Source organism: Hibiscus syriacus, unplaced genomic scaffold, assembly GCF_006381635.1.
Source record: "Hibiscus syriacus cultivar Baekdansim isolate YM2019G1 unplaced genomic scaffold, ASM638163v2 tig00009942_pilon, whole genome shotgun sequence".
In the NCBI taxonomy this organism is placed as follows: Eukaryota; Viridiplantae; Streptophyta; class Magnoliopsida; order Malvales; family Malvaceae; genus Hibiscus; species Hibiscus syriacus.
In genome coordinates this window covers 935747-1209413 of record NW_024062205.1, presented here as the reverse complement: position 1 = coordinate 1209413, position 273667 = coordinate 935747, and the positions used below count along the sequence as shown (strand labels likewise).

The 273667-nt window shown below is 34.1% G+C and overlaps 16 protein-coding genes, 1 long non-coding RNA gene, 3 other non-coding genes and 12 pseudogenes across 24 annotated transcripts; 24 read left to right on the top strand and 8 right to left on the bottom strand.

Annotated features, from left to right (window-relative positions):
* Positions 1-3031: 3031 nt before the first annotated feature.
* On the bottom strand, positions 3032-3708 carry LOC120203540 (bidirectional sugar transporter SWEET7-like). The gene is made up of 3 exons (XM_039203814.1): positions 3392-3708; positions 3270-3306; positions 3032-3197 (listed from the first exon to the last, which is right to left on the bottom strand). The coding sequence occupies exons 1-3, from the start codon at positions 3438-3440 to the stop codon at positions 3032-3034; spliced, it is 252 nt and encodes an 83-aa protein (XP_039059745.1). The 5' UTR covers positions 3441-3708.
* Positions 3709-19978: 16270 nt separating this feature from the next.
* Positions 19979-20980, top strand: LOC120203396 (annotated as a pseudogene).
* A 4033-nt stretch (positions 20981-25013) lies between these two features.
* Positions 25014-27700, top strand: LOC120203468 (annotated as a pseudogene).
* A 21447-nt stretch (positions 27701-49147) lies between these two features.
* Positions 49148-51334, top strand: LOC120203538 (WAT1-related protein At1g68170-like). Its single transcript, XM_039203813.1, has 7 exons — positions 49148-49348; positions 49607-49666; positions 49888-50004; positions 50097-50346; positions 50506-50664; positions 50769-50920; positions 51118-51334. Exons 1-7 carry the CDS (start codon positions 49167-49169, stop codon positions 51332-51334), a joined length of 1137 nt encoding a protein of 378 aa, XP_039059744.1. The 5' UTR covers positions 49148-49166.
* A 1384-nt stretch (positions 51335-52718) lies between these two features.
* On the bottom strand, positions 52719-57084 carry LOC120203467 (G-box-binding factor 4-like). Of its 2 annotated transcripts, XM_039203757.1 has the most exons (5): positions 56328-57084; positions 56072-56143; positions 55363-55392; positions 55016-55092; positions 52719-52734 (listed from the first exon to the last, which is right to left on the bottom strand). In XM_039203757.1, coding segments are annotated over exons 1-5 (855 nt in total). In that variant the 5' UTR covers positions 57003-57084; the 3' UTR covers positions 52719-52733. The 2 variants fall into 2 exon arrangements, with proteins under 2 accessions (XP_039059688.1, XP_039059687.1); XM_039203756.1 differs by lacking the exon at positions 52719-52734 and having other exon boundaries at positions 54720-55092.
* A 23066-nt stretch (positions 57085-80150) lies between these two features.
* Positions 80151-84419, bottom strand: LOC120203382 (annotated as a pseudogene).
* Positions 84420-89396: 4977 nt separating this feature from the next.
* On the top strand, positions 89397-89904 carry LOC120203464 (auxin-responsive protein SAUR68-like). Its single transcript, XM_039203755.1, has one exon. It carries the CDS (start codon positions 89397-89399, stop codon positions 89883-89885), a length of 489 nt encoding a protein of 162 aa, XP_039059686.1. The 3' UTR covers positions 89886-89904.
* A 2246-nt stretch (positions 89905-92150) lies between these two features.
* Positions 92151-92602, top strand: LOC120203465 (annotated as a pseudogene).
* A 406-nt stretch (positions 92603-93008) lies between these two features.
* Positions 93009-93081, top strand: TRNAA-UGC. Its single transcript has one exon. It is a non-coding gene; the product is annotated as a tRNA-Ala (tRNA).
* A 2749-nt stretch (positions 93082-95830) lies between these two features.
* Positions 95831-95903, top strand: TRNAA-UGC. Its single transcript has one exon. It is a non-coding gene; the product is annotated as a tRNA-Ala (tRNA).
* Positions 95904-99803: 3900 nt separating this feature from the next.
* Positions 99804-100370, top strand: LOC120203466 (annotated as a pseudogene).
* Positions 100329-101223, top strand: LOC120203537 (auxin-responsive protein SAUR67-like; the record flags this gene model as incomplete). The annotated part of the gene is made up of 2 exons (XM_039203812.1): positions 100329-100493; positions 101047-101223. Coding segments are annotated over 2 exons (342 nt in total), but the record flags the coding sequence as incomplete, so codon positions are not given.
* Positions 101224-101606: 383 nt separating this feature from the next.
* On the top strand, positions 101607-101679 carry TRNAA-UGC. The gene has a single exon. It is a non-coding gene; the product is annotated as a tRNA-Ala (tRNA).
* A 1144-nt stretch (positions 101680-102823) lies between these two features.
* LOC120203570 lies at positions 102824-102919 on the top strand (annotated as a pseudogene).
* A 9816-nt stretch (positions 102920-112735) lies between these two features.
* LOC120203381 lies at positions 112736-114663 on the top strand (annotated as a pseudogene).
* Positions 114664-116447: 1784 nt separating this feature from the next.
* LOC120203461 lies at positions 116448-129183 on the bottom strand (annotated as a pseudogene).
* On the top strand, positions 122696-125767 carry LOC120203536 (annotated as a pseudogene).
* LOC120203462 (coiled-coil domain-containing protein 124-like) lies at positions 127582-128802 on the bottom strand. Its single transcript, XM_039203754.1, has 3 exons — positions 128115-128802; positions 127900-128016; positions 127582-127738 (listed from the first exon to the last, which is right to left on the bottom strand). The coding sequence occupies exons 1-3, from the start codon at positions 128670-128672 to the stop codon at positions 127727-127729; spliced, it is 687 nt and encodes a 228-aa protein (XP_039059685.1). The 5' UTR covers positions 128673-128802; the 3' UTR covers positions 127582-127726.
* Positions 129036-147109, top strand: LOC120203535 (transcriptional elongation regulator MINIYO-like). Its single transcript, XM_039203811.1, has 3 exons — positions 129036-129365; positions 129838-130108; positions 146811-147109. The coding sequence occupies exons 1-3, from the start codon at positions 129132-129134 to the stop codon at positions 147107-147109; spliced, it is 804 nt and encodes a 267-aa protein (XP_039059742.1). The 5' UTR covers positions 129036-129131.
* Positions 147110-147476: 367 nt separating this feature from the next.
* LOC120203463 lies at positions 147477-148358 on the top strand. Its single transcript, XR_005523829.1, has 3 exons — positions 147477-147607; positions 147918-148018; positions 148191-148358. It is a non-coding gene; the product is annotated as an uncharacterized LOC120203463 (long non-coding RNA).
* Positions 148359-148520: 162 nt separating this feature from the next.
* Positions 148521-155647, top strand: LOC120203534 (transcriptional elongation regulator MINIYO-like). The gene is made up of 8 exons (XM_039203810.1): positions 148521-148625; positions 148707-148967; positions 149309-149497; positions 149683-151680; positions 151784-151969; positions 152373-152582; positions 152909-153066; positions 155638-155647. The coding sequence occupies exons 1-7, from the start codon at positions 148521-148523 to the stop codon at positions 153011-153013; spliced, it is 3054 nt and encodes a 1017-aa protein (XP_039059741.1). The 3' UTR covers positions 153014-153066; positions 155638-155647.
* Positions 155648-163119: 7472 nt separating this feature from the next.
* On the top strand, positions 163120-190082 carry LOC120203457 (DDB1- and CUL4-associated factor 8-like). 2 transcript variants are annotated; one of them, XM_039203751.1, is made up of 9 exons: positions 163120-163127; positions 179399-179403; positions 181908-181912; positions 186318-186458; positions 187062-187313; positions 187655-187795; positions 188205-188933; positions 189536-189839; positions 189948-190082. In XM_039203751.1, exons 4-9 carry the CDS (start codon positions 186345-186347, stop codon positions 189995-189997), a joined length of 1590 nt encoding a protein of 529 aa, XP_039059682.1. In that variant the 5' UTR covers positions 163120-163127; positions 179399-179403; positions 181908-181912; positions 186318-186344; the 3' UTR covers positions 189998-190082. The 2 variants fall into 2 exon arrangements, with proteins under 2 accessions (XP_039059682.1, XP_039059683.1); XM_039203752.1 differs by lacking the exons at positions 163120-163127; positions 179399-179403; positions 181908-181912 and having other exon boundaries at positions 186157-186458.
* Positions 165986-172888, top strand: LOC120203460 (annotated as a pseudogene).
* On the top strand, positions 175767-179491 carry LOC120203456 (mechanosensitive ion channel protein 8-like). Its single transcript, XM_039203750.1, has 5 exons — positions 175767-177523; positions 177633-177756; positions 177926-178219; positions 178428-178630; positions 179031-179491. The coding sequence occupies exons 1-5, from the start codon at positions 175971-175973 to the stop codon at positions 179326-179328; spliced, it is 2472 nt and encodes an 823-aa protein (XP_039059681.1). The 5' UTR covers positions 175767-175970; the 3' UTR covers positions 179329-179491.
* LOC120203458 (tetracycline resistance protein, class D-like) lies at positions 189978-196093 on the bottom strand. The gene is made up of 14 exons (XM_039203753.1): positions 195910-196093; positions 193503-193614; positions 192344-192456; positions 192110-192232; positions 191823-192034; positions 191661-191736; positions 191488-191574; positions 191304-191384; positions 191138-191170; positions 191011-191064; positions 190886-190927; positions 190721-190799; positions 190564-190634; positions 189978-190440 (listed from the first exon to the last, which is right to left on the bottom strand). Exons 1-14 carry the CDS (start codon positions 196078-196080, stop codon positions 190354-190356), a joined length of 1341 nt encoding a protein of 446 aa, XP_039059684.1. The 5' UTR covers positions 196081-196093; the 3' UTR covers positions 189978-190353.
* Positions 196094-217207: 21114 nt separating this feature from the next.
* LOC120203533 (probable amidase At4g34880) lies at positions 217208-217648 on the top strand. Its single transcript, XM_039203809.1, has one exon. It carries the CDS (start codon positions 217208-217210, stop codon positions 217646-217648), a length of 441 nt encoding a protein of 146 aa, XP_039059740.1.
* Positions 217649-224849: 7201 nt separating this feature from the next.
* Positions 224850-236094, bottom strand: LOC120203455 (annotated as a pseudogene).
* Positions 236095-238001: 1907 nt separating this feature from the next.
* LOC120203532 lies at positions 238002-239069 on the bottom strand (annotated as a pseudogene).
* Positions 239070-249008: 9939 nt separating this feature from the next.
* Positions 249009-265824, top strand: LOC120203453 (monooxygenase 2-like). Its single transcript, XM_039203746.1, has 7 exons — positions 249009-249097; positions 249184-249330; positions 249401-249617; positions 249699-249927; positions 250004-250547; positions 263418-263426; positions 265813-265824. Exons 1-5 carry the CDS (start codon positions 249024-249026, stop codon positions 250543-250545), a joined length of 1209 nt encoding a protein of 402 aa, XP_039059677.1. The 5' UTR covers positions 249009-249023; the 3' UTR covers positions 250546-250547; positions 263418-263426; positions 265813-265824.
* Positions 251623-254717, top strand: LOC120203452 (probable 26S proteasome non-ATPase regulatory subunit 3). Of its 2 annotated transcripts, XM_039203745.1 has the most exons (9): positions 251623-251721; positions 251832-251921; positions 252050-252240; positions 252658-252795; positions 252860-252996; positions 253138-253192; positions 253266-253376; positions 253585-253824; positions 254054-254717. In XM_039203745.1, exons 2-9 carry the CDS (start codon positions 251843-251845, stop codon positions 254555-254557), a joined length of 1455 nt encoding a protein of 484 aa, XP_039059676.1. In that variant the 5' UTR covers positions 251623-251721; positions 251832-251842; the 3' UTR covers positions 254558-254717. The 2 variants fall into 2 exon arrangements, with proteins under 2 accessions (XP_039059676.1, XP_039059675.1); XM_039203744.1 differs by lacking the exon at positions 251623-251721 and having other exon boundaries at positions 251762-251921.
* On the top strand, positions 257141-258136 carry LOC120203531. The gene has a single exon (XM_039203808.1). It carries the CDS (start codon positions 257141-257143, stop codon positions 258134-258136), a length of 996 nt encoding a protein of 331 aa, XP_039059739.1.
* LOC120203454 (pre-mRNA-splicing factor syf2-like) lies at positions 264791-267111 on the top strand. Of its 2 annotated transcripts, none has more exons than XM_039203749.1 (6): positions 264791-264893; positions 265283-265423; positions 265541-265734; positions 265850-266090; positions 266426-266562; positions 266665-267111. In XM_039203749.1, exons 2-6 carry the CDS (start codon positions 265303-265305, stop codon positions 266890-266892), a joined length of 921 nt encoding a protein of 306 aa, XP_039059680.1. In that variant the 5' UTR covers positions 264791-264893; positions 265283-265302; the 3' UTR covers positions 266893-267111. The 2 variants fall into 2 exon arrangements, with proteins under 2 accessions (XP_039059680.1, XP_039059679.1); XM_039203748.1 differs by lacking the exon at positions 264791-264893 and adding an exon at positions 265119-265161.
* Positions 267112-273667: the final 6556 nt, after the last annotated feature.

The following is a 273667-nucleotide window of genomic DNA, read 5'->3' as shown; positions in this document are numbered from 1 at the left end:
CCCTTCCTAGACACAAAATCGACGTTTATTCCTAACCTCAATAAAGCCTAGAGGCATAAAGTAAAAGATGGCCGTGCGTACGAGATCAATTCGTACAATAAAGACAAGGTGGAGTGTTTCGGATCAAGTTTTTTCAAGAGAATTCGAATAATTGGGGCATACCAGGAGAAAAGTGAAGTAGAAATAAAAGGAACCATTGAAATAATTCTATCATGCATTGATTACATTGTTTTCGTGTAAATAGAAGTTAATCCTGAATACTTGTCTCCTGGAGATACCTCTTTTACAAGGACTTCCGTGTATGATACGATGAACGACTTTGTTTCATTTATCCCTTAAAAAAAGGAAAAAAAAAATATATCCCTTGTTGTCCTCGTTTGAGCCTATGATATTTTTTTCTTATTCAACTCTAACCAAGTATCACCCTCTAGGGAAAAAAAAGGAAAAAAAAAAGAATGAGAGAAGAGAGAGATTTTCACTCTAAAAAAAAGGAAAAAAAGTGAGAGAAGAATGAAATAGAAAGGCTAAAAAGATGTATTTATACCCGCTTTAAAGCGACGTCGTTTTGCCCTCTAGGAACAGCATGTTTTGGGCCTTTAGGGTAACTACTCTTTCTGTCATTTTTCGTTTGTAATTTATTATTTCAGTCATGAAACATGTGGGTTAATTATGTTTTTTAGTCCTCTAATGTTGCCATGCTTACATTTCCGTCACTGCTCCAATTAATATGGTTTGTTAGGGGTTATTTACGTTCCTAGCCTCCAAGTTTTACGCGTGTCACATTTTACTCCCTTTTATAATTTTATCGACCATTTGTATGTTTAGACATGGTAACTTTAATTTCTTTCAAATTAGCCCTAAACTAAAATGTATAATCACCTATTTGGACGTTGTATTAGTTATTTGTTCGTTTTTTATACTATTATCATTATGTACATATTTATCTCATATCTCTATGTAAATATATAATATATAATATTATATAAAATTATATTTGTGTTAATGATGCCTTTTTATCTACACATGCACTTGTATATCATCAAATTTGGTTTTTATGAGGATTGTTATATGTATATATTATTATTAAATATATCATTTATTTTATTATTTATGTATTTTTAAATATAAATGTTTATTTAATGCTTTAATATCTTTAAAGTTTTTTAATTATTCGACTAATTTATGGAAGACCTCCAAACACCTAGGGTGCCCTTCCGAGGGCTATTCAAATAAAATGTTTTTAATGTTATTATTTATAATTTTTATTCATTTTATTTTTTTTAATAATTGGTAGATATAGTATATGTGTTATTTTTACATAATTACCTTATCAAGTATAAATGTTTCCTTTTCACTTATTTTAGGTTTCTATTTATTTATTATTGTTTAATCATTTGTTCATCCTTGTTTAGTTTTATTATTTTATTTTGTTAATATTTCATTTCATCCACCTTGTATATGTCATCTATTATTGTATTCATGGGCCATGTATTCGATTTCTTGTTTTCTAAAACGATTAAAGACAATGTTATTTCGCATCGTGGGTTAATAAAATTAAGTCTAACATGACTGTATTTTAATTTTAGTTAATTCGCGTAGTAAGAGGAGATCAATTTTAAATAAAAAAGAGTGAATTAAATCTTTCATCGAGTCAAACATTTTAAAAATAAATTCACTCAATCTAAAAAATCATAGAAATGAAAAAGATCTTAACTTAAATTTAGAGTTCAAAATTGTAAAATTTCATCATTTCTGACAACATATAATAGAGAGGTACTAATCTTGGACACTGTGGGGTGCTTACCCTTCCTCACGCATAACCGACTCTCAAATCCTTAAAAATGAATCTCTGGTTAAACGCAAACCAATTTTCATCTTTAAATGATTTTTTAAATTCGTTTTTAAGATGTTTTCTGGGTATTCGACCTAACTAACTAAAAGGTCGATTGTGACTCTAATCTTTTTTAACTTAGTTCGATTTTAAAAACCGATATTCCTCAAAAATCATGCCGAACATCTATTTTTTTGACGTCCCGGGCGAAAAACGGTGATGGCAATACCTTTATCGATATTCTTGTCCAAATATTGATGCTGTGATGTGCTTGGTTTTCCTTTTACATATGTGATTAATTTTCCTGAGTGATGAGTGATCTTAGACTCAGAACTATTTATTGCTTTGGAATGTGCTTAATCTGAGCTCTACTGGTTATTTATGGAAAGCGGTATGTATTAGACTATGTTGCACGGATATAGATACGGGATGGATACGGGACGGGAATAGGGACGGGGACGGAAAACGGTAATTTTAAAAATTATAGGGTACGGAGATGGTAAGGGTACGACATATAAAATAATTTTAAAATTATAAATATATATAAAAAATCATAAATAATATCAAAATATCAAGACTCAAACAACAATATTAAATTTATAACAGTAAAATCCATAAACAAACAACAATATTAAAATGTCAAATTTCAATATTCAAACCATAATATTAATTCTAAAATAATAAAATACATAATAAAAATCATAATATTAAAGTGTCAAATCTTAAGACTCAAACCATAATATTAAATCTAAAAAAATATTAAACTCAAATCAAATATTATTAACAACTTTAAAATTAACTGGCTCTCTAAATTCGACTCATCAAACAAGAGTTTGACAAACTACTCAACATCTCCCAATAATCAAAAGCATCTCCACAATCCAATAAGTGGCCTCCTCTTCCAATTCAAGATAACCCCTTTTGTTTTTCAAAAATCAAAATCCCCCTTTTTTTTCTTCCTCTATTTTCCTCATCTTCCCAAAATTCGAATCTTTCATCCCAAAGTTTCAATCTTTCATCAATGGCTTCCCTTCAGCAAACTTCAATCGTCATTCAATCAAAGCTCCTCCCTTCTTCCCAGCTCACCAGAGCTCTTCCTTCCCTCAACCTTTCCTTCTCAGCCACTTTCCCTTCCCTCAGACTTTCCGCCTCTCGCCCCCTCAACGACGGTGCCAGAATGTTGGCCACAACGGCTTCCAGCTACGCTACTGCTTTAGCCGAATTGGTAACAACCAGAGTGCTGTTGGGGTGAACCATAGGCAGCCCGTAAATGACCCAAACCATGCAGTTTATTAAGGTTGCTAGATACGGGGCTGGCGAGAACTGCTCCACTGAATTTTTCTTCCAAATTTGAGCAAAAGTTGGCCTGCAATCAAAAGTAGATTAAAGATAATGTAATCAACTAAACACAGGGAAACAAAAGTCAGGCGAAGCTTACACAGGAGACAAGAAGAGGAAGAGTGATATAACGTTCCCTGTGAAGAAGTAGAACAAAACCCACATTAGTTTACTTTTCAGGCGGGTTTCAAGGAAACATCGTTGTATGGTAAACCAACATACCTGTAACCCCAACTACATTACGGATAGTGTTGAGTAGGTGAGAAACCATGGCTGTAAGCTGTGTAAAGCAATGAATGAAACGAGTAGGGGAAGGGGGAGGAAGAAAATCAGGGTGCAAAAGGGATCGTTTATATGGAGATTTTCAACTTATAGAACTTATATACAAAGGGGGATGAATGAGTTGAGAGGGCCGGTGTTGAATGCGGTGTGGGGCTAACGCATCTGAGCATGGATTTGGCAAGAATCTAAAGACGTAGCCAAGTCAAACAACAGCCTCGACACCACCTCCTCCGACGTCGAAAAAATCGAAAATGCCGTCCCCGAAACATCCCCAAGACTCGGTGAAACGTCCCCGGCGTCGTTCAGCCGTACCCTGCCACCTTGGCACGTCCCGGTATCGGGTACGTGAAACGGCACAAGTTTGCCGTCCCCGTGCTCCCTTGGTATTAGATTCTGCAGAAGTTATATTTAGTCATTCAGATTGCAGAAGTTTTATTTAGTTATTAGTTTTAATTTGGATTCTTTTATTATGTCCGCGGTCTTCTTACAGGAACTAACATCATCAGATGGTTCAACAAATGCCAGACTCTAAATTCTGTGAATTTGGACTCCTGAATCCAGAGAATAACTCGCCCGCTTGTGATAAGCAACGTTCAGATGGTGAAAAGAAGACACCATTGAGGGTTCTCGGGAACGAAAATAGAATCGTTCCCAACCCCACGGGAAGCTCCCCATTTCCTAAAGACAAAGGACCTTGTATTTGTAAGGTATGACTCATAAATATACCGGTAAAGAGAACAGGGGATGAAACGGAGTGAGCGAAGCGAACATCAACTGTCATTACAAAGAAAGCCTCGTAGAGGGGTTACGATTATGTGAGTTGGGGGTGTGGGGCAGTGCCCCTGCGATACGGTACAGGGTTAATTTTGTAATTATGTACCAAGATTTTTTATTATAAATAGAGATGTAACCTAAACATATGAGAATTGAATAAAATTTTCTAGCGCCGCCTAGGCACCGAAGACGTAAACATATTACCGAACCTCTTTAAAATTCTTGTGTTCTTTCGTTTACTTTATCCGATTTATCAACAATATTGATCCTATCAAGGTCTCTGGAACTAAGAGAGCTTCTCCTGAATGCCCGCTGAGCCCCTCGCAATGCCAGTCTCCCAGCGATACGCCTGCAAACAGGCACCTTGTCTATGCCCGGAGAAAATGCGAAGCCGAATTGAGCAAAAACAGTGCTTTTGACTGTATGGGCACAAGTAATTGCCAACAGATGAGGCAAGTCACACAACTGGAGGAATTAACCAACTAAAATCCCTACTAAAGGATTCAAAAATTTCTTGTTTTCCAGAATTTACACCACTCCCGAAGGCATCCTTGACAAGTTCATCTGCCAAACGTTCGGTACCTTTACCTATTGGGAAGTCTGCTACAAAGTTAAAACCCTTAGAATCCAATCAACATCCAGTTGTCGCTGCTTCCCCTTTGTGCGATAGCCCGAATGGAATTAGAGAACTTCATTGGGAAGAGCAATATTATCAATTGCAGACGCTACTGAAAAAGTTGGACCAATCCAATCAAGAGGATTATACCGAGAGTATGTCCATGTGATGAATCAATCTTTACCATGTTCTACTTTTTCAGTTATAAAATTCTTACAATACTGTATGTAAAAGAAAAGCTTAAAATACTGATTTACAATCTATTCTTGTTATCTTGTCAGTGCTTCGGTGCTTTTCCGCAGTTGAACTCAGCAGACACGCAGTTGAGCTGGAAAAAAGATCAATTCAGTTCTCATTGGAGGAAGGTAATTTATCTGTATCCTTTTTCCTACGAGAAAATAACCTCAGTGACCAAAAATCTCATATAATATACGATTTTAACCAACTTTTTTCAGATTTGCCAAAATGACCAACAAAATCGCAATGCGATCGCTAATTCGCAACGCGATCTCCATTATCGCAAATTCGCGTTGCATTTTCGCAATGCGATAGTTGAAAATCGCGTTGCGATGGTCTACAGTATCGTTGCGATTTTCCCTATTCGCAATGCGAATTGGGAAATTCGCAATGCGAATAAGTAAATCGCAACGCGAATTGGGAAAATCGCAATGCGATACTGACTATCGCAATGCGATAATAAAAAATCGCAACGAGATACTTACTTTCGCAACGCGATACTGACTTTCGCAACGCGATTTACTTAGCGCCATTCGTATTAACGCGTATTTTTTTTTCAAATTCCAAACACGTATTTTTTTAATAAATCGGAAAATGAACCGTCCACAGTAATCGCAACTCATAACCTCAAACCCAAAAACACAACACTCAGTCTCATCTCCATCTCTCACTCTCTACGGCGAAATCCGTTCCCATCTCCGAAGATTTCCGTCCCCATCGCCGGCGAAATCCCTCACAACCATTCACAGTCAAAAATCCCTCACAATCATTCAGAAATGGAAAATCAACCTCCGAGGGTTAGTTTTTTTTATTTTTATTTGAAATTTTTGCATTATTTTAGGTTTTTCATATTGAGATGATGATAAGTTTACTGGTAATTTCAATAATAGATTAACCATTTCACTTAGATTTCTTATTAAATTCATTCGATTGCTGCCAATACTGCTAAACTGTTTAGCCTGTGAAGTTAGTATTGTCTTTGCTTTGTCTTTTGGTTGAAGTAATGCAGAAGAAGAATAGTTTCGAGAATGAGAATCGCAACGCGGAAATGACTATCGCAACGCGAAATAAAATCGCAACGCGAAACCAAAATCGCATTGCGATTTTCATTTCGCGTTGCGATTTTCATTTCGCGTTGCGATTCTCATTATCTCGTTGCGATTTTCATTTCAACCAAAAGACAGAAACAGTGTTGCAAATTTTAGTTTCAAGAATAAACTACTATTTATGTTTATGTTTGTTTTTGGTATATCTTGACAGTGTAATTTTTGGTATATCTAACTTGGTATGTTTATTGTTTTTTTGTAGAAATTTTTTTCGGCTTCATTGACATTAAGGAATAAGTTAGCCTAGCCATACATTGCTTCGAAGCTTTCACCTGCACAAAGAAAATTGTTTGAAGAAACCTGCTTCGGGCCATGGCTGAGAGTACAGCATCCGGGTGGAGATGCTAGTTTGACCCATTGTGGCTTCAGACCATGACTAGCGATCTACCTGACAGTATACAACGTGGTGAGGAAGAGATATGGTTTCATTTTCCACCGGCGTATACTTGTTTTGGGCGGAAGGAGTTCTGCTTAATCACTGGTCTACGATTCGGATACGATGATGTAGGCCGATACACTCGTCATATCACCCGCCCATCATGGTTATCCAGGGTTTTTCCTGATGAGTCAATAGAGAAGCCGAACTTACACGTCGACGACATGAAGAAATTGTTTAATAAGAAAGATGGTTTTACTCGGATGAATGACGTCGATGTTGTCCGAGTATGCCTTCTACTACTTTTGTATGCCGGCTTTCTAGGCAAGAGGCAGAACAACCTATTCCTCAGGAGCTAATATTATTGGTAGATGACCTAAATGCATGGAATCTGTTTCCGTGGGGTTCGTATATATGGAAAGCTACCTAGACTAAGTTGTCGTCTGCCTTTGATGACCGCAAAAGTTTGCGGGGCGATGGGTCGAAATACACTTTGTCAGCTTTGTTTGGGCCTTTAAGGTAAGAATTTCTATATAATGTTTTCAAAATTATAATTAATATTTAACAATTACTAATGTTGTTATTATATTGTTTGTAGATTTGGATATTCGAGGCTTTCCCCAGCATGCGGACATATGCATTAAAATCCTCAGATGATATTCCTAGGGCTATTTCCTGGAAGAGGAAACGTATGTTGGATTGGGAAGACTTAATACCATATGCGACAATAAATAATGTAAGTTAACACAAATATCATATATAAACAAGTTATTAATAGTAGACGTTTAACTTTGTTTTAGTTTTTATATTATTAGGAGGCCAACACTCCATTAATGAGACTGACACCCACGGAGGCTGAGCTTGCCACTGATTGGTGGCAAGCTACTCAGCGTTTTTTTGATGGCACGAATGATGCAGCCTCCACTTCCTCCACTTCGAGAGCCATCACCTCACCCAGAGCCATCACCTGATCGACCCCTATACACCTCTACAACGAGAGCCATCACCTATCCCGTCACATCATCGAGTCTCTTCTCCACCATCACCTCATGATAGGCGACCGACAAAGATGCCACGACTTCTATCTCCCCGTTCTCCACCTCCACGGATGAGTCAAGGGAGTTACGTGATGAGGTCAATGCCTTGCGTGAGGAGATCGGTACTCTACGCGATAACGATGGTGCATGGCGTGTGGAGGTGTCTACTTTACGTGGTGAGGTTGCCACTCTACGTGAGATGGTAGTATCGTTGCAGAATGAGGTTCATACTCTACGCAACGAGGTAAGTTTAAGATTTTCCATATTTAACTTGATGATAAATTTACTCGTAATTTCACTTAAATTAACCATTTCACTTAAATTAACCATTTCACTTAGATTGCTTGGTAAATTTATTCGGTTGCTGCCAAAACTGCTAAACTTTTTACTTTAACACTGTGAAGTTAGTATTTGTCTTTGTTTTGTCTTTTGGTTGAAAGTTTGAAATATTTATCTTTGTTTTCACTGTTTAAATATCATGTCTGTTTATTTACTGATATTTGTATTTTTATTTAGCGGACCGATAAGGTGGATGCTTTACGTCGGGTTTTTCTTGCACGACAGAGTTCACGCATCAGACGGCGTGCACGTGCTATTAAGTCTCCGTATACCCCAATGTGCGAAGACACCGCAAGAAGAAGCCCGACTCGCCTATCATCCCTCAAGAGTCCACTCCTATCGTTGAAGAGGCCCCTATCATTCCTCGAGAGTCCCCTCCCACCGTTCAAGAGGCCACTGTCATCGTTGAAGAGGTCCCTCCCACCATTCAAGAGCCCGATTCACATGGCGTCATATGTAGGATTCTTGAGAAACCCTCTGACGTTCCAGACATGGATTCAAGTTGGCTCTCGTATGAGTTACCGGCCAGTACCATACCGGTATCTGAAGAGGAGAGGAAACACTACCGGACATAATTCTGGATAACACCCTTTGGGCTAAGACCGCAGTTGATTTTTATCTACACGAGCGAAGCCAGGGGTGTTTCACTGACATATGCAAGCTCAATGATGATCTATTTGTGCTTGATCGGTCTTGGTGGGGCGTATTATTAGGGGTCGAAGACAATGGCTATTTCGATGGAGGGGTAAGTCTTATATTTTTTCTTATATTTTCATTTGATTAATTTGTTTAAAATTTAATGTAATTCACTAATATATGTATTTTTTTGTAAAACAGCATATCGATGCGTGGGTGTCACGTCTACTAATAATTAGGAAACTTAAGGAAAATAAAAGAATACACGGTATACAATAATGCCGACGGCTTTTAACGCAGTTCACTTGAAGAATCAACGAGATGAATCATTTGCGTTGGGCAATGGACAAGCTAAACTTTATCCTGCATGGTGGGAGGTCGATAAGGTTAGTGTTTTTTAGATTGAGTTTAAAGGTATTCATAAATAAGTGCGCAAATGAATGAATTATTACTTATGATTGCAGGTGTTTATCCCTGTTTTGGAACGTAACCATTGGCTTCTCGTCGAGCTTCAGATCCCATCCCTTAAGGCAATAGTATATGACAGCATGATAAATTACATATCATTGGCTGATTTAAGAGATATTATTAAGGGATGGAGCTCTTATTTGGCTAAATACTTGGATGCGATAAATTATTGGACTCGTTCTGGAAACAAGAAGCCAAAGAAGCTCAATATTACAGTTAGCAGACGATACCGCACCACACAACAAAGGACCCAGAGGGGATTGTGGTCCTCTCGTATGCTTGGCGTTGGACCGTTTGATCACAGGAAGTATATATACCTCCCACCGATATAGATAGAGCTGCTAGGCTTGTGGTTTCGACATTATATGGCTAGATCGATATATACGAGACGCTGCCTACCTGCATCCCGTTATAAAAATGTCCATAAACAATTGGTATGTTTATAGGCTTGTGGTTTGAAAATGTTTGGTTAAGTACCTAGATTCAATAATTTGCTGTTTGTAGGTTTTAGATGTGTAAAGTGTTGTTTGAGAAAATGTTTGGTTTATGCAGGTTAATCTCAGAAGTGAGCTGCGTGAAAATGATGTATGGCTGCAAAAGTTGATTCAATAGTAGAAGTGTTATTTTCTCTAATAATTATTGCTTATTTTTGATTGTTTAATTGATTTGTAAAGGTGATTTGTAAAAGTTGATTGTTTAATTGATGTTAACATAATCTTATTTGTGCTTGTTTAATTGATTGAATGTAATGGTTGATTTGTTGATTTCAATATGCATTATGTTGAAGGCAAAAAGTACTATCGCAATGCGAAATGAAAATCACAACTAGAGAATCGCAACGCGAAAATGAAATCGCAACGCGAAATTAAATTCGCGTTGCGATTTTCATTTCGCATTGCGATTCCTCGTTGCGATTTTCATTTCGCATTGCGATTCTCTCGTTGCGATTTTCATTTCGCATTGCGATAGTAATTTCCACGTTGCGATGGACATTAAGATGATTGCCTATTAAGTGATAACAACTGGAACAGATCATAGCAATTTTCAAACTCAAGTTTAATACATGCCTAACTGAAAATGTTAAAAGTTCACACATAAATCTACATAATACAACGTTTGCATTTAAAAATCACCTAAGTTAACAGACCCAAAAGGTGAAGCCAGTTGTGATTGGGATTTAAAGATGATTGCGATTTTGATTGCCTTTTTCTTGACACCATATGAGCTTTGGATTTTGATGATGATCCATATTTTGGTAGAGGAAAAGATGATTGTGATGGCACTGGTGATCCACATGTCACCTTGTATGACCACTTTCCTTGCACGACTACAGTCGATCTCTTCTTCTCTTCACCCTTAGACGGTATACGATCGTGACTTTTTGGTCGGCCAGGTAGCCTTCTGTCCATGGTTGGTGGCAAAACTGTTTGTAAGTCATCTGGTATGTCCCATCAGAAGGATGTGAAATAGGGTAGACAATCTCGGCATCTGTCGATATACTTCTGTAGTGTAGCAATCCATAGCGTATGTGCTTGAATCATCTTGGTTTAGATGAAGAGAAACTTTTATAACATGGCCACATGGATAACCAGATGTTTGCCATTTCATACAACTACACGTCCTTGCATTTAGATCGACAAGCCCATTTAAGTTATTATCCACTTCAAACAAAGTGTTTGAACATGGTTCAACTCTCCATGACGTTGACTTCACAACACTTTCGTTATCTTTTTTCAGTCCATGGTGTAACACGATGTTCCAATGTTCCTGTAAATTTAAATAATAATACTTAGTAAAATATATCCCAATGTTCCTGTAAATTCAAAGAATAACCTGCATGGTTCTTTTCTTGTAGTACCACTGTTGAATAGAGGCTCGAAAAAACTCCATTAACATAGTAATGGGTAATTTCTGGGAATGACGACTTAGAGCGTTAATTAATTCTGCACTATTAGACGTCATGAAACCATATCTTGCTCCAAGTTGATGTACTCTTGACCATCTTTCAAACCCGACACTTCTAGTGTTTGAGCACACTGAGGCAAAACACGTCTTAAACAGTTATATGCTTATTGAAATCCACTTCCCGATAAGCCTTTACAGCCTTCCAGTATGTCCATTTGTGCTTTTTTATACCAGCAGACCTTGATTTTAGATTTCTATACAAATGAACACCACGTCCATGAAAGCATCTGGAAACACCTTCTAACAGTGTTGTCAATTGAGTTTGCCCTATCGGATATGATTTTCAGATTGCTAATAGGACCTATGCAATCCCTAATGCCCCATAAACCATGTCCATGAATCAAGGTTTCAGATTTGCCAACCCCGTAAGCTATTGGCAATATCCCATTGTTAGCATCCATGGCTACTGCTAATAAGTTTACTCCAAGGTATCGACCTTTCAAATGTGCTCCGTCAACTATAATACTGGGCGCTTGCAAGTAATAAACGAACGAATCTACAAAATAATATACACAAGAAATATAATCATTTAAATTTTAAATGCATGTAACTAATAGAATGAGTCAACAGAATTATATTGATTTACTAACCGCAGCACCAATGGCGATAAACAGCAACTCAAAGCGTCCATCTCTATCTTTTGATATGAGTTACCGACCCAGGATTTTTCAGCTTTAAATTATGACAATAAGCCGGCAGTTGGGCAAACGATGCTTCTGGCGACCCCCTCAACAATTCTAAGGCATAACATTTGGCTCTCCAAGCTTGAGAATATGATATACTAATCTTGAACCGAGCATTCATGTCAGTCATAATTTCATGTCCCCGATACCCCTGCCATTCAAAATCATTAACTCAGCCAGAAAACCACCCAACACTTTTTGTTTGCCTGTCTATGGTGAGGAAAAACTTGGGTTCTTGAACATGTATGTTTATCAATAAAGGTCCTAACTTGAAACATTGCGCAATCTTTTATCCTCTTTGCAATCATACGCCACGTACAGTTTTGTCAATCGTACACCTGTGTCGAAACGATCTTTGCTTGATTTGTTAACTTTAGTTGATAGCCATCTTCCACATTTCGTATACAAAGCTATCTTCAAGTCTTCCTTTGTATCAAAACAATCATCTTTCTTGATACGAATAACTTTTGTGTAACAATCAACTGCTTTCTTTGCCAACTCTTCTTCCGGTAACTGAAGTAATTCTGGCATATTCCAGTTATACCCGTGGTATTTTCTTTTCTTCGGGGACTTTTTCTTCTTCTTCTTCTTCAGGATTATATGAATTACAGAATGGATGTTCAACATTCATTCACAGTCGTAACTTCCTCCTCATTATCATCAACAACATCTTCCTCGACAACGGGTGTTTCATCATCAAAATTCGGGTATTGACCAATATGAAAATCATTACACGCAGGGTCTGTTTCTTCTTCTGAAACATCATCAAAATTAGTGTATTGACCAATATCAAAGTCCGGGTATTGACCAAGATCAAATTTTGAATACTGACTAGTACTCACAATTTTTTCTCTTGGCTCATCATCGTCTAATTGGTCAATACGAAAATCGGAATTTGGTGCTGAAAGTTGATTTGGATTTGGATTAGAGAAAGGCTGTGGGTTTTGAGACCCACTTAGTTGATTACTACCCGCTACTGACCCAACAATATTACTTCTAGGTTCAATAACATACAATGTAACATCATCACTTGAAACATTAATGTAAGCAATGAATCGTTCAACATCTTCATTGTCGGTTAACAAATAAACTTTACCATTCTCTGATAAGATAGCCTAAATCCACTTAGGGGCTCTAAATTCAATTTTTTGAAACACGTAACATTAGGGTTTCATAAGTTAACTTCTTTAATGACAGTTTTAGTTGAAGATTCATGGGTAAAGGCATTGTAAAACACCATGAACATTCTCCCATGACCCTCCAAAACACAAATCTATCCAAACATGATCAACATTAGATGATTTCATGGTTGTAACTAAACAAACGAGATGCGAAACTAAGACCTGTTGCCGGATGGGGAAGGATGTCGTTGGATATTGGAACGGATGTCGCCGGAGAGAGTGATATATGGAGATGGAATGAGTTGCGATTTAGGGATTTAGGTTATGAGTTGTTGCTGCTGCGTAATATACATACACAAAAAATTTGGCTTGCGAAACTAAAACCTGTTGCGAACTTTGAAACTCGCATTGCGATTCTGTATTATCTCGTTGCGAAAGTCAGAATCGCGTTGCGAAAGGCAATCATTTGACCATCGCAATGCGAACTGCAAATCGCAACGATAGAATCGCAATGCGAAATGAAAAAGGCAACGAGGATTAACATGCATAACTTTTAACAATTATTATTGAATTCTAGGTACTTAACCAAACATTTTCAAACCAAAGGAGTATATATGTTAACAAAACTTGCATTATGTGTATTTATGTGTGCACTTTTAACATTTTCAGTTAGGCATGTATCAGTAACTTGAGTTTGAACATTGCTATGATCTGTTCAGTTGTCATCACTTATTAGACATTCATTTGACTATCGCAATGCGAAAATGGTTATCGCAACGAGAAAATCGCAATGCGATTTCATTTCGCATTGCGATTTTCTCGTTGCGATAGCCATTTCGCGTTGCGATAGTCTGTTTTGCCTTCAACATAAAGCAGATTGAAAATCAACAAATCAACTATTACATTTCAACACAAATTATGTACACATCAATTAAACAAATCAACATTTACAAATCATCTTTTACAAATCAATTAAACAATCAAAAATAATAATAATTCTTATTATTTCATCAATTATGAATCAGAATCAACAACTTTGTGACCCCGTACATCCATTTCACGCAGCTCACTTAAGGATTAACCTGCAGAAACCAAACATTTGCTCAAACAAGACTTCCTACACATCTAAAACCTACAAACAGCAAATTATTGAATTCTAGGTACTTAACCAAACATTTTCAAACCAAAAGGAGTATATATGTTAACAAACTTGCATTATGTGTATTTTAGTGTGCACTTTTAACATTTTCAGTTAGGCATGTATTAGTAACTTGAGTTTGAACATTGCTATCACTTATTAGACATTTGACTATCGCAACGTGAAAATGGCTATCGCAACGTGAAAATGGTTATCGCAACGAGAATATCGCAACGCGAAATGATAATCGCATTGCGATTTTCTCGTTGCGATTTTCATTTCGCATTGCGATTTCATTCGCATTGCGATTTTCTCGTTGCGATAGCCATTTCGCGTTGCGATAGTCTGTTTTGCCTTCAACATAAAGAAGATTGAAAATCAACAAATCAACTATTACATTTCAACACAAATTATGTACACATCAATTAAACAAATCAACATTTACAATCATCTTTTACAAATCAATTAAACAATCAAAAAATAATAATAATTCTTATTTCTTCATCAATTATTGAATCAAGAATCAACAACTTTGTGACCCCGTACATCCATTTCACGCAGCTCACTTAAGGATTACCTGCAGAAACCAAACATTTGCTCAAACAAGACTTCCTACACATCTAAAACCTACAAACAGCAAATTATTGAATTCTAGGTACTTAACCAAACATTTTCAAACCAAAAGGAGTATATATGTTAACAAACTTGCATTTGACTTACCAATTAACAATGAACACTTTCATAACGCGGATGCAGGTAGGCAGCGTCTCGAATATATTGCTCTAGCCATATAATGCCGAAACCACAAGCCTACTGCAGCTCTATCTCTATCGGTGGGAGGTAAAACTCTGTGCTTCCCGTCGTCAAACGCCAAGCAAAGGCATACGGAGGACCACAATCCCCTCTGGCTCCCGGCGATTGCTGTGGCGCGGTCTCGTCTCTGACAACTGTGACATTGAACTTCTTTGGCTTCTTGTGTCCAGAATGACTCCAATACTTAATCCCATCCAAGAATTTAGCCAAATGAGAGCTCCATCCCTTGAAAATATCTCTCAAATCAGACAGTGATATGTAATTGATCATGCTGTCATACACTATTATCTTCAGGGATGGGAGCTGAAGTTGGACGAGAAGCCAGTGACGACGTTCCAAAACAGGGATAACACCTGCGATCATAAGTAATAATTCATTTATTGCGCACTTATTATTTATTAACACCTTTAAAAAATTTAAAAAATAACACTAACCGTATCGACCTCCCACCATGCAGGATAAAGTTTAGCTTGTCCATTGCCCAACAAAAATGATTCATCTCGTTGATTCTTCAGTGAACTGCGTGAAAAGCCGTCGGCATTATTGTATATAGCGAATTTTTTTTATTTTTCCTAAGCTTCCTTATTATTAGTAGACGTAACACCCATGCATCGATATGCTTTTTTACAAAAAAATACATATTTTAGTGAATTACATTAATTTTTAAACAAATTAATCAAAATCATATATAAGACAAATATAGTCTTACCTCCCCATCCAAATAGCCACTGTCTTCAACCCCTAATAGCACACCCCACCAAGACCGATCAACAACAAAAACATTTCATCGTTGAGTTTGCTGATGTCAGTGTAACACCCTTGGCTCCGCTCATGTAGATAAAAATCAACTGCGGTTTTAGCCCAAAGGGTATTATCCACAATTGTTTCCGGTAGTTGTCTCCTCTCCACTTCAGATACCGGAAGGGTACTAGCCGGTAACTCATACGAGAGCCAACTCTCATCCATCATGTCCGAAACCGGTGGGGTTTCTCAATACTTCGATATATTACCCCATGTGAATCGGGCTCTGGAATGGTGGGAGGGACCTCTTCAACGATGACAGTGGCCTCTTGAACGTGGGGGGGGGAATCTTGAGGGAGAATAGGGGCCTCTTGAACGATTGGAGGGGACTCTTGAGGATGACCGGTGAGTCGGGCTTCTTCTGCGGAGTCTTCGCACCATTGGGTGAACGGAGACGTAATACACGTCCACGCCGTCTGATGCGTGAACTCCGTCGTGCAAGGAAAACCCGACGTAAAGCATCCACCTTATCGGGCCGCTAAAAAAATTAATACATAAATCAGTAAATAACAGACATGATATTAACAAAGACAAATATGTTTCAAACTAGCATTGTATTCACCCAAATCATTATTCTATCATAGTTCACAAAATGCTCAGATAACATTCCAGAACTAAGCACTTATATAAACATTTAAAAGGACAACATATATAAACATTCCAGAAGAAGAACAGTTTACTTTCGCAACACGAAACTTAAAATCGCAACGCGAAATGACTATCGCAACGCGAAAATGGCTATCGCAATGCGAAATGAAAATCGCAACGACAAAATCGCAACGCGAAATGAAATCGCAACGACAAAATCGCAACGCGAAACACAAATCGCATTGCGATTTTCATTTCGCGTTGCGATTTTTGTCGTTGCGATTTCATTTCGCGTTGCGATTTTGTCGTTGCGATTTTCATTTCGCATTGCGATAGCCATTTCCGCGTTGCGATAGTCATTTTCGTGTTGCGAAAGTAAACTATTCTTCTTCTGCAAATTGAAACTTGAATGGATTGCATTACTTCAACCAAAAGACAAAAACAAAACCAAAAACAAATACTAACAAAAACAGATTGGCAGCAACCGAATGAATTACGAGTATGAAAAATCTTAAACTTACCTCGTTGCGTAGAGTATGAACCTCATTATGCAACGATGCTACCATCTCACGTAGAGCGGCTACCTCACTGCGTAATGTAGACACCTCAACATGCCATGCACCATCGTCTTTGCGTAAAGTACCGACCTCCTCACGCAAGGCATTGACCTCATCACGACACTCCCCTAACTCATCCCGTTGAGGTGGAGGTGGAGAACAGGGAGATAAACGTCGTGACATCTTTGCCGGTCGCCTATCTTGCGGTGATGGTGGAGAAGAGGCTCGATGATGTGAAAGAATAGGTGATGGCTGTCGTTGTGGAGGTGTATAGCCGGGTCGATCAGATGATGGCTCTAGGTGAGGTGATAGCTCTGGGCGAGGTGATGGCTCCCGAAGTGGAGGCTGCTCATCAACCGTTCCATCAAAAAAACGCTTACTAGCTTGCCACCAATCAGTGGCAAGCTCAGCTTCCGTGGGTGTCAGCCTCTGTAGAGGAGTGTTGGCCTCCTAACAATATAAAAGCTTAAACAAAGTTAAATGTGTACTAGTAATAACTTGTTTATAAACATATGGTAGTATTTATGTTAACTTACATTATTTATTGTCGTATACCGTAGTAAATCTTCCCATTGCAAGGTTCGTTTCCTCTTCCAGGAAATAGCCCTGGGAATATTATTTGAAGTTTTTATTGCATATGTCTTCATGGCGGGAAAGGCCTCAATATCCAAATCTACAAACATATAATAACAAACATTAGTAATTGTTAAATAATTACTTATAATTTTGGAAACATTATATAAAATTCTTACCTTAAAGGCCCAAATAAAGCCTGTCAAAGTGTATTTGGAACCATCGCCATGCAAACTTTTTCGATCATCCAAGGCAGACGATAACTTATTCCATGTAGCTTTCCATAAATACGAGCCCCACGGAAACAGGTTCCACGCATTTAGGTCTTCTACCAATTTGATTAGATCATTTGGAATAGGTTGTCTGGCCTCTCTGCCTAAAAAGCCGGCATGCAAAAGAATTAGAAGGCATACTCGGACAACGTCGACGTCATCCATCCGAGTAAAACCATCTTTATTATTCAAAAATCTTGTCAGGTCTTCTACGTGTAGACTCGGCCTCTCCAGCTCAGGAAAACCCGGGATAGCCATGATGGGCGGGTAATGTGTCTAGTGTACCGACCTACATCATCGTGTCCGAAGCGTAGACCGGTGATTAAGCAAACTCCTCCCGCCCAAAACACGTATACGCCGGTGGAAAATCAAACCATATCTCTTCATCACGACGTTGTATAGTCTCTGGTAGATCTCTAGTCATGGTTTGAAGAAACAGGTGTGTCAACATCGCATCTCCACCGGGATTTTGTACTTTCAGCCATGGCCCGAAGCATGTATCCTCAAACATTTTTCTTTGTGCATGTGAAAGCTTCGACGCAATTGTTTTGGCCAGGCTGACTTTATTTCTCAAGGTCAATTGAGCCGAATAAAAGTTCTACAAAAACAATAAACATACTAAATTAGATATACCAAAAACTACACTGTGAAGATATACCAAAACAATAATAAACATAAATAGTAGTAGTTTATTCTTCAAACTTAAATATGCAACACTGTGAATTTCGTATTTGTCTTTGTTTTTTGGTTGAAGTAATGCAATTCATTCAAGTTTCAATTTGCAGAAGAAGAATAGTTTCTGAAAATGAAAATCGCAACACGAAATGACTATCGCAACGAGAGAATCGCAACGCGAAACTAAAATCGCGTTGCGATTTGCATTTCGCGTTGCGATTCTTGGTTGATTTAATAAGCAATCTAAGTGAAATGGTTAATCTATTATTGAAATTACCAGTAAACCTATCATCAATTTCAATATGTAAACCTAATAATAATGCAAAAATTTCAAAAAGAAAATAATTAAAAAACTAACCCTCGTTGGTTGATTTGGTTGATTTTCCATTTCTGATTGTGAGGGTGGCTCTGAGAGATTTAGATAGACGGATTTCGCCGGAGATGGGGACGGATTTCGTCGGAGATGGGTGAGAGAGTGAGAGATGGAGATGGGACTGAGTTGTGATTTAGGTTTTAGGTTATGAGTTGCGATTACGGGATATACTGTGGACAGTTCAGTGTTCCAATATATTATATTCATGTTGGAATTTAAAAATAAAATACTTGGCCAGGATACTAATGACGCTTTGAAAATCGCATTGCGATTATGTATTATCGCGTTGCGAAAGTCAGTATCGCGTTGCGAAAGTAAGTATCTCGTTGCGATTTTTTATTATCGCATTGCGATAGTCAGTATCGCATTGCGATTTTCCCAATTCGCGTTGCGATTTACTTATTCGCATTGCGAATTTCCCAATTCGCGTTGCGATTTACTTATTCGCATTGCGAATAGGGAAAATCGCAACGATACTGTAGACCATCGCAATGCGATTTTCAACTATCGCATTGCGAAAATGCAACGCGAATTTGCGATAATGGAGATCGCGTTGCGAATTAGCGATCGCATTGCGATTTTGTTGGTCATTTTGGCAAATCCGGAAAAAGTTGGTTAAAATCGTATATTATATGGAATTTTTGGCCACTGAGGTTATTTTCTCTTTTCCTACGCTTGATTCTCTTTTTACCCTTAGTATCTATGATTATATTTGTACATCATGGATTTGATTATAATCTAATGTTTTACTAATCCCCAGCGAAAGAGTTGCAGTGTGTCGGCATTCTAAATGTCCTTGGAAAAACAACGAAGATGGCTAAACCACCCTTCACTCAAACCGATCAATCAAGCAAATGAAAGGGCATCGATTAGAAGGCAATATGTGTAGTAAAAGTTGCAACCCGTCCATAGAGAGTCGATGCACGAATTTGCATGCGCGCTTCGTTCCTCATTCATCCTAGGTATTTTTCTGCATTTGTCACTGTGGTTGTGATATCTGGTATTTTACTGTAGTTTTCAACTCTGATCATCTTCTGTATATTTTTCTTACCTAAAGCTATGGCACGGTCCCGAATTCTGATTATTAATATTTTATGGAAGTTATTTTCCATAAACAAATTCGCATGCTTATAGGCTCTACCGTAAGCGCCAAGGAACATGTTATGCTTGGTGAAAAGCGGTGAAGCATAATCCAAACGTAACCACCCCATGTTTCCAACATCTAACTGAAAAAAACCGCTCACTTCAAAACTTCCCTGTCCCATAACGTTAGCAACTGCCAACACTCCCTACATAAACGATACTTCAACCGTTTTTACACATTTTCCCTCTTTCAACTCTCCATTGTCTCTTGGTGTCTTCTTCTTTTTGTTCCGAAAATGAATGAAACTGTCGATTCTGATCCTGGGTTCCGGTTCCTTTCTTCTGTTACTCAACATGGTACCCCAGGCTTTCCCTCTTCAACAAGCAAAATGTGAATCGTGATCCGAAACCCCGGAAGAAACGGTCCAAATCGATAAAGATCGGTGTTGGTGGATTCCCGACCTGTTCTAGCACCGTTCCCAGGCCTAAATATACCAAAAAACCAGACCCTGATGCACCGAAGATTACACCTCCTTGTAGTGAATGTGGGAAGAAGTTTTGGTCATGGAAAGCACTTTTCGGACACATGCGATGCCACCCCGAGCGACAGTGGCGTGGAATCAACCCCCCTCCAAATCATTTACGACCTGTGAACCAACTAATAATATAGATACCTTGATGACAGAGGACGATCATGAAATTGCAGCATCCTTACTGATGCTGGCTAATGGTGCCCCCGTCAGTGAGAGCGAATGTGGTACAAGTTATCATCCCGGGGTTCAAGAAACCGAACCTTTTGCAGAACATTTGGGCGCACACTTTCGGTTTGAATGCCCGAGTTGCAAGAAGGTTTTCGGGTCACCCCAAGCAGGCCACAGGACAAGCCACAAGAACGCCATGGGGTGTTTCGCGATAACAAGAAGTAACGGGTACAACGTCGTGGCTCATAGTCGCGATGACAACGGCATGGCTAGAGAAAATGTTGAAGATTACAGTAAGCTGATGATGGTTTGGGGTCACAAATGCAGAACTTGCTTGAGGGTGTTCTCTAGTGGTCAGGCCTTGGACGGGCACATGAGGCGGTACCATTGGGAGAAAGGGAATGAGACATCACTGAACCAAGGGCTCAACCTTCTGGCAGCAAAGGAAGACTGCGGATTGGACCTGAATTTGCCTGCTCCTATTGAAATTGAACCATCTTCTTCATATTCTTCAAGCTTAGCTTTGGATTTAAGGTTAAGTCTCTGAAGAAATTCTTTTATCTTAAGCATCTTTAATAAAGTTGTATGTGACTTGTACTCTAGGACTAGAATTATTCTGTACACTGATACATATATATTCATTAGTTTGTGTTCACATAACCATGTATTTTGCCTGTGCTCAGCCTTTTCTCGATGAAATCTCCACCATATACACCCATATAATTTCTGGGGTTTCCATTTAACATAGAACCACAGCCCTTGGCATCATTGAACGTTCTTCTTCCTTTGGGAAATGTTGAATTTTTGTTGATACATTGCACAGTTTTTACTCGAGTGGAAGTCAATGATTCTTTGTCTGATTCCAGATTTGTAAATAATTCTTGAATCTAATGTTATAATCTTCAATATATCATTTTTTTTAATTCAAATTCTGCATGATCCACAGCCCAACATTGTTCGAAAATGAAAAACCATATATAAAATTACCCACTTGAATTTGAAGTGCAAAATCCGACAAGATGCCTGATGTCAGACATGAACAGCCAATGGGCGAGCTTCAAGAAGATGAAAATGGAGGAAACATGCATGAACAGATCCATCGATAATATGAATTCCAATACAGAATGATACTGTGATTTATCGAACTGATTTAATACAGCTTTTGAATGTTAAACTAATTATGATGATTAAGACATTTATAATTAATTGTTAAATTAAAATATGTTTTTGATTATTAATTATGTTTTTAATAATTAACATTTTATAATATATATTTCTCTCTCTCAAACTTATATTAATTTGATTTAATTAATTTAATCCATTAACTAAATGATATTAGATTTTGGAGTAAAAAACTAAACAAAAAAATTGATCTTCAAAGGATTTCGTTATTTAATGAAATGTTTTAAAATAAAAATTTTAATATTTAATAAATCCATTTTTAAATATATTTATATATTTAAAGATATATTTAGATATGTTAATATGAGTCGAATCAAATAATAATATACAAGTTAGAGTTTCAATTATAATTATTCAATAACAAGTAAAAAGTGAAAAATAAAAATAAAATTACTTTTTTGAAAAATGGCAATTGGATTTTTATTAATAATGGAAGGAATTAAAATTATAATAAAGAGATAAATTTGGAGACAATAGTCACCGTAATAAATCTAAAAATATAAAGAAAATTAAAACGAATGACAATCAATATCAAAACCCATTAACCTTTATACAAACTCCTTGTCTTTGTCGAATGAGACGTTTGACGAAGTGATAAAGGAGTGGAGAGCGAACCAAATAATCTGATAGGCTGATTCGCTACATAATTCTGACTACATAGACAAACAACCTTTTACCAAAATAAAGGATCTGATCTAAATAAAAAAATCAAATAAAAAAAGGCAACAACATTACAATACTACTTAAAACCACATTTTAAAAGAAAAATTAGATTATCACCTTAAAGAAAATTAATATAAGAGCTAATTTATGAGATTTTATAATTTTAATATAGTTAATTTTTTATTATTTATAAGTAATAAATAAATAATACAAAGAATAAAACAATAGGGATATAATTGTCTTTGTATTTAAATAAAATAGGTTCAGTGTCTTTTTCATTAAACCTTAGTAGAGGAGTATTTTTTAAACTACGGGAGTAAATAGATTTTTTTTTTATCAAAACTTGATTATGATGTGAATGTTTAATTAATTTATTAAAAAAGAATTAGGCTTAACATACTTAGGTGTTTAAGTTATATCTCAATTTGAATTTTGTTGTAAAGAATTTTTTTATTAAAATCAGACGTCTAATGTTTTCTCTGTTATATTTTCTGTGTACATATTACTATAAGTGACACGTATAATGTTTAGATTTAAAAAAAATTTAAATAATATTTTATTTAAAAAAATATAAAATAAAAACGTGTCACGTGTCACTTAGCGATTTTCTTAACGATATGCACCTAAAAGTGTAACAGAGAAAACATTGAACCCTTACTTTTAACGAAAAATTCTTTAGATACTAAAAGTCAATTTGAGGTATAATTTAGACACCTAAAAATACATTAAGCCAAAGAATTAATACAAATCATTAAAAAAGCCTAAATATATCTTTGCCCCCTTAACTATACTCTTTTTTACGGAATTATTCCCAAAGTATTTTTTGGGACGTTTAACCCCTTCGACTTTAAATCATTATTTCGTTTGCACCAAATTGTTAACACCGTTAAAAAAAATCTCAATGTCCAATTAGAACATGCAACGCTATTTTTGTCTGAATGAACAAAAATCTATTAAATAAAATAAAACTTATGGGGTACCAAAAATGCTCTTTCCCTATTCCCTCCCCTCACCTCCATGGTAACCCCCAACCTACCTCCATTTTTGCTTTCTCCATTTTTTGTAAGTAAAATAGGACGGATCCCTTGTTTGATCATTTGAGACAAACATCTATTTTATAAGTAAATAATAATGCAGCAAGTAGAGAAAACAAACGGGAAGAATGTCAGCTCCTTGAAATCCACCTCAACAGAGCTTTCCAATTTGGTTTTCCTAATTTTTCCCCCAAATTCCAAATTGATATATAGTGCTGAAGTTGGAGAACGTTTAAGAAAACTAAAAATGAATGCCGAAGGAGCACCGACAAAACGACGACGAGGATGGGTTTTGAGCAGAATTAAATGGTGGTGACGACGTAGTATATAGATGTTGGGATTAGCCAGAATCGACAAAAAATGACAACGGTGGCTTAAAATCCAACAAAACTTTAAATATTTTTCTACGACAAACGGTGACAACTAACGACGAAAGACCAAAGAGGTTTGATCGGAAGTCGAAGTCGGTTTTAACGACGATGACGTTGACGGTCACAGCCGACCTACTGATGACCATGGAAGAGGAAGGGGGAAGGAGGAAGGGGGGAAGGGAGAGAGGGGGAAGAGGGGTGGAGGTGCTGCTGCGCGGGGATTTTGTTTTTTTAATAAAAAATATTTTAATTTTTAAAAATTTTAAAATAAAGTTTCAAAATTAACAGGTCTAGACACATGTGACTTAACGGTCAAAGTTAACGGCCGTTATGGTCCAGACACTTAAAAGTGTTATGATGAAAACGTTAAACACACAATTTTAACGAAAATTTCTTTAAATACTAAAACGTTTTTCGATACAAGATTCATGTACTTATTGTTGTATTAAGTCAATATTAAATTATGGAAACTTTAAAAAATTTTATTATAAATTTATTTCTTTATAAATAAAAATTTAAAATTTATTCAACTCAATAAATGTTGAGATTTATAAAAAAAAAATAAATTACCAACCACCTTACACAATACGTATTCCTGAAAAATACCCGTAACTGTTACATTTTTGTCAATGCAATAAACAACATTGTCCATGTTAATTTTCATTTAATTTTTCGTTGATTATTGTCATCTTGCGTATGTAAATAATTTTCGTTGGAAGACTCACCTCACCAAAATCAAATTTACAACCTGAATTTATTTATATAATAAAATTTTGAAACTGACAAAAATATATATATATATATATATATATATAATATATATATATATATATATATATATATATATATATATATATATAGGCAGTAACCTTTAGTCGTCCAACTGACGTGACATCAACCCTAATTATTTTTTTCAAAAGAAGATTTTCATCATATTCCAATTGCATGAAAGATTACAAGTTGTTTAATACAATTAAATTCATCATAATAAAATCAATATGAATTGGTTCTCAACAAAATCCAATGAGCGAGTGAGTGAGCAACCTTGTTGGACTCTCAATTGACATATAGAACTTTAAAATCCTGATTGTTATCGATAATCGCATGAGTCTCGTCGAGCATCAATCCGATGATAGAGATATCTTCCCTTTGATTCGCAATCCGATTCACGACTGAGATAGCGTCGCAAACCTAAGCCCAAAAATGAATGCCATAGCTTCTGTTGATTCGGCTCATGTAGTTTGAGAGCCATCCCAACTATGATTCGTTTGCTTTTTCCTCCAATACATTCCATTTCATTTTCTTTCCCAGAGAGAAACTGAATTTCAGTTGAATTTCATTTGCATTTCATTATAATTTCTGCTCATATATAAAACTCGCATCCTCCATTCCCCTGCCTCTTCACTCTAGACTGTTTCAGCCTCTCTCAAAAAATTGTCATCATCTCCTCTCTTTCTTTCTTTTTTGCTTAAACAAGGTATTGCCTTTTATATGCTTCAAACTTTTTATTAATTGCTTTGATCTACGAGGCTATAACTTTGTTATATTTGCTTGTTTCGTATGGAATAACTACATGTAGTTATCTAATCGCGTGTCTGCTATGTTGTGTTCTTCCCGATGCATTATTCAGTGTCGAATAGCCGGCCTCTTTTGTGTTTTGTTTTTTAGATCGGCCTAAAATTCTGGCTTAATTGACCTGTTTTCCGTTGTATGAATCTGCTAGGTGTTATTGTTACAGTTTTATGCTCGCGGAATCTGAAATTTATTTTGATTTCCTCGTGCATCAAATTGATCTATTTTTGATTCATCTATATCTCCGTGAAGTACGGATTGATGTTTGCTTGAGAACTCCAGATTCTGTATTATTTGCTGTATACTCAGTAGTAGGTTAGGGTGTTATATCATATATGTATTTAGTTCTTTTGTTGTTTCGATTTTATGTTTTCTTTAATGATTAATATGATCAGAAATTGAGTTCTAGAATGGCTGGTCCGCATATTGTTTTTTAGGAGTTTACCTGCTCTGAAGTGTAAAACTCGTGAACTTGGAAATGATACAATTAACAATGCAACAAGTACTTTGGATGCTGGTTTTTGTTGTGGGTTGGTTTTAAGAATTATCAAGTCAGAGTTGAAAAAGATTAATAATAGTCGTATTCTTTTGATAATGGAAAAAGGGTTCCAAGAAATAAAAAAAATATTTTTACTGCAATCCCTTTTACTAATACAGGCTAGTAAGAGATGGCGGATGAGGATATTCAACCTCTTGTCTGTGACAATGGAACTGGAATGGTCAAGGTTAGCAAGCTATATTTCTGATGTTTATGCGTTTGTTTTATTTTCTTAACATGAATCCTAAAGACATTGCATTCCATTTTTTTTACCAAGAAAAACTTAAAAATGACAAAATTGACGGTGCTTCTATTTTCTTCCATGTACTAGTTTCATTTTGCCTTTTGATGCTATAGACATTTTGTTTGGATTGGCTTGTGTTTTATCAATGATTTGTTCTAACTACACAAATGCTGATGCTTGTGTTATTCTTGTATTTGCAGGCTGGATTTGCTGGTGATGATGCCCCTAGGGCAGTCTTCCCTAGTATCGTTGGTCGCCCACGACACACAGGTGTCATGGTTGGGATGGTCAAAAGGATGCTTATGTAGGTGACGAAGCCCAGTCAAAGAGAGGTATCCTTACTTTAAAATACCCTATCGAACATGGCATTGTCAGCAATTGGGATGACATGGAGAAGATTTGGCACCATACTTTCTACAATGAGCTTCGTGTTGCCCCTGAAGAGCATCCAGTACTCCTTACAGAAGCACCACTGAACCCTAAGGCTAACAGGGAGAAGATGACCCAGATTATGTTTGAAACATTCAATGTTCCTGCTATGTATGTTGCTATTCAGGCAGTTCTTTCGCTTTACGCCAGTGGTCGTACCACAGGTATCTATTTATGGTTCGGAAACTGATTTTGATTTTATCCTGGAGTTGGTGACTGAAATAACTTTAGCTTTACAGTCACTAGGCATTGCTCTATTTATTCTATTTTGTTATAAAATATAGGAAACTGGTAAATAGCATGGAGATTTTATTTTATTTGTATGCTAGATATTTATTTATTTGTTTCCTCTCATTTAGTGTCAACTCTATTCTCGTAAATTTCTGCAGGTATTGTCTTGGATTCTGGTGATGGTGTGAGCCACACAGTGCCGATTTACGAAGGCTACGCTCTCCCCCATGCTATTCTCCGTTTAGACCTTGCTGGACGTGATCTTACAGACTCCTTGATGAAGATCTTAACTGAGAGAGGGTACTCTTTTACAACAACTGCAGAGCGAGAAATTGTTCGTGATATGAAAGAAAAACTTGCTTACATTGCTCTTGATTATGAGCAAGAGTTGGAGACTGCCAAGAGCAGCTCTGCCATTGAAAAGAGTTATGAATTGCCGGATGGGCAAGTGATCACAATCGGAGCAGAGAGGTTCCGTTGCCCGGAAGTACTTTTCCAGCCCTCTCTGATTGGAATGGAAGCTGCCGGAATCCATGAAACCACTTACAACTCCATCATGAAGTGTGATGTTGACATCAGGAAGGATCTGTACGGAAACATTGTGCTTAGTGGTGGATCAACCATGTTCCCTGGAATTGCTGATAGGATGAGCAAGGAAATCACTGCCCTTGCCCCGAGCAGCATGAAGATCAAGGTGGTTGCACCTCCAGAGAGAAAATACAGTGTCTGGATAGGAGGATCCATCTTGGCATCTCTTAGCACCTTCCAGCAGGTAACTTTGTGTGCTTGCTTGGACTTTTAATTTTCCGAGCATGCTATCAACTTTCATTGCTTATTGTCTACTTTTTATGCCGCAGATGTGGATTTCCAAGGGCGAATATGATGAATCAGGCCCAGCTATCGTCCACAGGAAGTGCTTCTGAGTTGAACGTGGTATCTGAATGGTTCATTTTCAGACGTGTCTATGTGATTTCAGTTTGTTTTACTTAAGCTTTGGCTTTTTTGGATCAATGGAGGAAAGATGCTGGTATATATAGTTAAACGCTTTTGAGTGTGCTCTCTCTCACGTTAGATTTCATATTTTAGATACCAAATTTACTTTTGGCTTGCATTGTTTTAGGCCAAGATTTTTCTTCTTTGGGTGCATTTTGTCAGACCATCTTCCACCCTATAAAAATATATTCCTTTTGGATTGTTGGGAAGTTTATAACAAGAATCTCCTTATTTTAAGATGTAATTGAACAAAAAAGCAAAGTTAAATGATAATACATGGCAGCCAGACACTACCTCCCTACCATTGGAGCAAAACAGAGAAACAAAAGAACCCTATTTAAGCCCATCGCCCTCGAATATAATTTGAGCAATATACGTCTTCTAATTGAATTCCCCCCCCCCTCAAATAAACACTATCACATGCGAATTTGATTTGTTTCAACTGTACATTTTATACACAAATATACGGATATCAAACTACCATAGTACCTTTCAAAGGACTTATTTTTGTGATTAATTAGTAGTAATTAACCAATTAATCCCTTGGATTAGAGCACTAATAAATCGTGTGTGTACGTTTCACATCATTAATTTCCTCGTATGTTTGTAGAGGTTTGGGTGATGGAATATTCCACTTTTTATGACAATGGTTCGTGAACTCTTTTACTTAGTAGACGAGTCTATTTGTTTAGTGACTTTGGGCACAAAGTGTAAAAACCATTAATTTATAATTAAAAGAATGAGATAGAAAATGAAACAAAGGTGGGGTAGTGGAGAATGCAGTGCTTAAAGCAGTAGTCTCCATTACTTGTCAAAAACATTAACCACAGAATATATCATGGTGCTCACGGATGGACTGAGGGGACGGGTGGGGACAATTGTAAATTTTTATGCATTTTCTTCTGAAAATTTATTTTGTCCATGAAATTTTAATTCATCATCTTTTAAGTTTAAGTTCACCTCCTCTAGTATAAAATTTTATGTTTGTCCCTGATGACGCTCTATGGATGTTTTCGTAAAAAAGAGCTTTGCTTTCGCCCAATAATAAAAGGTTTTGTGTTTGATTCAAGACATATTTTTTACGCTTCAAGACATATATTTATTACTCGTCCTTTTTTGTTAAAATTGATGGTCATCTAAGCTTGACGTTAACATTCCGATTGAAATAAGGTAGTCGTTTGAGATTCTGTGATCAAATTTTATCATATTTCGATTAGTAGGTTAATATCCAACTGAAATTGCCATAAAATTTTTAACGGAAAATGACGAGTTTAGAACATATGAATAGTCAGGTAATCATTTTGTAACTTTTAGTAGTCATGGGACTCAACAAAGCAACACTTTATAGTCGAAGACCACTTTATAACTCTTAAAAGTCAAAAATTCAAAAAAAAAAAAAACGTCTGATAAACGAGGACCATTTGTATCCTTTATTTATGTTGAATCATGTTTTATAATGTTTTGATATAACAAATTAAGGAAAAATATTTTTGGACTTAATTAAATTTGTTCAAAGTTTTAAAAATAATTCAAAGTCTATTAAACTAGAATTTGAGCACAAATAGTTTTCTAGGTACGTAGTACCGATACTGTTCTTACAGTATCGATACTACATGAATAGTACTAATACTATTCATGTGGTACCTATACCAAAGGTAAGAGAAGTATCAATACTCTCTAGGAGTATCGATACTACCAGTTGTTTTCTAAATTGCTCAAATTTCAGAATGTAAAATAGGTACTGATACTCAAGGGGTACCAATACTACTTTACACAGTGGTATAGATACCATGAAGCATAGTATCGATACTGGTCAAGCACAACGGTCTTCAACGACTAGTTTATTTAAATATTACAAAGGTAGTATCAATACTCATTAAAGGAGTACCGATACTCCCTGTACTAGACAATTTTATTTTGCATAAAACTAATCCCCAATGGCTCCAAAACATGCCAAACGGCTAGAAACAACCACAAACTCATTCCAACATATAAAAACAAGTTGAGGACACTTGAAGAAGGTGGGACAACACCTATCCAAGAAATCAAACACAAGAGAAGAGCTTTTCATTCTTATTTTCCTTTCTCTTGTAAACATTAATGTTTAGATCTCATTGCAAATCTTTTAATTGTTTTCTTGTGAGCTTAATTTTTGTAAACACCTTCTTTTTAAGAGGTTTTTCTTTTATACATCTTTTAACCTTTTGTAAAGGGGATTGGTTCTAGCTTAGCCTTTGAAAAGCTAGGGAGTTGTAAAGGTTATCTCTTTGTACTGGAAACAGAAAGAACAAATTAGTGAATTTGTTAGAAAATCCTAAGTGGGGAGCTTAGGTAGTGGATGTAGACTTGGTTGAGAAGTCGAACCACTATAAATCCTTATGTAAATTGTTTCATCTTTATACTCCTTACTCCCTACACTCAAAAAGCCAATTCACCCCCTCTTGGCAATTATTCTGTTGTTCAATTGAGCTTCATCACTAATCATAACAATTGCTATTAGAGTTTGACTCATTAGAAGGTCTAACAACCTTGAGACAATCCTTGAAGAAGCTCTATCCATTTTCGACACAACTGAGAAGATGACTTCCACCTCCGGCTCGTTCCACATAGAAAACTCCCAACCGATCGATAAGCCTCCATACTTTAATGGAGCCAACTACCGTCATTAAAAGAAATTAATGAAGCTATCCATCCAATCCAATGATCTTGATGCATGGGAGATGATTGAGAACATTTACTCTTCTCCAAAGAAGAAGACGAAGGAGTTGAGTGCCCAAGAATGGATGAAAGCTCAACAAAATGCTAAGACCATGCACATGTTGTTTTGTGCATTTGGTCCCGATGTTTATGAAGGAGTTTCTTCTTGTTCAAATGCCAATGAGCTTTGTAATAAGCTCGAAGAGATCCATGGAAACAAGAAAGAAGAACCAACAAAGACAATGTTCTTAATGGCTCTTGAAGAGCCCAATGTATCTTCTAACTCTAATGAATCTGATTCATATTCTTTTGATGAGTTACAAGATGTATATGATGAATTATTTTTGGAGTTTGAAACCATGAACTCCAAATACAAGAAAATTATTTCAAAACTTAAAGTTGAAAACGATTTTCTTTAGAAAGAAAAAGTTGATTTTGAAAAACAAAATGAAATTTTGAAAAAGGATTTAGAGCTTTCAAAAATGAAAATTGAAAAATTTGGAAAAAGAAAGTTTTGATTTAAAGGTTAAGCTTGAATGCTTAACAAAAGAAAAGGAAATCATTTTAATAATTGATCTAATTTCATAATGACAAAATGCTCACATTGTCATTATCATGGTCATAAGGAACATACTTGTCCTTTAAAGAAAAGAAAACGTTTTAAAATTAAACAAGTAGGGATTCCTAAGGGAACAAGGGACATTGAAACTAACGTTCAAGGATCCAAAATAATTTGGATACCAAAATCCACATAAACGTGTCTTGTAGGTGTGTTGGAGCAATGGTGATGAAAGTGAAGATACTCAAATGCTCTAGCCACACTTGATATGGAATAGGTAACCTCTGAGCTTATTTTGATTATCTTGCATAATTGGTTGCTCATTTAGTTTAAGCATGCACGAGTTTTGATTTTAAATGATTTATGTTTTCTATCTCATGTATGTTAAAAATAATTGTGATGATCATTTTCTAAAGTTTTAATGATTTTTCGTGAATGTTTGTTCATCATAATGAATTTTGGTCAAAATTGGTTTTAATGCTTTGTTTTTACAAATTTTAATTTTTGACCTTAATTTAAATGTTTATGCATGTGATTTGTTGCAAATGATATATTTCTAACAATTGATATCAATTTTTCAAATGCATAACATTTTTGGATAGCTTTATGCACATGCACTTAAATACAAAAATTGGTATTGCATAAAGTATATTAGACTTGGATATATTGAATTTCATGTGCTACTAACATGTTTGTTCATCTTTGTTGAAATTCAATTTTTTTTAAGTGTCAAGCTTTTAAAATCAAATTTTGTTTAGAATGCTTTTATTGAGGGAGAGTTTTGATTTTTCAAATGATTTTAATGTTAAAATTATTATTTACTCTCCATTTTTGTTTTGTACCTTAAAAGTTTGAATTATTTTTGATATAACAAAAAAGGGGAGAAGTATAGGTTTGAAAAATTCAATTTCTCAATGAAAAAAGGGAAGCTTTAGTATTTTCCAAAATGTCTCTTTTTCATTAATTTTTTTAAGGGGGAGTTTAGCCAAAACAATTTTTCAAATGTTTTGTTATATCAAAAGGGGAGATTGTTGAACCATGTTTTATAATGTTTTGATATAACAAATTAAAGTAAAATGTTTTTGGATTTGATTGAATTTGTCCAAAGTTTTAAAAAATAATTCAAAGTCCATTAAAATACAATTTGGGCACAAAACAGTTTTCTGGGTACGTAGTACCGATACTGTTCTTATAGTATCGATACTACATGAACAATATCGATATTGTTCATGTGGTATCGATACCAAAGGTAAGAGAAGTATCGATACTCTCTAGGTAGTATCGATACTACTAGTTATTTTCCAAATTGCTCAAATTTTAGAATGCAAAATAGGTACTGATACTCAAGGGGTACCGATACTACTTTACACAGTGGTATCAATACCATGAAGCATAGTATCGATATTGGTCAGGCCCAACGGTCTTCAACGGCTAGTTTATTTAAATATTACAAAGGTAATACCAATACTCATTAAAAGATACCGACACTCCTTGTACTGGGCAATTTTATTTTGCATAAAATTAATATCCAACGGCTAGAAACAACCACAAACTCATTCCAACATATAAAACAAGTTGAGGACACTTGAAGAAGGTGGGACAAGACCTATCCAAACAATCAAACACAAGAGAATAGCTTTTTATTCTTATTTTCATTTCTCTTGTAAATATTAGTGTTTTGAGCTCATTGCAAATATTTTAATTGTTTTCTTGTGAGCTTAATTTTTGTAAACACCTTTCTTTTTGAGAGGTTTTTCTTGTTTACATCTTTTGACCTTTTTGTAAAGAGGATTGGTTCTAGCTTAGACTTTGAAAAGCTAGGGAGCTGTAAATGTTATCTCTTTGTCCTAGAAATAGAGATAACAAATTAGTGAATTTGTTAGAAAATCCTAAGTGAGAAGCTTAGGTAGTGGATGTAGACTTGGTTGAGAAATCGAACTTCTATAAATCCTTGTGCAAATTGTTTCATATTTATACTCCTTACTTCTTACTCCTTACTCCTTAATCTCAAAAAGTCAATTCACCCCTCTTGACAATTATTCGGTCAATTCACCCATCTTGACAATTATTCGGTTGTTTAATTGAGCTTCATCACGAATCCTATACTCAAATCTAAAATCTTAATTTGGGAGATACAAAATTTATTACCACTCAAAATCCCTGATAACTTTATGTTTATCAATATTCACTGTTAATTATTTTATTATTATTTTAGTTATGATATTTAATACATTACTTTTACATTTTTTTATCTACCGTTGTTAGTTGTTCCTTCCCCTTATGGATAAAAATAGAGAGAGAAAAAGGGAATTCAAATCATATTTTGTTTTCTCCATCTTCAAAGGTAAATGCCTCCACCCACTCGAAAGCAATTACTTCTACAACTTTATTTTACCTAATTTATTGCTTTCGCTCCTCTACTATGCCTAAATTTAAACTTCAATCTTTATACTTTAATTTAATATATTTTAATGTTATTTTTATAATATTACTAGTTAATCTAAATAATTAATATCGTTAATTATTTCGATTGAAGTATTGACCTGAATTTTTTTCATCACAAATAAAAATATCACTTCAATATGATGAAATAGCAGAAGTGTTTTGTTGAGAAAAATCAAATTAATATTTTAATCAAAACAATTAATAACATTAGCAATTTAGACTAATTAATACAGTTATAAAAATAAGAACCTATCAAATCAAAATATAAAGATTAATTTCTCTGATAAATCTAGGGCAAAAAATATATATGTTACCAATTAACAATGATTGCTCATATCTGTGTCGATGTTTAAATTCGTGATCTCTAGAGAAAATAATGGGTTAATTAACCATTGAGGTCCATCGGTACGTGCTATAAAGATTAAATTTTAAATTTGACCATAACAGAGGAATTAAAATTATAATTTGACACAAACCAACTTACCTCAGTGATTAAAGAAATCGTTATTGTTATTAGAGGTCATGTATTCGAACACCAACGATTATAGTAGGGTGATTGAGCATTCATTATTAAATAGTTGAGAATATTATACATTGTTAAGTGAAAAGAACAATCCAATACCTTGCTAACGTGTCAAATGATATGATTAACCCCATAAGAAACAAACATTTAGTAGTGATATCATACACTAATCAATTAATGCACGTCATCATGTGTCAAACATGCAGCAGAGAATGTGTTAAAATATAGTATTTTATGCACGCATCAACGAGGTTTATTCTTTATTATAAAGTTTTATTTTCACCGGTTCTTCCTTCGTTTTCTCATGTACCAGACACTCCAACAATTTTCATTTTCAGGGGAAACCTTAAAATTATTTATTAATTATTATTTGATATATTTTCTTGGATAAATAATTTTAATTTATGTTACCTGATATTTAAATAAATAATTAAATATATATAATAAATAAAAATCAATTATAAAAAGACAACCATTAATATATTGAATACTTGTTTTATTTTTTTATTTCACCGAAAAGAGCCGCTAATCAGAAGCGGGCTGGTCACCACCCTCTAACGTGCATAAGCCATGCATTTATCAACGTGTTTTAAACACAGAAATCGAAGAAATTCTATTTACACGTGTGCCTATCTTCCCTCGTGTGGGAACCTGCGGTTAGTCGGTAAGTGTACCGATTTAACGTCATTTTATTAGTAATTTATTTCCTGTTAAATTATATTTTTCATTTCTCAAATTTAAGACTTTAAAAAACTTAATAATTTTCTTTTTAAAAATATTATTAATCAAGAAAAATAGTTAATACTATTATAAATCTATTAAGATAAAGATGATGATTTTTTTAATTTTATAGTATTATTTTACATGAAATAATTAATAATATTAATTACTTAATTTAACTAATAATGTTATAAAAATTGTAAGGTATTATATGTTCAAAATAATTTTTAATCTATTAATAATGTATATACACCTTACTGTTGAGTTAATCGATTGACGAAATAGCCAAGAGGGGGTGAATTGGCAATAAAAATTTTGATGAAAGCTTTTGCAGAAAATAGAAAATATTTGCACAACGATTTAGAGTGGTTCGACTTTCTCAACCAAAGTCTACGTCCACTACCTTAGCTATCCACACTATGGATTTTTCAACAAATTCACTAATTTGTTCTTTCTTTTGAGGACAAAGAGTAACCTTACAACTCTCTCAAGAATTATACCCCAAATTTTTAAGAACACTCTCTCTCAAAGAGAAATACACAAATTTGCAAACTTACAGAAAAACCTCACAATGCAATATGTTTGAACAATTATAGAACAAAGAAAGAACACTCAAGAATGAATACAATTGAGTACAAATGGTGTTCTTGAAAGCAAAAATGAATATTGAATGAAAATTGGCTTGAATTGCTCAAACTTGATGTTTAAACCTTTCTCTTTGTTTCTCTCACAGTTTTTGTTGATCAATGACTCCTAAGCTTGTTTAAATACATCTTGAATCACTTCTGAACGTTGGAGATCATTGGTGAAGTCAATAGAGCCGTTATTGTGTGAAAACAATTAAATAAAACAGTTGAGAGCGTGTGTGCATCGATGCATAGCCAAGGTGCATCGGTACACTATGTGTAAAATTCAAATATTTCGACCGTTATAAGACTTAGTGCATCGGTACACTAGGGATGCATCGGTACACTAATTACATTTGATGTTTCAAAGAGCTAGTAGTGCATCGATGCATGGTATGTGCATCGGTACATAAAATGCATTCGATGTTTCAAAATATTCCAGAGTGTATCGATGCATAGCTTGTGCATCGGTACACAAAATGCATTCGAAATTGGTGTGCATCGATGCATCATGGAGTGCATCGGTACATCCCTTTGGAAAATTATTTTTTGGCTCGATTTTGGTTCGAAATACTTTGAAAAATTGTTTCAAAAATATTTTAAGTTTAAGACACAATTTTACACTTTAGTAAGGGTTAAAATTGATCTTTGAAAAACTTGGAGTAATATTTTGATATTCGAATAATTGAATCGAATATACTTTAAAAATGATTGTGAAATCTTAAAATTCAATAATCCTTAATTTGTTATATCGAAACATCAAAATGTTTTCAACAATCTCCCCTTTTTTTATATAACAAAAAATTTAAGTAATTTTAAGATTTTCTTTAAAATCATTTGAAATCAATTTTTGAAAATCAATTTTTGAAAATCAATTTTTGAAATTACTCCCCACTCCCCCTTACTATATTCTCCCTCTTTTTGTTAAATAAAAAAGACTCTATAAAACGTTTTGTTCAAAACAAGAGTTTGAAAAATTTAGCCAATTGATTTTAAATAAATATAGCTTAAGATGCTAAGATCACAATCAAGAGAAAGGTTAGCCATTAGTTTCATAAATCAACATTCATAAACAAATGTGCAATGGTTAATTGATCATATTCTAATATGATGTAAATGATGCAAAGCTTAATTAAGATCAAATTAAAATTTCAAACAAATCAAATATATATATTAAGTTCAATCATCCAAAGCACTCAAGTTTAAACATCCAAAACAAATTCAAACATCCAAAACATATCAATCCAAAAATATTCAAAATGTTTTAACAATAGGTTCTAAGTTTGATCCAAGAAAACTAAAACAAGATAAGTCTAGTCATCCAAAGGAGGATTGGGAGGAGGAGGATAACGTGCTCACATCTCGAGTGTGAGCGCATCTAGACGTTCGTTCATCTCCCGTTGTTAAGCCCCCAAAGCAGTTAGATGGGACTCTATAGATGCATTCCTTAGATCAAATGACTCCAAAAACAATAGAAAATATGGAGGCATTTGATCCTCTTGTTGTGCCAGCTCATTCTCAGGAACTTCATCGTCAATATCTTGCATGAGTTGTTGAAGCTCAGGATCATCATCTGCCAGTGCCGATGGAGGTGGAGCTCGTGAGGAGCTACCTCCCGGTGTTTTCTCAGAAGTTTGAACACATTGGTCACATTCCTTTTTCCATCCTGATTTCATTAAGGAGGTGAGATTGAGTTGGTTCTGGAGAGGGATGGTGTTGAAAACATTTTGATATTTCGATATAACAAATTAAGTTAAATGAATTTTAAGATTTTCCAAAATGATTTTCTAAGTATATTCGATATAATTATTCGAATATCAAAACATTACTCAAAATATTTCAAAAATAATTTTTAATCCTTACTTAAGTGTAAAATTAAGTTTTAATCTTAAAGCAATTTCAAAAAAATCTTTCAAAGTATTTCGAACCATTTCAAAGCCAAAAATTCCAGATTGCTCAGAGGGAACCGATTCCCCCCCAAGGGGGTACCGATTCCCCCCTGAATGGTTTGGCTCCGAGATTTCCAGAATGGTCGGAGGGAACCGATTCCCCCATAGGGGGTACCGATTCCCCCCTTTTCAACGGTCGAAATATTTGAATTTTACACTTAGGGAACCGATTCCCTATGAGGGGGAACCGATTCCCCCCACGCTCCAAATTGTTTTATTAATTGTTTTCACACTAAAACGGCTATATGATCTTCACTAATCATCCCCAACGTTCAGAAGTGATTCAAGGTGTATTTAAACAAGTTCTGAAGCACTTGATCAATAAGAAATCATAGAGAAACAAGAGCGAAAGCATCAAACATCAAGTTTGTGCAAATCAAGCCAATTTTCCTTTCAATATTCATTTTGCTTTCAAGAACACCATTTGTGCTCATTTGTAATTATCTTTGAGTGTTCTTTTCTTGTTCTAGAATTGTGCAAACATCTTACCTTGTGAGGTTTTCCTTGTAAGTTTGCAAATTTGTAATCTTGTCTTTGGGAAAAGAGTGTTCTCAAGAATTGGGGTATATTCTTGAGGGTGTTGTAAGGTTATCTCTTTGGCCTCAAAAGAAAGAACAAATTAGTGAATTTGTTGGAAAATCCTTAGTGTGGATAGCTAAGGTAGTGGACGTAAACTTTGATTGAGAAAGTCGAACCACTCTAAATCGCTGTGCAAATCTTTTCAATTTTCTGCAAAAGCTTCCACCGAATTTTTAATTGCCAATTCACCCTCCTCTTGGCTAATTCCGTCGATCGATTAACTCAACAGATGGGAATATCAACCGAAACATTAAGCCCGAGTTTGATAAATAGGTTACTGAGGAGACAGCCGTAAACTAAAGTTTCTACATTTTTGGATGGGACAACGTTTACGGTATTTACTAGCTCACCAAAAATAATCTACGGCAAATTTATTTTCTTGTTATGTTGGATACAATGTATCCAACATAAATATATGACCCTAAGAGAGAAGTACATATCTCCGGATGGTCTAAACCACCAAGAGATCATCAAATGAAGGAATCGCTCGTGATGAGTTCGTAGGATACTTACACTATCCTTAGACTTATAGGGTGTTGCCACAGTGTCTCTTTCATTATCTATACCGTCATTGTCTAAACCAAAGGCATTAGCGATTGTGTCCGAGTTGATATAAATGGTTTGACCTAAAAGATAAGACATAATTCCTACAGTTTCGGTTTGACGCGCGTTTTGGACACATATCGCATTGGAGTAGAAAATGCGGACTAATTGGTGATAAACAATGGGCTTAATTTGACACAATTTATCAAACTTCCAGGAACAGAGGATAGGAAGATATCGGAAGTTCATATCCACCATTGCTTGAACAGAGGGAATACGTTCTTCCCAAAATTTTGTACGATTGGAAAGAATTAATGAACCTATGATATAATTCATCTCGACGACGATCGAGTTGGTTGAAGCAAGAATTAAGAATAGTTAATTCGAGTTCGTTTGGATTTGGATTTTGTGGTGGGGGAGGAATGGGAGGTTGTTTTTTACTCGAACGACTCGATGACGACCTAGGGCGTTTAGGATTAGACATGGTTTAAAGAATCAGAATGGGTAAGATAACCTGTAAATTTGAAAAACATGTATACAATATAATCAATCCCAAAAACTCAATTGAGTCCGCAATATTCAAGGTTCTCTAAACCGAATCCTAATGGGCAAAGTTTTGAAAACTATTTGGAAAACAATGTTTGAAAATCATAATATGTATAGTTTTCATGAAAACATAATTGAATCAAAAAAATCAATTAAAACAATATTTTTCAAAAATATTTTTTTTATTTCGAAATTTTGGAAATTTTTTGAAAAATCTTGTGTTTTTGATGAAATTAGTTGTAGAATCTAGTTTCTAATCATTATACAATGAATGCCCGATATATATATTTCAACCTAAAACTAATCAAAACTAGTCCTAAGTTCAAAAATCAATAAAACATGTGTTTTAGAAAATATTACCTTGAAAATTTGGATTTTGTGAGAATGAGATGTTGTTTGCAGTTGATTAATGATATTAGCAGGATTTGGAGTTGAAATACAAAAGGATTCCTACTTAATTTCGTTGGTTTGGAATGATTTTAGAGAGTAAGGTGAGAGAGAAGAGCTACGACAAAGTGTATGAGTGTTTAGGGGTTTTAAAAGAATGAAGAAATTAGGCATTTAAACCCAAAATCCCGATGGGTGAATCGATGCACAGCAGAGTTCATCGATGCACATTCAAGGAATGCATCGATGCACTGTCTAGTGTATCGATGCATAGTGCACAAAAATGTCAAAAATCCGTTTTAAACACTTAAAATGCTAAATTAATTAGCTCTAGTGGTATTGGTAACTCATAGATCAAAAATTAACTATGTTCAATCAATCAAATCTAACCTTAAACATAATTTGAACATATAATTAATTTTCCCTAAGAATCATAAACTCCCCCTAACTAATAGCAAAGAATGCAATCAAAAATATTATTTTTATTAGCATTTTTCAATTCTAATTTAAAAGTGCTAAACTTATTTTAAACACTAAGTAAAGATAGGTCAGTTAAACCTAATTCTCTTCTAAGTGTCCAAAATCTTTCTTTATCTAAAGGTTTTGTAAAAATATCCGCTAATTGGTGCAAAGTATCAACAAATTCTAGAACTACATCTTCTTTATCGACATGATCTCTAATGAAATGATGTCTAATTTCAATGTGCTTAGTTCTAGAGTGTTGGATGGGATTTTTAGTGAGACAAATAACATTAGTATTGTGATACTTGATAGGTATGGAACCTACTTCAATTCCATAATCTAAAAGTTGTTGTTTCATCCATAAAACTTGTGCACAACAACTACCGACTGAAATATATTCTGCTTCAGTGATAGATAATGCAACACAATTTTGTTTCTTTGAAAACCATGAAATCAACATATTTTCTAGGAATTAACAAGAAACACAGAGATGCTTTTCATATCTATTTTGCATTCTCCATAATCCGCATCAGAAAAGGCATGCAAGCTAAAGCTAGAGTCTCTAGAATACCAAATTCCTAAACTAGGAGTGTCCTTAAGGTATCTAAAGATCCTCTTAACAGCTAGTAAATGTGATTCCTTTGGGCATGATTAAAATCTAGCACATAAGAAAACACTAAACATAATGTTCGGTCTACTTGCGGTTAGATAAAGCAAAAAGCCAATCATTGACCTATACAATTTAACATCCACACATTTACCTCATTTATCTTTGTCAAGCTTTGTTGATGAGCTCATTGGAGTGGCATGAGGTTTCCCATTTTCCAATCCAAATTTCTTGAGCATATCTTTGACGTATTTTGCTTGATTGATGAAGATACCATATTTTCTTTACTTGATTTGGAGTCCCAAGAAAAATGAGAGCTCCCCCATCATGCTCATCTCGAATTCACTTTGCATTAGCTTAAAAAATTCTTGGCAAAGAGCATCATTAGTAGAACCAAATATTATATCATCAACATAAAATTTGTACTACTAATAAATCTTTACCTTTATACTTAAAAAACAATGTAGTGTCAACCTTCCCTTTTGAAAAACCTTTTCAATTAAAAAATTTGACAATCTTTCATACTAAGCTCTAGGAGCTTATTTTAAACCATAAAGTGATTTTTTCAATTTAAAAGCATGACCTGGAAATTTTGAATCTTCAAAACCAGGAGGTTGTTCCACATACACTTCTTCTTTTATAAAATCATTTAAAAATGCACTTTTAACATCTATTTGATATAATTTAAATTCAATTAAACATGTAAATGCTAATAACATTCTAATTGCTTCCCTCCTAGCTACGGGAGCGTATGTTTCATCATAGTATATGCCCTCTTCTTGACTATAGCCTTGAGCAACAAGTCTAGCCTTGTTTCTCACTATATTATCACTTTCATCAAGCTTATTCCTAAATATCCATCTATTACATACAATAGATTTATTACTAGGCCTTTCAACTAATGTCCATACTTTACTTCTCTCAAATTGATTTAACTCTTCTTGCATAGCCATAATCCAATGTTCATCATTTAATGCTTCTTTAATATTCTTAGGCTCTATGCATGAGATAAATGCAACATAATTATATATATTTCTAAGAGAAGATCGAGTTGTTACCCCTTTGGATGGATCACCTATTATCTCATCATCCTTGACATAGTTGTATTCTCTTGGGTAAGAGACTTCCCTTTCTTCAATGGTTGGATTCTCAAGAACATCATGAGTTTCATCATCTTTCTTTTCTTCCTTTTATCATGGTTCTCCAACGTTATGTCTAATATCATTTGTGTTTACAACACCTACATCATCATTCATACAAGAATCCTTCCTCGGAAGGGGATTATCATTGAAAACATGTATAGACTTTTCTACCACAAAAGTTCTTTTATTAAATACTCGATAAGCTTTAGAATTTAAGGAATAACCCAGAAAAATTCCTTCATCACTTTTAGCATCAAATTTGCCAAGATTTTCTTTACCGTTGTTTAAAACAAAACATTTACATCCAAAAGGATGAAAATATCTAATGTTGGGCTTTTTATTTTTGAAAAGTTCATATGGAGTTTTCTTCAAAATTGGCCTAATCATTACTCGATTAATAACATAGCAAGCGGTATTTATGGCTTCTGCCTAAAAATATTTTGGCAAATTGTTTTCACAAAGCATAGTTATAACCATTTCTTCTAAAGTTTGATTTTTTCTCTCAACAACTCCATTTTTTTGAGGGGTTCTTGGTGCTGAAAAATTATGGATAATACCATTAGAATTACAAAAATCAGTAAATCCAAGATTTTCAAATTCAGTATCATGATCACTCCTAACACTAGTTATGGAGTAACCTTTTTTATTTTGGATTACTTTTGAAAACGTGATGAATTTTTCTAATATTCCATCTTTAGTACTTAAAAATAGAACCCAAGTATATCTAGAATAGTCATCTACCAATACAAAGCAATATTGTTTTTCACCCAAGCTAATAGTTCTAATTGGCCCAAAAAGATCTATATGGATCAATTGTAATACTCTACCAGTTGATACATCATTAATGGACTTAAAGGAAGCTCTTTGATGTTTTCCTTTATCACAAGAATCACAAATTTTATCTTTATCAAATTTTAGCTTTGGCAACACTCTTACTAAATCTCCTTGAATTAGTCTTTGTAGAACACTCATGCTTGTATGTCCTAGTCTCCTATGCCATAACCAACTATCATGCTCATCCTTAGCAACTAGGCATAAATTAGTCATATTAACAGAATCTAAATGCACCATGTAAATGTTTCCTATTCTATGACCAACAAGCATAATCTGATTAGATGCAATGTCAATGACTTTACACCCATTTGTTTCAAATAAGAAATTGTATCTTTTATCACAAAATTGACTAATACTCAATAGATTATGCTTTAACTCATTCACATATAAAACATCTTTAATTTGTATAGAAGAGGTATTACCTATAGTACATATACATTCAATGTGACCTTTTGAATTATCACCAAAAGTCACTTCTCCTCCATTTTTGTCATTAAGTTCGATGAACCGGCTCTTGTCTCCGGTCATATGTCTTGAGCATCCACTATCAAGGTACCATGAGTTTGAATTTGTTTCCTGTGCCTTGTAGCAATGCTTCTTTCCCTACAAACATAGATTAATTTTTTATTTTTGGTACCCAATTTCTTTTGGGTCCATAATCATTAGTCTCCAAAATTCTAGTCCCCTTAAGTATCCATTTATGTAGGATATCCTTATCTTTAATAGTAATGAGTTCTTTATGAACCCATATATTTCTAACGATTTTTCCATTAGAGGTTCTTCGGGGACCTCTATGATTGTAGTTTTTAAAACTTTTTCTAACAAAGTTGGTTTTTGAACTTTCTCCATTTTCAAAACGTTTTGTTCCAACTTTATCAAAAGAAGCTTTAAGATCATCAATTTTCTTTTGATGATCATCATTGACCTTTGGAAGTAAATTATGCAAATCACAATTTTTCTTTTCAAACTTATCAGGTTTGATTTGTAAATCTTTAATTTTACTTTCAAGATCATTGTTGGTCTTGGATATGAGATTATTTTCATTTTTCAATTTTGAAATATCATTTTTTGTATTTTAAAAATAATTTCTTATAATCCAAAACCAACCCAGTATATTCCTCTAATAGCTCATCAAAAGAATAATCTTCAAAATTAAATGAGCTAGAGGTTACCCGAGAGCTTTCCCCGATGGCCATCAAGCACAAGTTTGATACTTCTTGTTCCTCTTCATCGGAACCTTCATCACCGTTCCATGTAGCTACATGAGCCTTGTGATTTTTCTTCGATTGACCATTCTTCTTCAATTGTGGGCAATCGTATTTGACATGACCCGACTTTTTGCATTCGTAGAAAATAATAGGGTCTTTATCATTCGGTTCATTTTTGAAGCTTTCATTTCGTTTGAATTTTCTTCCTCTTTTAAGCTTAATCAATTTTCTGAACCGTTTGGCAAATAATATCATTTCCTCATCATCACTATCTTCATCCGAATCACTCTCATGTTTTGTGGATTTAATAGCAACTCCCACATTCTTATTTTTCTCATTCTCCTTCTTTGTCTTGTCAATCTTTTCGAGGTCTACCTCGTCTTGAAGCATCATTTCATGAGTGAGGATAGAACCAATTAACTCTTTGAGAGTTAAAGACTTTAAGGTTTTAGCCTCGATAATTATCGTCTTCTTTGATTGCCAATATTTTGGAAGAGAGTAAACTAACTTCCTAAAGAGTTTTTCGTTTGGAATGATCTCTCCATATGATTTAAGACCATTGATAATCGTGGAAAATCTATCAGTTATAGTTTTGATATCTTCATCCGGTTTTATCCTAAAATTTTCATAGCTATGAGTTAGAAGACTAATTTTATATTCTTTTTACCTCGTTTGTTCCTTTATGAGTGACTTGAAGTTTATCCTATATCTCTTTGGTGGTTATACAAGATGAAACTTTTTCTTATATATCCAGTCCAAGAGCACAAAAAAATAATATGGATAGCTTTTGAGTTGATCTGGAACATTCTTGTCTTTGTTTTACTCCACAATATTGAATGAGTGGAAGGAATGAAGTATCCGTCTTCTATGATATTTTATGCTCCCATGTCACTTGCTTGAATGAAGTACCTCATTCTATTCTTCCAATAAGCATAATTAGCTCCATTGAAGAAATGAGGCTTGTTGATGGACATAGAATCAAGACCGAAGTCAGAGTTTGAAGTGAAGGCCATTGATGATTTGAATATCGATATAACTCTTCCCGAATCGACTCAAGAGACGATTAAACCTTCAAATGAGTGAGGCTCTGATACCAATTGTTGAGTTAACCAATCGACGAAATAGCCAAGAGGGGGTGAATTGACAATAAAAATTTTGGTGAAAGCTTTTGCAGAAAATAGAAAATAGTTGCACAACGATTTAGAGTGGTTCAACTTTCTCAACCAAAGTCTACGTTTACTACCTTAGCTATCCACACTAAGGTTTTCCAACAAATTCACTAATTTGTTCTTTCTTTTGAGGACAATGAGTAACCTTACAACTTTCTCAAGAATTATACCCTAAATTCTTGAGAACGCTCTCTCCCAAAGAGAAATACACACATTTGCAAACTTACAGAAAAACCTCACAAGGCAATATGTTTGCACAATTATAGAAGAAAGAAATAACACTCAAGAATGAATACAATTGAGTACAAATGGTGTTCTTGAAAGAAAAAATGAAAATTGAATAAAAATTGGCTTGAATTGCTCAAACTTGATATTTAAAGCTTTCTCTTTGTTTCTCTCACAATTGTTGTTGATCAATGGCTCCTAAGTTTGTTTAAATACATATTGAATCACTTCTGAATGTTGGGGATCATTGGTGAAGTCAATAGAGTCGTTATTGTGTGAAAACAATTAAATAAAACAGTTGGGAGCTTGTGTGCATCGATGCATAGCCAAGGTGCATCGGTACACTATGTGTAAAATTTAAATATTTTGACCGTTATAAGATTTAGTGCATCGGTACACTAGGGGTGCATCGGTACACTAATTACATTTGATATTTCAAAGAGCCAGGAGTGCATTGATGCATGGTCTGTGCATTGGTACACAAAATGCATTCAAAATGGGTGTGCATCGGTACACCCCTTTGGAAAATTAATTTTTGGCTCGATTTTGGTTCGAAATACTTTGAAAATTTGTTTCAAAAATATTTTAAGTTTAAAACACAATTTTAAACTTTAGTAAGGATTAAAACTGATCTTTGAAAAACTTGGAGTAATATTTTGATATTTGAATAATTGAATCGAATATACTTTAAAAATGATTGTGAAATCTTAAAATTCAATAACCCTTATTTTGTTATATTAAAACATCAAAATGTTTTCAACACTTACAGATTTAACTATTCAAATCTGAATATTTTCGAAAGAATAATATTTTCCTTTATTACTGAGATGAGTTTAGCTTAAAAACTATTTTTCTACATGAAATTGAAACATATTGTAGATATATATAGTTGTCGACACTGTTTTTTGTCCGGACGAGGAGAAACTTGTTTTGACTTGGGGGTTTTTCTTTGAAATTTTTTTGAAATGCGAGGAGTCGCCTCCAATCATTTAAGGTGTGATTGGGACACCATAAAAATCTGATGGTTTTAATAAAACATTTTTTTAATCAAAATACCAAGTTTTAGAGTCTGTGAAAATCCACAAATCCAGTTTGGGAGTCGGTTAAACTTGGGGAAGGATTAGCACCCCCACAAGCGCCCAAATATTGGTACCTAGTTGATTACCCTATATTTAGAATAAAAAATTTTGAGTTCAAACTTCATTTAATTTTAAAAATCATTATGGATGCAAAGTTGTAAAGAGTATATGTTTATTAAGGCCGATAGCATTTGCCCCCTGACAGGAATGCGGGAGATCAACTATTGTGCCCAATAACCGAATATTGTCTCGATATTTTAGAAATCATAATGCGGTTTTGAAAAGGATGTCAACCTATTTCGGGAATCACTAGTAGTCACCCCTGAGCATACTTGCGGGAGATATACTATTAATTCTCTAATAAGTGAACATTTCCTTAGGTTTAAAAATAAAATGCAATCAAACAAATTTTTATTCATCCTAATTAAGCTAAGGGTAAATTATGGCTCTCTCTATCCTAAAGTGTCAAATTATGAGAATTAAAGAACTTAAAGGCACAAACCTAGGAATATAGGTTCTAATATTAACCCTGTTTGATTTTTAATCAATTATTGAATCGACTAATCGAGATGGCCCCTTGAGCATTTAGGCAAGGGTCGACTCGAATTATTCCCTAAATTAAGAGGACTATATTGAAATCTAGCTAAAAGCGGATGCTCTATTTAACCTATTTGATTATGTTAATTTAAAAGTCTAATTGAAGTTCAGAGGACTAAAGGGTAAAAGATCTAAAATCCAAAGTTCTAAGAGACTAAAAGTTTGAGGACCTAAATCAGTAGCTCCTAAAGTTTAAGGACTAAATAACAAACCAAAATTCTAAATAATATCTAAATGAACCTATTCAAAATTACAAGATTGAATTAAAAGAGTTTCAGAAAATTAGTCGATGATTAAGAAATTAAAATTTTGAACAAACGACTCAAATAATCGGGCATCTTATGTGAAATGTCGATTCGAATTGATCCCTAATTAAAACTAAGATGACACCCTAATTACTAGATTCGATTTGGTTTACCAACCTAATATAAGGACGCAATCTAAAACTAGTTAACTAAAAACTATGAAATACTAGCTATAATAATAAACACAATTAAATATATTAAAATAAACAAGCAAACATCAAAGAAATAAAAATATAAAAAATCAAGGATTAAATCGCATGAATATAAAATTACGAGGATTAAATAAAATAAATTAAACATGTAACAAGGGTTAAATTAAAACAAATTAAGATTTAATGACTAAATCTGAACAAAAATGAAAAAAATAGGTTCATGATTAAATGTAAAAACACGCGGAAGTTTAAAGGACCTAAAACCAATTATCTGTATTATTTAAGCATAAAATACCCTATTAAACTAAAATGGGAAAATTGCAAAATTTGTCCTGCCAAATCAAAATAAAATTTAAACAGACACTACATATAACCAAAATGTAAAAACACGCTAAACTTATAGGAACTAAATAATAAATAAGCCAATAAATACATAACATGCAAGGAAAAATGAAATAACGGTTTCAGTCCTCATAGATGACCATAATGCAAAAGCACGCTAAAGTTAAAGGGACTAAACAGTGAATATACCAAAAAGTATATAACATGCAAAGAAAATGGAAAATAATAGATTTGGTCCTTGCAGGTGACCAAAACATGAAAACGCGTTAAACCTAGGGGACCTAAGCGTGTTTTTACCATAAATTCTACCTATATATACATTTTTTCTTTTTTCTTTTTTTCATTTTACACCAAAAACACAAAAATAACAAAAATCCTCTCATTCTCTCCCTCGACCGGCCCATTTCTGGACGCCTCGTACCCCGCTCCGACCGCCACACGCGACGATCGAAACTCCTAAACTAACCTAAAAAGACCTAAAACCCCATATCTACTCCCCTAGGCCCCTATTTGAGGCTAAAAATACAAAAAAAAAAAACTCCTTAAAGACCTCGAGAAACCCCCTTTGACCTTTCAGTTACCCCAACTTCGACGACCTCCGACGAAGCCCCCTACGACTCACGTAAACTCGGATCTACCCTTTCTTTTTTTATATTTTTTTTACTGCGAAAAAACTTGGATGTGGTTGTTATTTCGAACTAAAATGTTTTCTCTATTTTTTTTCCGGTTAATTCGAAACTAAAGGCCTTTTTTGTTGTTTACTATTTTTTCAAAACTAAAAAAACTTTTTTGTTATTGCTCGAAAACTTAAAAAAGATTTTTCCTTTTTCTGTTGATATTCAAACTAAAAGGAAAAACAATTTATTACTACTCAAAATTTACAGAGAAGAGCAAATGATTACATGTTTGTTTTCTTGCTTTCTGTTTTCTGTAGGTAGCGTGGAGTGTTGGGTGGTGGCGTGGAGCGGCCTTCCTATGTTTGATGCAGGGATCGGCAACAACTGATAGGGTGATTGGGGGCGGCTATGCTAGGGTTAGGTTTAGGTTTAGGTTAGGGTAGGCTCCAGGTCGGGTTTGGCTTGGGCTCCGAGTCAGGTCGGGTTTGGCTTGGGTATTTTGGATATGGATTTTATTTTGTAAAGGGCCCGAGTTTTATTTTGTAAAGGGGCCCAATTTTTTTTTGGGCTTGTAATATATGTATAATATAATAATAAAAATATATAGATAGATTGAAAAATGGTGATTACAACAGTGATTTCTTCTTCATTATGGTGATAATTTTTTAGTTTTAATTTTTCTTTTATTTGAAATTTATAAATGATAAAATTGTAGAAAAATATTGCTTTCAATTACATCATTTTTAAATATATATATATATATATTATAAAATATAATAATTTAAAATGATTGTGATTAAAATTCAAAATTAGTAAATGAAAACTTTGATAGAAAAGAGAAGATTAATACTAAATCTTAATAAGAACAGAAGATCCAATGCATGGATGGGAATTTTGTTGAATAAAGAGAAGAAGGATAGGTAATGAGTCCAAACTCCAAAGCTCGACAGATTAAGAAAGGTGGAGCACCAAATTAGATGACTAAAAAAGGGGAGTTCGAAAAAGCAAAGCCTTACGTTTGCAGTGAGGGAACTCAACAGCACATGCAGTGGCTGCCACTGCATACAGTGAATCCCCATTACCTTATAAATTCCAGACTCTTCCCTTCCACTTCCTCACACTTCCTACACAATAACAAAAGAGAAATCTCCTCTTTTCTGGGTTTTCAATTTTTAGTCTTCCTGAACAGGAAAAAAAAGCCATAGGACAGACTATGGTGATACTGCATGGATTAAAGCCGGCGATGCTGATGGTGATGGCTCAAGTAATGTTTGCTGGGGTTAACGTGCTTTACAAATTGGCAGCCAACGATGGGATGAGCTTGAGGATCATCGTGGCTTACAGATTCATATTCGCCACTGCTGTTATGGTTCCTCTTGCTCTCATTCTTGAAAGGTTTTCTTCTCCCTTTTTTCCTCTATCTTCTTGCTTATGTCAGATACATGCATGGAACTTTACATGAATCAGATTCTGTTCTCATAGTTTATAAACATTGTTCCAAAGTTTTCAGAAGCTATAATCTTCAAGATTCATGTAGGAGAGTTTTTGTCATGGTTTGAAACAATTTTTTTTAAAATTTTTAATTGATATGTATATATATATATATATATATGATGATGACTATTAACCTTGTTTTCTGTAATGTTTGTTTAGGAAGAGGCCGAAGCTAACTTGGACTATTTTTCTTCAAGCATTTCTTTGTGCTTTACTTGGGTGAGTAGAATTCTTCTACGATGCTTTATTTAGTTCAATGGTGCATTTTGATTAGGTGAAATGGCATGATAATAGGTGTTAGGTTATTGGGTTGATGAGAAAGTAACATACGAATAATAATATTACTATTTCAGTATAATCATCGATATTTAACTTATTGATTTATTAATTCAGGTTAAATATTATATTTCATTGTTAGACTACTTGTTTACACTTTGCAGGGGTTCATTACCTCAGAATATGTATATAGAAGGCCTGACCTTAACATCTGCAACATTTGTTTGTGCCATGACTAATCTCACTCCAGCCATAACTTTCATTGTGGCCGTCACTATTGGGTATGTAAGCATGTATGTATGTATGCTTCTTTTGACTTATATTATCTAATAGTGTAGAGCTTTAATGGGTCCAATACCGCGTTTTATGACAGATTGGAAAAGCTGGCTTTTAAAACAATACCAGGGAAAGCAAAGGTGTTGGGAACTGCAATTGGAATAGGAGGAGCAATGCTACTCACATTTTACAAAGGACTCCAAATCAATATATCAACCCATATCGACCTTCTTCCTCATGGACACCATGGCTTTAACTCCTCAAATGCACGCCCTACACACCAGTTATTGGGCGCTCTCTTGGCCTTTGCCTGCTGCATCTGCTATGCTCTCTGGTTGAACATTCAGGTACTTCAAAAGCTTCACCTTTTCTTCATATACACAGCTACGACGCTTTGAATCCATTAATCGATCTCACTGATAAAAAGGGAGTGGTGTACTCCCTACTAATCGCCCCAAGTATTAAAGAAAACGCTACAAAGCTTTTCGTTTTCATCTGTTTCACAGGCTAAGATGAGCCAAAAATACCCGTGTTATTACTCGAGCACGGCGCTGACATGCGTGTTCGGATCTGTACAATCGGTCGTGTTTGCATTGTGCGTGGAAAAGGACATGAGCCAGTGGAAATTAGGGTGGAATATCAGGCTTCTCACGGTTGCTTTCTCGGTAGGCTGATTACTGTAATCGATAAACACGAATCTTCAAGCTAATTTATGGATGGATATAAAGATTAAAGATCAGTTTTTGATCTTGGTTTTCCGTTGTTGCAGGGCGTTTTAGGGTTCGGGTTGACGTTAGGGTTGATGTCTTGGTGCGTGCGTATGAGAGGTCCACTTTATACATCTGTTTTCAGCCCTTTGGTGCTCATCTTAGTGGCCATTGCAGGCTCATTATTTCTTGAAGAAATGCTCCACCTTGGAAGGTAAAAATAAATTACTCAGATTGTTAAAAAATTAACGTTAAACATTTTATTTTCCTTTCAATATTGATGTGACAACCCACCATTAAAAATAACGAATAACGGCGATGTTAGCGTAACATTTTTCTTTCAATATTGATATAACATTATATTAGGTGTATATCGACATTGTCGTTCATTTTTTATGTGTATAATTACAGCATCATTGGAGCAGTGCTAATTGTGATGGGACTTTATGTTGTGTTATGGGGAAAAAGCAAGGAGATGAAGAAGACGGGAGAGTTAGTGCCACCATCAATTCCTTCTTCAGAAAATAAAGCTGTAGAAATTGTTGTTGCTTCTTCTTCTTTAGACGACATTTCCATTATTAGCAACGATAACAGTGATTTCGTCACTAATGATTCGCCAGTGAAATAGAAAAAAAATAGAAGAGAAAAAATATCTCAGTTTATGTAAGAAGAAAAAGACATAAAATGTAGGTAGAGAAAGAGGGAAACTGCTCATTGTAAATTTTCTTTTTTTCCTTTTCCTCTATTATTTATATATTTAATATGCTATTAAAAATGATAAATTGGCGACTCTTAATTAAGTTGTCAACTAATATAATTACTATCCATCTTCAAATTTAAATTATATATTTATTAAATAATGAAAGATCTATAAACATTTTTAAGGTGGACACACATATATACTAATTACATTAAACTTTTATCGAGGATAAGCACAACCATTAAAATATGTAATTATATGAAGAAATTTCAAATTTTAAGGTAAAATATGTTCACCCGAACCCTTATTGAAACCGTCATTATCTATTAAATTTATGTTTTATTTAAATAAATATTATTTTAATTAAAATATTTAAGAATTTTTAAAATTCAAGAAGAAGATTCTAGTAAAAAACTTTAACCTTCTGTAATTATTTGTAGATCCGATTTTGATTTATTCTAATTATTAATTTATTTGAATATATATTAATCATAATTATACTTATGATTTTATCTTATAATACAAAAATAACAACTATTAATTTGATGCTTTACTTGTTCAAGCATTTCTTGGTACGTTATTTGGGTGCGCAGAAAGCTTTATTTAGTTAATGGTTCAACGGTGCATTTCGATTAGGAGAAATGGACTACTCAATACAAATAGAATAAAGAGATCACAAATATGATACATTATTCTCCTAACTGAAAAGGAAAAGGACAATTAATAATATTATATTGTTTGATTGAATAAAATGTTTTAATTAAGATATGGTCTCTAAAAGTTAATGGCCGTTAAATCTTTAACGGTTTACTGACGTGGCACGATGAATATATAAATTAAAATTACATCATTTCCACGTAGATTATACTTTGATTAAGTTTTGGTCACTTATGTTATTGTTTTATTAAATTTTGGTCACTTATGTCATTGTTTTATTAAGTTGTGGTCACTTAAGTTATCGTTTTATTAAGTTTTGGTCACTTGGACGTTAAATGTAGTTAGTTTGATGAAGTGACCTATTACTACAATGATCTATTTTAACCCCTAAATTTTAGGCAAAATACTAATTATAGGTCTTTTGTAAATTCAAATTAGTTTAGGGACAACATTTCAATTTACCCATTTTAAATATTTTTTCTCCCCAACCCCCAATATTGCTCATCTTCTTCCAGCTTCTTCTTCGGACATCTTTGCTCGATTTATCCTCTTATTTTTCTCTGAACCTGTTGCGTTATTATTTGTTACCGGAAGTTGAAAATCTTGCATTGTTCTTGAAATACAACATGAGTCCTTGAAAGAAGCCAAATTGAGCAATGGGGTAGAGATGTCTGAAGAAGAAGCAGGGAGAAGATGAATAAAAATGGGGTTCGGGAAAAAACTATTAAAAATAGATAAATTGAAATATTATCCCTAAACTAATTTGAATTTACACAAAGACTCATAATCAATATTTTGTCTAAAGTGTAGGGATTAAAATAAAAATTTAATCATTTTACTAACGAGCCACGTCATTAAACTAATAACATTCAACGTTCAATTGACCAAAACTTAATAAAACGATAACATAAGTGACCAAAACTTATGTTTTTTAAATTTAGTGAGAAAAAAGTGTACATGTATGAGAGGAAAGTGACCAAAACTTAATCCACGTACTATCTATATAGAAATGATGTAATTTTAATTTTATATATTTACCATGTCACGTCAGCAAACACATGTTTAGCGGTCGTTAATTTTTAGTGACCACGTCTTAATTAAAACAAAACGAAAGTGACCAAATATTATGTTTTTTAAATTCAATGAGAAAAAAATTATAAAGCTAGGACGAAAGTGACTAATTATGTAGTTTACCTTAATTTTATTATTTATGTATAATATAGTATTTATTTATTTTAGTATAATTTATTTTTTTAATGGTAAAATTAGGTATTAATTTTTTAATAGTATAATTAGGCACATATCTTTTTAATGGTCCAATTAGTATCTATTTTTTTAAATGATGTAATTAGATACCTAATTTTTCTATTTAAAAATATATGAATTCGTTCATAAATGTTTAACGTTTAACTTTTAAATATGTAATACATATTGTTCCTTAATTAAATGGATTTAAAACCATAAGTATAAATCAATGAAAACTGAATAAGTGTAATTAAGAAAAATATTAGATACATTATTACACAGGAAAAATTAAATATATATTTATACTAAAAATAGACTATTTATATTAAAAAAATACTACAATTACATTATTCAGAAAAAATTTTCAACTAATTATGTTAAATAAGTTGAATATGACATTATATATATATATATATATATATATATTAAAATTATATATGTTAAACTAGTAGTGTAGTTGATTGTTGCTTCGTTATCCAATGCTATAGTTAAAACGTTGACGTGTCCGATACCCAGTTTTGGTAATTCTGTCGTATGTTAATTTAAGATTAAAGAACAATAAAAATAAATAAATATAATTGCAAATACTATAAATAAATATGATATTTTTAGTTGAGCCAAATTTAAAATGTCAATTTAAAAAAAAAATTCTGATATTTTTCAGTCCAACCGAAAATATTACGAAGAAATATATAAAAGTTAATATTTTCAGTTCAACCTAAAGTATTAGAAAAAAGTTAATATTTTAAGTTATATATTTTATAACATTTTCGGTTGCACATGTTTCCTATTATTTCTTAACCTTCAATTATGTTATCGTTCCTTAAATTTTTTTTATTATTATATTGAACAGGTCTTGTTTCTCATGGACAACATATATTAGCAAAGATTAACTAATATGAATGAAGGTAACTATTTTCTGAAAATTTAAAATTATCATATATTTTAAATTGTTTATGTAATTTTATTAGAAATTTGTTTTCACCCATTTATAATTTTATAAATTTATCTCTTATAAAATTTTAGAAATTCATCACTCAACATAAGATTTTATATTCGTCCTTGTATATCAATCACATATTCAAAAATATTTTTATTAATATAAAATAAAAAATAAAAACAAAAAAGGATCATTATAAAAAATAAAAACAAAAAAGGATCATTATAAAAAAGAATTCATTAATATAAGGGTAATTATGTCCAAAGTAGTGAAAATCATTCATTACCTAATAATCTGTCCAGTTTTACCTTCACCAAATACCAAATCTATACTTTGTAGAAGAACAAGCTGACAATCTTAGTTTGTCTGGCTCCTATTCACTGCAATGTTCTTGTGAATTTTACACCCACAATATGCATAGATTTGTAGTTCACATGCCTACCCCCCACCGAACTACAGAGAAAACGGTACTTTACACGTGATAATCTTTTTCATTTACTCAAACATTTACACTATCTATCTAAGCAAATATCCAAAAGTATATCATAAGTTAAAAGGACCAGGCCTCCATCTTCAACTGCAATGCAAAAGGAGGTCCCTAATGTTCCCAAAAGTTTGAAGAAAGTTCCTACTTCCCTATTTCATCTTTGCTTTTCCTTCTCATATATATGACTCCAACTTGTAATAGCAGTTCATTTTATCTATGATTTGAAAATGTCGAGGCACAAAAAAAGAAAAATAAAATGATCCATCACTGCCATATTTACCATTGCATAGAATGAACTCGCCGAAGAACTCGAGGTGGTCTTCGTTTCTCCTCAACAGGGATCAGGTTCTCCATCAGCTGTGTTCAGAATAAACCATGAGACCGCATAAGAACGGCTAGGAACAGCCTCAATTTCAAACAGCACACTTGAACCGATGATAATGTCTGCTTAAAAGATATAATGTGATGTTTTTTTTCACTTTTTTTTCCTGGAACAATGACAATAATTTGTCTGCTCCAACATTTTATCACATGATTTCGCAGAATATGAACCTTCAGCTGAAGATATCTAATACGTTTAAAGCGCCACATAGTAATAGAATTAAAAGGTCAGACAAATCGGAATACCTGTTTAAACCTCCTCTTGTTCAATTCGGCCTGCAAAAATGAGTCGATAGATCAACATGAAAGCATCCCCCTAATGCATAATGATGATCGATGCATTTTTTCAACGTAAATGTTATATAGTAACTACTTGATATAAAGTAAAGGAGGAGAAAATCTCAAATGTTTTCAACTCATGTAGTAATTGATATTGTCGACAAGGATGGACCGAAGGGGTAACTAGCGGGATGATCGTCCCCTCCCTAAAAATTTCAAACTCTTATATAATTAAATATTCTTTTATATTTTCTATTAATAATCTATTTTTATCCCTAGCATAAAATCGCGTGTATGTCTCTGATTCTAGGCTCGATACTTCGTTTTAATAACTATACATATATATGCTCGGTTTTTTAAGTTCACATATATTGCCATGATCATATTATTATATACACATATCGGAAAATAATTCGGAAAAGGGAAACAGAATTGAGAATTTCAAAGAAAATGAGAACTCTGGGCACCAAAACTACATGGTATTCATGAATCAAAGTTCGACTAAACTATTTTAGAATTACTTCCATCATCTTGAACACCCTGGTTGCAACAACTTACTAGCATAATTTAAAACACATTTGAACTTTAATCAAACAGTTAAACCTTAGCAGCAATTGGTAATTCTTCAACACAAGAGTTTGAAATCATATATAGTTATATACAGCTGCCTACATACCTCTTCTCTCAGCAACTGGGCTTTCTCTTCTTCCAATTGCGTCACCAGAGTTTCCAATTCAACCGTATAAGCCTAAGCATCAACAAGGAAAGCAACAACAGAGGGGGTTGGAATAACTATCAACATCCCGTTTAATTGCAGGATACGGGTTTTAAAGTTGGAAGAAAAGCAATTAAAATCCGACTGAGATAAAAGCAAGTATTGTTTCTCTCCATTTTCTCGGCAACCGAACAGAGTTGACAAAGAAGAGTCTGACCTGTTTGCGTTCCCTGGACCTAGCAGCAGATTCTCTGTTTTTGATCATCCTCTTCTGTTTCAGCTGCGTCGCTTTATCCAAAGGCGGAGCCTCCACGGCGCGTCGCTTTCCTCTAACGCCTCCACCAGCTATCGCCACCAACGTCTGATGATCTACGCCGCCGTTGTTTCCAAAAGCCGAAAACCGATTCAGACCACCGTTGATAACGGCCTGGTCCACAGCATAAACCCCTGCACCAACTCCCACTTGATCAAAAACTCCCCTCACGTCCTCTTCTCTAACCGCCCCAGCTTTCGCCAAAAAATCCTCCAAAGTCATCCCTTCGGGTGGACGATCCCCCCGTCTCTGATCACGGCCACCGACCACCGTCCGCTTCCAAACATCATCGACGGACTTATTCGTCACATCCCTCGGAAGTGAGAAATCACTTCCGCCTGATAGAGAAACGCCGGCGAACTGCGGGTGCGCGTCGGGATTAGACGGCAGTGGAGAGGAGCAGATGTTTTTCAACAAATCGTCCATGTTCATGGAACCGAGGCCGTTCTGAGATTGGTTTGGATTGTTTTGTTGGCTCTGAAGATCGGCGAAGAGAGTGGAGAGCGAAGAGCATAGAGACGACTGACGTGGCAGATCGGTAGTCTGTGACGTCGTCGGTATGACCTTAGAGGACGCCATGACACCCACTAGATTATCCGATTCCTTTGCTCACGGTGAATCTATTTTCTTTTTCTCCAAATTGAATTGAGAATTGAAAGAAATACATTACCGGAAGAGCACGACAGTTTAAATAGAGTAAGGAGGAAGGGAGGAGGTGGACAGCGCGACTTCATTGACAAATTGTAGAATGTAGGGTTAGATATGTCTTTCTCTCTCTTTTGCCGCTATAAGGTTAACTTTTGAGTTTTTTTATTTAAAAAGTCTCTTTTTAATGAAAACATTAAATATATATTATTTGGGTAAACTACGTATTTAATATCTAAACTTTTAATTATTTCAAAATCATAATTAATATTTAATTTTTATTTCATTTTAGTACTAATTATTAAATATCTAACGCGTTTAGTACATAAACTATCAATTTTGATCCGTTTTAGTACCTAAACTTTCTAAAAAAACAAACTTAATGTTAAATTTTAAAAAGATGTACTAAAATAAAATGAAAAGTAAACTTTAAGTATAATTTAAAAAATTGAAAGTTTAGGTACTAAAACAGACTAAAATTGATGGTTTAGATACTAAACACATAATTTATCCTATATTTTTGTTTTTATAATATTTTCTCTTTCATGATTGAGTTTAATTTCAACTCTCTAGATTTGATTGAAATTATAACAAAATTAATTATCAATATGTTGTTTTTATTATATTTATTTATTTTATATCATTGTTTATGATATTTGTCTTGTATTATCGATAATAATATTTTTTAAGTTATTTGATTTATTTTAAATATAATATTGTTTTTAATAATTTATAATTATTTTATATTACTTTTAATGATGTAAGTCCTGTTCTATCCACAATGATTTTATCCTATTTATATCACTGGATAAATGAGAGATGCAAGATTTGTCCAAAAGTCAAAAAGGAGAGAAAGAAACAGCTTTTTCATCTTTGCCGCATACCTATCCATTACGTCGTGTAGTTCTCTCGTACGGTAGTTTAATTTAAATTAAAAATATTATAAAAATATTATATTAAGGGAAACTTAAAATACTATTTTTTTCTAACATCTTTTATTCAACCGTAAATATTATAAAAATATAATATTTTCAGATCAACTAAAAAATATTAAAAATTTAATTTTTTATTACATTCAATAAAAAAATATTATATTTTTACAACATTTTTTTGCCTTTCAACCTTTTAAATTACTTCCGGCCTTAACAGCATGCTTAGGGATAGGTATGGATCGGGTTAGTCGGATTTTTGGTCTATTCGATCTGAGAATAAGGACTCTTCTACCCGAAATTCGACCCGACCCGCATAATATATACCCTCCGCCCAACCCAACTATAATTGACTTTTTGAAATAAAATCCGAACTTGATCCGATCCGAAATAATAAAAATATTATTTTTATTCAATAAAAATAGTGACTTAATTAAAAATAATAATATATAGAGGGATATTATTGTAATTATTTTTAAATATATAAGGTAAAATTATTTTTTTTCTGGTTGGATCTGATATTTTTCACCCTAAACCCAAATACGACTCGAACCAAACACCACCTTTAAAAAACCCGATCCAACTTGAACCCAATTTTTTTAAAAAAAATTAATATAATCTGATCGAATCAAAACTCATCTAATTCGGGTCCATATTCGTCTCTAATCGTGCCCGCTTCATTCTTCGCTTGTGAGTCCTCTTTTTATCTTTATCTTCTTTTGTCTCGATATGCTAATTGCTAATTAAACGGAGGAGGAAAATAAGAAACACACGTCACGTAATTTTCTTGTAGTATTATTTTTGGTATATATATATATATATATTACAAAATTAGTTGGCCAATTACCACCAATCCATCGGTTGATCCGTTTTTCTCCCTGAAATATCATTAAAAATATTTTTCAAATTAACATTTATTATAAGTTAATTTTTATATTTACATGTGACAGTATCAAAAACATGTATTTATAAAATTCAGTAAAAATATATAAATATCGTCTTTAATCGTTAAATAAGTGTATGTTTAAAAGGTTGCATGTAAACATTATAATAAATTTAATATTTGAATAATATGATATTTGAAATTTTCATTGTCGAATATGTTGATTTTGAGTTGTTAAAGACGGATCTTGAACTTTACTAGACTCGTATTAATACAATAGTAAAAAATAATTTTGGATAGTAGGATCATAGGTATTTCAAAAGACAATAACTGAAAGAGTTTTAAGACCTAGATCTAATCAAGTTCATGATGAAGGGCGGGTGCATATGACCCCATAAGAGGTTAGATGCATACCCATTATTTTAGATTAGTTAATAAATATATTAAAGGAAGGAGAAAAAAATAAAAATAAAAATTGCATACTCATTATGTTGAAAAAATAGTATTAAAATTTCTGAACTCAATTTATAAAATTTTAGATCCGTAATTGTTGATTATATATCTTTTTCAAAATCAACAACTTTAATCATAATGTTATTAAATTTTATATTGCTTGAATATGAGAATTTTCAAATGTTAAATATAATTTTTAAACATATATTCATTAAATAATTAAATAGAAAATTTATGCACATATGCTACAGTGTCGTCCTCGTCCAACCTCACTCATGCTTGTACGAGTTTTTGACACATGTTGGACAAAAACACAACCTACAAAAATTATTTTTAAAACATATATTTATTTTATGTAATATAAAATATAAATATTTTAAAGGTGTTAAGTTAAATTCATTGTTTTGAAAATCGGACCGGACCGGCCAGTTTAACCGGGAACCGTTGCCTAGTCCGGTTCAATCTACACCGATTGAATCGCTATTAGTGAACCGACCGGAACCGTTGAACCGTTCAAACCAAACCGACTGAAAACCAGAAAAACCACCAAATTTGTTTTTTTAAAAAAAAATTAAACCAAACGACGTCGTTTGTTAAACGAGCCAAGTCGAACTCGAGTATTTCTGAGCTCGACTCGAACTTGAAAACTTTAAAAGTAAGCTCAACTCGACTCAAACTCACGAGCTAAAAACTATCAAGTTCAACTCGAACTCGAAATATAATATTGAAACTTGAACTCGAAAAGGCTTGAACTCAAAAAAAAATTAAAAGCTCAATTGAAGCCTAAAATTCGAGCTTGATTGAAGTGAAAGAATAGTTCACTCAATGCTCACCAAAAGGCTCCATGATTTTGAATGTCAAATTACCTCTATTATTTATAGAAGTTAGTTAGGATGCTCTTCTATGTTTCTTAGCCATGTGAGATTGTTTTGTTTTCATATTTTTACTCTTTAGACTTTTGGGATGTTCTTCTATGTTTCTTAGCCATGTGGGATTGTTTTTTAAAAAAATTAAACCAAACAATATTATTTTATTTTGGTTTTTTAGCTCCAAATTTATTTTTTAATTATAGTTATAAAATTATATTTATTATTTAATATATTTTACCTTAATTATTATGTTGTAGTTAATTTGAATCATTTTGTTTCACTTAGATTTTATGGTTTTTAACTTATATATGTTATGACTTGCTTTGAATATGACTTGTGATATAAAAAATTATTTTTTATTAAATATTTTTGGTATTTTTATTTAATTTTTTAAATAATTATAACATCGTTCAGTTCTTCCGACCGGTCGGACCGATTCGACCGGTTGAACCAGTGAACCGGTAGCATGGCTGGTTCGCTAACCGGTCCAATTCTGAAAACCATGATTAAATTTAATTCGAATGAATGATATTTGGACAAAAGAAGCCTATATATATAAAAGTTTGACCTACAATAACAAACTTTGAAACGATAGATTAAATTTTTAACTTTAGAATATTAAAATGAAATAAGAATTAAATTTTAAATATAACTTTAAAATGTTGAAAATTTAAATATTAAAATAAATTAAAATTAATAGTTTGAATATTAAACGTGTAATTTATGTCATTCCTTTGGCTAGAGTTACGTTGTGCCATGTCTTATTCTACATGTCATAAATACCATCACTTTACTATAATAATTGAAGGAAGCAACCTAATTAAATCTAGAGTGTCACTAGTTTAACTAATCCATACATTGAACACATAAAGAAACTTTTCCTTCAAATATATATATGAATATGATCACCGATCTGAGGATGGATTAACGACTCGTGACTGCCACAAAAATCTTGCTTTGGTCCATTTTTGCTTTTCCTAAAGTATATAGATCAATGGAACAGGAGAGTGGGTCCTGGATAAGATATTGATGAGATATTTTTGTTGTTGTTATTGTTGACAGTATCATTCATGCTTTAATGTATTATAGTATTAGATTACGGGTAGTTCTGCGGTGCGACGTCTAAAAAACGGTTAATATACGGCGTGACCGGTTAAATAAGTGACCGGTTAAAATTTAGACCGGTTATGTTATATTATTTAACCGGAAATATTATCAAGTACAATAACATATTAGGTAACGCTTATATAATGTAATAGATAGCGCTTATATAATAAAATAGGTATTTAACGGGAAATATTATCAAGTACAATAACATATTAGGTAACGCTTATATAATGTAATAGATAGCGCTTATATAATAAAATAGGTATTTAATGAGAAATATTATCAAATACAATAACATATTAGGTAACGCTTATATAATGTAATAGGTAGCGCTTATATTGACCTATTTTATAAGTAAATCGGTATATTTATACCGGTAATATTGCAAATTTACCTATTACATTATAATTATCGGTTTCGATATTTCATAAAGTGTCGAAACTTTTTATAAAAGTATCGACACTTTATGCTTGCACCTCGTTGGGCATTAATGTTTCATTCTGGACAAAAATATCGACACAAACTAAAAAAGTGTCGATACATGATTTAGACCTATTCTCTCAAAAACCCGGTATAATTATACCGGTTTCATTGACCATTTACTTATTACATTATACTTATGGGTTTCGATGTTTTAGGGATCGATATTTTTTTAATAAATGTATCAACACTTTTTAAGGGTACACCTTTTTTGACATTCATTCTAGACCGTAAGTATCGACACTTTATGCTTGCACCTCGTTGGTTTTAATATTTCATTCTGGACAAAAATATCGACACAAACTAAAAAAGTGTCGATACATGATTTAGACCTATTCTCTCATAAAACTGGTATAATTATACCGGTTTCATTGAACATTATACTTATGGGTTTCGATGTTTTAGGGATCGATACTTTTTTAATAAATGTATCGACACTTTAAGGGTACACCTTTTTTGGCATTCATTCTAGACCGTAAGTATCGACACAACTTTATCAAGTGTCGATACTATATGCTGACCTATTTTAGCATAAAACCGGTATATTTATATCGGTTACATTGTAAATTTACCTAATACATTATAATTATTGGTTTCGATGTTTTCGGGATCGATACTTTTAATAAGTGTCGATATTTTATGTTGACCTAATATGTTATGCGTGCACCTCGTTTGGGTCGATACTTGTTACATTGTTAATTTACCTATTACATTATAATTATTGGTTTTGATGTTTTTTGGGTCGATACTTGTAGTTATTGTACATACCTAAATATGTACTGCGAATTTAATGTTGTACCCACCCTTTAACTACCACTACCAATACCACATCCTATTGAAAGCAGCACGACTGAAACATGTTCAAAATGAACATTTGCTTACATCTCCATCAACTCCTAGACCACTGAACTTGCACAACAAAATTTTTGCCATGGATAATACTGATGTAGACAATGTTAAGCCAACCGAGGAATTCCATGAAGTACATAATGTTGATGAATCTGACAGATTGGTTGGTCAGCTCTTCTGTTCACGTGATCAAGCTTGGTACTTTTACAAGGGATTCGCACGGGAACATGGGTTTAGTGCACGTAAGGGAACAACACGGCTTGACGTGGAAGGGAATGTGAAGACACAAGAATTTTGTTGTTCCAAAGAAGGGTTTCGAGTATCAAAAGTCAATACTGTTGATCAAAAATGTGCTCATACGCCAGTCACAAGAACAGGATGTAAGGCTAGAATCGTAGCTACAGCAACAAATACAAACGATCAGTGGGTTATAAGTAAGTCTGATCAGAAACATAATCATGCATTGTGCACACCTGCTATGACACCATTTATGCGTTCTAATAGAGCTGTAAGTAAGGCTGATATCGATGAGGCAACAACATTGAAAGAGGTCGGTGTTGGCACGTCACAAGTAATGAACTATTTAACGCAGCAGGCAGGGGGCTATCATAATGTTGGATTTACACATAAAGACCTCTACAATGCACTTCAAAGAGGTAAAGCAAAGGAAATCGTCGATGGGGATGTGAATGCGCTTATTGCCTACTTTGATTATAAGAAACATGATGATCCCAGGTTTTTTATGACATACTCGGTAGACGAATCGGGGGCATTGTATAATCTTATTTGGTCGGATTCTACATCGAGATCGGATTACACATGCTTCGGTGATGTAATTGCGTTCGACATAACGTACAAAGATAATTTGTATGGTCGACCAATTATGCCTATTGTTGGTGTCAATCATCACCATAACACAATTGTGTTTGCCACTGCCATAATCACTGACGAGACGTCTCAATCTTTCGAGTGGGTGCTACAGAATTTTTTAGAAGCCATGATGAATGAATCACCTATTTCAGTTGTCACTGATGGGGATAGGGCAATGCAGAGGGCTATAAAATCTTTTATCCCTTATGCTAAGCACATATTATGTTTTTGGCATCTTTCTCGCAATGCACAAGCTAACATTGGTGACCCAAAGTTTACAGCAGCATTCTCAAAATGCATGGCTTCCTGGTGGACAACCAAGGAATTTGATATTCAATGGCGTTCGGTTGTTTCAGAATTAGAAAACTCGTTTGGTTTGAATGATTCAGTCAACCAGAGCATTGTAGTAAACAATGTTCGTGACCCTCAACGAAAACAACGCAAGCGAAAAGAAGTGCCAAAGAACAAGGTCGAGAAGAAAATTAGGCGATGTGGGTACTACAACGGTGAGGGACATAACAAACTAACATGTCCTCAAGTCAAGCTCAGTTTGAGTACAAGCACACAGCCTACATCAACTGATTTTTTCGAAGACGGAATGGAATGACAACGATCTCCATATATCGTAAGTATCAACATGACTCCTATTGTGTATAAGAAACATGTACATATAAATATTTTGAATGAAGGAAGAAAAACCACGTTACTTAAAATTAGCGACACAATATTAAAAAGTGTCGATATAGGTTGTAGACCTATTCGCTCATAAAACCGGTATATTTATACCAGTTATATTACAAAATTATCTATTACATTAAAATTCTGGGTTCCGATGTGTAAATGTCGACACTTTTTGACAAGGTATCTACACATTTTTCTTCCATTCTGGACATAAAGTACCGACACAATATTAAAAAGTGTCGACATAGGTTGTAGACCTATTCACTAATAAAATCGGTATACTTATACCGGTTATATTACAAAATTATCTAGTACATTATAATTCTGGACATAAAGTACCGACATAAAATTAAAAAGTGTCGATATAGGTTGTAGACCTATTCGCTCATAAAATCGGTATATTTATACCGGTTATATTACAAAATTATCTATTACATTATAATTATGGGTTCCAATGTGTAAATGTCGACACTTTTTGACAAGATATCAACCATTTTTCTTCCATTCTGGACATAAAGTACCGACACAATATTAAAAAGTGTCGACATAGGTTGTAGACCTATTCGCTAATAAAATCGGTATACTTATACCGGTTATATTACAAAATTATCTAGTACATTATAATTATGGACATAAAGTACCGACACAAAATTAAAAAGTGTCGATATAGGTTGTAGACCTATTCGCTCATAAAACCGGTATATTTATACCGGTTATATTACAAAATTATCTATTACATTATAATTCTGGGTTCCAATGTGTAAATGTCGACACTTTTTGACAAGGTATCGACACATTTTTCTTCCATTCTGGACATAAAGTACCGACACAATATTAAAAAGTGTCGATATAGGTTGTAGATTTATTCGCTCATAAAATCGGTATATTTATACCGATTATATTACAAAATTATCTATTACATTATAATTATGGGTTCCGATGTTTTTTCAATCGACACTATTTGAAAAGGTATTAACACATTTTTCTTCTATTATGGACATAAAGTATCGACACAATATTAAAAAGTGTGAAAACTTTGTTGTGGATATCATGGAAAACAATGATATAGTAATGTGTTTCGATACATTTGCAAGCAGATGTAAAATACATTAATAACTAGTATTGATATTTCAACAATCCTCAAATGTATATATATACAGAGAAGCAAATATGGAATAATTAATGAAAATATACACACAATATAATCACACAAAAATATACATACACAAGAATGTTCAAATAATGTACCGACAAACGAAATTAATCCGATGAAAAAGGGTTATTTCTAACGAAGTCCGGAACATTAGAGGCCTTCAACAAATTTTCCAAATACTTTCGTATGTTTCCGCCTTTTTCTGAGGACATACATAAATAATTTCAATTATCAAACTAATGAGGTGCAATTTTACTAACAATAAACTAAATTCGCATAAGCATAAATAAATTTGTGTCATACCTAGAGCATTGTCGTTCGAATGGGAAGCAGCGTCAAATGTATGTGGACATATGTAATTGTATTTCTATATAAACACATAAGTTGTTAAAATAATCAATGTCTGAACACATGTTCAACTGGAAAAACATATTGCATAAATGCAACTTACCGAATTATAAATCATTTTTTTCGCTGAATCATCGACCAAAAGTGTATTTAGCTCGTTAAAATCTGGACACGCGTTGCAAACATAATTGAGATCTTTACAGTAGGTAACAGTATCGTATGTTTTGCATTTTGCTTGATCATGTTCACAAACAGTCGAACATAAATATGTAGGAATCATAGACAACGAAAAGTCAGCAAACTGTAATGACATTCATCTTACCCACACGAATAGAAAATGCTCAGAAAATAAAGGTTGTTTCTCAAGTACACGGTCGACGTTATGCCTGAGATTGTAATCAAGTTTGAATGTTAACATTCAAATGTATATTAACGATTTTGACTACAGTAATTCAATTGCTCTAAATACGTTCTAACCTCATCTTTGAAGACCAAAGGGCAACAACAAATTTATCGACACAAAATTGCATAAATTCAAATAATCCTATTCTGAGGACAACATCTACAACATGAAGAAAATGAGATTAAAGTTCTACGCTTATATGTTAAAATAATGGATACAAAAGAATAGAATTAAAACCTGCAGGCAGTCTTGGGATGTAGGCAAGGACACCATTGAGATCAAAAATTAAAAGTTTTCTTGAAGGCGGCGTTGCAGACACGATATACTTGTTTGGATCATCATCATCATCTTCGTCATCTTCATCGTCATCATTCATTCTGGATCAAAAATATCGACACAAACTACAAAAGTGTCGATACATTATTTAGACATATTCTCTCATAAAACCGGTATACTTGTACCGATTAGATTGAAAAATTACCTATTACATAATACTTTTGAGTTTCGATGTTTATGGGATCAACACTTTTTATATATGGATCGACACTTTATGGTTACACCCTATTTGTCATATTGTAAATTTGCCTTTTACTTTAAAATGAATTTTATAGTTATTGTACATACATTCAATATATATAGAATGGCCATTCATTCTCGCACATGATGACAATTATGATGACATTTGGTATAATACAGACAACAATCTCCATATATCGTAAGTATCAACATGACCCTTAATGTGTATAAGAAACATGTACAACAACATACTGCTAACTTTTCTCATCTTATTCATAATTATATTCACATACAAAATTATAAATCGTATACAAAATTATAAATCTTATACAAAATTAACCCTACATTTACATCATTGCATCCTTTTGTTATTCTTATGTATCATGGCAGCTTTTGTTATCTCATGTCTTCGTTGATTTTGATTGTGGCTTACGAGATCGTTTAATATTCGCGATCGATCCCACTCTCCAACAACCTATATTCAAATTGTCATAACGTTAAGTATTGTAAACTACAGCATTCGATCTACGACTTTTAACAATTTTACCACAAACGAATTTTTCTTTCCACTTACAAAATCACCAGTTGCCCCTGTAGAACCGATCGATTCCATCCACATCATCACATACATGCCGCAATCATGTCTGTTACAAAATTTGAAAACCACACATGTCAATTATGATGAATACTGCATAAATTAAGTTTTCTATTTGTGATAAAATTTCATACCCATTCAATTGCTTATTCTTCTTATGCTCCACAAATTTGAAATTTTTCAAAGGATACTTTCCTAGAGATCCACATGATTCAACCAAAATGCGTTTCTTATTATAAAAATCTAATATTTTAATCTGCATTAAAATAGAAGAAGTTATGATCCAAAAAAAATTATGCATTATAATTTACATAATGTCTTTTCATACATACATACATACCAATCTCTTAGCATCCTTCACTCTCTGTTTAGCTGCTTCAGTTGTAAACATACTATCATATATTGTTGTAACACGATCTACCATATCCAACACCAACAGATACCAATGTGAATTATGGTAGTTTATTGTGATCATGATCTGCAACAAATTTCACACCCAATTTGATAAAATTCAACATTCTATATCTGAAATCATCATTTGCAATTGGTATGGTGTCTTACCTTCTCACAGTCGGTGAATTTCACATAGTTATTCAATATGGGACCCCAGAAGGTAACAATACTCTCAACACTTTCTTTGATGTTGGCATCCAACGCCTGCTGCTGCAATTACACAACAAACATTATTAATTTACCGTCTATAATACTATTTATCTCCATTTATTAATTTAACTCACCGCTAAGTGGTATGGAAGGTAGCCAATCCTCCGGAGTGACTTCTGAGAATCGTAGCATACTGTCCAGACGAGCAAATCAATAACCTAACAAAATTAATTACACAATCAGAACATATTCAATAAGTTTTAACATTTTCTACTTTCTACTTACCACACCGCCAACCCATTCCGTAGGCTTCAACGTTGCAACGTCATATACACTAGCGAATTGATTTCCCATTGAGATTACAGAATATCTGTATGAATCATTTGGATTAATACGTTGTCATGAAATATTTAAATATAACTCACAAAGCAATATATTTCACTTACTCCGATTCTAACTCACTATTCCATAAATAATCACAAATTGCAACTTCGATGTCATCAATTTCGCTTGGAATATTCGCTTTTTCAACCTACAATTTTGCATACAAATTTTTGTCACAACAACATAATAAAAATCAAATTAAGTTTTCTTTTATCCAAGTTACCTTATGCTTCTTCTTCTGGGGTGCAGGACATTCCGAATCCAAATATGCTGCTATAGCACTCTCCGGTGTATAAATGACATTGACTTCCTTCCTCCTCATTTCTTCTTCCTCCTCTCTATTTTCTTCTTCATATTTTTTCAGTTCATCGTATTTTTTTTTCTACATAGCTCTTCATCTCTTTTATTTCACCCTTCAATTGATCTCCTTCATCCAAGTATTTATCAACCACCCCCTTCACCCCTGTAAGTTCACTCCTCAATTCCACAACCTCCTTCACCACTCCCTCAAATTTTTCACCCGTCACCATCTTAATATCACCCTTTAACACCCCAACTTCTTTCACCACTTCACCCCTCAACACCTCTACTTCTTTCACAACTCCATCTATTTTTCCTTCCACTAACCCCTTATGCCTCTCAAGTGTATCTTCAACTCTCTCAAGTTTCTCTTCGACTCTATCAAGTTTCTCTTCGACTATTGATTGTCTTTGCATGATATCAAATTGGATTTTTTTGATATCAGCCAATTCAGACATCAAAATGTCGAAGTTACTATGTTTTCCCTCATCGTCGTCCCACTCACCGTCATCCCCCAATACAACCATCTCTTCTTTCTTCTCCTCTGCCTCCTTGCCAATAACCTTCAAAATTAAATTACAATATTAAGACATTGATAATATTCTTAATATTATTTAATTACATTTATTACTCTTTCTTGCTTCTTCGCTCTATCCAACTTCACCATCACTCTAACCACATCTTTCTTCCCCCATGCACGGATACGTGCCACTCCGGTTCTTTCATAAGCTGGCAATGCCTCACAGCCCGACCAAAAATCGAACAGTGCAACCTGCATTTATAATAAAATTTATATTTTTATATAAAAACACAAAAAAATTCTTCAACTCATTTACCTCTAAGATTGCTATGCACCCTTTGAGGTATCTCTGGCTGCCCTTTTTAAAGGTGATTATTGATTCAATCAATCTCGAATGGATATATTCAGCCCAATTGAATTCACCCTTCATCGCAAATGAGCTTCATATGTTCCTTGTTTGTTGACGTATGACCCGTTGGACAAAGAAAGATACCGATAAGGTATAATAGAACTCTGGCCTTCAGCTCATCCCCAACGTAAGATCCACTTTTTATTTCCTCTTCAATTTCAGCATATGTCACCTTCTGCTTCAAACCATATTTGGAGGCAAGCGCTTTTCAGTCCTTACTCTTACATACTTCTACAACACTTTTGCCTTCATTTTCTACCCCGAATACGGCTGCATCACATGGGATCCCGAGAGGAAATGAAAAATCACCATACTTAGCAATACATTGTCTGACATCAAATTGCGCCATCAAGGATCGACACAATTCCCTCCGAATTGGTCGATCCCTTACTCCTACCAACGATCCAAAACCTATTTCTCCCAGCACATTCAACTGACCCTTCTCCTTAAGGTGTTTAATTAATGAATTCACCCTTTTAATGCTGCATCTTGTCGACACTTCCTACATTTTTTAACAATATATAATGTTATAGTTCTTATATATTTTGTATCAACGTATTTACAAGTTTAATGAATACCTTATTTTCATGTGATTTCCTCCGTTCTTTGTATTCTTTACTATCATTCCTTAACTGTGTGATGTAAGGTTCCTTTTCAGCATCACTCATTGAATTCTATTTGGACCTCACATATTTTGTCACCTAATATTAAACATAAATGTTTCTTAATCAATAGATTAACACTAAATACTACTCAATGTCAATTTCATTTTACATACAAAACCGCTCTGTGTGCCATCTTCCTTCATCCTTTTGCATTCGGCCATACTGTCAACATTTAAAATTTGTAATCAATTTAAAGTTTATCGATACTTTAATCCAATTACCATTTCAACAATAATAACAAAAATACATTGATACTTACTACAAGTACATATATCCACCCTTTGCATAAAAATTTATTGTTGAAATGGTAATTGGATTAAAGTATCGATAAACTTTAAATTGATTACAAATTTTAAATGTTGACAGTATGGCCGAATGCAAAAGGATGAAGGAAGATGACACACAGAGCGGTTCGGTATGTAAAATAAAATTGACATTGAGTAGTATTTAGTGTTAATGTATTGATTAAGAAACGTTTATGTTTAATATTAGGTGACAAAAGATGTGAGGTCCAAATGGAATTCAATGAGTGATGCTGAAAAAGAACCTTACATCACACAGTCAATGAATGATACTAAAGAATACAAAGAACGGAGGAAAGCACATGAAAATAAGGTATTCATTAAACTTGTAAATACGTTGATACAAAATATATAAGAACTATAACATTATATATTGTTAAAAAATGTAGGAAGTGTCGACAAGATGCAGCATTAAAAGGGTGAATTCATTAATTAAACACCTTAAGGAGAAGGGTCAGTTGAATGTGCCGGGAGAAATAGGTTTTGGATCGTTGGTAGGAGTAAGGGATCAGCCTATTCGGAGGGAATTGTGTCGATCCTTGATGGCGCAATTTGATGTCAGACAATGTATTGCTAAGTATGATGATTTTTCATTTCCTTTCGGGATCCCATGTGCTGCAGCCGTATTGGGGGTAGAAAATGAAGGCAAAAGTGTTATAGAAGTTTATAAGAGTAAGCACTGAAAAGCACTTGCCTCCAAATATGGTTTGAAGCAGAAGGTGACATATGCTGAAATTGAAGAGGAAATAAAAAGTGGATCTTACGTTGGGGATGAGCTGAAGGCCAGAGTTCTATTATACATTGTCGGTATCTTTCTTTGTCCAACAGGTCATACGCCAACGAACAAGAAACATATGAAGCTCATTTGCGATGAAGGCTTGAAGGGTGAATTCAATTGGGCTGAATATATCCATTCGAGATTGATTGAATCAATAATCACCTTTAAAAATGGCAGCCTAAGATACCTCAAAGGGTGCATAGCAATCTTAGAGGTAAATGAGTTGAAGAACTTTTTTGTGTTTTTATATAAAAATATAAATTTTATTATAAATGCAGGTTGCACTGTTCGATTTTTGGTCGGGCTGTGAGGCAGTGCCGGCTTATGAAAGAACCGGAGTGGCACGCATCCGTGCATGGGGGAAGGAATAGGTGGTTAGAGTGATGGTGAAGTTGAAGTTGGATAGAGCGAAAAAGTAAGAAAGGGTAATAAATGTAATTAAATAATATTAAGAATATTATCAATGTCTTAATATTGTAATTTAATTTTGAAGGTTATTGGCAAGTATGTAGAGGAGGCAGAGGAGAAGAAAGGAGAGATGGTTGTATTGGGGGATGACGGTGAGTGGGACGACGGTGAGGGAAAACATAGTAACTTCGACATTTTGATGTCTGAATTGGCTGATATCAAAAAAATCCAATTTGATATCATGCAAAGACAATCAATAGTCGAAGAGAAACTTGATAGAGTCGAAGAGAAACTTGAGAGAGTCGAAGATACACTTGAGAGGCATAAGGGGGTAGTGGAAGGAAAAATAGATGGAGTAGTGAAAGAAGTAGAAGTGTTGAGGGGTGAAGTGGTGAAAGAAGTTGGGGTGTTAAGGAGTGATATTAAGATGGTGACGGGTGAAAAATTTGAGGGAGTGGTGAAGGAGGTTGTGGAATTGAGGAGTGAACTTACGGGGGTGAAGGGGGTGGTTGATAAATACTTAGATGAAGGAGATCAATTGAAGGGTGAAATAAAAGAGATGAAGAGCTATGTAGAAAAAAAATACGATGAACTGAAAAAATATGAAAAAGAGATGGAAGAAATGAGGAGGAAAGAAGTCGATGTCATTTATACACCAGAGAGTGTTATAGCAGCAGATTTGGATTCGGAATATCATGCACCCCAAAAGAAAAAGCAGAATGTAACTTGAATAAAAGAAAACTTAATTTTATTTTTATTATGTTGTTGTGACAAAAATTTGTATGCAAAATTATAGGTTGAAAAAGCGGATATTCCAAGCGGAATTGATGACATCGAAGCTACAATTTATGATAATTTATGGAATAGTGAGTTAGAATCGGAGTAAGTGAAATATATTGCTTTGTGAGTTATATTTAAATATTTCATGACAACATATTAATCCTAATGATTCATACAGATATTCTGTAATCTCAATGGGAAATCAATTCGCTAGTGTATACGACGTTGCAACGTTGAAGCCTACGGAATGGGTTGGCGGTGTGGTAAGTAGAAAATAGAAAATGTTAAAACTTATTGAATATGTTCTGATTGTGTAATTAATTTTGTTAGGTTATTGATTTGCTCGCCTGGACAGTATGCTACGATTCTCAGAAGTCACTCCGGAGGATTGACTACCTTCCATACCACTTAGTGGTGAGTTAAATTAATAAATGGAGATAAGTAGTGTTATAGACGGTAAATTAATAATGTTTGTTGCGTAATTGCAACAGCAGGCGTTTGATGCCAACAACAAAAAAAGTGTTGAGAGTATTGCTACCTTCTGGGGTCTCATATTGAATAACTATGTGAAATTCACCGACTGTGAGAAGGTAAGACACCATACCAATTGCAAATGATGTTTTCGGATATAGAATGTTGAATTTTGTCAATTTGGGTGTGAAATTTGTTGCAGATCATGATCACAATAAACTACCATAATTCACATTGGTATCTATTGGTGTTGGATATGGTAGATCGTGTTGCAACAATATATGATAGTATGTTTACAACTGAAGCAGCTAAACAGAGAGTGAATGATGCTAAGAGATTGGTATGTATGTATGTATGAAAAGACATTATGTAAATTATAATGCATAATTTTTTTGGATCATAACTTCTTCTATTTTAATGCAGATTAAAATATTAGATTTTTATAATAAGAAACGTATTTGAGTTGAATCCTGTGGATCACTAGGAAAGTATCCCTTGAAAAATTTCAAATTTGTGGAGCATAAGAAGAATAAGCAATTGAATGAGTATGAGATGTTATCACAAATAGAAAACTTAATTTATGCAGTATTCATCATAATTGACATGTGTGGTTTTCAAATTTTGTAACAGACATGATTGCAGCATGTATGTGATGATGTGGATGGAATCGATCGGTTCTACAGGGGCAACTGGTGATTTTATAAGTGGAAAGAAAAATTCGTTTGTGGAAAAATTGTTAAAAGTCGTAAATCGAATGTTGTAGTTTACAATACTTAACGTTCTGACAATTTGAATATAGGTTGTTGGAGAGTGGGATCGATCGCGAATATTAAACGATCTCGTAAGCCACAATCAAAATCAACGAAGACGGGAGATAACAAAAGCTGCCATGATACATAAGAATACAAAAGGATGCAATAATGTAAATGTATGGTTAATTTTGTATAAGATTTTTAATTTTGTATACGATTTATAATTTTGTATGTGAATATAATTATGAATAAGATGAGAAAAGTTAGCAGTAAATTGTTGTACATATTTCTTATACACATTAAGGGTCATGTTTATACTTCCGATATATGGAGATTGTTGTCTGTATTATACCAAATGCCATCATAATTGTCATCATGTGCGAGAATGAATGGCCATTCTATATATATTGAGGGTATGTACAATAACTACAAAATTTATTTTAAAGTAAAAGACAAATTTACAATATGACAAACAGGGTGCAACCATAAAGTGTCGATCCATATATAAAAAGTGTCGATCCCATAAACATCGAAACTCAAAAGTATAATGTAATAGATAATTTTTCAATCTAATCGGTACAAGTATACCGATTTTATGAGAGAATATATCTAAATAATGTATCGACACTTTTGTAGTTTGTATTGATATTTTTGGTCCAGAATGAATGGCAAACAGGGTACAACAATAAAGTGTCGATCCATATATAAAAAGTGTCGATCCGATAAACATCGAAACCCATAAGTATAATGTAATAGGTAATTTTTCAATCTAACCGGTACAAGTATACCGATTTTATGAGAGAATAAGTCTAAATAATGTTTCGACACTTTTGTAGTTTGTGTCGATATTTTTGGTCGAGAATGAATGGCAAACAGGGTGCAACAATAAAGTGTCGATCCATATATAAAAAGTGTCGATCCCGTAAACATCGAAACCCATAAGTATAATGTAATAGGTAATTTTTCAATCTAACCGGTACAAGTATATCGGTTTTATAAGAGAATGTGTCTAAATAATGTGTCGACATTTTTGTAGTTTGTGACGATATTTTTGGTTAAGAATGAATGGCAAACAGGGTGTAACCATAAAGTGTCGATCCAATAAACATCGAAACCCAAAACTATAATGTATTAGGTAATTTTTCAATCTAACCGGTATAAGTATACCGATTTTATGGGAGAATTGGTATATATTATGTATCGACACGGTTTAATGTTTTGTCGATACTAATTTAAATATCAAGTATTTTTCCACCGTTCATTATATATAGTACTCTAAATCGAAAAATCCTAAACATAAAGGCAAGCAGGCAGAAGATAACTCTTCAGGTAAATTTATCGATATTTTATGGGTTTGATTGATTTCTATATTGGAGTTTTTTTCCTGAATGTGTTTGTGTTCCATTGCAATAGCATCCAACCAAAATGGCTCCAAAACGCCAGCGTCAGAAGCACGGTCTTTCTCAAAGCTTTTCTCAACCCAGTTCTTCTTAACCACAACCTCCTTCTAAAACAAACGATTCTTCTGAGGAAATCAGGTCCTTTGAAACTCTGAACTTTAGATCCGATATGGAGAAACAAATATGGCAGACGAGTTTTAAAGTAAGAAAGATTCGTCCCGAACGTGTCATTGACCTGGGTTTCTTGTTTGATGATAAATATGCATTTAGTTTTAAATCCACATTTACATCTTGGGGTTGGCTTGAATTCATTGGTGTAGAACCAATATATTATCCCAACCTAGTTAGAGTCTTCTACAACAATGCTTCCTTACAGCACGAGCCTAATAAGACTAATATAATAGGAATTAATACACATGTCATGGGGAAGGATATATATATATCTCCGGAAACTATTGCGGAGGGTTTAGGTGTAGCGAATAAAGGGGATTCAGATGAAAATGGTGTAGATTTGTCTACAATTAAACAGGTTGCTAGAAATAGCCCAATTCACCTCGATGTAGAGTCGAGAGTGTTTCACAAAATGCTCACATGGTATATCCGGCCTAGTGGGGGAAAACATTCAACGCTTCGAGACAGCGATTATTGGTGGATAGCAAAGTATAAATCCAAATCCAAAACGGCTCCAAACATTGCAAAACTCATATTTAATACAATTGTATATATGGTCACAAAGGGAGCAACAATTTCAACTACACTACCATATGGATGTGTCATCACCCATCTGTTGAAGAAGAAGGAAGTTGATTTTGTGTCGACACTTTTTAATTTTGTGTCAGTACTTTATGTCTAGAATTATAATGTACTAGATAATTTTGTAATATAACCGGTATAAGTATACCGATTTTATTAGCGAATAGGTCTACAACCTATGTCGACACTTTTTAATATTGTGTCGGTACTTTATGTCCATAATGGAAGAAAAATGTGTAGATACATTGTCAAAAAATGTCGACATTTACACATCGGAACCCAGAATTATAATGTAATAGATAATTTTGTAATATAACTGGTATAAATATACCGGTTTTATGAGCGAATATGTCTACAACCTATATCGACACTTTTTAATATTGTGTCGCTAATTTTAAGTAACGCGGTTTTTCTTCCTTCATTCAAAATATTTATATGTACATGTTTCTTATACACAATAGGAGTCATGTTGATACTTACGATATATGGAGATCGTTGTCATTTCATTCCGTCTTCGAAAAAATTAGTTGATGTAGGTTGTGTGCTTGTACTCAAACTGAGCTTGACTTGAGGACATGTTAGTTTGTTATGTCCCTCACCGTTGCAGTACCCACATCGCCTAATTTTCTTCTCGACCTTGTTCTTCGACACTTCTTTTCGCTTGCGTTGTTTTCGTTGAGGGTCACGAACGTTGTTTACTACAATGCTCTGGTTGACTAAATCATTTAAACCAAACGAGTTTTCTAATTCTTCTATTAGTTTTTTCATCTCATCTCTTGCGGTTTTGAAAGACTCGTCTGTCTTTGATGCAATGTAGCATAACCTACTTGACGTAGAACGTAGAGTAGCGAACCTTGCCATTTGCATCACTTCTGGAGACACATTCAAATCAACATAACTGGGTGCAGAAGCTTTCGCATCATTAGTCCACCTACTTTGAATCAAAGTCCCGGGCAAATATGTGTAGTACAAGTGCTTCAAAATGTGAAGTTGATGGCGATACGGAAGTCCAACGGTCTCAAATTTTTTGCAAGACCAAATTAGAGTTTTCGTACGAGAATCAAAACTAATTTCAAATTTCCTATTTTTTTCTGCGTACTTTGACAAAATATAATGTTGACATTCATCTGATAAGGACTTAATCTCTGCCTCAATCCAGTACAATGTCTCACGTATAAGTTCATCTTGGAACACACGAAAAGATTCGCAGGTAAAAATCGCAGCGGCATGGCTTTCAAGGTCGACCAGTTTTGTGATCTGGAAGGGCTTCGCATGGGAACTTAAGTAATCCGCTTTCAACTAGTTCATACGCATTCTACTAATTTCATCTTCAATTGCACGAACAACATCTAAATATGTCTTCTTGTGTTTCAGTGCAATAGCTAGTGAAGCATTCATAGACTCGCACCTTTGTGTTGAGCGAATATTGGCAAAGAAATGACCGGTTAGATATGCTTATGCCCATAAGTGTCGTGTATTTCCCTTCTCAATCACCCATGGATGCTTTTGGACGTTGAATTCTGAAACAACCGAACGCCATTGAATATCAAATTCCTTGGTTGTCCACCAGGAAGCCATGCATTTTGAGAATGCTGCTGTAAACTTTGGGTCACCAATGTTAGCTTGTGCATTGCGAGAAAGATGCCAAGAACATAATTTGTGCTTAGCATAAGGGATAACAGATTTGATAGCCATCTGCATTGCCCTATCCCCATCGGTGACAACTGAAATAGGTGATTTATTCATCATGGCTTCTAAAAAATTCTGTAACACCCACTTGAAAGATTGAGACGTCTCGTCAGCGATTATGGCAGTGGCAAACACAATTGTGTTATGGTGATGATTGACACCAACAATAGGCATAATTGGACGACCATACAAATTATCTTTGTACGTTGTGTCGAACGCAATTACATCACCGAAGCATGTGTAATCCGATCTCGATGTAGAATCTGACCAAATAAGATTATACAATGCCTCCGATTCGTCTATCGAGTATGTCATAAAAAACCCGGGATCATCATGTTTCTTATAATCAAAGTAGGCAATAAGCGCATTCACATCCCCATCGACGATTTCCTTTGCTTTACCTCTTTGAAGTGCATTGTAGAGGTCTTTATGTGTAAATCCAACATTATGATAACCCTCTGCCTGCTGCATTAAATAGTTCATTACTTGTGACGTGCCAACACCGACCTCTTTCAATGTTGTTGCCTCATCGATATCAGCCTTACTTACAGCTCTATTAGAACGCATAAATGGTGTCATAGCAGGTGTGCACAATGCATGATTATGTTTCTGATCAGACTTACTTATAACCCACTGATCGTTTGTATTTGTTGCTGTAACTACAACTCTAGCCTTACATCCTTTTCTTGTGACTGGCGTATGAGCACGTTGACGATCAACAGTATTGACTTTTGATACTCGAAACCCTTATTTGGAACAACAAAATTCTTGTGTCTTCATATTCCCTTCCACGTCAAGCCGTGTTGTTCCCTTACGTACACTAAACCCATGTTCACGTGCAAATCCCTTGTAAAAGTACCAAGCTTGATCACGTGAACAAAAGAGCTGACTAACCAATCTGTCAGATTCATCAACATTATGTACTTCATGGCATTCCTCGGTTGGCTTAACATTGTCTACATCAGTATTATCCATTGCAAAAATTTTGTTGTGCAAGTTCAGTGGTCCAGGAGTTGATGGAGACGTAAGCAAAGGTTCATTTTGAACATGTTTCAATCGTACTGCTTTCAATAGGATGTGGTATTGGTAGTGGTAGTTAAAGGGTGGGTACAACATTAAATTCGCAATACATATTTAAGTATGTACAATAACTACAAGTATCGACCCAAAAAACATCAAAACCATAATTTTAATGTAATAGGTAAATTAACAATGTAACAAGTATCGACCCAAACGAGGTGCACGCATAATATATTAGGTCAACATAAAGTATCGACACTTATTAAAAGTATTGATCCCGAAAACATCGAAATCAATAATTATAATGTATTAAGTAAATTTACAATGTAACCGATATAAATATACCGATTTTATGCTAAAATAGGTCAGCATATAGTATCGACACTTGTTAAAGTTGTGTCGATACTTACGGTCTAGAATGAATGCAAAAAAAAGTGTACCCTTAAAGTGTCGATACATTTATTAAAAAAGTATCGATCCCTAAAATATCGAAACCCATAAGTATAATGTTCAATGAAACCGGTATAATTATACCGGTTTTATGAGAGAATAGGTCTAAATCATGTATCAGCACTTTTTTAGTTTATGTCGATATTTTTGTCCAGAATGAAATATTAAAACCAACGAGGTGCAAGCATGAAGTGTCGATACTTACGGTCTAGAATGAATGCCAAAAAAGGTGTACCCTTAAAAAGTGTCGATACATTTATTAAAAAAATATTGATCCCTAAAACATCAAAACCCATAAGTATAATGTAATAGGTAAATGATCAATGAAACCGGTATAATTATACCGGTTTTATGATAGAATATGTCTAAATCATGTATCGACACTTTTTTAGTTTGTGTCGATATTTTTGTCCAGAATGAAATATTAATGCCTAACGAGGTGCAAGCATAAAGTGTCGATACTTTTATAAAAAGTTTCGACACTTTATGAAATATCAAAACCAATAATTATAATGTAATAGGTAAATTTACAATGTTACCAGTATAAATATACCGATTTACTTATAAAATATGTCAATATAAACACTACCTATTACATTATATAAACGCTACCTAATATGTTATTGTACTTGATAATATTTTCTGTTAAATACATATTTTATTATATAAGCGTTATCTATTACATGCGTTACCTAATATGTTATTGTACTTGATAATATTTCCCGTTAAATACCTATTTTATTATATAAGCGCTATCTATTACATTATATAAGCGTTACCTAATATGTTATTATACTTGATAATATTTTTGGTTAAATAATATAACATAACCGGTCTAAATTTTAACCGATCACTTGTTTAACCGGTCACGCCGTATATTAACCGTTTTTTAGACGTCGCACTGCAGAACTACCCATTAGATTACGTGAATCGAGAATTTCATAATTGGTCACCCAACAGGTAAACATTAAGAAACAAGGATAAACGTCGTACAACTAGGACAGATGGCAAAAAACTGCATGGACGAATGTACTACTGCTCTATTATTTTGAGAAAATCATTTTCAATTATAATAAAAAGGGAAAAGAAAGCACCCACTAACTTTGGCACGGCGTGACAAAATATCCAGCACCCACCAACTATCCTACAAAAATTGCGGCCTGGAAAACAATAACAGATAAGGTCACTTACCAGTTACCACTCAATTTTGCAATCAAAGCCTTGAATGATGCATAAAGACCAGCAGCCACCCACTGGTTTGGTTCAATCTAAAACCATGGCTCGGTGGATGCTCAAGCGGCTTTCTGGACTGGACCATCAGATCTGTAGCCTTGATCACGAGGTCCACGACCACGTCCTCGTCCCCTCCAACGTCCTCCACCTGCAACCAGTGATTTCACCCGAAATGGTTAATGTAATTTTTCTACTAAAAATAAAAATGATTCAAGACATTGGATGTTTACCCATGTATGCATTGTTGTTAAAATAACTCAACTAAGATTCTCGACTAAGAAAATGGTTTGTTTTAAATTTGTTTTAAGGGAAAAAATTGATTTGTTTTTGGATATGTCGGACCACTAAACTAACAGTTAGGCAGAACAAAAGAACAAGGAAAGCAAATGAGGCATATATTTACCACGACCCTGTCCAGGAAATGGTCCTGATGGACTATTATCAGTATAATATCCCGAATCCCACTGCATATTTTCACCACCATACCCTCTACCACGCCCTCGGGATCCACGTCCCCTCCCAGGATATGTCGGACCACTAAACTAACAGTTAGGCAGAACAAAAGAACAAGGAAAGCAAATGAGGCATAGATTTACCACGACCCTATCCAGGAAATGGTCCTGATGGACCATTATCATTATAATATCCCGAATCCCACTGCATATTTTCACCACCATACCCTCTACCACGCCCTCGGGATCCACGTCCCCTCCCACGACCCCGACCTCTGCCTCCATGACCTCGCCCACCATCAAATCCTCCATTCCTGTGGTCCACTATACCTCCATTTATATTGCCTGCACAAGTAAAACTTTTATAAAAAAGAAGATATGATTTGATACACATCACAAATCTAGATAACAAACTTTTACAATCAACCAACATGCCAAGGATTATTGCCATCTCATTCCATGAAAAAAAAACAGAGATCTGAATATCTGACCCGTCTGCTACTAAGCCTAGCAAGGCAACAAAATTAGAGTATTCATGGCGAGATATCTTCCTCGTGATGTTTTCTGGAGGAAGAAGTTCTCTGGTCCTTATTCAGTCGAGGGAAACAATGTAAGGAAGGATGTTAGTCACATGGTGGCTCCCATTGCTGGTTCTGTTGACGACAGTAAATTCTCAACTCTCAAAGACAGCTTGTTAGGATGGTGCAGAATTTTTATTAAGTGGGTAGAGTCGTCTTCTTTTGAAGAGGCAGTCGTATCCCCGTTATCCATGGTGAGGGAGCTCGTTGGTGTCTTTCAGTTAAGTTTCCTGAGCTGGAAGAGGGTTCTGAAGAAGCTGGAAGTTCCATTCACTCTTCGGAGGTGCAGTCGGCCGTGAGGTGTTCTGAGAATGAAGAAAAAATTTTCTACTGTTTGGGGACTAGTGCTAGAGGCAGCATCCTGTCGGGTGAGGGTGTGGAGGACATGAACATAGGAGAGGCTTTGATGATGGGTCCGAGGAGCGACGTTGGGGGTCAGAGGATGGTTCTTTCCCAAATGGAGGGAGTGGGGGAACACAAGACATTGTTGGTGCATGCGGAGAGAGAAGCAGTGGATGTCTTTAAGGACAATTGTTTGCCTGCACGTGGTTTTGTGGAGAGTAAGGATTTTTTAATTAATTCTCCCATACATGATGGTCTCTTAGTGTCAAAGGAATTGGAATATGTGAGCCTAAAGGATAAAGTGGATCTGTTGGTTCACGTGGAGAGGGATAATGAAGTTGCCTTTAGGAAAAATAGTGAGTCTGCATGTGCTTTTGTAGGCTCAAAGGATTATTTTAATGATTTCCCCATGTTTGATGGTCGGGTTGAGATAAGGGAGGTGGAGGAAGGGATTCACGAGGGCTGTTCTTACAACTATGCTTTCGTAAATCCAAAGGGTATCGCAAGGCAGTACATGAGACTTAAGGTGGGTTCTGGCAACAAATTTAGATCTAAACAATTTTTTCAAGGGAATTTTACAGCTCCTAAAAGAAAGTATAGGGGTTCCCGAAGCAAGAGCCATCAGAGTAAGGTGCATTGGGAGGAAGAGGTGTCTGTTTTTTATGGCAGATTCACTTATGAATCTGATTTTCCAGCATTGGGGCAGTCTCAACAGAAGGATACGTTCAATTCCTTGCCTTTTGGGAAAGATTTGGGTTGTGAGTCTAATGGCGCAGTAGTGTATCTATTGTCAGAAGACGATGGCGGGGGCAGGAGTAGAAGGTTCAGGTGATCTACACCATGCTTTTTGTCTGGAGCTGGAAGTTCGGATGGTCTTTAGCCAACAAGACGTGGTGATGTGGTGGAAAGGCGGCTATATGCGTGTTTTTTTTTTTGTTTTCTTATCATGTGAAAGCTCCGTGGCCTTTGAGTTAGAAGTTGGCTTTTATGGTTTTAGTCAGCTGTCACCCTTGGCTTTTTTCTGGTTGTTTTGTTTGATTGAGTGTCTATCGGGCCTCGTTTAGGTTTTTTGTTTGGCCAGTCTTTTTTAGGCTGTTGTTGTTGCTTTGTTGGATTAGGCTGGTTCTGGTAGGATTGTTGGTGGCTGTTTTTGGTGTTTTGTTCATATTGGGGGTGGCTCCCTGGTTGTATCGTGTTCTTTCTATGGTTAATAAAATCTTAAGGCATTCTTTTCCTCCTTCCGTTGATTAAGGAGCTTCTCTATAAGCTCCTTTAATCATGAAGGAGGTTTTTAACGAGGCCTGCAATTCCTATCAAAAAAAAACTATATGCAACCAACATACACAGCACCAGCCTAGCTGTCAAGTCAGCTGCTTTACTGCCCCCCTTCGCCATTTATAACCAAAAGCATATAATTGAAGCTTAATCTATCTGAATGATTAGAGATTATCCTGATCGAATTCAAGTTTCCTTTAATTCCATCACCATTCTAATACATGTCCTCATGTATCAAGAACAAGCTGAAAAGGGGAAAAAGCCATGACTGAAACTCTAAATGAATTTTAACTTCTCAAATAACATTAAAAAGAAAGAACTCTTCCTCCAAAAATGCCATTAGTGACTCAAATTTAGGCGACAGTTATTTCATTTCAGTACAGAATGAGCCATGATGTTTTCTTATACCTCCATATTTCCCTTGATCACCATGTCCTTTGCCTTGGATGTCAGCAGAGGCCTCTATTTGCGTGAAATTGAGTATAAGTATCAATTTACTTTGGGCACAGCATAAAACAGAATTACTTAATCATCAATAATTGTACATTATTGCCTTACCTTCTTCAGTGTCCTCGGTTGCAGCTGATGCCTTAACTTGTTCAGATGGGATTGGAGGTTGATATCTATTAGCATGACATGTTGCAGACCAGAAGAGCAGCGTGTCAAGACAATCATAGTAGATAACGGGCCTCAGTGAACAATAAATACATTCAACATCACGACTGTTTAAATACAGATAAGTAGTGGCCAATACCCGATTGAAGATGCATCCAACACTTTTTTAGACAAAGTAATGGTGATTATCGAAACATGGCGAGTGGTTTCTAGGCTGTGCAAGCAAAACAAACATTAGAATCAAATAAGATGTTAGTTATGGCAAGAAAAATGAAATCCCGGATCAACAGAACACAAAAACTAGGTTCTTACGGAAGAAGGCCTTCTTCTAGCGGTTCCCATGTGTCAGTTATGTCTATTGATCCGGTTGATGTGTTCTGATGAAGACCAGCAATCCTCCTCTGGAACAATTAATACATTTTCGTAGAAAATCAAAGGAAAATGGTGTAGGAAGATTATAAAGATAAGAACAATCACATATCACAAGTTTATATCGTCCTCTATCTTCTAACAACAAATCGGACAATATGCAAGGGAGAGAGATAACAAAACCGACATATCCTTACATAACTAGAAGAAATATTATTAACGGAACGAATAGCGTTGCTACGGATGATACATAACTTTATAAACAAATACATAACAAGAAGATTAAGATAAATGAAAACAATAACCTATTTCTATCAAACAAATACCTTAATTAGTTCAGCAATCATGACAGTCTTGTTTATAGCTCTGCCTGTAGCTTTAAGCACAATCTCGTTTGCAGCTTTATCCTACAAATCAGAAGGAGAGTTGAAACCTTAGCTCTTCAACATAATATCTATACAACAAATACACGCTACACATTTATTCAAAACTATTAAATAAACGCTAAATAAAAATGCTAATATCTAATAAAAAATGGAAAACCTTAAGCAGAGACATGGCGTAAGAAATGCAACTCCGCATTCTCCCTTGAGCTGTAATCCTCAGCTCGTTCTCGTTTATCGGTGGTCTCAGCCTTCGGCTTCTCCACCTTCTGGTACCGATCCATTTTCCTCGCTGCAAAAAGGAAAAAACGCGCTTAAAATCTGATTTGTTTCTCTTAGTAAGCAGACATAAATGAAGCTTGGAAACGATTTCAGCTATCCAATGCCATCGAATCGAACGAAAATCAAAAACCGAAAATTTTGAGCTGGAGATCTAGAGTTAGAGAAGGAATAGGAAAAGATACCTGGCGAAACTGAGCGGTTACGAGCAGGATTCGAGTTGGAGTATTTTTTTAGCTTCAGAGTTTTGAGAAGACGGGGTGAAAAGTGGCGATCTGTTTAAAGGGTATAGGAAAGCTGTGCGGCGCTAAAAAAAAAAAAAAAGTTAAAAATGACTTATTAAATAAGTGATCGGTTAAAATTTAGACTGATTATGTTATATAATTTAATCAGAAATATTATTAAATATAATAATATATTATGTAGCGCTTATATAATATATAATAAGTAGTGTTTATATAATAAAATAGGCATTTAACCGAAAATAATATCAAGTACAATAACATATTAGATAACATTTATATAATGTAATAGGTAACGCTTATATTAACATATTTTCTAACTAAACCGGTATATTTATACCGGTAACATTATAAATTTACCTATTACATTATAATTATAGGTTTTGATATTTTTTGGATCGATACAATTTTAAATGTATCGACACTTTATGTTTGCATCTCGTTGGGCATTCATTTTGGAAAAAAATAACGACACAAATTTAAAAAGTGTTGATACATTATGTTGACATATTCTCTCATAAAACTGGTATATTTATACCAGTAACATTATAAATTTATCTATTATATTATAATTATTGGTTTCGATGTTTTTGGGATCGATACAATTTTAAATGTATCGACACTTTATGCGTGCACCTCGTTTGGGCATTCATTTTGGAAAAAAGTATAGACACAAATTTAAAAAGTGTCGATACATTATGTTGACATATTCTCTCATAAAATCGGTATATTTCTACAGGTACATTATAAATTTACCTATTACATTGTAATTATCAGTTTCAATATTTTTGGGATCGATATTTTAATAAATATATATACACTTTATGCGTGCACCTCGTTTGACATTCATTCTGTACAAAATGTATCGATATTTTTAAAATTTTTGTCGATACATTATGTTGATATATTCTATCATAAAACCGGTATATTTATACCGGTTTCATTGTAAAATTACATATTACATTATAATTATAGGTTTCGATGTTTTTGGGGTCGATACTTTTAGAAAATGTATAAACACATATATATTTATCTATTCTCTCATTAAACCAGTATGTTTTACCTATTACTTTATAATAATTGGCTTCGATGTTTTGATGATCGATACTTACAATAAATATATCGACACTATTTTGGAAATTTTATGTGTTGAGAACCACATTGAAAAAAATGTTAGAAACAAATTTTTGTGTTTACTAATTTTGTCATTAAAAAGTTTATTTTTACCGGTTTTATTATGCCTAACAATAACAAAACCGATAAAAATTACCTAAAACATTATTATTTCTACCTAAAACATCAATGTATTTTTAACATTTCCGGTAAAATGTCCAACAATAACAAAATTGGTAAAAAAAATAACAAAACCGATAGCGCTTTTATCGGTTTTGTTAAGAAATCCGGTAAAATGCCAAAATAATAACAAAACCGATAGAAATAATGACGTTTTCGGTAATTTTTACTAGTTTTATTATGCACAACAATAATAAATCGGTAGCGCTTTTATTAATTTTGTTAAGAAATCCGATAAAATGCTAAAATAATAATAACATCAGTAGAAATAATAATATTTTTGATAATTTTTATCGATTTTATTATACATAATAAATAATAAAATCAATATTTCTTTTTTTTAACCGTATATTAAACGCCGCACGTGAGCGCAAGGTACATGTACAGTCGAAGGAGTGGATCGGCGGGGTTAGGGTTTAGGATGGAAAGTTGGCGTTCCATTCAAAATTTGACACGTCAACCATTTATTCCTAATTAAAACTAGTGTTTTAACGTTATCATTCTGATAAGATATTACATATGATTAGTGGTATTTATAAGATATTATTGATTAGTTAATATGTTTGATTCGATATGTAATAATAATTTATAAAATATTATCCTAATAAATAAAAAATGGTTGTCCCTTTTTTTTCATATGTATGGGATAAGGGGGAGGTAAAATAGTATGCTACCCCCAACACCAGGTTGAGAACAGCTTCTGTAAGAGACCTCCGAATTATGAAATACCCTTCGTGGGACTCGATCCCACGACCTCAAGGTTAAGAACCTTGTGCTCTACCAACTGAGCTGGATGGTCATTTTATTATCCTAGTAAATAACATATGGAATAACAATTATTAATTTTTTATATTTTTAATAATTATTATTAACAACATGATTAAGTATGTAATGATAATATTTTAATTGATAATTTTTAGAACTGAATTTTTTTAATTAATATTTTAAATAAATTTTCTTATTAAGTAAACACTTTGATTAAAGAATAATTAATTTCTTTTTTTCATCAATTATTTCATATAGTTATAATTATGGACATAGTATCTAGAGATTAAAAGAGCATAAAAATACTTTAAACTGGAAACAAAAATACAAAAAATCATAATTATAATTATAGAAATGAAAAATATGCAAACTGAAAATAAAAATGTAAAACAAAATATAACTATAAATATACATATGATTAAAAATAATATATATATATATTGATTATAATATACATATTTTTATATTATGTTGATTATATAAATATACATATAAGTGATCAAGTCAACTATCAGTCTATCACAACTACTAATTTGATGAGAAAAAATGTTGTGTAATATTCTTAACTTAACTTAGTCTGAAATTAAATTAGAGATATTATATTTATCTTAGTATGTGGGATAAAAGCTAAAATGAATATTCATAACTTTTTTATATTATTTCTATATCTAATAAATCCACTTATACACTAATATTAAATTTCATTATGTTAATATTTATTATTAAGTTTATTAATTAGATTATATATTTTTTATATGTTAATATATTTAAATACTAATTTTTTAATTATGAGTTCAAAAAATTTATGTAACACAGATTAAAAATATTTCATTTACATATAAATGTATTATTTATTGAATATGATTAATTAGATCTATAATTTAAGTTGAATCTAATATGAAAATTTGGAAAAAAAATGGTTTGGTTCCATGAACATATAAGATGTGAGGTTTATATAGAAATTTGTCCTCACGAATAATTAAAAAAAATCATAAAACAAAATTTATGTATATAAATGATAACACCATTAGTTGTTATTACTAAAATGATAATATAAATTTTTTTATAAGTTATATAATCATACAATTAGGATCACATAACAATCTAATTAATCATATTTAATAAATAATACATTTATATGCCAATGAAATATTTTTAATTTATGTTACTTAAATTTTTTTGAACTCATAATTAGGATCACATAATACATATTTTAACTTTTATCTCACATTGCCAAAAAAATATAATTTAAACACTCTAATATGCCTATATAAATTAATACATGTAAGATCTTTAACTCATGGAACTAATATGTATTAAATAATGTTGTTAGTCCCTATAGTTTTATTTTTTAAAGTATATATTTTTTTAAATACTTTTAGGGAATCTGATATAGCAATATCTGGAAGGTGAGGTTCTTAAAACGTTCCTTCTCATGTGGTGTCATGTCTACATTTTCCCTGGAAAGCACGTTCCAAGAGACGCGCCTTTGCTTATGCGTCTTATTATCACTCTGTGGTGCTAGATTTGTAAAATTTGGGGGGGAAATGCCTGACATATAATATTATAATGTTTGGGTGATTTTTAGATAAAAACGCTAATATTAACACTAATAAAACAATACCGATATTATTTATATAAATTTTTCAAAGACTTATTTTATGCCCATAATGAAACCCTACACCACATACTTCTGATTAACACCTATCACCGTTAAGCTTAAAACACTATTCATTTCCACATTAAAAAGCATACAACATGTATTATTGTCCAATAAGATTACCATAAAACTCTGAATCTTAAATATTATAAAGTATTATTTGATACGCATATCATGTAAAAAGTATTTTATTTATTTATTTTAATTTCAAGTCATAAAATCTAAACTACTAGACCATATGTATTAAATATTAAACATTAAAATTTAGAACTCTAAATTTTAAATCCTAAAAATTAAACTCCTAAACTTGAAAAAGATAACTAATGTAAAATAAAATTTATGGTAAACTACGCATCTAATACTTAAATTATCAGTTTTGATCTGCTTTAATACTTAAACTTACATTTTTTTCTTCAAAATCATAACTAACATTTAGTTTTTGTTTCATTTTAATGTCATACCATTAAAAAATTAACACGTTTAGTACATAAACTATCAGTTTTGGTCCGTTTTAGTACCTAAACTTCTAAAAAAAAATTCCTAAATTTAACGTTAAATTTTGAACAGGGGTATTAAAATGAAACAAAAGCTAAACTTTAGATATGATTTTGAAAAATAAAAGTTTAGATACTAAAACGGACCGAAACTGATAGTTTAGATACTAAATGTGTAATTTATCCTAAATTTTAAACCATCATTATTTACATTAAAAAAATAAATTGTGTATCAAAAAGAAAGATTCCAATCATAAATACATTTAAAAATAAAAAATAGCCCAATGTGTTGTGGCTGCAAGTTCCTTGTTTGCAAAGTTTTCTCCGTTGGCTTGGGATCCAAAACAAGACAAGGTTCAATATATACATTATGCACCTAGTGATTTAGTTAAGTTGGTTCATCCTGTATAAATAGCAGGCTAAATTCCTTTCCAAATTCGTCCTAGAAATTATACACAAATCAACCTCCTTTTTCCTCTTGTTTTTTTCCCAATATTTTCATCGGAAACACTAATGGAAGCAAGAAGCATGATGACCTCAAAGAAGCTTATCAAGATGACTAGAAAGTGGCAGAAAGTAGCAACCATTGGAAGGAAAAGAATGGCTTTAACAAGGACTAAAAAAAACATGACTGCTGCAAATCATTCTAACAAATCATCAGTAGTTGACAAAGGTTGCTTTGCAATCTATACAATGGACAAGAGACGCTTTGCCATCCCCTTGGCATTTCTCCGCAACTGCATTTTTCGAGAACTGCTCAAGATGTCTGAAGAGGAGTTCGGACTGCCGAGTGACGGGCCTATAACATTTCCATGTGATTCAGTCCTCATGAACTACATTGTATCCCTTGTGAAACGAGGATTAGCTATGGAAATGGAGAGAGCGGTGCTCGATTCCATTGCTACGTATCACTGCTCATCATCGTCGTCAGATAGTTTTTTCAGTCGAGGACATAGAGATCAAGAATCAACTTGTTTGCTGATTCAAAGTGAATATGCTCAGTCGTCATGTAAATGATTCTGCTATACAGAAACAACTTCATTTTCCTTATAAATGAAATCCAGATCACCAGCAGCCTTGCATGATATTTATGTAGCATCAATAATTACATGTGCAAAGGCAGAGTTTCAAGCCAAACCACCTGCTGCTATGGAAGACAGAAGACCTTAACATTGTACTCAAAGTCCATTGTTGTACTTGTTTTCTCCACTTTTTCCAAAGTAAATAGATCATTTCTAGAAACTGGCACAGGTAAAACTGAGTTGGTTTTTAACTATCATTACTAATAAAACAAAGGGTTATGGAATCTAGATTTAAATATGTCCTTTCTGATGTTCAGTATCTTCATCCAAGTACATTCTTCCATTGAATGTTCCACCGCAACAAAGCTCATTGTCATTGACCTTGCATGGACTCCAACGACGGTAGTGAACCTAGTTTCTTCAAAAGATGTCGTTTAGGTAAAGTTCCAAACTTAGCACACCTTGTTTTTTCCATCTGCAAGTTTCTTGTTTGCATAATGATTCAGTTTTGCCTCGTACTTTTCGATTTACAGCATCAAGGCATGCGGTCCGTACTCATAATATTTTATAGGATAGGAGTGATTTTGTTATATATCCTCCAAATTTTACTCTTTGGAGTTCCTTATTGATCTTAACTAGCCTTGAAAGGATCTCTTGGAAAGTTACAAATATAGTTTCCTCCAGAAAATGAAATTACAAGCTTCAGCTTTGAAATTCACAGTACAAGTAAGGCCAGTATAGCAAAGACTTTTTGTTCTTGTATAAATATAAGACTTTCTTCTTTCCCTTAGCGATCACTTTCCATTGGAAAACATCGAGTAAGAAAATATAATTCCGACCAAGAAACTTATCAGAATGGTAAGAAAGTGGCAGAAAATAGCAGCCATGGGAAGACAGAATTAGTTCAGTAAGGACTAATAAAAAGATTGCAGCTTCAGATAATTCTAATGAATCATTAGCAGTTGATAAAGGATGCTTTGTAATATTCACAATTGATGAGAGACGTTTTGTGGTCCACTTGGCGTAAAATACACTATCCTAGTGTAAAATGTAACAGACATGATTCTTGTCACCTTGATGAGCATGCAGGTCTAGCAACATATGAGGAAGCTAACTTCTATTTGCTCTATGATGCAATTGAAAAAGCAACTTTTATTCTATAATGATATTCAGAGATACTGTGACCTCTCACAAATTTTTTTCGAGCATCGGTAACTGTGATCTTTAGAAACTAATATGCTTTATCTCAGCTAATGAGAATGTCAAGAGCATGGATGTCCAATACAGACGTCTATTATCATCCATGTCTGTTACTTTGAGACATTTCAACAACTTTGCAGTACCACGGATAATACTTTGTACTTTTACTTAGTTGCTTATAGCCTAACTAGACCTACAGAAAACCGGTTGGTATGACATTTGAAGAAGGTGCTGAAGCTTCTAGACCGATCATATGTTATACAGATTTGCGCTATCAGCTAATCAAGATTACATGTATTTATCCAGTTGTTTGGGTAAGTAATGTGCAAAGGCAATATTCATATTCTATCTTTCAAATTCATAATAGATAAACAAAATGCAGTTCGTTGTCACTATTTTGATTTGACAGGGACAACAAATCAAGCCCCTTTCTTGTTTTAAATATCACTGGTTCCTCTTGTACCTTTGTCTTTTAGCATTCATATGAAGATAAGAACTTCGTGAATGGTTTGCATTGGTTCTCTCTCCAAATGTAAAGCACAAGATCTTAACCTTGTTCAGGACCCAAGTGTGTTGTTTTAGCTGTTTTCTTCACTTACTTCCAAGTAAATACATCATTTCTAGAAACCAACATAGATGAAACTAAGTTGGTTTTCAACTAACATTAATAATAAGAGGGTTATGGAATCTGAATCTAAACACCAATCTAGAATTGTTTAGAAATTTTTTTTCCGTTTATTTATATCTATTCTTGTGGTTTTTAGAGAGGAATATGAGCTTTCAGTACTTACCTGATATGTCTTTAAACTACAAGACAGAAACTAGAAGGAGCTCTCAGCTCGCTCAAGCTTTGCCTGTTGTCAACCAAGTGAAGAATATGTGCCTGCAAACGTCCATTCTCATAGAAATAATTATACCCTTTTTCTTAGAAATAATAAAATGGTTTTTTGTTTTCTCTGTGTCTATAAATTTCAAAACAATGGCTTCCCCTCCTCACCATTAGAATTCCCATTTCGAACATCTTGCTCTACCTCATCTATTTCTTCGTCAGAAATCAAGCATGGTGAGCACAAAGAAGCTCATCAAAATGGCTAGGAAGTGGAAGAAGATAGCTGCCATTGGAAGGAAAAGAATTACTTCACCAAGGAGTAGTACTGATCGAATGACCGCTAATGCTGATGGTTCTGATAAAACAATCAGTCGTTAATAAAGGCCATTTTGTTGTCTATAAAATGGATAAGGAGCGTTTTGTGATTCCCTTGGCATATCTCAAGAACAGTATTTTCCAGAAACCTTTCAAGATGTCTGAGGAGGAATCCAGACTGTCAACCGACGAGCCTATAACATTATCGTGCAGTTCTGTCATAGTGAGTTACATAGTCTTGTTGGTACAACGAGTATTAGATAAGGATTTGGAGAAATCAGTGCTCAGTTCAATCACTGGCCATGGTTGCTCGTCGTATTTTCCATGAAGGACACGCTGAAAAACAGTGGTTCATCTGTGGATTCTGAACATAATTACCATGTAAAACACTATGAAATTTTCATTCCCAGAATTGGATGAAAGAAACTTGTATAGAAAATTCCTTATGGAATGCTAACTTCATGAAATGTAGTAGGCTTCTTTGATAGCTAGCGTGAATTAATTTCGTAACATCTACTCTCATGAATAGTTTTGCAAACTGCAAATGCATATGAAAAACAAAATATTAAAGCACTCTTAGGATTTCAGAGGGATCCAGTAACCTCACATCTATATTTAACCTTTACTGGAAAACTCCAGATAATAAATTCCAGCATTAGTGACTACAATTGGTAAATAACAGAAAATCAGTAACCTTTTCTTGTCCAGAAAGAAGCAACTGAAGAAGCGGAATGATTAAGAATCAAGGAAACAAAATAAAAAAAGAGTACAGCAGGGGATGTAGCTCAAATGGTAGAGCGCTCGCTTTGCATGCGAGAGGTACAGGGTTCGATACCCTGCATCTCCATATTTTTTTAATATAAAAAATTAAAAAAAAATACAAAGCAGAGAACTCTTCAAAGAACCTTCTTGTTGTACTTCTAGATTTTTTTCAAAGAACTTTTCGAATTCTCCACCAGTGAGGAATGCAGTGGAGTTGGAACGGTCAAAATTCAGCTGCGGTTGAGCTGTTGAAAGAGGTTAGAATGACCACAATTTCATGTATTCGTATTTGCTAATTCAGGCTCTAATGAGTGTCAGTTTGATGCATAAAGGATGCCCCTTTCAAGAAATTCTCAATGTGAAGGTGAAACTCTTGTGACTCCTTAGTTTACTAAAATCAATGCATAGAATTTAACAATAAACAACTAAAGTACAGGACATTTTTAGATCCTCAATCTTGCATTTATATATATAGGTCATCTTGTCATCTGCACCACAGATCAGAACCGTCATGTCGTGCCCTCGTCATATCTCACCAATAACATATTTGTTGAACTCTTCAAGTTGTTTGAGGAAGAGTTTGGTCTATCAAGTCATAGTCCTATAATGTTGCTCTGCGATTCGTCCTTGTTCAAGTACATAGTCTTCATTGTTCATCTTGTGACTCATGGTTTATTTTGTATAGAAGACAACTAGACCACTTAGTAACGCAAAAAAGACAATCAACACATGATGTATTTCTCTCCTACAATCACATGGTTTTGCATTCATTGAGAACTACATGGAAGAGATTGTCCCCATGGATATGTGACATGAAGGCCATAAATTGATTGGATTTGAACAGAGACAAGGTATAAGTGGCAATTTGCTTGAGTGAAGGCTTCTTATTACTCTGTAAAATGATAAATATTGTTTCAACACTGGACCGTGGTGTTAAACCACTTGGCAGATGGATAAAGATGTGCCAACAAGCACTTGTTTGCTCCATCTTGTTGGGCTAATCATCCAATAAAATCAGGCAACCCCCCTTGCTTTTAAAAGTTGGGACTCCGCCGCTGATTTTATGTTAGTTAAAACTTACTTTTAAAAGTTTAAAATTTAAAAATAAATTATAAATAAATAATATATAAATAATTTATAAGATATATAATAATTTAAAATTTTTAAAAGAAATTCGCTCCCCCTCTATCTATTGCTGCTGACAGTACGATACATAAATGCAAAGCTGTCGAATCCATCTGCCTGAAAATTTGAATGTCCGCTTCATTTTTCTTTTAACCTTTGGGAGGTCAAAGTCGAGCACAAAAATGTTGGGATTCAAATTGCTTTTTCGGTCGCATTATATATATATTGTGATTGCGGTAGTAACGAATATTATTGTACTGATTACGAGTATTGCGATCATATAATAACGATCATAGAAGACACCACAATCGTTATATAATAGGTGTTATCTCGATCGCGAATCGTTATTTAAATTCCTGTCTGGTTGCTCGCACTTGAAATGCTCGTCTTAAATGTTTTAGCAACAACAATTTTCCCATGTTGATTAACTGACAGTGGCGTTTAGCAGTTCACTTGTACCGACAGGGAAACCGAGAGTGGTGGAATAGCCAACAAACGGTTCATGGTTGCGTGTGTGCGTGCGTGCGTCATCAATTAGGAAAATCATGCATAGGAGCTGCTGTTTTTCCATGAAGGACATGCAAATCAAAGGCCACTTGTTTTCAGATTCTGAGTAACATTATATGGTCTTGAATCTTGTAAATACTTGACACTACTGTAGTGGTTATCAAAAGACATTTCTCGGTACAAAAATGTAACTGTTTATGTAAACTGTAGTTTCATACTTTTTATAACAGAACTTTTACTTCACTTGCATTCAGGGATGGACCTAGGAGAGCTTAAAAATCTAAAATTATTATATATATTAGATTTTTTCTGTGTTTTTTTTATTAAAAATATGTTTTTGTCCCCTTAAAATTTTATAAGTTCAAATTCGCTCCTCCTAACTTAAAATCCTGCGTCCGTCCCAACTTGCGTTAATCCATCACTTAATGAATATCAGTATGTGATTGTTTTAGTTACATAAACTATTCGAGATGTGCAGTGCCACCGGTTTTAAACTCTTTACCTTTTTGTTAGAAATAAGTATACCCTTTTTCTTGGAGATTCACAGCAGATTGACTGGCTACAGATAATGTGGTTTTTTGTTTTCTCTGTGCCTGTGTAAATATCAGTACAATGGCTTCGCCTTCTCACCATTAGAATTACCATTTCAGACATCTTGCTCAACCTCATCTATTTCATCGTCGGAAATCAAGCATGGTTAGCACAAAGAAGCTCATCAAATTGGCAAGGAAGTGGATGGGACTATAACATTTACCGTGCCATTCTGTCACAGTCAGTTACTTATTCTTGTTTTTTTGGTTACAGAAAGTTTAGGTCAGAGGTGGTGGTAGGATTCAAACTTGGCCTTACAAGGTCAAATTCCTGAATTCCAACCACTTGTACCAACACTCTCTTGGCGTTACTTATTCTTGTTGGTATAGCGTGGATTAGCTAGGATTTGGAGAAAGCAATGCTCAGTTCAATCACTGGCAATGGATGCTCGTCTGTGGATTATGAACGTATTTACCATGTAAAACATTATGCAATTTTAAACCCCAGAAGGGGACGAAAGAAACCTGTAAATAATAACTATTAAACAGATGTATATATAATTCTTTGAGGAATGCTAACTTCATGAAATGCAGTAGACCTTTTTAATTTTGTCCATAAATGAAATAATTTAAAAAAAGATATTAATTAAGTATGCAATGTAAAAGACAACGGGGGATGTAGCTCAAATGGTAGAGCGCTCGTTTTGCATGCGAGAGGTACAGGGTTCGATCCCCTGCATCTCCAATTGATATCAGGCAATTAAAATTGTTTTAGTACTATACTTTTCAATGAACCTTTTTGTGGTCCTTGTACTTTTTTGTCTTTAACATAATGAACGGCTTGCATTGATCACCACTCCACAGAAAAAATAAAAATAAAATCAAAAGCTCTTGTGTATGGCTTCTATTCAATCTTTGGGTGTTTTCTTCACCTCAGTCCAATTGAATTGATCATCTCTAGAAAGTAGAACAGATAAAAAAGTAAATCGGTTCTCATCAACTTTGGTTTATTTATATCAATCCAATGCAATGCATGGAATGATGTATTGATGGATGGAAGCACCATGTCTCATATCCAAGTGTGAGACACCAGTATTTCATTAAAAAAATAGAGTCTGAGCAAAAAGTGCAATTCCCTCTTTACATTCAATCTACACATATGCTCTATTTCTTTCCTGCTATCACATGGTTTTGCATCCCTCAGACTTCGTTAGGAACTATTTTGAACAGATCGTCCCGTGGATAAGTGACAGCAAGGTCATGAAACTGATAGGATTTCTGAGGGGCAAGAAACTGGTGGTAATTTGCTTCGCTGAACGTTTCTTATTACTATTCAAACTCATTAATCATGAGTGTCAATATTACCATTTTGCTGTTAAACCACTTGGCAGATAGATAAAGATGTGTCTGCAGGCACCTGTATGCTCCATCTTGTTGGGCTAATCATCCAGTAAAAGCAGGCAAGCCCCCTTGCAGATTGGCCCGCACATCTGCAATCACATGGCTCTGTTTCCTATGGATACCTGAAATCAAATAATATATTTCATCCCAATTCAACTGCCTCATGTGAAGCACAACAGCTGCATTTAGAAATCAGAATTAGAAACTTATCAGAGTGGCAACAAAGTGGCAGAAGATAGCAGCTATTGCAAGTCATTCTGATAAATCATCAGCGGTTGATAAAGGCTATCTACACATCGGATCGGAGACATTTTGTGATCCCCTTGGCGTTTCTTGGAAACAGCAACTGTGACCTTACACAATATTTTCTCGAGCATCAGCAACTGTGATCTTTAGAAACTAATATGATATCTCAGCTAATGAGAATGTCAAGAGCATGGATGTCCAATACAGACGTCTATTATCATTCATGCCTGTTACTTTGAGACATTTCAACAACTTTGCAGTACCACGGATAATACTTTGTACTTATACTTAGTTGCTTATAGCCTTATACCCTAACTAGAAGACCTATGGAAAACCGGTTGTTATGACATATGAAGAAGGTGCTGAAGATTCTAGACAGATCATATGTTATAGTGATTTGCGCTATCAACTAATCAAGATTACATGATTGTATTTATCCAGTTGTTTGGCTAAGTAATACAGGTGAAATGTTTTAACTTCCAGTTCAATTGATGTGCAAAGGCAATATTCATATTCTATCTTTTAAATTCATAATAGATAAACAAAATGCTGCTCGTTGTCACTATTTTGATTTGACAGGGACAACAAATCAAGGCTCTTTCTTGTTTTAAATATCATTAGTTCCTCTTATACCTTTGTCTTTTAGCATTCATATGAAGTTAAGAAGAACTTAATGGTTTGCATTGGCTCTCTCTCCAAACGTAAACCACAAGATCTTAACCTTGTCCAGGACCAAGTTTGTTGTTTTAGCTGTTTTCTTCACTTCCTTCCAAGTAAATACATCATTTCTAGAAATCGGCATAGATGAAACTAAGTTGGTTTTCAACTAACATTAATAATAAAAGAGGGTTATGGAATCTGGATCTAAACACCAATCTAGCATTGTTTAGAATTTTCTTTCGTTTATTTATATCTATTCTTGTGGTTTTTAGAGAGGAATATGAGCTTTCGATACTTACCTGACATGTCTTTAAACTACAAGACAGAAACTAAAAGGAGCTCTCAGCTCAAGCTTTGTCTGTTATCAACCAAGGGAAGAATATGTGCCTGCAAACGTCCATTCTCATAGAAATAATTATACCCTTTTTCTTAGAAATAATAAAGTGGTTTTCGTTTTCTGTGTCTATAAATTTCACAAACCCCTCCTCACCATTAGAATTCCCATTTCGAACATTTTGCTCTACCTCATCTATTTCTTCGTCAGAAATCAAGCATGGTGAGCACAAAGAAGCCCATCAAAATGGCAAGGAAGTGGAAGAAGATAGCTGCCATTGGAAGGAAAAGAATTACTTCACCAAGGAGTAGTATTGATCAAAAGGCCGCTAATGCTGATAGTTCTAATAAACTACCAGTCGTTGATAAAGGTTTTGTTGTCTATACAATGGATAAGGAGTAGTATTGATTCCCTTGGCATATCTCAAGAACAGTATTTTCCAGAAACTTTTCAAGAAGTCTGAGGAGGAATTCGGCCTGTCAAGTGATAAGCCTATAACATTACCGTGCAGTTCTGTCATAGTGAGTTACATAGTCTTGATGATACAACGAGTATTAGCTAAGGATTTGGAGAAATCAGTGTTTGACAGGCCATGCTGATGGTTGCTCGTCGTATTTTCCATGAAGGACATGCTGTAAAACATTGGTTCGTCTGTGGATTCTGAACATATATACCATGTAAAACATTATACAATTTTCAACCCCAGAAGGGGATGAAACAAACTTGTATAGATAATTCTTTGTGGAATGCTAACTTAATGAAATGTAGTAAGCCTCTTTGATAACTTGCATGATTGATTTGGAATGGAGAAATAAAATAAAAAACAAAAGACAACAGTGGATGTAGCTCAAATTGTAGAGCGCTCGCTTTGCATGTGAGAGGTACAAGATTCGATCCCCTGCATCTCCATATACTTTTAACATCAAAAATTTAAAAATACAAAGCAGAGAACATCTCAAAGAACCTTCTTGTTGTGCTTCTAGTTTTTTTTTTTTGTCTTTAACATATAATGAACGGCTTGCATTGATCAACACAATAATTTTCCATCCGTTAGTCATAACTTTCTGGTTTGTTTACCAGAATTGAAGGACAAAATGGTGCACGATAAATTCGAATTCTGTACCATTGAGGAATGCATTTGAGTTGAAAGGTCAAAATTCATCTGCAGTTGGGCTGTGGAAAGAGGTTAGAATGACCACAATTTCATGTATTTGTATTGCTAATTCAGGCTCTTATGATTGTCAGTTTGTCACTTTGATGCATAATGGATGCCCCTTTCACGAAATTCTCAATGTGAAGGTGCAACTCTTGTCACTCCTTAGTTTATATCAATGCATAGAATTTAACAGTAAACATCTTCAAGTACAGGACATTTTTAGATCCTCAATCTTGCATTTATACATATAGGAGAAGTAAAATTTTGATTGCTTCATCCATCAATAGGAATTTCAATGCCATTTCAGGGTTTTTTTTATTTTTAGCAAAGGCATACTTCCATTTCTATGGTAAAGGTTACAGTCAAAATGATCAGCATGGGCAAGAAACATGACAGAATGGCAAGGAAATGGCAGAAAAATAATTTCTCTACCGGGGACATCCGATGAAAAAGTTAAAGCTAGTGAGTTGGTGAATCTTCGGTGGCTGAAAAAGGTCATTTTGTCATCTGCACCACTGATCAGAACCGTCATGTCGTGCCCTTGTCATATCTCACCAGTAACATATTTTTTGAAATCTTAAAAGTTGTTTGAGGAAGAGTTTGGTCTTTCAAGTCATATTCTTATAATGGTGCTCTGCGATTTGTCCTTGTTCTAGTACATAGTCTTCGTTGTTCATCTTGTGACTCATGGTTTATTTTGTATAAAAGACAACTAGACCACTTAGCAATGTAAAAAAGATGCATTTAGCAATCAGGGTTCTAAGACCTAAAAATCCTCTTTTTTTAAGACCTAAAAATCCTCTTTTTTCTCTCATCTGTGTCTTTACTACCAAACTAAGCGAAACAAGATGAAAAGTGCCAAGAAGCTTATCAAGTTTGCAAGAAAATGGCAAAAAATGGCTTCAATTAGGAGAGAAAGGATCACTTTACAAGGAACCACCAGTGACGCTAAACAACCAGTTGCAGCACATCATCAGTAGTCGACATGGGTCACTTTGTTGTATACAGTATGGATCAGAAGTGCTTTGTGCTTCCTTTGGGATATCTAAAGAACAGAATCGTGATGGAGCTATTCAACTTGGCGGAAGAAGAGTTTGGACTTTCAGGGAATGACCTACTCATCATGCCTTGTGATGCTAACTTTATGGAACATGTAATTGCTCTCATCAGAAGGAAACCGAGTAAAGAAGTGGAGAAAGCATTGATCATGTCAGTAAGCACCACTCGTTGCTCATCATCATGTCTTTATCAGCAAGAAATGAGCAAACAATTTCCAATATACAGCTTTTGAAGCAATCCCCCCCTTTTCATCTTGTAATTACTTCACTGAGTAGTACTAATCGAAAGACAGCTAATGCTGATCCTTCTAATAAACAATCAGTCGTGATAAAGGCCATTTTGTAGTCTATACAATGGATAAGGAGCGTTTTGTGATTCCCTTGCCGTATCTCAAGAACAGTATTTTCCAGCAACTTTTCAAGATGTCTGGGGAAGAGTTCGGACTGTCAAGTGATGGGCCTATAAGATTACCTGTCATAGTCTGTTACATAATCTTGTTGGTATAGCGAGGATTAGCTAAGGACTGGAGAAAGCAGTGCTCAGTTCAATCATTGACCATGGAAAAAACATGCTGAAAAACAGTCACTCGTCTGTGGATTTTGAACATATCTAGCATGTAAAACATTATGCAATTTTCAACCCCAGAAGGGGATGAAAGAAACTTGTATAGATATTTTCTAATTTCGTAACTATCTCAAACTGCAAATACATATGAAAGTAAATATTAAAGCACTCTCAGGATTTCACAGGACCAGTAACCTGACATCTATATTTAACCTTTACCGGACAACTCTAGATAATAAATTCCAGCATAAGCTATTTTTGTGCAACTGAAGAAGCAAATTGATTGAGAATAAATGATATAAATCAAACTAAAAAGGTGAGGGGATGTAGCTCAAACGTAGAGCGCTTGCTTTGCATGTGAGAGGTACAGGGTTTGATCCCCTGCATCTCCATGTATTTTTTGTGGTACTTCTACATTTTTTTTGTCTTTAACATAATGAACGGCTTGCATTGATCATCACAAAACAGAAGGGGGGGAAATCAAATAGACCACTTTGCAACACAATCTTGTTGGTTCAGAGAGGATTAACTAAGGGTTTGAAGAAAGCAGCGCACAGTTCAATCACCGCCCATGTCTGCTCGTCCTACATTACAATTTTCCAAGAAGGACAAGCTGAAAAACAGTGGCTCGTCTGTGGATTCTAAACATATTTACCATGTAAAACATTGTGCAACTTTCAACCCCAGAAGGAGATGAAAGGAACTTGTATAGATAATTCCCTTTGGAATGCTAACTTCTTGAAATGCAGAACTTTTTGATAACTATAATGATTAACTTCGTAACATCTACCATCTCATGAATAGTTTTGCAAACTACAAATACATATGAAACTAATATATGAAAACACTCTCACAATTTCAAAGGAATCCAGTAACCTCACATCTATATTTAACATTTACTGGACAACTGTAGATTATAAATTCCTGCATTAGTGACTACAATTGATAAATAATCAAAATTAGTAATCGTTTTCTTATTGAAGCAGACAGATTAGTGATTAAATAAATCAAATCAAAACCAAAGAGCGGGGGATGTAGCTCAAATGGTAGAGCGCTCGCTTTGCATGCGAGAGGTACAGGGTTCAATCCCCTGCATCTCCATGTACTTTTAATATTACCAAATATTATTCGATGGAGAGGCTTAAAAATATCAATCTTTTAATTTCTTTCCATTTGTATGCTTAGTTTGATGCTCATCTTAATTGAGAGTTAAAATCATATCCATAAAGAATCTACTCATGATTGGGTTATGGAATCAATTTGATCAAACAGTTAATCTTGGTTGGTCAATTGAGTGACCGAAAATCATGGTTTTGAAAATGAAGAAGAGATATTTTTTGCCATTAATCATAAGGATTTAGCTGGTTTATGCTTGCTGCAGCGTAAAATACAAACCTTTATGAGTGCCGAGTATTGTCGCTTTGTTTAGGAATCCAACTAAGCCTTTCTGTCATTTCTGTATATAGTCATACCAAATTGACAACAAGATTTTCAGCTCAAGTTGAATGGAAGGCCCCAAAGATTAAGCTCAAGTTGACAACATGACATTCTTGCAGGACCTGAATGATGATGTTAATCGAGACATATGTGAGTTGCACTCGGGTGAGTGTTAGATGCAGATATGTTTCTGGAAAGGGTATTTTGTATATTTTTTAAGTTTTTCTGTATACTTAGATGGTCATATTCATGTTTGGAAGATTCGGCAATTCTAAGGTGTTTCCTGTTAATGCATTGTTCTGGAGATTTGGAGCTTCAAAGAAGCCTAAAGAAGCTAATTGAGTTCATCATCCAAGAATTGAAGACCCAAATGTGTCATAAACAAAGATAGTGGCTTGGCCTCAAATCTTTCAGCTTTGTTACTTGTGAAATCAAAACAATAAACAAGTTTATGATCATGCAAAAATGAGTAGATCCCTGGATACAATTGATGAAAATCGTCATAAATTGATCATTAACAACTTGACCAATTATCACCATTTTAATCTTAAACTAACAATCCAAACCAATCTATATATTTTAGGTTAATACATCACGTCTGAATAAAAGGGTCTCAGTCTGCAGCCACATCCACAAGCCCATAGCTTTTGTTTTGTGCAGCAACCAAGTCTGGGCCAGCCCAGACGTTAGGACCTTATAAACGAGATAAGGCATATTCACGATTCAGTTGGGAACCAACTAAATATCCCACACCAGCAAGGGAAAGAGAAAACGATAGTTTATAAGCACTAAACAGATACGTTAGTGTGTCCCTTCGGGGACATCCGATAAAATTGGAACGATACAGAGAAGATTAGCATGCGCAAGGATGACACGCACAAATCGAGAAACGGTCCAAATTTTTTTCTTCACTTCCCCCGATTTATTTTTCTCAATTTTCTTTTCTGCTGCTCTGTTTCCATCTCTTTCTCTGACCATCTTTGCGTTTTTTGCTTAGTTTGATGTTCGATTTCATGGGTTTTCCTAAATCTGGGTTTGGCATTTTTAACTATCATGAACAGTTAATATGATTTCTACACTTGTTGTTAGTGATTTTAGATAGTTTGTTGATTTAGCTCGTGGGTTTTCATTGTAGGTTCAAAATAATTATACAACTTTGATTGATGGTAACTAGTAGTGATTATAGATTACTTGTGCTTGGCTATGTTTGATGGAAGCTTTCGTTCTTGGAGTGTTCATAGTTGATTTCTTTATAAATAGGTTGTGGAATCATTGATCAAATAGTTTCCCTTGAGGCCAATTACAAATTTTACTGGTCATTGTGTTCATGACTAGAATTTGTTTACTAATCTGCCAAAATTTTTGCATCCATCAGTGATAACCTTCTGGTTTGTTCGCCAGAATTGAAGGGCCAAATGCTGCAGGATGAATTTGGAATTTGGTACCATTGAGGAATGCATTTGAATTGAAAGGTCAAAGTTCACCTGCAGTTGAGATGCTGAAAGAGGTTAGAATGACCCCCAATTTCATGAACTTGTTTTGCTAATTCAGACTATAATGACTGTCAGCTTCTCACTTTGAATGCATAAAGGTTGCCCCTTCCAAGAAATTCTCAATGTGACCTGAACTAATTCAGCAGGCCAACTTTCTTCCCTCATCAGTACTAGCAATGATTCACAAATCTAACTCCCTTTCCTTTACTTTTTCTAAGGTTTTTTTCTTCTTTTATACGTGACAGTTTAATGACTTTGCACCAGCAGCTGCAGATGAACTAGTAATGGCACATGCTCATTTATTTTCCAAGTCTTAATCTAATTTTTCTTAAGGCTCCAAAGTTCAATGCCGTTTCATTGTTTGGTATCTTTTAGTCTATCAACCATGCATGGTAAGTAACAGTGTTTATCTCCTACCATCACATGGTTTTGCATTCATTCAGAAGTAGATGGGTAGAGACGGACGCTGAATTCATGTCAGGGGGCGAAAACAGATTTTCACTAAAATATATAAAAAAATCTAAAATATAGTAATTTTAGATTTTTAGTGGAGGCGACTGCCTCCGCCTAGATCCATCCTGTATGGAAGAGATTGTCCCCATGGATAAGTGACAGGAAGGACATGAAATTGATAGGATATTAACAGTGACAAGGTACAAGTGGCAATTTGCTTGAGTGAAGGCCTTCTTATTACTCAAAGTAATCGATATTATTGCAACACTGGACCATGTTGTTAAAGCAGATAGATAAAACTGTCTCTGTAAGCACTTGTATGCCCCACCTTGTTTGGTTAATCATCCAATGAAAGTAGGCAATATCCCTTGCATCCATCAGTGATAACCTTCTGTTTGTTCACCAGAACTGAAGGGCCAAATGCTGCAGGATGAATTTGGTACCATTGAGGAATGCATTTGAATTGAAAGGTCAAAGTTCACCTGCAGTTGAGATGCTGAAAGAGGTTAGAATGACCACAATTTCCTGTACTTGTCTTGCTAATTCAGACTCTAATGACTGCCAGCTTGTCACTTTGTCCACAAAGTTCACCTGCAGTTGAGATGCTGAAAGATGTTAGAATGCAATGGCAATCATCCATCCTTTGTCCTTTTTAGATGAATGTGAAGTAAACTAATTATATCCTGCTAATATTGAGTTTCTAAAATCAAATGGCACTGTAAATATAATGAGAAAAGTCCAGATTTTTGTTTCATATTCAGTTACCTGCAATGGCAATCATCCATCCTTTGTCCATTTTAGAATTCATACGAATATAAGAATTCCAACACATAGGTTTTAACCAACATATGAGAACATATTTATTCAATGCAACTCATCTTACTAAGTTTATATCAATGCAATGCAAAGCATTGAATTTTCTAGACTGTTAGAAAATAGTAATAACTAACTTTACTACTGCATAGAAATACTCAGCAATGCGAAACCCCAAGTAAAAGACTTTGTTAGATGCTCAATCTTGTATGCATATATATGGTGAAGTGACAAATTGATTGTACATTCACCTTGAGGTTTCGAGTTTAAGGATATATTATTTTTTAATTGTCCACGCGTAGTGGGCCTCACGTGGGCCATTATTTTTAATGGCATTATAATGACTCGTTACGTCAAGATGATGAGTCCATTAAAAAAATTTATTTTAAAAAAAAAACTAGTCGTTGTTCAACAGATAGACGGAAAACAACAGTATACAAAGTAAATTAATTGTAAAAAATAAATTTTTACATGAAAATTAGAAAGAGAATTTATCTATGTCTTCTAACTTCTTGACGATTTCGCGGAGTAGTCGAATGATAATGTCGCGGGGGTCGTCGAGTATATCGGGGTCGTAGGTCTTGATCGTCATCGTCGTTTTGCCGATGAGGTGTACCCAACACATTCTGCGATCTACCTTCACATACGATGATGGATTTATGACATTTAACGCCATCATTGTCGCAATGCTTCGACTTAACTGTTACTTTGTTGATCATAGTATATGGTCCCAGTCACCCGTAACTACATGTTATGTCAAAGATCTTGAGTGTATTGCGTGCATCCCATGAACCTCCAACCCAATTCAGCGAGTCTCAGTTGAAGTATAAAATGGATGATAGAAACTGAAACTGACCTAGGATGCATAATAGTACTCTTAACGGCAGATGCTAAGCGGAAGCAGAAGACGAATATGCTTTCTTCTTGGACTTGATACATGTGGCCTGATGATGTTGCATTCTGCCCTCTCTTTTGGTGTCGTGAGATATGGTTTGCCATTTTTTTTGTAAAACCGGAAATAGGAGAATGGTCGAAATCTAAGTTTAGCAGTGTAATGTTCCGACGATGGGGGAGCGATAGTTCACGCTGATTCCATAGGTCGATATAGTAAGCGTGCCACATCGGTCAATTTTTATTATGTTTCCCACGCTTATCGATTATATGAAGCGCGTCCATATCAACCTCCATTTGCCTGTGAATTGGTTGGCGCGCCGCAAACTGGCGCATCACTCTATCAGTCTGTGCCACTCAACAATAGCTTGGTGCAATAACGACGTCATGGCACATCATAAGTGGGACCTCTAAAAAAATGCCCCGACAATACATGGTTGTTCTCCTCGTCGACGTACAGAAGCCAAGAGAACTGTAAATATTAAATATCAAAGTTAGTATATATAAAGTTAAAAAGATTCAAAAATAATAATAATAATAATTTCATATGCATAATCGCGAATCGACCGACGATGTCGATAATTGTCATATGTCTCGTGCAATGACACCCGCCAACTTCGTCTCCATTATTTTATGACCCGTCTAAAATATTTAAAAATAAAAATATAATAAGCAAATAATAAATAATAAATAATGAAATTAAAAAAAAGTTAAATAAATGAAGTTAACAACTACCTTCCAGCCAGCGGAAACTCAACCGAGCATTGTTAATTGGCATAAAAAACGGGAAGCGATACCAAGCCCACCGACTGTACCAGTATCAGACAGCCTGCTACATCAGCTTTTCAACCCAACGTTACAGTTGCAGCCTTGCAAAGCTCCCGATACAGAAGGCTAGAATCGTCGAGCCCCAAATGGTATTACAGTAATAATATCCCTCCGATCACTTGGAGAAGAAATGCTCGGGACGCGAAAACAACCTCCGCCTCGGTAAACTCGACAGTCACTTCGAATTCAGACTCCAGTCACATTATCATTACCCGATAGCCCCTCATGATGTCGAATGGCGGCCATTTTCCCAGAACTTGGAGGATCAACGTCGAGGGGTCGTACACGTTTTGCCTCACCACAGGGGCTTCATTCACAGGAACACCTAGTTGGTAAGCGACGTCCTCCAAAGTAATTGTCGCTTCACCACTCGAGAAATGGAACGTGTGCGTCTCGGACACCAATGTTCGATCAGAGCCTCGATAAACGTCGGGTACACCTTGAAGCCACGTAAAATATAGCCAAAAATAGACTGGATTGATACAAATATGTCATCATCCGCTAATGCGGCTCTCTAGTTGTCATCGCCCGACTACAAATATTTCATTCTTCGTCCGGCCTACATTGGATCGACGAAACATGGACTTTATCTAGGCGCAACATATAATCTTTCACACAACGTCTATTTTTTTAATTTTTTTTGATACAAGGTTTGGTGAAAAACCAAAACCCCAAACCCCTATTTATAGCCTTACCCCCAATGGTTATAAACGACTAGTTTTTTTAAATACCCGACCGAACTCGTTACCTCGAGGTGATGAGTTCCAAGTGATCGTTGCTGCTCGTTGAACATCGACTAGTTTTTTTTTTGAATTCGAAGGAACTCCTCACCTCGATGTGACGAGTTCCATCGAATATTTATTTTATTATTTTATAATTTTTTTAAATTTTAAAAATATATATTTAATGGACTCGTCACATCGACAAGACGAGTCATTATAATTTCATTAAAATAATAGCCACATGGGGCCCACTACCGTGGACCATTAAAAAATAATATCTCATGTGACGAGTTTCGTTTGAACTGTAGCAAATGCCGTATTTTGCTAAATAAATTTTGGGTAGGCCCAATTAGGCATGTAAATGAACTGAACGTTCAGCGAACCGTTCATGAACCGTGCGTCGGGAAGTTCGTTTATGTTCGTTTATTTATTAAATGAACGAACATGAATAAGATTTTGCGTTCGTTTAATTAAATGAACGAACACGAACAAAGGGCTCGTTCGTTCATTTACGTTTTTGAACGTTCGATTATATGTTCGTTTATGTTCATTTATGTTCAAACAGAGAACAAGTTGAATATGTTATGAAGATTATTGAAGTTGTTTGGATTTCAAGAAGATTGTTTTGTTGAACAAATTAACTTTAAGACTTTATTATGATCATATAGCTTATTTATGATTTATGTATGTTTTTATCGTATTCGAACAAATTAAATCTAAAGTTGTAGGTTATATTAATGAATTTTAAGTTGTTATTTTTGTTGTTTATTTTTTTCATTCATTTGTTGTGTTCGAATAAGTTTATTTTTGTGTTTTTTGGTTGTTCATTTATTGTGTTCGTTTATGTTCATTTATTATGTTCGTTTGTTTGTGTTCGTTTACGTTCGTTTATATTCGTTAATCATTTAAATGAACAAACTATATTCATTAATGAACGAACATGAACAAAAATTTTTTTGTTTATGTTTTTTATTTATTAAATGAACGAACACGAATATACCTCCATTCGTATGCGTTCGGTTCGTTTACAGGCTTAGGCACAATACACTAAATATTTTTACCCACCTGAGGGTATTGAGCCAAAAAAACCGACTCTTTAAGTGTACTTTTGATAGCTGCCTGGCTTTTTTTAATTATTGATAGTGGTATTGAAGTGAGCTTCTTCAATATTAGTAACTAACACTTTTTTATTCTAAATAATCTCAATCATTTAAAAATGAATGCTCAACCACCTTACTATAATTGTCGGTGTTCAAACTCATAACCTCTAGGAACAACAACGATTTCTTTAATCAGTTACGTAAATTGGTTCGTGCTAGTACCTAATACATTAATGTCATTAGCATACCGAGGAGATCATCAAATCAAATGAGTTCTACATATGTTCCACATCAGTTATGTACTAGAGTTTGATTATATATAAATCCGATATATTCTTTATACAAAATATAAGATTCAAAGAATCAAAATGCATGATATTTTGTAATACCCGTATCATGGGCAAGTTGTGAATTTAGACTTTGTATTTGATTTGTTCGTTTTCAGTCCATGTACTTTTTAATTTTTGAAATTTTGATCTACAGCAACTACAAAATTTATCAAGTTAAATACTATTACTAGTCATTGTATTATACGTACGTTATAGTTATAGATTTAATTCTTGTTCTTCAGTTCGACACACGTGAGGTTGTAATTAATTAATTAATTAATTTCAGATGTTTTGGTCGGTAAATAAATAATATAAAAAGGACCTGAAACAGTAAAATTCTTCAGGAATCGTACCTATTTGAGACACGATAATAGTTGATGCTGAATCTGCTGCTTGTGTCTTCCAATAATAGAAGAGGTGCTGTGGGCAGTTGGCCGATTTTATATATATATATAAGTACTTGTATATAATGTATTAATCGATCTTATATAAGAATGACTTTTTTAATTTTATTTTTTATTCATAATATAAAAATAAATCTTTAATTTTATTTTTAAAAAAATTGCTGTTTCATCTTATTAAACAATTAAAATATAATTTATAATAAATTGAGTTTTTAGATTCCAATTACTAATAATAGGAACTCAAGTGTGATCAGAATCTTTAAGGTTCCTCACCTTAGATAAAAAAAAAGGGAAGTTAATCTAGCAAAGGAATGTACGACAAGAACTCAAATCCGTGGAAAAGGAAAATTGGATTTAACAATTTATTCTGCCCTTTGATCGTCACCAATAAATCCACCAAACTTACTATATATGTTAGTGGGACGGATTATCTCGATCGAGATTTTTTATATACATAAAGATTTAAATTTAAAATCTATTTAAATGATATTAAATTATTTATCATTTAAATTAATTCTTTAGGAATTTTTTTCCAAAAGAATTGTGAGTCACGATTTCTCGATTTTCATCTAATTTTAATATTTAGGCTACTGTTAAATATAAATGAATCTCGAAATTTGTACGAATCTCGTTGGAAAAAGAATTGTTGTTATTCTTTAAGGTTTCGGGAATGCTAAGAGTGTGAGCGTTTAATGTCAAGGGATTGAGAATTATCTTTGAACAGATTCTACGTAATACTTTACCCCATATTAACCACACAAAAAATACAAAACATGATGCATCCGATCCTTGATCAAATATTGTAACACAGAATTGTATAGAAATTAAAATATATTCGTATGGTTGTCAGATGCTTTTTTCTTCTATCAAATTCGCGGGGTGAGGTTCGGGAGGAATTCAGATATTTGTCCTTAAAATATAGATTTAGATTATAACTTAGGTAAACTATGTATTTAATACCTACATTATCAGTTTTGATCCGTTTTACTACATGAATTTTTATTTTTTTTAAATTATGCCTAAAGTTTAGTTTTTGTTTCATTTTAGTACCTCCACGGTTAAAATCTTAACGCGTTTAGTATCTAAGCTATCAGTTTTAGTCCGTTTTAGTATATAAACTTTTTTTTCCAAAATTATACATACAGTTTAGTTTTTGTTTCATTTTAGTACCGTCGTTAAAAACTTAACGTGTTTAGTACATAAACTATCAAATTTGTTTCGTTTTAATACATAAACTTTCATTTTTCCCCAAAACTTAACATTAATTTTTGAACGGGGTATTAAAATGAAACAGAAACTCAACTTTATGTATGATTTTGAAACTTTTGAAAGTTTAGGTACTAAAACTGACCAAAATTGATAGTTTAGATACTAAACACGTAATTTACCCTTATAACTTTTTAGAGAATTAAAATATCATTTTATTATTGTTTTATCTAGTTATTTTATAATTTTTTTAAAAAAAATTTTATTATTTATAAAGACTAAAATATGGTTTTATTATTATTTAATTTAAAATTTAAATTTCTATTTTATTAAAAAAAATCAATTCATTTACATCATTAAATATTCTTTTAAATTATATAGTAGAAAGACACACTATTTGAAATGTTTTTTAACGTCATTTTCACGCCTTTTGCCTTTTTCTTTGCTTAAAGCAAACCCTTTACTTTTTTTTTACTTTTTTGTAACTAAAAGCAGTTGCACAAAGCAAAGTTAAAATTAAATAATAACGAGATTTGTTTAGGTTAATAATAATAATAATAATAATAATAATAATAATAATAATATTAATAATAAGATGTTCGAAGTTTAATCCATGTAATTTTGAGGCCGATCACGTGGGTTTATTAATTAATTAAATTCAATTAAAGTATGGATATGGTCCTGGTCTAATACTAGGAAGCCAATCCATAGCAAACAATAATTGATCAAAATCATCTTCTATATAGTAGTTTTATTGTATGACAGTTTAATATAAGGTTAAAAAAATATGTTACCAGGAATGTTACTATTTTTTAACATTTATAGAAGAGCGCTATCTAAAATATTATTTTTATATTAAAAATGTTAATTTCGTTACATAAAATAAATATTTCCGATATTAACATTTCTGGTATAAAAAATAACGTTTTAGGTAGCGCTCTACCGAAAATGTTAAAAAAATATTAACATTTTCGGTAACATATTTCTTTAACCTTATATTAGGTTGTCTTTCCTTAGACATCCTCTGCCTAGCTTTCATAATCTTACCTTTAAATGAAACTTCAGTAAACTATAAATTTATTAAAACGATAGATTATATTAATTCTGATCGGGGTGAGAGTTAAAAAAATTACGTATTTAATTACTCACTTATTGTCGTGGTTTTATTTTAACCGTTTAGTCGTTTTTCTAAATCATATTTAATATTACATTTTACTTCTATTTTCGTCATTCGCCATTAAAGAATTAATGATGATATTGATTTGTCATCATTAGATAATGTCACATTATCATTAGAGAAATTTAATAAAAGATCACACCGACAATTCTATTTATTTTTTTAATGACAAGTGATCTAAACAGAATTGATACATAATATTATATATTATTTTAGAAAAATAATTGAGTACTAAAACGGAACCACGAAAATATATGGATAACTGGATACATAGTTTACCCTATTTGTTTTTCAAAATCATGAATTGAAACAATAAGAAAATCAGAATAAGAATGAAATCTATATTTACACATTTTTTTTTATTAATCTATGATAAGTACAAGTCAGACGACAATATCTGTTTAAAGATAAACTCTCAACCTTTTGACATTTATGGTACTCCTGACATTAATCTATATGTTTGTTTTTCTTCTTCTAAAGTCACTTTAAAACTCGTGAAATTCAAGTCAACCCCCAAAATTTGTGAAACTCTAAACTATTATGATATATAACATCCAACATCTGTTCAACATAGAATTAAAATATATAACTAGTTTTCTCCTTCTTTACCTCTCTACAATTGACATTCGGAAGAATATGTTTCATCGTCAAAAAATCAAAAGAAATATGAAACCAAGGTCTTTTTCATGCAAATGAAGAAAGTTTTGGGATCGTTTCATGTTCTTAATAAAAAAATTGTCATGTCATAATAACGTTGTTAAGTATTTAACAATGAAGTAACCAAAATATGAGTAAATTAAAAGTTTAATAAGTAGTTTGAAAGTAATTTAACTTTAATGACCAAAATAAGTGTGAAAAGAAAATTAAGTGATAAAATTTGTAATTTAGCCTAACTTAATCTCCAAAGAGCAATAAAAAGGAAAATAAATGTTTAGTACATAAACTGGTTTTTTGTTTGGTACCCCAACTTTATTTTTTTCAAAATCATGCCTAACATTTAGTTTAGGTTTTATTTTGGCACCCCGTCGTTAAAACTTAGCAGTTATGTTGACATGTCGCCATAAAATAGTGCCACATCATCATTGAAAAAATCACGTCAGCAACTCTGTTAATTTTTTAAAGGTGTGTACCAAATCGAACCTAACTAAACAATGGGTATGATTTTGAAAAAAAAACAAAGTTTAGGAATCAAAACGAAACAAAAGTAATAGTTTAATTACTAAACTTGTAGTTTACCCTTACTTGAAGCAACTTGGGGCTAATTGCTTTAAAAAGCTAAAAGTGTTGTTTTCTTTTTCTCCTTTCTTTTGTTGAAATTTTGAATTTACGCAGGGTATGGGGGATCACATGTTTGTCCATAGCATATACATGGCAGCTCTATACAACATGGCTTCTCGTAATCTCCATGAACCTGTTCCTGGAACCCGCTGCAGCAGATTCGTCCGCCTCTCGATTATCGCCTTCGGTCAGTCAAACTTCTTCCAACTTTCACCTAACCCGATTGTGCCCCGAATAACTAAGAAAATTCAACCCATCTGAACCCTCTGCAGGTCAAAAGCTAGGGAAATTGCTCGCAATCTTCCCAGTGATGTACCTGTCGGGAGGCTCTTGCGTCATGCTCATCATCACAGGAGCGAATTCCATGAAACAATTTTTCAACATAATATGCGAACAAGGCACCATGTGTGGATCCAAGTCGTTGAGTGGTACACACTGGTTCCTCGTTTTCACTTGCGTTGCTCTCATCTTGCCCAATTGCCCAATCTAAACTCAATAGCCAGAGTGTCCCTAGTCGGTGCCATAACTTCCATCGGGTACATTACCATGATATCGGCTCTATCGATCGGCAAGGGCAGGACCGATGGTGTTTCTTACGGCATACCGGATGAGGAGAAAACCGGTATGGCTCGATTCGGGGGCATTTCAAATGCCATCGGCATCGTTATGCTTGTATTCAGGGGGCATAATCTTATACTCGAGATTCAGGTAACGACCGTAGTGGTACTGGAGTGTCAGATCTTTATTTCATGTCGGATATTGATAGTTACGTCTATTTGTTGATGGAAGGGGACACTGCCATCATACTCGAAGCACTCGAGTCGGACGTCTATGTGGAGAGGTGTGATGGTCGTACATTATAATACCGATGTGCTTGTTTCCGCTCGCTGTTGTTGGATTTTGGGCTTATGGAAACAAGGTAAAACAGGGTTCATTCCCATCATCATGTACGTAATCCCATGATCGAACATGTTTAATCGTCTAATATCTTACAGGTACCGGCGAAGGGATTGGGATTCTAACGGTATTTGCACGGTTTCGCGAGCACGACACTTCAAAGTTCATGATAGGCCTAATCTACTTATGGCTAGCAATCAGTTGCATAACGTCGTACCAATCTACGCGATGCCGGCTTTCGACAACTTGGAGTTTGTTTACGCGAGCAGCAAGAGAAGGCGGTGTCCAGGGTGGGTTCGGGTGGGTTTACGGCTTTTCTTCGGAGGGCTGACGTTTTTCATCGCGGTGGCGTTTCCGTTCTTGGGAAGCCTGGCGCCTTTGATCGGGGGAATGGCAGCTGTGCCTTTGACGTTTGTGTATCCAGTTTCATGTGGATTTCAATCAGGAAACCACGACCGAACAGTGGGATGTGGTGTCTGAACATGGGACTCGGTTGCTCTGGGGTTGTACTGAGCATTTTGTTGATAGTTGCTGCTGTATGGAACTTAGCTGACCAAGGCTTGAATGCCAATTTCTTCCGTCCCACGACACTTCAAAGTTCATGATAGGCCTAATCTTATGGCTAGCAATCAGTTGCATAACGTCGTACCAAATCTACGCGATGCCGGCTTTCGACAACTTGGAGTTTGTTTACGCGAGCAGCAAGAGAAGGCGGTGTCCAGGTGGGTTCGGGTGGGTTTACGGCTTTTCTTCGAGGGCTGACGTTGTTCATCGCGGTGGCGTTTCCTTTCTTGGGAAGCCTGGCGCCTTTGATCGGGGAATGGCAGCTGTGCCTTTGACGTTTGTGTATCCATGTTTCATGTGGATTTCAATCAGGAAACCACGACCGAACAGTGGGATGTGGTGTCTGAACATGGGACTCGGTTGCTCTGGGGTGTTACTGAGCATTTTGTTGATAGTTTGCTGTATGGAACTTAGCTGACCAAGGCTTGAATGCCAATTTCTTCCGTCCTTGAATAACAAACAGTGACAAGAAAGATCAAGCCTGCATGTTTATGAACTAATCAAATTCTTTCTGACCAATTTATCATTTCCTTGAATGGTAGAACATATAAACATAAAAATCGGTAAAATTAAATGAACTAACCTACCTCGTGATTAAATGATAATTGTTATTCCTAGAAGTTCCGAATTAGAACAATATGATATTTCAATAGCTAAAGACTTCGTCGACACTATAAAACATATGTTTTCCCTAATTAATTCAATATCTTCTCTAAATCTCTGTTTCGTTTATCATAGATTTAAATAGCGGTCTGTTATCATAATAATGATTTTATATGAAGATAGTGCCATCTGAAATTGCTATTAAAGATCGAGGTAACCATAATAACATTTTGTTATATCCACAATCGTAATAATACATTTTGTTTACCATAGATTTAAATAGCGGTCTGTTATCAGAATAATGACTGGTATATAGTGATGATACCGTCGTATGAAATTGCTATTACAAGATCGAGGTAACCGTAATAACATTTTGTTATATCCACAATCGTGAAATACGACCGTAACAGTCATTTAAATTCATGATTATATCAAATGAATCAAATATATTTCTAATAAATACAACAATTTATCCTTTTTATCAAGCTTAACATAAAAAAAGTGACTAAATATATTATTTTCTTATTTAAGTGCTTAAATTTTTTTAGGTCAATAAAAGTGTCTGACGTTACACACATTACTAATTTACGACTGTGACAGTGCAAATATTTAAAACTGTAATGTTTGTATTAATCACCTATATAACCTGAAAAAAATTTAAATACCTAAATAAAAGAGAGAATATAATTTGATAATTTTTTTAAGTCAATTTTATAAGTCAATATAAGTGTTTAAACACATTAATTCGTCTTGTCCCACTAAAATCACGATGTTGACAAACGAATCACAAGGACAAAGTCATCAAGGGGGGGGGGGGAATCAAGTAGATTCTCTCAAATTTCAGTGTCATCTAGAAGTAGTTTAGTTGTTGAGTTTCAAACGTTCAATAATATACTATTACAAGGCCAAAGCTACGGCATGTAAATCATCCATTATCGAACATGAAAAACATTGATCCACAATGCTGGAGAAAAAGTCATGCATGCTGATCACCAACCAACCCCATTAACATGATGCGACAATGTAGTTTTCATATCAACTTTTTCTTCTTTGCAAAATGGGTTTCTCTTTTTTAAGTCTTTGGTTTAGATCGACAGATGTTGTGTCGAGAAAATATCGACGACGGGTGGGTGGTGCTGGTGGGTGCTTTTCAAAGGAACAGTGCCTTGGATTAGGAAAAGAAAAGATCATTGGGCTATTCCTTCGAAGTTAAAAGGGATTTGGATGTTGATGTTAAGCATGGCTTCATCTTACTGTCAATGGCTCAAGCCCAACACCGATGGCTGGGTTAGTGGCTCATTTTGGACTGTCATGTTGTGGTTATTTTCATTCGTGCGATCTCCAAGCCCAAGGCCTCCATTCTTATTGTACTTCAAAATTCGAGTTCGATTGTCAGTGTCGACTCGAATGATACGATACTAACATGACTTACACACCAGCCACCTCCGGATATCGTCCTTCAGGGAAAGAGACAAAGTCCCGAGACACCATTGTAGGACGCGTTGCCTTGAATTAGGTTTCGAAGGAGATGGTGAGAGAAAAGCAAGGGTGGCTTGCATTGCATTGTGCTTATCAGCTCCCTGCGAGCTTCTTAATGCTAGGAATTGCATTCGAGAAAGATACTACCCCCCCCCCCTAAAGGCAATAGGCTTCACTAAAATAAATATCAAACAACTGCAAAAGAAGGAATCGGAGAACAATTCGACACGAATCATCGTTTTCTTCCTCGATATCCTCAGATAGCAAAAGTTTACATGCAAAACTGTAGGATGTACATTTTCGGAGTTTTACCGTCTACCTCAAAGCTTTAAACCATCATTAAGTATAGTCATTCTTGGTATTTCAGGTTTCAGAAAAAGCAAACAATGTAAATAACTCAGCTAGGTCATGTGAGAAAGGAGAGGAGAAGTCAATGATAAACACACGAATTTGTCAAATTATGGGGCTTCCCGAGCTTGTTACCTCTGAGAATGACAGAACACCTGATTCGCCTGTAAAATTCGTCTTTACGAGCCTGCCCAGGATGTAGGCCCTTGACCTCATCACAAATGTCAGGTTAAGGCACTGCAACGGTGTTCGGGTGCTCTCTAGAGTTCATAAGAGCCGGTATCACACCATAGAGCGGAACTTGAGACCCTTGCATGATTGTCGCCACTTTCCGCTGACTCTTCCGCGATTGCGTGAACTTCTTCATCTGTTGCATACATTAATGACAACAAACGTAAACAAAACATCAAAATCTAAATCTTGATTGAGCCTTAGGATTTAGAAGCAAAGCTGATATAGGATAAGGCCCGGACGAGTAGCCGAAAACCAAACGCACGCCATTAGGGCCCCAACTTAAAAACCATGGAACATTCCTATCTATCCTAGGGATGAAACTGTGAACTATATTTTGTTCCAATGTCTGCCTGCAAGACAGCTAAGCAGCAAAGAGGTTTGTGTCCCTTGAAACAAACGAATAAACATTTGGTTTCTTTGGGGACCCATTGGTGCACAAAAGTGCTTCCTTTTTCTCAATGGTTTAACAAAAGCTATCATTTTTAGCCCTCCAATTTTAAGTACTAGTACAATTTAGTACACTGATTTTTTACAAGGTAATATCTATTAATAATCTTTCTTAGCACACTCACTACAAACATAGCTGCTCGACCCGGGAACGAGAGTGCTTCCTTTCTCAATAGTTTAACCAAAGCTATCAATTAACCCTCCATTTTTAAGTACTAGTACACAAAAATAGAAGGGAGAAAACGGGTTAATTTTTACCTGTCCAGAGGCAATTTTGAGCTGGAAATAGTGAAGCTCCCAAGTGGTAGAGGTGACATGGACGGCGTAGAATGTAGCTGGATTTCTGTATGAGATCGTGACCGTTGAATTTAGTGAGATCATATCTGTTGGCACCCCCAGATTCATCACTCCCTGCTTGATATTGGAAGTTCTCAAACACCATGTGCTGCTCACAAAATCAATACACGTATACTTTAGGAAATGTTTATTAGTAATGATTATGGTTGAACTAATTGACGTATTATAGCAAAATAAAACTCAAATTACGGGATAAAGCCCTAGATATCAGTAAATGCCCAAGAAAACTCGTTAACTGAGTCACGAGTTGACTCATGTTTTCCTCAGTCAGATTACAGGGAAAAAGGTTCAGTAACTCTACAGGCACCCTTTGCCAAAAAAATCGCGTGACAACTGAGTCGACTCCAAGAAGAATCATTTTTCTTAAAAAAAAATCTAACCTTGACGATTATTTAGGCTTGTAACTCCTGCTAGCACCCCACAAGATCAAAGAGAAGACTGTGAACAGCACGAAAAACAATAAAACGGAGGCAAAGATAAAGTCTGACTTATCAGACTTACTCCCATCACGGCCGTCCATTTCTTCGTCGTCGTCTTTCACCATTGCCACGGCCGAGTTGCACATGCTTCCAGGCGGAAAGACCCCTGGGGTCTTAAGGGAAGCCGAGAATCTCGACGTGGACGATTCCCGGGAATGGTGAATGGGGGACGAATGGTAATAATGGTGCGTCGGTGAAGCCGTGGGGCTCGACCCGTACGACATCTTCTCGACGTCGTGGTTCGAAGGGCTCTGGACGTAGTAAACCGGCCGATGAGGTGACCTCGGCGGCCATGAAGCATCGATACTCGTCCCCTCCGAATCCGTTTTTGCATGCATTTCTTTTTTTTAAAAAAGGTGGTTTTTTTTCCCCGACAGAGAAAGTATCAGTGAGGGAATCTTAGAAGACGAAGAGGAAGAAGGGGTTTTGAGCTGTTTTGTGTTTTGTTTTGTTTTTTATTCAAGTTTTGACAGTCGGGAGACACGGAAATTGTTCCATTTTTGTCTAATGGTTTCCATGTTTGTGTTCTTCCTCGAATAAATATGGAGAGAATGGAAAAAGAAAAATGGCAGGCTGGGCTTACCTGGGTAATTATGTTGGCCCACGCGAACGTAGTATCAACGGCTATTAATTAACCGTCGTTTCATTAATCAATCAATGCGATGGACCGTTACTTCTTAATGTGTACAATCCTCCTATAGGATAAGCACTCTTAAATAAATATTCGGGTAAATTCTATAAATGATCACTAATATTTGATTATTAAGTAAAATTTTATTTTTATTAAATTTTTAAAAATAATAAATTGGTCATTGATTATTATTTATAACAAATCAATCACTCGTCGTTGAACAATCGTTACTATAATAACATAATGTTGATGTGGCGTGTTTAACCGGTTGTCCTAACATGTTTGACCATGCAGGATACTCTTTAACTAGGAATGGAGCCAAAATTGAACTATGAGGATAAATTATTTATTTAAAATAAATAAGGTCCTAAAAATAATTAAGTCATAAAAATAAGAGATTAAGAGTTTAATTTCACTATTTTTAAAATTCAAAGGTATTTTTCAAAAAAAATAAAATAAAATTCAAAAGTTTTAAAAGGTAATTAAACCAGACAAATTTAAAATCAAAGCTTGATTCTTTAATTTTAAATCGACAGTGTCCTAAAAAAATTTAGGAGGAAAAATGACTTAATTACAATAGTTTTAAAACTACTAATAACTTAAAGGGTAATTAGACCATCAAAGTTTAGAGAATACCACTTATGAGACCATCAAAATTTAATCCGAGACGCAAAGGATCGTAGATGTTGAAATTCGAACTCAACCCATGAGTTTTCTTGGCCCACTAGGTCATTCTAAATTTTTGTTTTATAGTTTACGGCAAATGCTATAGTAATAAGGAAACTCATCACGTCGAAATGACGTATTACCTTGAAAATAATATTTTAATGGTCGCAGATAAGTGGGTCTAATGTGAGTCAATATTTTAAAATATCAACAGGAACTCGTCACGTCAATTTGATGATTTCAGTCTGAAATTATTTTTTTTAAATTCGGTAAATAATTTAAAATAAGAAAAATAAACCAAGGGAATCCATCACGTCGAGATGACAAATTTCTCTTGAATTTAAAAAAAAAACTAGTCGTTGGGCAATGATCAGCTTTTGAATTTTAAAAAATAAATAGTTGAAACTCGTCATGTTGACATAATGAATTTTTTTGAATATAATATTAAAAAAATATTTTAATAATATTAAAAATAGTTTAATACATATAAATAATTGTATTATAATAAATAAAAGTTCTTACAAACTATTACATTGTATAATAATATTTATTTATATTTACGTAATTCTTGATGGTGCCAAGGAGTGTCGAATGATAATGGCACGAGGCTCGTTGAGTACGTCGTGGTTCGTCTTGATCGCCTTTGTCTTTGTTTGGTACTTCAGCATGAGGGTTTCGAACATCACTTCAGTTTGATATCCATCTTTGAAATACGAGGATGGAGAACTTAAGGTATTTGGCGCCATCATTGTTGTCATTGTCTCGAATTGGCTACCTTGTTGATCATATATAATATGATCTCATTCACCCTCACTTGCATGTTCTGTCGAAGATGATTGAGTGCTTTGCATTGCATCTCATTCTTCCATCTCTTCTGGTGTCATTTAATATGGGTTCTCATTTGCTTCATAATTTCGGAGGTAGGGAGAAATGTCGCAATCAAGGTTAGCAGGTGTAATCTTGTAATGCATAGAGACCGATAAATGACGTTAATTTCATTGCTCAATGTAGATAGCAAGCTTCCTCGATCAATTATCGTTATGCTTTCCACGTGTATCAATTCTATGGAACATGTCCATATCAAATATTTGCGTAGGAATTGATTGATGAGACCAAACTTTCACAATACTCTATATGTGGTGCGTCTCAACAATCGCAAAGTGTAGTAAACGTGTACAAAAAAAAGATGTAATCATTAATTATAAAGTTAGTAAATAAAGTTAATATATATATATATATAATAAATAAAACTAGGAATTAAATATTTACCGCATCAACCGACGATATCTCTTTATTCATATATCTTTTTTAGTTACACCGATAACTTAGTCTCATTTATTTTATATCATCATCTAAATAAATAAAAAATAAAATAAAAAATAAAAAATAAAAAATAAAATTTTAGTTAAAAATAAAGTTAAAAATTACCTTACATGTAGAGAAACTCAATCGAGGCAAGTGTAATTGGCGTAAAAAAACGATAATCGATATCAAGTCCAAGACTGTAGCAAGACTAGACAACTCGCTTCATCAGCTTTTTACCCCTTTCAACGATTATAACCTTGCAAAGTTTCCAGTATAAAAATGATAAAATAACTGAGTCACAACTAGTGTTATGACGCTGAGTAAATTATTCAATCTCAGAAGATACTGAATGTGCGCCAAATTACCAGATATCTGGTAGCAATATCCCTCCAATCAATTGGAGAAGATATGCTCGGGTGCAAATATGACCTCCCCTCGATAGAGTTGTTAGTCACGTTAATTCATATTCCAACCAAATTATCCGTATTGGGTACTCGTCTAAGACCTCTACTGGTAGTATCTTTCCCAAATCTGGCTCAACAATAGAAAATCGGTTGAAATGTTACTAGTGCCGCACCATTAATCGAAACACCGAGTTGATAAGCGATATCTTTCTAACTTTATCGCCATCTCACCGCTCGAAAAATGAAAAAGTATGCGTTTCGGACCTCCAACGTTCAATCAGATCAGTGTCAGATTCACCTTAAAACAACGCAAAAATATCGCTGGATACAGTTCGGATTGTTGTAGATAGATAATGATTCGTTGATGATGATCTCTCAGTGTCATTCCTCGTTGACGAATGCCCGCTCTTCTTCCGGACATAGTTCGGTGAAGAAATATGGACAACATCAAGTCGTAACAGTTCTTCTCGAGTAGACATTTTTGGGAGTTTTCATAAAATACAAATCTCGCTCACTTTTTCTTAACAAAACACAATAAAAATCTAAACCACAACCCCTATTAATAACCCAAACCCATCGGCCATAAACAAATAGTTTTTCAAAAATTCCACCGAACTCGTCACCATGTTGACTGTTGGAATCTAACCGTTGCAGTTGCTGTTGCACGACGGCTCTAAACTAGTTTTTTAAAATTCAAGGGAAATTCATCACCTCGACGTGTGAGTTTTCTTTTTTATTTTTTAAATTATTTACTAAATTTAAAAAAAATCAGACTGAACTCATCACATCTATGTGACAAGTTCCTAAATATATTAAAATATCAGCACACATGGGACTCACTTATCTTATATCATTAAAATATTATTTCTAAAACCTGCTACCTCAACGTGATGAGTTTCCATTACTGTAGCATTTGTCGTAGATTACAAAATAAGATATGGAGTAGTTTATTGGGCCAAATAATTTCGACGCCGGCTGTATTGGAAAAAAACCCAACCCATACTCTCGAGTTTTCGGTACAATTCTCAACGGCATTTGTTTATCAAATTTTAAACAAAATGTCTTTGCATCCGAATCAAGAAAATGGTTGTCCCTTGTCCCATATGTAATGAGGTAAGGGGAGGTAAGATAGTAGGCTGCCCCCAACAATAGGTTGAGCAGCTTCCGTAAGAGACCTCCGAATTATAAAATGACCTCCATAGGACTCGATCCACAACCTTAAGGTTAAGAACCTTGTACTCTACCAACTGAGCTGGATGATCATTTCCATCCGAATCAAGAAACTATAAAGAAAATGATAAGCGAAAAGGGCCAACAAATATGCCTCCTCGTTTCTATCATACCACAGAAAAAGCCAACGAAGAAAACGTAAGAAACAGTTTAAAATAGAAAAGGTTCGACCCTGCATCGGACTTGTATATTCCGACTGATACCATTTAGGACAGCTAAATCTCATTGTACCAACGGCAATTCCTATACTTTTCCTTTTGTTCTTCGCATATAAATAGTTGACAAAATGAAGCTTACTACTGGAAAAAAATAGTGGCAACTAGTTTCTCTTCAAGAGTTTCCATGTCAAAAGGGTTCGTCTTCGTTGTCTTGGCACTGGTCATCGGCGTTCTTCAATTAGCAAATGCGGAGGTGCCGGCCATCTTCATACTAGGAGATTCTACCGTTGATGTCGGAACCAACAATTACTTGCCTGACTAATATCACGGCTAACCACCCGTACAACGGGGTCGACTTTCCTTTCGGGAGGGCAACCGGTAGATTCAGCAATGGCCTAAATACCGCAGATTTCCTTGGTTAGTATTACACCATATGTTCATAGTGTTCCTCAAATTCTGCGGTTAATGGCAATCTTGACTGATGCTTTTCATTGTCAGCTAAATTCTTTGGTTTCAAGAGAAGCCCACTGAGTTTTCTTGCTTTCAACGGGACATATGGTATTAAGAAACGTAAGTTCAGAGGCATAAACTTTGCATCAGCGGGATCTGGTCTTCTCGACGTAACCGGACAACCACCGGTAAGGCGTCTGAGTTTCTGGTGATTTGTTCTCAATGATTCTTATCAATTAACATGAACCATGTTGATTTTAGGGCCAGAAACCGTTTGTTGTCACAATGGGGCAGCAAGTTTACCAATTCTCTATGGTCTACAATGATCTCTTGGCAATCAAAGGACAACCGGAAACAGAAGAGTTTCTCTCAAAGTCTCTGTTCTTCATCAGCGTTGGTAGCAATGACATTATGGGGAATTACCATTCTACTTACCCGATTCCGAAAGAACAGTTCATACCAGAATTAGCACTCGTGTATGAAAAGCACTTGAGGGTGAGAATTCCATGTTTTATTTTTCCTTAATACAACATATGATCACAGAATGGAAGAGGAATAGCAAATGCTCGAACCTTTTAAAGGTGATTAATGAATCACCGAGCTTTCCTGATTCATCCTTCTTCTTTGAATCGTCAATACCTAATAAGAGAGCCTTGGGGATACTAGCAAAATTGTGCCAGCAATGGTTCTTATTAGACCTATCAATTCTGATCTGAAAAAAAAGAAGACCAGACTCGATCAAACCGAACTCAATTCAACTTGATTTAACCATAAAAAGTCAACAACACACAATCTAACCTGGATCCGAACTGATCCATAACAAACTTAAATCCCGAAACAACCATAACCCAAAACCTGAAATCCTTAAATCAGAATAAAAAATTTACTCAAACATGAAAAAAATTGAATAAACGTGGGTGCAAGGTATAGGAGATCCATATTGTCCGTTTTGTGGGTTGGTTCAAGAAACGGTTTCTCACCTATTCTTTTCTTGCAAAGTGCCTTGGGGGTTATGGGCTAGCTTTTTGCGCCTGTGGGAGGTTTCCTTTGCAATTCCAGAGTGCCCGTAGCCTTTTTCAATTTGGTTTGATCTTGTGCCCCGTTCATGTGTTTGGGGCTTCACCCCATGAGCTATTTTGTGGTCAATTTGGAAAATGAGGAATGATATTATTTTTAATAAGGGGAAATTGGATTGCACTTTGCTATCTTTTCTCTCAAGGTACAGAGTGGCAGGATGGTTTTCTTCAAAATTTCCAAAATTGTTGGTCTCTTTCGATAGCCTGGTGGGGGATCTTGCGCTATATGATCGTGTTATGTTCACTGAAAAGAGGTCTCCAAAGGTAGCTAGTTGGTCTCCACCTCCTACTGGTTTTGTTAAAGTGAATGTAGAAGGTGCTATAGACAGGTAGTGGTCAAAGGGAGGCATTGGTGGGATGATCCGAGATGAGAAAGGAGTGATGATGGGTTCGTTCTCAGAAAGAGTGGGATTCGGTCCTATTATGGAAGAATTGATGACAATGAGGAGAGGATTGAATATGTTTTTGGATTCAGGGTTGTCGATGAACCGAAGGCTTATTTTGGAGTCCGATAGTGCGGTGGCAGTGGATTGGATAAAAAATCCAGCTAGCTCCACTCCAATGTTTCTATCCATTGTTAAAGATATTGCAGAGATTGTGGTTAATAAAAGGGTCATTGTTCGTCATGCGACGAGAGTAGTTAATTGTGAAACAGATGAATTTGCCAAACTAGGGATTGGTTAAATGGTGGGGAATTTTTTGGGTTGTTGATTTTGTATTATTGGTTTTAGCGGGCAGCTTTGGGCATGGTTTATGTTTGTATCTGGTTGAGTAATTTAGGAGGTAGCTTTTGTGTAGGGTAGTATCATATTCTTTTAGGTAGCGCTGTTTTGCACAGTGTTGAGTGGGCTGCCATAAGTTTTTTTTGGTGGTAGTGTGTGTGTGTTTTTATTGTTCTTTTGGTGGTAGTGTGTTCTTATTGTTCTTGGTTCTTATGCAAAAAAAAATTCTAAGGCACTATTTTCCTCCTTCCAATGTCCGTTGAGTCTTTGTTACTTGACGGTTATGAAGGGAGGTTTTAATGAGACATTCCTTTTTATAAAAAAAAACTAAAACCATCTGAATTTGCCCAATTAGCCATGCCATGCTAGATACAAGTTGCCATGATAATTTTTGCTCGTTTAAACTGAAGCCGAGCTAATATGCAGAATCTAATCAGTGTTGGGGCAAGGAAGTTTGGTATAATAGGCGTTCCACCAGTTGGGTGTTGCCCATCACAAAGGCTTTCAGCAAATGGTGAATGCGTGAAGGACTTGAACGACCAAGCCGAAGCTTTCTTTTCAACAATGAACACCCTAATGCGCAACTTGAGTTCAGAGAACAAGGACATCAAGTATTCTCTGGGAAATGCATATGCGATCACAAGAAAAGTTATTGATAACCCCCAAAAATTCAGTAAGCCTAGCCTTCTTTTCACTCTCCAATTACTGTCATACATGAAAGCAAATCAAATTATGAACCTATTGCTGGTAAATGATCTAATGATCTTCATTTTTCAAAATTTTCAAATCTCAGATTTTATAGATGTAAAAAATGCATGTTGTGGAAATGGCGCACTAAATGCAGAATCTTTTGCACTAGCTCAGCTAAGCTTTGCTCGAATCGTCAAAACTTGTTCTGGGATCTCCACCCCACAAGCTGCTTCAAAAATGGTAGCTTTTAAACTCTACACTGGTGAACCAGAATATGCAAGTCCTATCAACTTTTCCCAACTAGCAGAGGCATATTAATATAGAGTGCCTTAAATCTTAATAACTATAATAGTTTTCCCAGCTAAATTGCTCTCTGCAATTTATCTGCTTGTATCACATCATAAATAACGAGTCGGTTTAATTGTATAACCGAGCATTCTTGTAATTTTATCAAAAATATCTTATATATCTAAAATAGGCACGCTATGTATTCTTACGAGAAGAGAAGCAATGTTCTTGCATGCTGCTCAAGGGCTAAAACATCCACAGTCCCAATGATGATAATAAAAGAATAGCTAAGTTTAAAACGAAGGAATAATAGCAATCTGGCAAGGCTCACAACTCACAAGGCCATTACTCTCCCCGTATAAACGATCTATTGGTGTGTATAACACTCACACTTATATATGCCGAAAAACCTTATGTTCCAGTCTAATGTGAGATTGAAGTACTCTACCAAGCCCCGTATCTACATTGTAAAGAGGTATTTGGATATACATCGCAGGATTCATGATTGTGAAAAGAAATGTCTCTTAAAGTGAAGGCAATCAGGCAGAAATTGTCAAGAACAAGCATTTCAAAAATGCATGTTTAATGAAATTATCTTTAGGCTCCAATACCATTTATGCAAAGTCTATTATATCCTAAAGAGGAATATATTCTAAGTCCATAACTTGAGTTTGTTGCATCATATGCAAATGCATATGCACTGAATGGCTTAAACCCACTTCATAAGAACAAAATTGAGGCAATGTTCTTACCTAAAAATCAAATGTAACTCATTCCCAGATCACTACGATACTTCAGTCTCATGATGTAAGGAACAGTCTTGGTTTACTCATCCTTAAAATTAAAACAAGAACCAGTATTGATTTTTTTCAATGCGCCTAGTCACGAGTAAAAAATTACCCTTTAACTGAGAGATTATGTTATGGTATGATCGTTAAAAGAAAGAGTTAGTATGCACATTAACTTCGCTCAACTGGGAAAACGATGGGCATCATATTATTTGACAGAGAGAACCAAATCGTATTTAATGTAAGCATCTTAAATCATCCCCATACCAAAATGCTCCACATGCTTTATGATGTTCAGCATTTAACAAGTAAAACCTTAAAATATTTAATTAGATGCATGAGTCAATCACTACACTGTACGATAATATCATTTCATAGACTTACTGGAACCTCATTTCTTATTTAATCCATGTTCTAGTTGAACATGCAACTTCAACTTCTAATCTTCCAAAAGGCCATAAAAACCACGGAAAGAGCCATTCAGCAATATAGATGTAATATCCAAGAATTTATCATTTGTCCATGGAAAATCAGAAAGCAGCATCCTATAAAATTGAAAAGCATTCCAATGAACCGATCACATTGACCTAGATACCTAAAAACATCACTAAGTGGCAAGCTTCATTAGACCTTTGCAGTCATTGAAACAACTTCATTGAGGCATTGTAATGCTAATTCATCTCCACAAAAGCAATCATCTTCATCTAGATTCGTAGGGATATAGATTATAGACTTCCATGTAAATAAGGAATAACAATCAGTTGAGTAACAATAGGGGTTTAAAAAAATTGAATATCAATAGATAATTCAGAATAAAGCATAGCGTGATTTTAGTAAACATGCATATCGTGTGCATTTTTTTATTAATGTAAGGTAGACCTTCCACATGGCCTATCTTTGTGATTTAAATCAGTAGTTTATACAATACATGCCAAGGACTATTCTCTGCATGCACATCAGTGAATCTTTTCTGGCCCTTGACAAAACGTAAATAGAAAAGTGGGCAACAACTCATGGCTAAAACTAACTAAACAACAAACGTAAGATCCTGAACGGTAATTAATAGCAAGTATTATTGATCACTCGAGTTTTATTCAGTTTTAAGCACAAAGTAAATACTGCACATCGTAGGCCAGAAACCCATAAGTTTATAAACACAAAACTCGCCTGCTATTCTAGCCTGAGAAATTTTTTGCAGTGATCACTCAGCAACCTGCAAATGGAAAATGAGAATTACTTAAGCTATAGAAGCACTAGCAGATGTTCATTAATCATTGGTAGTGAACAAAACCTAAACAAACCAACATTTAAGATTATTTCAACTCAGCAGATGGCATGGACCCGGCATTAGTTCAAAATTGGCAATAAACTTGCCTGGTTTAGAGGATTATCAGGAGATTTCTTCCATAGTTTCCATATCATCCTTGTATGAGTGTGAGTAAGCCCCGTCTTTTCTTCTTTAAGCCTGGGAAGCTCAGCTTCTTCAAATGCCTACAATCATTCATTGAAATAATTCAGTATTATCTTCTAAATCTAATTAAGAGAGTATGAAAGTCCAGCAAAGCAATACGGAAGCGGGTATAATGAACCTTGAAGGAAGCCTTAAGCCGCCTCTCAGGATGGCGATCCGGGGGAAGGTTGTCCGCCACAGAAATTTGTGCAATCGCCTCCTCCACACTCCTTGCTTCAATCAACGAATCATCCCTGTTCGTGTTTGTTACTAACACCATCCTCTCATACTCTTCTTCCTCCGCAGTCCTACTCTGCCTCTTCTTCGCCTCCTCCGCTTTCTTCTCCATCTCTGCCTGCTGCTCATCCCTCCGCTTCTGCAGCTCCGCTTCCGTCAGCTTCGGCACGGGAATCGACACACGGTTTGCCTTCTTATCCGGTTTCTTCAACGCTTTGTCGATCTCCTTCTCCTCCATCTCGGCTTGACGGCGAGCCTCAGCCCGGCGAGCGGCGGCTTCAGCTCGTTTCTCAGCTTCTTCCTCGCGTTTCTTGGCTGCCTTGGATTTAGAACCCTCGGCTTCCCGCCAGTACTGCTCTTCTTTCTCCCGGGATTCTCGATCTTTCCGTTCGGCTTCGGCGTCGCTCTTGCGCGCACGCGCCGCCTCCGCTTTGCTGTTTACCCCCATCTTCTTCGGCATCTTGTAATATAAAATTGGGCGACGGCGTCACTGAAAATATTCGTTAGGAGGAATGGAGGATTAAGCTTTAGCAAAATACCAACAATAAAAAATGTAGCAGGCTGTTCGCTCGTAGGGAGTTTCTCGATTTCACAATTGTTTTTTTGGGTCCTAAATTTAATTTTAATTTAAATATTAAATACTTGATAGATCCCAAATAATTTTTTAATTATTCTACTTTCTCAAATAATTTACCTGGCCTATTGGGGAAAACCCCCCAAAAATGGATTAATTCTCTGATCCATACATAAAATGAATTTATTTCTAACAATACAGGCCCTCATCAATTGGCCTTTTGAGTTAGACCCATCGACCTATAAAGCTCTTTCCTTTGGGTTGAAAACTACTATATTCTTAATTCTCGGTCAAGTTGAACTTCGAAGCACCAGGAGAGAGAACCTCCCTTGAACCCTGGAAGACATGGAGAAGAAGCAGGAGCAACAAAGCGGCCATGAAAGTAAAAGAACCGAAAGAAAAGCTGCTTCTGTGAAGATAATCGGGAGCAGTTCAATCAATGGGGACGATGCTTCGAGCTTAGTTGGGAGCATAGTTGAAAAGGGAATTGTTTCAAACGATGATATTAGTAAACCCATTCAACCGCCTCGCCTCTCAGTGCTTCCTTTCCCCGTTGCAAGCCACCGCTCTCATGGTCCTGTAAGCCACCGCCGAATTCCCTCTTTTCTTATTTTATTTGTTAAGTTGCTATTCTTTTAAGTTGCTTGAATTCAACAAATTTTGAACATTTATAGTTATATGCGAACACCTTTATGCTATGCATTTTTTGTATTGTTTCTTTTAGGATATATAGATCGCCGTTACATATAACACGAAAGGGGAGCTCTGTAAGACTGTAACTAGTTTGGGAAGTTCAGTTGTTTCTGTAATTCATTGTTATTTGATTACTACAATTTACCCTGTAAGGTTGTTGCTTGAAGGAGATGGCAAATCCATAAGTTTAAAGCCTTGAAAACATGGGTTCGGAGGTGCAATCAAGTGATACTAATATAAAACATGTTCCTTTTCAGTTGTCTTCCTTCCTCTTATAATTGTTGATTGAAGTAATTAACTGGGTTTTTTTGTTCAAAGCGGAAGCTGCTTGAACTGATATCTGGATTTGTTTTAACAGCATTGGACACCAAGAAGCAATAATAGGGATATTGTTGAAGAAGATGATGAATATGAAAGTGAATTTGCTAGCTTCGATCCCATTTCAGTTTTTGCTAAACCAGTGCAGAGGAAAGAGAAAAAGAATTTGGATCTTAGTCGTTGGAAAGAGGCAATGCAGAGTGATGATTTTTCCATGAGAAAGGGAATGGAAGCAAACAAATCAGTTGTTGGGAAAACTGAAAGAAAAAAGATGGATGGAGAAGCCTTGGCTGCAAATGCAGATATAGCCTGTAACACCCCAACCCGTATCCGACCCGGATACGAGTCCGAGGTGTCACATTGACTTTTCAAACTTTGACTCTTGACAAATTCAAAGAAAACTTAAAACTTTCCTTAGAGTATAAGCAGTTTAGTTACGTAATTTGACCACAATAACCAAAATCGATCAGAGCATATTTAACTCAATCAATTAGTACATGTCAACTATATTCAAAATAACAAAAAATCATTTAATTTATCTATTTTCTGATCTGAAATCTTGTAAGGGAGATGCTGACCTGTATTACTCTTCTTCTCTTCTCTTCTTGCCTCTGTACCCTACGTGTGAAACAATCACACGCTAAGTTGAAGACTTAGTGAGGCATAAAAACTTATAATGCACTTTATAACATATATCAATACATGCATGTTCTGTTCTATCATGTTATACCAAATTAATGATTTCCTCGTATCATATAAAATCATATTAGATTAATTACAGTAAATACATACATACACATAACTCATCATTAACAGTTTATCATGTAATCACATACTTTTATGCTTAACCTTTTCAATCAAACACTATATATACACAACATCATATCATTTCTATAACATTTATCATATCACTAACATATATTTGTTTATATCTCTTGATTAGCCCATGTACATATGTGAGAACTATAGATATATGAGTTTATGGAGGTTGTGCACTAATGCTGTCACCACAGCTCATATAAATGCACTGAAGTGCCACATAGAATTGCACCGTAGTGCCGCGTAGAATTGCACCGTAGTGCCGCGTAGAATTGCATCGTAGTGCCATATAATAATGTTCATAAGGACCACATATCATTCCTTAAGAATCATATACATATACTAAGATCAAGTATGTGTCTCACCAGACTTCACACATATTCCAAAGAATGCATATATGTCCCGAAGGACCACATATCATTCCTTAAGAATCATATACATATGCCAAGGATCAAGTATGTGTCTCACCAGACTTCACACATGTTCCAAAGAATACATATATATCCCGAAGGACCACATAGACCCTCGACTCTTGGCATGCCAACTATACACCTAGCTCTCAAGACACATAACATGGGCATTTTCTTTTATACTTATCATTTCACATAACACATAGTTCAATTACTCATAGAACATTTTCGTATGAGTCACATTTACATGTCACATAGCTTATATACTTTCTCACGTAGTTACATAGATCCATATCATATAACATATATCCCAAAGTGCACATAATCACATATATCATATCATATAGCTTAGATCATTTCTCAGATATTCATATAAACATACATATCATATCTTGTTCACATAGAAACACTTTCTCATAGCTTATATCAATTTTCAGAGTCCTTTCATATTACCTGATGACATATATCATATAGATATATAATAACGGATATCATATTATCTACCTTATGCTCCATTTCTTTGTATTCCCTTAGATTATAAATTATGTATTTCTAAACAATATCATTTAATAGTATTTTTATTTAGGTACTAATTTAATCTCTTTACTTAATTCAATTTCATATATTCATTATAATCTTTTCATATAGCTCCATTATACTAATTCTCATAATAAATCATACCACTATGTACTTGTCCAACTCATGTTTCCATTATACATATACTGTTACCCATGTTTACCTAGTTCATATCACTTCTTATAAACTCACTTTCATCATATTTTCCTATTATTACATATTTTATCTCATAATCATGTATCCACATAGTCTATTTCATTATCATATTACATATTTGTTCTCCTATGACTCTTAATAAACATCTATTTCTATTTCCCTACATCTCTCGACTTATCTTCTATATTTCTATAATTTCATAACTTATTTTATATCATTTTCCCTTTTCACTCACATAAACCATCTATTTATTTAGTTCAATTTCTCATGACTTCCACAATACTCTTTAATAAAACTTTGTAGCTCTTCACTTTAATACATAAACCATAGTTTCCTTTAATTTATCAATCTTCTCTATATAACTTATGTATCCTTATTTATGCCCTCGAATTCATACTATTCTCTTAGAGTCTCCTAACATTTCTCGTATAATCACTTATACCATATCATATGACTTATACTTGATTATCTTATTCTCTCATGTTCATTTCATTTCTTATAACTCTATCATATAACTTATTCCATGTTCTTCCATTATTACATAATAAAATCTTACATAAATCATATAGCATATACAAAGCATATTATTATCTTTAGTCATGTATACATACAATCAATGTAATACATATAATCACATATAGTTATAACCAACATATAATCATGTCTATGACTTCATGCATATTACTCTAGGAAATAGACTCATCGCAAGTCTTACTTCCATTAAACACTACATGTCACTAGTATGCACTCACCTTGGCCTCACTAGTCAATTTCAATCTCTTATCTTTCCCTTGATCGATCTTACTTGCCAAATGTTCCGGAATTGTTTTACGCGCAGAATCTACATAAATGTACATTTTGAGGCAATCATTAGATACCTACACCTTGTAATTAGATACTAGCAACTTAAACGAACTTATTAAACTCATATTCACAATTTTCCTTTAGGGGGAATCGGTTCCCTCCTGTGGGGGTATCGGTTCCCCTCTGGCATTCTGGAATTCCATGTTCATTTGAGGGGTATCGGTTCCCCTTGAATGGGTACCAATTCCCCTTGCCCAGAAATCACATTTTTGAGCTCGAAATTCACTTCATTTCAGCTTAAACCTTCATATTTTACTTCCTTTAATATTCATAACTTCCATACATATATTTAAACTCATTTTTATTCCATAATCACTTCTTTAAACCCAAAATTTCATCATTTACATGGCATTCAAGAATCACACTAAATTTTCAATGTGTTCTAATTCCAATTCTAACACTTCATACTTCTTAATTAGATTGATGACAAGTCAAATTCATCCATAAAACTTCAACAACCATACCATATCAAAATTTCATCTTAAAACTCATATTACAAATTCCTTCTTAATTCCTTTATCTTATTGTTTAAATCCCATATAAGCTTTCCTTAAGCTTATTTAATACCCAAAGAATCAAAACTAAGCTTAAAACTCAAGAATTAACCAACTGAAATTAAACTTACTTTTGCCATGGAGCTTACGGGAAGAGAGGAGGAAGGAGATGACTCAGCTCCAAAACTTTTTTTTCTTCTCACCCTTTCCACGTTTTTATCACCTTAAAAGAAATATAAAAATCTTTCTGGTCAAATGACCATTTTACCCTTAATTTCCTTTAATAATTACTAAATAACCTTCAACATATATTTCCAATAATCATTAAATTATTTCATTCTTCTACGTTAGTCACCAAATTCTGAAACTTTTCAATTTAGTCACTAACCCGGTATTGTGGATGTTACAAATCTCCCCTCCTTTTAAAGAAAATTCGCCCTCGAATTTTCACTGAACATTTTGATAAAACATATCTTCTAATGTTCTCATGTGGCTTCATTTACTTACTCTTTCTTGTCATTATCAAGAAACGTACTTTTCAATCCTTTAACTTTTCAATTATCTTTTTCCTTTCTACATTCATATTATGTCACTTATCACTTAAACAACAACCAGTAACTTCAATCTACTTTCATCAATCAACATCATAAATCCATCTTTAACTACCTTATAATAATAACCAAATTCGTTTTCCATCATCATTTAATCAAGAACACGACCTTAAATCTTCTTTAAATGTGATTCAACATACACTTTATAAAATCTTTTCACCTCACCAATCCCTCTTTTCTCACTTGTATATCCAAAATTATCACCTACACTTCCATATAACCTTTATCGTGTCTGATCCTTTAACTCAATCCCATTTCATTTCTTTATTCCATTCTTCCTTTATTTATTCCTTATACACAAATCATATCTTTCCTTTCATGTTCACATGCTCTTGTCTTATCACCTATATTAATCGCTATATACCAATCTTCATTGCATCCTCATAACTTTGATAACCTATTTCTTATACAGAACTTGTTATTTCTTATACTTGTATTTTCATTTCTTAAAATTCCATGCAAATACTTATCTCCTTTTCTACATCATAGCTATCTGATCAGAACCCAACTATATTCAGATTCACATAATAATTGATTAACTCAACTTTACCTTTTAATCCAATCTTATAACTCTATCACTTTTACTCTGACAGTTAATCAATAACATTTGTCCAATCTAGAACACAACCCTAATCAACCAATCACATACATCCTTTCCAATCGAAATTATCTCAAAATTCGTTTACTTAACTTGTCAATTTCACCTCCATTCTCATACATCCTATAATTTCCATTGTTCAACTGAACATTCTGACTTACTTTGTCTTATAAACTGATCATCGATATACCCATTCCTAAACTCTTCTTATCAATCCTCAGATTTACTCAAATACACAAATCCTTATTCCCTTTACTATACAACAGTACTATGATCCAAATATACAATTGTATCCAGATCCATTTCATATTTGGTTGTCTTATCATAACAACATCTCAAAATATTAAATTCTATACCTTTTCCATCACATAATCTGGTTAGTCAACGCTAACTCTTTTCATCTAGAATGCAAACCCTTATTATAGCCACACTCTTGCTTATACACAATATTATCCCTTTGTCTTAAATTCATAAACTCTATCTCCATATCTCTTATACACTTGTCACTGATGCATCTATTCTTGAATTCTTATACAAATACTTACCACATCCTTTGATCTTTTTAACAATCTTATAGTGACACTTGTTCACCATATTCTATCTTATCCACATAATAACAAAACTACTCTATATCGTGTTTCTGATTCAAAACAATGAAAACTTTCTATCATTATTCAGATATGATTTCAGCTTTCTGAAATCAACTTTTGATCTTACTAGGCATTTCCTGAGGTGTCCTCTCTTTATCCTGCCTGGCCAGGGCAGGTGAATAGCTATCACAATCAGGAATATCACCTTTCACTTACTTCGAAATTATCACGATCGGATTTCTACTGTATTAAATTATTCTTATTCTATTAGCAAGACAACATACTCCTTACACTATCAGATCAGAAATTTTTCACTCTATGTTGGCATGTACACCTTTTATGACACTTTGGACTTCGGTTTATGCCGATAATCGACTAAACCTTAGCTCTGATACCATTAAATGTAACACCCCCAACCCGTACCATACCCGGATACGAGTCCGAGGTGTCACATTGACTTTTCAAACTTTGACTCTTGACAAATTCAAAGAAAATTTAAAACTTTCCTTAGAGTAAAAGTAGTTTAGTTACGTAATTTGACCACAATAACCAAAATCGATCAGAGCATATTTAACTCAATCAATTAGTACATGCCAACTATATTAAAAATAACAAAAAATCATTTAATTTATATATTTTCTGATCTGAAATCTTGTAAGGGAGATGCTGACCTGTATTACTCTTCTTCTCTTCTCTTCTTGCCTCTGTACCCTACGTGTGAAACAATCACACGCTAATTCGAAGACTTAGTGAGGCATAAAAACTTATAATGCACTTTATAACATATATCAATATATGCATGTTCTGTTCTATCATGTTATACCAAATTACATGATTTCCTCGTATCATACAAAATCATATCATATTAATTACAGTAAATACATACATACACATAACTCATCATTAACAGTTTATCATGTAATCACATACTTTTATGCTTAACCTTTTCAATCAAACACTATACATACACAACATCATATCATTTCTATAACATTTATCATATCACTAACATATATTTGTTTATATCTCTTGATTAGCCCATGTACAAATGTGAGAACTATAGATATGCGAGTTTATGGAGGTTGTGCACTAATGATGTCACCACAACTCATATAAATGCACCGAAGTGCCACATAGAATTAAACCGTAGTGCCGCGTAGAATTGCACCGTAGTGCCGCGTAGAATTGCACCGTAGTGCCATATAATAATGTCCATAAGGACCACATATCATTCCTTAAGAATCATATACATATACTAGGGATCAAGTATGTGTCTCACCAGACTTCACACATGTTCCAAAGAATACATATATGTCCCGAAGGACCACATATCATTCCTTAAGAATCATATACATATGCCAAGGATCAAGTATGTGTCTCACCAGACTTCACACATGTTCCAAAGAATACATATATGTCCCGAAAGACCACATAGACCCTCGACTCTTGGCATGCCAACTATACCCCTAGCTCTCAAGACACATAACATGGGCATTTTCTTTTATACTTATCATTTCACATAACACATAGTTCAATTACTCATAGAACATTTTCGTATGAGTCACATTTACATGTCACATAGCTTATATACTTTCTCACGTAGTTACATAGATCCATATCATATAACATATATCCCAAAGTGCACATAATCACATATATCATATCATATAGCTTAGATCATTTCTCAAATATTCATATAAACATACATATCATATCTTGTTCACATATGATCATATATGCTTCATATAATACATAGAAACACCTAGAACACTTTCTCATAGCTTATATCAATTTTCAGAGTCCTTTCATATTACCTGATGATATATATCATATAGATATATAATAACGGATATCATATTATCTACCTTATGCTCCATTTCTTTGTATTCTCTTAGATTATAAATTATGTCGTATTTCTAAACATATATCATTTAAAAGTATTTTTATTTAGGTACTAATTTAATCTCTTTACTTAATTCAATTTCATATATTCATTATAATCTTTTCATATAGCTCCATTATACTAATTCTCATAATAAATCATACCACTATGTATGTAACACCCCCAACCCGTATCCGACCCGGATACGAGTCCGAAGTGTCACATTGACTTTTCAAACCTTTATTCGTATAAAATAGTGAGTAATTTAAAAACTTTGATAACACTTAACTTATTCAAAACGTTTACAAAATATATCAGAGTTCATACAATTTATATCTTTAGACTACATGCCAACTACACTCTATAACCAGTACATATATTTTCTGATCTGACATTTGGTAAGGAGAACTGACCTGTCTTGCTCCGCATTACTCTTTACTCTTCTCGAAACCTACGTGTGAAACAATCACACGCTAAGTCGAAGACTTAGTGAGGCATAAAAACTTATAATGCACTTTATAACATATATCAATATATGCATGTTCTGTTCTATCATGCTATACCAAATTACATGACTTCCTCATATCATGTAAAATTATATCATATTAATTAACAATAAATACATACATACATATAAATCATCATTAGCAGTTTATCATGTAATCACATACTTTTATGCTTAACCTTTTCAATCAAACACTATACACACACAACATCATATCATTTGTAATACATTTATCATATCACTAACATATATTTGTTTATATCTCTTGATTAGCCCATGTACACCTGTGAGAACTGTAGATATGTGAGTCTATTGAGGTTGTGCACCACTATGCTGTCATCACAACTCATATAAATGTCCCGAAGGACCTATCCAGAGGTCATAAAGATCCTCGGTAACTATCCAGAGGTCATAAAGATCCTCGGTAACTGTCCATAGGTCCCGAAGAACCTAGGTAAACTGTCCATATTCCTTAGAACATAGGTATACTGTCCATATGTCTCGAAAGACATAGGTAAAACTGTCCATATGTTCCGTAGAACATAGGTAAACCCTCGACTCTTGGCATGCCAACTATACCCCTAGCTCTCAAGACACATAACATGGGCATTTTCTTTTATACTTATCATTTCACATAACACATAGTTCAATTACTCATAGAACATTTTCATATGAGTCACATTTACATGTCACATAGCTTATATACTTTCTCGCGTAGTTACATAGATCCATGTCATATAACATATCATATAGCTTAGATCATTTCTCAGATATTCATATAAACATACATATCATATCTTGTTCACATATGATCATATATGCTTCATATAACAAAAGAAACACCTATAACACTTTCTCATAGCTTATATCAATTTTCAGAGTCCTTTCATATTACCTGATGGCATATCATATAGATATATAATAACTGATATCATATTATCTACCTGATGCTCCATTTCTTTGTATTCCCTTTTTCATATCATCATACATTTAAATATCTTATATCCTCCTATAATAAACTTACTCATATTCTCATATATCATATTTTAATATGATATGTAATACTCTATAATTGTATCATATAATGATTTTACCCAAGTACTCATTTATAAAGTTTATATTACATGTTCAATTAGTCTCATGCTATCTTATAAATAATTTCCATTTATTTTATATCATTTTCCTTTTCCACTCACATAAACCATCTATTTATTTAGTTCAATTTCTCATGACTTCCACAATACTCTTTAATAAAAACTTTGTAACTCTTCACTATAATACATAAACCATAGTTTCCTTTAATTTATCAATCTTCCCTATATAACTTATGTATCCTTATTTATGCCCTCGAATTCATACTATTCTCTTAGAGTCTCCTAACATTTCTCGTATAATCACTTATACCATATCATATAACTTATTCCATGTTCTTCCAATATTACATAATAAAGTCTTACATAAATCATATAGCATATACAAAGCATGTCATTATCTTTAGTCATGCATACATACAATCAATGTAATACAGATAATCACATATAATTATAACCACACATAATCATGTCCATGACTTCATGCATATTACTCTAGGAAATAGACTCATCGCAAGTCTTATTTCCATTAAACACTACATATCACTAGTATGCACTCACCTTGGCCTCACTAGTCAATTCCAATCTCTTATATTTCCCTTGATCGATCTTACTTGCCAAATGTTCCGGAATTGCTTTATGCGTAGAATCTACATAAATGTACATTTTGAGGCAATCATTAGATACCTACACCTTGTAGTTGGATACTAGCAACTTAAACGAACTTATTAAACCAATATTTACAATTTTCCTTTAGGGGGAATCGGTTCCCTCCTGTGGGGGTATCGGTTCCCCCATGACCTTCTGGAAATTTTATTCGCTTGAAGGGGTATCGGTTCCCCTTGAATGGGTACCGATTCCCCTTGCCCAGAAATCATATTTTGAGCTCGAAATTCACTTCATTTCAGCTTAAACTTTCATATTTTACTTCCTTTAATATTCCTAACTTCTATACACATATTTAAACTCATTTCTATTCCATAATCACTTCTTTAAACCCAAATTTCCATCATTTACATGGCATTCAAGAATCACACTAAATTTTTAATGTGTTCTAAATCCAATTCTAACACTTCATACTTCTTAATTAGATTGATGACAAGTCAAATTCATCCATAAAACTTCAACAACCATACCATATCAAAATTTCATCTTAAAACTCATATTACAAATTCCTTCTTAATTCATTTATCTTATTGTTTAAATCCCATATAAGCTTTCCTTAAGCTTATTCAATACCCAAAGAATCAAAACTAAGCTTAAAACTCAAGAATTAACCAACTGAAATTAAACTTACCTATTGTAGCTAAGCCCCACGTGAAGAAGAGAAATCAATAAGAAGAAAGCTTCCAGGTAGCTCTCTTCCCACGTTTTCACTCTTAAAAAAGGGGAAAATATCTTTTAAAGGAAAAGACCATAATACCCTTAATTTCCTTTAATAATTACTAAATAACCTTCATTATATATTCCAATAATCATTGAATTATTTCATTCTTCTACTTTAGTCATCAAATTCTGAAACATTTCAATTTAGTCACTAACTCGTTATTGCGGATGTTACAAATCTCCCCTCCTTTTAAGAAAATTCGCCCTCGAATTTTCACTGAACATCTTAATAAGAACATATCTTCTAATGTTCTTATGTTGCTTCCCTGACTTATTCTTTCTTGTCATCATCAGATACTTACTTTTCAATCCTTTAGTTTTCCAACTATCTTTTTCGTTTATACATTCCTCTTCTGTTGCTTATCATATAAACAATAACCAGTAATACCAATCCATTGTTGTCTTTTCTCTCATTCGACTATGCATTTTTCCTTTGACCTTTCTAAAATTCCATATAATGTCACTCATCATGTTGACAGTACATCCATCTCATCACTCTATATCATAAATCCATCTATTTCTTCATAACTCTCTAATTACCTTATAACCATACGAAATTTGTATTTCGTCATTATTTGACCAAAACACAACTTTAAATCTTCTTCAATGGTGATTAAACATATACTTTAAGGAGTCAACCAATATTTTCACATCACCTTGCACACTTTTCGTGTTTCTATATCGAACTTATCATTTATACTTCTATACGAATCCTCACTTCATTCACTATATCACATTTACGTAATCAAAATATACAACTATATCCAATACAATTTCATCACAAAATCTTGTTAGTCAACGCTAACTCTTTCATTCTAAAGTACAAATCCTTATCATCTCCACACTCTTTCTTATACCCAATACTATCCCTTTGTTTCCATTTCATAACTCTGATTCCATTCATATAATGTTACTTATCCTGTAGACAGTAACATCAATTCTTATCACTAAAAATCAAAAAAATCAATCAATTCATTTCTTTCCTCATTTTCTAATTAATTCACCACAATCCAAACTTTTACTCATTCTTTCATCCTTGTCTGTATTACGATACACATAATCTCTTCATATAACCTTACATACTTTTCTTACTTCTAATCAAACTTATAATTTGCACCTCCTTATAACCCTTTATCATATTTGATTAACTCCACTTCATCTTTCCTCCAATCTTATAACTCTAGCATCTTTACTCTGACAGCTAGATAATAACTTTTGTTCAATCTAGGGCACAAGCTCTATTATGCCAATCATATACATCCTTTCCAATCTAAATTATTTCAAAATTCTCTTACTCAACTTATCAATTTCACATCTATTCTCATACATCCTGAAATTTCTTTTGCTCAAACTCAACATTCTGACTTCCTGTGTCCTATAATCTGATCATCGATATACACATTCTCAAACTCTTCTTATCAATCCTCAGCTTTACTTAAATATACAAATTCTTACTTTCTTTTTCTTTACTATACCACATTACTATGATCCAAATATGCAACTGTATCCAGATCCATTGCAGATTTGGTTATCATATCCTGACAATATCTTATAATCTTATAATTCCAGTACATTTTTATCACATACTCTAGTTAGCCAATGCTAACTCTTTCCATCTTAATTGCAAATCCTTATCATAAACATACTCTTGTTTATGCGCAATACTATCACTTCGTTTCAAACTCATAAGCTCTGACTTTATACATCTTATACACTTGTCACTGATTCACTTATCCTTGAGTTCTTCTATACGTACTCACCATGTCATTAGATCTTTTTAACATTCTTATTGTGACACTGTTCACCATATTCTATCTTATCCACATAATAACAAAACTACTCTATATCGTGTTTCCGATTCAAAACAATGAAAACTTTCTATCATTATTCAGATATGATTTCAACTTTATGAAATCAACTTTTGATCTTACAAGGCATTTCCTGAGGTGTCCGCTCTTCATCCTGCCTGGCCAGGGCAGGTGAATAGCTATCACAATCAGGAATATCACATTTCACTTACTTCGAAATTATCACGATCGGATTTCTACTGTATTAAACTATTCTTATTCTATTAGCAAGACAACATATTCCTTACACTATCAGATCAGAAATTTTTCAATCTATGTTGGCATGTACACCTTTTATGACACTTTGGACTTCGGTTTATGCCGAGAATCGGCTAAACCTTAGCTCTGATACCATTAAATGTAACACCCCCAACCCGTATCCGACCCGGATACGAGTCTGAAGTGTCACATTGACTTTTCAAACCTTTATTCGTATAAAATAGTGAGTAATTTAAAAACTTTGATAACACTTAACTTATTCAAAACGTTTACAAAATATATCAGAGTTCATACAATTTATATCTTTAGACTACATGCCAACTACACTCTATAACCAGTACATATATTTTCTGATCTGACATTTGGTAAGGAGAACTGACCTGTCTTGCTCCGCATTACTCTTTACTCTTCTCGAAACCTACGTGTGAAACAATCACACGCTAAGTCGAAGACTTAGTGAGGCATAAAAACTTATAATGCACTTTATAACATATATCAATATATGCATGTTCTGTTCTATCATGCTATACCAAATTACATGACTTCCTCATATCATGTAAAATTATATCAGATTAATTAACAATAAATACATACATACACATAAATCATCATTAGCAGTTTATCATGTAATCACATACTTTTATGCTTAACCTTTTCAATCAAACACTATACACACAACATCATATCATTTGTAATACATTTATCATATCACTAACATATTTGTTTATATCTCTTGATTAGCCCATGTACACATGTGAGAACTGTAGATATGTGAGTCTATTGAGGTTGTGCACCACTATACTGTCATCACAGCTCATATAAATGTCCCGAAGGACCTATCCAGAGGTCATAAAGATCCTCGGTAACTATCCAGAGGTCATAAAGATCCTCGGTAACTGTCCATAGGTCCCGAAGAACCTAGGTAAACTGTCCATATATTCCTTAGAACATAGGTATACTGTCATATGTCTCGAAAACATAGGTAAAACTGTCCATATGTTCCGTAGAACATAGGTAAACCCTCGACTCTTGGCATGCCAACTATACCCCTAGCTCTCAAGACACATAACATGGGCATTTTCTTTTATACTTATCATTTCACATAACACATAGTTCAATTACTCATAGAACATTTTCATATGAGTCACATTTACATGTCACATAGCTTATATACTTTCTCGCGTAGTTACATAGATCCATGTCATATAACATATCATATAGCTTAGATCATTTCTCAGATATTCATATAAACATACATATCATATCTTGTTCACATATGATCATATATGCTTCATATAACAAAAGAAACACCTATAACACTTTCTCATAGCTTATATCAATTTTCAGAGTCCTTTCATATTACCTGATGGCATATATCATATAGATATATAATAACTGATATCATATTATCTACCTGATGCTCATTTCTTTGTATTCCCTTTTCATATCATATACATTTAAATATTCTTATATGTCCTATCAATATCCTATAAACTTACTCATATTCTCATATATCATATTTTAATATGATTTGTATAGTAATACTCTATAATTGTATCATATAATGATTTTACCCAAGTACTCATTTATAAAGTTTATATTACATGTTCAATTAGTCTCATGCTATCTTATAAATAATTTCCATTTATTTTATATCATTTTCCTTTTCCACTCACATAAACCATCTATTTATTTAGTTCAATTTCTCATGACTTCCACAATACTCTTTAATAAAAACTTTGTAACTCTTCACTATAATACATAAACCATAGTTTCCTTTAATTTATCAATCTTCCCTATATAACTTATGTATCCTTATTTATGCCCTCGAATTCATACTATTCTCTTAGAGTCTCCTAACATTTCTCGTATAATCACTTATACCATATCATATAACTTATTCCATGTTCTTCCAATATTACATAATAAAGTCTTACATAAATCATATAGCATATACAAAGCATGTCATTATCTTTAGTCATGCATACATACAATCAATGTAATACAGATAATCACATATAATTATAACCACACATAATCATGTCCATGACTTCATGCATATTACTCTAGGAAATAGACTCATCGCAAGTCTTATTTCCATTAAACACTACATATCACTAGTATATACTCACCTTGGCCTCACTAGTCAATTCCAATCTCTTATCTTTCCCTTGATCGATCTTACTTGCCAAATGTTCCGGAATTTCTTTATGCGTAGAATCTACATAAATGTACATTTTGAGGCAATCATTAGATATCTACACCTTGTAGTTGGATACTAGCAACTTAAACGAACTTATTAAACCAATATTTACAATTTTCCTTTAGGGGGAATCGGTTCCCTCCTGTGGGGGTATCGGTTCCCCCATGACCTTCTGGAAATTTTATTCGCTTGAAGGGGTATCGGTTCCCCTTGAATGGGTACCGATTCCTCTTGCCCAGAAATCATATTTTGAGCTCGAAATTCACTTAATTTCAGCTTAAACTTTCATATTTTACTTCCTTTAATATTCCTAACTTCTATATACATATTTAAACTCATTTCTATTCCATAATCACTTCTTTAAACCCAAATTTCCATCATTTACATGGCATTCAAGAATCACACTAAACTTTCAATGTGTTCTAAATCCAATTCTAACACTTCATACTTCTTAATTAGATTGATGACAAGTCAAATTCATCCATAAAACTTCAACAACCATACCATATCAAAATTTCATCTTAAAACTCATATTACAAATTCCTTCTTAATTCATTTATCTTATTGTTTAAATCCCATATAAGCTTTCCTTAAGCTTATTCAATACCCAAAGAATCAAAACTAAGCTTAAAACTCAAGAATTAACCAACTGAAATTAAACTTACCTATTGTAGCTAAGCCCCACGTGAAGAAGAGAAAGTAAGAAGAAGAAAGCTTCCAGATAGCTCTCTTCCCACGTTTTCACTCTTAAAAAAGGGGGAAAATATCTTTTAAAGGAAAAGACCATAATACCCTTAATTTCCTTTAATAATTACTAAATAACCTTCATTATATATTCCAATAATCATTGAATTATTTCATTCTTCTACTTTAGTCATCAAATTCTGAAACATTTCAATTTAGTCACTAACTCGTTATTGCGGATGTTACAATGTACTTGTCCAACTCATGTTTCCATTATGCATATACTGTTACCCATGTTTACCTAGTTCATATCACTTCTTATAAACTCACTTTCATCATATTTTCCTATTATTACATATTTTATCTCATAACCATGTATCCACATAGTCTTATATTTCATTATCATATTACATATATTTGTTCTCCTATAACTCTTAATAAACATCTATTTCTATTTCCCTACATCTCTCGACTTATCTTATATATTCCTATAATTTCATAACTTATTTTATATCATTTTCCCTTTTCACTCACATAAACCATCTATTTATTTAGTTCAATTTCTCATGACTTCCACAATACTCTTTAATAAAACTTTGTAGCTCTTCACTTTAATACATAAACCATAGTTTCCTTTAATTTATCAATCTTCTCTATATAACTTATGTATCCTTATTTATGCCCTCGAATTCATACTATTCTCTTAGAGTCTCCTAACATTTCTCGTATAATCACTTATACCATATCATATGACTTATACTTGATTATCTTATTCTCTCATGTTCATTTCATTTCTTATAACTCTATCATATAACTTATTCCATGTTCTTCCATTATTACATAATAAAATCTTACATAAATCATATAGCATATACAAAGCATATTATTATCTTTAGTCATGCATACATACAATCAATGTAATACATATAATCACATATAGTTATAACCAACACATAATCATGTCTATGACTTCATGCATATTACTCTAGGAAATAGACTCATCGCAAGTCTTATTTCCATTAAACACTACATGTCACTAGTATGCACTCACCTTGGCCTCACTAGTCAATTCCAATCTCTTATCTTTCCCTTGATCGATCTTACTTGCCAAATGTTCCGGAATTGCTTTACGCGCAGAATCTACATAAATGTACATTTTGAGGCAATCATTAGATACCTACACCTTGTAATTGGATACTAGCAACTTAAACGAACTTATTACACTCATATTCATAATTTTCCTTTAGGGGGAATCGGTTCCCTCCTGTGGGGGTATCGGTTCCCCTCTGGCATTCTGGAATTCCATGTTCGTTTGAGGGGGTATCGGTTCCCCTTGAATGGGTACCGATTCCCCTTGCCCAGAAATCACATTTTTGAGCTCGAAATTCACTTCATTTCAGCTTAAACCTTCATATTTTACTTCCTTTAATATTCCTAACTTCCATACACATATTTAAACTCATTTCTATTCCATAATCACTTCTTTAAACCCAAAATTCCATCATTTACATGGCATTCAAGAATCACACTAAATTTTCAATGTGTTCTAATTCCAATTCTAACACTTCATACTTCTTAATTAGATTGATGACAAGTCAAATTCATCCATAAAACTTCAACAACCATACCATATCAAAATTTCATCTTAAAACTCATATTACAAATTCCTTCTTAATTCCTTTATCTTATTGTTTAAATCCCATATAAGCTTTCCTTAAGCTTATTTAATACCCAAAGAATCAAAACTAAGCTTAAAACTCAAGAATTAACCAACTGAAATTAAACTTACTTTTGCCATGGAGCTTACGGGAAGAGAGGAGGAAGGAGATGACCCAGCTCCAGAACTTTCTTTTCTTCTCACCCTTTCCACGTTTTTATAACCTTAAAAGAAAGATAAAAATCTTTCTGGTCAAATGATCATTTTACCCTTAATTTCCTTTAATAATTACTAAATAACCTTCAACATATATTTCCAATAATCATTAAATTATTTCATTCTTCTACGTTAGTCACCAAATTCTGAAACTTTTCAATTTAGTCACTAACCCGGTATTGCGGATGTTACTCCATGGATGTAGATATAGAATCACATTTAATTGCTCATAGGCCTTTGGCTAAAACCAACAAAGCCATGAGGAATGATGAATTGAGTGCTAGTTCAGTCACTGAAATGGACTTAGATGACTTACTCCTATCACACCAGCAAGAGTATGTTAAAGATGCTAACTCTGAAAACATAAGTAGTGAATCAGGATCAATGGCCATTGATGATCATGCCATGGCAGAAAGAATGTTCCATAATGATAGTGCTCAAGCACAGAAAGAATGTTCCATAATGATAGTGCTCAAGCACAATTCAGGAGAATGGAGAAGATAGATACCACTGTGCCAAAACAATTCAACAACTTAGGAAATGAACATGGGTCCATGTCTCTTGAGAGCGAAATTGATGCTGAGAATCAAGTCCGATTAGAAAACATGTCACCTGAAGAAATTAAACAAGCACAGGATGAGCTTATGCAGAAGATGGATCCTGCTTTACTGAACTTACTGAAAAAGCGAGGGCAACAGAAATTAAAGAAACAAAAAGACTCAACCTCAAACCTGGTTGCCGATGGTGAAAAGAGAATTAGACATGAAAATATGTCAAACAATGCTATAAATACTCAAAATATAGAGAGAAATAATCCCGATATCTCGACAAGCTCAAACATTACAAAGAGCGGCCTTGACAGTGACATGAAGCTAGATGTAAACCCTGTAAGTGGCAGCTTGTGGAATGCTTGGAGCCAGAGAGTTGAGGCTGTTAGGGAATTAAGATTTTCCTTGGATGCGACTGTTGTTAAAAATGATTTTGGCCAGATACCAGAGATAAGTAAGGCGAAATCATAGTATATTTCCTGTCCATTTATTTAGTTGCTTTTATGCATACCTGCACACATTTTCACTTAATATTATGCATCTATGGCCTATGGGTAAGCAGTAGACTTTCGATCTTGTCACTTTCTTCACAAGCTCTCTAAAAAATTGATTTGTCGAGATTTATTTGTTCCTCAAAAGTTTGTATTCTTCGTCAAGCTAGATAATAATTTGTTGTAGGATGCTAACCAGTAACCATACAAGGAACAGAAGATGACTGAAATTAATATATTTTTTTTATTTTTCCTTTCGTTGTTGTATTATAGGTGGTGAAAATGTTGCAGAACGTGACTTCTTACAGACAGAGAGGGATCCTGGCGCAGCAGGTTATACAATTAAAGAAGCAGTAGCACTCACAAGAAGCACGGTAAGTTTTTATTTAATTTATTGGTTTATTAGATAACATTTATATCTTTAAGGCCAATATAATTATGTGTTGATGACTTGCAGTTAGATTGTGTATTTAAATATTGTTACAGTATATCTTTGATATAAAAGTGTTTTGATATCCTGTTATTCACTGATATTGTTGAATTTAGATTCCAGGACAAAGGGCCCTTGCACTACATCTCCTTGCATCCGTGCTTGATAAGGTATTACATAATATTTCTCTCAATCCTGTTGGCTCTACTCTGACCGATAATAACATTGTTGATGGTGCTGTTGATTGGGAAGCTGTTTGGGCTTTTGCACTGAGCCCAGAACCTGAGCTAATCTTATCGTTAAGGTTAAATGAGCTTTTTTTTCAAAATACCAATAATGTCAAGTCGCACTGTTCTTTTTCCTGTTAAATTTTTAGATGTTGATTCATAAAATGAGTTTGTATTCTGTATTCTTTACCCTTAATTGAATGTTTTGATATATGTAGGATGTCTCTTGATGATAATCACTATTCTGTTGTTTTAGCAAGCGCCAAAGTAATTCAGTGCATATTGAGCTGTGATATAATTCAGAATTACTTTGATCTTTCGAAGGTAGATTTTTAATTTTTTATGTCTCGTTACTCTTGTATGTCTATATGTAATGCGGAGTTTAATAACTGGTATGTATTGCAGAAAACAGCAATAAACATGAAGGATACCCATACTGCTCCTATATTTCGAAGTAAACCAGAGATTGACGTTGGTTTTCTTCATGGGGGATTTTGGAAGTATAGTGCAAAACCTTCAAATATTCTTCTTCATGGTGATGATACTATGGAAGATGAAACTGGAGGGAAGCATACAATTCAGGATGATATTGTAGTTGCTGGACAAGATTTTGCTGCCGGTTTGGTTAGGATGGGAATCCTTCCAAGGATTCGATATCTTTTGGAGGTGACATTTTTTTGTTCGATAAATCCATTTCAATATCTGTTTTGTTAAGTCCTTGATATACCTGCCATAAGGTTTCTGCTTAAATTTATTAGAATTTACTATTGATCTAGACTCTTGTGCTAGCATCTTATTTTTCTCTACTGCTGATTTTCATGTTTACATTTTTTTTCTTTTTTTTTCATACTTACATTAGACTCTGTCAAACTAATAAGTTGTATAGTGATCTCTATATTTTAGTTATTCTGAATCCTAACAGGATAGCAGCCATGGTTTGTATCCCAGAAGCTCAATTCTTAGGTTGTGTAATGTTTCTGCTAAGTATTTTTTTTCCATGGTTCCGGATAGAACCAACAGCACCTTTGGAAGAATGCATGGTTTCAGTCCTAGTTGCAATAGCAAGGCATTCCCCAATGGGTGCGAACGCAATAATGAAGTGCCAAAGACTAGTCCAAACTATTGTTCACCGATTCACCGCAAATAGCAGCACGGAGGTTTATCCGGCTAAGGTTAAATCTGTTTGCCTTTTGAAGGTAAGCTTATATTCAATTGTTTTTGGAACATTGGCGGTCATGAGGGCTGAGGCTGCCTGACCCTTTTTTGCGTGAGCAAAAATAATGAAAATTGTGCTGCGTTCTATTCATTTATTGAATGGTTTATTTTCCTACCTTTTAGAATAATGAATTTATATTGCTGTATTTTTTTTTTTGTTAAATAGGTCCTAGCACAATCTGACCGGAAGAACTGTGTGGAGTTCATAGAGAATGGAATTTTCCAGGCTATGACATGCCAATTGTACTCTCTGGAACAATGGTTGAAATTGGGAAGAGAAAATTGTAAACTTTCATCTGCGTTAATGGTTGAACAACTACGTTTTTGGAAGGTCTGCATTCAGTATGGATATTGTGTATCATACTTCTCCACCGTTTTTCCTGCCTTGTCCTTGTGGTTGAATCCCCCTGTAATTGAAAAACTGGTTGAGAATAATGTTTTAAGTGAATTTGCTTCCATCTCTGAGGAGGCGTACCTTATTCTAGAATCCTTGGCCAGAACACTTCCAAATTTTTATTCACACAAGATTCTAAGTGATAGCATACCTGAGAGAGCCGATGATAATGTGGAAACCTGGTCTTGGATCCATGTTGGACCAATGGTTGATTTAGCTGTTAAATGGATATCAGTTAAGTCTGTATTGATTGATTCTCATGATGGAATAATGGGGAACTCTGTTCTCCAAGATAAATCTTCCTCTCCCTTATTGTGGGTGTACTCAGCTGTCATGCACATGCTTTCCAGAGTGCTTGAAAAAGTGATCCCTGAGGATGCCATGGACCTTCAAGAAGGTGGTGGTCACGTGCCATGGTTGCCAGATTTTGTTCCTAAGGTTGGACTTGAAATTATTAGAAATGGTTTTTTGAGCTTTACTCGTGTGAACAGTGCAGAATATGGAACTAACCTGGCTGCAGGTAGTTCTTTTATTGAGCAACTCTGTTCTTTAAGGAAGCAAAGTGAATTCGAAACATCATTTGCTTCTCTATGTTGCCTTCATGGCTTCTTCAAGGTTTGTATATACATTAACAATTTGATCCAGTTAACCAAGACTATGGTCTATAATCCTTCTCAAGAACGCTGTTTATCACATGAAGAGAACATACTTGCAAAGGGGATACTGGTAGAATCTTTGTTTGAATTGAGATGTGTTTTTGATATTTTCTCGAAGTTAGTAGCATCAGAGTGGCACTTTGTGCAGTCAATTGAGATTTTTGGTAGAGGAGGCCCTGCTCCTGGTGTGGGGTTTGGATGGGGTGCCTCTGGTGGAGGATTTTGGTTGAAAATTGTTTTATTGGCACAAACAGATGCATGGTTGCTCAGTCAGTTGCTTGAAATCTTCCAGATTATCTTTACAGGAGTTTTATCCTTGGATGAACAGAGGACCTTTACCAGGGAAATAATCCTTTCTGCTTTAGGATTATGTTTAATTGCTGGACCAAGAGACAAGGTCGTTGTGGAGAAAGCGTTGGATGTTATGCTTCAAGTACCTGTTCTAAAGTACCTTAGTCTTTGCATTCAACGTTTTATCCAGGATAAGGGGAGTATAAAATCATATGGGTGGGAATATAAAGAAGAAGACTATATGCACGTAAGTGAGATATTAGCTTCTCACTTCAGAAATAGATGGTTGTCTAATAAGAGAAAATTGAAAGGCTCGAGTGTTGATAGAACATCAAGGGATAGTGTTCCTCTGGAAACCATACCAGAGGACCTAGACACATCAAAGATGAGTCAAGATCATAACTGCACTTCATTGATGTCGGAATGGGCCCACCAGAGACTACCGCTTCCCATGCACTGGTTTCTTAGTCCAGTATCAACTTTATGTGCTAGCAAACATGCTGGACTCGGAAAGGCCTCTGATATACAAAATATTCTGCAGGACCCTGGTCATATAGTTGAAGTTTCTAGAGCTGGAATGTTTTTCCTTCTTGGTTTGGAAGCCTGGTCCACTTTCTTGCCTACAGATGTTGTCTCACCCATCCAGAGTGTTCCGGTATCTGGAAACTGCATTCATTATCCATCATATTACTCGTTGGAATGGCCATTCTCGAAGATGAGAAGACTAGGGACGTTTATGAGTCTTTGCAAGAGCTATATGGACAACATCTTGACGAGAAAAGGTCTAAGGGAAGACGTGAAACTACTTCAGATATGTCTACCAGTTTAACACCAGAGACAGGAGAAAAATATAATGTGGAATTTCTGAGGTTTCAGTCAGAAATTCATGAAACTTACGCAACATTTATCGATATCTTGTTGAGCAGTATGGTGCTGTATCTTTTGGTGATTTGACCTATGGTCGGCAAGTTGCAGTATATTTACACCGTTGTGTCGAAGCTCCTGTGCGACTTGCTGCTTGGAATGCATTATCTAATTCTCGTGTTCTTGAACTTCTTCCGCCATTGCAGAAATGCTTGGGAGAGGCTGAAGGATACCTTGAACCTGTTGAGGTACTCCCTGCTATCTGTTATTTTTCTGTTCTATTAGAGTGCGTAGCAATTTGCGGTGTTGGGTAATGTAATTGAATGCATTTCACATGAAATTTCTGAAATCTTTATCATAATGAAACGGCACATTGCCCTCAATGTGTTAGAACATTGTAAATTATTAGCTTGCTTCAAAAGTCATAAGGTGGAGAGAGAAATAATGAACTGTCATAAAGTAGATTCTCCGACTCCTATAGAGAAAATACATATACACACTGTGTACGAACATATGTGAATGTATATCTTCTCTGCAACTTAAATAGAATAGAGCTGTATACTCCAGTTTCGATCTGATGTAGCATCTTAACAGAGGAGGTTACTTGCAAGTTACTATTATGAGAATGTCTGAAATTTTGGTTGTTTACAGGAGAACGAAGCAATTTTGGAGGCCTATTTGAAGTCATGGGTATCTGGTGCCCTTGACAAAGCTACAACTCGAGGATCAGTTGCATTCACATTAGCTCTGCATCACCTCTCATCTTTTGTTTTTATCTCTAACAAAAGTGACAAGCTGTTGCTACGGAATAAGCTTGTGAAGTCCCTACTGCGAGACTACGCCAGGAAGAAGAACCACGAGGTATGCGACATTTCTAAAAAGCTGTCAAAACATTTCATGGGTTCAACAAGTCATTCGAAATAGCCTCAATAACCGATACTACTGCTAATTATTTCTAACAATTCTGCAAGACAAGCTTTATGTATGGTGGCATTTATGCTACAACTCACTAAACAGGATCTAAAATCATAGTAAAAATAGTATTGTAAAAGGCATCCAGAATCAGTCAGTATAGAACGCAGACTACATATCCCATATTATTAACTCGAAGTATTATTTTAATGATCAAGAAGAATATTCTCATCATTTCTGTGTCACCGTGTTCGTCTCTTGGAATATGATTACAGGGAATGATGCTGCGGTTCATCGGATATACGAAGCCATCGAATGTTCCGATACAGAGGAGTGATGTAGAGGAGAGGTTGGAAAGGCTGAGGGAAGCTTGCGATTGAAATCACTCTCTTCTGAGAGAAGTTGAGAAACTCAAGTCTTGTATGAAAGAATAGTTTGTCTTGAAACTTACAGCATTTTTCCTCCTACAAACCTACTGCATATGTATATAAGAACAGACACACTTACACTTATGCTATGTTCCATACGGATGTCAATTTCTTTAAATGAAAAAAATGATGATTTTAGAATATAAATAGTAACGATAAGAATTTAAGGAGCTGGGCTCCACTATATTTCATCCTCTTACTAAAAAGAAAAATAGTTAATAACGATTTTGTAACTTTTAATAATTGAATAACTCAATAGAATATCTTATAGTCGAGATTATTTTTATAGGATTCAATAAAACAAAATCTCGAAATCATGGATCGTTTGTGTACTTTACCCTTTAATCCTTTAGTAAAGTATGATATCTTAATCATATAAACTAGTTTATTCAAAAATCATTAATGAATATTTTACTCGCTTAAGAAATTTACAATAATTAAATTGTTCCCGTGGGTAATAATAAAATGGAGGGCAAGATTTGAGGTGTCTACTTGGGATAGTTTTGTTGTACGACAGCATTAACATAAGGCTAACGAAAGGTTCTATCGGAAATATTAATATTTTTTTTACATTCTTGGTAAAGTGCTACTTAAAATATTTTTTTTACTGAAAATATTAATTTCACTACCTAATTTCCAATAGAAAAAATAACATTTTAGGTATCGTTTTATTATAAATGTTAAACATTTTAGGTAGCGTTCAATATTAACATTTTTCAGTAAAAAAATTAGTTAGCGTTTTATCAAAAATATTAAAATAATATTCATTTTCGAAAACGATTTTTCTTAACGTATATATTGTCGTAACGTCTGCTCGCCGCATTTGTGTTCCGTAAATGGGAAAACCATTGAAGTCGGTTGTCAACTTACCATTAATAGCTAATTCCATATACCCAAATTAAATTTTTTCAATACTTATCTACAATTACTCTACACGTAAGAGTTACGCCAATCATATAAACCAGCCAGATCATCATTTCGTTGGTTCCCACGTGCTCGACATTTTTATTAAATAATTTATTTATTTTATCTTGATATATTAAATTAATAATTTTAAAACATCGCCCAACTTTTGCCACGTCAGTTTTTGTAAAACATCGGCCGGCAAGTCAACCAAACAAACGACGATTATTTAATTCCTCTGTCCAGATAGATTCGGATCGCCTACCAAGTCTCATCCTATCTGCTCCACCCACGTGTGTATGCATCCTCTAACATTATAATTATTAGGGTAAACTTCAGGTTTAATATTTAAACTATCACTTTTGTTCCATTTTAGTCACTAAATTTTTTTCTTTTTTAAATCTCACCGTTACATTTTATTTTCATTTGGTCGCTATAAAACAAGTTTCATTTGGTCATCCATCATTAAAATACTGATAAATTCAAATTATATAAAATTATTATACAATAAATATCTTTACATTATTATAATATTTTTCTTTTTCTTTCCCCTCCCTTTTAATTTGAAGCATGATAATTTTTGTTAAATTAGTTTCCTTTTTTTCATATAAAAATTATGTATGATTTTATCTGTTTTTATATCATATTCTTTGTATTTTCATGTAGTATACAATATTTTGTCTCTAGGTTAGGTTGGATGTTGTCTCATGATTATATGACTATCCTATTGATTTATCTCTACTTTGGATCTTTAGGTTGAATATTAGGAATATTAAGCGTGCTAAGATAATTGAACGAGTAGATGAATTGTGCTAATGATAATTTGTTAAGTTTTGTGTACTTCGATGATTTAAAGAAAAATATCCTACTTATATATTTAATTTACTTTTATGTTTTTTATATTCTTCTTATAAATATAAGATATTTTATCTTCATTCAAAAAGCTTATTTAAGAATTATTTAAGTATTTAATACTTAAACATACTCCGATTAGGATGACATGGTTCGGGTCATGTGCTTTTTGGCCGACTCCAATTTTTATTTAAGTATTATATCTTTGGATCTTTAGGTTGAATATTAAGCGTTCTCAATAATTGAAGATAGACCGTAGATGAATTGTGCTAATGATAATTTGTTAACGAGTCATCATTACTATATATTTAACATCGACAATAGTGTTGATTTGTATCTATCATTTGTTTGATTGAGTTTTTAACTCTTTCTTTATAAGATTTTTTATTTTAAATAGATAGTTTGTGTACTTCGATGATTTAAAGAAAAATATCCTACTTATATATTTAATTTACTTTTATGTTTTTTATATTCTTCTTATAAATATAAGATATTTTATCTTCATTCAAAAAGCTTATTTAAGAATTATTTAAGTATTTAATACTTAACATACTCCGATTAGGATGACATGGTTCGGGTCATGTTGATTTTTGGCCGACTCCAATTTTTTATTTAAGTATTATATCCTTTCACATTGAAGGACAAAGACTTCTGGACTGTAGGAATTAATACCTCTACCAGCTGGAGTCTAAAAAAACTTCTGAAATTGAGACCAGAAGTGTTGAATTATGTTTCGATATAACAAATTTAAAGGAAAAATGTTTTTGGGCTTGAATTGAATTTATTCAATGTTTTCAAAAGGTTTCAAAAATAATTCAAAGTCCATTAAATTCGGATTTGAGCAAAAATGTTAAGAGGTACCGATACCCTCCAGGTGTATCCATACCCCTACTCAAATTACAGAATGCAAAGAGGTTATCGATATCCCCCCAGGGGTATCCATACCTCCTGGCTGCAACGACTAGTTTCATTTGAATTGAATGAAGGAGTACAGATACCCTATGAAGGGGTACAGATACCCCCTATTATGTGCAATATTTTTTAGTAGAAAAATAATCCCCAAACGGCTCCAAAACATCCCAACGGCTATATATGCCTTTAAACTCATTTCAAGCTATAAATACAAGTTGAGGACACTTGGAGAAGTAAGAGAACAACTATCCAAGCAATCAAACACAAGAGAAGAGTTCTTCATTCTTATTTCATCTTTCTCTTGTAAATATATTTTGTTCTTGTGAGCTCAATCTTATAAACACCTACCTTAGATAGGTTTTCTTGTTTATATATTTTATCCTTTTGTAAAGGGGAAAGGTTCTAGGTTATCCCTTGTAAAAGCTAGGGAAAGGTTCTAGCTTAGCCCGGAAAAACTAGAGAGTTGTAAGGTTATCTCTTTGCCCTCAAAAGAAAGAACAAATTAGTGAATTTGTTGGAAAATCATTGGTGAGGAGCTAAGGTAGTGGATGTAGACTTGGTTGAAAAGTCGAACCACTATAAATCGATGTGCAATTCTTTATCTTTCAATCTCCTTACTCCCTAAACACAAAAACCGTCCCGACCCCTCTTGGCGAACTATTCCGATTGTCGATTCGAGCTTCCGTAAAATCCCAACAATTAGTACCAGAGCCTAACTCGTTAGAAGGCTTAACATCCTTGAGACGATCCTAGAAGAAACTCTACCAATTCCCGAAGCAACCGACAAAGAAATGGCTTCAACCTCCAGTGCTTATTACCTTGAAGATATACCTATTATGGAATCGCAACCACTCAACTAGCCACCCTTCTTCTATGGAGAAAATTATGCTCATTGGAAGAATAAGATGATGTACTTTATTCAAGCCTATGATATAGGATCTTGGAACTCAATCATGAACGGTTACTCCTCTCCTTCCGACAAGTACAACGATTGGAGCAAAGAAGAGCAGAAAAAGTTCCAGCTTAATTCTAAGGCTATACATATTCTCTTTTGTGCTTTAGGCCCAAATGACTATGGAAGAATCTCATCTTGTTCCAGTGTCAAAGAGATTTGGGACAAGCTATGAGAACTTCAAGATGAAACCCGATGAAGACATCAAAGCTATGACAGATAGATTTTCTTTGATTGTCAACGGTCTCAAGGGATATGGAGAAGTAATCCCTAATGAGAAGCTTGTAAGGAAGATGATCTACTCTCTTCCAAAGGAGTGACAATCGAAGAAGACGACCATTATCGAAGTAAAAAACCTAAAGTCTTTCACTCTCGACAAGCTAATTGGTTCCCTTCTCACTCATGAGATGATGGTGAAGGAAGATGAAGAAAGGGAAGAAAAAGAAAACAAGAAGAAGAATGAGGAGGTAGGCATTGCCTTCAAATCCACCAATGAAAGCTATCAAGATTTAACTGATGAGGTGGATGAAGACGATGATGAACAAGAAGAAGAGATGGTCAAGCTCTTGAAGGAACTCAAGAGATTCATGATTTCCAAGGAAATGAAACATGAATCAACCAAGAAGAATAGTCCCCCGATGTGCTTCAATTGTCAAAGAAAGGGGCATGTCAAGTATGAATGTCCTCTTCTAAAGAAAAAGGGGAAGAATACATTTGTTGCATCTTGGAGCGATGAAGATGATTCCAAAGATGAAGATGAAGTAGTCAACCTATGCCTCATGGGCACTCAAGAAGAATTCAAGGTATCTTCTAACTCAAATGAATTTAATTCATTTTCTTTTGATGAGTTACAAGATGCTTATAACATGTTGTATTTGGGATTTGAGACCATGAATTCCAAATATACGAAATTAATTTCAAAACTCAAAATTAAAGATAATTTGATTTTGAAAGCAAAAGTTGATTTTGAAAATCAAAATGAAATTTTGAAAAATACTTTAGAGCTTTCAAAAATCAAAATAAATGATTTAGAAAAAGAAAATTTTGAGTTAGGAGTTAAGCTTGAAAGCTTAATAAAAGAAAAATAATTAATTTCTAAAAACAACCTATTATGTTTAAATATGGAAAAATACTCACATTGCCATTATCATGGTCATTTGGAACATACTTGTCCTATAAAGAAAGAAAAACGTTTTAAAATTAGGCAAGTATGGGTTCCGAAAGGAACAAGGGGCATTGAAACTAACGTTCAAGGATCCAAAGCAATTTGGATACCAAAATTGAAATAAATGTCTCTTGTAGGTGTGTGGGAGCAATGGTGATAAAAGTGATGATATTCAAGATACTCTAGCCACACATGAAAAGAAATAGGTAACCTCTAAGCTTAATGCTTTTGATTTTGATTTTTTGGTTGCTCATTTGGATTTAAGCATGCATGAGTTTTGGTTTTAAATTATTATGCATCATTGTTTTAATCTCATGTATGTTGAAAAGATGATTATGATGAACATTTTAAAGTTTTATTAATTTTTAAGAATTTTTCGTTCATCATAATAAAATTTTGGTCAAAATTGGTTTTAATGCAAATGATATATCTTTAGCAATTGATATTAATTTTTCAAATACTTTGATTTTACAAATTTAATTTTTTGACCTAAATTTGAATGTTTATGCATGTGGTTTAAATGAAAAATGATATTTCTCTAACAATTGATATCTAAATTTTTGAAATGCATAACATTTTTATAAAACTTTATGCATATGTACTTAATTTCAACTATTGGTATTGCATAAAGTATTTTAGACTTGGATATATTGAATTCATGTGCTACTAACATGTTTGTTATTCTTGTTGAAATTCAATTTGTTTAAGTGTCATGATCTTAAAAGCTAAATTTTGTTTGGAATTACTATTGAGGGGGAGCTTTGATTTTTCAAATGATTTTTAAATGTCAAATTTACTACTTACTCTCCAAAGTTATAAAATATCCAACGGCTATATATGACTTCAAACTCATTTCAAGCTATAAATACAAGTTGAGGACACTTGGAGAAGTAAGTGAAGAACTATCCAAGCAATCAAACACAAGAGAAGAGTTTTTCATTCTTATTTCATATTTCTCTTGTAAATATTTTGTTCTTGTGAGCTCAATCTTGTAAATACCTACCTTAGATAGGTTTTCTTGTTTACATCTTTTATCCTTTTGTAAAGGGGAAAGGTTCTAGGTTATCCCTTGTAAAAGCTAGGGAAAGGTTCTAATTTAGCCCGGAAAAACTAGGGAGTTGTAAGGTTATCTCTTTGTCTTCAAAAGAAAGAACAAATTAGTGAATTTGTTGGAAAATCCTTGGCGAGGAGCTAAGGTAGTGGATGTAGACTTGGTTAAGAAGTCGAACCACTATAAATCGATATGCAATTCTTTATCTTTCAATCTCCTTACTCCCTAAACACAAAAACCGTCCCGACCCCTCTTGGCGAACCATTACGGTTGTCGATTCGAGCTTCCGCAAAATCCCAACAAGAAGTGCACCATCTCTTTTCTTCAGGCATCATCAAATCTAGTTCTATATGGGATTCTATTCGGGTGAAAAAGCCTAAAGTCCCTTGGCAGAAATTAATCTGATTTCCCCTTCATATTCCCAAGCATAGTTTGATAACCTATATGGCTTTTCTCGACAAACTCCCTACCAAGGAAAGGCTTCATCGAATGGGACTATTAATGATTATTTATGTGTATTTTGCAATGTTGAATTGGAAACTAGAGAGTATCTCTTTTTAAGCTGCCCAATGTGGGAATCTGCTTTTGCTCTTTCGGGTCTGCAGTTTGCAGCTTGTTCTTGGGATGTTTTTGTGGCGAGGGCTTGTTCAACATGGAGGGGCAAATCAATGCTAACAACGGTCATGAAGCTTCTCCTTAATGCATTGGTTTACTTACTCTAGGAGGAACGAAACAAACGATTGTTCCAATGTCGTTCAAGGTCTGCTAGTGATTTATTAAAGGATGTCAAAGAAATAGTTAGTTTACAATTAAGGGGCAGAATTTTTAATAGAGTAGATAATGTGAATATTACTCTTTGCAATCATTGGGGTATAGTTGATCATTGATTCGTTTTGTATGTATTGCTCTGTTTTTGAACCCTGATTATATTTTGTGGCAACTTTACTATTTGGATAATAAAATACTGACTTATCCAAAAAAAAGACTTGCATCGATACATTTGACCCGAAATTCGATTTTATTTTTTTGAGTAAAAAATTGTATACTATTTGACACAAATATAAATATAATTTTATTATTGAATAAAATATTAATAAACAATTATTATTATAGTTATCCTAAATATATGAGAGATAATTATATTATTTTTCAAGATTGGATTGAATTCACTCTCCCAACCTAAATCTGATTTTTTCTAAAATAAATTAATATTATGAAATCATATCAAATTGAAACCCTTCGGATCCATGTCTATCTCCATCCCTAATCTAAATGCAAAATGTTAATTAAATTTATCAATTAATTCCGTGAATAAGGGCTTCCTTCTATCAGTTAGTATTTATTATTATTATTATTATTATTATTATTATTATTATTATATTATTATTATAATAATAATAATAATAAACAATCCATATTAGTTATAGTGTGGATTCGATACTTAACAGAATATTTTTAAATTAAATTTAAATATTCTCATCAATAAAATGTTCATAAAAAACCTCAATTAAAAAATGGATTATAATGTTTGTTAGGCCCAACTTGTTGAATTTATTTGATTGACTTGTTTTTTTATTATTTAGAAAAATTAATTGATTCCTCATAAAAATTAATTTTATCACTTATTAATTAGTTTAATGAGATAGAGTATTAAATGTTTTAAATAAAATTAATAATTTAAATTTATCATTGTAAATATAATAAATTAAACTATATAATTGTCCTTATAATAAACTTATATAATACCTGATCTAAGTTTGAAATCTTTGACAAAATAACGTGGATTATCAATTATGGCGTTGATTAAGCATTTTTCCCTTTATTTCAAATCTAGTTTATTGAAGACATGATCCACGATTTGATGTTTAGCTTACTATCGCCAAATGTAAAAATATTGTAATAGGGTTATAGGGACGAAGCTATGATCAAATGTCGGGAGGGCAAAGTATCTAACTTCAAAATGATAAGGACTTATTATGTACTTAATTTAAAAAAGGGGGAGCAAAATTTTATATTTACTGAAATTTAAACTAATAAGGACCTAAAATGCTATTAAACCAAAAATTTTGTGAGGGACACTGTATATGTAGTTCCGTCCCTGTATGGTTATGATTTAAATTTAGATGAAAGTTTTGTACGTATAATTAATTTGTAATACTTTAGGACTAACATTTAATAACGCAAAATTATATTAAAAATAATAACGGAAAATGATTTGAAACATGTGCTGAAATCTCATAAACGGATTATTAAAATTGCATATAAATATTTATATTATTTTTAAAATAACAATTAATTTTATTAAGGAGAAAATATAACAGAAATTCACAATCTTAATAAATCTATAAAGTTTAAAGTACTGATAATAAATAAAATCCTATAAAGAAAAAGTTAAATAAATAAATTAAATAGCAAAAACTAATCGTTATATGATAAAAATAAAATCATATAAAGAAAAAGTTAAATAAATAAATTAAATAATTCACACAAATAAAAATACCGTTCATTTTTTTAATTGTATATTAAAGATATCATATTATATAACTACCAATCAAACTATGACTCACGCATGAATATGAAAATTTTAAAAGTGAGTCCAACGAAGTAGATTAAGACAGGTGGCGGGCTGATTTCTAAAGAACCCGAACCAATGATGTGACTTTGATTCCCACACGAACAGGGATGGATTAGCTTTGATGCTATCCGCTCTTAGCCTCTTCTTGCTTGACACGCACCCTCTATGTATTAGCCCCACATTTCATAAATAACGTTCTTATCTCATTAATCAAACGATTTTAATGATAAAAAAATATTATTATTTTTAAAAAAAAATTTGTTTACTTATCATAAATGTTAGATATATAAATGTTTAATATTAAATAGTTGAGAAGACGAAGTCAATAACAAACCATGGAAGGGCAAAGTGCTTAATTTCAAAATATTAATAATTTTTCATGTATTTAAACTAAAATTTTGGAGAATAAAAATTTAATTTTACTTAAATTTAAAATGATAAAGATATAAAATGATATTAAATCAAAAATTTGGAGAGAAACAAGAGTCTTTCGCAAGGAGATCCTCTCTCCCCATATATGTTTGTCTTGGCCATGGAGCGATTGAGCCATTGCATTGAAGACAATGTTGAAAAGAAAATATGGGAGCCATTCCGTTTTGCTCGCAATGGTTTGCTTCTCTCGCATTTATTCTTTGCCGACGATTTAATCCTCTATGCTCGTGCTGATGCTCCTAATGCAGACGTGATAAACTCGGCTTTGGATTCCTTTGGCTTCTACTCTGGCCGTAAAGTCAACAAGCAAAAGTCCACTATTTTTTTCTCGCCCTCCACAAGCCATTCTATGCAGGAAGCTATTAGTATTCGCCTGAGTTTTCGCCAAGTGACAGAGCTTGGGAAATACTTAGGCGTACCGGTTCAACATCGTCGTGTCACCCGCTCCGACTACAATTTTATCTTAGAGAAAATGTATGCTTTATTGAATGGATGGGCAGCTCGATCTCTCTCTACAGCTGGGCGAATCACCTTGGCTAAATCCGGTCTTGCATCCATACCCCATATATTTTATGCATACCACTCTCCTCCCGGTTGGGGTTTGTAATTCAATTGAGCAGCTAATTGGTCGCTTCGTATGGGGCAATTCTGGCACACATACCACTTTCTCCCTTATCAATTAGGAAACAATATGTCAACCAATTGACCTTAGTGGCCCGTGCTATCGTTATTTTACGCTGACAATGCTGAGAAACAAACTGCCGATGGATCCCACGTGAAGCAAATATGGTTGCTGATGCTCTTGCACGTTCCACGGCGATGAACACAGTGGGTATTACCTTGCTGCGCCAAGCTCCATCCTCTCTTGAGCACCTGCTTCTTCGTGATGTAGAAGGCCCCCCACACCAGATCTTTGTTCCGAGTTGTTTCTTTACATTTCAAAAATAAATAAATAAATAAATAAATAATTGAATAAAATTCTAATTTTATTATGCACACATGTCGGGTGGATCCGCCACTTATTGCAACGGAGTGATATCGTGTTAATTTATTTTTGACTCAATTTTTCGTATATTATTGACCGGATATGATTTTTTGTAATTTTTAATATAATTTTATTAACCAATCAGTGTTTTCTGTTAGTGACTCGATGACAACGGAATTAGATTTCGATTATTGACTAATCACGTATTATTTCATTGGTTAATACTTAATTCTTCTAAAGTTACAGTTTATGTCAATTTATCATTTTTTTCCGATGTGCATATTTTCAATAGAGATATTAGAACAATGACTTGTTATTTGTATTTATAATTTGTTATTGTCTTGTGTGTATACTTATTTTATTTTCATTAGCAAAAATTGTTTTTTTAAAACATTCATAAATATTAACATTTTTTAATAGTCTAGAATTATTACAAGATAATATATATATATTTATAATCTTTATTAGTAGTTGACAACATATATACTCAGGGACGGAACCAAGATTTTAGTTTAAGGGTGCAAAGTATGATTAACAATAGAAAATGAGAGAGAGGCAAAATCAAAATAAATCAAAATTTAAAGGTCTAAATAGGTGATTATCTTTATATTTTAATGGTAATTTTTTTTGTGGGGTGGGGGGATTGGCCCCTAAGGGCCTACATGGTTCCGTCCCTGTATTTACTCTTCAAATACCGTTATTCGAATCTAAGACTTTAAGAAAAAACAACAATCTCTTTAATTACTAAAGTCACTAAATGAATTCTCATAAATATTAATATATAAACAATATGATAGTGCTTATAAACCTTTCGAATTTATCTCTTATGACCAATTTGAGAATGCTTCTCTTCATGAAAAGGTCATTCTTATCGGTTTAATATTAAAAAAAGTAAGGATGAATATAAAAATAAGTAAGGATTAATATAAAAGTAAGTGTCTAAACTATACTCTAAATTAATTTTTGGTGCTTAAAGAATTTTTCGCTAAAAATAAGTGCCTAATATTTTCTCTGTTACACTTTTAGGTGTCTACCGTTAAAAAAACCTTTAAAAATATGGGCGTGACACGTGTCACTTAACGATTTTTTTAACAGCAGACACCTAAAAATATAACGGAGAAAATTTTAAACACTTATTTTTAACGAAAAATTCTTTAGACACTAAAATATTTTTCGAGACATTCTTTTGACACTTATTTTTATATTAAACCTATAAGTAATGTCAAACACTTCTCCCTTATCAAAAATCACTTGGCATAAGAAAACAAGTAAAGTACCTCGTAGGTCATTAAATTATATTTTCATAATTATTTAATTATTAAATTTTAAAAATTATAAAATAATCATTAAATTCATCAAATTAATATAATAATATAAAATAGTTGTCACGATATTATAAAACAATAATTAAATTTATCAAATATTATAAATCAATCATTAAGTTTATCAAAAATTATTATCATCATTATAATATTACGGTGATTCTTTTATGACGTATCAATATAATTAATTATCGTTTATAACGTTTTTAAAATTTGATGATAAAAACTTATTTAAATATTAATTGAATTATCTCTATTATATTTTACCTAAAAAATCAATACGGGTCTCTTCACAATTTCGGTCCAAATCCAGCTCAAGCATGTAAACCTAAACTGCAACACAATCAAATGTTACTGCATAAGGGAAAAAGCAGAGGCTGTTTTTGCTAAATAAGTAAGCTACTTTATCCTAATTCCTAGGTGACCCTACAAATTAACTAGTGCTCCAAGCAGTGAGGTGCGATTGCGATGGCCCAGATCCCTATTTTGCTCACGTTGTCGTCTTCCCTTTCCGTTCATGAAAAAAAAACCTGGCATCTTCCATTAATCGGAATCTGGAATCGGGACCATTTTGCTTCATTTGGCGTTTCACCGGCGGTTGTAATGAGATTCAAGTGGTAACTAATTTGATATCGTTTAAACAATACATCATATTCGAGTCATTGTGTATGTAAAAAATCTTCGTTAGGAGACTCATTTATTAAAATTATATATGCTACCCAGATTAATCTAGATTAATCAAGATAGAACCTTAAAATGAGAGGATAAAAAAAATCAACATAGTAGATCGTGTCTTAATATTTCCTGAGATTTAACTACTCCATATGATTTATGTTTAAACTAAGAAATATATTGATTATTATTTTATCCATATAATGTATTGATGGATTTAATTATTTAAATTTTAGATATATAAATTTTATTTATACTTGTAATAGGAAACAAAATTATGAAGGTGTGCAATGCAATGGCATATCCACAAAATTTTAAAGGTGGGTGTTTGTTCTTAAATTTAATTTTTTTTCAATCAGTTAATTATTTTATTAATAATATTTAGTTTGAAAAGTTTATTTTTGTTTAACTGCAAATTTTTTAAATTAAATTGAATTTTATATTTTTATCGATTTAAAATAAATTAAATTTAAGTCTTAAAAATATATATTTTATCCTAATTATGTTCTTTCTTATAACTTGTTTGAAATATTAACATTTTTGATGAAGTTCAAGTTTTGCACTATAACTTGCACGTTGGAATGAGCTGTCCGGTGTCCACAAAAGGCTAAAGGGGGTACAATTGTCTTTTCCGGATCAAGATCTTATCCAAATCAGTGGGCGTACACGGAATATGCTTTTCCTAGGCCAGATTTTTTTTGGCAGAGTGGAGGGTGGACTGGTGGTGGCTTTTCCCATAACGGATTAATTGGGATTAATTATTTAATTAAACTGATTAAACATATTTATGACGTGGCTTATCACATGGATTAATTATTTAATTTCACTAATAATTTTATGAAACAGAACTTTGGAAAAAATAAGAAGAAAATGCTAGAGAGTTGCGCAGCCTTATCATGTCTGATGTGGCTTCGTCCTTTACACATCACACTTTGTTTGACCAAACCCAAATCCCGTTAACGAGTCCACTCCTTCAGCAACTCGTACAAAATTCACTCAACAAGATCAACGGTCGGCGCTGCCTTATCATATATTGATCATCACGTTTATTGCACAAAAAATAAATTACTAATATTTCTTGCAAGTAAGAGATAAATAGCAGTTTTGTTAAATCTGCGGTTTTTCCCCCATATAGACTCAACGTAAACGAAAAGCAGAGAGATCATCACATTCACGCCTTTCTTTTCCTTGTATTGCTTTTTAGCTTTTGCCTTGTAATTTATTGCCGCCTCCTTTCTTTGCTTTGGTATTTCTTCTTGGTTCTTCGATGGTGGAGGATAACGAGAGTTGCGAAGCAAAGCGAACGATTTGTCGCCGGTGCAGAGCCGGCAACAGAGGCAAAAGCTCGAGGTTTATAATGAGGTGCTCCGGGGGCTACGTGAATCCGACATGCAAGAGGCTAATCAGCCTGGCTTCGATGACGAACTTTGGGCTCACTTCAATCGTCTCCCTACTCGGTATTATCATTGATTACATTTTGCTTTTTCCTCCCTGCAAATTTACTGCATGCATAAGCTACAAAGACAAATAGATGATACTAGTAACATTTCTGCATAATTTTCTTCCTTATTTTCTGTATCTGATATGATATTTTGTTTTGACAAATAAAATGAAATAAATTCGAGATACTGAATCTCAGCTAGGAGGTTCCTCTATATTTCTTTTTATCTGTTTGGATTTTGTTCTTCGCTTTTGAGTTGGGGAACTGTTTGTCTTAATATTTTGTCTAAATCAGTGAGGCTTAATATGAAATTTCTTGCTTTTTTTTTTCCTCTATGGTTTTTGTTGATTATTGGCTTGTTGCCTATAAGATCAGAAACAAGTAGAGTGAGGCAGATTTGATTCATCCTTTTTTTTCATTTTGTTTTGAATTGATCAATAGTGTTTTAATTAAGATCGAGTTTTGACTCATTGCAGCTATGCGTTGGATGTGAATGTGGAAAGGGCAGAAGATGTTCTCATGCACAAAAGATTACTGCATTTAGCTCATGATCCTGCCAACAGACCGGCGATGGAAGTTCGTCTCGTGCAGGTGATTTGTTCTTTCTTCTTAGCAATTTCACAACAAGGATCTATGATTGCTTACTTTTTTAGTACTAGTGAAAATTTGTTATATTTCTTTGTTAAATATTTAGAATGATTGGATCTGTATGGGTTACTGTCATGAATCATGCGATTTGGTGTACCTTGCCCCATCAGACCTTGGAAATTGTAAGTTATCAGGTTTCAGTTCTAAGCAACTAGCTTTTTTGAGACATTAAATTTGACTGGAATTCCCAAATATCCATAGCTACTGTAAAAGTTCTCTAGCCTGTAGTTGTTACCATAGTCAAGTTAATCTCTGTCTCGAACTTAGTTGGCTGAATCTGGCTTATTCTGTCTCTTTGTGCTGCATTTCGCATTATGAAGATCAATCATTTTGTTTTATCTTCTTTTCATGATAGAAGCAATTGTAGTAGAAAGAAAGAGAGATTCTTGTGAAACTTAGATTGCTCTTCAACATGATTATATTCAATTGCATATTGACACTGAGACTTATTTTGGTTTTATCCCAATTGTATATTCTCCCTTCTATAACATTCCAAAGTTTTGTGTGTAGCACTAAATTATTGTTGTCACTAACTGCATATTTAGTCTAGTATTGCACTTGTTATCCCGCATGCTTCCGAAACTATCAATGAGGTTATGAGGTGAACTAATTTTAAAACGATTTTATTTGACATAATGTGCATAATCTAACCATTAGCAGTTCAATTTAAATGATTTCATATACATTTTATCATTTCTTTTTGTCACATTGTAAACTTCGACCATGTGTAGTTCCTTAGCAGCTCAACATTATTTGCAAATGCATCTCTCTCACTCTCCAATGGATAAGTTTTCCGGATTTTTTTCTATTTGTATTACTTTTTACCCATCACTGGACATATCATGTGTGCTTCTTGAGGTTCATCCAAACTTACAAGTTCTGAATATGTCATTTAAATGTCATAACCGATAGGTCCTGGCTTTATATTTATTTTCATATTTTTTGGTACTTCGTTGTAAATTTTGTTTATAGTCAAACTCACCATGTTGGCTTCCTGCTTTTTTAGGTCCAATCGGTTTCTGATGGGAATTCATCTGTTTCAAATCCCTTGAGTGGGGAATCTGCTCAATGTTCTCCAAAACACTCTATAAGACAAAGGTTTGCTTTTGAAAAACTTTACCATCTATAAAGTACATGAATTAATTTAATAAAAACATGCGTGGGGCAGATATCTTCTGATCTTTCCCTTTCAGTATTTTCGTTGTTCATTTTGCATCTTGACTATTGTTGGTGTCAATGCTGACAAATTTAGCTGGCTTTTGGATTGTCAGCATACATCCACCTCCTGCCTTTGGCTCATCCCCCAATCTTGAATACCTTGCACTTGAAGCAAATAAATCTCAAGATGAAGATGGAGATAGCTCTGTACATGCCAATTCACATTTTTCACGGTATTTATCATGTCTTAAAATGTCCTTCGTCAGGAGTTGACTGTTCCTACCAAGATTTTGGTTAAGTTTGTGATACTTTGGGTTTCCTTATCTCTTTTTAATATTATATGTTATTTGTTTTAAATACTCAGGAGTCCATTGATAAGCTCTTGTAAAAGTTCAGTTTCTTACCTTAGAGCCCATGTTTTAAATGTTTGGTTTTAGGTGTCTTTTTGTGTTCAAGAGATGACGAGATCTATCAACATATTCAACTTTTTTCCATCTTTTTTGCCGTTCACACAGTTATACCTGTGCCATTCTTTATATTTGCTATCTATTTGGATGGTGAAATTTACATTATTTTCTAATTGTTGCTGATACAGGCCCATGCATGAAATTACATTTTCAACTGAAGACAAACCTAAACTTCTCAGTCAGGTACATATAGTTTTGTTTGTCAAATTAGAAATGTAAAATTTTGTTTTCATCTTGTTATTTTGAAGTTGTTGGTTTATGAACTTGGATGGTCACACTTAAATTATTTTGGAATAAAATTATAGATAAAGAAGCATCTTAGATTCCATCCAAGTTCACGAAAGTTTACACTGTTCTCAGTCTAGTCATTTTTCTTGAGGAAAAAACTTATTTTTATACCTTGATATGTGAGACACATTTTTTCAGATATTTACCATTTGATATTGTTTCTCATTCCATTGGGTTTTGCTTGTGAAATACTTGCAGTTAACTGCATTGCTTGCTGATATTGGCTTAAACATCCAGGAAGCACATGCATTTTCCACTGTTGATGGTTACTCCTTGGATGTTTTTGTTGTTGATGGTTGGCCTTATGAGGTACATTTCATTATAACATCTTATGGACAATTTCTTTGTACAATGACCATTTGACTAGAATTATAAATAACTGCTCTCTTGATAATTTTTTTCTCAGTATTTTATTTAATATAATTGATAAAATGCTTAAAAATATTATAAGCTGCCTGTTTCCTCAATTTGTGAATTTTATTTAATATTGTTTCATTTGTTAACATAGAGGGTAGTTTTTTTCTTGATACTCATGCTACACTTTCATTCAGTGAACTGCATTAGTGCTTACTGTACTTTAAACGTTTATCTATCAGAAAATTATAATATTTCTAGAACTTGCTTGACATACTTGTGATATTAATTTGTCAGGAAACAGATCAGCTTAAGGTTGCTTTAGAAAAGGAAGTCTTAAAAGTTGAGGTAATTACTTATGATGTTTTTGGATGTTACCTCTCTCTCTGTGTGTGTGTGTGTGTGTGTGTCTTGTCTGTCTCAAGAGTCCAATCTAATAAAATGTTTGAGCTATTTGACTTTGATTGCTTTCTATAGCTTTTGAAGCGGAGCCCTGCAAAATTATTCAGCTGTAAATAGGACTTTCTATTACTTGAAATGTTGCCAAGTTTAAGATATCATTCTGAATTGTTTATTTTTGTGCACCATTACACCCTTTTGTTGCTCTTCACTGGAGGTTTATATATGGTCCATGGTCAACTAGTTCCAACTTCTAAGTTTGATAATGGACCTCAAATCTTAATTGATTGATAATTATCCTCTGATCTGCATATGCTCTTTGGATGTATTCCATGCTCGCTGCCGATAAGTGATTGGTACAACATAGACGGTGACATGCTTAATGTTTATAGAGAAATGAACATTTCTATTGTGAAAATTAATTATTAGCTAAAAGATTGGCTTTAGTATGAGAAATTTAGTTTCTCTTTCAATTGGTTTTCTGCAGAAGCAATCTTGGCTGAAGCGACATTCCTTTTCTACTAGGAAGGACAATGGGAAAATGGGGATCAACGGTGATCAGAATCAAGTGGCAATTCCTAATGATGATACTGATGTTTGGGAATTGATCCTAGACACGTGAAGTTTGGGAATAAAGTTGCATCTGGCTCATATGGGGATCTGTAAGTGAATTAATTACTTTCTTATGGAGATTTTTCTTAGGATTTAATATAATTGTTTTTCCCTTTTATCTGTATCAGGTTTAAAGGTACTTACTGTAGTCAGGAAGTGGCTATTAAGGTCCTCAAGCCTGAGCGTATAAATACTGATATGCAGAAAGAGTTTGCCCAGGAAGTTTTTATTATGAGGTTTGTGATGAAATGTCTCAATGATTCTAACTTGTGCTCCCTCCCATCCACCCTACTCACAAAAAGATGTGTGATGGTTTTCCCCAATTTATCCTCAATTTGACTAATATTAAAATAAGAAGTGGGGGGTATCTCTGTTCCTGTTTAATTCTATATCGGCGATCAACTGGCAGTGTTAGGGTTCTCCAGTTACAGTGTTTTTTATTAATTATACTTCATGTACTGTACAGAAAGAAAATCAGTGACATTCATATGCTAATGTACATTAGCAACTAGTCAGTTTGGGTTTAATGTCCTTGATCAGTTTTCTAACTTTTAATACTAACATCACGAAATCTGCAGATAATTATATTTTATCAAAATGGAATGCTTCTTAGTTCCAGGAATAATCTATTCTGCTCATCAACAATTTTCTTTCAAATTTGCAGGAAAGTTCGGCATAAGAATGTTGTACAATTTATTGGTGCATGTACCAAGCCGCCAAACTTGTTTATTATAACAGGTACCCTACTGATTCTTTAGTTGTCTTTATTAGTTTGATGAAAGTGAAATTTATGGTTACTGATCTTTCTCACTTGGTTATTCTTTTGTAATTTAAAGAAAATGCTAATGTTAGTTTTATTTCCGTCTTTTCTCTCTGCAGAATTTATGTCTGGTGGAAGTGTATATGACTACCTTCACAAACACAAGGGTGTTTTCAAGCTTCCTACCTTGCTTAAAGTTGCAATAGATGTTTCTAAAGGAATGGACTACTTGCACCAAAATAATATAATCCATAGGGATTTGAAGGCTGCCAATCTTCTAATGGATGAAAATGAAGTAAGATGATTAAAGTTGCTAAAGTTTATACATCGAATTTGACTTAAGCTTGTCTCTAGTTGCTTCTTTCCTGAAATCTTGCTTGGGAACAATTCATTGTGGCTAAATTCTAAGACGGGCTTTGCATTACAGGTGGTTAAGGTCGCTGATTTTGGGGTTGCTAGAGTGAAAACTCAATCTGGAATTATGACAGCTGAAACTGGAACATACAGATGGATGGCTCCTGAGGTGAGGTCTTATTGAAAAAGCTGTTTGAAACTGTTTCATGAATATCCCTAACTCTCTCCTTTGGGTGTCCCACGGATTATAATAAAGGATTCAACATCACAAGCAGTGTACCATGTTCTAGGAATGTGGTTCGGCTTGATGAAGCTAGCCGATCCAGTCAGTTAAATTTTCAGTAAAAGTTAATTAGAGACCTGAAGTCATTGATGAACCATGATATAAGTTTTCTTCATTTACTTTCTTAACCCTAGTTTAAAGCTATGCGAAGAATTTAGTTATATTGTGTTGGTAATTTGAAGTTCGTAATTTTTCCTCCTAGATGTGAGATTTTGGAAAGGAAAATAACATTTTTTAAAGGAACATTCAGGAATTGGTTTATTTGCCTCTTTGTCTTCACTTGTGTTTCTTTATTATGACCAGAAAGGAAAAAAGAGGCTTGTAACTTGATGAATTTGCTCTCTTTATTCATTCTTGGTTTTATCTTCCTCTTTAAATAATTGATACAACATTAATCCATTTGAGTTGATATTCATTCCTCCCTAATTGATTGTTCATCTGCTTTTGCAATGAAGGTTATTGACACAAGCCATATGATCACAAGGCTGATGTTTTAGTTTTGGAATTGTACTATGGAATTGTTAACTGAAAGGTATTTTCTTGGTCGCTATGATTTCTTTGATATGGTATACTTATACCTGAAGATGCTTCCGGTTTGTTTTGGTTAGTTTGTGGCTCCTGTGGTTACTTTCTTTTGTTTGCATTTTCAGATTCCATACGAGTTCTTAACCCCATTACAAGCTGCTGTTGGAGTGGTTCAAAAGGTATGCCTTCTGTCTGTATCAATAATCTTAAGGTTTTCTTCCCTCCCTCGGGAACCTAAAAGAAAACAGGTTATAGAATTTTTCATGAAAAATTGACAATGAAAAAGCCATTGGAGGGTTACTTTTGTAGTGCTTAGACCAGCTGTGAACACTTTTTTTTTTGTTCACATTGATTCTAGGGTCTACGTCCTACAATTCCAAAGCACTAACCCGAAACTCACCGAACTGCTCGAGAGATGCTGGCAACAAGATCCATCACTAAGACCCGATTTTGCTGAAATTATAGAGATTTTACAGCAAATTGCCAAGGAGGTTTGTGAATACAGTTCATGCACTCCCTTCTCTTTTCCCTTTTCCCTTTTCGAAAACACAATCTGGACAGCGAGCTTCCAGTCTGTGAATACCAATGATGAAATATGAGCAACGATATCAATTTTAACACTGGATGGATCTTTAAAACAGGTAGGAGATGAAGGCGAGGATCGACGTAAATCTTCGGCAGGATTTTTCTCCGTCCTTATAAGAGGCCACCATTAAAGACAGACATGTTTATAACCTGAACACAAAGCTTTTTAGCTATGTTAGCCTGGCCATTCCCAGCATTTTCATCAGCATTGTACAGTATTTTTTAAGGTCATCTACAACCATGTCAATCCTTCAATCTTGAGGTAAAAAGAAAAGGTTGCATTTTGTAGATATCGCAGTTCGACCTCTTAATCTTATTGAATACAGTAATTGCATGGTGGGAGAAGTTTCAGGTTCGGTGTGAGTTTTCCTTTTATAACAATTGGCCCTTTTTCGGAGCTGTAAAATCCGCGCCAAATCATTGTAAAATGTCGACTCGATTTGCATATTGTTCCATCCCATTTATCTCTTTTGAAACATTTTTATTATTATTTTGTTAATATATTTAACTTTTGTAACTCGGTCGACTTTTTTACTAACTTTGTTCAAGGGGGGCGGGGGTCTAACGCTTTGTTCCGAAGGAATTTTAGAAAAGTTTTACGGTGCGACACTTTAATATAAGATTAAAATAATATATTATCGGTTTTGTTATCATTTAAATAATAAAATCGGTAAAAATTATTTAAAATATTATTATTTTTATCTAAAACATTAATTTTTTAATATTTTTGGTAAAAATGTCTAACAATAACAAAACCGATAAAAAAATAACAAAACCGACAGCGTTTTTATAAATCTGGTAAAACGTCCAATAATAATGAAATCGGTAGAAATAATAATATTTTTTGTTATTTTTTACCAGTTTTATTATTTAAATATTAATAAAATTAGTAATATTTTTTTAATCGTATATTAAGATTATCGCACGTAAACTTTCCTAAATTTTGAGAATAATCTACGCTTTGAAATATAGGTGTTTTAAAATAATTTTGGGATCAAAGCCTTTTCTACCGTGAATGTGGAATTTGTTATGTCATATTAACGCGATGCGTTTAATAATATATATTAAAAAATTCAATAATATATATTAAAAAAATTCAACTCGTCATATGAAATGAAATAAAATTGCATGAAATATGTTACATTCACATGATGAATTTGAATTTTTTAATATATTTTTCAGTGCTCGTAACGTTTACATAATTAGTTTCACGTGAACTGTAACATATAATATGAATCTAAAAACAATTTTCCAACACCCCTAATTTAAAAAAAAAAAAAATCCCGCCTGGTCTATATAGCCAACGGAGCCGTTTTGTTCCATCAATTGATTTTTTTGTAAAAACAAACAATAAACTACACCAAATATCACTCATCTTTAGGTGATGAATGGTTTGTACCATTGAACTTTCAATTGTTTCAATTATAGTACTAAATTTTGGTTTTAGTTATAGCATTGAATCGTTAAATTTTAAGGACACAATGATTTGGATGAATCTTTCTATCCGCGTGTCGATGTAGACAAAACAACATCATTTGGCATCTATTAATACCCAAAATGATATCGTTTTAAACATTAAACATTATGGATGTATCAATTTTATCATTAAACTTTAAAAATATTTAGTTTTAACCTTTTTAGGCACTAAACCTTTCTTTGCTTTTCGCTGGCAATTAATTGTCTCCTATCACTAATCGTCATTCTCAACAAGATTGACATCAAAACATTCACATTTTTATAATCTTTTTTTTCTTCAGTTTTCCATAAAACATACTCAAAATTAACGAAAATCATCTAGTTTTGAAGTATGATGTTCGTCTTCTCAAAATAATATTTCTTACTACTCAGATTTGCGAACAAATACTTCAAATATCTCAAATTCGAGAAAGCCTCCAAACCCTTAAAAATGGTAAATTTTTTGTTTTATTTTGTCAATTTTAAGTAAGTTCCATGAAAAATCGATCATATGCGAAGGAGGAGTGAAATGTGAGTGTTTTGAAACAAATCTTATCACAAATGATGATCGATGAAGGATGACGATTCACTGGATGAAAAGTTTAGTGCACAAAAGTGAACCGTTTAAAAGTTTAGTGGTAAAATCAATAGACTACTAAAATCTAATGCCTAAAACAAATATTGTTCCAGACCTCAATAGTCATACCAAAACGATGACATTTTGTTCACATTATCATGTCCTTAAAATTTTAATGGTTCAATGTAAGGTTGAGCAACAAAACCGAGGAAAGCGAAAAATCGATCCGAACCAGAGCATGTGATTCGGTTAGGTTCCGGTTTTTCAATTTGCAATTCAATTTCGGTTTGATTTAAAAAAATAATATACAATTGGATTCAATTTCAGGTTTTCCATATGAAAAATGTTTGAATTGAATCAAATCAAATTAAAACAAATAAAAGAAAAGAAATATCCAAAAATTCATTTTAAATTTATTATAAGACAAATTTAAATAAATAAAATCTTTAAATTAATAATATTTTTTTATAAATTTAAATTTATATATTTGCACTCGATTTAAGCTTTAAATTTGTTTTTTTTAAGATTGAATTTGAAAAATACTGAACCGTAAAAAATCACAAAACCAAACCAAAAACCGTGATTTATGCCATTCTTTTTTTACTTTAATTTTAAAAACCTCGCAAAGTTCGATTTGATTTATATTTTAATAAAAATCGAATCGAACCGAATTGAATACACTATTTATTTAATGTTATAAATAAAAAAGTGGAGAAAAATGGAAGTAGACATTTGAATTTGATTGGCCAAATGTCTCACCTTTATTTACTCATATAATTAGCAACAACGGTGTGGCCATGCATTTTCTCTGTCTCTGTCGTCTTCAACGCCACCTTTTACTCTATCTTCATATCCATCCTCCTCTCTTTCTCAACCGCTTTCCATTTTTGGTATGCTACAATTCACACATTTCTTCCCTCAAATCTTTTAAGAGGCCTCAAACCCCACGTTTAATATCGAAGAATCTGAAACCTTTTTTTCCTCTCTCTCTCGCTGCAGTGCAGCGATTGCATTCATGGCCTTCATTGAAAACGAACCATCAATGTCTAAATGAAGGCCTTATCGTCGTCGTCAAACTCGTCGTAGGACGTAAAAGCAGGCAGAATAGGCAGCAATAAATCCAGAACCGAAGAGCTTCCGATTCTATCCGATTTTGATAGCCACGAGGAAGCGTTAGTCGCCATGGGTGGCGATCCGACGAAATATTCGGAGCCGGAGGAGTCCAGGACGGGCGGCAACAGAGATTTGAACCAAGATCTGAGTTTTAGGCAATCTGAGGTAGAGTTCTGGAGCGACAGGGGAGAGAGGAACAACGGCGGTAACGGTAGCTTCGCTTACGCGCAAGGGTGGCAACCGGGGGAGGAATCGCCGACGTGGAAGAGAATGAACGATCATCTCATGAACAGAAGCAATGAGATTACATTAGAGATGGGATTAGACTTAGACGAACTTAAACGCGACCCGTCCTCAACTCTAAACTCTAGAAAGGTTTCTTTCGAAACCTCCGGCGTGAGTTTCAACACCCAAACGCAACAAAAAGACGGAGGAATAAATGATCAGACCGATGATCAGTCGAGACACATATCGAACGTGTCGGCTCCTCTATTCGGAAAATCGGGTTTGCGACCGGCGTTGAAGAGCACCAAGTCAAGGCTTATAGACCGGTCAGAGGAAGAGGCACAGTTGATGTCCGGTTTGTTAGAAAAATCCGGTCAGCTTAAGTCCGGTATGCTCGGTAAAGCGTCGGAAAACGAAGAAGAAGACGACCCTTTCACGGACGATGTTTTGCCTGATAAATTCAGGAGAACCAATCTTAATGCATTCACATGGGTTCAAATTGTGAGTCTTTTTGTCATTGTTGCTGCTCTGCTTTGCAGCTTGTTCATCCCTTCATTGAAAGTAATTGACCTATGGGAGCTTGAGCTATGGAAATGGTTAGTGTTCTTGCTGGTTTTGATCTGTGGAAGATTGGTTTTGGGTTGGGGAATCCGAATCCTCGTTTTCTTCATCGAGATGAACTTCTTTTTGAGGAAAAGGATGTATTTCGTGTATGGGTTAAGAAAACCGGTCCAGAATTGCTTATGGTTAGCCCTAGTTCTTCTGGCATGGCGTTTCTTGTTCGACAAGGAAGTCGAGAGGACAAGCGTATTGCTTCAATACGTTTCCGAAATCCTCATATGCTTGTTGGTGAGCTCGTTCTTGTGGTTACTCAAGACACTGCTAGTAAAAGTACTGGCTTCATCTTTTCATCTCAGTACTTATTTCGATAGGATTCAAGATACATTGTTCAACCAATACGTGATCGCGACGCTCTCCGGTTCTCCGGTGATCGAAGTCCAGAGGACGGAAGAGAAAGACGAAAGAACGGCAGCCGAGATCAGAAGGTTGCAGAATGCGGGTGCAACCGTGCCTTCGGATCTTCGCGACAATGCCTTCCCACAGCAGACTAGTGGGGTGTTGAAGAAAACACTCACCAGGCTCAAAACGCTTACTCAGCAAGATACGTCGAAGAAAGAGGACGTCGGGATCGCATTAGAGCATGTACATAAGCTTAATCAAGAGAACATCTCGGCTTGGAACATGAAGAGGTTGATGAAGATGGTCCGATACGGGACGTTGACGACATTGGACAAGCAAGTGATGGAACACGATTCGGTGAAACAGATCAGAAGTGAACATGAAGCAACGGCGGCTGCCAAGAAGATTTTCCACAACGTGGCTCGTCCTGGGTCCAAGTGAGTATTCTTGGTTGATTAGTTTACGAAAATGAAGTTGTTTTCCAAGTTAAAGATCAAATCGAAGTTGTTAAGGAACACTCTTGTTTTTACTTGTTTTGGTTGATAGATTTATCTACTTGGAGGATTTGATGCGGTTTATGCGAGAAGACGAAGCTTTGAGGACAATGGCTACCTTTGAAGACGCTTACGAGCATGGCAGAATCAGCAAAAAATCCTTGAAGAATTGGGTGGTAAGACATATTGGAACATTACTTACAATCGAATCTATTCATCTTCTAACCCGTTAATAACCATCAATCCTATGACTAACACCAGACATGAATCTAAAGTATTGATCATTTATTACAAGGTTGAGTAATTAACTTGTAAAGAGAGATTGACTTGAGCTATTCGTTTCAGTTGAATGCCTACAGAGAACGGAAAGCCCTGGCTTTGACCCTAAACGACACAAAGACGGCAGTGAACAAGCTTCACAATATCATAAACGTCATTGTCGGAATCATCATACTCATAATATGGGTTGTCGTTCTGGAAATCGCTTCCTCAGAGCTCATCGCGCTCCTCAGTTCCCAGCTGCTCCTCGCAGCCTTCATCTTCGGCAACACCTGCAGAACGATCTTCGAATCCATAATCTTCTTGTTCGTCATTCACCCTTTCGACGTCGGCGATCGGTGCGAGATCAACGGAGTGCAGGTACAATACAAAAGAAAATCCCATTAGCCGAATCACTTTTATCTGAGAGGCAATTATCCCTACCGAAAGTTTTAAATTATCGTATTATTTTAAATATTTTCTTTATATCTTTCATTGATAATATATTCTGAAAGTTTGTTCCTTGACCTAAAATCTTACGTGGTTTTTGTGTTTATAACCTGTTCTAAACATGTATGGGTGGTTTTAGCTTGTGGTGGAAGAGATGAACATTTTGACGACCGTTTTCTTGAGAAACGACAACATGAAGACGACGTTTCCCAACAGCGTTCTCTCGACGACGCCTATAGGCAACTATTATCGAAGTCCAGACATGATTGATCTCATTGAGTTCGCGGTCCACGTTGCTACTCCGGTGGAAAAGATTGCTCTCGTTAAGCAAAGAATAATCAAGTACGTTAAATTATCGGGTAAACTATGTATTTGGTCACCCATCTATCTTCATGATTCCGTTTGTCACCCAACTATTTTTTCTTCCAAAATCATCCCTGACGTTACAGTGATGTTGACACGTCACCATAAGGTAATGCCAAGTAAAAAATCGTCACGTTAGCAATTTGTTTATTTTTTAATGGCGGGTGACTTAAACAAAATTGAAAAAAAAAATAGTCGGGTGACTGAAAGCTGGATTGTGAGAATAGGTAAGTGACTAAATACATAGTTTACCCAAATTATTACATGAGATTTGTTCACATCATCGATGATCTCAACAAGGACTCATGACCGTCTCAAATCGTTATTAGTAGGAACGAATCGTACCGATAACACGAACACATTTTCATTTCGTTTGCAGTTATATCGTTAACCGGAAGGACCATTGGTGTGCCGATCCATTGATCGTGATAAAAGATTTAGACGACTTGAGTCGGATAAAATTTTCACTTTTGGCGACTCATAAAATGAACTTCCATGACATGGGAGAGAGGCTGGAAAGGAGATCTCGACTGGCCGAAGAAATGGTGAACATCTTCAAAGAATTAGACATCGAATACCGTTTGTTGCCCGTTGCCGTTAATATCTGCAACCTGCCTAATTCCTCCCGTTTCCCTTCCACATGGACCGCGGCCGAAAGTTCCGATAAGATCGACTGACGGCGAGATTGACCCGGAGATTATAACAATTACGGTGATCGAATTAATTGTTGTAACGATAAGGTTAAAGATTTTGTCACCAAAATTAACATTAACAGTGGAAATATGTGCTACTGTATACAGGGACTACATCAAACTCCCTCTTCTCCAAATTCTTTAAATACCGGTGAACTTGTTATTTTTTTCCCAAAAATAATTAATAAATTTATTGTTTGATTGCTTAAGGCAATTTTAATTGAATGGTTATAATCTTTATTGGTCATATGCTTGTCCATTGAGAGACTATTTTATTGGGATTTGTTATTTTTTTTTTGGTAATGTGATTTTGTTAAGTCTGATGGTAACGGTGTTTGGTTATTCGGTTGTATTTGGGTAGTCATTAGTTATGAGCCGCACTTTTGTATAAATACGCTGATTTACTTTGTTAATAGTATGAGTTGGTTCTGAGGTTTCTTTCATAATATCTTTTATATCTTACATGGTATCAGAGGTTCTTTAATGGCTGAGAGTGTGTCAAAACCGTTTACGCACAAGACCATCTCTATTCGTCTTGATGACTCAAACTATCTACTGTGGCAGCAGCAAGTTCTTTTTACCTGGGAAAGCTTGGCTCTCGTCAACCATGTTGACGGGACTCTTTCTGTCCCTCCTCAGCATGTGGTTGAAGCCGGTGTCAAGATCGTGAATGGGGATTATGTCTCGTATAAGCAGCAAGATAGCGCGTTGTGTTCTTGGCTTTTACCGTCGGTTAGTTCGTCGATTTTTCTGTTTCTTGTGAGTTGCATGTCTGCTGTGGAGATTTGGGAAAAGATTCAGCAATCTTTTTCCGTTTCCTCTACTACCAAGATCATGCATCTCCATTAATGTTCGTTGAAAACGCTTCGGAAACGCGATCAATCTATGAAGGAGTATCTTGCACAAGTTCAGGCTATTTGTGATAGCTTAGCTGCTTGTGGAAATCCGTTGACGGAGACGGTTCATATTTCTGCCATTCTTTCTGAGTTGCCACTGGGTTGCATAGTGGGCCGGGCCCTATACAGGTTTATCCCAATCAGTTTGGTAATTCGGGTGGTCAAGTTTCTAATTTTCATAACCCTAATGATCAGAATGGGTATGGTGTTTTTGGCGTTGGTCAGAATCTTCAAGGCGCTTATGCTCAGAATGGGTATGTTGGTTGTATGGTGCAACTTCAGAGGTCCATGATGTAAATGCAGTTGCTGTAACTGACGTGTTTGTCGCTTCTGGATATGGGGATACTGCCTGGTATCCAGACTCTGGAGCTACCACGCATTTGACTTCTGATGCAGGTAATTTTATTAAATCTGTGTCGTATCTTGAGTCAGGTAAAGTCTCTGTGGCTAACGGTATGGCAGTGTCCATTTCCAGAATAGGGCTATGTTGAGCTCTGGATCTCGATCCTTAGTGTTAAATGATCTCTTGCATGTTCCTTCTATTAAAAAAAACTCTGTTTCTCGTTTTACTTAGGATAATGGTGTTTCAATTGAGTTTTATCTTGACTCGTGTTGTGAAGGATTTGGAAACTCGACAGCTGATGTTGCGACTTGCGAGGATTGGAAAGTGAGGGTTTGTATGAGCTATCATCGATTGGTAGTGAGAAAATGCTTGGTATTGCTAAGGATGATCGGGTTTCTCTTGGTTGTATGGTTGCTGTCCGTCTTAATAACGATGACATGTATTCTAGTGAGGCTGCTGTTGATGTCTTGTCTGTGAATTCTTCACATGCTGATAATAGTGCCACTGCTAGGAATTGTGTTTACTCTGTAATTGCTTCTCATGATCATGATACTATATCTTCTAGTACTAGGAGTTGTGTTCCTGATGCTGATGTTTCTATGCCAGTTCTTGGGGTTTGTAATGTTAGTAGTTCTGTTTTGTGGCATCGTACGCTAGGGCATCCCTCTGCTAATGTTTTAGCTCAATGTTTGAAACAATGTAATCTTTCTGTTGATAAATAAATCTTTGTTTTGTGATGCTTGTCAATTGGGCACGAGCCATAAGTTGCCATTTCAAAAATCTGTTTCTGTTCATGATCAACCGTTGCATTTGGTTCAAATGGATTTCTGGGGACCTGCTCCATTAATTTCTAATAACTCGTGCTACTATATTAGTTTTGTTGACGCATGTACTCGGTTTACATGGATTTATTTTTTAGCTCGTAAATCAGATGCTCGTAATGCAGTTGTTTCTTTTCATACTATGGCTGAACGTCAATTTAATTGCAAGCTTAAAATAGTTCAGTCTGATTGTGGGTCTGAATTCAAACCTTTAGCTGCGTACTTTAATAGTCATGGTATTTATTTTTCAAACCTTTAGTAGAACGTAAACATCGGCATATTGTTGAACTTGGTCTTACTCTCATGGTCCAAGCTTTGATTCCTTTTAAATATTGGTCTGATGCTTTTTCTACTGCAGTTTTTCTCATTAATTGACTGCCATCTAAAGCCTTGAATGGTTTAACTCCGTATGAAAGGCTGTTCAAAAAATTACCTGACTATAATGTCTTAAGAGTTTTTGGTTGTAGGTGCTTTCCTCTGACTCGCCCTTACAACCAACATAAGCTCCAGTTTCGCTCTAAAGCGTGTGTGTTTTTGTGCTATTGTTCAAATCAGCACGGCTACAAGTGTCTTGATGATGAGGGTAAGGTTTATATATTGCGGCATGTTCAGTTTAATAGTGTCTTGATGATGAGGGTAAGGTTTATATATTGCGGCATGTTCAGTTTAATAAGGATGCATTTCCTTTTGCAGAGAAGTTGGGGGTTATCTTCGAGTTGTGCTGATGGTGAAAGGTTTGCTGCTAAGCTGGATTTTCCTAAAGGAAGTCCCTGTGTGAATATTCAAGCTGGTCGTGTTTCAAATACCTCTCAACCCGATGAGCAGTGCTTAGAAGACACAGCTAGAGAAATCAGTGATGCTACACTCGTTGGTGGATAATCAAGCTGGTCGTGTTTCAAATACGTCTCAACTCGATGTGCAGTGCTTAGAAGACACGGCTAGAGAATTCAGTGATGCTGGTTTACACTCGTTGTGTGATGATCCTCAGGCCTCTTCTTCTGTATCTCCTGTCGTAGTGGTGGCTGTAGTGCTTCTTCAGTGCATAGTCAATCTTTTCAGCAGTCTAGTCCAAATAATAATGATTTGGTGCAGCAACAGCCGCTTATTCCTTCTGATGGTCAACGTTCTATTTCTTCTAATAATGCAGAAGATGATCGAGGTCAACAATTACCAGATGATAATATTCAAGCTCATCCAAGCAAGTTCAGAATTCTCATCATATGGTAACTCGGTCGAAAGCTGGTGTGTTCAAACCTAAGGTATTTCTTGCTGAAGTCCCTGTCTCTGAACCGACTAGTGTTCACCAAGCTATGCAGTATGATTTTTGGAGGGAAGCTGTGGAAAAAGAAGTTGATGCCCTTATACAGAAAAATACGTGGGACCTTGTCAGTTTATCTGCTGATCATGTCCCAGTTGGGTGTAAATGGTTGCTTAAAGTTAAGAAGAACCCTGATGGTAGTGTTGCTCGATATAAGGCCCGGTTAGTCGCAAAAGGTTATTCTCAACAAGCGGGTCTGGATTATAAGGAAACATATAGCCCTGTTGTGAAACCTGTTATGGTTCGAATTCTACTTAGCATTGCTCTTAGCAAAGTTTGGGTGCTCGGGCAAATTGACATCGATAATGCTTTTTTGAATGGTAATTTTAGGGAGTTTCTTGTTAGTCGTATTCGGTATACTGCATCTTTGGCTGATTGTTCACTGTATTTTAGAGGAAATGATGGGAACAGAGTTTTTATTATGGTTTACGACGATGACATAGTGGCCACAAGTGATAATGAAGTAGACATGGTTATCAAGGAGATTAATTTGACTTTTTCGATAAAAGACTTGGGGAAATTGAATTTCTTTCTTGGCATGTCTGTTCAAAGTACTGAGCAAGGGGGTGATTCTTAGCCAGAAAAAGCATGTTTTGGAGTTATTGGAAAAATTGAAAATGTTGGAGAAAAACCCTACACCAACACCTATGGTTACAACACCTAACTTGTCTGCAGAAGAAGGTGATCCGTGTTTAGATCCAACTCTATATAGACAGGTTGTTGGCACTCTTCAACATGTCCATACAGTCTCCTCTCGATAAGCATTGGAAAGCGGTGAAGCGAATTGTTCGGTATCTCGAAGGCACTATGGAGCATGGTCTTTTCTTTAGTACGAGTCCGGCTCTTACAACGTTAGTTGGCTACTCCGACTCAGATTGGAGTACTAGTTCTGAAGATCGAAGATCAACAGCCGGTCATTGCATGTTTCTAGGGGGTAATCTTGTTGCTTGGAGTTCGAAGAGCTCATTTTTGGCGTATTTAAGTATGTAATTATCCCATGATTAAGATGAATTGGGTTTAAATCATTATTTGTTTTCATGTTGTTGCAGTGGTTTTATTTTTCTGTGAGAATTGATCAATTTTGACTATTAACTTACAAACGATCGATAAGATGATGACATGCAACACAATATTACATATTGATCAACTATTGCATAATGGTCAACATTGATCATCTTTTTAACTAAGTTTAAATTGAATTAAAACTTTTTAAGGGAACTTAATTGAATTTTAAAACTTTTGTCGAGGACTTGATTAAAATATTTTCATTACGTAAAATGTAAGTGTTGAAAGATCTTTGAACATCAGTATTAAACGCTAGGTTTCGATATTTAGATGGTCAATATCAATAGTTCAATTTTCCGGTAAAATGTATGATTTCAATAATTTGAAAATCATACAAAGAATAAAAATCTCTCTAACTTAAATGGAGGAAAAGAGTACATAGGTTAATCTATTACATCGAAGAAAAATGAAAAACAAGGCGAAAAACAAGCTAACAACTTAGCTAGACACCTTCATGTCTTCCTGTAACAAATTCATGATCGATGTTGGGGAGAAACAAAAACAATGTGATACAAGTTGTCAAAAGAAGCGTCCTTGGCCAAGGCATCCACAACTTTATTGTCATTGCGAAGCCCATGGTTAATACAAACACTCCAATTTCACAACCGAACACCCATTATAGTTGTCTCAATTCCCCAAGTCTATTTAAAAAAAAAATCCCTAATCCCTAAACCCTAAATCTCCAACACTCCTAAATTCCTTTGTCAAATCCCTTATACATTCACACCATATGCGTTCCCCACTGCCAAATCCCAGTTCTCACCTAAAATTCCTTTGCTTAAACTGTTCGTCAATTGTCGGCTATTAACGTGTCAAATTCCTTTGTATTTTTGCTTAAATTTCATGCGTTCTCACCAAGATGGTACTGTTATGCATTTGATTATGCACCGACATTCAAATTCTTTTCATCACCGATCGCTGTTATCGTTACCAAACTCTCGCTATTGATCACCCATTTATCATCTTCCAAAACCTTCAACTTAATTAAGTAATTAGCATGTCAGAGATTTGAGAATTAAAGTTTTATTATCTTGGGATGTTTTGTGTAAAATAAGAAAATTTAATTTTTTTAAAAATATGAATTTTATTTTTTTAAATGGTAAAAGATATTAAAATTTAGGATTAATTCATTCATTTTAATTGATTTTTAACGACCGTGCTAAATAATAACGTCGGAAGTGTTAGACACCTACATTGATTAAAAAAACTTTTGACACCTAAACGAGGAAAAAATATAGTTTAATCATTTTTAGGCTTAATTATAAAATAAGTGTCCAAATTATACCACTTTTCTCAAATAGGTGCCTAAACTTTTTTCGATTCATCCAGGTGTCTAATGTTACAAACGTTACCATTTTGGGTGCCCGGACTATAACGATCGCTAGATTATGTCATTAAATGACACATATCGCCTTTAAGTAATTTTAAAAATTTTATTTTAAATAAAAAAACTTATTTAAAAACACAATTTTAACAAAATCTTAAAAAAAAACTAAACTATGAAAACCCTAAATCTAATTCCTATATCCAAGTCATCGTCGTCCTTTACCGTTGTCGATTGGACCTACCCTCAACTGTACCTTCGCCCGACGACCACCCACAAGATGAACCACTATCGATTGTACGATTTAATATCGATCGACGACGCGACATTGAGAGAAATAATAACGACATTTACGCTATCCGACGACAAGAGCGACGAAAAGAACGATGTCAGCTGAAAAGGGAGGCGACATCGACGACATCGATCATGGTTGGGATTTAGGAATTTAGGGTTAGAGTTAAGGATTTAGGGTTGATTTTAGGAATTTGGGACTTTTTTATATTTTTTTTAAAAAAATATGATTTTTTAATAAATATAATAATATTTATATTTTTTTAATTTAATTTTTTTAAATTTATTTATAAAAACGACATGTGTCTTTTAATGATAAAATTTAACGACCATTACAACTTGAACATGTAAAGTGATAATCTTCGTAACTAATATGATTATTCTCTAAGTATGCTTTTTTCAATTATGCCAAAGCTAGATACGTTGACAAATGCTACGTGCAAACCATAGTTGAACATCAAGTTTTTTTTAAATAAATAAATAAATTATTAAAATTAATTCGTGCATAATATATTTATTTAAAGAAACTTAATGTTCAACTATGGTATATATATATATATTATATGAATCAATTTATTTTAGTAGGTAATTTTTTTTTATAGGTGACTGAACATTCCTTAAGAAATTATTTTAAATAAATAATATTTTATAATCATTTTAATTTATATATATATACACGCCAGTACCGGATTATAGCCCCCCTATCTTGGGCTTCACTCGAACCTACTACCTACGTGACATTAACCCATAAATCTACGGAAAAAGAAAGAACCTTCTGCCGGTTTCATTCCTTTTCTTTTTCCTATATGGACTCGCTCCGATTCAGCGAGTCACGAACAACGCGAAAAAACCCATTCCTTTAACTTGTTTTGACGTTGATTGAATTTAATCTTTGTTTTCCTTTATATCGAATAAGTCTCCAATTTCCCCCCTTAAATCGGCGATGGGTACTAAAAGGCCACGGGCGAGTGTCGACGCGGCTGTTGTTGATGTTTGGCAACGGGAAGTCGGGGAACTCTCAAATAGGAAATTCGCCCACCGGCTTGCTGCTTCCGAGGTCTAATCCCCTTATCCCACAAAATTTATCTATATTTGTGGTATCTTCCTATTGTTTTCGATGGGTTGATTATTATAGTTTATTTGTTGATGAAATTGAAACTGGGTAACATGAACTACATGGATTGCTGTGTTTAATTTTGGTTATTTTTTATTGACGGTGGGTTGATTCTACTTGATTTGTGTATTTATAACTACCGTTGATCTGGATTCGAAAAACTTAATGATGGGTGACGAACAATGGAAATTAGTAATCATAAAAATGTCTTCCTTTAGAATGATTTTGTTAAAAAAATAAAATTATCTCCTGAACCTGAATGAATAAATATATATTTTGGAAATTTATATTTAAAAGTTAAATTCAAATGCCAGCATTTTTTTAAATAATTGCAATTATTTTTAATCTTATATATTGTCATATTTTACTGAGAAACTCAGATAACATGTGGTAGCTTATTGTGTTGAGTGAATGGATATGCTTATTGCACTGTTATTGGCTTGTAAATACTGGACAAATGTGTAAAAAGTTGAAGTCACAAATTTTATCCTTTACAAAGTCCCATGTTGCATTTGGTTTTGATTAGTTAATTGGTTTATGTCCCAGGATCTTGTGCTCCGATTTGAAATTTTCAAGAAACTTGAAAAGCATCAAGGTTGTGTGAACACTGTGAGCTTTAATGCTGATGGTAACATTTTAGTCTCCGGCTCCGATGACAAGAGGATTATACTATGGGATTGGCAAACTGGGCATGCTAAACTTACTTTCAAGTCAGGTCATTCGAGCAACGTATTCCAAGCAAAATTCATGCCTTACGCAGATGATCGTAGCTTGATTACTTGTGCTGCAGACGGACAGGTGAATTGCTTATTTAGGCCTGCAGCATTTTTTTTTAAAATTCTGTAGGACCAATTTGAGATTCTTCTGTTATATTATTTGTGGTGATAAGCAACAAAGTCCTAAAATTTTCTGTTAAACTGCAAGACTTTTATATGCTTCTCAGGATGACCATTATTGCATCTATGAGTTTTGTCTCTTAATTTATGAAGGAAAATGAGGCTTGGACTACCAAAAGTTTTTTTTTTTTTTAAAAGTGCTAAGGAGTAGGAAGCTAATATGTAGCATGTGCTTAAGCAAATACCACCATAAAGTGAATCGAAGAATTCTTGTTCTAACTAAAGACCATTTCCTAATCGTAGGTTCGACATGCTCAGCTGTTGGAGCGTGGTGTTGAAACTAGGCTTCTGGCCAGACATGAAGGACAAGCTCATAAATTGGCCATTGAACCAGGAAGCCCTCATATTTTTTACACTTGTGGTCAAGACGGATTAGTGCAGCATGTGAGTTGTGTTTTAAGTCATCATTTTTTATATTTGATAATTTAAGAACAATCATAGGAATGAAGAAGCAAAATCAGTTGGTTACTGAACTTTTATTCAGTCGTATGCAGTTGAATTGGGTAAAGTTTTGAGAAGTTCAATTCTAATTTCAGATTGTCTGCAATTGATTTTTGTTTTCCTATTTTTCCTAAACCCGTTTTTCTTTGAAATGGATACCGGCCGTGTAATAGTGGTGTTTTATATAAATGAATATAGGTCAACTCCATTCTCATGTTATTCTTATTGTTCTATGATGATCTAGCTATTATAATCTGATTTGTTGTATTATGGTCTAGCTTCTATAACCTGATTTTTTGTCTGCACCTTTGCATAGCTGACTTATAGAGCCCTTTTATACCTTGCCTTTCAGATTGATCTTAGAACTGCAGCGGCTACACAACTTTTTACATGCCATTCAATTGATGTTAGCAAGGCTGACCTGCCGGTTGTTCCTCTCAATACTATTTCAATTGATCCAAGGAACCCAAATCTCTTTGCAGTTGCTGGATCGGATGAGTATACTCGCCTTTATGATATTCGCAAATATAAGTGGGATGGCTCAACTGATTTTGGTCAACCTACAGATCATTTTTGCCCCCCTCATTTGATTGGTGACGATCAAGTTGGTATAACTGGTTTGGCCTTTTCAGATCAGAGTGAGCTTCTTGTCTCCTACAGTGATGAGTTCATTTATCTCTTTACCCAAGATATGGGACTGGGCCCCAATCCAGTTCCTTCTCCATCCTCTGCATGTAGTGAAGCAAGTGAAGTGGGACCTGACCACTCTGCTATGGAAGCTGATGAAAAAGTTATTCCTCAAGTTTATAAGGGACATAGAAATTGTGAGACGGTGAAGGGTGTGAGCTTCTTTGGACCCAAATCCGAGTATGTGGTTAGTGGATCCGATTGCGGACGAATATTTATTTGGAAGAAAGGCGGAGAGCTTGTTCGTGTTATGAAAGCAGATAAACATGTGGTCAATTGTATTGAGTCTCATCCTCATACTGCAGTTCTGGCTAGCAGTGGAATTGAGAACGACATCAAGATATGGACTCCAAAGGCTATTGATAAAGCTGTGCTTCCAACAAACATTGAACAGGTATGCCTTGTCTTAATCTCTTGCATTGTGATAATAATGACAATAGCAGCAGCTGCAGCAGTGCTGGTAATACTTTTTGGGTTATAAATAAGGTATAGCTTAAGACATGAAATGCATTCTACTGTAGCACAATGCTTATTGACACTAGAATAAAACAGTGGAAACATCCCGAATCCTTGTTCCTTTTTGCTTATATCTTCTCCAATAGAGGCAAATATTTGTGATTTGGTTCATGGAATAGAACTGTAGAGTTGCCTGTTACAAAAACGTAGTGAGCTAAGGTCCGATGACAGTTTTTGTTTAGTTGACCTTAGAGATAAATTTATTTAATCTCTTTAGTCCATCCATTCTTTCACTCTAAAAATACTCGTGTTCTCCTAGCATACTGTGAAAGTTAAGAAATCTGACCTGTATTGTAGATGCCAAGGTAGTTTACTATCAAGTAAGACAAGGAAAGTTGGTAATTAGTGCCAACATTAGCATGCTATTTTTTATTGTCTAAATTCGCACAGATTGGTTGGAAATGACAATATCCATTCTAAAGATGCATGAAATTGAGAAGTAGAGGAGCTGATCTCTCTTCCATTACTTCTTTGCAAAAGGTTTCAAAACGTGGCCTCTTTCATTTGTTGCCCTTTTCTGCATTCTACGAAGATGACGACGACGACGACGACTATGACTGTTTTGGTGGTGGTATTGTTGAGTATTCTGATGATGAGGGTGAGGAGGAAGATGACTCTGATGATGAGGGTGAGGAAGATGACTCTGATGATGATTATCTTGATGTTTATGATGAGATTGATGATGATGATGATGACGACAACGAAAATGACGGTGATGATGTCAACGAAAATGACGGTGATGATGTCAACAGTGAAGACGTTGAGAGTGGTGATGATAGTGATTGTAATGATGGTGGTGGTAGCGATGATGATAGCAATGCATGCTAGAAATCTTGGCTGTTATGATGATACTGACAATTAATGATTTAAATTTTGCACTTTCTGTGACCAGTTCAAACCAAAACCTCGGGGCTGGATGTATCGACTAACGATGCCGCATGACCTGATGCTGCACTTATTTTCATTACAAAGACAAGGGACTAGCCCAGAACGGAATGAAGAAAATGCATCGGCAGTAGGCAGAGAACTTCTAGATCTTAGAATGGCATTCAATTCCAACAGTGACAACGCTTCAGATTGATGGAGGGAATGGTCCAGAGGGGCTCTTTTAGTTGAGTGGTTATATGCTATGGTAACTATCAACTACAAATTGTACAAAAATAAAACCTAAACTGAGTGGAGTTTTACAAATTTGTGTTCACTGCTCTGCTTTTACGATATTTATGTGGCTCTTCTATTCTGTCTATTTCATTTCCTTGGCAGTAGTAGCACATGATCTTTCACTAGCTTTCTTATATCTAAACCTCTGTACTGTTTCTGTTGTTTTTGCCATTGGTATTTGAAGGAGCTCTCCCCATCGTCAAACTTTGAACGAAGGCAATCATCTGTCCAACAAAAGCAAAAGAAATCGTTTTATTTGCACAAAACTGCAAAACGACATTACAAAACAATGATAAAAAAGAGTGAAATTATCATGTGCATCAGTTTATCATCTAGAAAGTTCATACCAAAGTGATTGCTATGCAAATGATACTAAATCCAGGGAAATGAAATGGTGCTTCTTCCGACAGGAACAATGCTGGATGAACACACAGAAACTGGTCATAAGTAATTGTCGATCAACGCTAAAGTTTTGAGGAAGAAAATGCCAGTGCGTTTACACACCTGTCAAAGGACTGAAAATCAACGGACTGATGATATTGGCCAAAGACGTTATGCCGGCGATGCACCCCTGTGCCTTTCCCTGATATATTGTGCTTATACCGGTTCAAACCAGGAACTAAGACGATCGAAATACGAGAAAATTAGGAATTGATCAGTTAGAATTACCTGGTCTCTGGGGCCAACTTGTTTTGATGCAATACTTTGCAACTATAGAATTCGAAAGTTCCAACGTCAAGCTTTTCCGATGAACAGAACAAAACTTGTAATGAAATGGAAGTAAAGGAACTTACCGACGGCGGTGCAAAGACCATGAGGGTAGTCAATGCAGTTGCAGCATATGGGATCTGCATGAAAATGTCCGATGACAATTGTCTGTCTGTGCATCAAATGAAGCTAGAGTTTTTTTATGGAACTTACCCAAGCTGACCAGGCTATACTGTAAAGAAAGGCCTGCATAATACCAGGTGCAAATTCATCAACGGCTTCTAAACACGTTGTCACAATGTCATCAGCTCAAAACGAAGTATTGTCGGATGGATTAATTAATACGAAAAGCCGAGTAAGGTGAGAATCCGATTCTTACGTATATACAGGCGACGAAAAGTCCTACCGAAAGCAACCTTCCATCTCCTATGCGAGATGCCAGTAAGGGCATTAGAAACAACTGCAGAATTCAGAAACATTATAAGAATAACCATGTAACTTCAATCTAGATGATTGAAAAACATCGAATCGTACAAGAAATGAACCGAAAAAAGCGTTTAAACCTGGGAAATGGTTGCTAGAATTCCACTAATTAGCATCAAATCAGCAAACTGGTTCTTGTTAAAGTGGAAACGAGCCTTTATATAGTACTGTCAGGGAAGAAATAAACTATGTATAGTTGGATCATCATAAGGGATTTAGATCATAATTTCACAGCTAGAAAAGAAGTCCATACCTGTGATGAAGATTCCATCCCACCCTCTCCAAGATAATTGAAGAAAGCAACAACTGCAGCTTGGGCTAATGATGGACTGAAACAACAGCATTTTTAGTCGAATCACATTCGAACGGACATTTAACGACGAAAGCTAAGAACATACATGCAACCCCTATTTACCTGTTCTTCAGCAAGCAAATAACACCCCCCAGGGATGGAATTTTCTTGAATGAGGACATTTTTGCCGGTGCATTACCGTCCTTTCGAGTAACGTCTTCTTCCTCTTCTCTCAAGATCGGTTCGATTATCCCTTCGGCTTGATCTGCAGGTATACTTTCTTCAAGGAATATTCTCATGTACACCACAGCAAACAGTGATACAAATGTAGCAACCTGCAAGGATTTGATACAACAATGAGCAAAGGTACATACAGGGCTAGAGGATTCTAAACAAAGATCCATGGAAACCTGAAATGCTAAACCGACGGATAAGAAACGAGCCGCCAAGGTTCCGCAGAGATAAGATCCCGAGGTTACTCCGGCAAGAACTCCGAACGCAGATGCTCGTCGGTTATACGAAACATTGTCTGCCTGCAAAGAAAAGACAACAAATTCAAACAGACAATATGAGTGACATATGCTTGAAATCTGTTGAACATTGTGAATACAATGTAACTAAGGATGATATTATAGGGTTATTACCAAATACGCAAGAGCAATGCAGTTAATGCTGCCTTGACAGATCATGGCAGTGAGAATCTTTAAGGCATAATAGGCGTAAAAATAACCGGTTGTTCTGTTGCATGCCAATATAGCTGTACAAGAAGATGGTGATATAAGTTGGAAAAAAAAACAATACGCTTAAAATGTAAAGGAACTTTAATTTGAGGTTTTTCAAATCAAAATAGTATCTCTTCGAAACATTTTCAGCTCATTTGATAATGAACATTCAAACACTCATGGGTTCAAACCCGAAACTTTTCAAGATAGCAGACATCTTCTTAGCTACTGAGATAATTTATTTAAGTTAAATTTAAGAATATATCAAATTAAAATCTTATCAACAATATGCTTAAATTTTAAGTTAGAAGACGTAACTTTTCTTGAATTTAATCGAGTTTTATTCACCTTTAAATATAAATTTAAGTAATAAGACAACTTTTATACGATTGCAGTTGCGCCAGGTCAAATGAAATGCCAAAGGATAAAAGGACGTGAACAGGCTCACATTTTTATCATTTGCTTAACACCAGTGTTTGAACAAAACAATAGAAAAAGACATGAAAATGAGGGGCTTAAATTAAACTGGGAACCATAAGGTTACTCGCCAACCACACAACTCATCCATGCATTAAGAAATAACTTCTGGTTCATGGATGGTGAATAGGCCGTAAATGAGATGAGACAGATCGCGAGCTATTCGAGATCCGTTAAATTAAAGTCTAGTAAATATTCGAATCAAATAGATTTTATTCGAATTCTCAACGAGCCAAAGTGAACTACTTGATACTCGATTCAAAAAGCTCACGAATTACTTGAAAAAATAATAAAATTTTAGGTTTTTAAATTAAATATTAATAATTTATATATATTATTTTTTTTAAATACAATATAAGACTTTCATGTATTTAAGATTTAGGTCTAAGTTCGAGTTGAACTTCAATTTTTTTTTAATTTCTAACGACATTTACAAATTCTAACCTCACGAATTTCGAGTCAAATCAAATTTAATTTTAAAATTTTTCAATTGAACTTAACAATACTCGAACTCTACCCATTTATAAATTTGTCCAAAAATCAGGTTGCGTGTCTAAATTCAGAGAGAAAAACGAACAAAATATTAAATACCATAAATACTTACCGGAGGGAATGATGGACAAAACCATAGGTAAGGTTAGTAGAGCCTTTCTCCCATACTGATCCGACAGATTCCCGATAATTGGCAACATCAAGGTCGTCCCTACTCCTGTTACCTGGCATCATCAGGGCCGTCCAACGTAATTGACATTAAAGATCTCGTATCAGACCCGTACATGATTTTGAAATATCCCCTTTTTATTTTTTTAAAAAAATAAAAAATCTAGTCTTTCACTTTAAGGGTACGTTTGATTCACGGAATGTAAGATTACCAGTGAGAATAAAAAATTACCAGAAAATAGGATTACTAGGAATGTTATATTTTGTGTTTGGTTTATTTAGCAGGAATGTAAGATTACCGTGTTTGATTAAAGGAATAAAAAATTATTAGAATATATATTTGACCAAATTATCCTTATTATATATTTGTATAATATTATAAATTGTAAAATATTTATATATTTTCTTTAAAAAATTAAACTCATAATATTTATATAATTTTTTTTTACAAAATTAAAAATATAAAAAAATTTAATGAAATGGCAAAAAAATTTTAACCCCTCAACTTCATATAAAATTTTAATTATAGATTTTTTTTTGTAAATCTAAAATAATTTAAAGATAAATTTATAATTTAACATTCGTAAAATTTTTATTATTCAATTAAAGAAGAAGAATATTTTTGAAAAAAAAATAAAAATTTAAGTACATTTTAGTCTAAAACGTCGGTAATGTTACAATATCTAAGGAAAGAGAAATAATAACATTCCCGGTAATATATCCCAAAAAATTTATTATTGATAATAAAACATTACTGGAAATGAGATTCCCGACCAATCAAATATGAGAATGTGAGATTCTCATCAGAATCCCACAATCTTTAAACCAAACACCCCCTAAAAGAATTAAGAATTTTTATTTACTTTAATTTATCGGAATTTAATCTTACTACTATATGAAAATGAAAAGAAATTAAATATTTCTTTTTATAAATTATTGATTTGATTTATTAATTTTCGTAAAATAAGATTTTTATTTTATTTTTATGTGAAATAGATTTGTTGGAAATCCATTCAAGAGTCAAAAATGGCAATTTCCATGATAATGATTCAAAACTAAAAACCAAACAGTTAACCGTATTCCATATGAATACTCAACTCAACTAATAAAAACTTGCAAGGTGTGCACTTTTCTCCCATGTACTGACTTTTATCGTAAATTAAGCTGTAATAATAATTTTGGCCATCAAAAATTTTCAGACATTTAGTTTCTTTTTAGTTTATTCGTTAAATTTGGTAAAATAAAAATAAAAAAATTGAACGTAAAAAATTAGACTTAATTAAAAAATAAATGTCTAAATTATATTATTTTTTTCGAATAGGTATCCAAACTCTTTTCGAACCATTCAAGCGTCGGTCATCTCTTTGATGCCCAGATTGTAATGGCTGTTAAAACTTCTTTAAATGACATATTTTATATTTATTTTTTTATATATTTTTAAATATAAAATTAATATTTTTAAAAATTTTAAATTCTGAAAAGTAATCTCGAATTTTTAAAAGCTCTTGTCCTAATCCACTTACTCCAACAGTCGAATGTATCACTTTAGGTGTCCGACGATAACGACAGTTAAAACCTCGTTAAATCACATAAATCATAAACCACTCACTGATCTATCATAAATTTTACTATCATCTCAAAACTCAAAATTCACAATTTCCTACATTTTAATTCACAAATACCTAATTATGACAGCCTATCGGTTGCCCATTTGGTAGACCGTTTAGTCGTTCATTTTGCCGTTTAGCCATGGAAAACTGAAAAGCAAGCAGGGGAGATAGAGGGGGACGCCGGATGGAAAATGTTTTTTTTAATATTTTAATAATATTTTTATTTTTAAAAAATATCAAAGTTCTGTAAACGTGAGATATGTTCCTTGACGGAATTTTTTAACGGCGAGACACAAGACAACATTTGTAACATTAATCACATGGATGATTCTAAAAAAACCGGCACTCATTTAAGATAAATGGTATAATTTAAGCACTTATTTTTTAATTAAGCTAAAAAAATTAAAGAGTAAAATAAATCCTTTTGTGGGAAGAAATATAATTCAGCATGAATTACTTGAGCAAATGAGGTAACTAATAAGATTGAAAAAGGAAAAAAAGAAGAAGAAAAGATTCGAACAGGAAGAAAGGGTTGTTAAATTGGAGGAGGAAAGAAAGAGGTTCTTAATTGCTTCTGAGTCGATCCATTCTTGTTGGAAATAATAAAAGAAGTGAAAATGATGAGTTGGAGCACTGTGAACAAGTTTTTCTCTTTGATTTTCTAAAAAAAGGGGAAAATTATTTATTGTTTGATTAGGAAAAGGCGAGAGAATAGTCTAAAGCAGAAGATTAGAAACGTACGGCTTGTTGAAACCCGGAGAGGTAGATGGCGAGGGAGCATTCATCGGAACCAGGGCAAAGGGCGGCCATCGTGACGTCGGTAATGACCGGAGATACGATTAAAGTTGCAAAACCTGTCAGGAATACTGTCACGAATAGATGGCCCAATCCCCTTAGACTCTTCGGATCCATCTCTCTTTCTCTCTTAAGAAGCAACTCCACTAAATCTGAGAGGGGCAAGCATTTATACAATCACGATGCGACGGTACAAGGCAGATATTTTAACGCACAATGTTTGGTAAACGAGTCTTTTGTTAAAGTTATAAAATAGTTATTTAATTATTTATAAATTTTAAATTTGTTCTCTTTTATTAAATATTAACCGTCATTCAAGATAGATGTTAACATGTTAAAGTTAAATTTGTTCTTTTCGAGAACTAGCTCGACAAAATAGTGTTTCAACATTAGCTCGATGTCATAATATAAATGGAGAGTTTATTTACAAAATACAACTCAAACGATTACGAGATTATATTTTATTATATCTTAATCAACAAGTTAATGCTCAAACTCAGACGACCATCATTTTATTAACGAAAAAAGACAATTTTAAAATATATAAATAATCGGGTGATCATTTTATAATTTTAATAGTTAAAAAACTAAATAAAATAATACTTTATAGTTAAAAATTTATTTTTAATTTTTAATAATTAAAAAATTTAACGAAATAACATTTTATATTCGAAAACCATTTATGTAATTTACCCTTGACACATTTATGATTAGATTTTAGTGAAAAAAATATATTATATAAAAATATATTTAACTTTTTTCAACGAATTATTACGACAAATAATAGTCATTTGTATACAAATATTTTAACTTCATATTCAATTTTTAGTTAATTTTGAATTATTTTTAAAATAAAAAAATTATATTTTAATATTATTTATTACCGACACCATAGATATTTTTGATTAAAATTTGCTTATTACCTTGCACGTGTTTATTGAGTTCATACAAATTATTTATTGATTTAAAAATTTTAATTCAATTTTCGACCCATTGATATTCTCAATTAAAATATACTTATTACTCTACGTATGTTTATTGAGTTTATAAAATGTACTTCTGGGTTTGATATGATTGTATTGTTTGGACATATTAGTAATAAATAGGGAGTAATATTTTTTTTGGAATAAAAAGTTCAAAATAAATGAAGAAAATAAGCATGCTCTATATAGTTGATAATCATTAAAGTATTAAAAATACGTGTTGATTTAATGCGATGAGACTTTGGATTCTTTAAATAAAGTTAGATGTTTGAATATTGACGTTTGTGGATGAAACAAACTGAATTAAAAATATCGTTATCACATTTGCAATACACAATCTAAAATAATCGGTCAATATATCATACTACGATTAATTCAAAATATTAAAAGTCGAATGTGGATGCACGGTCCCTAGTGCACCACGGAGGAGACAAAGAAATATTGAGTGCACGGAAGGTTAACTGCTGATTGGGAAATGAAACAAAGACTTATAAGTAGAATTATTATTCTCTCATAAAAATCAAAATAAGAAAGGAGGCGCAATAGAATCGTTACATACAAAGAAATATAACATTTTATGATACGAGGGATTAATTATTTTACGCAAGTGATCGATCTTTTTTTTTTAAAATATTCAAACGTTGTCAACGAAGGGATTAATCTTTTAAGAGAAGAGATCAATTAATTTTATTGAGAGATCGATCATTCGAGGGAAGGAATTTATCATTCAAGGGAATGAGTTGATCCTTTTAGCCTTCCTAGAAAGGGATCGATCCTTTTGTGGCATAGAACGGTCCAATGACTACTATGATCACAAGGATCGATCCTTGCACCAAAGTGATCGATTATTTGAACAAAAAATTAAGAAAATTAACCTTTAAGCGCAAAAACGATGGAGTAAGTATTTGATAAAGTTCAACTAAATTAAAAAAATTTAAAATATACTTTTAAGTTAATTTTGACGTTGAACTATTTTTGAAAATTTTAATAAATTTATTCAAATCTAAATCTGGTTTATTATCACTATCAAGTGGATAATCTATTTTTCTACATAATATAGTATTGACATGAACCTCGATAAAAAATCTCCTTATACTTAAATAAAAGAAAAACGAGTACTACATGTGGATGCCAAAAAGAGATACAATCGAACAAAACAATCCAATGGGAATATACACTATACACCTCAACAGCAATGATAACCGAATACCAGCGGTAGTGCCACTAAAACTATCTTAAACCAAAACAACCCAAGCTCACCACAGGTTTGATTTGACCGACTTATACTATTCGAGAAGAGTTAGGACACAGTAAAATGTCGAAAATATGAAGGGATCTGGTCATCTATTTTTACACCAACAGCTTATTCTCACCAGCGCTGTGTGAATTACATAAATGTAATGCTACTTTTGTGCGGGTTCACAAAATTTCATGGCGACTACACCAATTTCTCTCTTGATTCACCCGACTATTGACATTATGCTGGGGTGATTCATGGGATCTGGGACCATTACGGCTTTGAAAAGAAGAAAGAAGGGTACTGGTGCATCTTCCGTTGTGTAACACGCTTGATCATGATAATTTAGCATGGCCGGTGGCCAGGAAATGTCTTTATTAGGTCCCCGCCAGCCACTATAAAATCCCGATGCCATCAGTTAGAATGCTTAGATTTCAATAATGTTCGTCTTAGGGTGATTAATGAGTTGAGCAGCTCCTGAGCAACTCAAACTCGATTAACGAGTATAAGTGGAGCAAAATTTTAATAAGCTTAGAGTGCAACGAATCGAATTGGGAAAAAAAAAATTTAACGAGCATGAATTGAGCACTGTCCAACTCCAACTCACAATTCACTCACTCAATAATCACTTCAGCCTCCGAAGCAATAGCAGAAAGTAAGATGGGGTCACAGTTACTTCAAGATTTTGAAAAATTATTAATAAATTCATATTAATTTAGGGTAAAGTATACAAATAATCATTCGACTATAAGGTGTTGTTTTTCTGAGTCACTCGATACAAATTGATCCTCGGCTATAGGATATTGATTTGTTGAGTCAATCTACTATTAAAAGTTACAAAATGGTCATTCGACTATTCATTATGTTTCAAATTTCATTTTTTATTTCGCTAAAAATTTGACGGTTGTCTGAATTGGATGTTAATATGCTATTTGGGATATAAAATTTGATCATAGAATCTCAAACGACGATCATATCTCAGATAGCATATTAACATCTGACTTAGATCGTCGTTATTTTTTAAGAGAAAAGGACGAGTTTAGAACATAATGAATAGTCGGGTGACTATTTTGTAATCTTTAATAGTCGAGGGACTTAACAAAGCAATATCCTATAGTCAGTGATCATTTTGTAACTTTTGATCATAAGGGGACTTAACAAAATAACACCCTATAGTTGAGAGACTATTTGTATACTTTACTAATTAATTTATTCAGCCCATTAAGAGTTTTTATTACCTCATTGGTTAAAAGAATATATATTTTTCTTAGAGGTCACAGGTTCGAACACCAGATCTTATAATAAGTTGATTTAGTGTTCATTATTAAATTATTGAGAATATTTAAAATAGATATTAATTTATAATCAATTTAACTTGATAAAAAAATAATAAACCCTTCAAAGTCGAATGTCAAGATCTACCACTACCATTGCTCCAAAGTCTCCCACCAAGCTTATGGGTTTTCATCTTTTAATCTTGGGTAAACTACACATTTAGTAATTAAACTATTATTTTTGTTCTATTTAATATCTAAACTTATTTTTTTCAAAACCATACCTAATATTTAGTTTAAATTTCAATTTGGTATCTCATCGTTAAAAGATTAATAGAACTACTGACGTAACATTTTTTATTTTTCAATGACAATGCGACATTACCTTGTGGTGACACGTCAATATCATTGTTAACTTTTTAACGGTAGATTACCGAATGAAAACCTAAACTAAAAAATTATGTATAATTTTGAAAAAAAAAACAAAGTTTGAGCACCAAATCAGAATAAAAAATAATTTAGGTACTAAATATATAGTTTACCCTTTTATTTGGCACTTGTTCTACTATCATCATGTTTCATAATGCATAAAAATCCAATTTCTTCATTGCCAAATCCAAATATTCCACCTTTTTCTCCTGGTAGAGAAACACTCGAAATTAGTGTTCGCTTCATCCGTACACTTGCAGAAAAAGGAAGAGAAATAGTTGGATTTTTAGTAGTTTAGTTCATAATCATATGTTCCATATAATGACGAGAGAAACTTTGATTCCTTGCACTAAACGAATTCATATCTCTTCAATTATGGCTATGGCGTCTGCAAAATCATCTCCATTAAACATTCTCTTGTTGTTAACATCGATGATTCTGTTTCTTCAACCCATGCTCTCTGTAAACATTAATTTTTTTTTACTATTATTATTTTTGTTTTATTATTATTATTTTTATTAATATTAGTATTATTATTATTATTATTATTTTTTTTATTAATATTATTATTATTATTATTATTATTAAATAAAAAAATATATATATAATAAAAATATTACAAGGCCCAAAACTGGGGCCCGATTACAATTGGCCCAGCAGAGCCCAAACCTTTAGAGTTTGTAACATTCAGCTAGGGTTGTCTAAACCCTAGCTTCCAGACGCCGCCGCCGCTCCAAAGTTCCAGTGAGTTTCAGCCGCCTTGCCGACGCTACAGTGCCACGATGACTCCAACAGAAGACTCCAGAAGCTCTGTTGCAACGATAACAGCCGCCCACGTCGAGCTCTATGATGAGTCACCACCATAGCTATGGTGACTCACCAAACTCGACCCTCTATTGTCCGGTCCGACGAGAGCCTCGGTGGTGGCTATAAAAGCCACCACACCTGCAAGAGATCAACAGGGACGGAGAGAACAGAGGACGACAACAAACAAAACAGAAAAAAAAATAGAAAACGAAAAGAGGACAGCCAGCAAACAGGAGACAACAGCAAGCAATCCAACCACCATCAAACACCAAAATAACGAGATAAAATCGAAAGAACCTACCGAGGAAAGCCACATCACCACCGGAGTAACCACGCGCCTCCGCTCCAACAAACCTTCGAAAACCGAAGGTATTTTTGTAGATTTGCTCCGATTGAGAGCTTTTTAAGGTAAACAAATACCGGAATCGTCATTAGGACGATCCGATCTACGTTATGGTATAAAGTTTTATTTTCCGGCCACCGGAGGTGGTGGCCGGCGGTGAGGTTGGCGGTGGCTATCGGCGCCGGAATTCCCTCCGGTGAGGGAATTAAGAGAGAAGGAAGAGAGAGCTTCTCTCGTTTGAGAGAAGAAGAAGAGAACAATGAGGCTGCTGGCCCTTCGGGCCAGCTATGAAGAGGTATATACCCCTTCCCGAACGACGTCGTTTTGGGAAGGGGTATATCTGTAATTTCACGCATGGCTAAATTCTTTCCGTAGCCATCCAAATTTTATAATTATTCATTTTAGTCACTAAAATTTTTCTGAACATTTTAATTCAGTTTTTGAATTTTATTTCATTATGTTTTAGTCCTTACCAGTATTAAATAATATATTTAGGTAAATATCAAATTTAGTCCCTTAATTTTAAATTTAATTTTAATCCCGAAAGCATTTTAATTTATCTTAATTTGATATTGAATTTAATATAATTTTATTTTAATCACTAAATTAATAAATGAATAAAATAGCATAGTTAGTCATTGTAAATGTTAAATGATTAATTACGAATTACGACATTTAAATATGTTATAATTTAGTCCTAATTTTAATACTTTCATTTATTTACAAGTTTTATTACTTTTTAATTTAATCTTATAATTTTAATTTCTTTATTTTGGTCGCTATTTCATTATTGCCCCTTTAATTTCAATATTTTAATTTATTATTTTGTATCCCTATAATTTTAATAATTTTTATTTTTGTTTCTTATAATCAATTATGATTAAATATTAAATGTTTTGTTTATTGATTAGATGTTAGGTGATAAAATTATATTTAAAATATTGGTAATAAAATCAACATGAGAATAGTATGTTATTAAAGATATTCAACTACTCTTGACTTCTTAAATTATTAGTCACGCATGTATAATAAAGTATTCAAGATGATTGTGTTTAAAATGTATATATTTACTTTATTGAAATATATTTTATTATTAGTCACGTGTTGTAATGTATTCAAAATGGAAATATATTGGTGATTATTAGTCATGTTTAAAATATATATAAATATATATATTTATTTTAATTTATTTAAATTATTTTTTAAGAAATATTATCATATTCTTTTTAATATTTATTTATTTTATATCAAACAAAATAGTTGTCTTAAGTAATGGATGTCCATTTTCTGATTTTTTTTATTAATATATAAATATATTTTTATATTATTTTTAGATAAATGTTTTATTAAAATTTATTTATTTTTTAATATTAAGAAAGGAGCTGTCTTAAAGCACCTAGAAGCCCTTTTCTGATATTTCTAAATAAATAATATCTTGTTTAATAAAAATATATATATAATATTATCTTAAAATTATATTAATAAATTTAACAGAATTATGAATTAATATATCTTTGAATTTTTAAATTTCTAATAGAGACAATTTATAATTAAAGTACCAATTTTGGGCGTTGTAGGGGTGCTAATCCTTCCCTAAACGTAATCGACCACGAATCCCTTTTTATTAATAAAAAGAATGAATTTTTGGTTAAACGCAGATCAGTTTATCTTTTAACTGATGTTTTCTTAAAAACTCTTTTAAAAGATGATTTTTAGGTATTCGACCTACCTGACTCAAAAGGCCGATGGCGACTCCCAAATTATTTTAAAAACCATTTATTCACATCAATTTCCCCGCCAAAAATAATATTTCGTGCCCGGACGAAAACCGGTTACGACAGCTTGGCGACTCCACTGGGGACGGTCAAACTTTTAAAAATCAATTATAAATTGTCTCTATTAATTATAAAAATTCATATATTTAATTTATTTATAATTTTTTTTATATATATATACATATTATTTTTATAGTATTTATATATATTATTTATATTTCATTTTATTGCAAGTATTTTATTATTTATTTTTCTGTCAGAGGTATAAACATTTCTCCTCACACACAATACTTACATTGCATAACATAAAGCTCTATAATTGAGTTTGTCCCTTTTAAGTGGAAGTGAAAGCGACGTCTTCGTGAGAATTTATTCTCCGTGTCAGACCTAGCAAGTAACTTTCGGGGTTCATATGCTCTATGTCTTCGTGAGAATTTATTCTCCGTGTCAGTTATAGAGAAATGTGTCCTCTCGAATTGAACTCGATCCGCTAAAGTCTGTAGTGGACTAGGGTTGAGGGTTTGACAGCCCAAGGGGGCATCAACAAGAACAATTCGAGTACCTTTACTCCTAGAACTGAAACTCTGCATATAATGAACCCTAGAACTTCTCCTAATCTAAGACAGTACTGAACCTCTGTTTATAGGTGTATACAAAGGAGAAATAAGCTCTAGTTTTTAATTTATTATTATTTTTTCTCCCTGAATAAATGCATGCGAACTAGAAATCATGCGATTAGGTTAATTTTTCCAAACAAAGCATGGAACTAGAAAGCATGAGGTTAAGATTTATTATATACCATGATAAATAAATTTTTTTCTTTCAATTAGTTGGTATTAACCATTTTATTTTTTTCTTATTTTCCCATGTATGTTATTTTTGCTCTAATTTGTTTAAATTATTTTCTTTTGTTTGCATTGCATGATCATGACCAAAAGGTGTTAACTGAAAAGACTGTTCATCAAATTAGAAAGAAATCATAAATGGACAAAAAGTTTATGATCGAACAAAATATGACGCGGCCAAGAAAAGACTCCTGAGGGAACTCTGAAGATAGAGAAGAGGCCAAAGGAAAAGAGATTCCAGCACAGAAAGAGAGAGCTCAATGAACCTAACTCTGCAGTTTCAGATACGCAAGGGATTTCGATTCTTAACCAATTTGAGAAATTACAGACAGTCATCATTCGTATTCACAAATTGTCTGGAAATACCAAAGAAATGTGACCACTGTAAAAGCTCAGAGATGAAAGAAATCATGTGATCAGAAATCATCAAGTTTGGTCTGCTCCCAATGTCTAAAACTCAGGATCAATCCAAGACAAAAGGTGGCTCTCATCTTGATACTATCCCCATATCATATAAAAGTTGTATGAAAGCTTTTGAAGCACAAGAAGTGGATCCATATATATAAAACCGTTCCAACCTCCGTATCCAATTGGTATGACATCAACGTTCATTGTGAATATCATGCCGGAGCTCAAGGACATACCATCGAGAATTGTCTTGCCTTCAAACGCCGAGTCCAAAGTCTTTTGGATCATGGAACCTTACAATTTATGGTAAATGATCGACCTAGTTTGGTAACTAAGGGTCCTGATAGATTAATACCAAAAGTCTTCAAAGGTAAGAGTATCAGTAGGGGCGCCCAGAGAGAAGATTTGCTGAGGTTTGAAGCTCAAATACGTCATTGAAGATTGAAAACGATAAATTGAGCACCAAAATGGAAACCATACATGAAGACTTCCAGAAGGTCAGTCAAGCTTTTCAATGCTGGTATAGGAAACACCCCAGAAGAGTGGATATCAGGGTCACTAAACTGAAAAAGAGTTGCAGCATACATGAAGATCTTCTCCAAAAAAATTTTGAACACAAATGTTCTCTCGCAAAGGAAAATGATCAACCCCGAGAATTAACATAGGAGATGAAAGAACCCCAGAATGTCATGAAAGAAGCTGCAGTCCAGACAAGCAATATGGCCCATAAGCTGATAATCTAACTTGGTTTTAGAGAAGAAAATGGGAAAGTTATTCCCTATATGTAAAGTTTTGAAGTTGTCCCCTACATGTAAAGTTTTGTTTGATGTACTGAAGCTTTTGTGTTCAATGAAATCTGTTCTAAGATGATCACTCTTAAGTAACACCTTTTCATACATGTATTACATTTTGTATCTGTACATTTTCATTTTGTATTTTTATATCTTTGAATTGCACATTTTGCATTCTTATTTTCCATTTATGCATTTTTCATATTTTTATTTAAGTACTGTCATGTACTTTAATTATAAAAACATATAAATAATTCATGAAAGGTTTCTGTAAAAAACAATGGAGCAATCTATGAAGGACTACAAGACCATTGGCCAGAACCATTGACAGGGGTTACCTCGGGATACAAGGAAAGAAGTTTCAGATTTAGTACCAGATGGATCAGATCAAATTATCCAGGGAATGGAATTTGATAAAGAGATAAACTGCTATAGAGAAATCGTGCTATCAGATTGAAGAGTCGAGAAAGATAACATACCCTGGGCATCCCACTCAACCCAAAGAATAGCCTCATTAATTATTCACAATATGATGAGAAATTCAAGAGGACAGAGAAAGCAATCAGAAACATGAAAGATGTTAGTGCCTACCACAAAGAATTAGAAGCAAGAGAGCTTAGCTTAGTTCCAGATTTGATTATTCCCCATGAATTCAAAATGCCTGATTTTGAGAAATATGATGGCACCAGTTGTCCTCTAATCCATCTGAGAATGTTTTGCAGAAAAATGGGAGGATATTTAAATTCTGATAACTTGTTAATTCACTCTTTCCACGATAGCCTTGTTAACCCAGCAGTAGTCTGGTACAATCAGTTGACCCAAGAACAGATCAAGAAATGGGTAGATTTAGCTGACGCATTTTTGGGACAATATCGGTATGTTAAAGGCTTAGCTCCAACACGTATGGATCTTTGAAGAGTAAAAAAGAAAACCAATGAAAGATTTCAAGAATATGCCCTAAGATGGAGAGGAGTGGCAGCACAAGTTCAACCTCCCATGTTAGAAGAAGAGATATCACGTATGTTTCGTGATTCCCTTCCAGCGCCTTTCTTCGAGTTAATGCAGGCAAATCCTACAAAGGAATTCGAGAATCTTGTGACAAATGGAGATTTAATTGAGAATATAATCAATGAAGAAAACTCAAAAGTCATATCCAAGAGCCCGATGGATCAAAAAGCAAAATCTAATCATGTGAATGAATGTTGCATCCAGAGTCCTCGTAATTACAAAAGAAAAAGAGCAAGTAACTGTTCGGATCGACCAAAGAAAGTCATGCGATCAAGAAAAACTTTGGAAGTATTCCAAACTTCCATTTCAGACTTGTATCCTCATTTGGTTAAAGGTCAATACATCACACCAAGACCAACTAAAATGACATCAAACCCTTCTGCTCATAGTTATGATCAAAATAGTGTTTGTAATTTCCACTTGGGGGTAAAAGGGCATTCTACAGGCAATTGTAGGCCATTGTTAAAAGAAATTGAGATGCTTGTTGACAAAGGGGTTTTGACACAAGAAATGATCAAGAAATGGGGGGGGCAAATGAAGAATCCTGATCCTATTACATACCATTATAGGAGTAATGAGGCATAATAAATAAATAAGTGGAAGTGTTATCTACCACTGTAGTACTTTTCTATTTTCAGCATCTTGTTTGAACTTTTTTTGTTCCTTTCTCCGCTTTGTGCAATAAATAAATGTGGTTGCTTATTAAGGTTATGAGCAAGGAATCAAGTTTTAATCTGGAAATTATTGAGTATCAAGTAGATTAAATATTCTTTTAATTTTTCAAGAGTTATAGATTTATTGGCAAGTGATAAAATTATATCTTCAATATCCTATCCAACACCAATTACTCGACCTGTACCAAAACCAAATCCTGACATTACATTTATCTAAGACTCTGAAGAAATGTCTCTACCTGTTTTTGAGACACAAACACTATATGTTTACCTTCTCAGGTAGAGTCGATTGATGATACTACCTTCCACCATATACATGACTTTAAAAGTCACACATTTGTCCTTCCAACACAAACCATCATAAACCAAAAGACCTCAAAGAACCAAACTTTCAATTATCCGTGAATCTTACTGCAAAGAGAAGAGATGAGGCATCATGGACCAACTCATTGATGATAATTTCAAGTGATTAGGGCATACTCAAAGGAGGGGAAAGTGATTGATTGAAATAAATATATCATGCATTAATTACATTTTTTCATGTAAATAAAGTTAATCTTGAATATTCATCCCCAGTGGATACCTCTTTTTACAAAGGTTTCTGTGTATGAGATGATGAACGGCATTGTTTCATTTATCCCTTAATATATTATATATATCCTTTGTTGTCCCCATTGAGCCTGAATAATTTTTCTTCTAATTCAACCCTAACCAAGGATCACCCTCTACTGGGGGGCAAGGTAAAGGATATTGGCTCACAGGAATAAAGATTGTCAATACGTTTATTACGAAGACAAGTTTCCATGAAATCATGAAAGTTTTGAATTATAAAGTATGTCAAATACAGAGTGCTTGAAGATCCATCCAATCAAGAATGGAAAACCTCCAAAAGCAAAAGGAAAAGGAGGTGCTCAAAGCATTGAAGTATTATACTCATCCAGCAAAGCAAAAAAAAATTTGAATCAAGATGGGTGAGCCTCAAGTTACAAGGTTGATCAAGTACAAACAAGAAAAGCAAGAAATGTTGAAGATATGAGAAAATGGAAATAAATCCAAAATTTGGCAGTCTAGAGGGATCCAGATAATGGAAAATCCCCAACAAAGCAGATCCAAGTTAAGCAAGGCAGGTGATGGCATCAGAATGAATTGATCCTTGGTTTGATTACCCTTAAACACTTATTTGGGCCTTTTTATTCTTTTCTTTCGTAACCATAAGCCATGACCTACGTTACGTACCTGAAAAGTCCATTTTAATCATACATGGATTTCTAAGTAAAAGAGAATATCTTTAGAATTCATTCCGCCTCTCAAGATTGATTTTATTTGCAAAAATTGGTTTTTAAAATCTTTAATACATGATATGAAAAATGATAAAAGGGGGGTTCAAGATGTAAATTTTTAAATAACATCTTAGAACCAAAGGAGGATTTGAGTTGAAAACCTGAAAAGGCGGCTCGAATATTGAATGGTGCAACAACGACATAAGAGACGATTTTAAGCTCTTAATAAAGCACCGCACATCCCAAAGACGTTCCTGAGAATAGAGAAATAAGAAGCATCTCTACAAGATGGGCATAACAACCATTTCTTCAAGTTAGTGTAAGCCAAAATGACATACTGAACCAACTTGAAAGAACCTACTTTACCAAAACCACCCACACCTCAAATCAGTCATAATTTGACACTTGCCATAGGACTATGATTTTTGAATGATTTAAAAGTGTAGTTGATTTATTTGATATTATTAAACTCATTGTTTTGATCGGATTCTATTGTGAACCTAAGAAGGGCAATACTTTGTAAAAGTCTTTCATAAACAAAGGAGGAAAAAAAAACATTTTCAAACAGGACAGTCTCAAATGAGGAAGATTCTTGAAGCAATTGTTGCTTATTTTACCTCTGTAGAAAAAGAATGAACGAGGCCAGAATAATGAAGCACTTCACATTTTTGAAGGCAAGTGGTCCAAGAAGCCAGAAAGTCTGGATAATTGAACTTGTGACAATCCCCTATGACATTATTATCAACTCATCAAGAAAGATTATCTCATGCTGAGGGTGATAAGCATCACCAGACAGATTATTTTCCCAAACCATCAATTTATGTTCTCTAGAAGATCACATTATAACCATGAACAAGTCACTACCTGCACTCTGGTTATACCGTGATGTTGGCTCAAGTCTTGATACATCATTGATACTTCTTCTATGCCGATCACTTTCTTTGTCAAGATGATACCCATTATGTCCTTCAGAAGATTGCTGAATTTGAATTTGAGGACTTATGGCACAGAATAAGACATTGGAACAAATTCTACATTTTGTATGTCGTACAGGGTTCCAAAAGTTGAGATAACCAGTTTTACCATCAAATAAACCTTTCCATGGTTAGGGAAGAGTGGGATAAGACAGTGTGTATTTTGGAGCAGCAGAAGAGACAGTCACTGTGGCAGTCATTGCAAGAAAATGCACCAGCAAAAAATCTTCTATTTCATCTTGATGATGTTTATTTCTTCCAGTAAGGTTGTTACACTGGATGTCACCGACAACAAGGTCGAATTCGACAAATCTACTCATCAATTGCTCCAACCGATCATCATTCAGTTCTTGCACATCTGTTTTCAAAAATATGCCAAGACAGTAGAAGACAACCTCTGCATCATTGATCCCAGAGAAAAGAGACAGGACATTGATATCACTGGGAAATATGTCTTTATACAGATATTGTGTATGGTTTTTAAGGAAACCTAGAAGCATTTCCACCTCATCAGGTTCAAGTGAGCAACTTATTTCTTCCAACCCATACCAGATTCCATTTTCGGCACTCATCAAGAACATACTCTGGACACTCGAAGGTAGCTCATCGTCATAAAGCTTCAAGAGCCTTACAGATCCTTTCTGTCAATCTGGAACTTCTTGTACATGTTTGTAAACAGTTCAACTTTGTTCTTGGATCACATGAAGACTATCATTTCTTTGTCAATGGAAAAGCATCAGCACATGGAGGAAGCAGAATAAGAGAAAATCTGTTCTTAATTGGCAGAATTATGAATATAGCCCTTTTCAGTGTAGTAGCATGGAAATGCTTCGAATCTACAAATTCTGGCTCTACATCAAATAAGCATTATGATATTCTAGTCCAAACATTAACTGGAACAAATGTAATGTGCTCCATAGCATCTTCTGGAAGTGTTCTTTGAGTTATCGGATCTGGTTGGACAGAACCAATCATTGAATTTGGAAGATGAATGTGCTCATAGCATCTTCTGGAAGTGTTCTTTGAGTTATCTGATCTGGTAGACAGAACCAATCATTGAATTTAGAAGAGAATGTGCTCATAGCATCTTCTGGAAGTGTTCTTTGAGTTATCTGATCTGGTTATACAGAACCAATCATTGAATTTAGAAGATAAATTTGCTCATAGGAGAAATAAGGAGACTCAATAGCATCTTCTGGAAGTGTTCTTTGAGTTATTTGATCTAGTTTGGTAGGAACTACAGAACCGATCATTGGAATTAAAATATGAACTGCATGATCATCTTCATTAAGAAGCTTCTTTTCAAGCTTCCTCTGCTTCTTCCTTTTCCACAAATCATAACCCAAGTTTTGCCTTTGCTTGTAATTGGGATCATTGCATAATAGCTTCCTATCTTCTACCATAAGAAGTGCATCAGTAACCCTAGCCATTTGATCACATATAAAATCTGTCAATTCTGCAATTGATGAATCTGAACCACATCTCTCCATGGTTATTGAAGCTTCAGCCTTTGAGAATCCCATTTTTGTCAAGTATAACAGTTTACTCTCTTCATCAGAATCAGAACTCATGATTTCCTCGATATCAGAAGAACTATCAATATCTGTGAATCATCCTGAAAGATCGCTTCATAATCAGATGAGTTATTATCAGAATCAACATGTTGCATGGGTATGGATTTTTATGAGCTTGTACCACTGTATATGTAGTCTTGCTATTGCATCAGATTACTGTTCGCATAAATTGGTTTCTCTCCCCACAGAAAAGTATATTTCAGAGATGGCTTTCACTGAAAGATGATAAGCCACTGTCAGCCTGGAACGGATTACCAACTATTTTCACTGCTCTGTCTGACTAAATCCCTCCAGATACAGAAAATGGTCACCTCATTCAGAAGATACATATCTCAGACGTTTCTGTCAGAATGATTGAATACTTCTTAAGTTTGTGACAACATGAAGAAATTTCCTCTAATTACTTGACAACACTGCTGTTTATTGACACCATAATGAGAGCATTCAAGATAAACAGATTTGGGGCACGAATAAATCCACAAGTACCTACAACAGTGCATTGTCAAAATTAGACCTCATGAGGATCATGATATTCCAGTCAAACAGACGTTAAGAGTAAATCAGAAGCAGAATATTGAGGCATCTCGAAAGCCCATTTCAGATAAAAATGTTTCATGTGGGACATCTTGAGGGCCCATTTCAACCAGAAATAGAATATTGGGGCATTTTGAAGGCTCACAGCAATATGAATATTTGGGCATTCTTGTAGGCTCATCTCAACAAGAAGTAATGTTGAGCACACTTTTAACATCTGTATCAGCCAATATTGGGGCATTTTAAAGCTCACTTCAGACAGATTCATGTGGGGTATTTTGAAGACTCAGATTAACAAGAAGCAAATATTGGGGCATACTGAAAACCCTTTTCAAACAGAATCAGAAATGTTGAAATATTCTGAATATTTATCAGCAACATACTGGGGCATGCTGAAAACCCATTTCAATCAGAATCAGAACTGTTGATGCATTTTGAACACTTGTATTAGCCAATGTTGGGGCATGCTGAAAGTTCCACAATATCCTGTGTAAAGATCATTGACTTGAACAAATATTTCCAATGAGACAGAAAGATATGAAGAAAGAAAATGGTGAAACAGTGACAGTCAAGTTGACTATACATAATTGCTTCGTTCATCAGGCAATTACATTGTGATCATGTTGTTGAATAAATGTTTACTCAGCAAGTATGTTTTCAAATACCTAATCTTCTTAACCGTATGTCACATGACAGTGTGTTCTTTGATGAACTACATTACGGTTGCATGAATAAAGATAATCCCCAGGTAGACTACTTGATCCAAGGTTCAGTGCCTTAAGATCTCAGCATTGAATTTGGCCTTCTGTGTGTCGGTAATAATTGAAAATATTTCTTTAAGATTCCTAGCAAATAGTTTCAACCATACTATTGAGATTATGAAGTTGTTTTTCACATCAGTTTTTGCTTCCTTGATGACATTGAAAAGGGAGACTCAACTCTCACTTATATTACTGTTATTCCCGTTGTTATTTAGGATCATCGTTGCAGGCCAAGATGAACTGAGTTTTCATCTATTTTGGTTTTATCATTTGTATTTCATCCCCAGCTACAAAAATTCCACGGATATCTTTCTGTACATTGATCTTACAGTTGATGTGTTTCTACTTCCTACAAAGATCATTATAGAAGAAAATATGATCCGTATCACATTTGTCTTTGCCCGTGATGATATCAAGATTAATTAGTGTCTCCTATTCAATTCGACACCAGCATATCTTGTGAATTTGACCAACTTTTTGGTCATACCAACATTACACTTGAATCCCCACTGAGTTTTTGTTCTCAAATGGTCTTATGACATCATTCAAAAGCTTTGATCACTAGGCAAAGAGCTTCAATGATTAAGAACATCTGAGCAGAAACCACCGGAGAGGATGAATGTGTTGTCAAATGCTTCCTTGACCAATAATCCGAGCAGAAACCACATGAAAAGATGAATGTATTGTTAAATGTTTTACAAACCAGTGATTATGGTGCTGAACCAATGTTGCAATCATATGGTTTCCATTTATTGATCCAAGATGAAGTTTGTCTTCTTTAACCCCAAGATTAGAAGTGAGATATAATGAAGATTTCTTTCCAAGGAAAGTTGAAATTTTAAACAAGAAACTAATGGGGTCAACTAAGGTTGAACTACAGGTTGTTGTTAAGCATCTCGACATGATATTGGTCCAAGTTGCCTTATTCGAGATCTGATTATATGTGGAAACATGAAAGGAATTGGAATAAATCTTCCTTGTGATATTTCAAGAGTTAAATTAGAACAGACTCTACTCTCTTAATTAATCCCTGCTGAGTCAGATGATTGATTCTCTTTTCAAAGATGAAAGCTTTATGGGATTTCTACACAAGTCCAAGCAAAGAAAATTGGTTTTATCCAAGACAAAATGGGACATCAAGGTCATAGTTCTGACTACAGCAAGAGTTCCACAAATGAAACATTTCTTCTGAGACCTTCATGAAGCAAAGAAGACAGCAAAGATACAAGTTGATCAGATGAGTCTGCAGAAATGCAAGCTTGATAGTATAAGTTGCTACATTGATATCCAGGGGTAACCCTGGCAATAAATGATGAACTAGAGGAAGACCAAGTTCACCACTTTGAAGTCAAATGAAGATTGCATCAACATTCATGCATTCATAAGAATATCATTTACACAATAGACAATGCATTACATTGATACATCTGAGTGCATTCAAACATGGAGTTTTACAGATCTTCGGAAGAAAGAAGATTCATGGTAAGAAATACCTTACAAGAAGAAGGTATTCAAAAAACCGCAATACAGGAATCATACAAACGTCTGAAGAAGTGATAGATGCAATCCACAAGAGAAAAATTATCTTGAGATTAGTGCATGTTACCTAATCAATATGTTATTTTGAAACATAATGAGAAAACGATTTTTATAGTTTATCATTTTATCTTTTCTCAAAATGAAATTGTTGAAAAGTAAGAAAATGATTTTCTTAGTTTTTTTCTTAGTAAACTATTTCTCACATCTGTAAGTCCTTCAGGATGATGTTTCCAAAGCCTTCGGGAGCTTTTTGATGTTTTCAAAGCCTTAGGGTCATCTGTAAGTCCTTCAGTGCATGATGTTTCCAAAAAGCCTTCGGGAGCTTTTTGATGTTTTCAAAGCCTTAGGGTCATCTGTAAGTCCTTCAGTGCATGATGTTTCCAAAAAGCCTTCGGGAGCTTTTTGATGTTTTCAAAGCCTTAGGGTCATCTGTAAGTCCTTCAGTGCATGATGTTTCCAAAAAGCCTTCGGGAGCTTTTTGATGTTTTCAAAGCCTTAGGGTCATCTGTAAGTCCTTCAGTGCATGATGTTTCCAAAAGCCTTCGGGAGCTTTTTGATGTTTTCAAAGCCTTAGGGTCATCTGTAAGTCCTTCAGTGCATGATGTTTCCAAAAAGCCTTCGGGAGCTTTTTGATGTTTTCAAAGCCTTAGGGTCATCTGTAAGTCCTTCAGTGCATGATGTTTCCAAAAGCCTTCGGGAGCTTTTGATGTTTTCAAAGCCTTCGGGTCATCTGTAAGTCCTTCAGTGCATGATGTTTTCAAAGGCCTTCGGGAGCTTTTTGATGTTTTCAAAGCCTTAGGGTCATCTGTAAGTCCTTCAGTGCATGATGTTTCCAAAAGCCTTCGGGATCTTTTGATGTTTTCAAACCCTCGGGGGTCATTCATAAGACCTCTGGGCGGAATGTTTTCAACATTTCCATCCTACTCAAAAGAAGCCAAATGAAAAAATTATTGTTTTTTTTCGTCTTTGCTCTATTTCTTGTTAACACAAGAATGAGCAAAGAGGGGCAGCTGTAAACATTAATTTTTTTTACTATTATTATTTTTGTTTTATTATTATTATTTTTATTAATATTAGTATTATTATTATTATTATTATTATTATTATTTTTGTTTTATTATTATTATTTTTATTAATATTATTATTATTATTATTATTATTAAATAAAAAAATATATATATAATAAAAATATTACAAGGCCCAAAACTGGGGCCCGATTACAATTGGCCCAGCAGAGCCCAAACCCTTTAGGGTTTGTAACATTCAGCTAGGGTTGTCTAAACCCTAGCTTCCAGACGCCGCCGCCGCTCCAAAGTTCCAGTGAGTTTCAGCCGCCTTGCCGACGCTACAGTGCCACGATGACTCCAACAGAAGACTCCAGAAGCTCTGCTGCAACGATAACAGCCGCCCACGTCGAGCTCTATGATGAGTCACCACCATAGCTATGGTGACTCACCAAACTCGACCCTCTATTGTCCGGTCCGACGAGAGCCTCGGTGGTGGCTATAAAAGCCACCACACCTGCAAGAGATCAACAGGGACGGAGAGAACAGAGGACGACAACAAACAAAACAGAAAAAAAAATAGAAAACGAAAAGAGGACAGCCAGCAAACAGGAGACAACAACATCAACAGCAAGCAATCCAACCACCATCAAACACCAAAATAACGAGATAAAAATCGAAAGAAACCTTACCGAGGAAAGCCACATCACCACCGGAGTAACCACGCGCCTCCACGCTCCACAACAAACCTTCGAAAACCGAAGGTATTTTTGTAGATTTGCTCCGATTGAGAGCTTTTTAAGGTAAACAAATACCGGAATCGTCATTAGGACGATCCGATCTACGTTATGGTATAAAGTTTTATTTTCCGGCCACCGGAGGTGGTGGCCGGCGGTGAGGTTGGCGGTGGCTATCGGCGCCGGAATTCCCTCCGGTGAGGGAATTAAGAGAGAAGGAAGAGAGAGCTTCTTCTCTCGTTTTTGAGAGAAGAAGAAGAAGAGAACAATGAGGCTGCTGGCCCTTCGGGCCAGCTATGAAGAGGTATATATACCCCTTCCCGAACGACGTCGTTTTGGGAAGGGGTATATCTGTAATTTCACGCATGGCTAAATTCTTTCCGTAGCCATCCAAATTTTATAATTATTCATTTTAGTCACTAAAATTAATTTCTGAACATTTTAATTCAGTTTTTGAATTTTATTTCATTATGTTTTAGTCCTTACCAGTATTAAATAATATATTTAGGTAAATATCAAATTTAGTCCCTTAATTTTAATATTTAATATTTTAATCCCGAAAGCATGTTTTAATTTATCTTAATTTGATATTTGAATTTAATATAATTTTATTTTAATCACTAAATTAATAAATGAATAAAATAGCATAGTTAGTCATTGTAAATGTTAAATGATTAATTACGAATTACGACATTTAAATATGTTATAATTTAGTCCTTAATTTTAATACTTTCATTTATTTTACAAGTTTTATTACTTTTTAATTTAATCTTATAATTTTAATTTTCTTTATTTTGGTCGCTATTTCATTATTGCCCCTTTAATTTCAATATTTTAATTTATTATTTTGTATCCCTATAATTTTAATAATTTTTATTTTTGTTTCTTATAATCAATTATGATTAAATATTAAATGTTTTGTTTATTGATTAGAGATGTTAGGTGATAATAATTATATTATAAATATATTGGTAATAAAATCAACATGAGAATAGTATGTTATTAAAGATATTCAACTACTCTTGACTTCTTAAATTATTAGTCACGCATGTATAATAAAGTATTCAAAGATGATTGTGTTTAAAATGTATATATTTACTTTATTGAAATATATTTTATTATTAGTCACGTGTTGTAATGTATTCAAAATGGAAATATATTGGTGATTATTAGTCATGTTTAAAATATATATAAATATATATATTTATTTTAATTTATTTAAATTATTTTTTAAGAAATATTATCATATTCTTTTTAATATTTATTTATTTTATATCAAACAAAATAGTTGTCTTAAAGTAACTGGATGTCCATTTTCTGATTTTTTTTATTAATATATAAATATATTTTTATATTATTTTTAGATAAATGTTTTATTAAAATTTATTTATTTTTTAATATTAAGAAAGGAGCTGTCTTAAAGCACCTAGAAGCCCTTTTCTGATATTTCTAAATAAATAAATATCTTGTTTAATAAAATATATATATTAATATATTATCTTAAAATTATATTAATAAATTTAACAGAATTATGAATTAAATATATCTTTGAATTTTTAAATTTCTAATAATAGAGACAATTTATAATTAAAAAGTACCAATTTTGGGCGTTGTAGGGGTGCTAATCCTTCCCTAAACGTAATCGACCACGAATCCCTTTTTATTAATAAAAAGAATGAATTTTTGGTTAAACGCAGATCAGTTTATCTTTTAACTGATGTTTTCTTAAAAACTCTTTTAAAAGATGATTTTTAGGTATTCGACCTACCTGACTCAAAAGGCCGATGGCGACTCCCAAATTATTTTAAAAACTATTTATTCAATCATTTCCCCGCCAAAAATAATATTTCGTGCCCGGACGAAAACCGGTTACGACACTCTCATCACTCAATCCTTCCCCGCCAAAAATAATATTTCCCCGGACGAAAACCGTTACGACACTCTCATCTGGGTTTCATTCAAAACCAACCCTTCATTGAGGCAGCTCCTTGAGTTTTACATGGGGGAAATCCGTAGATTTGCAAATGAACCTGTGTGTATAGGCTATATAGGTAACAATTAGAGTAGATTTTGCATATTAGTCCCATCCAATTAACATTAATTTCAATATAATTCATTGCAAGTTAAGGCAAAGAGGTGCAGTTCTGGTAGAAAATGTGAATGCATCCAAGTATCTGGAACCATATCTCAGGCCTTAGCAGCATAGACTATGAATGCGTACTGTTAAGGCAAAGAGGTGCAGCTCGTGTTCTATATGTACTGAAAACATGGGTTTGTGGGATAATGCAGGAAAAAAAATCAAGGAATATGGCCGAAAGCATTTCCTTGACTCTGAAGATACCAAAGGCATAGGCAAGGAGAAGGAAGCTATACTGAAATTAGCAAAAATGTCGAGAGATGGGTTCGAGAAATTAATGAGAGCGCAAGCTAGACACGTTGTTGTCGCCTTTTTCATCGACTTCTTTTATACTTGCGAGGGGTCAATACCCTGGTATTATTGTCCCGGCCGGATACAATACGGCAGGGCTACCTTTCGGCCTTTGTTTCGGGGGATTAAAGGGTGCCGACCCGACCCTGACAATACGGCAGGGCTACCTTTCGGCCTTTGTTTCGGGGGATTAAAGGGTGCCGACCCGACCCTGGTCGAGATAGCCTATGCCTTCGAGCAAGCTACTAAGATTAGGAAGCCTCCTTCGTTCGAGCACTGAAGTTCATTTATCTTTGCAGAAGCAATAGGGTTATCCGCCCATGTGTAATTTGGTTCAGTGAAGACCATGCTAATGGTTCATGTACCCTACCTCATTATATATAGTGCAAATTATCTCAACAATAAAGCACTTGTTTGTCGGAAAAAGATCGCCGAGTTCATATGTAATTAGTTGCGTCTGGATTTCAATGCAAATATAATATCAAGATTTAAGATAATAGTATAGCTGATAGTATCTGTTTAGAATTCTTTAAGTTTATTTAAATCGCATATACATCTTATAGATTCAACTCCTCAAATTCTGACCTTTTAAAGAGAACACAATTTTCTTTTAACTATTCCACCGCTTAATAGGTATCAAATCTCAAATTCTTAACACAATCATAATTCTTCAATTCTACGAATTGGGATAACATTTAAATTTTATAGATATTATAATATATTAATTTTTTATTAATAGTAATTTATATATAATCACCGGTGTAATTATACAAATCGTCATTATTTTCCTGAAAAATAGAGAATCTTTGGAGTTTTTTTTGGTTTGCTCTCCAGTTCCAAGGGTTAGTCATGATTAATCTGGATCGACCCGAGTCGTATATCTGGCTTTGATGGGTAAGTTTCCCAACGAGGTTTTTTTTGCATACAAAAAGACTCAAATCTGAGACCTTACTTAAGTTATATCAAATTACTTACCATTTGAACCCGTTGAATTCGGATCTTATGCCCATCCCTACTTTAAACACTACAACAAACCTAAAATAAAAGCGCCACAAAAACCTAAAATATCAACAGAATTTTTAAATGGAATAAGAAATTCAACTCTACACCAAATAACGTGAATAATTATTCTAATTAATTATCCAATGATTAATGATCATAAGAAGGCATAAAGTTTCATGGGAAAAGAGATAAACTGGTGCCAATCATTGATAACTTCTGTTCATTCCATAATATATTTTAAAAAAAAGGCATTAATTCACATTATTTTTAAAGGCAATAAAGGAGTTTGGTACATCTTATTAGTATAAAATAGGTTAATTAAACACTAAGGTATGGAATCAGAATTGAAGTTAGCTGAGATTACTACAATGATTGATCCCAAAACACAGCTGTTTCACAGCTCAACAATTTGACAATTTGAATGAGAAATGTTAGGAAGTTCTACGGTGCGGTATCCTTAATATACAATTAAAAAAAGACGTTACTGATTTATTATTATTTAAATAAAAACCGGTAAAAAATTACTTAAACATATTTATTTCTACATAAAACTCAATGTTTTTTAACATTTATGGTAAAATGCCCATCAATAACAAACCGGTAGAAAAAAACAAAACTGATAGTGCTTTACCAAAACCGGTAAAACGTCCAACAATAACAAAACCGATAACGTCTTTTTTTAGCCGTATATTAAGGCTACCGCACGTGATCATTTCCCGAATTGTTGTATCTGAATTGCTTTCAATTGTGCTCACCCAAACAGTGTCACTCTTAACAATAATAATAATAATAATAATAACAGGCTTTGTGTTCAGTTTATTTTAGGTGATATCAATTTTGATTTTAAAATTTCACATATCATTTATATCTGAGTTGGTGTTTGGTTTAGGTTATTTTGTATTCGAGTTATTGGTCGAGTTTCAGGGTCGAGAGGATTTTTTAATGTATTTATATATTATTAATTAAGTTTTGATAAAATCACGAACCAATTGACTTTAGTGATTAAGTGATTATTGTTATCCCTTGATGTCTTCCAGCTTCGAACATCTCATATGCAAGGGGTGAGCGTTCATTGTTGAGAATCTTTGAACAGAAACTACCTCCCGTATTAATTCTATAATTACAAAAATAAATAAATAAATAAATAAGAATTGTATTGGGATTGTTTCAATTTACAAGTAAACAAGTCTGCTTGACAAATGAGGTAAGCCAAGGCCCTTAATGCAAATACATTATTGGCTCTTTTGACTTTCGTATGCCATAGCACATGCACCCATTAGATTATATATATACTCAGCTAGGTTAACAGACACTTTCGGTACTCTACCAACAAAATCAACTACCTTCCGTTTTCCCCATTTCTTAACGCAATTTTCAGTTGCAACTCAAACTCATTTTTTTAATTATTATTATCGGATTCATGATACCGACTTTTTTCAACTCAGTTTATTTTATTCATAATATTATTATTTAAATTTCTGACCTTATTTAAAAGATCTAATGTCTTATCTTATTAAATCAACTAATTATTAATGACTCGAACTTGTTTTTTAATATCGTGTTAGTATGAATCGAGTTAACATGGTTTGTCCTATTTTTTTTTCTCTTTTTCCTTAGCCGCTGCCAGTCTCTTTTTTCTTCACCTTTATGATCGATGTCGGCATCAGCTTTGGTGATGATCGCTGACAGTCGACGCGCTCAATTTTGATCTGTGATTTTTCGGAGGTCTTTCAATAGCTTCATCCCCTTTTGTAGTTTATTTGTCGTTGCAGTCAAATCTGTTCGTATATATTTTTTATCTGGATTTATTTGGTTAGGTTTTTTTTAACTTTTTCTCATATGGTTCTTGTGATCTTAAGTGGCTAGTTTTCTCGTTTAGGAAATATTTTATTATGTGTTTAGTTTACGATTGTGATTGCAAATCCTCATTGTAATTTAGATATTTTTTATTTTTAATAAAATTAGCGATTTTTATATATAAAAAAGCCCCTTTTTTTTAATATTTGATTTGCCAACCTTGCACTGATGTGAAAGTTCCAATGCATTATATAAAGGCCTCAAAGTTTCGGACGATAATCAATACTAAACATAAACTCATCGAACAAGAAAAAAAAATGGAAGCGAAGGCATCACCTAAGAGAGAATTCAGGCAGTTGAGAACTCGAAACCAGAAAGCTTTACGAAGCAGTTTGTCGGAAGTAATCGCAAAGGCTAACAATGGCGGTAGCGCCGTCGTTTCTCATGTCGACGATGGGTTTGAGGGTGAAGATCGTTGTGAGGAAGCAAGATTTGAAGCAGATGCGGGAAAGATTAATGCCGGCTGCCGTGGTAACAAGGTCAGTGTAAATTATCCGCCGTCCCCGTCCGTCGAAGAACGGTTAAACCTTCTTCGAAGAAAACATCTAATGAAAGCCGCGAACGCAGCTATGAAGAGCCGCCGTTGCTGGCGCCCTGAACTTCAAAGCATCCCGGAAGAATGAAGAAGAGATTGGTATATTTGTTTAACATGTAAATACTTTAGGTTTTAAGTTCGAGTCCCATTTAACATAAATTATGTGAAAATTTTACGATTTTATTCTGATTTAATTTTCATCGATTATAGTTAAATTATGTATATTAATGTTTGTATTATAACTTCAATAAAAAAAATTTGACATTTGTGAATATATTTCAATGTTTGTCACACTCTTTCAATGCAAAAATATATTTGATAATATAAATTTTAATATATTAAAAAGCTTAAGGGGCATAATAGTCTTAAACTTTTTCCTTAAAAATTAATTAAATGTTTGTAAGAAATGCATCCAATTAAATCCTTGAACTTGAAAATTATATCAATTTAGTTTTTTGGTTAATGAGCATATATTTAATCATTTTTACTATTTTTATTATATATTAATCATAATGCTGATGTGACAATTAAATATTAAATATTATTATTTTAAATAAGACTTATAATTTAAAAAATATATTAAAGACTACAAATAAAAAATAAAAAGACACTTGAATACTTTCATTGGGCATACTTCGACAAAATAATCATGAAGAAACTTAAATTAGTGTTGTATAATTTTTTTTTTAAATAGAGTAAACTACTAAATGGTCACTTTGTTTCGTTTTAATTAAGATTTGGCCACTAAAGGTTAATGACCGTTAAACCTTTAACGGTTTGTTGACGTGACTCGGTCAATATAGAAAGTCAAAATTATCATTTCCACGTAGATAATATGTGGATTAAGTTTTGGTCACTTTCATTTCATATTTGTATGCTTTTGGCAACTTATATCGTTTTATTAAGTTTTGATCACTTATGTTTTGTTTTATTAAGTTTTGGTCACTTGAACGTTGAATGTCGTTAGTTTGATGACGTGACACGTTAATAAAATGATTTAATTTTATTTTAACCACTACACTTTAAACAATACTAATTATGAGTCTTTTTGTAAATTCAAATTAGTTTAAGACAACATTTCAATTTATTCATTTTTAATAGGTTTTCTTCCCAACCCTATTATTGTCATCTTCTCCCTACTTCTTTAGACATCTCTTCTCCATTTGCCTTCTTTCAAGTACTCATGCTACATTTCAATAATAATGAAAGATTTTTAGCTTCCGATAAAAAATAACAACACCACCAGTTTAGAGAAAAATGAGAGGGTATGCATCTAGAGATAAAATGAAGCTGGGTAATCTAAATTATACAAACTAAAATTCAATTTCCAAAATTGAGATTGAAGAATACCAATCCAACAAGGAACAAGAGATAAATCAATGGATCCAAATAACTCGATAATCAGATATCACTATTCGTGGTGATTTTACCTTGAGAAAGCGCCTCCGGTGAACCATAATCAATGGATCCAAACAACCCGATAACTAGATATGTGAATTCATCCACTTAACTCAATCCAAAATCCATGATCTTCAAAGCCAATTTCGAATCTTGTTTTTGCTCAAGAACAAGCAATTTCCTAACTCTAGATCCCTATGAATCACCGTTAACCCTTGCGGCCTACGCAATTTGTCGCACTACCACCACCTCGTCGGCCTCTGAGTACCTCATTTTCGAGTGACCAAACTTAATGAAACGAAACGTAAGTGACCAAAACTCAATAAAACGATAATATAAGTGACCAAAAGTGTACAAATATGAAAGAAAAGTGATCGAAAATTAATCCATGTATTATCTACGTGGAAATGAATCAATGATGTAATTTTAATTTTCTATATTTACAGTGTCACATCAGCAAACCGTTAAAGGCTTAATGGTCGTTAATCTTCAATAACTACATCTTAGTTAAAATGTAACATACTAAACTAGTATGACACACATTCGAACGATTAGAATGCCACACGGAACAATCAGAGTGGCTAACCAAAAAATTTCTTCACTTGTTCAATTAAAACGGTTGTTCCATTATATTCAAATAAAGCAATTTACAACAGGAGCTCCCCAAATAATAAATCAAAAGTTATACATACCATCTTTTAAAATAAATTATGTCTCAAAGGTACAAAATGAGGTCTACAACTATACATACCCTCTAAAGGATAATCTCAAGACATACTCTTCACACAACTAGGTCTGGATCACTCTTGCTCAAAATTCTCCTCAACTAACCTACATAAGGAAACAAATTCCAAACGCTAAGTTAACTAACCCAGTGCCACACTAACAACTAAGTCATACTACAAGTGTTCATTAAATGCTCAAGCTAACTAGTAAAAATACAATAGTGAGTATGCTCGTATACTGCACTTACTCTATGGTAGACGACATAGTATGGATGAGGGTTCTGCATCTCGGAGCTCACACACTTCTTTAGTCTATCAAGGATGAGGGCCAAAATCTCTACATATACACAACACCCTTGACTAACTCACCCCTTACGAGTGTCAGGCCTCGACCCTAGTTAGTCAGTTTAAAGTGCCTCGCACATTATCTAAGGATATCCGAACTGATTCTATTGCTCGATACTAGTATCATTTGCTAAAGTGACCCAGGTGTCCTAATCGTTTTCCGAGTGTACAAACAAGGATAGTTTTATTTGATCCTAGCAGTTACAGTTTCTATTATTATGATATAAATTACGATTATCACTTAGATTCTTATATATTATTAATCTGAATATATGGGGTGCCTCGAATCTGATTCCTTAATCCTTGGATTAATTATCCAAAAATGTTTGTGGGTACCGAGAGAGTGCAGTTACAAGTTTCATGGGATATGGGGTGTCGTCGTATTCTCATTGAATCTCACAGTAAAGAATTGGTCAATTTGCTGGGTAACATCTCAACTTTACAAGGAGTGTCGTCGTTAATTCCGTACATCAAGGCTTTACTCAATCGGGTTTGGAGTGTTTCATTCGACATGTTCCGAGAGAGTGCAACCGAGTCGCTGATATTCTTGCTCATTTGGCATGGTCGCTTTCTCCTGGTTTGGTGACATTCCAAGCCCCTCCAGGGGAGACAGAGATGATTTTAAGTTTTTTTTTGGCATAGTAATAAAAATTATCTTTACCGAATAGTTACTTTAACTTTTAATTTATTTTTTCTTAGTATTTTAATCTCAATATTTTATCTCGGGATAAAATAATCACTTATTAGATGAAAATTATTAATTAAACGTCGATATTTATCGTTCAGAGTGGACACATAACAACATTCTTAGATATGTTACAAACCAGAAAAAAATGGGGTTTCGTTGGCTTTACAGTGAACTTATTCGACACGATGCTTGCTTGAATTATTACATCTTTTGTCGTTTTTATCACTTTTTCCCATCTTTTCATTAATGGAAACTCTTTCTTTCTACATTCTTGGATATTTTCAGTAAAATGTTGGATTGTAATGTTGAAGGTTTCTGGTAATAGTTTCTGGTAAAAGCTTGTCCATTTCTTGTTTATTTTTGTTAGAAACTAAGTTTAGATTTGAGTTTGGGGTTAAGAAAAGAATCGGAAAAGGCCAAACTTTTTCTTCTCCATCGCCGTTGAGCAACGAAGCTAGAGATATGGGGGGATAAAATGGTTTAACCACAGACTTAGTCCCTGAGTCTCTAGGATTTCTGAAATTGAAAATTTTTAGAATTTAGTGACCAAAATAAAAGAAAAAATATTGAGTGATAAATATATAACTTACTCTATTTATAACAGCATGAGCTAATGAATTTTATCAGTGACAGAAACATCACATTAGATTTTTTTTTCGAGTTGAAAGGTCACATTAATTTTTTTTTTTTTTGAAACTTCAAGGGCCAAAGATACATTTAAGCCTTTATTTTATGATCAAATTAGACTTTCTATTAATGAAACAGAAAAAATTGTGACAAAGGTAATCCTTTTATGGTGGAATGGATCCAAATTTCAACAAAAATAAAAATATATAATTTCAATAGAAGCAGAGTATGGCATTCAAAGCATCAGAATAGGCTAAAATTCATGAAAGACCAGTGACCAAGACTAGGATTTATTGTTATTTGGGCAAACAGTGAAAAAAAGGGGAAAAACCCACCCTCCAATTCCTATAGCATCTTGAATAATACATAAATTAACACCCAACACTTCTAATGATAAAAAACAAGTAGAGCCCTTGTACAAAATCTGTGGAAATCCAGACCCCTATCTCACAAAACAATCAAAAATTGTCTGTCAGTCAACAATAAGGAATGCAAATGCTTACCCCCCATGTTTCAATTACTAAACACCAAATAAAACTCCATCTTCAACCTTTTGGAGGGGATGCATATTCCTCCATGCAAGAATACCCCTCCCCCCTCAAGCCATGACAAGGAAACTGATATGCTTTGCCTTGGGGACACCCACGATCACGTATACATTTGCTTTTATATGAATCACAGCTTCAATACAGTCGGATAATGCACAAACTATACCGACAGCATTGATGCTGATAAACATCCTGAAGAACCACTAATAATGTAAAACAATGACAATCACGGACAACGACCAAGTTCTTATACTTGGTACTTTGAAAGTTTGTCCTTAACAGGTGGCTCCAAAGCAGACATACATTGGTCCCACGCCCCGTTCCTAAGCATCTGCAGCAACATTTATTCACTTGACTCAGTAAATGAACCTACTCCAATGCATGTTATAATTATGTATCCTTCAAAATATAAACCAAAAAGCACTCAAGTTCCCTTGTTTACTGGATAAACAAGAAAGAATAATAAAAAAGAAAAAAAAATTGACAGCAAAAAAAAAACATCTCACATCAGCAGTGCTGTTGATTTTTTAACAGTGGGGTACCAAATTGAAACCTAAACTAAACATTAGGTATTTTTTTGGGGGGGGAAATAAAGTTGGGTACCAAAATGGAACAAAAGTAATAGTTTAGTTACTAAATGTGTAGTTTACACGTTACAATCAGCAAACCACATAATTCCAGCAAGAAGAAGGTATAATCAACAAAGCCAAAGCTGACAATGGCAACTCCCTACCTGTTTGTAACCCTGCAAGACCTGAAAAACTTCGTTATGTAGTTCTTTCGTTCCTTATTTCCTACAGACAGAATAAAGTCAAAAGATCAAACTCTAGTTTGACATACACAACCCTGAAAATACAATTAATGACAGCATCCTTACATGCCAACTTGCAATAGCTTTACACATGAAAACAAGTGAACTCAGAGCCCCTGATGGATTTGCCCTGACCTGGAAAAAGAGTACATCCATGAACAGATTAGTTAATTGATTCACTGTTAATTAACATTATTGCAAAAACAGATGCATACCATTGCACATAAACCTCGGAAGGCATCTTCTTTCTCAATATCATCTCGTATCCTGAAAGTTATTTGTCAAATGAGTTGACATAAAGCTTGCTAATAAAGTAGGATTCGGATTCTGCTCTAATAAGTGTAATTTAATGGATTGACCCAAACGGAACTTAGCTATACATCAAAGCAACGATTACAAGTTACAAGAATAAATTATACTTACATAGACAAAGCAATACACCATGATTGCATGAAATGTTCCATGTGTGGAGATACAAGATCCGGACAGACCCATGCAAGCCTCCCTAGTGTAATTGCACTATTTTCAACAAGTGACTTGTTGAGCCCGGCTAATCATACAGAGATGAGATTATGGCATCAAAATGACTAATACAAGAACTCACGTACAACAAATAATTATGCATATATCAGCATGCATGCCAACAAACTTCACCAACGTAAAGGGAATATTACCTCTGCATGTTGGAGGATCGGAATCAAATACGAGATCACTGACACAGCAATTGGAGAAATATCTTGACGTAGCTGAAATTCAAAAGGCAAGTAGTTAGAAAAAAGGATTCAAAGCATGCAAGGGGGAATCAACTCATGAAGGCATGTCAATGAAACGGTAGATAATCTATTTTATCATGATGCAGAATGAAGAAAATACATACCTTAATTGCTAGCTCGCCAATAGCCCAGCATGCATTTGCTACTGAAATGGTTTCCTTTAATTTGGGAGTATTCTGCATTGGACACACACTACGTAAAAACGTAAATATGACAAACTGAAATAAGGAACCCCAAAATGAGTCCTTACCAATTGCTTTGCTGCTATATCAAGAAACTCAGACAAACGAGGATGCAAATGAACAGGCAGACCTAATCAAATCAACATTTGAATACAGTTAACATACACTATCTAAACACTATAAAATAGTAAGTTTCAAGTTGCTCAGCTAGGACCATGTTTGAGGCTTATTTAATAAGAGATTTGCAAGCTTTTTGTCCTTAGAGGAAAAGGTGATGTTTTATTGAATATATAGCTCTAAACTAGCATAATTGGTAGGTTCATTTTTAACTTACTCGCGCGAGGTCCCCAAGAAGTGCAAAGGCACTTTGCCGAACATCAGATGCATCATCCATGCAACACTGCAGAAGCAAGTCCCTCAAATTGCTCTGTGAAACCTGCATATAATAGGTTGATGTGAGCAAAACAAACATCACAGGGCACATTATAAAGTTGAGGGAAATATCCAGTTTACACACCCAATATCAGGAACGGACAAGACCTCAAAACATAGGTACGATGACAATTAGTCTATTAAACATCAAGTATAGTATTTTAAGGGATATATGGTATAAGGAAGTTTCCATGAATGATAGTCTATTAGTTCATTACATATAGTTCATTACTTTCATCCATGTGTTCTCCGCAATTGCCCACTTCAGTTCAAGATACGAAAAAGGGTGCAAGGAGAAAGCAAGTACCAAACTCTCTATTCCACTACCAAGGCCCTCCGTTAGTCCAGAGAGTAAATCAAGCGCACATACAATGAACTCCTTATCATACTGAACCCCAGCTGAAACAGGGTCAACCTGCAATTCAAATTCCATCAATTTCTTCAAAAGACAAACTCAAAAAATGTTAATAGATCAGCAAAATAACCATATATGGCGTAAACATTATGCAAAGAAAGAGAAAAGCGGATTCCATGAATTATCATGCAGTGAAGGGGTTCAGTTGCTTTGAGGTTTGGGTACAGGTGGGAGTAACATTACCATGCAAATAGAAAATAAGATTGAAAAATCATGTGGTGGTGTATCGTAAGTACAAGCCAAAAATTTCACTGTGGGATAATATAGCAAATTCATATGTTGATTTCTCTCTACATCTATTTTAGAATATGCTTCTCAAATCAAATAAATTCAAACATATACACAAGGAATTTCAGATAGTCTTGGCTAAGCATCTAGATCCCCAAACCAAGCACATAATAACATGACAGAACAACACAAATTAAACAAATAATCAAGGCACTGGTCGATATGCTGCTTAATTGAGGAGATTAATTACAGTGAACAAAATATCTATTAAAGCATCAGTCAAACACGAAGGGGAAAGCACAAATGAACAAATTGTGGTTGGAAAATAAAATCAACCTAAATTGTTGATTAATAGAGAAGTAAAGAGAACTTAATAAAAACCTTGGCCAATTGTTGACTCTGGATGATTTTATACACCTTTGGAATACAGGCGCAGCAAATTGAGAGAACCCAGCACCCAATGCCTGAAAAAAGTAAAAAAACATTAATCCCAGTGTTAACTTTATTAATATAGTGTACAGTCATCTTGTTCAAATATACAATTCAATATCAAGTTGAAGGAATGCTATGGTTCTAAACTGACAGCAGATTAAAAAATTATGGAGATTGGACAGGCCCTATGATTAATAAGAAGTTCTAGTTTGTGCACACTCCCATCTTCCATGTTAAATTATGCAGAGGAAGAAAAAGGCAAACGACATTAAGCCAAAAACAACATCCTGAAGGGAAACCTCAGTTGCTCAGTGAGTAGATTGAAGAAAAACCAGCAACGGATGTAACCAGAACAGAACAGAAATTTCATTTTGTGATTCACAACCCCAGACCACACAACAAAGCATACCCCAGAGCCATTCCTTTTGTAATTATATTACACTTATCATGTTGAAATATCATCCTAGGTACTCCCAATCTCATATTTTCAAGTCCCTCATCAAGATCATTGATTTTTTCACTTATACAGTTGTTCTCTTCTATTTGCAATACCCATTAAAACTCTTATCAGAGGATAGAGAGGACAGTGGGTCAACGCAGCAAGGGCAATGTAATTACAGCCAACTCTATAGCAGTTTAAAGCCTCTTCCAAAATACTGTTACATGTATTCAGTATTCATTATTCAACTTATCGCTGACCTCAGCTAAAATAAAAGTTAAATAATAAACATAAACCAAACATCAAGATTGAAAGAAAACAACACACCTATCCTCCTTAAAGAAAAAATTATAAATAAAAAGTCAGACAATAAGAGACAACAGACCTGTGCTATAGATGTGAAGCACTCAAGCAGTGGAAAGAGATCTTTGTCAGAATTTGGAACCTGATGCCACTTTGCAATAAGTGGAGGCATCAGAATTTCAAGATAAACAGGCTGCAAAACGACAAAACAAGTCAATGGAGAGAATCATCTTTATACCAAAAAGGTGCAATGACTTTTGTGCATATTAATACTCTAGTATACATCAGAAGGAAGTGACAAAGTGCGAAGAACATTGTTATCATTTTAGCATACTGCTATACCTGATTCAATTCCCCTCCAACAGCATCTGCTAGAGTTCCAATAGCATCATAAACAATTCTAAGGTTTCGTCTCTGTAAATTATACACAAATGAGAAAAAAAATTATTCAAGGTGAAGATGAAGCAGCAGCTATCATAAGGGCATTATTGCAACAATCCAAAGTAGTTTATTGTCCAGAAAACAACCTGATACTTGCCAAAAGCAATCATAAGATGCTGCAGAATTACTTCCAACCTTGGTGTCAACTCTTCAGCAGCCTCCTGCAAACAAAATATATATATATATATATGTTGAAATGTACAAGAATTTAAATTCCATATGGAACATTTAGTGCAGCACGTTTAAAACAACCTCTTCAAGTGTTGCAAAAGCTGAACAAGCAGCCTCCTGCACTCGCTTGTTAGTATCCAATATTCTTCGCAGAAGACCCATAAGAGTTGCATTGAATTGCTCGTAGCCTTTTTGATGACCACTATCCTGAAATAAACGAAACATGAGAGTTTTAAGCCACAAAATCAAAAGTTAAAGATAAAATGTGCCAGGAACAAACAAAAGATGGTTGTATGATGCAAAAAGATTATTTTGTTGTATATGACAATTATATATCATTCTAATAAAAAAAATATTTATCATTACTATTTTAAGAAAGATATACAGCTAAACAACGTCAACGTGAAAGTTATGGCCTTCAAAAGAAACGACTGAAGCAGCAATTTTCATCCATACCTGAACAATGCATTTGCTGAATCGAGAAAGTGTCCAACAAGATATACTCCTTATGAGAGGAAACTTATCATCTAAAAGAGGAATTAGAAAAGCCACAATCTGCAGGTAAAAATAAGTTTCCTCTAATCGTTCAACAGCGTGGCAAACAAAATAAAGAAAAAGCAATGAAAAAAGAAACAATGATAAATTAAGGAGCCTAACTTGATTTTAAACAAATAAATGTTATATGCACAATTATACTTCACCTCATAATCTGCCTCACAACTTCATGCATCAGTACAGAACAAGAATTACCTCAGACAAATGAGGGTAGAGACCATTGATGCAACCTTCACCAACTGCACCAAGAGCCAAAACAGCAGCTTCTCTATCTTTCCACACTTCGTCACCAGTAGCAGCTAGCTTGGCCTAGAAAAAATCAACAAGAGGAAAAATCTAGATGCAACTCCAATGCTAATTCTCTTCAATTAAGCTCATGCACAGAGCAACAAAAGTTTTGACATTAGCAACAAAAATTACCTTTTTTTATCAAATTATCATATCTATATCGTGGCAAATTATTTAAATTTGCAAAGTTAGCGCATGAAACAATTTTATTTTCTGATATGCAACTTGGAACAAGGTGAGGTAACATCTCTTCTCCAAAATGAACTCATAATGCAGAGTATTTACTTAATCAATACTGATTAAAATACCTACCTGGGTTTAGTGTCAAGAGTCCCAAATAAATTCATAAACCATCTAGTAAAATTAGATATTAATTAAATTGTATCAATCATGTATTATTTCAAAACAATATATATATATATATATATATATATATATATATATATATTAAAGGGTAAATACATCCTGGGTCACTCAATTATTAGTTTGGTTACAAATAGATCACTTTATTTTCTAAAAGTTACAATTTAGTCACCCAGTTAAAAGATTGTTACAAACAGGTCACTTCATCGTTAAAATTGAAACAAATGTCTAATGTGACCGCTATAATAAGAATTTTAGTCCCAAAACTTATACATTCTATCAATTTGGTTCTAATTCGAAACAATTCAATAAATTTAACCCTTCACATTTAAAAGTTCCACCAATTGTCTTTTTTGCATATTTCAGACCAAGCAGAGTCCATCGGATCAAAGAATCAGTCGAATAATTGAATTCTACTATAAAGCAACAAGTTACTATTAAACTGTTATTATACCAAGAGGATGATATAACATTTCTGGGAGAAAAACAAAAACTAAATTGATAGAACTTTTAAATATGAAAGCTTAAATTTATTGAATTGTTTTGAATTAGGACCAAATTGATATAATGTATAATTTTTTGGACTAAAACTACTATTATATCAGGCCATATCACTATTCCGTCTGATATTTAATGGCCAGACCTATTTGTAACGATATTTTAATTGTGACTAAATGTAACTTTTCGTAAAAAAAAGACCTATTCGTAACCGAACTAATAATTGAGTGACCTGGGGTGTATTTTACTCTATTTAAAACCTACTCCCTTCTTTAAAAAAAATTACAAAACCAACAAATACAATTATATGTTAATTTCCTTCAAATTGTTTCTATAATATATTGTTTGAAAACAAAATATACATTTTTTTTTTTTAAAAATTACCCATCCTTTTTCAAGAATTTTGAATATATATACTAGATACTTTTTTTTAATCCCATGTATGTGGGTTTGACCAGGTCTAGTGACCAACAACATAAATAGAAATAGATACAATTTCCATGTCCAAACTGTAACGTCCCTGCTAGGTAAGTTACCTGAATAGGCATCAAAGTTGAGAGAATTTCATCCCCAAACACATTTGATAGAGCATCAAGAGCTGCCGCACTGCATTTCCGTAAATTCCATATGTTGAATGAGTCATCGTCCTGAACCAAAATGATCATTTAGGGAAAAGTTCCACAAGAAAACAGATATTTCAAAAACTAAAGGAACCATAGAGCTTAGCTACGTGATTGACTGACAGAGAGGGGGACAAATACTTACATCATCTTCTGCATCATCAGAACCATGAAATCGTGATGTATGAAAGTGAGGCTTAAGATCCTGAATGGCAAATATCAGGAAGAACAACATTCAGCAAAATGCTGATTTAGAATACATCACAGAAAACTAAGAGAACAATGATCAGCAACAAATTATATCAACCTGATCTCTGTCTGGAAGAGACTCATCCTCCTACAAGAATGAATTAACTCCAAGTAAATTATCAATTATAACTGCCAATTCACATAGTCTGAATAAAGACAAAAAATAACCTCAGCCTCAATAAGTGATTCATCATCGTCTGCATAAACCATGTTTGACAACAAAATCTACAAAGAACAGTGACAGACATGTGAAAACTAAGAACATGGTTTTATAAACAGCTCTGCTAAAAAAAAGACAAAATATAGAACTCGGCAAAGTATTAGCATACTGGAATTAGACGTGGTAAATATTCTCTCAAAATCGCATGTGGTAATTGGGCATCACAATATGCAGACCTGCAAACCAAGATAAATATTTAATCATAAACATTAGCCAAGACCAACGTAAAATGATAGGAAAATTAGATGCATAACCTTCAACCTCTCTATGCCTGAAAGCAAGAAAAAGAATCTAAATTTTCCAACAGAAACTATTAAGAAAATGATGGCTAAAACATTCAATTTCTTGATAACTAGAATCCAATTTACAATATACTAACACATACAGCCAGAAGCATGGGCAACACACCTCAAATGCAAACAGAGGTGAGAAAAGGAATCTAATTTCAGGAGAGATTGTATTCCAAAAAAAGCTATTTGTTTTAAGCTCGTCAAAATGCTGAAGCTATCAAAATTTTGTCTTAAAATTTTCTTAATCTACTATTAAATTTAGAAAAGGAATGCACAAAGTTACCAAAATTCACATGCTTCAAGTGCCACTTCATCATCAACGTCCTTATTAACTTGCAACATATTCAATTACATTCTTCATATGCGGCTGTGAAATAATGCAAAGCCACATCAGAGAAAATAAACTGCAGGTTGCAAACAAACCTAAAAGGACGAAAAGAACATGATGTAGAACTAAAAGTTCCAATATAAACTGCAATCAAGAAAGAATGTATGAAAACAAAATGCCAAAAAAAAAAAAAGATACCTACCTCCAGAACAGATGGATGGACTTCAACTAGCTGAACAAATGCTGCACAAACCTGTTCATTTGGTAAGAAAAGGAAAAGGAAACATTGATCTGAATTCAGTTACTTATTGTATGCAGGGTCCATGATAGAAAAAAAGACAAGAATCATTAACATCAAAGACTAGATGAAAAACATGTCTGCTTCTAACACTGCATTCAAAATAAATGTTCAAATCAGAAATGATACGTAATTCATGTCAAGCTATTATAGGCTTCAATAATAAATTATAAGGAAAATTAGGAAATATTTACAGTGGAGTATTCCATTAACAATATTAAGATTATCAATACAATAAGAATAAAAGAGAAAAGTAGAAACTATTCACCAATTTCCGCACTTCTGCTGCAGTGTCATTAGCGAGGGCAAACAAACCATGAAGGTATTTATCCATGGATGTATATAAGGCCTGACAGAAATTAAGGCACAATTCAAGTTTTACCCTAAAAGCATCAGAATAACTTCCATCACAAGAAGAATACAAATGTCCAAACTTATAAGTTAACTTACAGAAGGCATCAACATGATATATTCGTTTACAGAACCCAATGAAAGCTTTCTCAGAGAGGCATGGGAGCCTGAAAAAACTGCTCATAGAAAAACAGATATAATTAGAAATTTTAAAATGCTGACAATTTAAAAAAAAAATGAATTTCACCTGAAATAAACGAGGAAGAAAAATGTTGATAGGCCGTTCAGCTAACCCAGGCACATCTGAATCCAACACTTGCGGTATATCCTCACAAATCTGTATTACAAAGGAATGGTGAATTGGTGAAAAGTAATTCAGAGTCAGCATATAACAATGTCTTTGCCAGCGTGCATTTGTCAGCTACATTTAATTTTGACCCTCAAATTGCAGTAATACCATCAACAGAGAAAGAAGAAGAAATCATATAGATTAAATAGAGTAAGTTAGCCCATTGGTAATCACTGGGAAATATTTCTATTCATTAGTGGAAAAAGCACCTAGAATAATGGAAACATGTTTCAAATACCATAGAATATCAAGGATTCTGCACCAGGGAAACTCCATATATAGAGTATAAGCATATTAAGAAAAGACAGAACCAGGATAAAATAGAACTTGAGGGAACCCTCTAAGAGGTACAATTTGATGGCAACCCCTCATTGAAGGCTTAGAACCTTGTTCCACCAACAATGCATGTTTACAAGTAGGGAAATCTATTCTAGATGGCCAAAGAATCATCTCACTTGTCTCACTAGACAAATGGGAGATGAGTGATACATCTTAAACTAGAGAGTTTTGCATAATAACTTCATATAACTAAGGGGAACATTTTCAAATAGCTTTCACACTAAATTACAGTCACATTATTCTATTGATTTAAATCAACTCTTCCATAATTTAATGGCATAAACTATGTAGAAGCATGATAAAACCATGGTTTAATATTGATTAAACCCGCATGCTTGATGCTTCTATTAATTTGATTGATTCCTCCACCACAAACTTTAGGATTTCTGCAATAGTATGATAACTTCCATACAATGAAAGCAAAGATTATAAAGTTAATCGTCAGCATCGCATACCTTTGACAATGCATCCATAGCACCTTCCATGTGATTTAGGTCATTGCTATCCAAACAATTTACAAAGCTTGCAACAACTCAGGCCACCCCAAAATCCCCCCTAGTTGAACAACCACGGTTATAATACTCCCAACCGTTGACCTAATGTGTTTATCTGCTGCTCCTAAACAGGGTAGTAGTTCTGACTTTATATATTGTTGGTGTGCAGGAGTCATTATCTTATAAGCAGTTCTTAGATTATTTTCAGCAGCAAACCAGCAGCTTGCCGAATCTCTACTGATTTGTCCTGCATAAATTTACAAAAATGAAAAAAAATGTTTCAGTGGCACATCAAAGAAAACAGGTTTTCATAGTATATCCGAAGGCTACTGATTTGCCATCCATAATTAACAAAAATGAAATGAAGTTCTATTACCACATGAAAACGAACAGCTATGCTTAATATATTGCCTCTCCAACTGAGGAAATTTAGTTTTAAATAGTATTTTCACTTTTAAAGGTTTAATTCAATCAAATACCCGGAATGAAGTTCATCAAAGAAATGGATAGTCTTTGCAAATTATATTACAGTGTAACTAACCCTACAAAAACCCAACTCTAGTATTGAATAGAAGAATAATCCAAATAAAAAGAAATTCCCCAAAATAAAGTAGAACAGCAACCATATCTCTTCCATGAACATATAACCCGATCAAAACCCATAATCCAGTTCCTCAGGAAAAACAAAAAAAACACCGGAAAAGAAATTTTTGCAAGTTGCACAGTGAGTAATAAACGAAGATAGAAAACGAAGCAAACCTCGGCCCGTGCTAGGATGAAAACGAGATAGTTGTTGAAGTCAGGGAACTGAGAGTAGTGCTGAAGCTGTTGCCAAATCTGAGATTTATCAGCCAAAGAAGATGGCGAAATCTGCTGCTCCAGCAGTCCACAGATCTCCTTCAAACCCTCTTCTTGTGGCTGCCACGGGGCAATCCCAGTCGCCGCCATTCTGCAACCAGATTCTGATTCAAATCAAAATTTATTATCCGATTTCGACTTTGACAAACAAAAACGGGTTTTTGGTGACTTTTTTTCTATCGAGGGTTTTTTCGAAGTGTTTTGCACAAGCTGGGAGATTTTGCCTTCGGGTGAACAAAACAAGCAGAAGTGCACAACACCGCAATGAATAAAAGCAGAGAAAAAGGCTTTTTCGTTCGGGAATTGTTTTAGAATATATACGCGAACTGAAATTTGTTTACATATATATATATATATACTCTGTAAAAAAATCATATTAAAATACTACTATATATATGTCTATATAAAGAATTGTTAGGTTATTATTGGTTTATTGTCGGGAAAGTTTAGCGATAGTTTAATATATGGTTAAGAAAAAAATGTTATCGGAAATATTATTATTTTTAATATTTTCGGTAAAAAAATTACTTAAAATATTATTTCTATCGAAAATATTATTAGCCGTTTTACCGAGTTTATTAACATATCTAATAAACACTACCTAACATTATTTTTTATCAAAATATTAATATTGAGCATTTTACCAAAATATTAAAAAATATTGCTATTTTAAGTAAAAAATAATTTTTTACTAAAAAAATAAAATAATAATAATAATATTTCCGTTAACACTTTTACTTAATCTATATACGACATAACTCCCCTTTATTGCCTGCTGTGTTTGTCTTTTGAATCTTAAATTTTGTTTGAAATTGGCATATGATAACTACGTAAAAGAAAATTGCTGTTTGGAGTGGGTGGCATCATCCAATTATTGACCAAAAATAATCTTCAATTCTGCACTTCTCATCATTAGTGCCCAAAGTTTTTTTATTATTATTATTGTGAATCGACATAATCTTATAATAAAATATTTGTTTTATTCTTATTTCTTTTAAGAACTTTAATATTTAATGCTTCATTTTGAGTAAAGAAATTATTAGTTAAATAACAATTAATGTTTGTTATTGATGTGATAAATATTATATATATAAGGTAATGACATGTCATGTGTATATGAATGATAATATGGCAAATGATACTTATTTAATATGATGGCATAATATATGTCACATGTACATAAGTAATGTCGTGACATATGTTACGTGTACATAAATGATGTCTTGACATATGACACATGTACTTAAGTGATTATGTGGTATATATCATGTCATTACGTTAGACACGACGAAATTGTAATATTTCTATAAATATTGATCATTATTTTTTAGTAGTTTTCGTCCAATTATAGAGTATTTTGCTCCAAAAAAAAAAAATAAGTAGCAGTTAAAATGACTATTTTAATTATATGAAGTCATTTTATGATGATTAATTATACTTCACTTTATTCAGATTCATATGTATTTTATGTTATTCATATTTTAATAATTCAAATCAATTAAGTTTGAAACCTGTAAAATGAGTGAGTCTGATTATCTAAAATTATGTGAACCCTATTCATGTGTAACATATGTTGGATACGTATGAAGAAAATGACGGTTCAAATAACATAAATGATATTGGCAATTAGACAAGACCAAATGTCCTTCCTCCTCCGCCAAGCAATTTCTAGCTCAACTTTCTAAGGGCCAAATGTTCTGATGCATCTGCAATCTGCTCCTAAACGTATCAGAGACGAACATATAATTTTATGTTCTACTCACAATCATTGAAGTAATGAGTAAAGCTTCTCAAAGTGAAAAAACGTGCTTCCGAATCCGGTATAGACGGTAAGTGTAGAGAAATGCGGCCACCGTCACCTCCGAAAACGATACCAAGTTCAACTTCCAGAAATGCTGAAACCCAGAGAACCCTTCATATGCATCAATCGTGCAAAGCAAGCAAGCAGGGATGCTCATGAACGCTTCTTAATTTGAAGCTAAAGTTATAGGAAGAATTTTACCTGTGGATTGGATATTACTATTCCCATTACATAAGCCGTTAAATCAAAGGTAGACTGAAGTGAGTTTTGAACTCCTCCCACGATGCACTGGTCGGATTAGGGAACATAATCATGTGTTTACATAGAACAAAATGCAGTAACACCAAAAGAATAAGAGAGGATTTAATCATATATGGTACCTGCATTTGTCGGATGGCGGATAAGTCGAACATCCACAAACCGAGCCGAGATGTCGCAACTCCGGCCATCAGCATATATGCTGATAACTGGCTGTTTTTGACCCATACTGAAGCCACACATACCAGCAGGCAAGTCCACTGAATCAAACCTCAAAGACAAATAAGATCTTGGGTCTGTTTTCTGTATGGAGTATCTAAAAGTACTTGAGTGTACAATGGCTAGTGTTGTTTATACCTGAGACCAGATAGACCATAGTCCGGTTCTGAGTGTCGAAATACGAGATTTAAGCACAGGGTACACAACCGTTGCTGCTATTCCAATTGAAGCACTAATTCCACGAGCTATTTCGATTACATATGCAGGAATCCCTTCCCATTGCAAGACTGCCGTCATCAAATTCCCGAAACTGAAGAAAAGACCATTCACCGGTAATGAAACGAAAAAAATCCCAATGTTCAATTACGTACTTTCATTACTTCTGAGTTCAAAGCTCAGACAAAAGTAGAATTCATAAGCACTCACCTTAGGACAGTGAAAAACAACAAAGCTAAAGCAACTCCTGCTAAACTGAAGTCTTGCTGCAAATATACGATCCATGCATCGAGGTAGGGAACCTTAGTGATCCACTCAATGATTCTCCTTGCAGAGCTGTCGCCAGAGGATGCTGAATTCTCTCATTCATTGAACAAAGACTTATTTCTTTCTTGAGAAGTTGATATGATGTCTCCCACTTGATCACTTGGTGAAACTCTTGAAATCAGCCTTCGGCTGCTGTTTATGCCTAAAGCCGGGATCCCGTCGTACACCGACATAAAAAGCCAATATTCCACCCATACGGTTATAGTTGTCCACAGCGCAAATGCCATAGTCGATGCTTTTAGTGATACGAAACTGATAATGAGGCCACTTATAACTTATGCCACTAACTTGCAGGTTAAGTCGATACGTCTGATAACCGAGTTCATATCAGTGAGTAAACTAGGAGGATTGCCTTCTGAGATTACTACCAACCTGTTCTTGAAAAACAAAAGAGCTTCGCTAACCATATCTTTCAACTCAAATAGAGAGAATTGAAGAAATTGAGATTGCAAAAACTACATTCTCAATTACAATTTACCATTCTCTTTCAACCAGGATGTAGTGATATTAAATCCATCAATTAAATTCACCCTTTTTCTAACAATCCCCACATGAATGAAATTGATGATTTAATTAAAAATATTTCGGCACGATGTAGTGATAGCCTCTACGATTGATAGTTACATAGGAAAGGTAGGTGTCCTCCTTTGAACCTTCCCTTGTGATAGTAAATTCACTTTACTGGATAAATAGTAGATGCGATGTCCTTGAATTATTTTTTCGTTTGTGTAAATGATGACATACTTCACACAGTTACCTCTCTGACAAGAATTTAGTTCTCATGGATATGTCCTTAAAGCCATGGACATTCGCCTGGTTCTCCAAGAGTTTGAGAGAACTATGTCCCAAAAGTCTCCTTAAAGCGGCCCCACTTCACTCTCACATAGGTGACTTATGTTACTCGGCTCACCGCAGCACACAATGGTCATTAAAAGCTTTTGTTTAACTTATATCACTTTGATCATTGTTTACATCATAGGAACGGACTTGGGGGTAAGAAACACCTACAGTGGCGTACAGGGGGTTAATTAGGTTGTCCCTTTGAACCTAGATCTTAGGATCTCCAATCAACAAGGTAGGGTTTTCCTTCACATAACACCTTTAAATTTCATGGGCTTTAGTCTCATTCCTTTAGATGTTTTCTCAACTTGATATCGATTTAACCTTTTGGTTAGCGGATCCACAATGTCATCCTTTGATCTTACAAAATCAACATCAATAACTTAATTTGAGATCAATTGTCTATTGTATTATGTCGATGACGCATATGTCTCAACTTACCATTATACTTGCTAGTCACAATAAAAGCACACTGTAGGCACATTTTCAACCATTCAAGAATATTCTTCATGACATTCCAAAGCTATTCAGCTTATTCTCCAGATTTATCTAGATCTTCAAACTCAGATTTCACTATGAATATTGTTATAACCGTTTTCTTAAGGATTTTCATGACACAACTTTTCTTACAGTGTGAAACAAATTCTCTTGTGTCGTTGATATATTGAATATCAAATTCCAACTAGCATCAGTCTATCCTTCTAAGAATAGGATAGTCAAAGAAAATACAATCTATTGTTTAGGATTTATTTTTATTTGTTTTGGTAATATGACAGTTACCTTTCAAAGACATCTACATTTCCAAGTATTTGTATGGCATAGGTTTTCAACCTTTTCATAACACATATGGTGTCTTGTTCTTTTTCTTTCCTGGGGACCTTATTTAAAAGGTAATTAGTTGACAGAACAACGTATCTCTCCCCCACATGTTCTGTGACAACTCAGAATTTCTTAGCATTGCGTTCATTGTTCGATTCTTCTACTTTGATACTTCATTTATTTTATGAAAATATAGTCATGTCACTTCGTGAGTAATACCATGTTGTGCAATCTTTTTATCATCTTAATTTATTTATTAATTTGGTTTTCAGCTTCATGTTTATAGAAAATAATTTTTTTATAACTTAGTTTTGCTCTTTTAGCAAATATTAAATTAAAAAAATGTATAATAAGAAAAATTAGGTTTGTTATGATGGAATTCTTACCCCAATCATTATATAAAATATCTTAATTATGCAATTATAAATTTATTATAATTTTAGATATTTAATTTTTTAATAAAACTAAATATTCACTTTTTATTTTTTAAAATGGATTAGTATATCATCAAACTTCAATTCATTTTAATTATATATATTATCTATTTTCTTGCTAATTTCCAATTCATTAGTATATGTGTTCTATATATTTTCTATTTTCCTTGCAAATTTTAACAACAGCGTTACAAGAACTTGACACTTGTTAATAATGAATTGATTTAATTTTGTCATTTTATATTCATTATTGATATTACCTTCATTTAATTTTTAAAGCCTTGTTAAGATAAATGGCCAGTGGTCAATAGGAGCTAGGCATACTGACCAATGGCAATCTGAGCACCGACGTTTGTTCCTTTGTTGACTTTAGGACTGCAGCCAGTTCCATTCCGGCGGCCATCACCATCATATCCCTTCGGACAAGAACAGTAAAAACCTCCCGAACGTGTTGTGACATGCAGATGTGCATGGCTTCAAAGTTTCACTCACCTTCATCTGATAAACCCGAATCAAAGTTTTCATCTTTCGATAGCCATGGAACCAACCAACTGAAGCTGTGATTTAACTTAAAAAGGGACAGTTTAGTAATTTACCTCGGCAGCCATTGGAGAGGTAAGACCTTCAAAACCATAGCTACACCTACAAAAATACCCATTACCAAATTCCGGTTCACGACAGACACTGTTCTCTTTGCAAGCGTACGTTTCAGTATCTTTATTCGCTTCACTGCAATTCTGATTCCCAATGGTCCAATCAAGACCCATCGGAAGTTTCCAAACCACATCGGTTCTTTTAAGATCGGAAGTAGAGAACTCGTACTCTCCGTCCACCACCACAAATCCAAAGGTACATTGATTGGAGCTTAACAATCCGGAATGATTCGAAAAACTCCCGAGGCTGATGTTATAATCACGCACTCCTCTCGGAATATTCGCCTGACCGCAGCTAATACCGGAGCAAGAACCGTTTGTGACATCAGATATTCCATTACATAACGACAGACACCTGGTCGTGTAATCTTGTCCGGTGCTTCCCATGATGATGGCAATCGTGTCGCACCCAATGGCTGTTAACTTGTTCTTGGTGCTCGATATGTTGAATAGACCAGTTATCACCCATGTCTCGTAACGAATTGTAAACTCGACCCCGGATCCGCAACTCGCCGCCATCGAGATCGATGTGGAGACGTCGATGTAGAACGCTTTGGGAGGCTCGGTAGTGTTTGAATTGTCGAATCTATGAAGAATTTGCTTTCCATGAATAAATGTGTAAATGAACCGAGCTTGAACGAACAAGACTATGTTCGTTTTTGTTTGTTTATATTTGAAGGTGTTCATGTTTGGTTCGTGTTCGTTTAATTTTTCAATATCATGTTCATGTTCGTTCATTTATTTTCGAAGGTGTTCGTGTTCGTTGATTTAACTTTCGCGAACGTATTCATTTAGATGTTCGTTTAAACGTGAACATGTTCGTTTATCGTTCGTTTAGCGTTCACGAACATGTTCGTTTAGCGTTTATGAACATATTCATTTAAACATTCGTAAACATGTTTGTTTAGAGTTCGTGAATATGTTCGTTTGGCGTTCGCGAACATGCTCATTTATATATGTTCAAAAATGTTACTAAAAATAGAAAATATAAATTAAACAGAATAACCTAATAAAACTTATATACCAATCCACAATAACATAATACAATCTTAAAATATACTAGCAATATTTAGAACATCCATAAACATTTCCGTCTTAAAACATACTTGAAAACAAAATGGAACAACTAAATCATAAGAGTAGCGGTTCAGCAAAACGTCATTTGTCACGTATCGAACAACACAGTCAAAACAACAAAATAAATGGCAGGCACAGCAAAAATTTCCCTCCTAAAACGTTAATCAATTCACCTGCAGAGCCTAAGAAATAAAAACAAACATCAAGAATGGTCTAACGAAATTAGCAGCAACATAGACAATTATAAACATAAACATTTAAAGTTGGAGCATAAACAATTAGCAGTAACATAAACATTTAATTGTAACGTACGATCAAATATATGGATGCGTTAATTTATACTTTGAGTATTTAATCTAAGAATAATTTTTACCGAAATATCACTCTCAGACCCATTAATTACATGTCAGATACCTCTCTCTTAATATTATAGATCTAGTACCCTTTTCTGACAAAGTGGCAATAGAGCGCAGATCACTATCCGCCTTCGCAGGGTTCTATCCGAGCTGGCGTCATGTAAGGGAAGACATGTATCGTCATCTGATCCTTCGGTGAACCTCTGATATATACGGAAGGAGCAGATCATGAAGCGCACCTTCCATGGGAAATGTTGACATGACGCCACGTGAGAAGCGTGTTTCAAGGGGCATGCCTTCCAAGGTCCACATCATCCCTCAAAGCATTTTAAAAAATATGCATTAAAAAAATTTAAAAAAACTATAAGGACTAACATCGTAATTTAATACATATTAGAGTGTTTAGGTTATATTTAGGTTATGTTTCTTAACAATGTGAGATAAAAGTTAAAAGGTGTATTCCTTAATTTTTTTATCTCTATATCTAATGAATCTACTTATACACTATTGTTAACTCCTTCGGGATCTCCCATTTAAAATTGTTGAAGCTCAGATACCTAATCAATTTTTTGGTTAGTATAAAACAACAATCTTGATTATCATAACGTGAAAAAAAAACACTTCCAGGTGCTTCTTACAGATATGTTAGACTCTTAAACTTGTCAATTTCATAAGGAAGTACATCTTGTAGCTTATTTCATCTCAAATTACTATAGCAAAAATATAATTAAATAAATTACATGAAAATTACTCATTATCTCATAATCTAGATTTAAAACAAAAGAACATATAGTATTTTAAGGCGTTTCAGTAGCTCGAATATAATTAATCTTATATTCCATCTTACATGAGTATACCATTCCCCCTTTGATATATATCAACTTCAAAATTTAATTGAGTATAAACCTTAATAATAAATATTAACCTAATGTAATTATTTAAATATATTAACATATAAAAAATATATAATCTTAATTAATATAAACATTAATAATAAATATTATCATAATGTAATTTAACAATAGTGTATAAGTAGATTCATTAGATATAAAGATAAAAAAGTTAAGGAATACACATTTTAGCTTTTATCACACATTGTAAATAAACATAACCTAAACACTCCAATATACATATATATAAGCTAATCTCATTAAAATTTTCAACTCATGAAACTAATAGTATTATATTACGATATTAGTCCCTATAGTTTTATTTTTTATATTTTTTTCAAAACATATATTTTTAAAATGTTTTGAGGGATGATGTGGACTTTGGAAGGTGTGCCCCTTGAAACATGTATTCTCACGTGGCGTCATGTTAACATTTCCCATGAAAGGCGAGTCTCGTGATCCGTGCCTTCTGTATATGTTAGAGATTCATCGAAAGCACAAATGACGATCGACGTCTTCTCTTACGTGGCGCCAGCTCGGACAGAACCCCGTGAAGGTGCGCATGGTGATCCGTGTTTTGTCAGAAAAGATACTAAACTAGTAATATTAGGAGAATTAATAGGTATGAGGGTGATATTTCGGTAAAAATGCCAAAAAATAAAAGTCCAACTGAAAATGAAATAATTTTTCATTATCTCAATTGAAGTAATGAAGCGGTCCAAACTCAATTAACACTGCGAGTTCAGCCCAACGTTAGCAGCCTAATGTTGTGACAATACGAATGTGCAATTGGGCTTCATATGCGTTCCACTATCACGTCTAGGGATGTTCAAATTTTTGAACTAATTCGGTTAATCGACCGAATCAAATTAGTTCGGTTAATTCGATCAATCACCGAATTAGTTCGGTCGATTAACGGTTAAGAAAATTTTTAGAATTCGGTTAACGGTTAATTCGTTTCGAAATCGATTAATTAACCGAAATTAAATTTTAAATATTAAATTTATTATATATAACATATGGACTTAACCCAAACCATTTAAAACCCAATTAATAATTTAAGATTCCATAACTTTTAAACTTAAATCAATATTAATTAATTAAAAAAATTATATAAAATTTTTATTTTATAATTATATATTATTTAAATTAATTGTAAACTGTTTTTTTGAATTAAAAAAATATTAAATATATTATATATAACATATGAGCTAAGCTCAAACTATTTAAAACTCAATTAATAATTTAAGATTTAATAACTTTTAAACTTAAATCAATATTAATTAAAAAATTTATATAAAATTTTTATTTTATAATTATATATTATTTAAATTAATTATAAACTGTTTTTTGAATTAAAAAATATTTAATTTTTATATAAATTCGAAATTCTAAAAAAATTCGGTTAATTTAAAAATTAATCGAACTTTATTCGGTTCGGTTCATATTTTCGAAAAAAAGTTCGGTTCGGTTAACGGTTAAAGAAAAAAAGTTCGATTAATTCGGTTAATGGTAGTTCGGTCGGTTCGGCCACCGAATGAACAACCCTAATCACATCATTTTCTAGCAACAGTAACCATTTTTTATTAATCTAAAATAAATATAAGATAATATTTCTTTAAAGATAATTTTTAACCGTTTAATATTAAACTATGACATTTTTTATATTCAAACCCAAAATACTAAAAAAAAATAATCTTTTTATTATTGATGTCGTTTAGTTCGTGCAGAAATTTCGACTTTTAGTGATAACAAAATCATAGTCTTGGATACCGTATTGAAGAACTCACCTTTGTTGAGTTGTGAGTTCACAAGATAACTGAACATTTTGGGAAATAACGATAAAACGAGTCTATATCGGTAATTACTTTTCAAAATGGGACTATTCTGATAAAAAATATAAACAATTTGTGCTTTTCTTTTTTAAAATCTTATTTAATATATTAACTATCTTAATAATATTTTAAACATAAAGTTTAAATATAATTTTATGAAAAAATTATAAAATTTATACCAATATTTTCTAATTTAATATTAAAAGTAAATATTATTTAAAAAATATATCACAAAAATATTTTCATAAAATATATTTATAGATAATTATATCTCGTGGATCAAAACTATAATATTACATTATAATAATATAACACTATTAAAAATGTATTAAGTAATCTCATATTCTCGTAATTTAATACTTACAGGAAATATTAGATTCTATAACGAAGCACCCGAACAATTGAAAATTTTGGAGTAAATAAAATTTGATTTGACATAAAAAAATCAAAATTTTTAATTAGACTCGATGTTAAAAATTTAACTCAATTTTATTCTATTTGTAATTTTATAAATTTGATTTGATTTAATTAAAAAATATTCAAATAATATTTGAGATATAAAATATAACTTAAATAACTCGAATTTTTATTAAGGGAAAACTACAAGAATGGTCATTAAAGTTTGAGTAATTTTACATTTTCCTCACAATACTTTCAAAAGTTACAAATTAGTCATTAATATTATCTATTTGTAACAAAATGGTCACTCTATCGTTATCCCGTTTAATTGATGATGAGACAACGTTAAAAAAAGTTTATTATTTAATTTTACGCCTAAAATACTACTAAAACATCAAATATATCCTTAGACAATAATTTTATATCTAATTTATCCAAAAAAAAATCTAATTTTTCAATTTTTTCAAATACCCACCACTACGTATTCCTCCCCTCCCCACCTCTCCCAACTCATCAGCTCCCAAATCCAAACGCAGTCTCAACTTTAGTGACCATTCTTGTGACACCTGATTAAGCGAGGAACGTAAAGAATGCTCGTAAGAACATCGTGGAGGCTGCTCAAAAGGGTGCCCAGCTTGTTGTCTTGCCTGCGAGTTGTGTTCCTGTCCTTGTCTCAAGGTTTCTCCTTTCCTGATGTTGGAATGAGGGTTTTCGTTAGGTAACAGTTTGTGGCGCATAATTTATAGCTTGGCTGTGTCAAATTGAGGCTTGGAAATTTTAGAAACTTGGTGGGTATTGGAAAATTGCGTCATACTCATACCAGATGAATTGAAACTGTAAACTAATTCATTGTTGCATAGAGCTACATGGATGCTTTTATGCTTCAATCTTGTCTTTCAGACATAGCTAACCTTGAATGGTGATCATGCGTTTTTAGCTAACCTTGTATTTGAAAAAATTGAAAATTAATTTTTTTTGGGATAAATTAGATATAAAATTATTATTTAAGGACCTATTTTATGTTTTAACAATAGTTTAAGAGTAAAATTAAATATTTATATTTTTATTAACGTTTTCATGTCATCAACTTAACATGTATAACAGTGGAGTGACTATTTTATTACAAATTATCAAAATCGATAATGTTAGTGACCAATATGTAGCTTTTAAAAGTTCAGTAGGGATAGCAAAAAATTACTCAAACTTTGGAAACCATTCATGTGCTTTGTCCTTTTATTAATTAGTGATTGATTTTTAAGTTTGAGTCGAGACCTCAACTTTATATATATATATATAATTTTTTTAAGAAATATGTCATATATAGTTATAAAAACCCATTTAAATTGTTATCCATTAGCACCATAATATTTATAACGAAATTTAAATAAAAAGTCGAACAATTTCAATTTTTATTTTTAAGCTAACAAAACTCATTAATTTAATTAACTCAAATTTTTTTTTGTTCAATTTAACTCAATATAATACTCATCCTTATGTGAAATTACGAGTCACTCGTTCCACAGACAATACCCGATAGTATTAACTGACATTCAAATTCCATAATCACCCTTTCAATTTATTTAACTTGTAAAATTAACACAAACCAACTCACTTCAATAATTAAAGCAATCGTTGTTGTTCTTAGAGGTCACGAGTACGAGCACCTACAATTATATCAAGGTAATTGAGCGTTCATTATTAAATGATCGAAAATATTTAAAATAAATAATAATTTGTAATCACTTTAACTTATTAAAAAAAACTCGCAAAATTAATCTATACATTTACATTTTGATTAATTTAATTTACGGGTTTGTAAATATCATGCCGTTTTATAATGCCAATATTGTCTCTGGGACATGAAGATGCTGATATTTCGGAGTTTGACTGTTTGAACATGACAGAACAGCTCTATCCTGTCTTCATTGAAAACATTTGCTCTTCAACGCCCATGTTCTCAGCTATTATCCTGTTTTTATTATTTTTAATTTAACTAGATAAGATTAAATATTCATCTTATTTTTTCTGATTAATCTGAAATAAATAAAAGACGGTATTTATTTGAATAACTTTTAATTTTTTGATATTAAACACTTATACCTTTAATTTCGATACTCAAATCCGAATCTTAAAGAAATAACAACAATTATCTTTTTTAATCACCAACATACTTTTTTTCGTGCAACTAAGTATCATTGAAAAATGGTTTTTCAGGTGGATAAATAATATATGGGCAAAAAAAATAGGGCAGAGCAACGAAATCAAGAAAATAGAAAAACGACACGATATGAGTAAAATAGTTCGGTTCGGTTCGGGTTTACCTTTAAACGGTTCAGTTTCAGGTTGAATTAAAGAATCAATTATATTGATTCGGTTCGGTTTGAATTTTCCATATGGAACCCACTTGTTTCATATTGAACCGAATAGACAAATTTTTTTGAATTTATAGTTTCAAGTGAGTTTTTCATTGAAAAACGACGAACCGAACCGAAAAAACCGTATTATCGAATCGAACCGAAAAAATCAGTCTCACATAATTCTGTTTTTTAACCATTCTGTTTCGGTTTAAATTTTGAAAAACCGTCTATTTCGATTCTGTTCAATTTTTGATGAAAAACCGAACCGAACCGAATAAATCCCTAAAAAAAATCACAATAATGCTAAATTATTTGGTGGTCAAAATCGGATGCTGGAAATGTTGACTCTCGTCAAAGAGAATCGTTGATTTTCTTTATGGTCAAAACTAAAATGAATTTGTCGACGTCCCTCGATACTTCGTGTACCCACAAGCAAACACAATTGCTTACTGTTTTGCTCTTTCTTGGCCGCCACACCTGCTCCATGTTGAACCAAGTCATGTGAGATGACTTCTGAACACTTTGTTTACTCCATAATTGACCCATCACTAACATTAAAATATGATTAAAAAGGAAACGAAACCGCCTCTCAATCTTTCCCTATAAAACACCCTCTTCTTGTTCACCATTTCTGCGACACTAAAAACGAGCGTGAGATCTTATATTGAAAGGTGTGAACTTTAAATCCTTGTGTATAGCGTTTATAAACCGAAAGCGAGTCGATGGAAACCGTCGAAGACATAGTGGTCGTGGGGGCTGGAATTTCCGGTCTAACAACATCCTTGGGACTCCACAGGCATGTACATTACATCGACCGGCACCGACAATCTCCTGATACGATAACATGTTGCTAAGTACTAACTGATTCCAAATCATTTGCAGGCTTGGAATTCGAAGTTTAGTATTGGAATCATCACACAGATTAAGGATCACAGGCTTCGCATTCACGACGTGGAACAATGCCTGGAGAGCCTTGGATGCTATCGGCATCGGCGAATCGCTCCGCCAACGACACGACCTTACACCAAGGTACTGTATTTTAACTACATTGAACCTTCATTTGGAAGTCCCCAAGCTAAATTTGCTTATAAATTTGCAGCATCCTTGTTGCCTCTACATTTTTAGTCCAACCAGCATCAGAGATATCGTTTAAGGGTCATGAAGTTCGTTGTCTTCAAAGGAAATTGTTGTTGGAAGCTTTGGCAAATGAACTCCCTGAAGGTACCATCAGGTTCTCCTCTAAAGTGGTTTCCATAGAAGGATCTGGGTTCTTTAAAAGAGTGCATCTTGCAGATGGAACTATACTCAAAACCAAGGTAGAATCGAATTAATTTATGTGAACAAACTCAGAATTTATTGTTGAAGAGTGCTATAATGTTGATTGTGAATGACAACAGGTGCTGATTGGGTGTGATGGAGTGAACTCAGTGGTGGCAAAATGGCTTGGTTTAGAGAAGCCTGTGTTCACAGGTCGATCAGCAATTAGGGGTACAACCAAGTTCGAAGGTGGCCATGGTTTTGGACCGAAATTCCGGCAGTTTGTCGGCAAAGGTGTTCGATCAGGGTTCCTCCCATGTAATGATGAGGAAGCTTATTGGTTTTTGACTTGGACTCCATCCACCAAAGGTACCTAAAAACTCCATTCTTCATTGTCAAGTGACTTAAATTGAATACCATATTTCCTAACCGTCATACTTTGCAGAAGAAGAGCTGGAAGACGATCCAGTTAAGCTGAAGCAATTCGTACTGAACAAGCTCGAAGACACACCCGACGACATGAAATCCGTCGTACAAAAAACCGAGCTAGACAGCATCTCATCATCCCCATTAAGATACAGGAGACCATTGGAGCTTCTATGGGGAAATATCAGCAAAGGCAATGTTTGTGTAGCCGGCGACGCCCTCCATCCCATGACTCCGGACCTCGGACAAGGCGGATGTTCCGCCTTGGAAGACGGCGTTGTTCTAGCAAGGTGTCTTGCCGAAGCGTTATCGAAACCAGCATCCGGGGAAGGAATCAACGAAGGAGAAGAATGTAAGAGGATTGAAATGGGGTTGAAGAATTTCGCTCAGAAGAGGAGATGGAGAAGCTTTGATCTCATTACCACGGCTTATATGGTAGGGTTTATACAGCAAAGTAGTGGGATGATTATGAACTTCTTGAGAGATAAATTCTTTTCTAAATTCTTGCCTGGGATGCTGTTAAGAAAGGCTGATTTTGATTGTGGCAAGCTGGAATATTGATTACTGCATTTGTTTTGAGTGATGTAATATTAATTTTATAAAAATAAATGTTTTATATATTTTTAACAATACGAAATTATTAAAACACAGTGTATGTTTAGAATTTTTTTAACTTGTTAATAATGCACACACATTTTATAAACGTAAATATTAAAAACTCATAAATTCTAAGAAGAATAACTTTCATTTTTATTCTTCATTTTTGCCACTGAAATTACTCGACGAATTCTAATATTTTTAATTCTTAAATTAATTAAAAGTTAATTTTAACTTGATTTTACAGTTAGAATAAATATGAGTTTGATATTGAATATGATAATTATATGATTTGATTTGGTGTTATGAATTGGACTAATTTCCTAGTTATTGCATATTTAATATAGTCTAGTGCCATTTTAACACAATTTTGTTCCCATTTAATACCAGTAATATATATTTCCTTTATTGTATTTAATTAATAAGGTAATAACATGAGTTACTATCTAATTGGTTTAAATAAAATCATTATAAAATATAAAATTATTAATGAGGAGATAAGAAACAACTTGAAAAATAAAAAAATTTACTTCAATTTTACCGTTAATTTTTTAAAGATTAAATTAAAGTAGAAAATATGTGATAGGTTGGTGTATTGTAATTATTTTTGATAAAATTACAAGGCAAAGGGGTAACTTTTACTCCTGTAGTAAATTTAATTTATCAATTTTATCCCTATCGTATTTTTAAATCAATTTAACTCAATTGTATCATTCTATAACCCTACCTCTAACTTTAAAACCCTAAATTATAATCCTTAAACCTTAAATCATAGCCCTATTACCTATAAACACTAACTTAGGGCTTATAATTTAGGGTTTGAAATTAAGAGAAGGATATAAAATGATACAATTAAATAATTTTTAGAATTAAATTGATATGAAAATATTATAAGAACGAAAATAATAAATTTAGCTTATTTTTAGAAATATACAAATAATGGGTGTTGGGCCAATAAAGTTTAATTGGGCTCCGATGACCATTTCCTATAAGAAAGACGATCGATTTCTTCCATAATACGATATGTTTTGCTTTCTTCGACTCCTCTCTGTCCTCAGCTGAATAAAGTGAAAACCTTGATCCTCTACAGGCTCGGTTCTCGTTTCCCCCAAATCCAGCACTTGCTTCCACCAATCAAAGGCTATTTTTTTTCTCTTTTAGTTTTAATTTTTAAGCATCGCTATAATTGAAATTGCACCTTTTCCCCCCTTAATTTTTTTATGTTTCATTTCGTTTTGCAATTGTTTCAGATTCTTAAAAAATGACTCAAGATGTGGAGATGAAAGAGCAACCAGCTCCTTCCAATTCCTTTACTTCCTCTTCTCCTTCAACTCTGCACCGTAAGTTCTACCAATCTATGTTTGACGCTTGGTTATAGAATTTTTTATTTATTTTTTCAAATGTTTTCTGAATTGGGAACTTGTGGATTTTTTCGGATTTGAATAAAAATTTTCTGGGTTTCTGTTAGATTTGAAGGAAATTGCGTCTCTGATAGAGATCGGTGCATATGACCGTGAAGCTCGCCGTGTTTTACGGGCTATAAGACTTACTATGGCTTTAAGAAGGAAGCTGAAGGCGTCTGTGCTGTCCTCATTCCTCAGTTTCGCTCTTGCCCCTGGATCCGAGGCCCTTACTAGGCTTTCTTCTTATCTTCCTAAGGTAATCTTTTGATGGCTGGTTGCAGTTTTCAATCCTGGTGGATTGCTTCTTTTTTTAACCCGTCTCATGTTTGGTGCCTGTGGTAAAGCGCTTGGATAGGTTAGAACTGAAGTCTTAATGAAAAGCATTGGAACACATTCTAAAGAAAGAAAATAAATGGTTGTATCATTGAAGTTAATTTTTTGTGGTTGGCCCTGTATTGAACCTCATCATCCTCTATTGTGAAATATGATGGTTTTCCGGGTTGTGACCTTCACCGTTTTAGTAGGTATTCTAGTTCCAAGTTCCATGTAATGCGTCGTAGTTCCAAGTTCACTTTAGAAATATTTTTGTGTACAAGTACAACAAAATGATCGTCATGTATTATGTCTTGCATCGGTTGTTCTTTTAAGAACTTAACTGTTGAATTTCTTTCAGGAAGATGAGCATGAGATGGAAGTTGACACGGCAACCACTGCGGCTCAACCTCCTGCTAAGCACTCGCTGCCAGAGCTAGAAATCTACTGCTACTTGCTTGTCCTGATATTTCTGATTGATCAAAAGAAATACGATGAGGTACATTAGCTAATAACTTCATCAGGAAGTTTCCCCCATTGTACATAATGTTATCTCTTTTCAGGCAAAGGCATGCTCCTCTGCAAGCATTGCTCGGCTGAAGAATTTGAATAGGAGGACTCTCGATGTCCTAGCTGCTAGGCTGTACTTTTACTACTCTCTTTGCTATGAACTCACGGGTAATCTTGCTGAAGTTAGGAGGTATGGCATACCACAGTAAAATTTGATTTTATTATATGTTGGCTTAAGTATATATTCTCAGAATGTTATGTTTCTAGCATTACATGATCAGAACTACAGTCTGATATTCTAGGTCTAATTAGCATGATCTTTAATTGACAGTAACCTTCTAGCTTTGCACCGTATTGCAACATTGCGCCATGATGAGTTGGGTCAGGTAAATTTTCAACTATCCGAGCAATTATATTTCTGGTATTAGGGTCTTATATTTAAATATTGCTGTCATGTAGGAAACGCTTCTTAACCTGCTACTTCGCAATTACCTCCATTACAATTTGTATGACCAAGCTGAGAAACTGAGATCAAAGGCACCTAGATTTGAAGCTCACTCAAACCAACAGGCAAGTCACTAGTTTTGCTATCTTTTAGTCTTTGAACATCAGATCCCATGAGCCCAGAATATGCTCACTTCATTTCAGGCAACGGAACTGTATGTTTATGGTTATTTAACGGGTTTCTGTATGTTTGGCTTGGCTTATGATTATGGTTATATCTGTAAAAACATTATCGTTTGCTTTCTTACCCTAAGGCGAAGTTTACCCTCTGCAGTTTTGCCGGTACCTATTTTACTTGGGGAAGATTAGGACAATCCAATTGGAGTACACAGATGCCAAAGAGTGTCTCCTCCAAGCTGCTAGGAAAGCCCCTGTCGCAGCCCTTGGTTTCCGGGTTCAATGCAACAAATGGGCAATCATTGTCCGATTACTACTAGGAGAAATCCCCGAGAGGACTGTTTTCATGCAGAAAGGAATGGAGAAGGCATTGAGGCCCTACTTTGAATTGACAAATGTAAGTTAAGATTTCGTCGCAATTACTTCGTAGGGAACCAAGTCTAATATTTCGAGCATGTCTTTCCTAGAAAGAAGGGGAGAATCATGTTTGTGTATGTGTCATGTTATTTAAATTAAAGTTTAGCACAAAAAAAAAGGAGTTATAATCATTTGAACTGCCTCTTTGATTTCAGTGGTTTCGAATTTTTACTAACAGTTTTGAAAACACAAAATGTTTGTATTTTCAGGCTGTCCGCATTGGGGATTTGGAACTTTTCAGATCTGTTGCTGAGAAGTTCTTAAGTACATTCAGTTCAGACCGGACCAATAACTTGATTGTTAGATTGCGGCACAATGTCATTCGGACTGGGTTACGCAACATAAGCATCTCATATTCTCGCATCTCACTGGCCGATGTTGCCAAGAAGCTTACATTGGACTCTGTTGCTGATGCCGAGTGCATAGTAGCTAAGGCAATCAGAGATGGAGCTATCGATGCCACATTGGATCATTCAAATCAATGTATGTTGTCTAAGGAGACGGGAGACATCTACTCCACGACTGAGCCTCAAACGGCATTCAACTCTAGGATTGCTTTCTGCCTCAATATGCATAACGAGGCGGTGCGTGCGCTTAGGTTCCCACCAAACTCACACAAGGAGAAAGAAAGTGCAGAGAAGAGGAGAGAGAGACAACAACAGGAGCAAGAGCTTGCGAAGCACATTGCAGAGGAAGACGATGACGAGTTCTAAGGACGCGAAAAGGCTATTTATCGGCCGTATGATTGTTTCATGGAGTTAGACATTTTACTTTTGAATGCTCAAGTAGAATTCTTTTGCTTTTCTTTTCACGATGGCTACTATGTCCATTGAGTACATTGCTTTACTATCGTACACATTGGAGTTGCACTTGTTTTTAAAATAATCTATCAACAATGCCATCCTATCTTTACTTCAAACCGAGGTATATTATTATTCAAAATTTATATAAATTAAATAATTATAATTGGAAATTTTGAGGTCTAATGATTATCGATCATGGTGATCGATAATGATCAATGATGGTAACCAACAATAACTAATGATAGTGATGAGTAGCGGCCAGTGGTGAGAAATTTTAACCAGATTTAAAGATTAAATTAATATTTTATTTAAAAAATCAAAGTTCAATATTATGATTTGTAAAATTAAAAGTTCAGTGATGTAAACGTTATATCACCTAAAGTTTGATGGTATATGGTGTAGTTTATCCTAAATATTAAACTTAGTTCAATATATTAAAGGAAAAAGAAAAATATAAAAATTTTGCATACCCATTATATTAAAAAAAAGAATATTAAAAATTTTGGACCCTATTTCTAAATTTCTAGATCTTCCATTGGTTTTAGGTCAAATTTGCCTAGTCCCTATATTTTGATAAACTTGAGATTTAATCCTTTTATTCGAAATAATTAAAACTGAAACCAGTAAAATATGATCTAAATCTTTGTACTTTTCGTACATTTAAAATTTAATCCCTCAACTTTTTAAATTCGAAGATTCGAGTAGAATCTTAAACACCGTTAAAATTTTTCTGTTAATTTTTTGAGGATTTAATTTTTTGAGGATCTAAATTTAACAAGAGAATTTTAATAAAACATTAACAATTGAACTTGGACTTTTAAATTTGAATAATAGAAATACTAGAATTAAAAAAAATAAAAGTAAAATGACTAAATTATAAATGTATGAAGAGTATAAGAACTTGAAACATATTTTAACAAAATAAATTCTTTTACTCTTTTGATTTAAAAGTCAATATCCAGTCTTTAATATAATTAGTATTTTTCATCAATATCTGTCAACTTGATATGTTGTCAAAACTATGCCACCTCATAAGATAGCAACCTAATCAGGATGCCAAATTAATAAATTTTGATAGAAAATATTGCAATGTTAATGATTGGTTAGGATGTTGAAATAGTAAAGATTATAAATAATTTTTAGTTTCAAGTGTAGGGACTAAATCTAAAAATTTCCAAAGTGCTGGACCGATAACGTTGTTTAATATCTATTTTATTATTTCGTCTATGAGTTATAGCGTAAACTATGCATTTAATCACTTAACTTGTACTATGTTATTGGTTTAGTCATGTAACTTTAATGCTTTATGATTTTGTCGCTAAATTTCATAATTTATTTGATTATTTCATTTTTCTTCTTAATTGATTTTTCTTGAAATCAAAAAAGCTTAAGTCAATGTTTCAATCTTTTATTGATTTGATATGTAATCTCTATCGTTTAATCAGTGTGAACTAACGTATTACTTTTTTTCTTCTAGACCACTCCGTCATTCAAATTCGGAAGAAAATATTTCAGCATTGGTGAACGAAAAGAAGTAAAAAAATCTGGATTTAATAGGAAAGTTTTTGGGAGGTCTTCATCAATTTACCCAAAAAAAAAAACGAAGTTAGAAGACTCAACGGTCGGGTGACCAAAAAGAGCAAATTTCTAATGTTAAGTGATGAAATTGATTTTTTTTTAATTTAATGATGAAATAATATGGCTAAAGTTTAGTGACAATAAACAGAATTTACCTTAAGGGGGCGTTTGGATGGGGGAATGTGGGATTCCCATGGGAATGGAATCCATATTCCCCCGTTTGATTAGCCTGGGAATCTCATTCCCGGTAATGTAAGATTACCAATAGTGGATTTTTTGGGGTATATTACTGGGAATGTCATTACCTCCATTTCCTTAGGTATTGTTGGATTACCGACGTTTTGGACTAAAATTCCCTTAGTTTTTTTTTCAAAAATATCATTCTTCTGTCATTGAATAATAAAAATTCTACGAAGGTTAAATTACAAATTTATCCTTAAACTATTTTAGATTTACAAAAAAAATCTATAATTAAAATTTTATATGAAGTTCAGAGGTTAAAATAAAATTTTAGTTTTCTCTGGGCGCATGTTAGTCGGGCTAACGAATCAGGGCTCTCCGTCGTGCCTCCAACGTCTCTTTCATTGTTCTCTCTTCGCTCAGTATTCTTTCGTTCCGCTTTGAAGTTTCCCTCTCTGTTTTCGCGTGACTCCATGGATTGGCGAAAGTTATTCGGATGTACAGAAGGCCAAAAGCTTGAGTTTTACCCAACTAGGGTTTGCAACGGTGTCCCAATAGTTCATCCCTCAAATGAGGTGCTTGACACTAGAATCATGGAGTGAAATCTTTCTCTTGTGGGCCAATTCCTTGGTCCTGCCCCGAGCTTCTCCTCAATGCAAAGAATCGTGGACAGCTTCTGGAGAAAAATGACGGCAAGCGCGAAAGTTCAGGTGAGTATTGCTGGCAATAATCTTTATGTTTTCTCGTTCTCTACTGCTAACGCTCGCGATAATCTTAAGAAAATGGGAACCTAGCCTTCAAAATTTGAGTTTTGATCTTTCAAGCTTACCTATATGGGTTCATCTCTACAATGTTCCCCTTGAGCTATTCTCTAGATTAGGACTCAGTTACATAGGTAGTGCTATCGGAATTCCTCTTTCTATGGATACAGTTACTGCTTCTAAAACATGCCTTGAATACACCAAACTCTGTATAGAAATAAGAGCAAAAGATACCATCCCTGAACAAGTTAAAGTGGAGTTAAAGGATGGAGTAAAGGTTCCAATAATGGTTAAAGTTCCATGGATGCCAGCTCGGTGCAATTTCTGCAAAATTTTTGGTCATAATGACAAGGGATGTACGCAGTCGAAAAATCATGATGCTACTAAAACTCAATATTGGAGGAAAAAGGAGAAATCCTCGTGTGCTGACTCTGACCCTACTGTTGGGGGTATTGAAACGCTTCAAGAGAACCCATCACTCTCATCGGATAAATCCAAAGAAGTAACTTCAACTGTTGTGGAACATCTTAAAGGAAGAAAAGAACAATACGATGACCAACAAGATCACTCTGTCTCAGCTGTAAATGGTTCTCAAGCCATTGCTAACGATCAAAATAAGGAAAATACAGAGCAGTTTAAGATTCCCCAAGACAACATAGACTCTAATGTGGAAACATCCAAGATAATATGTGAAGCTTCCTCTATCATTCCAACAAAAGGGCGAGGTAGGTCTCCCAAAGAAAAACTAAAAACTGATATTTCAGCCTCTACAAACAGATTCCAGATACTCAATGATTCTGAGGATTTTCCTGCTGCATTTGTGGAAATCCAAAAGAAACCCCGAGCAGCTTCGAAAGGAGTTGTTGCATTAGTTAAGGAGCTCAAGTCGAAAAAGAAAGAAAAACAAGAAAAGTCAAAATGTGCTGAAGGTAGTGGAGGTGGTGACAAACCAGTAACCCCACCACAATGATTCTAGCCTTCTGGAATGTTAGAGGACTTAACTGTCCTCATAAGCAAGAAAGAATAATTAGAAGAGCTAACCAAAACAAAATAGATGTGTTCTGTTTATTGGAGACAAGAGTGAAAGAAGAAAAGTCTGTTATTATCTTAGGGAAGAAGTTTTCTGACTGGAATGCAGTAACTAATTATGTCCAAGCAGTAAATGGTAGGATATGGATCATTTGGAGAAAAGGCATGGATTTCTCGTTAATTAATTCTTCTTATCAGAGTATCATTGTCCGAGGGAAAATTTAAAATACCCAAATAGTCATCACATCAGCTTATGGAAGCAACGACGGTATTACTAGAAGACTCATCTGGGAACAATTAAGAAATCTTCAAACTACTGTTGGCCTCTCCCCATGGCTCATTGGTGGAGATTTCAACATTATCTTGCACTCAATTGAAATCTCCGGCTACAATTTAATTGGCCCTCTTTCTTCCTCTGATATGAGGGACTTCCAAGAAGTCCTCTCTGACCTTGACCTTTTTGACCACCCTTACTTTGGCCCTGCTTTCACTTGGAGTAACAAGCAACAAAATTCATTCCTTGCAAGAAAGCTTGATGGAGTACTTGTCAACCCTAAATAGGTGATCTCATTCAAGGATTCTCATGTAGAATTTCAAGCCCCTGGAATCTCGGACCATTGTCTTGCTCAAGTCTGGCTCACTAAAGTAGCCCAAGTTGATCGGCCAAAACCGTTTAAATTATTCAATTACTGGACTCAACATCCCAGCTTCATGGAAGTTGTGCATCAGTCTTGGTCAAAATTTGCCCATGGTAATCCAATGCAGATTCTTTTTTCTAAACTTAAAAGACTTAAATCCAGCCTCAAAACCCTCAATCACACTTTCTACAGTGATCTTCCTACAAGGGTAAAAAGAAAGAGAACAGAATTAGAGCAGCAACAACTCAAAACATTAAAGGGAGAGGATGTCATAGACAATGAGTTGTACCTTCAAAATGAGCTGAAAAATCTACAGGAAGCTGAAGCTTTGTTCTTCAGACAAAAATCAAAAGTCCAATGGTTGAAGGAGGGTGACAAATGTATAAGACTTTTTTATTCTACAGTTGCTCTTAAAAACAAAAAAGATACAATTCGTGCCCTCATCGATGAGAATGGAAACAGACTGGAATATTTTGAACAAATGTCAGCCGAGGTGATAAAATTCTTTTCCAATTTGATTGGCACTGCTGATCCTGCTATAAAAAATATTCACCCTAACCTGCTGCAGGATCTAATTCAGTTCTCCTTGCCTACTGACAAGGCGACTGAACTTGAGAAGGATGTAACAAAAGAGGAAATCAAAGCTGGTTTTTTAGTCAAGGTAACGAAAAAGCTCCCGGGCCAGATGAGTATTATCCTTTCTTTTTCAAACACACGTGGTCCATTATTGAGAGAGATATTGTTGCTGCCATTTCCTACTTCTTCAAAAAATCATATCTTCTCCCAACCTTCAACTCTACTATCATTGCATTGGTCCCCAAAATCCCTAACCCAAGTAAGGTTAAGGACTTTAGGCCAATTTCATGTTGCTCAGTGGTGTACAAAGCCACCTCTAAGATCATTGTCAGTCGTCTTAACTCTATAATGCCTTATTTGTTTTCTCTTAACCAAACCGCTTTTATCAAAGGTAGGAGCATCATTAAAAACACTCTTCTTGCTCAAGAACTTGTAAGAGGCTACAAAAGAAAAAACTCATCCCCTAGATGCTCTTTGAAAGTAGACCCCCACAAAGCATTTGATTCGCTTAATTGGAATTTCATTTCTATAATCTTGAAGGCTATCAGTCTTCCTAGGATTTTCATCAATTGGATTTCCACTTGCTTCTCAACAACAACTTTTTCTATCTCCTTAAATGGTACATTGACTGGTTACTTTAAAGGAGCCAAGGGCCTAAGACAAGGAGACCCCCCTCTCTCTTTTACTCTTTGTTATTGCAATGAACATCCTTTCACGACTTCTAAACTTGGCTAATTTAAGAGGAGTGTTCGGGTATCATCCAAAATGCAAAAGAATAGGTCTGACTCATTTAACCTTTGCAGATGATCTTCTCATCTTTTGCAAAGGGAATGAAGAATCAGTTGCTGGTGTCACTGCTGTCCTTGATTACTTCTATGACATCTCAGGCCTCAAACTTAATGCATCCAAAAGTGAATTCTTTTCTGCTGGAATATCTACTGGTGTGCTTGAGAACATAAAACACAACACTGGTTTCAAACTAGGAACTCTGCCAGTGAGATACTTAGGAATTCCACTCCTCACAAAGAAAATCTCTGAAAAGGACCGTGTGGTCCTAATTGATAACATTAAATCAAAATTGCACCACTGGTCCACAAAGAACCTTAGCTATACTGGAAGACTCGAGCTAATTAAGACTGTGTTGTGTAGTATTTCTAATTTCTGGTGCAAACAAATATTTCTGCCAAGTTCGATCTTAAAGCGTATAGAGCAACTTTGCTCTCGATTTTTCTGGAAAGGGTCTGACACTGCTGCTTCTGGAGCAAGAGTAAGCTGGAAAAATATATGCTTCTTGAAATCTGAAGGAGGGCTCGAGATTAAGGATATGAAATCATGGAACAAATCATGCATGATCTCTCTTATTAAACTCATTCTAGCTGGGGAGGATCCCTTTGAGTTGCCTGGCTATATCACTACATCTTCAAGGATAAGGACTTCTGGTCTGTCGACATCAATTCCACAGCAAGTTGGAGCCTAAAAAAACTCCTTAAACTCAGACCTGAGGCTCAACAAATTCTTACCCCTATTGCAAACAAAGCTGATAAAATCTGGGATTCTCTTCGGGAGAAGAAGGCAAAGGTTTACTGGCAGAAACTTCTTTGGTTCCCCCTGCACTTTTGTAAACACAGCCTGATAACATGGATGGCTTTCCTTGATAAGCTCCCAACGAAGGTCCGTCTTCAACAAATAGGGCTCATCAATGAAAGCCACTGTATTTTCTGCAACTCTGCTCCGGAAACTAGGGAGCATCTTTTCCTTAAATGCCATAATGTTGTCTTTATCTGGAAAGTAGTGTTCTCATTCTCTGGTTTAATTTTCCCTGATTGTTCTTGGGATGTTTTCACGGTTTGGGCAAACTCCACTTGGAAAGGAAAGTCGTTGCTCACAATGATCATGAAGATAGCATTCAACGCCACCGTTTACTTGATATGGGAAGAGAGGAACAAAATGGTGTTCCAACAAAGAGCTTGGTCTGCTGAAGATATTATCCAAGCCATTAAAAACACTGTCAGCCTGATTCTAAGGGGTAAAAATATCAATAGAATTGATCCTGATAATATTACTTTATGTAATCAATGGGGTATTGAAGAACATTGATTCTTTTGTAAGTTTTTGTAATTGTTTTGGAACTCTGATTGTAATTTTGAAGCAATCTTTGCTCTTTGGATATAAAATCTGATTTATCCAAAAAAACCTTTTTATATTTTTAATTTTGTAAAAAATTATATAAATTTTATGAATTTAATTTTTTTAAATAAATTATATAAATATTTTCCAACTTGTTAAAAAAATAAATATATAATAAGGACAATTTGGTCAAATATACATTCCAATAATCTTTTATTCCTTTAACCAAACATAGTAATCTTACATTCCTGCTAAGCCAACCAAACACAAAATACAACATTATCAATAATTCTATTCCCTGGTAATCTTACATTCCCACTGATAATCTTACATTCCGTGAACCAAACTCACCCTAAATGGTAACAATTGACGATAAAATCTAAGGGCTACATTGAACTTTTCATCATTTTCGTTGCTTTCAAGCCATGGAAGACAAGATGAAAACGGCGTCGTATCCGAAGTTTACAATGTTGGAGATGAAAACGGATGGAATTCGGAGGTTGACTATGCTTCCTGGTCGGAGAAATACAATTTCACCGTCGGCGACGTTCTAGGTATAAACTCCTTTTCTCTCTTCTTTTTTTCCCGATTTTATTTCCCGGCCATAACGTTTGAAATTCAGCTTGTAAAAAGTCGATCTTAGAATAAGGTACAATTATGATTTTAGTCCCTATTTTATATTTAAATTTGAAATTTAATTCCTATACTATAATATGACATATTTTGATCACCGTTGGTTATCTCGATAACAACGTGGATATTTTTCTTTAATTGATATGTATTTCTAACTGGAATAGTTAATGGTAACGATGCTATAAAAATGAAAGGAACAAATTATATGAAATTAAAGTATACGGATTAAACCCTAAATTCAAGTACAATGAAGCGACCAAAACCATAATTTGATCTGAAATTAGCAAATGAGTATGTAACTTTTTTTGTTTGAATTGAAAGGATGATAACATAAAGGTAACCTTACGTCAAAAGTAAGTTGATCTTGTCAATATCAAGTAAACGTAAAAGAGCAGTGGGAGGTTCTCTGTAGATGGTAGTGCTATGGTCGCTGGAAACAGCCAGCTTAGCTAAGGCATCAGCGGGGGCATTATTCCGACGAGGGGTCCATTGAATGTTTGTGATCCAAGCTTTCCTACGGAGCTTGTCAATAGCTCGAACAAGAAAGAGAGAGCTAGACAATGCATTCTTGGCTTCAAGGAGATGAACTGCCTGAAGGGAGTCGGTTTGAATCAATAGGAGCTCAAAACCCTGCTCCCAAGCAACCTGAAGACCGATATAGATCGCCCAAAGCTCAGTTTGAAGGAGCTGCGCCATGCCGATTGTCTTGCTGAAACCAAGCAGCCAGGATCCCTCACAATCGCGGAAGACTCCTCCAGTCGTTCCCACTCCTGTTTGAGTGGAGACTGCACCATCAACGTTTAAACATAGCCGACCTTGTTTCGGTCTGTTCCAGTGTGTATGAATAGAATCGGAAACTTTTGCAGGGGCAGGTGGTTTATTTCTCTCAGCATGGTAACGAGCCCATGTAATGCTTCTGTTGCAAACAACATTGATCAGATGAGAGATATTAGAGAAAACCTCATCATTGCGGTTCTTCCAAATTTGCCATAGGGTTGGGGCAAAGAGTGTAGGCCAGTTTAGATTCCATTGTGTGACTGTGGCACAAGAGAGGAGGTTAACCGAAAGCCAACCCTCCAGGTTCAAGTGGAAGAAATAATCAGCTACAGACTGAGGGAGAATAAGGGACTAAACAGCACAGGCTGAACTGCAATCACGTAACACATGAGAAGTCGTCTCCTGGTGGTGGGCAGATCGGGCAGTAGGGGTGATGACCAATGGAGCGTCGAAATATCTCATGGTTAGTCGTTAATTTCTGTTTATAACAGAGCTATAGGAATAGGCGCAAACGTTGAGGAATGTTAAGAGACCAGATGTGCTTCCAGATTTGGAGTTTGTCCTCCCAGTTGGCTCGGTTAAGCGAGCATAGGCCAATTTAATTTCAAAAGAGTGCTCGCTGCTTTCTCGCCAGAAAAGGCTATCATCCACATCGGAACCATCATGGCTTTTAGTGCTGATGATATGAGGGATCACTTCGGAGTTCATGATAGTGGTAAGCTTGGACATATCCAATTTTCCAGTTTGATCAACAAGATCAGCAAACAAAATCGAGCGGTTGACATCGTTAGAATTCCTCAAATGTCGTCGCAAGGGACCGAGGTGAGGGATCCATACATCATCAAGAGGATGAGCAATGCTGTCATTTCCAATTGACCAAGCAATGCTATCCCGGAGAACATTCCAGGAAGTTGAAATTGCCCTCCATATAGTTGAACATTGGCTCCGATGAATAGAGGCAGGGTAAAGGGTTTCAGTTTATACTTTTGACGAAGCGAACAAACCCACATGGTAACTTTCATTCCAGCCATGGCACCAACCAGGTCCATTGATGGATTAAAGGGATGGTTTGAGGCTGTTGTTTCACCAGAAAATTTTAAATTCTCATATATTTTAGATTTTTTTGTAGTTTCAATTGATAATATATTTTCTTCTCCTAAAATTTTATAAATTGGTCACCCTAACATAAAACAATGAGTTTATTACTTGGTCTATCTGTTATAAGGATTGTATCGATTTAGTCCCCAATTATACAGAATTATTCAAATTAGTCACTGTTATAGAGACTGATTCAAATTACTTGTTTGTAGAGTTTAGATATAGTAGAGGGCAGCACAATGCGAATGAAGTGACGGAGTCTGCATATCGAACATGTGAGACTGTGTGTGCAATGTGAGTGGGCATTGCCTTGGGGGAATGAGGTTTGGAATTGATGTTAAAACAGCCACTGCTCATTTGGACCCCATTCCATCACCCAACTCTGCCTGTAGACCCTTTGGTACCCCCATTCTAGAAGCAAAATGATAGAAGTAGCCTTCAATATTTGTCTAAATGATCCTTATTCATTTTTAGAGCATTTTAGTCCTCAATGTTTCTATTAACTATATTAGCATCACTCCGCCATTCGCAATCAGGGATTATTTTACGATTTTTGATAACTCGAGTGATTAATGTGCAATAGTTTAAACTTGGGTTGACCCAAATTAAAATTTACATATAGTTAGGTGACTATCTAACTAGTTTAACAAATAAATATTTCTACGAGGCTTGGGGAGTTGAGGACTCTATAATCCATAGTTTAATTGAATAATAATTATCCTAAAATCAATTCCATCATAATTTCTGAGTAAATATCAATTTACAAATTTTCAAAAGCATTGAGCCCAACAAAACCCTAGCCAAAGGGGAAAAAGTAGTAAAAATCGATTTCAGGAATTTCTTAATCAGGTTCGTCTGTCGCTCTTCTAAATCTTTCTTTTTCTGTTTTCGATAGTTTCCTGCTTCACGTTTTCTGGGGTTTATTGGGGTTCAGTTAAGTCGAATTCTAAGAAATCACGCTGGATGAAAGTTCCATGTGATTCGAATTAGTACAATTATATAACCGAATGAAGGGTCAAATTTGACGGTTTTCGAAGATAATTTTTTGTATCGATTTCAGTTGCTTCTTAATTTTTGCAATCAACGATTGCAAGCTTTTCATCAATGGAAACCATGTGTATTTTCTTGCTGTAAGGATGAGTTTTAGTACTTGATTAGGATTTTGTTTTGAATTTTTTTATTGAATCTATTTTAAATGGAATCCGAACTTTTCATAATTTCCTAAGTTTATTTTTCAGATAAACCTAGAGAAAATAAAATGGATGAGCGAGGAGTGCACCCAGATTGTATCAATGCATCGAATCCGTTTCATGAATGTGTTGAATATTGCTTTCGGAAGATTGCTGAAGCCAAGGCGAGAATGGATAAATCAGAGACAGGTTTAAATGTCGTTCTTGCAATTCCTAACTTAATGGTTTAGTGTGCCCTGCCTTTTCCTCGATAAATCATTAGACCGTTTGGCTTTAATAGTTTAATTTTATTGTATGTTGTGATAGAAACTCTGCAACCTGAGCGTGGCCAGCCTGTTTCACCCGCTGCTTATCAAGAACAAGATGTGCAACGTAGCGTTCCAGAACCAGAAGAGAACCCTGATGATGATGGTGACGACCCTGTCGAGGAGAACATTGATGTAGACATTACAAATCTTACAGGCAGACAGAAAAAACTGTTCGAGTTGAGGTTAAAGATGGTTAGTTTGATTGAACTTTCAAACCTAACCTGATCTGTTTTGTCATCTATCTATCTTGACTTCAAGTTTCGTTAAAAGTTATCACTGATTTTTAGTTATGACTATCTGCTTCCAGAATGAGGCAAGAAAAGCTAATCAAACTGCAATGGTGGCTGAAAAGAAAAGAATGGAAGCTCCTCCGGAATCTAGAGGAATTTCTAAGCAAAAATGGCTGGACGAAAGGAAGAAAAAGATAGGAAAACTTCTAGATGCTAATGGTTTGGATTTGCAAAAGGCATATATGTTAGATACCCAAGAAGCAGCCGAGGCAAAATATAAGAAATGGGAAAAGGGTCCTGCTCCATTTGGTTGGGATGGTATGATTTAAACTGCTACTAATCGTATTTACTTTTTTCTTCCATTAACCTGGTTCCTTCATTATTGTGTTTCTTGGTTTGCAATAATATATTTTGTTGTTCCAAGTTTTATGTCATACACCTGCGTATGCATGTATATCCCTCTTGTAATATCGTAGGCCAATAAAACTTGTCCAATGCATTCCCATCCATTTTTTTAACTCTAACCTTGTTTGTTCTAATTTCAAAGTTGCATATATGTGGCAAAAGAAAAGCTTTTATCCCTTCCATAGAATAGAGAATCTTACCATGTCAAAGAGCTGAATCTATGTTTTTTTCCACGAGGGACTTAACAGTCTTCAATCAGAAGACGTTGTACAATGCATACAAAAAGCGGACAAAGAACATTGATATTGACCTGGAAGAATATAACAAAATGAAAGAAGCAGATCCAGAGTTCTATCGTGAAGCTTCAAGCCTCCAATATGGGAAGGTATGAATATGATCGTAAATAGTGGAGGAAAATGTTGCTTGTTTATTTAGTATTGTATGGCCCATGTTTTTATATGTACTATGTATTGCTTTTGGTGAACAGGCACCTAAGCTTTCAGAAGATAAGATTGACAAGATGGTGAAGGAACTGAAGGACCGGGATGACAAGCGCAAGTCGTTTAGCCGGAGGAGGAAGTTTCATGAAGAGAAGGATATTGATTCAATCAATGATCGTAATGAGCATTTTAACAAGAAGATTGAACGAGCGTTCGGAAAATACACACTGGAAATCAAAAATAATCTTGAACGAGGAACTGCATTGCCTGATTAAGACTTATTGTTTGTTGCTATGCCTTCCTTCCAGTTGAGCAAGCGTTAAGGCCGACTTGCTTGTCTTTATAAATCCATGAATACATGGAATGTATTTTTCAAGGATATTCAGTCTATCTTTATGGTTTGACTGGATTATACTGTCCCCAGTGCATTCCTGCCTGCAAATGTATCTGATATTCATCTTTTGAGTGATCGAAGATCAATTATTAACTTTTTATTTCTCACTGGCTTGCTTGTCATTCACGAATCTGTATGTATAGGCTATATTTCATAGATCTTCAACACGGCCTTGTGACTTTACATTAGACAAAGAGTGATAGAAATATGTCTCAATCATACCATCAAGGTCTACATCATCACTAAGATGAAATCTCGTACATGATATTAGAAATTTATAATATAAAGAAAATACTCTTCTATTGCCTCCGGGTAGAACTCTTGTTTTCGTATTGAACTTCAACTCTTGTAGTTGAATATTTTTTTGGGAAACACATGGTTATAGATTCATAATCGTAAAAAACAGTCGCGCAAATAATTGACATGTTTAAAAAAAAAAAACTCAAGCTTTGGAAGTAAAATATTGAATGTGTTTTAGATTTTTTTACTTCAATATCATAGTAAAATGATTTTCAACTCACACATATTAATAGTTGATGAAGATAAGTAAATGAGCTTTGAAAAGTTGGTGAAATGGGTCATTATTGCTGCAATAAATAACATCTGAAAAGTAGCTGACACGATGCATTAATTGAGCACTGGAAAGTAGCTAAAACAGTGAATAATTTGGCATGGTTGAAATACACATTCTTATAATTTGAAGCGATAATTCAACACTAAAAAGTTCTCTGATTTGAGTTCGTATTTCACTGAACAATAGCTGGAATGATGCATTATTTTACCTGAGTTAAAAACACGTTTTCTGATTTGAGTTGATATATTATTGAAACGTTGTTGAAGATGATAATACACCACTGTTTCACTCGTTTTCTGAAAAATTGCTTGAATTATGTAGTAAATAAACCAACAAAATAAGCCAATCGTTGCATTATTGATTTAATAAATGACCTTGAAAAGTAACTGACACGATGCATTAATTGAGCACTGGAAAGTAGCTGAAACAATGCCTACTGAGATGACATTTCACTTGACAAGCAATGAATGGTAATTAATGATGGGTCATATTTATTTTAAATTATCTCACTTCGTATGAATCTTTACAAGACTTGTTATTTTTACAATTGCATTGAACAAACAAAAACCAATATCTCTATAAAAATATGGCAAACAATTTTTTCATAGTCATCCACCCAAATGGCCAAGTTTTTGAAATTGAATACAGTGTTTAGTTTATGTCACAGAGTCCCGTGAACATGATGTTCCCAGCAGATGTATCTCATGGGCAAATGAAGATAAAAAAATTGGAGCTTCTGTTTCAAGTTTGAGATATCGACACATCATTTTAGGGACTCCGCTCAAATATGAAGCAATCCTGCTCGATGATGATGATGATGTTGTTGTTATGGTTAGCGTACATCAATTTTTCAACAATCAAATTATTGAGATTATTATCGAAACTACATATGTTCCTACTTTCTCAACTGCTGCACTGATGACCGCAGAAGCATGACCATAAGAAGATATAGATAACCTCATTGGGATATTAAGTGAAATCCTTACTGATTTTAGTGAGGAAAATGAAACTTATGTTCTACTTATGATGGACGATGTGTAACATCCTCACTATCGGGTTAGTGACTAAATTGTAAAACTTTAGAATTTGATGACTAAAGTAGAATAATTAAATAGTTCATGGGCTTATATTGTAAATTTGGTATATGATTGAATTGCAAAGAAGATGAAATTGAAGGATAAGATGGCGTTTGGCAAGTAAATAATTAAATTTGGTTAAGTATATATTGAGCCACGTGGAATGATGGGGAAGAAAAACAAAAGCTTCTATAATTATCTTCTTGTCCTCTTTTCTTCATACGTGAAGACTTAAAGTAAAGGTGAGATTTCTCATTAGATGATTATTAGTTGAAATTTAAGTTTCGTTTTGATCATTAGATGACACTTAAGCTTAAGGAAAGCTTAATTTGTCTTAAAATGACAAGATGAAGGGTGTAGGAGGGATTAAAGATGAGAGGTTCTTAAATGGAATTTTGGTAGAGAAGTAGTAATTAGATTTCAAGATCAAATTTAACTTGTCATCAACCCAATTAAGAGATATGAAGTTTTAGAATTGAATTTAGAACAAGTAGAAAATTTGGTAGGAATCTTGAATTCCATATGAACGATGAGAATTTGAGGATAAAGATGTATTAATTGATTAGAAATTTGTTTATATATGTGTGCTTGAGTTAAGTGGGTGAAAGAGGTTCAAACATAAAGTGTTTGAGTTGGAATGAAGTAATTTTCGTGCTTAAGATGTGATTCTGGGCAAGGGGGTATCGTTACACATTCAACAGGTACTGATACCTCAAGAGTAAAGTTAAGGAAGGAATTCAAAGGGTACCGATACCTTAAGGAAGGTATCAATACCATCTTTGAACGAAAATTATCGAATGTAATTTAGGTACCGATACCTTAAGGGAGGTATCGATACCAGGGTGATATCGAATGTAAATATGGTATTGATACCCGTATGGGTATCGATACCCTCAGCTAGGGTGGTACTGGTACCCTATAGTGGGTACCGATACCTCTTCAAATGGAAATGAAAAATATACTTTTCCTTTAGTATAAGAAATGAAAGATTAGAGTATAACAGTTAGAATATTGATATGTATCAATGTATGATTATGTAGATATTGAACGTATCCCCATTTCGAAACAATCGAAGAATAAGAAACGGTTGAGAGAGAGAAAGTGCTAGAATCAAGCAAGGCTAAGGTGAGTGCATACCCTAGATAGAGTTGTATGGAGACAAGACTTGTGATAAGTGTATCTCTTATAGTTGGATTTATGATTTTATATTCATGTACATGCATATATATATATATATATATTATGGTTATAGTGATTTCATGCATTAATTATCCATGTTTTAACATGATATTATATGAATGTATGCTATTATAAGAGAATTAATTTAGGTATGTGAAATAAGAAAAGTGATTATATGTGTGCATGTGAAGTGAATTATGTGTTTATATGAGAAGTAATAAAAGAGATACGAAAATGGGAAATGTATTCATAATTAAGCCCATGTTATATGATATGAGAGCTGTAGGTATAATTAGTATGCCAATAGTTAAGAGATTATCAATGGTCCTTCGGGACATAGTGGTCCTTCGGGACAAGTTTTCAGTGCCCCTAGTGGGAATTTATTCGAGCTGTGGTGACAACATTCATGCATAACCTCAGTGTACTCCTCGTACCTTCTTTTCTCAATAATGTACATGGGCATCCAAAGATAAATTGAATGAAAATTATTATAAGAAGTTAAAGTTCACTTATGCATATCATAATTATATATTTCATAGTTTATTAAATACATGTACATTGCAATGTTATTATGGATTGATAGTAGTGCATGTTCATGAATCTATTGTTATATGTTCATTTTATGCCTCACTAAGTCTGTGACTTAACGTGTAAGTGATTTACACGTAGGTACCAAGAAACCATAAAATCAGAATTAGGAGTGACAAGGACAACATCACTACTAGAAGATCATATCAGAAGTAATTGGCAAAATATGTGTTTTGTTGTATTTAGTGTGTTGGCATGTAAATAATTTGTTAATTACGAATGCTCTGATCGGTTTTGTATTGTTCTGGTCAAACTTTTGTAAGTTAACAACCTTTATTTTAATGAAAGTTTGAAATTTCCCTTGATTTTCTTTGAGAGTCAAAGTTTGAAAAGTCAATGTGACACATCGAACTCGTATCCGGGTCGGGTACGGGTTGGGGATATTACATTTAATGGTATCAGAGGTATGGTTTAGTCGATTCTCGGCATAAACCGAAGTCTAGAGTGTCTTATAATCTGTACATGCCAACGTATAAGTGAGAACTTTTGATATGAGAGAATAGTAAGTGAAGCGGGAGACGATAGGCCCGCTGAGAGTATTAATTCACCTGCCCTGGCCAGACAAGGTGAAGAACATATATCTTTTAGAGTGCATGTGAGTGATCAAGATACGTTCTTCAGGATGTTAGACGTTGTATTGGCGCGTTTCCAACCTCCTGCTACTTCAACTTCGAGAATGAACGTTGCGAAGAAGTTGAAGGGTTTAGGAGCCCCAGAGTTTAGAGGTGAAGCCGAAGAAGGTCTTGTTGCTGCGGACCTTTGGCTTAATGACGTGAAAATCATGTTGGAGGGACTTCATTGTTCCGATGTTGAGAAGTTGGATGGAGTAGTCTCCTTGCTTTGAGAGCAATCGAGAATTTGGTGGACCAACGTTACATTGAGAATGTCTAGTGATCAAGTAACTTTGTCCTTGTTTCAAGATGAATTCAAGCATAAATACATCGGAGATCAATTCATCCGACAGATGAAGTAAGAGTTTATGAATCTGAAGCAATGAAATCGCACCGTATATGAATAAGAGTATGAGTTTAATAAGTTGAGCCACTTTGCTGCTGTCGCAACCGTCTTTCGGTTGAGCCCCGGGATTGGGCTTCGACTTGAAAAATATGGATTGGAGTCACCACCGATCATTTATTTAAGAATAAATAGGTTGATCGGATACCTTATTTCTTATATGATCTGCGTCTTTCCAAAGATGTGTCGGGTTCGGGAGTCGGTTACAGTCAAGGAAGGATTAGCACCCTTGAACTGTCCTTTCGGTACTACGTAATTTCCAGTTGTCTTTGATTAAGAAAATTATAAGTTTAAATTAAAAGATAAAATAATGATCCAAAATTACTTACCTTTGACGGATTTACAAATATACCCTTTAAAAGTCAAAATATGGGTTAGAAGAGATGAATAAATGATAAATAAAGTAAAACAAATAAAATAAGGAGATTAAGAAAGAAATAAAGTAAATATAAAATGAATAGAATATATAAAATAAAAAATACAATAACACTAATATATACATAGCAAACAACTAAATAAAAATAAAATGATAATGCAAATAAATAAATAAAACAAGTAAAAGAATATAAAAACATAAAATATAGGATAAAGATAAAAAGAAAATAGATAAATAAATGAGTAAAATATATAAAAAAGTAAAAGCATATATATATAAGTAAAATAAATAATAATAAAAAAAGAAAATCAAAAGTAATATACGTATTTATACATGTAAAATAGGAAATATATAAATATATATATATAATAACACTAAAAAAAACATATATATATATATATATATATAAAATTAATAGAAAGTAACATGCATATATAAAAAGAATAATAAAGTAGGAAAAAAATGATTTAGGGGGGGTGAATTAAATATTTTAAAAAATGAACACTCCTCGGGGGTAGATCTATGTTCGAAACTTCGAAACCCCACCCCTTTTTGGTTATATACGCAACCCACGTTTTGGGTTATTCGAACCAAATCTCAAGAAAAATAACGTGCACATGCGAGAAATGAACGAACCAATGTAAAAAAGATGCTACCTTTTATTTCCTTTTCGAATCGTTTACAATAGCTTTGCCTTTGTATTTTCCGTGCTTTCCTCTGTGTTTTGTGTGTAAATCGTTTGTTACAATAGTGAGTTACAATGGCTATTTATAGTGCTTGTGGATCCTATCTTTATGAGTTTAAATCATAGTAGAACTCTATCCTATTTTAGGAGTTTGAATCCTAACAAAATTCTATCCTACTTTTAGGAGTTTGAATCCTAGTAGGACGAAAAGGTGTGTTGACAGCTGCCCCTCTTTGCCCATAGTCGTGTAACAGGGATAGGGCAAAGATTAAAAGACACACTTTTCATTCGGTGTTGTTGAAAATTGACTATGATGTTTCAATAACTCCCTGTCGAATTGAGTTACGGATGACTCCTTCGTCGTGAAGACGAATTCATCTTGAAATGATATGAAATTGAAGCCGTAGTTCGGAATTTGAATCAGTACGTGGCTTCTCGTTGCCCTTCGGTCTTCTTCTCGGTTTAAAGACCTTGGATTGGAATCGAACTCAGAAATCTTCATTGACAAATAGCTTTTGCTTGAAAATGGTTGCTTGTCACTAAGGCATGGTTAACCCAGGTTCTCTTCTCGACTTGAAAACCTCGACTGCAACCGAAAAGTAGTGCGATTGATGTGTCATCGAGCTGAATGGAATCGAACTCGACAATTTTGATGACAGATAACCCTTCTAGCCTTGAGTTATGCTGTAAATGATGTGCCTTGGAGCTGAGCGTAGTCGAACTCGAAGGTCTTTGTTGACAGATACTCCTTCTTTGAGTTGGATATCATTCGTCGTGAAGTTGAAATCCAATCTAAAGATGGATGATGCTTGTGTGCACGATTGCCTTCTTCGTGAAGTTGAGCCTGAAATTGGATATACTTCGTCGTGAAGTTGAAGTCCAAGTAAGTAGCATTGTTCCGAGTCCAATATCCTCCGTTGTGAAGTTGAAATTGGCTCTGGAACCATGAAATTGTTTGTTGACAACCAGTCGTCCCTTCGTTGTGAAGTTGAACTTGTGTTGTCTCGAGTCCAATATCCTTCGCTGTGAAGTTGAAATTGGCTCTGAAATTGGGAAATTGTTTATTGATAACCAGCGGTCCCTTCGTCGTGAAGTTGAACTTGCGTTGTCTGGAGTCCAATATCCTTCGCTGTGAAGTTGAAATTGGCTCTGAAATTGGGAAGT

What these genes read in the sequence shown, in the direction of transcription:
- LOC120203533 (XM_039203809.1), top strand. Translation starts at nt 217,208, where the DNA reads ATGGGTTTGTGGGATAATGCAGGAAAAAAAATCAAGGAATATGGCCGA.
- LOC120203454 (XM_039203748.1), top strand. An exon ending in AATGGATAAATCAGAGACAG is followed by an intron (nt 265,424 to 265,540) that starts GTTTAAATGTCG and finishes ATGTTGTGATAG; the next exon opens with AAACTCTGCAACCTGAGCGT. An exon ending in TCGAGTTGAGGTTAAAGATG is followed by an intron (nt 265,735 to 265,849) that starts GTTAGTTTGATT and finishes ATCTGCTTCCAG; the next exon opens with AATGAGGCAAGAAAAGCTAA.
- LOC120203538 (XM_039203813.1), top strand. Translation starts at nt 49,167, where the DNA reads ATGGTGATACTGCATGGATTAAAGCCGGCGATGCTGATGGTGATGGCT. An exon ending in CTCTCTGGTTGAACATTCAG is followed by an intron (nt 50,347 to 50,505) that starts GTACTTCAAAAG and finishes TCTGTTTCACAG; the next exon opens with GCTAAGATGAGCCAAAAATA. An exon ending in GAAATGCTCCACCTTGGAAG is followed by an intron (nt 50,921 to 51,117) that starts GTAAAAATAAAT and finishes GTATAATTACAG; the next exon opens with CATCATTGGAGCAGTGCTAA.
- LOC120203464 (XM_039203755.1), top strand. Translation starts at nt 89,397, where the DNA reads ATGATGACCTCAAAGAAGCTTATCAAGATGACTAGAAAGTGGCAGAAA.
- LOC120203456 (XM_039203750.1), top strand. Translation starts at nt 175,971, where the DNA reads ATGGGTGGCGATCCGACGAAATATTCGGAGCCGGAGGAGTCCAGGACG. An exon ending in GTGGCTCGTCCTGGGTCCAA is followed by an intron (nt 177,524 to 177,632) that starts GTGAGTATTCTT and finishes TTTGGTTGATAG; the next exon opens with ATTTATCTACTTGGAGGATT. An exon ending in GCGAGATCAACGGAGTGCAG is followed by an intron (nt 178,220 to 178,427) that starts GTACAATACAAA and finishes GGGTGGTTTTAG; the next exon opens with CTTGTGGTGGAAGAGATGAA.
- LOC120203453 (XM_039203746.1), top strand. Translation starts at nt 249,024, where the DNA reads ATGGAAACCGTCGAAGACATAGTGGTCGTGGGGGCTGGAATTTCCGGT. An exon ending in ACATCCTTGGGACTCCACAG is followed by an intron (nt 249,098 to 249,183) that starts GCATGTACATTA and finishes AATCATTTGCAG; the next exon opens with GCTTGGAATTCGAAGTTTAG. An exon ending in TTGGACTCCATCCACCAAAG is followed by an intron (nt 249,928 to 250,003) that starts GTACCTAAAAAC and finishes CATACTTTGCAG; the next exon opens with AAGAAGAGCTGGAAGACGAT.
- LOC120203462 (XM_039203754.1), bottom strand. Translation starts at nt 128,672, where the DNA reads ATGCCGAAGAAGATGGGGGTAAACAGCAAAGCGGAGGCGGCGCGTGCG. An exon ending in GGCTTAAGGCTTCCTTCAAG is followed by an intron (nt 128,017 to 128,114) that starts GTTCATTATACC and finishes GAATGATTGTAG; the next exon opens with GCATTTGAAGAAGCTGAGCT.
- LOC120203458 (XM_039203753.1), bottom strand. Translation starts at nt 196,080, where the DNA reads ATGGATCCGAAGAGTCTAAGGGGATTGGGCCATCTATTCGTGACAGTA. An exon ending in TTTGTCCATCATTCCCTCCG is followed by an intron (nt 192,457 to 193,502) that starts GTAAGTATTTAT and finishes CTTCTTGTACAG; the next exon opens with CTATATTGGCATGCAACAGA. An exon ending in TGGTCTTTGCACCGCCGTCG is followed by an intron (nt 190,928 to 191,010) that starts GTAAGTTCCTTT and finishes CGAATTCTATAG; the next exon opens with TTGCAAAGTATTGCATCAAA.
- LOC120203452 (XM_039203745.1), top strand. Translation starts at nt 251,843, where the DNA reads ATGACTCAAGATGTGGAGATGAAAGAGCAACCAGCTCCTTCCAATTCC. An exon ending in TTCTCCTTCAACTCTGCACC is followed by an intron (nt 251,922 to 252,049) that starts GTAAGTTCTACC and finishes GGTTTCTGTTAG; the next exon opens with ATTTGAAGGAAATTGCGTCT. An exon ending in CCTACTTTGAATTGACAAAT is followed by an intron (nt 253,825 to 254,053) that starts GTAAGTTAAGAT and finishes TTGTATTTTCAG; the next exon opens with GCTGTCCGCATTGGGGATTT.
- LOC120203531 (XM_039203808.1), top strand. Translation starts at nt 257,141, where the DNA reads ATGTTTTCTCGTTCTCTACTGCTAACGCTCGCGATAATCTTAAGAAAA.
- LOC120203467 (XM_039203756.1), bottom strand. Translation starts at nt 57,002, where the DNA reads ATGGCGTCCTCTAAGGTCATACCGACGACGTCACAGACTACCGATCTG. An exon ending in GGTCCAGGGAACGCAAACAG is followed by an intron (nt 56,144 to 56,327) that starts GTCAGACTCTTC and finishes GTTGATGCTTAG; the next exon opens with GCTTATACGGTTGAATTGGA. An exon ending in CCCAGTTGCTGAGAGAAGAG is followed by an intron (nt 55,393 to 56,071) that starts GTATGTAGGCAG and finishes TCATTTTTGCAG; the next exon opens with GCCGAATTGAACAAGAGGAG.
- LOC120203535 (XM_039203811.1), top strand. Translation starts at nt 129,132, where the DNA reads ATGGAGAAGAAGCAGGAGCAACAAAGCGGCCATGAAAGTAAAAGAACC. An exon ending in GCCACCGCTCTCATGGTCCT is followed by an intron (nt 129,366 to 129,837) that starts GTAAGCCACCGC and finishes TTGTTTTAACAG; the next exon opens with CATTGGACACCAAGAAGCAA. An exon ending in TGCAAATGCAGATATAGCCT is followed by an intron (nt 130,109 to 146,810) that starts GTAACACCCCAA and finishes CCATGGATGTAG; the next exon opens with ATATAGAATCACATTTAATT.
- LOC120203457 (XM_039203751.1), top strand. Translation starts at nt 186,345, where the DNA reads ATGGGTACTAAAAGGCCACGGGCGAGTGTCGACGCGGCTGTTGTTGAT. An exon ending in ACCGGCTTGCTGCTTCCGAG is followed by an intron (nt 186,459 to 187,061) that starts GTCTAATCCCCT and finishes TTTATGTCCCAG; the next exon opens with GATCTTGTGCTCCGATTTGA. An exon ending in AAGACGGATTAGTGCAGCAT is followed by an intron (nt 187,796 to 188,204) that starts GTGAGTTGTGTT and finishes CTTGCCTTTCAG; the next exon opens with ATTGATCTTAGAACTGCAGC.
- LOC120203540 (XM_039203814.1), bottom strand. Translation starts at nt 3,440, where the DNA reads ATGGTTTCTCACCTACTCAACACTATCCGTAATGTAGTTGGGGTTACA. An exon ending in TAATGTAGTTGGGGTTACAG is followed by an intron (nt 3,307 to 3,391) that starts GTATGTTGGTTT and finishes ACTTCTTCACAG; the next exon opens with GGAACGTTATATCACTCTTC. An exon ending in TTCCTCTTCTTGTCTCCTGT is followed by an intron (nt 3,198 to 3,269) that starts GTAAGCTTCGCC and finishes TTTTGATTGCAG; the next exon opens with GCCAACTTTTGCTCAAATTT.
- LOC120203534 (XM_039203810.1), top strand. Translation starts at nt 148,521, where the DNA reads ATGTCTCTTGATGATAATCACTATTCTGTTGTTTTAGCAAGCGCCAAA. An exon ending in ATTACTTTGATCTTTCGAAG is followed by an intron (nt 148,626 to 148,706) that starts GTAGATTTTTAA and finishes TATGTATTGCAG; the next exon opens with AAAACAGCAATAAACATGAA. An exon ending in GATACCTTGAACCTGTTGAG is followed by an intron (nt 151,970 to 152,372) that starts GTACTCCCTGCT and finishes GGTTGTTTACAG; the next exon opens with GAGAACGAAGCAATTTTGGA.